A 228101-nucleotide genomic window follows, 5' to 3' on the forward strand; every position below is an offset into this window, starting at 1 on the left:
GGTTAAGTAGCACCCTCTCCACACTCAGACCCTGGCTGCCCACCCAGCCTGGTCCAGGATGGAGAAGAGCCATGTGGCAGCACAAGGGCCATTTCTGTCCCCTTCAGAGCCCCGGGCAGATATCGCTAATGGAGCAACCTTAGAATCCCTGGCAGCCACGACCAAGGGGTCCATGGCTTGTGCTCCTGTCGCTGAGTGCAGGGCAGACCCGGAGGCACAGGTCAGGGTATGGGTAAGGCCCCATTCCACGCTCACAGCAGGGGCTGCGTGCCTCGGCTGCAGCCCAGCCGGCTCACACCAGCTCTGTACAACGGGACTTGTGTCCATTTGGCCCACATTTTCAACCCTAGAAAGTGGCAGTCAGGGTTCAAACCTGGATTTCTCCAATTTGGAGAACCCTACCTCCCTGGCCACCACCCATGTCCCTGCCTCAGTTTCTCCACCTGCCCCCAGAGGAATGCTCCCAACCCCAGTGTCCCAATTCCTCTTCAGACGATGTGTCCACCCCAAGGGAGAAGGTGGCCATCTGCCCAACTTGCTGGGTGTGTTTAGCCAGGAGCCCCTAGTCTGGAGGGAGGAGAGGGGCTCAGTCACGAGCAGCCCAAGGAGTCGGGCTGGAGCAGGGGGAAGGCACCAGGTCTGAGGGACCTCAGAAGGGACACCAGGCTTCCTGGAGGGGGCCGCAGGGCAGAGGAGGGTTGAGCCTGCCTTGCAGGGGGAAAGGCTGCAGGTCCCCCGCAGGGCAGGGCACTGGGGAACCCTACAGGTGAGTGAGCTGAGCAGGGACCCGAGCTGGGTGTCAAGGACACCCTTCGGGCAGACTGGAAGCACCACACCCATCCAGCTGCCCCAGCACCCCCACCCTGCCCAAGGTCCACCAATGTTTCTTAAGCTAACCCCAACCACCACTCCCGTTTCTTCCTGCCTTCAGCTGTGTCCAAATCTAAGAATAGCTGCTCCCTGCCTGGCCCCCACCGGAAACCACAGCCACAGGGGGCACATCCTAAGCCTAGCCTCTGCTCCCAACACTTTCCCTCCCCTTCCCCGCGCCCCCCCCCCCCCCCCCCCCGCCCCGCCATCTCAGTGTCTCCAGGCCTCCTGTGTGCCCATTGACGAGGAGGGCGTAAATAGACCTGAAGATCTCCAGCCACCAGCCCAGGAGGTGGAGGAAGCCCAGAGCTTCCCTTGGCCATGTCATTTCCTCCCTCTGGGCCTCAGTTTCCCCATTTATAAAATGCGCATCTTTACCTCCTGCACTACAGAGCTGCAGTGAGATCCAGACCAGACTAAATTCCCAGTCCCATGTGCATCTCTGACCCCTGCCCTGGCCGCTTCCCAGAAGGAGCATTATCCTTCTTATCTCCAGGCACAGGAAGTGGGAATGGAACAGTCTCCCTCCACCTCGCACCCACCCCCACCCCCCGCCCTTCCCCCACCATCTGGAGCCCCAGCTCCACATCCTCTTCCCACCACATCTGCCCTCACTGCAGGTCCCCAAAGCCTCATGCTCTCTCTTGCCCCCAAAGTCTTGCATATGTGATTTCTGCCATGTCTCTTGCACCGAGAAACCCCTACTCATCCCACAAAGCCCCAGTTCTCATGCCTTCTCCACGCACCAGGACGCCTTCCAGGCTCACTATGCCCTATTCCTCCCTCTGGCCCCGCGTGCCTGCAAGGGGTTAGGGCTGTGTCCAGCTCTGTCTGTCTCTAGCCTGGAGGGTCTTTGAGAGCAGGTCTTGTTTCCAGTCCTACCTGGGGCTCATAATTGTCCCACCACATGGGCCAGACACACAGTTGCCCTTGAGGAGGGATTAAAGTGGAGCCAGAGCCCTGACTGGTTTGGCTTAGTGACTAGAGCACTGGCATGAGGACTGAAGAGTCCTGGGTTCAATTCTGATCCAGGGCACATGCCCAGGTTTCGGGCTCGGTCCCCATTGGGGGGTGTGCAGAAGGCAGCCAATTAATGGTTCTCTCTCATCATTGATGTTTCTATCTCTCCCTCTCCCTTCCTCTCTGAAACCAATAAGAAAAGATATAGTGGAGCAAGAAAAAAAAGGGGGAGGAGCAAGACTGCTGGAGATCAAGGCTTTACAGAGGGGGGGCCTTGGAGCCAGGGCCCTGCCAGATGCAGAGGAGTTGGGAGACTCCTTGCCAATCAAGAGAAATTAGGGTTAGCCCTGGCCAGTGTGGCTCAGTTGGTGGAGCACTGAAAGGCCCCAGTTCAACTCCTAGTCTGGGCACATAGCCAGGTTGCAGGTTTGATCCCCAGTCAGGGTGTATGCAGGAGGCAACAGATCGATGTTTTTCTCTCCCTCTCCCTCTTGCTCTAAAATCAATTTTTAAAAAAATTTTTTAAGAGAGAGGGAGAGCCCTGGCTCGTTTTGCTCAGTGGATAGAGCGTCGGCCTGCTGACTGAAGGGTCCCAGGTTTGATTCCAGTCAAGGCCACATGCCTGGGTTGCAGGCTCGGTCCCCAGTAGGGGGCGTGCAGGAGGCAGCCGGTGGATGATTCTCTCTCATCATTGATGTTTCTCTCTCCCTCTCCTTTCCTCTCTGAAATCAATAAAAATATATTTAAAAGAGAGAGACAGAGAGAGAGAGAGAGAGAGAGAGAGAGAGAGAGGTCAGGGTTAAGTCGCTCAGGGGCTCAGACAATGGGATGGAATGGGAGGGGCCATCTGGAGGGATGGGGGTGTAAGCCAAGGCCTGGAGACGGAAAGAAGGTGGGCGGGGAAGCCAGAGAAGGGGCTTCCAGGCAGAGCCTAGGGGGGTCCAAGGCTAGAGTCCATCTTCACTCAGAGCCTGCACTTGGGTGGCCCTCCCAGGCCCCCAGGACTGGGCAGGGTGAGCTCAAGGCCGAGCCATCTAGTCATGACCCATCTAGGTCCTAACTTCTTGAAGGCCCAAGGTTACCCCTCCATGGCCACGGCCCTGGATCCTCTCCACCCACCTGAGGCCCCAGGACTGTGGGCAGGAAGGGCCTTCAAGAAGCTTCTCTCAGCCTCCTGCAGCGCGGTCCAGCACCAGGCCTTTGCTCTCGTTGTGCCCAGCCGATCACTGTGGGCTGATGAGACCCTGGCCCAGAGCCCCAAGTGTGTTTGGGGGCTTTCAAGGAAGTCAGCCCTGCCTGGGAAGCCCATTCCAGAGCCCTGTTCCCGCCCAACCTCTGAATCATTCCTGCAGGGACAGACTCCAGGCCTTCCCCTCCCGGCCCTGGGGGAGGGAGGGAAGCAACCTCCCTACCCCTGAGGCAGGCTTTCCCACCCCAGGCCCCAGTGACTCTCGGCCTCTGTCAATCCACTGGCCCCACCCCGGAAATGCCTCCCCCTCGTCACCCACCGCCCTCTCAGCTCACCTGCTGCAGGAAGGCCTGTCTCAGAAGGCTGCCCACCCAGCTTCTGGCTGGAGAGTTCAGAGGTCGCCCCTCCCCTCTAAGCACCCTGCACCCCCAACCCCCAGCCCTGGAAGGGACCCCAGACCCACTACTGGGTGCCAGACCTGACCCCAGTGGGTTCCCCAGCTCACAGCCCTGGGGCCCTGGGTGGGGGTCTAGGCACCCTGTGGAGCACCCTGTCTGGCCCGAAAGCCGCCCCGCCCCGCCCCCTTCCGGCCCCGGGTGCTGCCCGGACGGTGAGCGATGCCCAAGGAGCTCCTGGAGGGGCCCGGCTTGGGCTGGCGGGGTGCTGGCCGCCGGCTACTACCCCCCGCCCTGGGCCGGCGCGCCTCGGCGTCCCTCCCCCAGGGGCTACGCAGTCTCCCGGGCGAGCTGGGGGGCTCCCGCTGACCCCCATCAGCCAGCCCGGGCTTGAGGGGTGTGGCCACTGCAGAGGGGCGGGGCCGGTGAGAGACCGACGGACCGAGAGACAGAGACGGTGAGAGGCGAGGATAGAGACCGGCGGCGTGCGGTCTGCAGAGCGGGGGGGGCCCCCCGCCCCGGCTATTCTCAGCCCCGAGGACGCCCCTCCCGCCCCGGGGGGGACCACGCGCAGCGGGGCGTCCTGTGCCGCCGGCGCCGTGGCAGCCCCCAAGTCCTCTGCGGGCCCGCCTCCGCCGTGCCTCGGTTTCCCCAGGAGCCCGGGGCCCGGGCTAGCGCCCGCACGTCCGCGGGCTCTGGCTCCCGACCGACAGCACAGTGACCCCCGCTGTCATCCATTCGTCATCGCCAGGTGAGGACGCGGCCGGGCAGGTTGGGGGCGGCCTGGGGTGGGCAGGTGTGGCCGGGGTGTTTCCTGCAGGGCCCTGCCCTGCTGTGGGTGACAGCAGCCGGGGGCTGGGCGTCCTGGGCACCGATGAGACCAGGTCCGGACCGGCAGCCCGTCCTGGTCGGTGTGTGGCCACGTGGTGGAGGCTGTGCTTGTGGGTGGTTTCTGGGTCTGTGTGGGCCTCAGCATCCTGCGCTGGGAGGGTGTGGCTGGGAGCCGGTGTTTGCGTGTGTGCACGCCATGATGGGTCCTTATGATCACAGTACCGTAACTCCTTTTTTTATTGGAGAGGGATAGAGAGCTAGAAACATCAATGATGAGAGAGAATCATTGATCAGCTGCCTCCTGCACGCCCCACACTGCGGATGGAGCCTGCAACCCAGGCACGTGCCCTGACAGGCAATCAAACCGAGACCTCCTGGTTCATAGGTCGATGCTCAACCACTGAGCCACGCGGGCCAGGCCACGGTAACGCTTGTGTCCATCATTAGCCGCTGGCCAGATGGCCTGGGTCCCTCCCCTCATCTCACGCGCCCTCTCTTGTGGCCCTCCAGGCAGCCCTGACGGTGGGTGAGCACGTTGCGGACACCTAGTTACCAGTAAGAAAGTGAGGCTGAGGGGCCGTGGGAGTCTGGGCTGAGGTTGGCTCCCACCTCGTCCAGCTGACTGTGGCGTCCCCACCCTCGCCCTCTGGGGTGGGGGCCTGGTTAGTGTCACAAACAGGAAAAGTTCCCGGAAACTGAGCCTGTGGTGAGGGGCGGTGGGGTGGGCCTGGGCACTGATGGAGCACGGCTTTTCTGGGGGTGTGTCTGCAGGGCTGTCTGTGGCTGCACAGGGGTGTGGAGGCGTCCCCTGTGGGCAGTGGGTGTACAGGCTGGGCTGGAGCTGACGGGTGCAGGGCCTGGCCTGGCCCCTGCACGTTCATGCCAAAGGGCGACATCCTTGATCTCCCGTCCTCAGCAGTGAGAGCACAGGAAGCGTGGGACACAGCCGAGGGCGGGGCCCGCGAGGTCACACGCAGTGTCGGCCCCTGCCTGGCTGCCCTGTGCACCTGGCCAGGAGGCAGGCTCTGACCCCACAGCGTGCCTCCTGACCAGGTGCAGGAAGGGCACCCAGGCGGGGGCACAGCTGAAGCAAAGCCTCCTTGGCAGGAGCAAAGCAGGCCTGTGAACGGCAGCCACACTGCCAGCGGCAAGTGGATGTCCTTGTTATTCCCGTTTCACAGAGGGGGAAACTGACGCTCGGCGACACTGAGCCCCCAGCGGGGCAGTGGCCCATCGGGGACTTCAATCTGAGCTTGTCTGAGGTCAGCATCATCCCTGCGGGAGGCCGGGTGGGCCCAGGCCGCGGGGACAGGCGGGCCGGACAAGCCTGGGCTTGGGGTGTTGAGTGGAAGAGGGGTTTTTTGAGAGAAGGATGGCTTGATGGAGGCGGGAGAAGGGGAGTGGGGTGGGCAAAACCAAAATATCACGTTCCATTGGGCAGAGGGGGAGCCTCCGGGAAGGAGCCAATTGTGGAGACACAGATTTCTGGAACCCAGGACCCAGCCAAACTCCTGTCTGAGTTCTGGAACCTCAGCCCTTGGAATTCTAGACTCTGGAGGCCTTCCAGGCTCCAGAACTGGGCGCTCATTCAAATTCCAGAACCCTGGCCCTTCAAAGCCTAAACCTGCCCGCTGTCGGGCCATGGAATCCTGGGTTTGTCCAGCAAATCTGGGATGGGACTCTGAAGTCCATGCCTCCCGTGAGACACACAGAGAGAGAGGAGTTCCCCCACGGACCGCACAGCGTTGCTCTGGACCTGGGGCCGGGATGGGAACGATCCCCGATAAGTTAGGGGCCCTGCCAGCTCTCCTGGCCAATGTGGGAGGGAAGGGAGGCGTTGCCAGGTGCCTCTCCTGGCCTGCTTGCCTGGGAAACCTGAGACCGGCAGCTATCACCTGAACCCCTCTGAGGGGGGACTGGAAACCACCGACTGTGGCCAAAGGGAGGCATGCCAGTTTCCAGTCTCCCCTAGGCCATGGGCTCTGGGTCACAGGTTTGTTCCCAGACCTGGGAGAGATGAGGAGATCTCAGGGTGTGCGTCCCGGGTGAGTGAGTGAGTGAGTGGTGCAGGAGCTCCCACAGGGAAGTGGGGACAAGGGGACAAGAGGGGCTGACGGTCATTCCAGGCAGAGGCCGGGGCAGGGGCCGCAGGCGCAGCCCAAGTCCCCAGGAATGTTTAGAAATGGCACATACCAGCTCTCGAGGGAGGAGGGAGTGCCGTCCCAGGAGGAATTCAAGTTCAAGTCAAATCTGAGATGGCAAAGTGCACACCCCTGGCCCGGGCTGGAGGACTGAGGTCCCCGGTCACCATGGGAAGCACACCCTCCACCCACCCCACCGCCCAGGCCTTAGTTTCCCCCCGTGAGGCCCCGCCACCACCAACGTGGTGGTGGCCTTGGCGCTCGGCCTGGGAGGGAAGCTCAGGGCAGCTGTCAGGAGCTGGATAATTTATGAGACGAGATAAGGAGCCGTGGAGCCTGAGGGGCTGGGCCAAGGCACCAGTTATGGAGATGGGGGTGAGGCTGGTGACCACCTGCTGGGCACCTACAATGTGCTAAGCCCTGTACCCAGGTGCACTCATTCCACCATGAGCCTCATTTTACAGGAAGGGAAACTGAGGCTCGGAGTGGGGACATGGGGAGCCCAAGGTCAGTGAGAGGGTATGTAGCAAAGGCAGGGTTTGAATCCGGTCTGATCAACTTTCTGGAAAATCTTACTTCTTCCTTAGAGAAAATTATAATAATTGTGAACCCCCACACCCACCTGGCACCAGCTTCCATCGAATGGGCAGAATTTTGAATCCCTAACACACACATAGGTAATGAGGCCGGAGTTCAAATTTCAGATCAGCTTGGGCTGGGCTGGGTGACCTTGAACAAGTTAGTTGACCTCTCTATGCCTGTTTGCCCCTTTGGCAAAAACAAAGGACTTTCATGAGCTTTAACTGCCTGGATCCTCCGTCCCTGTTCCTCCCACGATCCCGCCTCCCCACCGTGGCCCACTCTGATCTCTCGGCCAGGTGCCCCCTCACTGCCAACACAAGGATGACTTGTGGGATGTACCTAGGGCAGAAGGCTGGGGACCTGGATGTGGCTTTCTATCTTCCCTGATGTGTCCTTTTTGGGAACTGGGAGCTGTTTTCTGAATGTTCTCTCTTTTGTGTGTGTGTGTGTAGCAAAGGTGGAGATTTATTGAAGAACAAGTACAGACTCCCACGTGGGGAGGGGGAAAGAGTCCCCTGAATGTGCTCATTTTATTGCTACTTGACGTCCCCACATCTGGCTGGTTTACTCACACTGGGCATCAGCCAGGCCCAGATGTTCCTGTGGTTTCTCCCCCAGCCCCACACCAGCTAACAGGTTCCTCCGTTGCCTTTTATAGCCCATCCCTGGGGACCTGTCGCTCCAAATGATTTGGTTTTTTGTTCCCAGAATGAAACTGGATGTCTGGGTGTGTTTCTTACTATAAAAGCGATGCCAAGAAATGGGGGCGGGAAGGGGGGGGGGAATCCACATGATTTCGAAAAATTAAGAAATAAAAAATAATAATCCACACACTTTCAACCTGTGTGAGGAAGGATCTCCCTAAAAGACCAGTGGGGTGGGGCCTCCCCTCATGCATTCATGAGAAATGGTGACCCACGAGGCTGACCTCAGGGCTGGTACGAAAGCCAGTGAGCTCTGGCCGACAGCTAGCCTCCCTCTCCACACGGGATGCGTCCTGTCTCACTGTGGCTGAAATCTGTCCTGGATGCCGCAGTCCACCAAGGGCTTGAGTGGGAGACTAGCAGGGAAACAAGCTCAGAGAGAAGAAACCACCTGCTTGGGGTCACGCAATAGGTGCCAGGGCTGGAGTTCAGACCTGGGGCTTCTCGGCCCTTCTCTTCGACCCAACAGATTCTAATTGGTGTCCCCCAGAGGACAGGTCCTCACATTGAAGGTCACTGATGCTAGGGCAGGACAGAGCTAGTAGCAGTAAAACCTATGAGTGCGGAGTGAGATAAGTCAGGAAAGGCATCCTTAAGGAGGGGTTGAGTTGGGGCATTGAAGGTTGTATAGGAGTTCACCAGGGCCACTCTGACTAAAATGCAGAATGAATCACCAGCACATCATCTCTCTGCCCCCACCAGGTGTGCCAGGGCCAGCGCCAGCTGCACCTACAGCCTCAGCCCAATGGGGCGGTGACTCTCCGCACTCTGCTCCGCCACCATGTGGCCCAATGACAGTGCTCTGGGCCCCTGTTTCCGGCCAACAAACATCACGATCGAGGAGCGGCGCCTGATCGCCTCTCCCTGGTTCGCCGCCTCCTTCTGCCTCGTGGGCCTGGCCTCCAACCTGCTGGCCCTGAGTGTGCTGGCGGGCGCACGGCAGGGCAGCTCGCCCGTGAGATCCTCCTTCCTCACCCTCCTCTGTGGCCTGGTCCTCACTGACTTCATGGGGCTGCTGATCACCGGGGCCATCGTGGTATCCCAGCACGCCATCCTCTTCGACTGGCACGCCGTGGACCCCAGCTGTCGCCTCTGCCGCTTCATGGGTGTTGCCATGGTCTTCTTCGGCCTGTGCCCGCTGCTGCTGGGGGCCGCCATGGCCTCAGAGCGCTACCTGGGGATCACCCGGCCCTTCTCGCGCCCCGCGGCCGCCTCCCGGCGCCGCGCCTGGACCATCGTGGGGCTGGTGTGGGCCACGGCGCTGGCGCTGGGCCTGCTGCCCTTGCTGGGCCTGGGCCGCTACACCGTGCAGTACCCGGGCTCCTGGTGCTTCCTCACCCTGGGCCCCCAGCCCGGGGACGTGGCCTTCGGCCTGCTGTTCGCGCTCCTGGGCAGCTTCTCGGTGGGGCTGTCCTTCCTGCTCAACACCATCAGCGTGGCCACCCTGTGCCACGTCTACCACGGGCAGGAGGCCGCCCAGCAGCGCCCCCGGGACTGCGAGGTTGAGATGATGGCTCAGCTCACGGGCATCATGGTGGTGGCCAGCGTCTGCTGGATGCCGCTGCTGGTGAGTGGCCGGTGCAGGGTCTGCCTGGGTTTCCGCCATCCTTGGTGACTGGGCCTCGGTTCATCCCGAATGCGTGTCAGGTTCTCATCCGCCCGAGAAAATGTGGGCACGTGTCCCAGCGCTGAGGCGCCCGTCCTTGAGAAGCTCGTGAGCAGGACACAGATGACCCCAGATGGGGGCGGGGCTAGCTGTCGTGTCCCCGGCAGCGCCCCCAGCCTTGCCCAGCACACAGTAGTGCGCAGGGAACCATTTTAATAGGATTTTCATATAATAGAATTTTAACACAATGCATTTACTACAATGTGAGTTATATTTAACAATATATAATTTTAATTATAAAATATATACATTATAATTAATTACATTGTATTATAATGAATACTTAATCAGATCAATTATATAATATATGATTACATATTGTATATTATATAATGGTTAAGTACTTATAATATATAACTATATATTAATATATATTAATACTTAATAGTTATATCAATTATATATTATATAATATATCATTACATAATTATAATTATGTCTAAATTTTTAACTAATATATAACTATATAATTATAATCAACAACATATTATCAGATAATTATTGTATTATAATTGTAAATAACATGATATATTATGTAATATTAAATGTAAATTCAATATTTGATTAAATATATTAAAATAATCTAATATTTTGATATAAAAATTTTAATATAAAATTATTTGTCATAACATTTTATAAAACATAAATTATATTAAATCCTTTAAAATAAAATATGAAATAGGTTATTTTATATACAATTTTTTTCCAGAGAGGAAGGGAGAGGGAAAGAGATAGAAACACCAATGAGGAGAGAGAATCATTGATCGGCTGCCTCCTGCACGCCCCCTACTGTGGATTGAGTCTGCAACCCGGGCATGAGCCCTTAGCTGGAATTGAACCTGGGACCCTTCAGTCCACAGACCAACACCCTATCTGAGCCAAACCGGCTAAGGCTATATACAATTTTATGCTATAGTTTTATAATATATTATGAAATGCTTATAAACTATTTAATAGAATAACAATGCTGGTTGTAACAGTAATTCCAACTGTTCACACCTGCAAACCTTACTTTACGTTTAATCTGCCCGGAGAGGAGCAGGAGAAGTGCTGGTTCTGTGGCCACACCCGCCGAGGCTCAGAGAAGTCAGGCCGCTCTCCCACAGCCACGCAGCAAAGCAGCAACAGGATCAGCCCTAGCCCTTCGGGGACCAGAGGTGCTGGTGGAGGGGCAGGGCTGGAGGCGGCCTGGCTCCTGGGTAACTGCTCTGGCCTTTGGCAGGTCTTCATCGCCCAGACAGTGCTGCGGAGCCCACCAGACATGAACCCAGCCGGGCAGCTGTCCCGAGCCACGGAGAAACAGCTGCTCATTTACCTGCGTGTGGCCACCTGGAACCAGATCCTGGACCCCTGGGTGTACATCCTGTTCCGCCGGGCGGTGATCCGGCGCCTCCACCCTGGCCTCAGTGCCCGGTCCCGGTCGCTCTCCCTGCAGCCCCAGCTCACCCGGAGGCCCACCGTGGCTTAGGGCCAGGGAGACAGCAGCGGTGGCTCCGGAAGGACAGCGGCCATTCAACCTCGGTCCTCCCTGACCGTCACCGCTGCCGGCTCTGAAGTCCAGGAGCTGGGAGTGCAGGATGAGCAGAGTTTGAGTGGCAGGATTGTGAGCTGTCTTCCGCCAGCCCTGGGGGCTCCCCAACTCTTCCCTGACCCCCCTTTCCAAGGCCTTTTTCTTCTCTCAGGCCCCTCCCAACGTCAGGATGGGCGAGTGGGCGTGTAGGGAGGGTATCTGGAGACAATTAAACTTGTAAGCCTCCCCTTCCAGAAGTCCTTAGGAAATGGGGGGTTCCGACCACTGACTATGACCTATTCTCTGGGGTACACTTGATCCCCTTTGACACCGCAACCTGAGAAGGCGCTGTCTAGAAAAGATTCAATATAAACGGGCAGGACGCCCCCTCTCTTGCCAAAATAGACCTCAGCCCGGCTTTCTTTCCTTTGGGTCTGGAAGTCAGTCGTCACTTGTTGAAGTTTGGTGCATCGGATTGTTATCCATCCCCGTGGCAACCGGGAAGAGGACGGGATCGGGCAGAGAGGATGAGACCGGGTTTTGTTTGGCTCCTCTCCCGCCTCCTTATTGAGTCCAATTTTCTGGAATCCTCCGTAGAGCCCCTAGAGAGGGTTCTGGTATTAAACCCATTTTGCAAGGCGGAAAAGCGTGGGAGACACACACAAGGCCATGGAGTGACGCCCGCTTCCTCCATTCTAGATGGAGTCATTCCCTTATAAGCTTATCACTTAGCTGTTCATTCGCTTAACACTCAGACTCCCAGCGTCTTGAACAAACAGCACTTGGCCCACAATAGGAGCTGAAAGAAGACTGAGTGAGTGAACGAATGACTGAGGTTTTGAGGAATGTCGTGTGTGTGTGAATGCCCGAACCCACGCACAGTGAGTACTTGGCACGTAGTAAAGCACCTGGCACATAGTAGGTGCTTAAGAAGCACCCAGTGTTGTGATAGCCCCCAGACCCTCATGCCTGCCCCTGCCTCTGCTCTCCCCAAACCTCCCTCAAATACAACACACCTGGCTGCAGGGGTGGGATGTGCCTTTATTCCCCATGAGCCCTCAAGGTACATGAAGAGCAAACCACCCCTGCCCCCCCTTTCCCCCTTCCCTTCCCCAGACCCGGGATCTGCTTACACCTCCCAGAGCCAGGCCCAGTGAAACTAAGCCCGTTTCCATTCTCCCTCCCCTGACCTGTGGGGGAACGAGGTCACCTGCCATTTCTGGGGGACCAGAGCTGGGAAGGGAAGGAGAGGGGATGGGGCCCATCGCGGGCCAAAACGAGGTCACCCCTAAACTACAGCTCCTTGTGGCGGGGGAGGGGCTCTGACCCTTGCAGAGCAGTTCCTGGCTCCCTGAGCATGGGGGAGTGGGCAGGCTCCTGGGCTGGGGATTCAGGGAGCTGGGACCGCAGGAGGGCCACCCCGGAGGCAGAACTAGGGGTGACAGATGTGGTAGGTGGAGTGGACTTATGGGGTCCCACCTGGGGCTTAGGTAACAGGGCTGGTTTCTGGCGAGTCAAGGGGGCCTGTGGCTTTGGGGCCAGGTGGGGTGTCGGTAGGCTTTTGCCGGTATTGGCCTGGGTTCCACGTACCAGATCATCGGGCTGGGGTTGAGGCTGAGAGACTTTGCTGGGGGCCGGAGTTGGGGCTCTTGGTGGTGGGTCTGGGGGCTGAGGTCGGGCTGGAGGAGTGGGATCAGACTGGGTTCTAGGGTCAAGGCCAGGGGTCTGTGGGCGAAGCCCCTTCCTAGAGTTGAGCTGGGTTCTAGAACTATGGTGGATTCCAGAGTGGGGCTCAGTTCTTAAACTGGTCTGGATTTCAGAACTGGGCTGGTTCTCAGAGCTGACCTGAATCCTAGAGCTGGGCTGGGTTCTGGAATTGAGCTGGGCTCCAGAGCTGGGCTGAATTCTTGCACTGGTCAGGGCTCCAGAGCTGGGCTGGGTGTCTGAGCTGGGCTGAGTCTCAGATCTGAGCTGGGTTCCAAAACGGGTCTGGGTTCTGGAACTGGTTTGGGTTCCAGAGCTGGGCTGTATTCCTGAACTGGCCTGAGTTTCAGAACTGGGTTGAGTCTCAGAGCTGAACTGAATCCTAGAGCTGGACTGGGTTCTAGAACTGAGCTGGGCTCCAGAGCTAGGCTGAATTCTTGCACTGATCAGGGTTCTAGAGCTGGGCTGGGTGTCTGAGCTGGGCTGAGTCTCAGATCTGAGCTGGGTTCCAAAACTGGTCTGGGTTCTGGAACTGGTTTGGGTTCCAGAGCTGGGCTGTATTCCTGAACTGGCCTGAGTTTCAGAGCTGGGTAGGGTTCTGGAGCTGAGCTTAGACTCAGAACTAAGCCAGGTGCCAGAGCTGGACTTGCATTTGGAGTTAAGATGGGCTTCAGAGCTGGGCTGCATTCTTGAACTGGTCTGGGTTCCAGAGCTGGGCTGGTTCTCAGAGCTAAACTGAATCCTGGTACTAAGCTGGGTTCTGGAGCTGAGCTGGGTTTCAGCACTAAGCCGGGTCTCAGAGCTAGACTGGGTTCTAAAGCTGAGCTGAGCTCCAGAGCTGGGTTGAATTCTTGCACTGGTCTGGGCCCCAGAACTGGGTTTGGTCTCAGAACCAAGCTGGGCTCCAGAACTTGTCTGGGTTCTGAAGTTGGGCTTAGTTCCAGAAATAGGCTGGATTCTAGAACTAAGGTGGGTTCCAGAACTGGGCTGTATTCTTGAGCTGGTGGGGGTTTCAGAGTTGAGTTGAGTCTCAGAGCTGACCTGGACCCTAGAGATGAGCTGAGTTGCGGAGCTGATCTGCTTTGCAAAGTTTGGACCAATACCAGAGCTGCCTTGGGGGGTGGCCTGGGGGGTTTCCGAGATGAGCTGAGTCCCAGAAGTTGATTGAGCCATGCAGGCCTGGGTCCTGGAGCTGGGCCTGCTCTTGGAGCTAGACGGAGTTGTGGAGCTTAAGTCTGTTATTGCATTGGTCTGGGTCCCAGCACTAGAGTTTACCTGGATTCTGGAACTCAACTCGGTATCAGCAACTGACTGTGTTTTGGAGCTCGATGAGATTTCAGAGACAGGCTGTGCTCCGGAACTGAGTTGATTTCTAGAGCTGGGTTGGGTGCCTGATCTGGATTGAGCTCTGGAAATTGGCCAGTCCTTGAAGCTGGTCTGGGCCCCAGAGTTGGAAGGTGTTCTAGAGCTGGTCTTCGTACTGCAGTGAGAGTGGGGTCCAGCATCAAGCTGGGTTGTGGAGACAGGCCTTACCTCAGAGATGGATGAGGTTCCAGGGCTCGTTTGAATTCTAGAGATGGGCCTGGTCGTAGCACTAGGCTGGGATCTAGAGCTGGGCTCAGTTTCTGAGCTGGACTCATCGCTGGAGCTGGACTGGGCCCCAGAATGAGGGTGGATACTTGAGTGAAACTGAGTTTTAGAGCAGGGCTGGGATCTGGGCCGAGCTGCCACATGCACCTGGGTTCCTGAGCTGGTCTGGGTTCGTGAATAGGGTTGAGTTTGGGAGCTGTCTTTGAATCCTAAGCTGGAGAGGCTTCTGTAGTTGGGCTGATTCTTAAATCTCACCTGGGTTTCAGAACTAACTGGTGCTCCTGAACTACACTGGGTGTCCGGGTCTGGCAGTATCATGGAACTATCTTGAGTTCCAGAGTCAGGTCGAGTTTTATGGCAGGGCTTGGTCATAGAGCCGGGCTGGCTTCCGATACTGGCATTGGTCACAGAGCTGGGCTGGGTCTTAAAACTGGTCTGGGTTCCAGAACTTGATTTAATGCCAAAGCTCGGATTGGCCTCTGAGCTGTCCTGGGCTCTAGAGGTGGGCTGAGTTTTGGAACTGGGCTGGGTTCTGGAGCTAGGTTGGGTCTCAGAACTAGATTGTGTTCTAGAGATGAACTTAGCTTCAGAGCTGGCCTGTGACCTAGAACAGAGCTTGCTCTCAGAGCTGGGCTTGGTCTCAGAATTGAGCTTGGTTCTAGAGCTGGGTTTAGTTTCAGAGCTGGGCTTGGTCTCCGAACTGGTATGGATTCTAGAGTTGAACTTGGTCTCGGAGCTTGCCTGGGTTCTAGCGCTGGGTTGAGTCTCAGAACCAGGTGAAGTTCTAGAGATGAACTTGGCCTCAGAGCTGGCTTGGAGTCTAGAGCAGGGCTTGGTCTCATAACTAGGCTTGGTCTCAGAACTGGTATGGGCTCTAGAGGTGACCTTGGTCTCAGAGATGACCTGGGCTCTAGAGGGGGACTGGGTCTCAGATCTGGGCTGGGCTCTGGAGCAGGGCTGGGCTTCAGGAACCAGCCTGCAGGGCTGGGGCAGGGGACTGGGCTCCGGACTGGGGCTGCGCTCAGCCCCGGAGCAAATTAGCCACAGGCCTCCCTGGCCTCCCCGATGGCGGCCCACACCTCCACCACAAACTCGTCCGGGAAGGCGAACTCGCCCAAGACGGAGTCTAAACGGCGTGCAAACTCCTGAACGCTCACTGTCTTCTTGGATGTCTCCACCATGGTGGACGCTGCCAGGGTGGGAAGGAAAGTGGGTAAGAGTGCTCTGGGACCCCAACTTCCCCTTGGGGCCCTACCTCCTCCCAGTGGGCTGGCCTCCCCCCAGGGTCCACCGGCTTACCCTGGCCCCTTACCCAGCTCTGGGTCCCGAATGCCCATGTAACTCTCCAGTAGGTCATCCACCTTCCGAGAGGCCTCCTCCTCAAATTCACTGGGCTAGGGCGTAGGGGGACAAAGCAGATGGTCAGAACCACACATCCCTCCAGCCCAGCCCCCTCCCAGGCTCCACCCCTTGGGTACCAGCAGGCTGGGACTCATGTGCCAATGCTTCTGTACAACTGCCATTGCCCTGCCTCACCTGATGACCCATTTTGCAGGTGGGGAAACTGGCACTGTGTGAAGGAGGTCTTAGCCTAGGTCACGCTGACTCAGAGTTAGAGCTGTAGGTGTAAGAGTCCCTGAAGGCCCCTCTCCCCTTCACTCACCACTTCCTCTACTGTGGCAGCCCCCCCAGAACGAAGCCGCAGGGTCTCCCGCCCGCTGGTCACTTTTGCTTCCACGGGGCATTTGCTGCTCCGGCTCCTCTGGCTGATCATGTCTGGAGGGGACAGAGTGGTGGAGGGGCCCGTGTTCTGGACGGATCCACTCTTTGTAAACACTGGGAACCCACCAGCTGAGACTTGCTAGAACTTTCTTATCCTTCAAAGGCCCCCTTACATTCATAGCTTTAAAGCAGCACTTTAAAAGCTCCCACCAAGTGACAAAATAGATCTAAACACCTCCTCATCCTTTCTCCATCTTCCCAAACTCCCCCATCCCCCAAGACAGACTGTAACAGTATAGAGACGACCTGCCTGTTCCCTGTCCTGTCACCAGAGGCATCTAGAACCTTCCATCCTACCCCATCCCCCCATCCTCCACTGTCCCCGCATCCAGAGAACCCACTTCCCCAAGAGCGCCCCGCACCGCCTGTCCCCACGGCCACAGGTGGCCCTCACCGAAGGCTCTCTTGGGCTGCACCAGGCGCAGGGTGAAGGGCTGGGCCTTGGGCAGCTCACGGAGCATCTTGGCGACCTCGTAGTGGCGGCAGCCGACGATGGAGTGGTCGTTGATGGCCTCGATGCTGTCGCCCACACACACGGCTTCGATCCTGTTGATGATGCTGCCCTCCTTGATCCTCTGCAGGGACCCAGAGTCACTCCAGGGGCCACCCCCGCAGAACCCACTTAGACCAGAGAGGGGCAGTGGCTAAGTCGCCCCCCACACCGTGCGCACCTTGATGAAGGCGTAGCCCGCCCCGTTGTCCGTGATCGTCAGCCCCAGCGCATCCTCCGTCTTCGTGACCTCCACCTCCTTGGTCTCGCCGCGCACGTGCGCGAAGATGAAGTCCTCCAGGCCTATCTGGCCGCCCAGGAGCTTCTGCATGTCCACTTTGTGGCTGTTCAGGGTGCAGAATAAGATCTGCCCAAGGGGCGGGGGAGCTTAGAATTAATGACAGCGCTCACTCCCCACTGTCTGCGCAGAACCACGGGCGGGGATTGGGGGGGGGGGGGGGGATGGGCTCATGGGCCTGACAGGGAAACCGAGGCACAAAAAGCACCGACACTGGCCCAGTCACCTGGTGCCTAGGAGCCCAGCCCACAGGATCTTCAGGGGTCGGGGGTGAGGAGACAGGCCCCCAGAATGAGGAGCAGGATGAGTAGGAAGAAACCTCCTTCCCCACCCCAAGACCTCCAGTTCCAACCCCTTGGTGCCCTGATCCCCCTCCCCCACCATCTTTTCCCGGCCATTCTGCATCCGCTGGCGCCCCCTGGGGGCTGCAAGGCGCACCGCTCTGCAGCCCAGCCTGTAACCCAGGCTGCCTCCGACGTATCGCCTGGAAAGGTGCCGCCTGGAACCCCAGCCTCCAGCCGCGCCCAGGAGCCACAGAAGCGCTCCCCCGAGGGCAGGCATCCACCTTAGCTGGGTGGGTGGAGTGAGTTCCCGGACGATCTAGGGTCTCACTAACCCCTTAGACCTGCTCATCTTTGGTGCAGGCCGCGCAAACGGGGCGTCCCCAGTGTATGGGCACCCTTGGATCTGAGTGGTGCGTCTCGGAGATCCCGGGCCCCGAGTCCCGCGGTCCAAGCTCCACCCTTACCCCTGGGTCCGCCCGGCGGGCCTCGGGCGCTGGGGGTCCGCGGTCCTCACCTCGGTGGGCGCGATCCCGAAGGCCTCGGCGATCTTGGCGTAGAGCTCTCGGACGTTGGTGAAACCCTCGATCTTGCCTGTGGGGCTGCCATGAGCCAGCTGCGTGCGGAAGACGAGGCGCGGGCGGGCGCGGGGCGCAGCGGGGGGCTCGGAGGGCGCGGGCGAGGGCGCGGGCTGGCGCGGGGCCTCGGCCCCTCGGGCCTCGCGGGCCGCTGCGCTCTCCATGGCCGGAGGAGCTAGGCGACCCGGGCCACCGCCTCCGCCACCGCCGGATCCGCTGCTTCCTGCCGCCTCCCCTCCCCCGGCCCAGGGCGCGACAGCCGAGCTGCCCGGGTAAGGGGATCCAGGAACCCGAGCCGCCCAGGAAGGCGACACCGCGGGGTGCCGAGAGGGGGGCCCGGCCCCAGGTGTCCAGGCCCTGCCAGGGCCAGCTGCGCGCTCCCCAAGGAGGCTGGGCGGTCTGCGGGGGGCTGGATTGTAGAGCGGGAAAAACGGATCACAAAAAAGGAGCGGGACAGCTGAACGCGCCCGAGAGCGCACTCTGCAAGCGCGCTCATTTAATCCCTGCGACAGCCCCAAGAGGTGGAAGTAAGGTTACCCTGGTATAACCTGAGACACATCCCGTCCTTCTGCCCGCCACCCTCCAGAGCTCTCACCTCCTTTACGATAAAAGTGGGATTTCCCCAGCCCATATGGCCTTGCACGACCTGCCCCCATTCCATCCCTGTCCTCACTCTCTCCTTCTTGACTCCCTGACGTCCCGGGCACAGTCCTGCCCCAGGGCCTTTGCTTGTGCTATACCCTCTGCCCCACCCGGGACCTCTTCTCCCAGATCTCCAGCTGGTTCCTTCCCTCACTTCCTTTAGCTCTTTGCTCAAATGTCACCTCCTCTAACTACCTCGATCTCTCTTCCCAGCTTTCTTTTTTTCTCCCTAGCACTGAGCATCACTGACAAACCAGGTTATTTTTACTTATCCTTCTTGTGTCCTGTCTTCCCAAGGGGAACGTCAGCTCCAGGCGGGCAGGGGTTCTGGTCTCTTGTTCCCCTCCTGTATAAGGGGGCCCGGGGCCAGGCACACAGTGAGCGGGCACTCGGCAATATTTGATGAGGGAATAAATGGACCCTCAGGTTACAGATGAGGAAGGAGGCTCCGGCCCCGGGAGGCCTCTGTGAGAATCCCCTGGGAGTACCACACTAGGCATCGGGAAATCGGGCCCTGAGCAGCGGCGGAAGGCTGTACCCAGTGTGAACGAGGGGCCGCCCGCCCTGGAGGAATCTCCGAATGCAGACATGGATGGGGAAAGGCCTCGGGCGATGTAAGAAAATGTACGTAAATTTCTCCAGCCTACAAAACACGACACACACCACAACATGATGAGCCTTGAACACATGACGCTCACTGAGAGGAGCCAGACACCAAAGGCACACAGTGTGTGGTTCTATGTATGTGAAATGTCCAGAACAGGCAAATGCTCAGAGATAGTGAGTGGATTCGTGGAGAGAGGGACTGGGGGTGACTGCCTAGCGCAGTGGTCGGCAAACTCTTTAGTCAACAGAGCCCAATTTTTGAGAGCCAAATTTTTTAAACTTAAACTTCTTCTAACGCCACTTCTTCAAAATAGACTCGCCCAGGCCGTGGTATTTTGTGGAAGAGCCACACTCAAGGGGCCAAAGAGCCGCAGGTAGCTCGCGAGCCGCAGTTAGCCGACCACGGGCTTCGCGCAACAGGGCTTCTTTTTGGAGTGATGGAATGTTCTGGAATTAGATTGTGCCAATGGTTGCACAACTTTGTGAGTACACTGGAAACCACAGAATTGTACACATGAAAACCTTTAAAAAATGAAAAGAAACCCAAAACGATCAAAATGGCACTCTTTCAGGAAGACATATTCATGTGCTAAAAGGATGTAAAAGACCTGCCCAGGAATGATAAACTCCAAATTTGGGATGGAGATACCTGTGCCAGGAAGCTCACACCTGGGAGGGGAGTTGACAATATCCAGTTGTATCAGTCTCCAAGGGTTGTCATAACAAAGTACCACAAACTGGTGGCTTAAAACAGATTTATTATTTACAGTTCTGGAGGCCAGAGTCCAAAATCAAGTTATCAGCGCTCCCAGACCCTGGGCAGGATCCTTCCTTGCCTCTCCTAACTTCTGGAGAAGTTGGTGGTGGCCAGCAATCCTTGGCATTCCTCAACAGCTTGCAGTATTCGAATGTCTGCCTTTGTCATCACATAGCTGTCTCCTTTCTGTGTCTGTGTCTAAATTTTCATCTTCTTATAAGGACACCAGTCATATTGGATCAGGCCCACTCTACTCCACAATGACCTCATCTTTTAATTAATTATATCTGCAATGACCTTATTTCCAAATAAGGTCACATTCTGAGGTCCTGGGGCAAGGACTTCGACATATCTTTTGAGGGGATGTAATTAAATCTGTAGCATGGGTGTTGGTCAAATTAGTCTCCAAAAGTTTTAGAATGTTTTATTTATTTTTATTGATTTCAGAGAGGAAGGGAGAGGGATAGAAACATCAACGACGAGAATCATTGATTGGCTGCCTCCTGCACGCCCCCTACTGGGGATCTAGCCCGAAATCTGGGTTTGATGGCCTTGACCAGAATCAGGAACCCGGACCCTTCAGTCCACAGGCCCATGCTCTATCCACTGAGCCACACCAGCTAGGGCTAGAATGTTTTAAATATTCCATTAAACACTGAAGTCTCAGAGTTTCCTCAATAAGTTAAGCATGGAATTACTAGATGACCCAGCAATTCCATTCCTGGTGATGGACCCAAGAGAATTGAAAACAGGAACTCAAATAAAAACCTGTACATGAATGCGGAACGTTCACAGCAGCACAATTCACAATGGCCAAGCCCAAATGTCCATCAGTGAATAAACACAGTGTGTCCGTCCACACTCCGGAATATTACTCAGTCAGAAAAGGAGTGAAGCACTAACACTTGCTATAATGTGAATGGGCCTTGAAAAAAGATGCCGTGAGAGAAGCCAGACACAAAAGGTCAGAGTGTGTAACCCCATGTGGAATGTCCAGAACAGGCAAATGCAGAGACAGAAAGTAGATTCCTGGTTGCCAGGGGCTGGGGGAGGGCAGGCCTGGGAGCATCTTGGGTAGTCCTGGGCACATCTTCTCGCTCAACCCCCTACAAAAACACACTCACAAGCTTGAAATTCAAATTCCACTTTATTTTTTTTTAATTTAAAAGTCCAGATTAAGCAGTGGCAAAGGGGCCACCTTCATGACGGTCCGTTAGCTGAAGGAGGGCAGGGGATCAGTACCAGTTGCTCCATTCCGAGGTGCAGGAAGGCGAGGGCCACAGGCAGAGGCTCTCACCCAAGCAGGAGAGCACGTCCCGCCGTGTGCCTGCTTGCGTGGGGCACTGTGGTCAGCACCTTCGGGAGTCCCTCCCTGTGTGTCAGGTATGGGTTTTCCCTGCCCTGTGTCCTGGGGCAGGTCCCTGGAGCCACTGGAGCCGGTGTCACCCTCCCTACACCAGTGTTGAGAGTTGCTGTTGGTCCCCTTGTGTCCTGGCTCATGCTGCCCATGTGTGGTGTTCCCACATCCCTGTAGTATGACATGCTCTATGAGGCCATGGGGTTCTATGTGTGTTGTGCACGTTAGGTGACTTTTCTGGATTTGGGGTACTGGGGAGGTAGAAAGCTAGGGGATGGTGTAGAATAATGTTAGGGGGCTGAGCTCCCAAGGTGCAGGATTGGGCCTGGCCCCAAAAGGTGGACCCCCTTCTCTCCTCCATGGGGTGGGGACCACGAGCAGAGCTTGGTCTTCTCTGGATCCCCACGAGCTGACCAACACCTTCATAGGTGCTCACTGCAACAGGAGAGAGGAGGGGAGTCATGACTGGGGACTCCGTCATATCAGTCCCCACCCCCATCCTAGGAGACACCAGTGGCCACCTTCCTTAAGCAGCTCCAAACAGATGTCAGGGTAGGGGCCTGGAGTTGACCCCATCTAACCTGGGGAGCCAGAAAACACCCAGAATAAATTGCCAAGAAGCTTTGGAGAATTTCTAGCCCCCCTGAGTCCAACTGGCCAAGAGGGGCCGGCAGATCGAGCCCACCCAGCAGCATTAATACAGTACCGCTGCGCTCGTGGTTCCGCCATTAGCCTCCGGCCCCAAGCACCAAATAAGTCCCACCTGGTAAATCTCAAGTGGGCGGGACCCTCAGAACCAGATCCGGCTGCTGGGCCCCACCCTGCAGTGCCCACGGATTTCCAGAATCCCACCGAAGGTGAAGTGCGGCCCAAGGTAGGTCTAGCCTGAGGCAGTCCCCCATACAGGGCCACCCCACCAGGGCTGAGCCAGGGGCAGGCCCCGGCGCACACCTGGCGACCTGGGCCAGGATCTCCTTGATGCGGACCACGAGCTTCTCGTGCTGGGCGGGGTCCCGCTCGATGGCTCCGTGAAGCTGAGTCATGTAGAAGTCCAGCGTGCTGAGTGTGGGCGTCTCGCCGGTGCCTGGGGGTGGCAGGGGACTGGTCAGCCGAGCCCAGTGTTGGGGCTCCAGGGAACCCCAACCACAGATTGGGGTCTTTAAGGGAGGAGTCCTGGGGAGGGGGGCCCTTGGCGCGTGTCCGTGGGGGTCGAGTGAGGGGTCAGGGCGTCTGGACCTGAGAGTCAAGGTCAGTTGTGAGAAGGTGGGTCAGAAGATGTTGGTTGGCTAGGGACAGGTTGTGGTGGGAGGTATGAGGATCTACTCGGGGAGAGAAAATTAGTCCAAATCAGCCAAAGACAACAACTAAAGGCGGGACGGATGGGGTCAGTGAGAGAGGGGCTGGCTTGGGCATGGGTCAGTGAGGGCGGGGCAGCAGCGCTGACAGGAGCTGCGGGCGGGCGGGGGTGGTCGGGGCAGCAGTGAGACAGGGGTGGGGGTGGGGTGGGGAGTGGCGGGTGCGCGCAATGCTTGGCGTAGGGAGGTGGTCATACGGAGCGGGTCAGTGGGGTAAGGGCTGGCTGGGCAAGGAGGCGGAGACACCAGGGACATGACTAGTGGTGACCCGGTGGGGTCTGAGGAAGGGCAGGGTTAGCGGGGACAGGACTCCGGGGGGGGGGGGGGGGGGAGGGGGGCGGGGCTTCCGCACCGGGGACGGGTAGCGAGGCGAAGCTGGCGGTGAGCGCCTGGCGCACAGCCTGGAGCTGCTGCTGCAGTGCCAGCGTCCGCCGCTCCTCCAGCGCCAGCTCCTGCTCCAGGCGCTCGCGCGCGCTGCTCATGTTCTGGGTGTGCCTCTGCAGCACCGCATTCTGCTCCTCGAAGGCCACGTTCATCTTCCGCAGGCGCCGCAGCTCCGCCTCCCGAGCTGCAGCGGGAGCCAGGTCAGCGCTGGCACTTCCTCCCCTACCCTCTGCCAGGCCTGTGCCTGAGCTGTGCCCTACACCAGGCCTTAGGGCATTGCTCTGCCCCAGCCCCATCCTTTAGCTCCAGGGCCTACGGGGCAGGGGAGGAAGACGGCTTGGCTTTAGGGGTAAATACTCCCACTCCCTACCTCTTGCCTTGGAGCCCTCTTTTGGCCCACCCTCTCCCCTAACACCTGTTCCCCAAGAGCCCTAGTTGGTGCTCACCTTTGTTTTGGTCCAAGAACTCTTCAGTGAAAATGGGGACATCAAAGGTGGAGAAGCCATCGCAGTCCCCGCCCTGGGACAAGACAAGTGGCAATGCTTATTTTGAGGGGGCATCCAAATGCTCTCTGGGACATCCCCCAAGCCTGGGGGGTCTCCTTGAGCCACTGAGGTCCGAGTCTGTTGAACACTCCCAGGGGGTGGCTGCCCTACTTACACAGGATGGACAGGGCCATTCACTTTCCACGAGCCTTGGTCCGGGCTCACTCGGGCCTCACCCAGGGGCCTAAAGACTTCCAGACCTTTCTCACCTAGGTGCTCTTCTTGGAGGAGGGCACTTACCTTGTGTCCATTCAAGAGGGTATTCATGAGCCCGGAGCCCGAGTCCTCTGGGGGGGAAGGAGGAGGGCAGGGTCAGCCTCCCAAATCTCCTCTGACTCTGCTTTGCTTTGCATATGCTGCTCCCCCTGCCTGGAACGCCCGCCTTCCCCTACCTCCATGTGAACCCCATGGAGGTGAGGGGTCTCCAGGCTCACCCCTCAGAGCAGGCACTCAGCTGCCTGGGGCTGGGGCTCTTCTCACCTTTCTTGATCTTCTTTTCCTGGATCTTCTCGGTGCACATCTTGTACGCTTCTGACTGCTGGTAAGCACGCAGCTCCTTCATGTACTGCTGCTTCTCCCGCTCGGCCTCATCCAGGTACCGCTGGCAGGGCAGCATGAGAAGGCTTGACCCAGCCCCAAGGCAGAGGAGGCCTCCAAGGCCAGGCCCCCATTTCCATCACTCATCTCAGTGTGCTGGACATTCCCAGAGCTCCTTATTCCCCTCCAAACAAAACCTGGCCCCTTAGCCTGCTGCTCAGGGTACCTCCTAGCTTCCCACCTCATCACCAGCCTTTACACACCACTCTTTGGTGTCTGACTATAGGCTCCCACCTCCAGGCTGCCCTCCAGCACCCGTTTTACCTGTTGAAATCCCACTTATGAGGGCACAAGCCAGTGATGGGTTTTGTTACCTTTTCTTGATGTTTGTGCAGTTTTTAAGTTACTAGGATTTGAAAATCGGATTTCACATAAAAATCTAGCTCCCACCCTTACTTCTTTTAGACGTTGGGTGACCACACTGGTTAAGTTTTATGTCTAGTCTCCCATATTGCTACCCTCCCCCCACCCCCCAATAAACTGGGGAGGCCTCATGGGCGGTCAGTTCTCCAGGAGGAAGAACCCTCCACACCTTTCAGGATATGGCTGCGGGGGCCTGAATGGGTAGGGGGAGGTCAGTGGTCCCGGGCTGGCCCCATCTGCCGCCCCCTGCCGTCCACCTGCTTCTCTGTGGGCTGCAGTTTGCTCCACTCGGCACCCAGCATCTTAGTGATCTCAGGGAAGGGCAGGTCCGGGTGGCGCGTGCGGATCTGCTCTCGCCGCTCATTCAGGAAGCGCACGTAGCCAGTGACAGGTGCTTTGGGGCCATTTGGCAGGATCTTCTTTCGCTTCTTTCCCTTGGGCCAGCCTCGCTTCTTCACAGGCTGCAGAACCAGCAGTGCCGTTGGGAGGGGCCTGGGGAGGGGGGGTGGCCCAGAGGGGGACAGGGCGGAGCCTTGGAAGACGTGGGCGAGGCTGGAGGTGAGGCAGCCAGCCAGCAGGTAGAACCCAGAAGGCCTGGAGGTGTGGCCAGGTCAGGGGATAGGATTGTGAGGGGGGTTCGAGGAACCCTGGATAGAAGTGAGGGGTATCAGAGGTGCTGGGAACAGGCTGGTTTCTGTTGTGGGTGTGGCCTCTTTAATACAGACGTGGCTTGCACCGGAGGAAGGACCCACATGGCCCCTGGGAGGCAAGCAGTGGGCGGGGCCTGGACTTAGAGTGGCAGCGGACCCTGTGAGGCGTGGCACCTAATTTGGGGCGGGGTCTCAACGTCCAGAGGGACATCTGGGCAGTGGGCGGAGCCACAGCGAATTCAAATCTAATTTGAGGTGAGACTCGGAGACCCGGAGCCTCCCCCACCACAATTCGGGGCCTCTCACCTCCTCCTCGTGGGACCCCTTCTCACTGGCTCGCGGGCCCTCGCCGCGCTCTTGCTTGACAGCCACCACGAAGCCCCCATGCTGTGCAGGAGCCTTGCCGCCCGCCGGCCTGGAGTCACGGGAACGCCAGTCACCCCCACCCCCACCCCGACGGTGGGGCTGGCAGAGAGGGGGCCTGAGTCCTGGGAGCAGGGGTCTCTGGGGGCGGGGCAGGGTCCCGAGGTCGGATCAGGAGCCAGTAAGGACCCCCGGGGGAGGCTTAAGCCACAGGACTCCAGGGTCACACCCATTCATCACCCCCGACGGCAGACAGGGCAGCACGAAGGGACCCGATCCCTGTTAGGGGGGCAGTGGGGACCCCTGGGAGAGACTGGAGCCCGGACGTGGGGAGAAGCCCGTGGGGGCGCTAAGGGAGGGACTTCCCGGGTGGCGGGGAGTCAAGACCCTGGGGCCGGGGTCGAGGAGCTCCCACAAGGTGGGCGGGGCTGAGCTGCGCCCCCATGGGCTGTGGAAGGGGAGTCGCACTCACGCGACGGCCGCGCCGGGCTGCTTCGGGCCGTGGGACATGGCCGCACCTGGAACGCAGACGCGTGGCTGAGTAAGGGGCGCCCGAGCCACCGACACCACCGGGCCCGCGGCACTTGGGGGGGCCGGATCCCGGGGCTGGCAAGGCCTCCAGGGCGGGCGCCCCAGGGATCCTTTGTTGGGCGATCGGCCCCCGCGAGGCCCTGGTCCTCCCCACCTGGCCGGCAAGCAGCCCCGCCCCCGTCCCGAGACCCCCGCACCGCCGGCCCCTCGCAGGGCCCCGAGTTCCGCAGCTGTTTTCACCTCCAAAGAAACTTTCCCGGACCTCTCGGCTGCGGCGCCTCGCCAACCAACCGCCCGGAGCCCGCCCCCGCCGCCCGCCCCGCCCCCGGCAAGCTGATGGCGGCCTCCCCGCGCGGTTGGATTGGGTCGCGCCCTTTCCCTGGGGCGTGACCATGCAGATGAGGGTCGGCGCGCCGGTCCGCGATTGGCTGGGGCGGCCACTGAGCCGCGTGGGAGGCGGAGAGGGAGGCTGCGGGCGGTGCGTCAAGTTGGGCTGCGCTCGGCCGCTCCGGGGCTAATCAGGGCGCTCTGAGGCCTCGCCTGGCGGAGCCTCTTAAAGGGCCAGTAGGCACGGCGCCGACTCCTCCTCCGCGGAGGGAGAGATTCCCCGCTCCGGCCCGACCGGCTTCGGCCCCGCCCCAGTTGTCATGGGGACGGGGGCAGGTTGCTAAGGAAGGGGTTAAGGACCATCTGGGCAGCCCCTTGCCTCAGGGCGAGGTGCACCAAGTTCTTAGCATCCTGCAAACCCGGTGGGAGTTTCCCGTTTACTGACGGGATTTAGGGCCCCGGACACGCCTCTGTGCCTTGTCCTGCTCTGAGACCGGGCAGAAACTGCGCTCCCTCCGGTGCAATGAGGACATGGACGATGTCCAGGACCGGGAGGCCGGGATGCTGTGAGGCTAAGACCAAGAGGCTGGTCAGGCTGGGGCTGGGGTGAGGAACTGGGCTGGAAGCATTTGGGAAAAGGTGGTGCGACAGGAAGGCTGCTAGGACCTCGTGAAGCTGGAGGGGCAGAAGGTTCTGCCCTTGGATGTGTGTGTGTGTGTGGGGGGGAAAGGTGGCGGCAGGGCAGGGGGGGGGGGGGAGGCCAGGCATAGCCTGGTCTTCTCCTGGTCTGGGCGGAGGCTGCCTCTGCTCCCAGAATGCCAGTAGCAGTCTCTGGATGCTCACGATAAGCCCATTTGTCCCTAAACAATCTGTGAGACATCACCTCCTGCCCTCATCTCATGCCACTCTCCCCCTCCTCCATGTTCTTCAAATACATCCATTTTATTCATTCCCACCTCTGGGTCTTTGCACTCTCTGTTCCCTCCACCTGGCGTGGCCTACCCTGAGACTAACTGCCTGGCTCACGGCTTGCCCTCCTTCAGGCCTTTGCTCAAAGGTCACCTTCTGAGTGAGGCTTTCTCAGGCTTGTACCCCACTTCATACACCCCGTCTTATTTTTTTTCTCCATATGCCCTTTTCCTCCATATGAGCTGCTTGCTTGTTTATTTTTTTTTTTTTATTGATTTGAGAGAGAGGGGAAGAGAGAGAAACCTCGATTTGTTGTTCTACTTATTTATGATTCATTGGTTGCTTCTTGTATGTGCCCTGACCGGAAATGGAACCTGCAACCTTGGCATATCCGGACGATGCTGTAACCAACTGAGCCACCTGGCCTAGGTGGTGACCTGCTTGTTTGTTTGTTGCTGTATTCCTAGCACATACAACAGTGCCCACAGGAGCTGCTTAATACATTTTCATTGACTAAAGTGGATGAATCCCGTACTTTTCTAAGCACACAGGTGCAGCTAAACATGGAGTTACCATGCAACCCAGCAATTCCACTCCTAGGTATCCACCAAGACAACGGGAAACACTGTCCACACAAAAACCTATGCAAGAACGTTCACAGCAGCAGAACTGACAAGAGCCCAAAAGTAAAAAACAACCCAAATGCCCATCCATTGATTACTAGATAACCAAAATGTAGTCCAACAGAATGTCATGTGAAACAATAGAGTATCATTGGCCATAAAAAGGAATATATTGCTGACTTATGCTACAACAGTGGTGAATTTTGAAACATGGTGCTCAGGAAAAGATACTAGTCATGCCTGGGCTGGAGTTCTCAGTGGTTAGAGCGTTGGCTCGACTAACCCTAACTCTCCCTCTCTCCCTCTCTCCCTCTCTCCCTCTCTCCCTCCCTTCCTCCCTTCCTTCCACTCTCTCTAAAAATCAGTGGGAAAATATCCTTGGGTGAGGATTAACAACAACAACAACAACAAAAAGATGCCAGTCACAAAAGGCCACATAGTGTATGATTTCATTTATATTAAATATCCAGAACAGGCACATTCAGAGAGACAGAAAGCCGACTCATGGTTGCCTGGGGATAAAGTATGAATGGTGGTCCTTTCACAGGTTTTGGTACCAAAAAAGAAAAAGAATTAATGGGGAGGGGAAGGGGCGTGACTGCTGATGGATGAGGTTTCTTTCTGGGAGATCAAAATGTTCTAAAATTAGACTGTGGTGATGGCTGTGTAACTCTGTAGATATACTAAACACCGCAGAATCACACACTTTAAATGGGTGCATTATATGCTATGTGGTTTAAATCTGGCAAAAAGATGAGTGTGCCCTGGAGTCTTGACTGACCCAGAGTCCTGTTCCGTTGTTTCTCAGCTGTGTGTTCTTGCATGCCTCTCTCTGCTTCATCAAAGACAATATTGGTAGCACTGAGGGCAAAGACAACTATTCAAAATTTCTAATTACATTCTTCTTCTTCTTTTTTTTTTTTGAATTCTCATCTGAGGATATTTTCCATTGATTTTAGAGAGACTGGAAGAGAGAGGGAAAGACAGAGAGAAACATCGAAGGCTTGCCTCTCATACACGCTCCGAATGGGGATTGAACCCACAACCTAGTGCCCTGAGCAGGAAACGAACCAGCAACTTTTTTGGTGTACAGGATGACACTGCCACAGACTGAATCACCTAGCCAGGGCTATAGTATTCCTTTATTTGTTCTCACTAAAGTTTTCATTTCATTTTCAAATATGAACCAGGTGAAAATTCCCAGTGATGAGTGTACATATTTCATTTTGTTCACTTATCATAAGCCACTTTCTTTTTCCTTTGTACTCATGACCAGAGAGATACATGTGACATAAAAAAACAGGCCGAAACCGGTTTGGCTTAGTGGATAGAGTGTTGGCCTGCGGACTCAAGGGTCCCAGGTTCGATTCCGGTCAAGGGCATGTACCTTGGTTGCGGGCACATCCCCAGTAGGGGGTGTGCAAGAGGCAGCTGATCGATGTTTCTCTCTCATCGATGTTTCCAACTCTCTATCCCTCTCTCTTCCTCTCTGTAAAAAATCAATAAAATATATTTAAAAAAAAACACCAGCAAGCCAGCTCTGGCTGGTGTGCTCAGTGGTTAGAGCGTCCACCCACACACGGAAGGGTCGCAGGTTTGATTCCTGGTCCAGGACACGTTCCTGGGTTGCAAGTAGAGCCTCGGGTGCACTGGGGAGGCAACCAACTGATAAGTCGCTCTCACATTGATATTTCTCTCTCTCTCTCCCCCCTCCCTCCCTTCCTCTCTCTAAAAAGCAATGGAAAAATATCCTCGGGTGAGGATTAACAAAAATGTTGAAAGTATAAATCAGCATATTAAAAAAAAATTCTAGGTAAGACTTGTAAGCTGGAAAACAGGGAAAGATCCGCCCTCTGAGCCCCACCTCTTTTGCTTGATTGACAGTCTGATGTTGCCATAGAAACAATTTTTCCACTCCCAATGTACCACACAAGCAATTCAGGGCTCTTCCTGCACATCCAAAAGAAATGAATGGTTCTGAGAGCAGTTTTGAAAAACAGTCTGTAGCTCCTTGGCATCAAGGAAAGAGCTTTGCACCCCCGCCAGTTGGCTCAGTTGGTTGGAGTGTGAGTCACCCAGACATCAGAAAGGTTTCAGGTTGGATTCCCTGTCAGGGCACATACCTAGGTTTCCGGTTCAATCCCTGGTTGGAGTTCATCCGGAAGGCAACCCGTCTATCTTTCTCTCCTCTCTCTCTTCCTTCTCTCTCTCTCCCTTCCTCTCTCTCTAAAATCATGAACATGTCCTCAGGGGGATAATGCCTTGCATCTGTGAGAATGGCTGTCATCAAGAAAACAACAAGTGTTGGGGAGCAAAGGGAACCCTGGTGCACTGCTGGTGGGAATGCAGATTGGGGCAGCCACTATGGATAACAGTATGGAGGGTCTCAAAAAATTAAAAGTGGAACTGCCTTATGACCCAGTGATTCCAATTCTGGGCATATAGCCAAAGAAACCCAAAACACTAATTTGAAAGAATATATATGTTCATTGAGGTGTCTTTTTTTTTTTTTTTTTTTTACAATAGCCAAGCTATGCAGGCAACCCAAGTGCCCATCAATAGAGGAATGGATAGAAAAGGCAGTGGTAGCCCTAACCGGTTTGGCTCAGTGGATAGAGCGTCGGCCTGCGGACTCAAGGCTTCCGAAAGGCCTGGTGCCTGAGCAGACAGGCACCCAGCTCCCCCGCTTTTGATGGTCTGAGGCGGGACGTGAGCTCGCTGCCCCAGAGGCCCCTTCTGTTCCACAGCACAGCTGTGGCGCAGACACTGAGCTCCCGCCACCACTGGTGACGCGAACTCAGCGTCCTGCCGGCCCAATCGGCTACCCCGGCCACCCCAAGTCCCGCCCCCTGCGCCTCCCTCTGGCCCAATCGTGGGCGTAGCGGAGCGATGGTAATTTACATATTACCATTTTATTAGGTAGGATTGCCCAAATCCATTTTATTTGTACAAGATTAGTGTATTAAGGCCACCATACTCCCCATTATCAACTTGTTACATTTACAGTTCTTAGTAAAACTTTCTCTCTCTCTCTCTCTCTCTCTCTCTCTCTCTCTCTCACACACACACACACACACACACACACACACACACAGCACGTTAGCTTCCGAGGGCTGCTGGAACAAAGCACCACAAGTGGGTGGCTTAAACTACAGGAATGTATTGTCTTGCAGATCTGGGGCTGGAATTCCAAGATCAAGGACTTGGTCTGGATTGGTTCCTGCTGAAAGCAGTGGTTGCTGGCAATCTCTGGCGTTCCTTGGCTTGTAGAAACATCACCTCATCTCTGCCTCAGTCAGCACATGACGTTCTCCCCTGTGCGTGTGAGCCTGTGTCCAAATTCCCCCTTTGAGTAAGGACATCAGTCATACTGTTCCGGGGCCCAGCCTACTCCAGTGTCACAACTGATGCCATCTGCAACCACCTGTTTCCAAATAAGGTCATATTCTGAGGTCCTGGGGGTTGGCACTTCCTCATATTAATTTTAGGGGACACAATACAAAGCACAACACATGCATACGCACGTGTGTGTGTGTGTGTGTGTGTGTGTGTGTGTGTGTGTTCGTTCCTATAAAAACTGAATCAGATCTTGCTTTTGTGACCACACTGCCCTTGTGCTATAAACATCAGCCTGCAAATCTGCTGCTTCCGCACGGCAGCCTTTCTCCGATTGCCTGTATCTGTTAGGTGCCTCAGTCCCTCTGATGCTGTGTAACATTCTACCGAGGGACTGGACCACCACCTGCTAGCCAGTCCTGGCTGATCCACGGTAGGGTCCTTCCCAGTGTAACAGCCCCAGCTACGAACATCTCCAACCTGCTGTCTGAGGCTCAGAGACGGCTTTGCCAGGGTAGGCAGAAGTCATGAAATTGATGGGTTGTAGCCCTTCTTATTTAAAAATTTTTTAAAATATATTTTTATTGATTTCAGAGAGGAAGATGAGAGGGAGAGAGAGATAGAAACATCAATGATGAGAGAGAATCATTGATCGGCTGCCTCTTGCATGATCCACAATGGGGATCGGGCCGCAACCCGGGTATGTGCCCTGACTGGAAATTGAACCTTGCCTGCCTGGTTCATAGGTCGATGCTCAATCACTGAGACACGCAGGTCGGGCCTATTTAAATTTTTAATGCTCATTTGCCAACCTGGGGTGACTCAACTCTTCTCCATCCCCAGGAAGAGTCAGGGTGTGGGCGGTGCTTCCAGGACACCCCAGCCCTCCTAGGCTTGATCACAGAGTGAATTCAATACAGGGGATCATTTTAATGGGGTTGAAAGGCTGAGAATGCAAAAGGGAAGCAGGGGGGTAACACCTGCTGGAACAAAAGGGTGTAGGGACAGGGGTCTCAAGCATCTGAGGAGAGGGCACCCCTGTAGCTGCTGGACCCTCAGACGCTCAGGGAGGTAGCCCTGAACCCTAGCTGTGTGGCTTGAGCAACTTATCAAAACTTTCCGTGCCTCAGTTTGCCCTTCCGTGAAGTGGGACAGTAACTACCTTCATGAGGTCGTGGAAAGGATTGAATGAGTTTAATTCAAGCTTGGTGCTCAGAACGGGGCCTGGCTGGTTTGTGATACATGAAGTCCAACTCTTGTCCACCGAGAATGAAAACCCCTTTTGCAGAGAATTTTCTAGTGCAAGGGTTCCCACCAGGGGCAATTCAGTTCCTCAGGGGACACTGAGCCATGTGTAGGGATGTTTTTGGTTGTCACACGGGGAGGAAGGCTGCTCCTGGTCTTGTCGAGTGGGTGGGAGCAGGGATGTTACAATGCACAGGGCAGCCGCCTATCACAAGAAGTGATCTGGTGCCATGTGCCTGCCCCCAGCCATCCTCTGATCAAAACCCTCCCTTCCCTGTCCTAACCAGTTTGGCTCAGTGGATAGAGCGTCGGCCTGCGGACTCAAGAGTCCCAGGTTCGATCCCGGCCAGGGGCATGTACCTTGGTTGCGGGCACATCCCCAGTAGGGGGTGTGCAGGAGGCAGCTGATTGATGTTTCTCTCTCATCGATGTTTCTAACTCTCTCTCCCTTCCTCTCTGTAAAAAATCAATAACATATATTTAAAAAACAAACAAACAAACAAAAACCCCTCCCTTCCCTTTCTTCCCCACCCCTCCTCCACCTCCAGCTCTGGTCATCCTGGTCTGAGTCAGAGAGAGAAGATCAAAGGAAACACCCCCACTCCCTCTACCCTTGTCCCTTCCCCAGATCTGAGGCTGGACCGGGGCCATCAGGACATCAGATTTCTGGCCGGGGGGAGGGGGGACGCAGGTCTGGCGTCAGGGGGCAGCTGGGGACGCTCTGGGGATATTGAAGGCTGTTGGTATCTCTCTTGACCCCAAGCCTGTCTGTCAGTATGTCCAGTTCCAAGGGCTGAACATTCATCTGTGCTTCCTGCCTGCCTTCCCTCTAGGCAGAGCCTAGATCTTCCTGGCAAATCCGACCCCCTGTAGCTGAGTCCTGCCTGGGAATAAACAGTCCACCCCTCCCATAGGACTTTTAAAAAAATCCTCACCAAGGATGTTTACTGATTTTAGAGAAAGAGGAATGGGAGGGAGAGGGGGTTGGAGAGAGAGAAAGAGAGGAGAGAGAGAGAGAGAGAGAGAGAGAGAGAGAGAGAGAGAGAGAGAGGGAGCCATTGATTGGTTGCCTCCTATATGCCCCTTAGTCTTAGTCTGAGGGACTGGGACACAACTGGACCCTGCCAGTGCCCCATGGTCAGGGCTTCAGCTGGAGAAATCTAACAGGGTGATTGGCAGATACGGGGTCAGAACTTTACCGCCAGGTCACCAAGGACTTAAGGTAGAGTTTTGGGAGTAATCTGAAAGAAGAGTGAACACTGAGCCACCTTTTCCCGTCCAGGTGGACCCTCCCCTGCGGGGAATAAATAACTCAAAGATATTGGTGGTCACCTGTTGACCGGGGTTCAAACCTGCAGCCTTTTTGGTGTATGGGAGGACACTCCTACCAGCTGAGCCACCTGGCCAGGGCGTCCCATAGGACTTTTTATCTGACCCTTCCATTCTCTCCCAAAACCCTACCTTAAGTCTTTGGTGACCTGGAGGTCAAGTCCTGGCTCCTTATCTGCTATTCAATCACCCTTCTGGGTTTCTCCAGCTGAAGTCCTGACCATGGGGAACTGGGAGGGTCCAGCTCTGTCCAGGTCCCTCAGACTAGGGGGGTCCCTCAGACTAGGGGCTACAAATCTTTAGGGATCCAGCATTGCTCAGCATGAGGCTAGATCCACTGAACGAATGAGTCCATGAATAAATGGCCTTGCTCCCGCCTTCCCCACAGTCAGGACCAGAACCCAAAGATGTGTTGGGGCTTCCCCCTCTGGCTGGTGCTGGGTCTGTCCCAAGGGGCTGCAGGGATGATCCCCTGGGCTCCTGCCCCACAGAAAGCTGATGGAAGAGTGAACACGGAGCCACCTTTTCCAGTTCAGGTGGGCCCTCCCCTGCCGGGGGAATTAATAACTCAATGATAGTGGTGGTCACGTGTCGCTCAGCCCTCTGGCAAGGGACGCCAGTCTGAACCTCCATTTTCTCATCTAGAAAATGGACAGAAAGTGATGTAAAATCCCCTAGGGGTTTCAGGGGATGAAAGGAGATAGTCAAAGAATGGAGATAAAAAGCTTAGGCTAGTATTTTTAGAAGTGCCTTTCATTTTTTCTTGGTGAAATCTAAAGGGAGTCTGACTTTTGGGAAGGAAAGAATTGAGGTTCTTATCGATCCTTATCTCACCTCTTCTGCTAGGTTCTCTCTCTTGAGCCCTCACTACCCCATCCACACCCATTTTTCAGGCTTTTTTTTTTTTTTTTTCCCCCTCAAAAGAATGCATGTTTCCCTGGATGATCTATATCAGTGTGGGGGCTGGTCTGGGCCGCCCGAGCCTCAGGTTTATAAGTGGGTTCCTGTCTGTTTCCTAATTTCTGTCTGAATTTCTGATCCTCTGCCTGTATGTCCAGCATTCAATTATTTGACAGATATTTACTTTTAATTTGTATTTAAATTAACTGTATTGGGGTAACCTTGCTTAATAACATATAAATATTAAGTGTAAAACTTTATAATCTGACATCTGTGTGCTCCATTGTGTGCTCACCACCTGAAGTATAATCTTATTTCCTCACCGTGTATTTTACCCCCTTTACCTTCTTCATCCTCCCCCCAACATCCTCCCCTCTGGTAACTAGCCTTCCGTTGTCTCAGGTATTTCTTGAGCTCCTACTATGCGCCAGGCATTGCTGGAGGCAATGCAGTTACTAAGACTGTTCAGGTCCCCGCCTCCATGTGGATCAGAATGGGGGAGGGGCAGACAGTTACAGCTGGGACGGGGAGAGAGCAGATGTGGAGGGCTGTGATGGAAGCAGCCCAGGGTACTGTGGGAGCCCAGAGGAGTAATTGACTAGGGCCTAGCCCGTGCTGAGAAGGCTTTCTGGCGGAGAATATTAAGAGCTAACACGTCTATCGCTTTTTATTGTTAATCCTCGCCCAGGATATATATATATTTTAAAATATACTTCTTTATTGATTTCAGAGAGGAAGGAAGAGGGAGAGAGAGATAGAAGCATCAAGGATGAGAGAGAATCATTGATCAGCTGCCTCCTTCACTCCCCCTACTGGGGATGGAGCCCACAATCCGGGCATGTGCCCTTGGCCAGAATCGAACCTGGAACCCTTCAGTCTGCAAGCCGACGCTCTATCCACTGAGCCAAACTGACTTGGGCCCAGGATATTTTTTTCCCCATTGATTTTTAGAGAAAGTGGGAAGGAGGGAGGAAAAGAGGGAGAGAGGAGAAGGAAGAGAGAGAAACATCAATGTGAGAGAGACAAGCAATTGGTTGCCTAACCCACATGCCGGAACCGGGCCAGGGAAGGAACCTGCAACCCAGGTATGTGGCCTTGACTGGGACTCATGACCCCTCCGTGCGCGGGCTGATGCTCTAACCACTGAGCACACCAGGGCACTTATATCACTTTTAACATACATTATACCCATTCTAGAGCCGGGGAGACTGAGAACCCACGAAGTTAAGGGACTTGTCCTAGCTGGAACAGGTAGGAGGGCGGCTGGTCGGGATCCCATGATTCTGGCCATGTTGGTTTAAAACCACTGCGGGAGGAGGCCTGGAGGCCAGAGCTGGGGGTGGGGGTGGAACTTGAAACCGCTTGTGTGGTGACCAAGTCTGGGAAGACAGCTGAAGCAGAGTAGGGAGGGGTCCAGAGCACTGCCTCCCGAGTGCGTGGCCCTGACTCGCTGGCAGGTGAACACTGCGCCCGCCCGGTGAGCACCCTCTCCGGCTCTTTGGGCGTGTTTCTGGCCTGTGGAATAGGAGAGGCTTGCTCCGCCTCCCGCCCAGCTGGGATGAGTAAATCCACGTGGGGCGTTGGCACAACTGGCGCTCATTAAATGCCAGCTGGTGTTATTATGACGCTTATCCCCATTATTATCCTTAATAACTAATTAATTAGAACTAATGCGTCCTCTCCGCGCCCAATTGGGTGTCTCTGTCCGCAAAGTCACCGGACCCCGTGGAGAGACCAAGGAGCTGCGTCTAAGACCTTCCCCCCAACACACATCCCAGCTCACCCCATTCTCCCCAGCCCACATTCGGCCTGGTAAAGCTGCGGACAAGGCTTGGGTGGCGCGGGCCTGGCAACCGGAGTCTGGGTGGGGACGACCCTTGCGTCACCCCCAACTTCGTGGTGAGGGGTCAGAGAAGCCCAAACGACCGTGGAGCGCTAGGACCCCGCAGCTCCGTCGGAGCCGGGTGTGTAGGCCCAGCTAACCCCTAGACCACGCCCATCTACACGATGATTGGCTCTCCACACCCGGCACGCGGCCCCGATTGGCGGAGGGGGCCGCTGCTCCCTGGGTGCCCCTCCTCTCCCGGACCGTAGTCTCGGGTCCACAGGCTCCAGGGCCGCAGGAGCGCTCGGCGGGGCGGACGGGCGGACGTAGTCGGTGGTGGGGAGAGAGGGGCTCCCACAGTCGGGTTCGGGGGTCCGGTTTGCGGCGCATCCGACGGCCCAGGCCGTGTCCGGAGTGCTGCCATGGGCCCGGGGCCCCCGACGGCCGGAGCTGGGGCGCCCCCGCGGCCGCTGTCCCTGACGGCGCGGCTGAGCTACGCCGTGGGCCACTTCCTCAACGACCTGTGCGCGTCCATGTGGTTCACCTACCTGCTGGTCTACCTGCACTCGGTGCGCGCCTACAGCTCGCGCGGCGCGGGGGTATTGCTGCTGCTCGGCCAGGTGGCCGACGGGCTCTGCACGCCTCTTGTGGGCTACGAGGCCGACCGCGCCGCCGGCCGCTGCGCCCGCTGCGGGCCTCGCAAGTCCTGGCACCTGGTTGGTAAGTCGCGGCCAAGCTGCTCCCATTCACCTGCCTGCCCAGTGCCACCAGTGGCCAGACCTTCCCCTCGGTGTCTGCCCCAGTGCCTGAGCCAACCCCTCTGCTTAACTACCCTGCCCCCCTTCTGTCTCTCTGTCCCATGGCCTGAACCTGCCCCGTTGTCTGTCACATGACCTGAGCCTCTGTCTCTGCCCCACGCCCCGAGTCTTCTCCCTCTGTCTGCCTCATGGATGCTGCCTGACCTGTCAAGCCCCCTTCATCTGACTCAGTTGGTGCGACCTTCTAGTGTCGCTTCCCTTTGACCCCTGGGGGCTCCCTGAACCATCTTCCGGCTGGGTCTGACTGCCCAGTGCCTCCGCTGTCAATCTGTCTTGTCTGGCTTGACCTCTCCATGTCTCTATCCGGGTGACCACCAGGACCTGGTCTGAGTGAGGGCCAGACTAGAGCCCCCTCTGTCAGGCTGTCCATTTCTCCAGTGCTCTCTGTCCGTCCCCTCCCCAATTTGGGCAACGTGGCGCTTGGGCGTTTTTGGGGAGCTGCCCTGGCATCTGAGAGTTAAGTTGGGGGCAGGTGAGACAGAAGGGTCAGGGGTCTGTACCTGACTAATGGGATGGGGTCCGCTGGACAGGTAGTGGGGTCGCCCTCTGGCCTGGGGCCTTTGCCTGCCTAGAGGGCTGTTGGGGAGGGTAAGCAGCAGGCCCCAGGGGGGCTGGGGTGCCTGCCCTGTGTGGGCTGATGATAAGCCTGTGTCCATGCACCCTTCTCTGCCCGCCCAGGCCTTGAGCTTTGAGATTAGCCCTGGCCACTCTCCCTGCAGTTTCTCCCCTGGCACTAGTGCCCACCGCAGCCTGGCATTGGGGGCCCTCCAGGCATTTCAGGAGGCAGGACCGGGAATCCTGCCACTCGGGGAACTCTGGAATTCTGGGTGGCAGCTTTTTAGAAGGCCGGAGGGGAGTGAGACAGTGATTTACCCTGGGCCCTTTTGAGTGACATTTTTGCCAGGTGCAACAGATCTCCAAATGGCCGGAGGGTGGCTTGCTGTGGCCACATCCTGAGGGTGGATTTCAGGTTTGTCAGGTCTGAGGTTGCCCGGGCTGTTCTTGGGCCACTTTAGACTGCTGGACACTCCGTGAGGGTCCCACCTGACCCCAGGAAGAACTTGATTTCCCCCCGCAGAGGTGGGTGTTAGGGGTGCTGAGGGCACTTTTGTAAATAAAGAACTGAAGGGTTTGTGTTTATGCAAAACAGGCCTGGGGGATGAGTGCCCAGCCAGACACCAAGGTCTCCACCTGCACCCTTCCCCACCTTCAGGCGGAGGACCTGTGGGGAGAGGAAGCTGGGGAAGCCCCTCATAATGCCTGATAAGGTGACTAGAGCAGTCACCCCAGCAAGTGCCCACTTCTCTGTTTGCCCCCGAGTCTGTGGGGGGGGGGGGGGGGTGGTAAACTCACTCTTTCCCTAACAAGCCCTCCCAGCTGCCCTCTCTAGCCTAGAGAGGCCCATCTAAGCTAGACATGGATGCTCCTGTGAGGTCCAGGCTGGCAGGTGAATGGACCGGGCTTCATAAGAAAGAAGCAGAGCTCTGGTGGACAGGAAATTGCCTTTGGCATTTTGAAGGACGAATAAAAGTGTGCTTATGCGCGTGTGGGGGGCACATTCCAAGTAGTTGAAAGAGCTTGTGTAAAGGTGTGAAATATCATGGCTTTGAGGCTGCTGAGGTGGGCAGTAGCTCAGAGTAGTGGCCGCTTTCACACATTAACTCTCATTAACTCTCAATCAACCTCAGGAAGCAGGTATTTCCATTTTCTGGAAACTGAGGCCCCGAGAGCAAAGTCACATGCCCAAGGTCCCCCAGCCAGTCAGCCTCGCTCCAACAATGGTTAACTGGCCTGGGCAGCGGCAGGCTGGAGTCCACCCAGGGCTGCACATTCTTCCGACCACAGTCTTCAGTTGGTGCTTGGCCTGCATTTGTCCAGGATGCCCCTCCCAGTTCCAGAGAAAGAACCAGGCTGGTTTTGGTTTCATTTCCTGATCCCAGAGCTGTGGGGGCGAGCCCAGGGTCTGGGGATGAGGTCACCTCCGGAGCCTGGGGGAGTAGGGAAGTCCGGCTGCCAGACTCCTTCCAGGCTCAGGGATGGGAGGAAAGGGGCTTTGGTAGACCTGGGACCCATCCCAGCAGGGCCCACAGTCTGGTGGGGTAGGCAAGCAGGAAACAAGCAGACAGACAGACATAAGAATTTCTGTGTGTGCTGAGGGGCGAGAGGAAAAGAAAGCAGGGTCCAGAATAGACCCGATTGAATTGGCAAGGAGACTGTCAGTGACTGAGCTCATCAGGGAGGGCTTCTTTGAGGAGGTGGCATTTGAATTGAGTCCTGAGGGATGGAAAGAAGAGCATTCCAGGCAGAGGGCACAGCATGTGCAAAGGTCCGGAGGCAGGCCTGTGCCTGGCATGTTGGAAGAGCCCTGTGTGGCTAGAGTGAGCAAAGGGGCAGGGAGGGGACGAGGGCAGGTTGTGCAGGGCCTTGGGGAGGACTTGGGCTTGTTCTGAGATATTGGAATGTTTGCCAGGGACAGGTCCCCTTATGAGCTGAGGGGACTCTGAGGCTTATGGAGGGCAGGGTCCAGCCTCACCTGACCGCGTGACTCCTGGTGGCCCACAGGATTCTTGATAGGAACTGGGGAGGAAAAGGCTCGCTCCCGGGAAGGGGATGTTGTGGGTGTAAAGGGTGTGTCTGTAGTGGGTAGTTTTCCAGGGGACCCCACAGCATCCTTTCAACCTGCTGTGTGACCTCGGGCTCTCGGTGCTTCCGTGTCCCCACCTGTCATCAGGGGGAACCCCAGGGAGTCCTGGACTGCCGTGGGGAGGCCCTGTTCTTCCTCCCTCTTATTACCTGGCCATACATCCTGGTCCTGCCCGCTCGTCTGCTACGGCGTGTAACCTCAGGACCATGCCAGCCTATTCTGTGTCTCCATTGGACCGGTGGGTGGAGGCCAGCCCCCCCCACTTCCCCCTGGTTTGGCTCTGTGACTTCTAGGGGACCTAGGTCTATCTGCGTCAGTTTACCCATTTGTCACAGGGGCCATAAGCCTGCGGAGCTCTGGGCTGCTGATCCCATACACCAGCCTGCGTGACTTTGGGAGGGTCTCTAGCCTTTTCTGTGTCTGTTTTGTTCCCACCCGGTCACACCCCAGGGAGCCCTGGGCCACTGTGGGAAGGTCGGGCGTATGACCTCCCCCTACTCTGCCCATCCACAGGCACCATCTGCGTTCTGCTCTCCTTCCCTTTCATCTTCAGCCCCTGCCTGGGCTGTGGGGCATCCACACCCGAGTGGGCCGCCCTCCTCTACTACGGGCCCTTCATTGTCATCTTCCAGTTTGGCTGGGCCGCTACACAGATTGCCCACCTCAGCCTCATCCCCGAGCTCGTCACCAATGACCACGAGAAGGTGGAGCTCACAGCTCTCAGGTACTGCCCGGCAAGGCAGGGTGGGGAGGGCACGTGCACAGCAGGTGAGGACAGGGTCACACCTCGGGGACTCTCAGCTCCAGCTTATGCATCTGTAACATAGTAGATCAATCACCACAAAGCGGCTTCAAACAGCATGTGTTTATCATGCCATGGTTTCTATGGGTTAAGGGGCTGTCTCTGTTGGGTTTTCTGCTTCAGTGTCAGTCCTGAGGCTAGAGCTGTTCTCATCTGAGACTTGGGGTCCCTCTAACCTGCTCATGTAATTGGTGGCAGAATGAATTTTCTTTTTAAAAATATTTTATTGATTTCAGAGAGGAAGGGAGAGGGAGAGAAACAAACATCAATGATGAGAATCATTGATCGGCTGTCTCCTGCACGCCCCCTACTGGGGAATCGAGGCCAAAACCTGGGCATATGCCCTTGACCAGAATCGAACCTGGAACCCTTCAGTCTGCAAGCCGACGCTCTATCCACTGAGCCAAACCAGCTAGGGCTGAAATTTTTTTTTTAATTTTCTTTTTTAAAAATTGATTTTTAGAGAGAGAGGAAGGGAGAGGGAGAGAGAGAAAAACGATGTGAGAGAGAACACCGATAGGCTGCCTCATGCATGCCACCTACCGGGATCAAGCCCGCAACCCAGGCATGTGCCCTAACTAGGAATCGAACTGGCAACCTTCCAGTGCACGGGATGATGCCCAACCAACTGAGCCATGCTGGCCAGGGCCAGAATTCATTTTCTTACAGATGTAGAGCTCATGGTGGCTTGCTGATTCTTTGACACCAGCAAGAGAGTCAGATCTCAGGGATGGCTTAAGCCCTTTTTCTAAGAATCACCTGAGACGGTCAGGCCCACCCAGGATAATCTCCTTTAATTACATCTGAAAAATCCCTTCACCTGTAGCACAGAAGTTGCCTAAATATGGGTGTGATATCCCATCCCCAAGGGGAGGGATCAGGCATGGCAGGACCAGGGCATGCGAGTCTCCAGAGCCATCTTACAATCCTGCCTACCCACAGTTGGTGCCCATCTTACCCAGCACTTGCTTGAGGTGCTAAAGGAGGTTATTCTGGTGATGCTCATAGGAGCATTTATGAAGTGCTTGCTGTATGCCAGGCACAGTTCTGAGCCCTTCACATGGTTAGCTTCTTTAATCTTCACAACACACCCAGGTTGTCATGTGCCCAAGGCCAGACCAAAGTGCCTGTGGGACATGTGCATTAAGAAAAAGGACGTGGCAGTTCCAGCCCGAAGGGAGAGTGCATGTGAGGGTCGCCGGTGCTGCTGGAGCTCACAGAGCCCAGCTGACAGTTGGCGCCCGGTAAGTGCATGTTACTCTTGCTATTTTGTAGCATCTTTGTTGAGGGTCCTGCCTGTCTCCAGCTCAGCCTGTTTGGTGCCAGTTTGGTCTGCTCCCCACCCCTTTGAGTTCCCCATTATGGCTGAGAGCTGCAAGCACTAACGACGGGTTGCTCAATGCCCAGGCCCTTGAGGGCCCCAGATGTTAGGGGTCAGGCTAGGCCAGGCCAAGCATTGGTGCACTTTCTACCTGCAAGTGCTTTATTGCCAGCGTTGTGTCATCTTCACTGGGACCTCTGGGTATTGTTCTTACATTTACTTATTTATATTTTTATTAATTTCAGAGAGGAAGGGAGAGAGAGATAGAAATGTCAATGATGAGAATCATTGATCGGCTGCCTCCTGCAAGCCCCCTACTGGGGATCGAGCCCGCAACCCAGGCATGAGCCCCATGAAACCGTGACCTCGTGGTACATAGGTCAATGCTCAACCACCGAGCCACACCGGCCTGGCTGTTCTCTTTTAGAAAGGGTAACTGAGTCCTGGTGAGATGCAGAGGTTGCTCCTCCCCTGACCTTCCTGGCCCCTGAAGGGATATCACGCCGGGGCTGCAGGCAGGAGCAGACCCAGATGATTGTAGACCTTGCCCTGCTGAAGCCCAGGATCTTGGTACCAAGAATTCCAGAATCCTGGCTTCTGAGCTGCTTGGGTTCTCAGACTTGACTGGACCCTACTTTGGCTGAGTCTCTGCATCCCAGCGCCCTGTCATGGTGGTTGAGGGTCAGAGTTGTAAACCATCAGACAACATGCAGGCTGGGTAAGCTGGGGCCAGCAGGGGCTTCCCTGGGGCCACCCAAGGTTTGGTGGCTGAAATGATCTGTCACCCAGAGGTTCCCCAGACACCACAAGCAGCTCTCACTGGGTGGCTGCTGGAGAGGAAGTGGCCCTGTGGTTTCCTGGGCTGCCATGCTGAGGCCTCGCCTGTCCCCACCAGGTACGCCTTCACTGTGGTGGCCAATATCACCGTCTATGGTGCCGCCTGGCTCCTGCTCCACCTGCAGGCCTCTTCACACATGGGGCCCACCCCGGATGTCAGTGACCAGCTGGGGGTCCAAGATGTGCCAGTATTTCGGGTGAGCTGGGGTCGGGGAGGGGGCCAAGGATGCTGCTGGCAGGATGGGACCTCCCCCCAGGCCCTGAACTTGGGCCTGCGCCGTGAGAGCCACTGCTGATGCCTCCTTTTCTGTGGATCCTCAGAACCTCTCCCTTTTGGTGGTGGGCGTTGGCGCCATCTTCTCACTGCTGTTCCACCTGGGCACCAGGGAGGGGCGCAAGCAGCTGGTGGAGGAGCCAGATGAACACAGCCCCCTGTTGGCCCCCACCACGGCCCGCCCCTTGCTGCTCTGGAAACACTGGCTGCGGCAGCCGGCCTTTTACCAGGTATGTGATGGGGCAGAGCTGGCTGGAGTGGATGCCTGTCTCCCACCTGGCCCTTACCCTGGGGCTGCAGACAGGATGGCCAGCAGATGAGCAACAGATTTTCCATCTCACAGCAGGGCAGACATTGCAAATCAGTTACCACTTTCTTCTCCCCCGGACCAGCTATGGTCCCTAATGGTGGGTCAGGTGTCAGCTGCAGCGAGGCCCTCGGTGTCCCCTGCTGGTGGAAGTGGGTGGGCCCTGTCTGACCCCTGAACCAGTCCCTCCGTTTGCCCATAGGTGGGCTTCCTGTACATGAGCACGAGGCTCATCGTGAACCTGTCCCAGACGTACATGGCCATGTACCTCACCTACTCCCTCAACCTGCCCAAGGTGAGCTGGGGAGGGTGGGCCAGGGCTGTGGGGTGGCTCCTGAGCCCAAGGAGGCCCACCTGACATGCCCATGTCCATTCTGCCCCAACAGAAGTTCATCGCCACCATCCCACTGGTGATGTATCTCAGCGGTTTCTTCTCCTCCTTCCTCATGAACCCGGTCAACAAGTGGATCGGGAGGAATGTGAGTGTGTGGGTTGGTGGGGGGCAGTGGGGGCATGCCATAGACAAGGACCCTCAGAACTCAGATGCACAGAACCCAGGTAATTGCATACCTCAGCCTCTACACCTTGTAGCTGCCCTGTGTCGCAGATCCATGTTCTAGAATCCTGGCTTCTGAGTGTCTTGGGGCTGCAGAGCTCTAGAAATTTCTGTGCTGATCATGTGCTAGCCAGGGTGGCTATTCACTTTTCTTAGGGTGGCTATTTAGTACTTGAAATGTGGCAGGCATGATAGAAGAACTGAATGTTTTGCCGAAACCGGTTTGGCTCGGTGGATAAAGCGTCGGCCTGCGGACTGAAAGGTCCCAGGTTCGATTCTGGTCAAGGGCATGTACCTTGGTTGTGGGCACATCCCCAGTAGGGGGTGTGCAGGAGGCAGCTGATCAATGTTTCTCTCTCATCGATGTTTCTAACCCTCTATCCCTCTCCCTTTCTGTAAAAAATCAATAAAATATATTTAAAAAAAACAACACTGAATGTTTTATTTTATTAAAAAATTTTTTAAATGTATTTTTATTGATTTCAGAGAAGAAGGGAGAGAGAAACATCAATGATGAGTCATTGACTGGCTGCCTCCTGCACCTACTGCACAGGGGATTGAGCCCATAACCCGGGCATGTGCCCTGATCAGGAATCATACCGTGACCTCGTGGTTCATAGGTCAATGCTCAACCATTGAGCCATGCTAGCTGGGCCATTTTATTTCATTTTAATTGATTTGCACTTAAGATGTAAATAGCCACTTGTCCCTAGACTGTCAGGTCCTGGGTGAGGTCAGAGCTGGGGTCTCCTTAGAGATGGTCCAACTTGACCCCCTCACTTTCTGGGGTTAGGGACTAGGTGGTGGTGGATTGAAGACCAGAGAGGGCAAGCGCCAGGCTAGGAGCCTCACAGTGAGGCGGGCCTGATGCTGGTCTCTCCTGCAGATGACTTACTTCGTGGGCCTTCTGGTGATCCTGGCCTTTGCGGCCTGGGTGGCATTGGCAGACGGGCTGGGTGTAGCTGTCTATGCAGCAGCTGTGCTGTTGGGCATGGGCTGTGCCACCATCCTTGTCACCTCACTGGCCATGACAGCTGACCTCATCGGCCCCCACACGGTAGGGCTGGTGGGCGGGGCTGGGTGGGGTTGGGGCCCAGGGCCCAGGCCAAGAGTGCTAACCTCCCTGCCTGTGTCCTCCCAGCACAGCGGAGCCTTTGTGTACGGCGCCATGAGCTTCTCGGATAAGGTAGCCAACGGGCTGGCAGTCATGGTCATCCAGAGCCTGTACCCCTGCTCGTGAGTGTGACTCATTTGTAGTTCATGTAGCAAAGGCGTGCTAGTGTGTGCCAGGTAATCTCCAGGTCTAGAGTATTGGGGGAATGTGAGTGGGCGGTGCTACAGGGGAGCCAGGCTCTGTGTCCCTCAGACCCTCAGAGCCTGGGATTTCAGTCCTAGACGATTCTAGACCACCGAGTTCTAGCCTGGTCTTTTGTCGTCATGGAGTTGGGGGTAACACAAACCATGTTAATCACAGGAATAAATGTGTGATCTAGACCAGGGGCCAGGGGGGTGAAGGACACCACATATGGAGGCCTGATGGGTGCAGGAGGTCAGGGAGGACTTCCTTGAGGAGGTGACATTGGTCCTGAGACCTGGTGGATCTCAGGGAGTTCTAGGCAAATGGGAAGGAATAGCCAGTGCAAAGGCCCTGGAGCAGGAGCAGGCCTGGTGTGTTGGAAGAACACAATGGAGGCCCGTGTAGCTGGAGCAGAGTGAGTGAAGGGGAGAGAGAGTGGGGAGAGGTTTGTGGAGGACTTGGGCTTTTACCCCAAGGGAGTTGGGGAGCCCTGACTCAGGGGCTTACAGGCGCCCTCTTGTGGCTGCCTCCAGAAGGCCAGTCTGTGTGGAAGGTGAGGGCTGGAGCCTTGGCAGAAACATCTACACTGGTCCAGGTGGGTGATGATGGGCTGGACCAGGTGGAGGTAGAGGAAGGGGGAGTAGTGGAAAGAACTGGGATAGACTTTGAAGGCACAGCTGGTAGTATTGGCTGAAGTGTCATGTGGGAGGAAGAAAGGTGGTCAAGGGTGACCCCCAGGTTCTGGCCTGCGTGCTGGGAAAGACAGGGCGGCCTGAAACTGAGGTGGGCGGAGTAAGAGGCCCAGGCTCCCCACAAATGTCTGCTCACCTGCTCTGTCCTCCCCTTCCCCAGCTCGGAGCTCTGCTGCAGGGCCTGCGTAGGCTTCTACCACTGGGTGATGGTGGCTGTGACAGGCGGCGTAGGTGTGGCCGCTGCCCTCTCTCTGTGCAGTCTCCTCATTTGGCCCATCCGCCTGCGGAGTTGTGAGTTGTAGACACTCCCCTCCATTCCCAACCTGGTCATGGGTGGGAGGACTGGGGCAGGCCCCATGCTCACTAAACCCCCTTCTCTTGCAGGAGTCCCTGGAGCTCAACCCTGACATTCCCATATGGCCTCCTGCCCTATGCAAATGAGCTGCAACTGTGCACATCCCATGCCCTGCTCCTCAGGTCCCCACCTTCCTCTTGCCTGGCTGCAGGGAGGGTGGGTGAGGACAAGAGGGGCTGGACCCCATCGGCTCATCTCCACTGGGGCGAGACACATAGCTAGGCCTTCTGGTATCGGGAGCCCATGGGTCCTCATAGATTTGGGGGTGCCTAAGCCTAACTTTAATGGATGACTTGGGGTGCCCTTGCTATGTTGTATGGAGCTGCCCTGAACTCCGCTCCCCCTCACCCTGGCCCAGCTAGGGTCTGCAGGGTGCTGCTGGCAGTGAATAAAGAGCTGCTCACAGGAAGGACTGGCCTCAGCTGTCTGCCTGGGCCTGGGGCGGGAGGGCAGTAGGGGTCCCTCCTCTGGTCACTGAGGTCTTGGCTAGTAACTCCCTTTACCTGGCCGACCAGTGCCCCAGTCCCCAGATGTAGACAGACACCCGAAGAGAGGCACAGTGTCCCCACAGAGGGACGGTCTTTATCAGACAGTGGGCATGTAGATGGGTGAGGACCGCTGGCCCGTGGATGGGCAATAGGGTTCCAGGTCCCACTGCCGGTAGTTCTGGGTTGTGTAGAGCGGACGCTGCATTGCTGACAGGTAGGGCACGTAGTCCGACACCCGCCCCAGCGGCTTCACCCCGTATTGGTGCCTATTGACCACTGTGGGACAGGACCCAAGTCACCTCCTGGCTCCAGTTTCCTGGACCCAGGCAGTTTTACCCCCATCCCTTGGCCCCTGTGATGCCAGCCTCACCATATTCCTTGCCCCAGATGGGTCTGTCTTTCCACAGCATGGCCCCCCACCGCGTGCTGGGGGCCCTGTACTGAGCGGGCATGATGGGGTCATACCAGGCAGACTCCCGGAGGCACTGGGTTTGGTCTGCAGGGAGAGTGGGAGAGAAGGTCATCTTTGGCCCTTGACCTCCCCTTGGGGCTGGCGAGGGTCTAAGTGGGTGGCCAGGCACGCACCTGAGGGCATGCTGTGCTTCCGGTGGCTATGGCATCCATGCCAGTGGGCATAAGCCTCCCGGTAGGGGCTGTCCAGGGCCCTTGGGAGCGTGTACCAGGCTTCACGGGGGTCCGAATTGGTTAGGCCGGTGTACCATGTCTGGCCGGCAGAGTCACGTCCCATGGGTGTGTACTTCCAGCGCACTGCCTGCTTGATGGCTGGTGTCCAGCGGGGCCCCTCCAGGGACAGGTAATCATCACTAAGGGTCGAGGTAGGGGACAGAGGCTAAGCCTGTGGCTGTGCCCTGCCCCTCCCTGGGCCACAGCTTGCCCATCTCTAGAATGGGTCTTTAGCCCTCACTGCCACATGCTGTGACACGGAGGAGGGTGCAAAGGCCCAGCCCACACTGCAGAGGGCCTTCCTCCAGCCCCACTGGGCCATGTGTCCTCAGCACTGGACACTCCTGCCCAGGCTGGCGGGGAGAGGCCCCTCCTCTCTGCCACATCCTCCCCAGAACCCTCACTTAACCTTTCATCTTTTCTGGCCTCTCCCCCAAGGGACACCAGGGAGCGAGGATTTAAAAGCTCTGGCCACCCCTGTGGTCCCAAGCCCTTGTCCAGCCTCCTAGATGCACAGGCTCCTTCCTCAGGCAGCCCCTTGGTCCTCAGCTGAGTGAGTGGCTGAGAGCGAGCATGTGGGGTGCCCACCCAGTCATCAGGGCCCACTGGGAGAGAGGACAGGCTTCCACTTAAAGAACAAACTATGTAGCTATTCATCTGTGCCTGTTCCAGAGGGCATCTCTGGTGCCAGAGCCTGTCTAGGTTGAGAACACAAGCAAACTGAGAAAGTAGGTGGGGGAAGGATGAGGGAGACCACTCCAGGTGAAGGGAGTAACGTGCATCGGCTCTGGGGCAGCAGAGGATGGTTTAAGGAACAAAGGGCTGCAGTGCAGAGGTTTGTGGAAATGTGCTAATGAGGGGAAAACCAAACCTTAATGAGGTACCATTAAAACTAAAAAAAAAGCAGAGCCCTGACCAGGCAGCTCTGTTGGTTAAAGCACTGTCCCCACACGCCAAGATTTCCGGTTTGATCCCTGATCAGGGTACATACAAGAATCAACTAAGAATGTATAAATAAGTGGAACAATAAATTGACGTCCCTCCCCCCCATCTCTAAAATCAGTTTTTAAAAAAGGCAGAAAAAACAATGCTGTTCACGTGAAGCTGCAGGGACACTTGCTTAAGCATAAACCTCACATGGCAGTTCCTTCTGGAATGCATCCTAATAGCACCACTGCCCGAGGGACAAAGGTGTGCGTGTGCTCTAACCCAGTGAGCTCGCTCCTGGAAAGTCACCGGTGAACGAGATTGGCTGCCCCAGGACGCCTCAGCAGGACCGCTGACAAAACGCTGTTATCGCTGCCATGCACAGAGAACCTGGCTAGTTCTCCCTCCAGATTTAATAGGAGCATCAAAACTAGAAACGCACGGTCTCGTAAAAGGTGGGACGAGCCTGGTAGGTTCGGGAACATCAGTCTCAGAAACCTGGCAGACTGGACCTGCCACCAAAAGGGACATTTCAAGGTCACCTGGGGTACCCCACCCTTTTGAAACAAAGATTTCTAAACTACAAAATGCACATGGTTTGTAAAATGCAATTAAAATGCTCTAATGTAATATACAATGAACAGTGAGTATCCCTTTACCCCAGCCACCAGCCTGGACCTAATTTCTTCTTCCAGAAACGGGCAGTACACGCATGTGTCCCTGCTAGTACAGAATGTGGGAACTTGCACTGTTTCACATCTTTTTTTCCCCCCTTGTATATGGAGCGGCACAAAGAACACTCATAATTTTGTTTTTACGGCTGCAAAATAATCATAACTTATTCAAAAAGCCACTTACTAACGGGTACTCTACTGGGTTGAGCGTTCCTCCCAATTTACGTCCACCTGGAACCTCACAACATGAACTTATTTGGAAACGGGAACTTAGCAGATAGAACTTAAGATGAGGTCATAGTGGGGTAGGTGGGTCCTGGTGTCCTTATAAGGACGGGAATCTGGACACACACACAGGAGGTCGATAATGAAGGCAGGTGTCTACAAGCTGAGGGACAAAGAATTGCTAGTAAACCACCAGAAGCTAGGAGAAAACGGAACAGATCTTCTACCCTAGTCTCGGAAGGAACTAGCCCTGCTGACATCTTGATCTTGGATTTCTGGTCTCCAGAACTTGGGAGAGAATAAATTCCTGGTAATTAAGCTACCCAGTGTGTTACAGCAATCCCAGGAAACGCCCAGATACCTACTTTCTCAGTTTGCTGTGTGTGTGTGTGTGTGTTGTGCCCACAGTGAGGAATCTTGTGTGACTTGCGCCTCCTCCTCTCCCCACCAGTCTCCAAGCCTGCCTTGCTCTGACCATTAGCGGGGTGGGGGGAGGGGAGAGTACCCAGGTGCAGGTGGATGGGAGGTGCAGAGAGCAGACAAGTGAGGGTGCAGCACCAACATGCCTTTTTTTAAAGAATTAGACACTCGGGAAAAGCCAAAACAAATCCCATCACCCAATCCAGAAAGGCCGTGCCCGGGGGTCGGGTGGGCACTCACCTGTAGAGAGGTGGCGGGAAGTCCACTTCGAGGGTCCCCTGGGGGACATAGGACTGGGTAGCCTCCCGCCTCAGGGTCTGCATGTCTGCCTCTGGGTTCCTGGGTGCTCCTGCCTAGAAGGCCTGTGAGGCCATTGTTGAGCAACAAAGACCATTCTGGGTGTCCTGGCAATGCTGCTGGTAGCCTGGCTCCCATCCAGGTCACGCCCTCCTGCCCCCGCCGAGGGGCTGACAGAAGGTGGGGCCACACCTGGTGGCTTGGGCCTCAGTGCTCCCCCCTCCCCTCCCCACATCTCCACATGGGGGTCTCTGAGCCAGAGAGCTTCGGATGCTTAGGCCGGAACTGCCAGTCCCCAAGCCCTCCCTTCTCACCCACCCCATCCAGTCCTCATGTTTCATATTACATCAGAGCAAAAACCTGCAAACAAATGTTCATAGCAACATGATTCACAACCAGGAAGTGGAAACAACTAAATGCCCATTAAACAAAAGGGGTCCATCCATCCACACACGGAAATCTTCCTCAGCCATGAAGAGAAGTGCTACCACAATGGGGATGGGCCTTAAAACATGATGCTCAGGGAGAGAAGCCAGACACAAAAGCCACAGAGCGTGTGATCCATTTATGTGAAATGTCCAGAACAGGCACATCCAGAGACAGAAGGTGGGTTCATGGTTGCCAGGGGCTGAGGGTGACTACAAGTGGAGGTGTGGTTTTTTGGGAGGGCGATGGAAATGTTCTGGAATTAGAGGTGCTGTTTGCACAACATTGTGAATACACCAAATGCCACGGAATGTTCAGTTTAAGAAGTAAACATTAAGTTATGCATATTTTACCACAATTAAAAAGTATTAAAATCCACAATCTACCCTCTTTTCACCACCTCCACCTGGTCCGGGCCAATCACAGCCTCCTCTGTGGCCTCTCTGTGCCCCTGCACCAGTGGTCAAGTCTCCACACACCGGTTTTCCTTCTCAACTCAGTACAAGGGCTCCCACATCTCTCAGGGTGGAGACCCAGGTCCTGCCCACAGCCCACCCATGAGGCCCTGCAAGACCTGCCCAGGCCCCTCCCTCCTTGCCCTCACTTCCTCCCCTCGTCCCCTCCACTTGCTCACTCTGCTGTACCACAAGGGCCTCCTCACTGTTCTCCAACACTCCAGGAACTTCCTTTACACAGGCTGTAACGTCCTCTGCCAGATGTCTCCTGCTCTTCTTCGAACCCTTGCTCAAACGTCAGCTTTGTAGCAAGTCCTGGATCCGAAGCTGTCCTTTCCTAAAGCCTCCTTCTCTCATCACACAGCACACACCTCCCTCTCACCCAACAGAAGCCCCATGGGGGCGGGTCTTGGGGTCCGGTCCTTTTTGTTGTCCCCAGTGCCTCTCCCCCGGAGGGAAAGGCCTGCAGTGCTCCAGTCACAGGCAGCGGCAAGGTCCCGTCTCCGCCCTGGGCTCTGCCTCACCCTTTACCCGAAAAGCTACATTCAATAATCAAAGGATGCCTGACAGACCATGCCCCACTGCTGACCTCAGCCATGTCAGGTGGAGGTGGCAGCAGCGCCTGCTCTGCCTGAGAGCTCCTGTGCAGCCTGCAGCCCCCATAGGCCCTCCCTTCCCTGCCCCCATCTCACTGCCTGTGGAGACCACCACCCCACCCCAGCTGCAAGGATGGTGTGAATGCATGTTACCCTTATCCCTATGAGATCATGAGATCAGGGACACAGGCATCCCTCAAAGACAGCTCACCCAGGGCAGGTTGCTCACCACCTGTTAGTGACCTTCAGGCTGGTCTGGGGCCTGGGTATGTGCACACTGCAGCTGTCAGCCACCCAGCCAGATGGCAGCCAGCCCCAGCCGTGCATGAGCCCACACCTGGTATAATGGCAATGATACTGCATTAGATGAGACACAAGGCTCACTCTGCAGCCCCCCAGACCCGAAGGCTGGGGAACACACATTCCTCTCTGTTGTCTCAACTCCCAGGCGTGGGTCCTACACACAGAGCCAGCTCCTGGGCTCTTCGGCAGCTATAAAGGGTGAGGATGTGGTAGGGTAGAATTGTTTTCTTATTTAAAAAAAGACTCAAGCAAAAATAACATGATGACCAATCGAAACACACACATCTATGTACACTGTCCTTGCTTGAGGGTATGGCACACAGATGCTGGGATGGGGCAGGGTCCCACCCTTCCCCAAATCCAAGCAGGTCCAGCTGGTCACCCCTCCGAAATGAAGGCTTTAAAAGCTGTGATTCCTGTCACCCCCAGGCGTGGTGGGGTGGGCCATGCCCTTCTCTAATGAGCCTTAAACATTTCTGGGACCCATCTACAAAACACAGAACAATCCAAAGAAAAGTCACAAATACATATATACACATGCACACACATGGCTGACTGCGGGGGAACACTAAAGGAGGGGGACCTAGAAGCAGAGCCAGAGTGACCTCCACCCCACCCCAGGCCTGCTCTGCCTTCTAGCCACACCTGGGTTCACCTCTCTCCCTCCAATTTCTCCAGGTCTGGAAGAGAGGTGGTACCCAGCGTGGCCAGAGGACAACAGGGTGGGAGCAGGAACAGAGGACACCTGGAAAGCTTCTGGGGGACCGGTGGTTGCCCCCTCCCCTCGCTTTCCTCTCTGGCTTCCCCGTGGTCATAGGCATGGTGGACAGGACACATGGGGAAGGAACCTGGGAGGAGGGTGAGGCACCACCCTCAGGCCACCTAGATCTGTACACCCATCAAGCCCAGGAACCGTCGTCCCGCTGGTGACAGAGCTCAGCTGTGTCGCCATCAGTGACAAGGACAGTGCAGGGTCAGGGCAAGCTCGTGCTGACAATTGGACCCAACTTCAGTTTTCCTGGAACAAGTCCATCTCGAGATGACCTCCTCTGGTGCACAGCCTGCCTGGGCCTGCTCCCGATGCCTGGCCCCTAGCAGTCACTGGGATAGCTGCCAGCGGAGGGACAGCAGAGGTGGCCGCAAAGAGACCTATCAGGAGTGTCCTGTGGATCCACGGGCTGACCTGAACCGTCCTGCTGCTGGGCCCTCCCCTGGCTGACTGGCTTGGCATCCAGCTGTTCCTCCCGTCGCAGACGTGGGCAGTGGCAGTACTGGTGAACCCAGGCTTCTGGGAAGAGCATGCACCTCAACAAAGTGATGATGGACACAAAGGGAAGAAGGTGGGGTCCAGGGAGGCGTCCGTCCCCATCCGAGTGTAGACGGTCAAAGCTGGGGCCTTGGGGCCACCTGGTGTGAAGGGAGCCGGAACCCCGCATGCCTGCTGGTGCCCGACCACATCCCCACCCCAAACACCGCTGACAGGGTTCGCAATCAGGCTTTAATGAGAATCTTCAGGGTCTCTCTGGGCCCGGCTCCCCGCCCACCCCGGCTGCTTCCTCTGGGAACATGTGCAGGAGGGAGGGTCATGCACGTGATGACAGGTGGTGGTCCTCTGCCCTGATGGCTGGGCCGTGGTTTACCGGATCCTGGTGAAGAGGTTGAGGACAGACACAGATTCCTGCAGGGCACACAGGAGAGAAAGCTGAGCCCGCAGCTGGAGGGGAACAGAGGCTTCGGGCCAGAGGAGGAGCACTGAGTAGGCACCATTGTTTCCTGGCACCCTGGCTGGGGGTGCAGAGCAATGCAGGAGCAGTTAGAGGGGATGCAGGCAGTCCCAGGGGCAAGTTACAGCAGAGTCTGAACAGGGCTGCTCAGGTAGCAGTGGGGGACGGCCCCCAGGATAGGCTGAGGGGATGCGCATGGGGGAACACCTGGCGCTGATACCGACCCACTTTACCTTTGTCGAACGAGTTTTGCTAAAGACATTCCAGAACCTCAGGGTTTCGTCTCCAGCACCAGTGACGATGGCCTCTCCATCAGGGGACATGGCCTGCAGGAGAGACCCTCACTGTTCTTGTGCCTTGCAGTTGGTCCCATGAATGGAGTCAATGACGGAGGACAGGTGCAGGGGGGCCGGGGCCCCACCAAAGCCAAAAACACAGGACGCCCCAGCCCCTACTCTACTCTGTGCACTTGAGCAAAGGACCTGACAGTTTAAGCACAGCACATTTCTTCTGGAAAGAAAGAAAACACTTGAGGAGGGATGGAGAGGGGCTCCTGTCCCCAGGCCCTGCAATAGGTTATCTGATGAACTGTCCTCAGAGGTTTTCCGAGTAGTTGGATGGGGGTTAATTGTGCTTCATCATGAAGATAAACTAATGTGTGGAGATTCTCAGGAGGGCACAGCTGCCCTTCCTCACAGAGCTGGGGAGTTCAAGAAAGTAGATTCAAAGTGATGACACAATTAATGTTTGAAAGCAGAACATGGGAGCAGGCCTGGACGACCCCACCCCCACCCCACAGGCCCAGCTGAATCTGCACCCCGCCTTCCCAGGGGCCCAGTGCTGGGTCTGGGACCCACCAGTGCCGACTCACCAGGTACAGAACTCGGTAGGAGTGCCCGGTCAACTTGGCCACCTGGGTCAGGGACGGGTACTTCCAGACCAGGATCTGGTTCTGTGAGTATCCATGTGTGCTAACCTGCGGGATGTAGAAGGCACCGTCACAACCTGGGCTCCCCTCCCACCACCCCAGGGCTCAGACGCAAGGTGTCCACTCCCCCTGATACACCCACTGAAGAGCAAGGACACCTGGGACCTGCCCAGCCCCCCCTTGCCCCCAAACTCTGGTTGATGATGGTGACAGGGAGCTACACTGTACCCAGAGCTCAGCCAGCCTCTGCTGGTGGTCACAGGCATAGACACCCAGATTAGGGGCAGGTACTTCCAGACTGATCTGGGTGACAGGGTCCTGGCTTCACCCTAGGACCCCAGGGAAGGCATTGCCGGGGCCCAGGGCTCCTGCTCCAGAACCTTCTTGTGCACACCACAAAGGCCCTGCCATGGCACTCACCAGCTCATTGGCGTGCTTGGACCAGGCCAGGTTGCACACCTGGGAGCCTGTGTCGATGCACTGCAGTGGCTGCCCTGTGAGCGTGTTCCAGAAGCGGATGCAGCGGTCCGCCGTGCCGCCGCCGGATGCCAGAAGCCCATGCTGATGTGGGGACCAGGCTATGGCTTTCACGGCTGCCAGGTGCTCTGTGTACTGCTGCACAGGACTCAAACTCGAGTGGTTCCAGACCAGCAGCTGGGGGGGCAGGGGTGGGGGGCGGCAGCAGCTGTTAGGCCCTCCAGCGGCTGTGGCCCCTGGGCAAGCCCTCAAGGGGAGGATGAATGGCTTCACTCCAACCCATCATGGTCCTCCCTCAGGGCATACCCTTGTCACCCCTGCTCTGTGGATGAGCAGGGGCGGGGTGTGGATGTCCCTTTGCAGGTGGCCCTGCAGCCGCCGCTCTGACTGCAGGGGCGGGGTGCGGATGTCCCTTTGCTGGCTGAGTGGATAAGATAATCCCCGGATAATGAGGGGCCCAGGGCATCTACCTTGTTGTCATTGCCTCCTGAGGCAAGGAGCTGGTGGTCCGTGGACCACTTGAGCCCGCACACCTCCTGCCGGTGGCCCTGCAGCCGCCGCTCCGACTGCAGGGGCGGGGTGCGGATGTCCCTTTGCAGGATCATGCGATCCCGGCTCCCAGATGAGAGCTGGTCGGCATTCCAGGCCAGCGCTCCTGGAGACCAGAAGGCAGGGTGAGGCCGAGGCCTGGCCTCTCGGAAACAGGGTGCGCTGGGAATCACTCCCACCCACTGGGATTACAACCCCACCAGGACCTTGGGCTCCTCACCAACTCGTGCCGTGTGGCCTTCTAGCATGGAGAGCTTCTTTCCCGCAGCTGCATCCCAGATCTGCACAAAGCCCTTGTGTGTGCCGACGGCCACCAGGTTCCCCTAGGACAGTGGTCGGCAAACTCATTAGTCAACAGAGTGGCAAACCGCGGCTCGTGAGCTGCATGTGGCTCATGAGCCGCGGTTTGCCGACCACTGCCCTAGGACCAAGGACCCGGGCGAGAGCAGGCATCAGGCCCTGGTGTGAGGACCCAGCCGCCCTGGGTTCTCCCCTAACCGCTCCTTGCATGTCCCTTCTGATCAAGGTGACACCCATCTTGTCCTGGAACTTACTGGGGAGATGGTCACACAACACATGGGTTTGTCAAAATCAGCAAACACACACTTAAGACCCATGCACTTCAATGTGTGAACTTGCCTGCCTGAGCCTGGCCTGCCCCCTGGCTGGGGTAAAGGATGGGGCTCTGAAGGACTGCGGTCAACTCTATGTCTGTGGGGGGAGTCCTGCCAGCAACCCTGTCACTGTAACAGTCTCTACCAGGCTGGGGACAGGCAGGATGCAGACATCACTCTGGTTCTCCCAGGCCCCCAAACACTGCCAAGGACCCTTGCCAGCAAGGCCCTGTCAGACCTCCCCTGCCCAGCCCAGGAATGAACCCTGTATACTAACCCGCTCAGACCAGCCCACGGAAGTCACCGAGTCCCCTTCCACAGAGAGGTCACAGAGCCGGGTCACCTGGGGGAAGGAGGGAGCGGTCGGTGTGAGCTGACGTGCTGCCCGCTGATCCTTCAAGGCCCCAACTGTCCATTCGTTCATTCATCCATCTGTTTATTCATTCAGTCACACCTCAGGCCTATGGGCACTGGTGTTAATTCTGGGACCTGAGATAATGATGCTGGGGTGCCCAGGAGACTGCAGGCTGCAAGGGGACACATGCAGCACAGGGATGAGTGACTGGAAAGTCTGGGGAGGGATGCTGGGGAGGTGACGAGGGCATCACACACCGGGGGGTGCTTCCCTCTCTAGGGGGCATCACACCTTCTTTTGGTGATTAATGCATCACCACCTGCATTAATCTCTGAAAACATCCCACCCTGGCAGGCATGTCTGAGCCCATGGTGGGCCTAGCAGCACCTCAGAGTTAGTGCTGAGGGTGGGGTGCGGCAGCCCCCAGGCTCAGCCAGGCCCCAACACCCATTTCCGCTCCTCTGCAGACACAGGCAGAGGTGGAACTCAGGCAGAGAGTAAGGACTACTGGTCATTACAGGAGACAGCCCGCAGCAGAAGGGCCTCCACTCATACCTGCTGACTATTCCTGAGTTCAGTCTGTACTTGGAGGGTGGGCCTAGGTGTGAGAGGTTGGCCAGGCTCTGGAGCACCCAGCCACACTTATTCTTCATATGGGCCAGCCCGACTCAATGACTAGAGGAAGCCACCCCACACCCCTGAGGCACACACACATGCAAGCACTTGGCCACACACTTCTAGGCACTGGAGCACCCACCTGGCTGGTGCAGGCGCTCCACAGGTACACGCAGGTGCCCAGCCCCACACTGAGCACATTGAGAGATGACCAGTCCACCAGGTTCAGGTAGAAGTCGTCCTGCAACTCAGGTGCATCCAGAACCTTGAAGGGGATCTTGGAGATCTTGCGGGTGGGTTTCCGTGGTGATCGCAATAACTTCTGACTGTAGGGAGAGCCCGAGACGGTGATTTTCTGTCAATCAGCCACGTGGTTATCATTACGCTTTGGCTAATGTTACTACCCCTGGTTCACATTAGTTCTTGGCATATCCCCTCCCGCTCATCTTGCCCTTCTGCCTGAAAGATCCCAAAACTGTGGGTGACCCCCATGGACACAAGGCCCTTTGCCCTTGGGTGTTTGGCCACCCCAAGCCTCAACAGCCACACTGTCCCCTCTGCTTGGCACCTCCTCCAGAGAGCCCTCCCTGACTCCCCTATCCCCCAGTCTGGACCCAAAACCTTCAGGCTGACAGTGTGCCAGAGAGGGGTCCTAAGACTAACTGCAGCTCTCATGTACTGCCCGGCTGTTCACCCTGCCCTGTCCCCACCCTTAAAGACCCTGAACTCACCTTTTGTTACTGACTGGCGACAAGGAGTAGGGAGACACATCATTTCCGTCATCAGGGCTCGAGCGCTTGGTACTGAGGGAATACTGGAGGGAGCATGGACACATACCTACTGAGTGGACACTGTGGCCCCACAGCTCAGGAACCTCAGACTCAAAGCTTGGGTGGTTGGGTGGCAGAGTGGGGGTGGTACTCACCCTAACCAGAAGATCTCTAACTAGGGGTGTCCTGGGTTCCGGAAACTCAGAAAAGCAAACCAGGACCCCTCTAGGTGTGACTGCCAGCATGCTCCTGCCCCCTCACAGCCACCAGCCCCTCAGCCATCCTGAGGGACTAGAAGTCAGGCTCTTTCCAACACTGCCAGGGGCCCCCGTGACCCGGGCGGGCTTGGACATGCTCTGTGGGGTGGCTCTGCTGAGGCCACTGTCCCTTCACCCTGCACCTGAGCACCTGCCCCCGTTACCTTTGTCTCAGCAGATGCCAAGGAGGGCCACAGGGCAAGCCTCGGAGTTAAAGGGGCCTGGCCCTGCCTTCTCCCACCCCCTCTGGGGTTCAAGGCCCCCAGCAGGGCTGGTGTGTGGAGGAGGAGGAACCTAGGGAGGCTGAGACTGGTCTCCTGGAGGAGCCTCCACACGGCACAGGCGGCCAGGGATGAGGGCTGGGCCTGGATCAGTCATGGAGGATAGGGGCCTCTGTCCCCAGCAGGAAGCATCGGTCAGTGCGGGCCTGGCTGGCAGGCTCACCGTGAACAGGCCCTTCTTCTCGGGCGTGGAAGGCTGCAGCCTGCGGTCCTCCGTCTGTGGGTCCTGCACCTTCTCAATGCCGGCCCCGAGCAGCTCATTCTTCAGGAGGGCTGAGTAGGCCAGGCCATCTGCAGGCACCAAACACAGTGAGAGGCTGGGATGGGACCAGGCGAGGGGGTGAAAGAAAGAGGGTGTCTGTGGCCCTGACTCCTGACCTTTGCCATTGTCCGAGGTGGCATCCTTGGCTTTCCGGTTCTGGCTGGGAGATTTCTCATTTTCCTGCGGGAGAGGGAAGGATGGGGGTAGAGGGAAGGAGGGGTGAGCCAGAATGGCGTGGCCCCGCCCCAGGCTTCTCCCCTGACCCTCCCTGTCCTCTGTCCTCACATTGATCCTGTGGAAATTGACACTCCAGTTGGCGCCCGCTCTTGAGGGGATGAAGCGGTCCCCATGCTTGCTGGGGGAGGACACGGGGGAGTTGGTAGGTGTCAAGGTCCGCCGCATCTCTGAGACCTAAAAGGATGGCAGGGTGGAGTTGGGTGCCTCAGAGCCACAGCCTGACCCACCACCCTACCTGCTGCCTTTGGTCTCTAGCCACGGACCCAGGGGTTCAATCTTGGAAACCCAAGGGGCAGAGGTAAAACATTTGGGTAAATAACTCATATGCTGGACCTGCTGGCAGCTTTGTGAGGCAGAAGAGGCCAGGGAGCAATAGAGCCCAAGACATCAGCACACTACAGGTGGCTTTATATTTCTAAGCTGACAGTTTATTCCCTGAGCACTGAGAACCTGCTGCCCCGCCACCTCTATTTCCTGCACATGGGGATGATCTTCTCCCAGAGAACAATAACCCAACCACCCGAACCGAGACGTGAAGGTGGGTGCACAGCTTCCAGCCAACCCTCTGACCCCAACTCAATTATCTGGCGAATGTCCTTAATCTATAAGCAATCTGCTGTGGGTTGAACTGTGTCCTCCAAAAGCATACGTTGAAGTCCTAGGCTCTAAAATGAATGCCTCGTATCCTTATTAGAGTCAGAGATACCCACACAGAAAAGGGAACATGAAAATGAGGCAGAGACTCAAGTGATGGATCTAAAAGCCAAGGACTGCCGGCAAAACCAGAAGGATCTTCCCCAGACCCCTCAGCCCAGTCACCCCTGCCCCATGGGCTCCTGGGTCCCAGTACCCTGACCTCCTCCCACGCCCGCCTGGCCAACCCAGGCCAACTCTCCTGCACAGGCTGTGGGGCCAGGGCTGAACCCCAGCTTTGTGTTGCTGGGCCCGTCACTGCCCTGTTGGGAAAATGGGAAGGTGGCTCACATTCCCTCATCCCCCAGTCCAGGGGTCCTCAAACTACGGCCCGCGGGCCACATGCGGCCCGCCGAGGACATTTATCCGGCCCGCCGGGTGTTTTTGCCGCCGCTGCCTGTCGGGCTTAGCAGCCGACTCGTCCCGGGCCCGCAGTGCGCATGTGTGGAATGTGCGCCGCACTCTCCGACTCCCCTCCTTCTCTCTGAGGGACAGTGAACTGGCCCCGTTTAAAAAGTTTGAGGACCCCTGCCCCAGTCAGTCCTGACTATGGCCCAAGAGAAGCGCTGGTGCCCTCTGCAGGCCAGGAGGCACAGGCCCTGTAAAGAATAAGGGGCCTCCAGCAGGAGGAGGGCAGGTGCACTGCAGCTCTGGTGGCTGTGGTGCTGTCACGAGGGAGGCGTTCTGGGGAGGATGTGTTTTTCACTGCACAGCACCTCCCTCTTTTGCTGAGGGCTGAAGCCCTGTGGCCAACCATACCCCTCACCCCATCTCCCCACCAGCTCCACCGGGCCAGGCCCGCACTGGCAGGGTGACCACCGGCTACTCACACACGGCATCGTATTCTCGTTCTGGATGACAATCTGCCGAAGGAGGCGCCGCTCATAGTCCTGGTCCATGGTGAGGCAGGGCAGGTACGGCTGCCGGCCAAGTCAGGCCACCAAGTCCAGCCAGCAAAGTGAGCCTGGGGCAGGAAGGGCAGGACAGCTCAGCACCAGGGGGCAGCAGCCCTCACCACCACCCGGTTCCCACAGAACATTCTCAGGAATGGCCAAGCTTCCCTACCATGTGGCAGGTCCTCCCGCCCAGGGGCCCAGAGCTTGGGCGTGGCCTACCCCAGAGGCCTTGGGAGTCACAGGGAGACACAATCTGGACAAACAGGACTCCTCTCTGCTTCCTCTGTGGGGCCTTCTGACAGGACCCTCACTTCTGTCCTGTTTAGGGCAAGGCTGCCCCTATCCCTGACCCCCAAGGGCTTACCCCAAGTCCCCCGCTCCTCCAACCCAGGCCTCCATCTCATTGCCTTCTTTCTTCAGACCCTCTAAGGCAAGAGCCATCCGAGGAACCATTTCCCTGGCTCCTTGGCTCCTGGCCCCAAGAAGGAGGCATGGGGCTGGGCATGGGTTGGGGCTGTACCAGGGAGGGTCAATACACAAAACAGGTGTGGGTCAATACACTCCACAGGAGTCTGCCAGAGCTGACTGGGCCCCAGGCCCTATGCAGGCACTTGAACCCCAGGGCCAGGCAGACCAGGTTGTGACCCAAGGAAATTGGCCTCCAGCTTCTACCCAGCTCCCACTGAACTCCACCCAATCTGGGGAGGCCTCTGTGAGGAAGTGGAGTGAGAGAGCACCAGCAAAAGGAGGCTGGAGGACAATATTCTAGAGGGACGGGCAGACCTGAGGAGAAAGGGCTTTCTGCATCCCAGGATGGGGCAGAAGTGAGTGGCAGCCTCAGAAAGAAGGGCTGTTCTTTATGGCAGGGATGGCCAACTGGGACCCAGGGACAAACCAGACCCACAGCCATAGTCTGGCTGCTTTCAGAAGAGAACGTTTGCCAGTCCTGCCTCCCCTCAAGGCACTGCAGAGCATGGAGGGTAATGCAGGTTTCCAGGACAGAGCCTGGCACAGAAGGGGTTCAGCAGACTGCAGCTTCTTGCTGTGGGCCTGCCCTGTGCCCCAGAACCCTGGCAGTCACTGTCGCTCTACTCCTCTGGCTGGAGCCCAAAGGCCCACGCTATGAGATATTTAGGCAGGTCTGCCTAAATTCTATTCTCAAATCCCCAATGACCTCTCTGATGAATTCCTGGCCCAACCCGGAGACCATGCATACTGTGTGGCTGAAGCACCAGCTCTAGCCCGTCAGGTACTTGTCCCTCACATGTCGTTACTGCACACACGGGAATGCCTTGATGTGGCCCAGTCCCGAAGCCAGTTGCTTGGTCAAAACGCAGGACATAGCCATTGGTTCCCACAGTGTGTTCCCGCCACCTTCCACATTAGCGAGCTTGCATGTTTTATCTCATGCTCCCCCCCACAGCATCGTGAACTAGGTGCCCACACCCTCATGCAGATGAAGATGTGAAGACTGAGTGAGGGGCAGCAACACCACCAGTGCGCCCATGGCCCTCCCTCCACAGCCTGGGGCTCCTGTGAGCCTGTGCTAGCTTGGAGCCCCAAGCCCCTGTCCAAACCTCAGTAGACCAGCTTTGATGAGAAAAGTAGGACCACAGCACCTCAGCACCCCTCAATCTTGGCTAAACCTCTGGGAGCAGCCATCCCTTCTTGGCTACATTCTTCCTGCTCCCTCCACCTACCCTGCTGTAACAGAGGTCCCAGACACATTTTGGTCCACTGTAGCCACAGGACAGAGTCGCCTGAAGGCGTTGATGATGGCTTCAGGCCTTCCTTACCTCTCTGGGGACTGGGGCCACATCCTCAACCTCCTCCGACTTCCTGCCAGCCTAGCCTGGCCCTGCCTGGCTCAAAGTCCACCACTGGCTTGCCCCAGAATGTACCTGCGCCTCCCTTCCCCCTTCAGATTCTCCCAAAAGCCCAGGTCTTGCCCAGCAACCCCCCTCCACACACATGTGCCCTCACCACACTTGACCACTCCTGTGGCAGCACAGCCGTACTTGGGACACAGAGATGCCTGTGTCTGTCTGAGAGTCTGTCCCAGATGGAGACTCCTGTTCAAAAGGACAGTTTCCCAAGGGCAGACCCAAATCATCTCGACCACGGCACCAGGCTGCATGCAAACAGAACTGAGCTCTAGGTCCACCCTGACCGAGCATCCTGTAGCCATGGCTCCATTCTAGTAAGTTCCAACAGCCAGTGGGCACTTTCCCAGATGTGGACCAGTTGGCTGTACCCACCACTTTGCAGACAAAAAAACAACAAAGCTCAGAGAGGCTGGCTAACTTCCCCCACTGGCCCTGCCTGGGCCACATTGGCCACCCGCCAGTGAGCTCTCAGGAGATAAGGTGGTTGGAGGCTGTCTTGGTCCCTGTGCTTAGAGTTGCCCCTCTCCATGGCTTCCAAACATACTGTTGCTGAAAGTGAACTATTCCAGACAAAGTCAATAGCTCACTCTCCCCAGGCAGGCAGGCTCAGGACCAGTGGGATATGGGGGAATGAGAGGCCTCCCCAGGAAAAAACCCTAGGGGCCTCATATCAGGGACTGGTCACCCTATGGGTGACAGTCCTGTAAACCTCTAGGTCAGATGAATTCACTTCCCATGGAGACCACCTCCATTCACAGACCAATGGCACCACGTTGAGGCCAGCAGGGCTAGTCTGTTTCAGGATAGCAGGCCCCCCGACAATAGCTTAGATGCACTCTGCACCTCAAAAATTAAGCAGAGCCCCAAATGCTGCAGTCATCTCAAGAGACACAGAGTGAAAGACAGGTTTCCCAGGACGAGTTAAGAGGCGAAGTGCCATATAGCTGGTGGTGTGCTGAATGAGTCCAGAACGAATGTCCAGAGTGGCACACTCACCTGTCATCAGATCAGTTGCCCCTGTCTGCCCGCTACACTGATGTGGCCACTTACAGAAGCCCGTACAGTGGGCAGCGTCTCACCATTAGACATGGAGCCTGAGGGCCAGAGAGGTTCCAGACTGCCCACATGTGTAGGGCACTAGTCCCTAGACCCGTGGACATATCACCTCATGTGGCAAAAGGAACTTTGCAGATAAAATTAAGTCAAGGCCCCTGAGATAGGGGATGATCCTAGATTCCCCAGAGGGCACAGTGTCAACACGTGGTCCTTGTAAGAGAGAGGCATCAGGGTCAGAGTGAATGATGAAAGAGCTGTGCTGCTGGCTGTGAAGATGGGGGAAGGGGCCGAGAGCCCAGGATATGGAAAAGGCCAGAAATTATTTTCTGCTGGAGCCTCACGAAGGACCAGCCCTGCCCACACCTGAGTTTAGTCCCGTGTTGGACTTCTGACCTCCAGAACTATAGAGATAATTTTGTGGGTTTTGGGGTCAGTTTTGGTTTTTAATTTTCATTTTTGCTAATCCTCCCTCAAGGATATTTTTCCATTGCTTTTTAGAGAGAGTGGAAGGGAAGGGGAGAGACACAAAGAAACATCGATGTGAGACAGACACATCCAGTGGCTGCCTCCTGCACTAGTCCCAACCAGGGCCGGGGATTGAGCCTGCAACTAAGGTACATGACCTTGACAGGAATCAAACCTGGGACCCTGCCCTGACCGGTTTGGCTCAGTGGATAGAGCGTCGGCCTGCAGACTCAAGGGTCCCAGGTTCGATTCCGGCAAGGGCATGTACCTCGGTTGCGGGCACATCCCCAGTAGGGGGTGTGCAGGAGGCAGCTGATCAATGTTTCTCTCTCATTGATGTTTCTAGCTCTCTATCCCTCTCCCTTCCTCTCTGTAAAAAATCAATAAATTAAAAAAAAAACAAAAACCTGGGACCCTTCAGTCCACGGGCCGACACTATTCACTAAGACAAACCGACTAGGGCCATTTCTGTTGTTTTAAGCAACCAAGTTTGTGGTGACTTGTTATAGCAGCTGCAGGACACCCACTAGGACAGGGCAGAGAAGGCAGGGCCCATGCTGCAGCCTTCCTTCATGGGTCCTTCTGGGGGGTGGCTGCTGAGAGGGTTCCTAAGATGCTTGTGCTCAACACAGGCCTTTTCTCTGCCCAGTCCCATGTGGCCCACTGTGGATAGCCAACCAATCCTCTGTCTCCATCATCCCCTCTCTCCATAACCCCATTCCCCACCCCCCTGACTCCCAAGACCCCTTCGTCTGCCGGAGAGGCAGTGGGTCTTCATTCTGCCAAAAGGCACTTTTGCTGACTGTCTGCCCAGAGGCCTGAGGCAGGTACCAGGGTTAAGCAGGCAAGAAGACGGACATGTCACCCTCCTGAGCTCCTTTTGTGTCAGGAGCAGCAAGCCAGAAACATGGAACTAGGTGAAGAACAATTCTGGGTGGTGGTACCTGCTACCAGGAAGCACATTTTAGAAGTGGCTCCAACATTCAGCTGTCAAAGTAAGGGCAAGTTGGAGGGAGTAGAGGGGGCACTGGATCCCAGCACCCAGCCTGGAATGTCTCTCCAAGACCAGGCACCCACAGAGGGACCCATGGGATGCCGGCACAGTGGAGGGGCTCCAGAACTAACTCGTCCCAGGCTCTGACCTGGTTAATGCAGGTAACATCCCCAATGGGGTGAGCCTTCCTGGTGGCCAGCAGGGATGTCACTCTTATTTCTAAATGGACCTGCTACCTTCGGAAGCACCCCACCCAGACACACCTCATCAGGTTTTCTTGATGAGGAGGTGGAGGTAGACAGACAAGATGGGCACATGTGGGGAAGCATGGGACTTGGTTGGAAAGTCTGTAAGGAGGATTCTCTGAAAGGTCAGAGGTCTCTGGGGGACCTTGCTGAAGGTGCAGACCCTGCCTTGACTTTTCCAAACAAGTCTGAGCCCCCGGGTGTTTACTTAGACATGTCCTTGCTTAAAAGACATTACAGATGCATGTGTCTTCTCAAGGATGCTTACCCTGCTGATAGCATCTAATAGTTAATTTTAGTACAAGCTGTTGTTACAAGAAAAGCCTAAGGAGGCAGGCAATCGAGGCTGTTTTTGGCTCCTTATGCCAACCAGTCCCTTAGCCTCTCTTCCACAGAAACATGTGTCAGAGTAATCATTCATCCGTCACTCAGGGTCTGTTGGTCAATCGCGGCAGGCACAGACCAAGATCTCAGGAGAGTGATAACTAGAAGGTCAAATCAGCCACAAATTCACACCCAAGCCGCGTGACCTGGGAAACACAAACACACAACCAGGCCTGCCCACCAGCCCAGAGACCCTGCTCCAGCCTGACCTTGGAACTAAGGCCTGGAGCTCAGCCAGTGTGTAGACTGGCTCATTCCAGAGAGCTGAGACCTCAGGGGACACGGAACTTCAGCTTGGGGACTCTCCTCTAAGATCGCTGCTTGCTGCACCACAGAAGAACAAAAGACTCCCAAGCTGTAAGAGAAAAGTCTGGTCAATTCATCACCAGAGAAATGAAAAGTGTCTGCAAGGCAAACACACCACAAACAATGTTTAAAAAAAAGACAACAGGGCCCTGGTCGGTGTGGCTCAGTGGGTTGCGTGTCATCCCATGCACCAAAAGGTTTGCTGGTTCAATTCCTGTTCAGGGCACATGCTGAGGTTGCAGGCTCAATTCCCAGTACAGACTGCAGGAGGCAGCCAATCATTGGGAATGTTTCGCTCTCACATTGATGTTTTTCCCCCCTCACTCTCCCGTTTGTTCCTCTCTCTCTAAAAATCAATTAAAAAAAGACAATTAGAAAAAACATCTACCACTCTGAAGATAGACCAAAGTGGCATAGGACATGAATAACTGTTCCTGGAAAAAGTACTTGCCCTCACAATTGGAGCAGGCGGTTCCCACTTCCTCGCCCTGAGTGATTCTGAGATTAGGTGACACGCCCTTGCCACGGATGCATAGGGATTGCTGGCCCGCACTGCTGGCAGCAGCTGAAACTAGTACGACTTCTAAGAAAGGCAGCTTGGAAGGCAGTTTGGCAACTGCTTGCAAAATCTAAAAAAGTGCATCCTTTTTGATGCAGTGTTTCTACTTCGAAGAATTTGCCCTTAGCAACTCTGGGCTTGTGTGTGCAAAACCTTGTGTACAAAGCTGTTCTGTACAGCTTATGAGAGCAGAGACCATGAGAAATGACCCAAGCGCTACCTTAAGGGCAGGGCTTCTTCCCCACCAGGAGACACTGAAGTAAAAAGGGCAGGCCTGAAGGTCTTGGGGACCCGCTGCCTGTGAGAACAGCATTGTGGGGATAAGCAGTTTCTGGAAGGCTGGAGAACAAACTTGTAGCAGAGGTTGCTCTTGGGGAGAGGAACTAGAGGATGGGGGTCAGGAGAAAGAGGAAGCCTTGCTTCCCCTGGCTCATAATTTGGTACTTCTTGAATTCAGTGAAAGGGACATGTTAGCTATTCAAAGAAATAAGCCAGCTGGGGAGAGATGGAACTACGTAAGTCCAGGACCCAACTGGAAGTCTCAGTGGTGGGAGCAGCACTGGCTGTGCACCAGAACATTGTGCTGCCTTTGCTGTATGAATGTTAGAGAAAGGAATGATTTCTCTGTTAACAAGTAGTCACTTAGCACAGACGATCCGTAAGGCCTAGTGATTGGGGAAGGGGCGGCAGTGCGAGAACTCTGGCCTGGAGAGGTACCTGCCCTGCTGCCTTGAAGGGTGCTGTCTGTAGGCTGGTGTCCCTGGTCTGGTGAGGTGGCCAAAGCCCTGGCTGCTTGGCTTCCTACTATTACTGTTCCCTCTGCAGGGTACGGTCATTAGGGGTCTCACTCACCCACCAAGCCAGCCCTAAAGAGGAGGGCCTCCTTTTCCCTGGGTCCCCAGAATGAAGAGTCAGGAGGCCTACCTTCTGCCGCTGCCTCAGACAAGCCTCAACCTGCTCCTATGGAAAAGGGGCACAACCCTACTCACCTAAAAGGGCAGAAATGAGGTCCCCACATGGCTAGGGATACATGTCAGGGATTCCTGACAACCCGGGGGCTGCCTTCCCAGCAATCCGAATGTGCATGCTTTCCAGTCAACAGGTAGCAATGGAGCAGGGCCCTTGTTTTCAACCCAGCTGCCCAGTGGCCTGCTGCACCCTCCTGAGGGGGCTGTCCCTGCCACTCCTAGCTACCCAATCTCACAGCTCCTGTAGGATACACATGGTTCCCACTCACCAGAACTTAGGGAAAACAGGTTGTTCTAAGTATAAACCAGCAGTTCACACTGGAGTGACTGCCCCCAGGGGACACTGTGTTCTCATGACAGGGAGTGCTCCTGGCATTGAATGGGCGGGGGCCAGGGGTGCTCCTCAACCCCCACAGTGCCCAGGACGGCCCCCACAGAGAATGACCCAGCCCATGCCGTAAGTGCCCAGACACCTGGTATAGGGCCAGGCCACAGAGTGCTACCTGCTGAGTAAGACAATGGTGCCTGTGTGGGCTAAGCCTGGAGTTAGCAGGGCTAAAGGGGACTGAAGACAATCCTATGCCAACACCTGTGAGTCCTTCTTCCAGCTGAAGCCAGTGGTAGGCGGAGTCCCATGTGAGGAACAATAAGGCAGACGAGCTTTAACTCCACCAAGTCACCCCCTGGCCTCCCCACCTCACAAATGAGAAAATAAGTTGGAAGAGCCTGCCTGGGCACGACCAATCATACAGCATACCGCACGTCATGATCATCTTGGAGGCTTTCTCAAGAAGGGACACGGCTGTGTTGTAGGTACACAGGGCCTCCTGTCTGGCCTGGAACTCATCCTGTGAGTTCACAGCAGGCCCAAGGCCCCCAGGATCAGAGCACTCTGCTTCCTGAAGCCAAGTTTCAAGGCCTTCAAGATCTTGCTTATCTTGAAAAATTGGTCCTCACTGTTTTTATATTTTGTAAGGCTCTTTAAAGAGCCAAAAGAAATGAGACACTCCTATGACACATCTTGCATGACTCAGTATTTTTAAAATATATTTTTATTTATTTCAGAGAAGGAGGGAGAGGGAGAGAGAAAAAGAAACATTAATGATGAGAATCGTCGACTGGCTGCCTCCTGCTCGTTCCCCACTAGGAATTGAACCCGCAACCTGGGCATGTGCCCTGATTGGGAATTGAACCATGATCCCCTGGTTCATGGGTCGACACTCAACCACTGAGCCACACCAGCTGGGCCATGGACTCAGTGTTTTGAGGCTAACTATGGTCTGGGTGTGCTACCTACGAAATGGGTTACACCATCGGCCCTGCTGACCCTGGGATCCAGTCATTCTCCGTGGGGGGTCATCTGGGCACTATGGTGGGTTGAATAGCATCCCTGGCCCCACCCCTCAATGCCAGAAACACCTGTGACAACCACAAATGCCCCAGCCATCACCAGTGTCCACTGGGGGCAGAATCACCCCCAGGTGAGGGTGGGGCGATCGTCCCTTGGAGAAGTTGCACCAGCCAATAGTGAGAGGGGTCAGGTGACACCTGCCATGCACGAGGGATATGGAGGTGAGTGAGGAAAGCCTCTAGCAGGAGCCTGTGATCACCTGCCTAGACATGTCCTATGCAGACACCAGGGTCCCAGATGGACGGACACTGCTCCTGGCCCCGTGAGGAGGTCATCAGAACACGGTGGCAAACTCCACCTGCACCCCTCCATGAGCCAACACAGCTCGAAGCACTAGACATGCTTTATTTAATTTTGTCCCCAGGGATGATCCATCTCTCCATTTCACAAACTAAGGAACTTGGGGCCCTGGCAGTTGGTGGGTGGTGGAGCTGGGACTGGAACTCCACCCACTATAACCACTCAGGTCACAATGTTCCCATGGGGGAGGGTCCCCAGGCTCAGTATGAAGCGAGCCAGCAGTCTAAAGCTGAAAGGACTGCCCTGGATGGTTCTTTACATCACATGTGAATCTCTACCAAGCACTTCCTGCAGGAATCATCCAATTAGGGGTCATGATGACAAATGAATGAGGGCTCCCTGGAAACCGTCATCTTGGGGCATAGACTTTCACAGGCCCTGAATCTCCAGAGAAAAGTGCACACAAGGGAAGGAACCAGGAGGTTGGGAGGTGACTCACAACACCCCCAGATTACCTTGGGTCTTGAACCAGCCCCTTCCTCTTAGAAAGGTGGGGGATCTTGCTAGGAGCCCAGGGGCTGTTGTCTTATTCCCAGCAATTCTCTAAGGGGTTGTTGGAGAAGTCCCATATGAGAAAGATCCAATCAGAAACAAGGAGTTGTCCAATTTTCTGCTCACATTGGATCTGGGGGCTAGGAGAGGAATCTCTGACCTTGTTCTATTGCCGTGGGTCAGGCAAGCTGTGTCCAGCCTAAGGCTCCCTCCCTTCCACTGCAGCAAATCAAAATACTATACAGAGCCGGACTGGAGCGAGCGAGCTGAGTGGTTGTGTAGTTGCATCTCGGAGGCCGGTAGTGCTTGCAGCATGGCTGACCAACTGACTGAAGAAGCTTTTTCACTACATATTTGACAAGGATGGTGATGGAACTATACCAACAAAGGAATTGGGAACTGTAATGAGGCCTCTTGGGCAGAATTCCACAGAAGCAGAGTTACAGGACGTGATAAATGAAGTGGATGCTGATGGTAATGGCACAATCGACTTCCCAGAATTTCTGACAATGATGGCAAGAAAAATGAAAGACACAGACAGTGAAGAAGAAATTCGAGAAGCATTCTGTGTGTTTGCTAAGGATGGCAATGGCTATATTAGTGCAGCAGAGCTTCGCCATGTGATGACAAACCTTGGAGAGAAGTTAACGGATGAAGAGGTTGATGAAATGATCAGGGAAGCAGATATTGATGGTGATGGTCAAGTAAACTATGAAGTTTGTACAAATTACAGCAAAGTGGAGATATTGTACAGAATGTGTTAAATTTCTTATACAAAATTGTTTATTTGCCTTTCCTTTGTTTGTAACTTATTTGTAAAAGGTTCCCCCTACTGTCAAAAAAAAAATACGCATGTATAGTAATTAGGACTTCATTCCTCCATGTTTTCTTCCCTTATCTTACTGTTATTGTCGTCCTGAAACCTTATTTTAGAAAATTAAGTAACATGTTGCATGTGGCTTACTCTGGATATATCTAAGCCCTTCTGCACATCTAAACTTAGATGGAGTTAGTCAAATGAGGGAACATCTGGTTATGCATTTTTTTAAGTAGTTTTCTTTAGGAACTATCAGTATGTTGTTGTTGAAGGGTGGAGTTGTACCTCTGCGTGGACTTTGGACAGTCAACGATATGTACTTAAAAGTTGCACTATTGCATAACGGGTGTATCATCCAGGTACTCGTACACTATTTTTTTGTACTGCTGGTCCTGTACCAGAAACATTTTTATTGTTACTTGCTTTTTAAACTTTGTTTAGCCACTTAAAGAAAATCTGCTTATGGCACAATTTGCCTCAAATCCATTCCAAGTTGTAGATTTGTATTCCAATTTAAAAACTTTTTATTCCCCCCCTGCCCCCCCCCAAAAAACAACAATACTATATAGCTGTCAGCCGGCTATGCCGTGTGCAGTGGAGCAGGGAGGCTTTGCAGAGGGAAGACCTGGCTCTGAGTCCTGGTTCCAAGCCTTACTGGCTGTCTCTTCATCTAGAAAGTGGGGATAAGGGACTAACACTGCCTATGTTGCTTTGAAACTGGGCTCAACTTCTGTGAAGCAGCTCGCAGAGTGCCTGACCCAAAGGAGATGCTAGGAAGTGGTGGCTATTCCCATGGGCCTAGTGACAGGCCCACTATAGGTCCCATCCATGCCTGCTTCCTGCTCCTCCATCACGCAGTACACGCCTGGGCTGTGTGGCACGGGAGGTGCCTTGGTGGCCACAGCTGCTGCCTCAATGACCTCTTGGTCACAGCTGCAGGCTGGGTGGCCAAGTGTGGCCCCATGTCCTCCCACACTGTCAACGAAGGTGAAAAGGACCACAGTTCTTAAGAGTCTGTCCTCAGTTAAGGACATGGAGGAACAGGGCTGCCTGGCAGGAGGGCTGGCTGTGGTCTTACAGATGTGGACTCTGGACTAGAACCCAGCATCTGGCCTCAGGACAGAAGCAGCAGAAACTGGGATCTTTGAGGGGAGTGGTCCCTCAAGTTAATGGTCCCTTACTGCTAACAAAAGCAAAAGCATGCAGCAGGAAGACAACACACCTTTCCTGGACGGCTGATGTGAATCACCACAAGGCAAGTTATTCTGGGCACCTGTGGCGGGGGCCCCTGAGGAGCATATTCCAGCATGCATGTACTCATTCATGTATTTACTCCCACCTATCATGTGCAGGCGGTCCTAGAAGCTGATCAAGGAGCCAGAAAGTAAAGGCCTGAAGTCACTGTCCCCTAGGGCTCACAGAGCAGAGACAATTCTGTCAACACCTCCCCTCTGGACCCATGGTGACACCGCTGGAAGCAGGGGCCATGCCCATCCCAGGTGAGAATTGCTGCTCTAAGCTCCGGAAATGATGCCCAAAGGGAGATGAGCCCCTACATTTCTGTCCCCCACCTCTTGCTCCCCAGAGCACCTACTCCCCCATCTAGCCTGGTGAAAGGTTCAGACCAAAAGGTCATTTGGGTCTGCTGCAGCCCAAAGGATGCAAACCCCACACAAAGAACATAACTTGAGTGCCACACCCAAATGATTTATGATCATTTATGTGATTCTAACTGTGATTGATAGTTATGTGATGTGATTCTAACTGTGATTGAGAATCTGAGGGCTGATTCTCAAGGCTGGATGGGGCCTTAGAGGGGATCAGATTAAGCCCCATCACTTTCCCGTAGCCCTTCCACAACTCTGCATCTGCTTGCACACCTACAGGGACAGGGAGCGCACCCCCTAACAAGTAGCCTGAACATCAGCAAGTGCTTCCTCAGTCTGTCTTACTGCTGTTCCCATCCATGGGTCCAAGGTGGGGGTGGCAGAAGGAAAAACCTATTATGTTTAGGGCAGGGTATTTCCTCTTACCCCCCGCCCCCTCCCCACACACCCCTAGCACTGCTGACACCAGGGACAGGTCATTCTCTGGGGAGCCATCCTGGGCACAGTGGGGAGTGGAGCAGCATCGTTGGCCCCCATCCACTCAGTGCCAGAAGCATCCCCTGTTGTGGTAACCACAGAGGTCTCCAGATATCGCTCCTAGTGGAGACCCCTGGTTTAGGGGAATCCTTAGGGAAATAGTTGCTTCCAAAGACCAGTGAGCTCCATAGACCAACACTAACCCTTTTCAGCTGCTCAGCCCTTCAGAAAGTGCAGAGGGACAAACACCCTCCATACAGCCATCTACTCCTTCCCCTGCTCCCACCATCCTTCTCCCCTCTACCCAGCTGGCCTCTCCTTATTGTGCAAATGAAGCCTAGTCCTTTCTGCAGTGGCTATCATGCCCCACAGGGACCAGACCTCCCTGAGAATCACAAAGCAATAGTTCCCGAATTCGATCTGATCTGGGAAGAGATGTACAAAAAGGCATGGGATCAAGAATGGCCTGCAGCTTTATAGAACCCTGCAGCAAACAGACTGGGGAGGCTGGATGCATGAAAGGCACTGGTAGCAGAAAAAGGGAAAGGTGGCAAGGCCAAAAGGGTAGTCTCCTGGGACTGTGTGGTAGCAGGGAGCTGGGAAAGGGATCAGAAGCTGAGAGTGGAACGATCAGATATGGGCTTACAGGCCGGCAGAGTGTAGTGTGGAGGCCAGGGACAGCAGTGGCGAACCAGGGTGAGAAAGTAGGCATCCTGAAAAGATGTGGGGTATGGAGAGGAGAGGCCTTGTGTTGAAGCTGGGGTTGTAAGGGGGTGGGGGGGGAGGGGCAGGTTTGAGGAAAGAGTGACCTATTCTGGACACACTCAAGCCAAGGTGCATAGGAGAGATGGACAGACACACTCAGGAGAGATAACTAACTGGTCGCTGGCTACATGGGCCTGGAGTTCAGGAGTTAGCTTTGGGCACCAGCAGCAAACAAGGACAGGAAGCTAAGGGTGAACAGCAGGCAGGTCATCAAGGAGCATGTGTAGAGGAGCAAAGAGGCATCTGAGTACAGATTAACCAGGGCCACCACACAAGAACCTGTTCCTGACTGTTCATAGCAACTCTATAATAGGCAAAAGGTGGAAACAGCTCAAGTGTCTACCAAATGGTGATGGACAAACAAAATGTGGCACATCCATACTGGAATATTATTTAGCTACGAAAAGGGATGAGCACTGACATATTACAACCGGAAACATGATGTTCACTAACAGAAGCCAGACACTAAAGGCCACATAGTGTGTGATTCCATTTATGTGAAATGTCCAGAACAGGCAACTCCAGAGACAGAAAGTAGATTTGTGGCTGTCAGAGGCTGGGGGGTGACTGCTGATGGGGAAGGGGCTTCTTTTTGGGCTGATGAAAATGTTCTGGAACTAGATAGTGGTGATGGATACACACATTTGTGAACATACTGAAAACCACGAATTGTATACCGGTACTTTAAATGGGTGGGTTGTATGGCTTAGAATTATATCTGAATAAAGCTGTTACCAACAAAAATTAATGAGTAAGATAATAAAAAGGAGAGCCAGTGAAGGAGACAGAGGGACAGATAGAATGCACAGGAAGCCACTTACTTGGGGAGGGGCACCATTTATTATGTATACTGGTTGAATGGTTAAGTAAAGCAATGCTCAGGGTGCTCTGTCAGTCCATTTACACGTGAGGAAATTGAGGCAGGGAAAAGTAGGCACCTGCCAAAAACACAAGGATGTATGGCAGTCAGGGGCACAAATGTCCTGGCAAGAGTGCACATAAGGGGGAGCTTTGGTCCTCTACTTGATCTCAGTGCTCAACAGACGTCTGTGCATTGGAGGGAGGAGCTTCAGGACTTGCTGACTCCTATCTGCATGCACAAGCAGGCCCCCGCGGTGGCCAAACTCTCAGGGAGGTTGAGTGGGCAGAGTGGTGACCACTGGGGCCTGTGATGGGACAGGAACCACCACAAGGAGCTCCCGGGGCAGAAAGGAGGCCACCAAACACCCCTTTCTGTTGGCTCCCTGTATCAACCCCAGCATGGGCCTGGCCCTCAGCATCCACTCAAGCAGCATGTTCCAGCTCCAGCCTCACCAGGGCACAATGTAGGCTCTGGAAATAAAGTCCCTGCCCTCCCAGGGCTCACGGTCTGAACTTTAGTCCAGGATCTCCCCGCTCAGCGCTGCTGACACTGAGGTGAGGTCATTCACTGTGAGGGCTGTCTTGGGTACTATGGGGTTTGGAACAGCATCCCTGGCCCCCACCCACTCACTGCCAGGAGCATCTCCAGTGTGACAACCACAGATATCCCCAGGTGAGAACCTCTGCTCTCGAAGAGAAAAACTACAGGAACTGCAGTTTGGCTGGTTCCTAAAAGACCAACTCCCTTGATCTCTACACAAACCAGGAGTCCCTGAGTGAGCTTTAGGTCCTCATCCCTCTCAGTGACACTGAGCAAAAGGTCCCCACAATGAACCCCACTCTAGACCTCCCCAAACTCAGGAGTCCCAAGTGTACAAAACCTGCCTGGCCAGAGGTCCCAATAAACAGAGAAGCCAGTGTGAAATCAATGCAAAGCCACTTCTGAAGCCTCATTAGGTTTTCCTGTTTGCTTCCAGGTACTCCTCCCCCAGCCCCAATCAGCCACCACCACCAGCACAGACACCTGAGACACTGCCCCCACCTCAGCGAACCACCTGTCCTTTTTGACCCAAGAGCTGTCCAAGGACCAGAGCCCTGATTTTTGAAGGGAGTGGGCCCAAAACCTTCCTGGAGCAATCCAACCTCACTTGCTACACAAAGAAGATAGTGAGCAGCACACCTGTTTCCACTCTCGGTTCAGAAGGAAACGCCAGTACACTACTGCCAAAACAGAGGAGCCCCCAACATCAAAGGCTATGATGGTCCTCGAGAAATTCTGTTCAATAAGCAGCCTAGGGGTCAACGTACCACCCTGGGGACAGTCCCCAGAGGACCTCACCAGCTCCCAGCTTGCAAATCCTGCTCCCTCCTCCAGGGGAGACTACCCAGCCTCCTTTTCAAAGTCCCCCCCACCTGTCTCCACTCCAGGGCGGGGGGTATATATGCTGTGGGCGGATGGTTTTTCTTTAGATGAATAGTCTTCATTTAAAGTGTGGTTTTAAAAAAAGGTGAAGGGATTAAGAACTACAAATTGCCAGTTATAAAAATAGTCACAGGGATGTAACATACAGCATAGGGAATGTAGTTAATCATATTGTAATAACTGAGTGGTGCCAGATGGGTATCAGATTTGGCTAGTTCCTACAGCACAGGTTAGGGCATGGGCCTGCTGTTGTGGGGATGAAGTGGGGGCCCTGGTTTTGGGGAGCAAAGCTACGCTTGCTATTTACAAAAAGATTGTGGAGGATAGGTATGGGAGGAGAGGTCATGGGTTGCAGGTGGCTCAGAATGGGGAAGTCAAACAAGGCCGTTTTTTTTTGCGGGGGAGGCTCTGATTTGGGGGGAGATCATAAGGTATAAAAATGTCTAATCGCTATGTTATACACCCGAAACTAGTATACTATTGTATGTCAACTACAATTGAAAAAAACAGCACTATGTTAAGATGGAGGGGGTGGTAGAGTCTCACCAGTGAGAGGAATGAGGTCATCATTTGGTGGACTGGGGTAAGGGGATCTAGTTCCCAGCCTGAGAGGCACCCTGAACAAGGAGATGATTTTTTTTATTTTTGCGGGGGTGGAGGGAAGAGAACAGGGAAAAACAGGTTTAGGCTGGACATCTGCACAGTGGTGGGTCTCAGGCTTAGGGTCTGGGACAGGTCTGGGTGATGTAGGACCAATGCAGGGGTGGGGGGCATCGTTTTTAGGAGAAAACAGCTCTGGCTGGGGAGGACATTCCACAATTGGAGGGAGGTGGGGTGTCTGGGGTGATGTGGCTTGTGCTTGCAGGAAGAGACAGACCACAGACCCATCCTGGATCTCAGAGCAGCTGGGCACAGGCAGGCCACCTTAGATTTTGGTGGGGTCAGCCAAAATGGGAGAGCATGATCCTGGGATGGGTCAAGCTGGGAGGACCGGCGATTAAAGCAGTGGGGCTGGAAGAGAGGGGGGCATTTATGCATTCAAACTGCCTTGCCAAAGTGCTTCTGTGTGTCAGGAGCGGAGAGGGGTGCGGTGAATACAATGGGGCACCCAGATAGACAGGGTCTCCACACCTCAGCCTACTTGATTCGGAGTCCACAAGCTCAATTTGAATTTTATGGGGATGGGCGCTGGTTCGAGCCTGGGTGAGTCACATATAGCTATGGAAGGGCTGTTTAAATTTGGACAGGGCCTGAGCTAGGATGGCCCGAACTTGGGAGACCCGGGTTTGACAAGCCAGAGATGAATAGCACATATTATTAGGGCATGGGCCCGCTGTTCTGGGGGTGAGATGGGCGGGGGGGTCCCCTTGTTTTTGGTTTTGGGGGCAGAGCTCGGTCCCATGTTTATAAAAGGGTTGCGGGAGGGGGGGGGTGAGGTCGACGGCTGCAGGTAACCCGGATTGGAGAGGTCACTCAGGGCTGGGTTTGGGGGTGAGGTTCGAATTTGGGAGTTAAGACGGTAGTGGGATGCTGAGGTCACTGGGCCTAGCTCGGCTTGGGGGCGGTGTTCTGGGGTCCGGCGGCCTCCTGAAGCGCCCTAGCTTGGGTGTCGCATCACGACACGTCGGTTCGATTCTAGGGGACTCTGGGTTGGTCCGCGCAGCCGCCAGGCCCGGCTCGGGGGTCGCGGCTCGGGCCCGGGGGGCGGGTCCCCAGATTCCGGCCACCTTACCTGGCTCGCTCCCGTCACCGGCTGGCTCCGCGGCCCCGCCTCTTCCGGCGCCGCGCCGCGCCGCGCCGCACCGCCTCCGTTGCCCGCAGCCCCGCCGGGTCGGCTGCGGCCGCCACTGACGGGATTCCCGGCTCCGCGCTCCTTAATATGGCGGCGATCGCGGCTCCGCGGCCTCCCGCGCCCTCCTCAGCCGCGCGCGCTCCCGCGGCCGGCCACGCCCCCGCGCCGGCGCGGTGCGTGCTGCCGCCACGCCCCACCACGCCCCCGGGGCACGCCCTCCGCACGGGGCTGCGCCTGCGCGCATTGGGCATCTCGGGAGGACGTGACGTAGCCTGCAATTCGAATCAATACAGGAAGCGCGGCGCCACGCGTTGCCAAGGGCAACCGTGGCCGGAAGAGGACCTGGGGGCTGGCGGAGGTGGCTCCCTGGAATATAGAGAAAAGACTGCTTAGTTTAGGACGTGGTTCTTAGTAGGGGATGGTCGCAGAAACGGACGCCCCAGGGCAGACCCACCCTAGGGTGGACAGAAGCCAGACCCACATAGCAATGAGGCAGTCACACCAGGTGATGGGACTCAATGACAGGTGTATGTGCGGGACATGCAAACCCCACTACCTGCGGACATTTATTCATTCATTCAACACTTATTGCTCCTACCTAGTGCTTCTCCAGGCTCTCCAAGAAGGGAACAGAACAGAAAGAAAAAATAAATCTGCTCAAAAAAAAAAATCTCTGCTCCAAAAATAGAAAATGGGCAAAGGATCCCAACAGACAATTCTCTAAAGAAAATGAATGGCCCATAAGCACATGCTCACGATCGTTAGTCATTAGGAAAATGCAAATCAACTGCAGTGCGATACCAATTAATGCATACTAGGATGGCAATGTTAAAAAACAAAAGAATCCCCTACCCCAGAATATAACAAGGGTGGCCAAAATGTGGAGCAACTGGAACCCTCACGCATTGCTGGTGGGAATGGAAAATGCTGCAACCACTGTGGAAAACAGCTTGGTGTGGTTCATCAAAAAGTTAAACAGCTCTAGCTGGTCTGGCTCAGTGGATAGAGCGCCTGCCTGTAGACTGAAGGGTCCTGGGTTCGATTCTGGCCAAGGGCACATGCCTGGGTATGGGCTCAATCCCCAGTAGGGGGCGTGCAGGAGGCTGCCAGTCAATGATTCTTTCTCATCATTGATGTTTCTCTCTCTCTCTCTCTCTCTCTCTCTCTCTCTCTCTCTCTCTCCCTTCCTCTCTGAAATCAATAAAAATATATTTTAAAAAAATATATTTTTTAAAGTTAAACAGAGTGAACATATGACCCAGCAATTCCACTTCTAGGTATATAACCAAGAGAATTAAAGATAACTATTTACAGAAATATTTGTACACAAATGTTCATAGCAACATTATACATAACTAGAGGCCTGGTGCATGAAATTCGTGCACGGGTAGGGTCCCTAGGCCTGGCTGGCGATCAGGACTGATTGGGGCCTTCCTTCATTCTGCGCCACTCCCTGGTGGTCAGCGCACGTCATAGCGAGCGAGCGAACTCCCGGTCTCCCAGTCGAACTCCTGAGGGACACTTTGCATATTAGCCTTTTATATATATAGATAGCCAAAAACTGCAAACAACCCACCAACAAAAAATGGAATGAATAAACAGACTGTAGTATATCCATATCATGGCATACTGTTTGACACTAAAAAGGAGTGAAGCACTGACATATGCTACAACATGGATGAGCATGTTGAAAACACGGTGCTCAGTGAGAGAAGCCACACAAAAAGGCCACATAGTGTGTGATGTCATTTATGTGAAATGTCAAAAACAGGCAAATCATGTTCTGGGATAGGAAGTGGATTTGTGGTTGTCAGGGGGAGTGGGATAGGGAGTGACTTTTAGGGACTTCCTTATTGGGGTGATGAAAGTGTTCTAAAATTGATGTAGTAATGGTTGCACAACTCTGAATATTCTAAACCCCACTAAATTATACGCTTTAAATGAGTGAATTTTACAGTATGTGAAATTACATCTCAGTTGTAAAAAAAATTCCTGTATGCCTGGAGCTGAATTGTGGAGAATAACAAAAAAAGGAAAGTGGAAAGTAAAGGTCTTAACCTTTTGCACTCGGATGTTGAGTGTGACTCGACACAGTTAGCATTAGAATAAAGGAATCGAGAAAAAAGCAAGCGAGTGCAAAGGGTTAAATACAGTGATCAAGGAATGTCTCACTGCAATGATGACACTTGGAAAGATTGGAAAGGGAAGAGCATACCATGGTACACAATTTCTGTTCATTCAGTATGAAATTATCCGATCTAATAAAAGAGCAATATGCAAATTAACCATCACTCTGCTACACCCACCAGCCACACCCCACCAGCCAATCAGGAGCGAGTATGCAAATTAACCCAACCAAGATGGCTGCAGCCACGGAGCGAGCAGGAGGCTTGGGTTTCCCCGGCAATGGAGGAAGCCAAGCTTTCCGCACACCCTGGCTGGCCCAGGCCTCCACTCAAGGCTACAAAATTTCAATTATAGAAGATAAATAAATCCCAACAAAAATGGCTGTGGCCACAGAGCAAGCAGGAAGCTTGGCTCCGCTCAAGGCTACAAAGTTTTAATTATAAAAGATAAATAAATCCCAGATACCAGGGCCTTTGCTTGGGTTGCCCGGGGGGCATGGCCAGCCTGCAAACCACCACAGGCCCCTAGCCCAGGCCACCCCACGCCCCAAGGGAACCCCCACCCTGATCCAGGACACCCTTCAGGGCAAAACAGCTGGCCCCCACCCATGCAGCAGGTCTCTATCCTATCTAATAAAAGAGTAATATGCAAATTGACCATCACTCCAACACACAAGATGGCTGCCCCCATGTGGACACAAGATGGCCACCACAAGATGGCCAGCAGGGGAAGGCAGTTGGGAGGGACCAGGCATGCAAGGGAGGGCAGTTGTGGGCGGTCAGGCCAGCAGGGGAGGACAGTTGGGAGGGACCAGGCCTGCAAGGGAGGGCAGTTGGGGGCGATCAAGCCTGCAAGGGAGGGCAGTTAGGGGTGACCAGGCCGGCAGAGGAGGGAAGTTGGGGCGACCAGGCCTGCAAGGAAGGGCAGTTGTGGGCGATCAGGCCAGCAGGGGAGGGCAGTTGGGAGGGGACCAGGCCTGCAGGGGAGGGCAGTTAGGGGCAAACAGGCTGGCAGGGGAGCAGTTAGGCATCAATCAGGCTGGCAGGGGAGTGGTTAGGAGGTGATCAGGCTGGCAGGCAGAAGCGGTTAGGGACAATCAGGAAGGCAGGCAGGTGAGCAGTTGGGAGCCAGCAGTCCTGGATTGTGAGAGGATGTACGACTGCCCGTTTAGGCAGTCGGACATCCCTCGAGGGGTCCCAGATTGGAGAGGGTGCAGGCTGGGTTGAGGGACACGCCCCCCCCTGTGCACAAATTTCGTGCACCGGGCCTCTAGTATAACATAAACACTTGTTTATTTTATTTCAGTGAACTCTGCCACCACTGTAGGGTTTGGATCAGTGCCATCCAGGGTCACTGGGGAGCTACAAAAGCAAAGGGCTGTGCCTGGACAGTCCCCACAAGTGCTGGACTATCCTGGGCCAGTGGCTTGGCCTTTCAAAATGCCTCCCCTATAGCACGGAAGGAAATGGATCTCTTAGGAGCCATACCCCAAGGAGAAGGGTGGGAAGGAAGGGAGAAGGGATGCAGAGGAAAAGAAGCAGATGAGGCAGTGAGAGTCTTGGGACATAAATAAATGGCCTTTCTAAAAAATAAATAAATAAAATAAAAACTAAAAAAAAGGCCTTTCTGATTGAGAAAAATACAATAGAGCAGGCCATCCCATAGAAGCATAACATGAGGCACATAATTAATTTAAAATTTTCTAGTAGCCACATTTAAAAAGTACAAAGAAACCAGTGTCATTGATTTTTTAAAAATATATATTTTTTATTGATTTCAGAGAGGAAGGGCGAGGGAGAGAGAGAGATAGAAACATCAATAATGAGCGAGAATCATTGATTGGCAGCCTCCTGCATGCCCCACACTGGGGATCCAGCCCACACCCCGGGCATGTGCTCTGACTGGGAATTGAACCGTGACCTCCTGGTTCCTAGGTCGACGCTCAACCAATGAGCCACACCAGCTGGGCCTGTGTCACTGATTTTAATAATATATTTTATCAACTCCATATGCCAAAAGGTCTTCACTAGTACATTTAAACATGAAATCAAAATCAACAATTATCAATGAGATAATTTGTTACTTTCTCATATTAGGTCTTAAAATCCAGTGTGTATTGTGTATTTACAGCTTATCTCTATTTGGGTGCTAATTTTCACTGAAAATACTTGATCTCTGTTTATGTTTTAGAAAATTTTACAGTGGAACAAGTAGATTCACAGGTGAATCTGCTTACAAGTTTTCCAATAACTGAATCGAATATCAGATGTTTCCATTGCCATTTAAATTACTTACAATTTTAGGCCCTGGCTGGGTAGCTCAGTCGGTTAGAGCATCGTCCCAAAATGCCAAGGTTGTGGGTTCGATCTCCAGTCAGGGCACATACAAGAAGCAATCAGTGAATGTATAAATAAGTGGAACAACAAATCAGTCTTTCTCTCCCTCCCTCCCTCCCCCTTCTCTCTCTCTGAAAATCAACAAATAAAATTAAAAACAAAAATTTTTAAAGTTAAAGATCCAGTCTCATAGTGGCCACATTTTAAATGCTCTGTAGCCACAGCTAGTCAGTAGCTACCACATTGGACGGTACAGATATAGAATGTGTATATCGTAGAGAATTCTTTTGGACAAAGAAGGTCCAGGGCAGTGCTGAGCATAGAGAAGGAGATCAAATAAATGTTAAATGGAGAAACTTCTTGACTATCTGCCCCTCCAGACTAGGTCTGATTTATCTCTTTCCTCAAGCCCAGCACCAGATTCAATAAACATGTCTCTAATATTTACTGCTCCTCACCCCAAACCCAGATGATCAACATTCCAACTAAAACATGACATGTAGAACTAAACAAAATGATTCAGAGGAACTGCACCTTTAAAAAAATTCTGATGATGATGAAAAAGTGTCCAAATCCTCAGTACTTCTCCTTTTCGTTTCAGACAAACTAGGTGCACACCAAAGGAGCAAAAGAAAGTGAGCAAATTTTACCTGAATCAGAATTCCCACTCTGACATTGGACTTGGTTGTTTTATTTTCAATAAAGACAGCATTTGACAGGGCTGGATCCTGTCTTTATTTAAAAATATGGATTTTTTTTGTATTAAATTTTAAATTAATGAGGGAGGGATGTGTTATAAAAGAACAACACGGGAGATCATCGTGCATTGGTTTCCTGTTGCTGCTGTAACAACTCTCAATATAAATGTTAATTTAAAAAAATATTTTTAAATTGATTTTAGAGAGGAAGGAAGAGGGAGAGAGAGATAGAAACATCAGTGATGAGAGAGAATCGTTGATCAGCTGCCTCTTCCCTCCCCCACTGGGGATGGAGCCCACAACCTGGGCGTGGGCCCTGACCTGGAATGGAACTGTGACCTCCGGGTTCATAAGCAGACGCTCCACCACTGAGGCACGCCGGCCAGCCGGGCTCCATTGAGTTTTAGAGTGGAACGGAAGGAGGGGAGGAGGAAGGGTAGAGGTGGAGGAGGAGGCGGTGGAGGTGCGGGTGGAAGAGGAAGAGATGAAGGGAAGGGGTGAGAGAGAGAGAGAGAGAGAAAGAGAGATCCATATGAGAGAGACACATCAATTGGTTGCCTTCTGCATGTGCCCCGACCGGGGCCAGGGATTGAAACTGTAAGCCAGGTATGTGCCCTTGACTGGGAACTGAAGTGTATAGGTTCATGCTCTAACCACTAAGCATACCAACCAGGAAGATGTCAATTTAAAAAAGGTAAAAATTGCATTAAAATAGTATTTATCTCATTTATTGAGTTTCTTGGACAACTTCAATTTTATGCTCATCTCCCACCCACACTATGTCCTCTCTCTGGTCTTGCTTATAGAGAATATTATTTGATTCCTATTCATTCCACCCCTTCTTTAGCAGAGGTTAACGTTTTGACAAACTAGAAGTCCAGAGCGGTGACAGAGCCCAGTAAACATTCAATAAATTGTTCCTGGCTCTGCACTGGGTGCAGAGAGAACAGGGGACCAGAGCCCAGAGGAAGTCTCTCCCTCTGCCCAGGCTGGGGCAGGAGGCCCGGCTGAATGCCCACGCTGAGATCAGAACTATAGGTGTGGTGGGTTCAACTGTGTCCCCCAAAATGACAGGTCCGCCTCCTGATCCCTGATCCCTGGAAATGAGACCTTATTTGGAAACTGGGTCTTTGCAGATGGAACCAAGTTAAGGTGAGATCATCATGGAGTAAGGTGAGCCCCCAATCCAGTGACTGGTGTCCTTATAGGAAGAGGGAAATGTGGACACTCACAGGGAGACAGTCACGGGAGACTAGCAGGGGTCCTCAAACTTTTTAAACAGGGGGCCAGTTCACTGTCCCTCAGACCGTTGGAGAGCCGGACTATAGTTTAAAAAAAACTATCAACAAATTCCTATGCACACTGCACATATCTTATTTTGAAGTAAAAAAACAAAACGGCAAAAACACCCGCATGTGGCCCGCGGGCCGTAGTTTGAGGACGCCTGGACTAGAGTGATGCATTTAGAAGCCAAGGACAGCCAGCCATCACCAAAAGCTGGGAGAGACAGGAAGGACCCTCCTCTGGAGCCTTCAGAGGGAGCACGGCCCGGCCGGCACCTCGAGTTTGGATTCCTGGCCTCCACGGCCTTTCTCAAGGGTAGAGGGGCCTGGAACAGAAGGTGCGGGAAGGTGCAGGTTTCTCTCCTGCTATCAGGTTCTCACAGGTCCGCAGGCTCAAGGTTCCAAGTTCCCTGACACAGACCTTGCTTTGGGTGTGGCTTCCATATCTGCTTCCTGCATCCCTGGCCCTATCTCCTTCCCCCAGAGCAGCACTCCTGACCCTGTAGCTTCCCAGTGTCAACATAGGTGTGAACATTAGCCTGAGCCACAAAACATGATGCGATGGTGCACTTGCCAGCCAGCCAAAGTCGGCTGCAAAGTCAGTTATCTGCGGTCACCCTCAGAAGGCACAGGAAGACAACAAAATCATCATCATCAGAATGTCAGCTTCCTGAGGCCAGAGACAGTGTTTCATTCTATGTCCTCCATGCCTGGGACAGTGCCTGCCACACAGTAGGTGCTCAATAAATATTTGTGACATGAATGACCGAATGTCTTAAACCTGTAGTTGGCACATCAAAGTGAGTTTGTTGCTAAGAATGGCATATTTAATCCATTATTCATTTTTAAAAACTGATTGATTTTAGAGAGACAGGGAGAAACATCAGTTCATTGTTTTACTTATTTATGCATTCATAAATAAGTAAAACAATGTGCCCTGACCGGGGATCGAACCCACAACCTTGGCGTATCTGAAGGATGCTCTAATTGAGCAACCAAGCTACCTGGCCAGGGCTAATCAAAAAAATTTTTTTTTGTTAATCCTCACCTGAGGATATTTTTTCTATTGTTTTTTTGAGAGTGGAAGGGGGGGGGGGAGAGAGAGAGAGAGAGAGAGAGAGAGAGAGAGAGAGAGGTTGATGTGAGACACATTAATTGGTTGCCTCCTGCATGTACCCCAACTGGGGCTGGGGATCAAACTTGCAACCCGGGTATGTGCCCTTGACCAGGAATCGAATTGGAGACCCTTCTGTGCACTGGCCAATGCTCTAACCATCTAGCAACACTGGCCGGGGCCAATCCATTTTTTTTGGGTCTGAACAGGTTTTATTATACACACGGGGTGGGGCTCAGTCCTCCTTGGCTGCTGCTTTCTTCATGGCTGCAAGGACCTCACTCAGCTCCTCTTGCTCTTGGCAGGACATGTGTCCCCACCCTTTTCTTCTTTTTTTAAAAAAAATATATTTTTATTGATTTCAGAGAGGAAGGGACAGGGAGAGAGAGATAGAAACATCAATAAGAGAGAATTATCAATTGGTGGCCTCCTGTATGCCCCTTACTAAGGGTAGAGCCTGCAACCTGGGCATGTGCCCTGACTGGGAATCGAACCATGACCTCCTGGTTCATAGGTTGACCCTAACCACTGAGCCATGCCTGCTGGGTTCCACCCATTTCTTTATTTAAAAAATATTTTTACTAGTGGCCCGGTGCACAAAATTCATGCAGGGGGTGTGTGTGTCCCTCAGCCCAGCCTGCACCCTCTCCAATCTGGGACCCCTCAAAGGATGTCCTATTGCCAGTTTACAGGGATTGGGCCTAAACCAGCAGTCGGACATCCCTCTCACAATCCGGGACTGCTGGCTCCTAACCGCTCACCTGCCTGCCTGCATGCCTGCCAAACTGCTTGTCCCCAACTGTCCCCACACCGCCGACCTGCTTGCCCCCTAATGCCTCCCCTACCAGCCTGATCACCCCTAACTGCCTCCCATTCCGGCCTGCTCACCCCCAACTGCCCCTCCTGCTGGCCTGCTCATCCCACCTCCCCTCCCCACTGGCCTGCTCGCCCCCAACTGCCCCCCTGCTGGCCTGCTCACTCCAAACTGCCCCCCCCCCGCTGTCCTGATCACCTCCAACTGACCCCCACTGACGTCCTGCTCGCCCCCAACTGGCCCCCCTGCTGGTCTGCTTACCCCCAACGGCCCCGCCCTCCACCAGCCTGATCACTCACAACTGCCATCCCATCCTGGCCTGATCACCCACAACTGCCCTCCTCTCTTGGCCTCTAACTGCCTCTACCTCGGCCCTGCCACCATGGCTTTGTCCAGAACATCTGGAAGGTTTCCCAGTCTAATTAGCATATTACCCTTATATTAGTATAGATAGAGGCCTGGTGCACGGGTGGGGGCTGGCTGGTTTGCCCTGAAGGACGTCCCGGATCAGAGTGGGGGTTTCCTTGGGGCATGGGGCAGCCTGGGCGAGGGGCCTGTGGTGGTTTGCAGGCCGGCCACGCCCCCATGGGGTGAGGGTCCCCGCTGGGGGGGCATGGCCAGCCTGGGTGAGGTGCTGAGGGCTGTTTTCAAACTGGCCATACCCCCTTCAGGGTGGGGGTCCCCACTGGAGTGCCTGGCCAGCCTGGGTGAGGGGCTGAGGGCTGTTTGCAGGCTGGCCAAGCCGCCCAGTGGGGACCCTCCCCATGGGGGTGTGGCCAGCCTAGGTGAGGGACTGAGGGCTGTTTTCAGGCTGGCCACACCCCCTTCAGGGTGGGGGTCCCTGCTGGGGTGCCTGGCCAGCCTGAGTGACGGGCTCATTGCTCCCAGCCCCTCCTTTTTTTCTTTTTTTCAGCACTTCCTTGAGCAGAGGCCAGGGCCTGCTGGAAGCAGGTATCTGGGATTTATTTATCTTCTATAATTGAAACTTTGTAGCCTTGAGCAGAGGCCAGGGCCGGCCAGGGCGGGTGGGAAGCTTGGCTTCCTCCATCGCTGGGGGCAACCCAAGCCTCCTGCTTGCTCCTGCTCCGTGGCTGCCGCCATATTTGTTGGGTTAATTTGCATACTTGCTCCTGATTGGCTGGTGGGCATGGCTGGTGGGTGTAGCAGAGGTATGGTCAATTTGCATGTTTCTCTTTTATTAATGTAGATTGATTTCAGAGAGGAAGAAAGAGGGAGGGATAGAAACATCAATGATGACAGAGAATCACTGATCGGCTGCCTCCTGCATGTCCCCTACTGGGGATTGAGCAGGCAACCTGGGCATGTGCCTTGACTGAGAATCAAACCATGACCTCCTGGTTCATAGGTCGACGCTCAACCACTGAACAACACCAGCAAGGATATTTTTTTAAGGTTTTTATATTTATTTATATATTTTATTGATTTTTTACAGAGAGGAAGAGAGAGGGATAGAGAGTTAGAAACATCGATGAGAGAGAAACATCGATCAGCTGCCTCTTGCATACCACCCCACTGGGGATGTGCCCGCAACCAAGGTACATGCCCTTGACCGGAATCGAACCTGGGACCTTTCAGTCCACAGGCCGACGCTCTCTCCACTGAGCAAAACCGGTTTCAGCTAAGGTTTTTAAATTGATTTTTAAAGAGAGAGGAAAGGGGAGAAAGAGAGAGAAATATCGATGTGAGAGAGAAACGTCGATCAGCTGCCTCAAGCATGTCCCCTACCAGGGATGGAGCCTGCCACCCAGGCATGTGCCCTGACCAGAATGGAACTAGCAACCTTTCAGTGCATGGGATGATTCTCAACTAACTGAGCCACACCAGCCAGACCTATTTAATCAGTCCCCCTGTTGATGAATGATTCATTTATTCCTTCCTCAAATACTTATTCAGCACCTGCTATGTGCCAGGTGTGTAACAGTTGCTGTGGTCCACTTAGTGATGTGCTGGAGCCCATGTGTATTGACTCAGAAAACTCAATGTCAGGAATTAATGAGTGGACCATAGCGGGACTATTTCCACCACAGGAACTGGGAAACACTACAAATCAGGGATCTGTTTTTATTTTCCGGTAAGACTGCATCATTTCAGACAAAAATCCCTGCTTTCATGGTAATTATATTCTAGTGGGGAAGACAGATAGTAACCAAAATAATTAGAAAGTCATACAGCCCTAGCCTGTTTGGCTCAGTGGATAGAGCATGGGCCTGCAGACTGAAAGATCCTGCGTTCAATTCCAGTCAAGAGCACATGCCTGGGTTGTGGGCTCGATCCCCAGTGGGGGGCGTGCAGAAGGCAGCCAATCAATGATTCTTTCTCCTCATTGATGTTTCTCTCTCCCTCTCCCTCTCCCTTCCTCTCTGAAATCAATAAAAATATATATTTTTTTAAAAAAAGAGAAAAGCAAGTCATACAGTAAAATATAGATGCCATGGGGGACGATAAAGCAGGGAACTGGACAAAGGAATGCTGGGAATGAGGTTATGATCTGAATTAAAGTGCTCAGGGAAGGCTTCATTCAGCAAAGGAGCAAACATTTCAGTGAGCGAGTGAACAGAAGTATTTGGAGGGAAAAGTTCCAGGTGGAGTGAAGAGCATGTGCAAAGGAAGAACAGCAGGAGGTTCATGTGGCTGGAGCAGAGGGAGCAAGGGAGAAAGAAGGGGGAGGTGAGAGCAGGGAGTGGACAGGGGCAGGTAGTGCAGGGTCTTGTGGGCCTCTGGGAGGACTTGGGCTTGTACCCCAAAGGAGGTAGGAGCCCTGGAGGGCTGTGGACAGAGCAGAGAACTGACTTGGGTGCTCACAGGCACCCTGTTGTGGCTGCTGTGGAGGGTACAGACTGTAGGAGAAGAGGGGTGGGGGGAGCCCAGGATCTAGGGTGGAGGGTACTTGCACTGGTTCAGGTAAGTGATGATGGAGGACTGGACCCTATGGAGAAAGAGGCCAGGCTGTTAGTATTTTTGCCCCCCGCCCCCCCATTTCTTTGCTATTTCAAATAATGTTGCAACAAGTGCTTCATTTTCATTTTTTAAATTTAAAAAAATTTGAATTTTTAACATTTTAATATAGTTCAGATCTGCATGTCTGGTTCATTTCCGCTCCTTCACTACCAAACCTGGGGGCAGGGACTGCTTCAGTTTCTCTGCCTTCTCTTTGTGTGGACCAAGATATAAAGGCATCTGCTGCATCAGACTTGAAACTTCACAATATCCTTCTTTTTCTTGATCTTGACAGATCTGTCATCTGTTCGCCTGGCTGTGAGCAGGAAGTCCTTGATTTCCTCAGTTTTGCCAGGCATGGCTAGGAGGCATACAGACAGCCTGTGGCTGGCACCTCGGGTAACCTCTGTGTACCGTCCAAGAGGCACTCAGAGCAAGAAATGAAGAGCCCTCTTTAATTTTTAAGAGACACTGCTGTAGTGCTCGCTTCGTTAGCACATATGCTAAAAATAAAAAGAACACTGCTCTCATAAATTCGACAAAATGGATTTGTAGACTCAAAGGTTTTGCATTTAAAAGTTAAAACATTTCAAATGTTTAAGCTTGAAATGTTCAAACACTGAAAAAAGAAGTAGCCCTCCCCCCCACCAATTTTTCTAAAGGTTTATTATGAAAACTTTCAAATGCATAGAAAAGTTGAAAGACTTTTACAGTGAATTGTCATTTGCCCACAGTCCATTTTCTCCAATTGCCATTTTCTATATTTGCTTTATTATATACCTATCCATAAATATATCAATTTTTTATGCATCTAAAAAAATCACTTATTAGGATGGCTATCAAAAATTGGAAAATAACAAGTGTTGGTGAGGATGTGGACAAATTGGAACCTTTGTGCACTGCTGGTAGCTGCTGTGAAAGAGTTTGGTGGTTTCTCAAAAAGTTAAACATCGAGTTACCATATGACCCAATAGTTCCACTCCTAGGTATTTGCATACCCATGTCCACCGAAGCATGATTCATAATAGCCAAAAGGTGGGAATGACCTGTGTCTATCAATAGATGAACAGATAAAGAAAAGTGGTCTATCCCGTATAGTGGAATATTAGTCACCCTTGAAAAAGAAAGGGAATTCTGGCTAATGTTACCATGTGGATTAACCTTGTGGACATTATGCTCAGTGAAATAAGCCAGACACCAAAGGACAAATATTGTATGATGCCACTTTATGAGGTCCCTAGAGGTGTTAAATTCACAGAGGCAGAAAAAATAGAGGTTAATAGGTAATAGGGCCCGAGGCCACTGTGAATAATGCTGCTATGAACATGGGTATACAATTATTAGGGTCCCTGCTTTTGTTTCTCTTGGGTGTATACCTATGGTAGTTCTATGTTAACTTTTTGAGGAACCACCATACTGGTTTGACACAGTCACTTAAAAACTCTCTTCTTCTTGTGTGAACAGCATCCTAGTGACAGCCTGTGGTGGCTTGGACCGTCATGGGGTGATAAAGATGAGCGAAGTGACTAGGTTCAAACTCTATTTCAGAGGTAGAGTCAACAGGACTGTGGATGGATGGGATGAGGAGGCTAATGGTGCTGTCCCCTCAGTTACTCAAGTTGACATCCTTGTACTTATCCTTGACAGGATAAGACTCTTTCTCCTAAATTTCATGTCCAATCCATCTGCAAATCCTGTTTGCTCCACCTTCAAAATTAATCCAGAATCCCATTGTCTGTTTGTTTTTTTTTCCACACACCAGCCTGAATGATCCGGACACGGAGAACCCGCCCCTCTTAGGGCGGAGCAGACGGGAAACCAAAGCTTGTCTGCGCCACCCTGAGACTCCGCCCCATCCAAGCTGAGCACAGAAGCTCTCCCAGCGGAGACACTGCTGATCCTCACAGCCAACTGGCTTGGAGATCAACTCCCGCCAGTGATACCAACAATCCCAACCACTCTGAACTCCAGTTTCTGGGGACACGCAGGAGACCCAGATGCCTACGGGACTCTCGGCCATCGGTCGGAGAGTGAGAGAGACTTTTCTGTCGGTGTGGACGACACCAGATTTCAACCACTCTCATAAGGGACACATTCAAGAGGCAGACTCAGTGAGCACCAAAGCCCTACTGTGTCTCCAGCACAGCGATTCTTCCGTTATAGACACAGCAGGCCCTCACAACCAATTGGACCGGAGGTCAATTCCTCCCAGTGTACCAACAGCAATCAGGGCTTTTAACTACACCAAGACTTTCCACTGAGCCCACAAAGGGGAGTACCAAGAGCGACCACCTAGGGTGATTGGGGAAGCTGAGCTACCGGCCCCTATAGGTCACCGACCACACAAAGCCACTCCATCAACACAGGGAGGCAGTCAAAATGTGGAGACATCGAGAGATAGATGAAAGCAAACTAATGGATGACACAGTGTTCAGAACCATATTTATAAGGTTACTCAAGAATCTTCTAAAAACTGCTGAGAAACTTGAAGAGACCTTCAAGGACCTTAATGAGAATACCAAAAAAATGGAAAAGGACCAGTCAGAAATTATGCATACACTGTCTGAAATAAAGAATATACAGAGTAGACCACCGCACCCGAAGAGTCAAACCAAAGATCTGGAATATGAGGAAGAAAAAAACACCCAACCAGAGAGGCGGAAAGAAAGAAGAATCCAAAAGTGTGAGGATAGCATAAGGAGCCTCCGGGATGGCTTTAAGCATACCAATATCCGAATTTTTGGGGTGTCAGAAGAGAGAGAGCAAGATACTGAAAACCTATTTGAATAAATAATGACAGAAAACTTCCCCCTCCTGGTGAAAGAAATAGACTTACAGGTTCAGGAAGAGCACAGAACCCCAAACAAGAGGAATTCAAAGAGGACCACACCAAGACACATCATAATTAAAATGCCAAGGGCAAAAGACAAAGAGAGAATCTTACAAGCAGCAAGAGAAAAACAGTTAGTTACCTACAAGGGAGCACCCATACGACTGTCAGCTGATTTCTCAACAGAAACTATGCAGGCCAGACGGGAATGGCAAGACATATTCAAAGCGATGAATAGCAAGAACCTACAACCAAGACTACTCTACCCAGCAAAGTTATCATTCAGAAATGAAGGGCAGATAAAGAGCTTCACAGATAAGAAAAAGCTAAAGGAGTTCATCACCACCAAACCAGTATTATATGAAATGCTGAAAGGTATTCTTTAAAAAGAGGAAAAAGAAGAAAAAAGTAAAGATAAAAATTATGAACAACAAATACATATCTATCAACAAGTGATTCTAAAAATCAAGTGAATTAAAAATCTGAGGAACAGAATAAACTGGTGAACATAATAGAATCAGAGGCATAGAATGGGAGTGGATTAATAATTCTCAGGGGGAAAGTGGTGTCTGTGTGGGGGGTATGGGAAGAGACTGGACAAAAATCATACACCTATGGATAAGGACAACGGGGGGGGGGGAGGGAACCGGGTGATGGGGAGATATGGGGGGAAAAAAGGAGAAACAATTGTAATAATCTGAACAATAAAGATTTATTAAAAAAGAAAAAAGAAAAAAAAAATCCTCACCTGAGGATATGCTTGAGAGAGAGGAAGGGAAAGAGAGACATGGATCATCTTGCCTCCCGTATGCACCCCTTTTTTGGTGTAGGGAGGATGCTCCAACTAACCAACCACCTTGCCAGGGCCTGAATGATCCTCTTTATATATATACTTTTTTATTGATTTAAAAAAATATATATTTTATTGATTTTTTTTACAGAGAGGAAGGGAGAGGGATAGAGCGTTAGAAACACCAATGAGAGAGAAACATTGATCAGCTGCCTCCTGCACACCTCCTACTGGGGATGTGCCCGCAACCAAGGTACATGCCCTTGACCAGAATTGAACCTGGGACCCTTCAATCCGCAGGCCAATGCTCTATCCACTGAGCCAAACTGATTAGGGCTTTTTTATTGATTTTTTTACAGAGAGGAAGGGAGAGGGATAGAGCGTTAGAAACACCAATGAGAGAGAAACATTGATCAGCCGCCTCCTGCACACCTCCTACTGGGGATGTGCCCGCAACCAAGGTACAGGTCCTTGACTGGAATCGAACCTGGGACGCTCCATCCACTGAGCCAAACAGGTCAGGGCCTGAATGATCCTCTTAACACCTGAGTCAGGGTATGTGTATCCCAGATTAGGACAAGACCAGTGGCTTCTCAAGGGTAAAGCCTGCAGGTTGCCTTGTTCTCAGCTCCCATAGGTTATATGAAATCTATATATATATGAAAGCCTAAGCTTAAGCGACCCTTACCACCCATTCAGTCCATGGGTCGCTATGACAAGCACTGACCACCAGGGGACATTGCTCAAGGGAGGAGCTGCCCCCTGGTGGTCAGGGAGCCAACTTCCCGCGGCCAGCCCATCTCCCGGGTCCCTCCCCCAGCCGGCTGGCCGGATCCCAGGCCAGGCCGAGGGACCCCACCCGTGCCCGATTTCGTTCACCGGGCCTCTAGTGTTAATAAATCCTGGGATTCCCAGTCTTGGCCACGCCCTAGAGCTTTGACCACGCTCCCGGAGGCTGCGCATGCGCCGTCGCTAACCACCCCTCCCCCCGCCCTCGCCCCAGGTGAATCGGCACAAACCATTTCCAGCTGTGTCTGGTGCGGAGGCTCTCCCTACTCTCTTCCGGGGACAGGATGGGCGTCGCGCCCCGCCTTCCCTGAGGCATACTCTTAGGGGCTACCTGTTGTGGAAGTGTGAGCCATGGCGCCGGTGCCTACTCGCGCTCCCGGGCGTCCTCTCGCCGCGGAGCCTCGGACGGCATCCTCTCCCTTCCTGCGCGGCGTTGGTGCGGTCCGTCCACGTCACGTGGGCGGCAAGATGGCGGCCCCTAGATCACGCTGCCAGCGTTGCGGCCCGTGAAGCAGCGGCGGCGGCGGCGGAGAACCGGCGGCGAGGTCTGCGTTCTGGAGCGCGTTCGGGCGACCCGGCGGCGGGGAGCACGGTGCGGGGCCCGGACCTGGCGGGCGGACGCGGGGAGGAGGCCTCATTGGGCGGGGGGGTCCCGGCTCTGGGACTCATTGGCTGGCGGTTTGAGGCACCGCCTCCTGGAGTCCGGCGAGCCCTTCCTTCCGGGTTCTGGGGACCCTGTCTCCGAGGATCCCTCTGCTGGGGACCCAGCGCGTGTGAGGGGTCCCATGTCAGGCGACTCCTTTCTCGGGGTCCTGGGAGAACCAGTGGGCGAGGGACCCGCGTAGACAGATCTTGAGGCATCGGGTGCCTAGGAGTCTTCCCAGGAAGGGGATCCTGCGCGCAGCCCTGAGGGATCCCGTGTGGGGCGACCCCTCCGGGAGGGGGAAGCCTAGTAACGGGAGATCTTTTTGCTGAGAAATCTTGGTATAGAGAGGTCTCTAGGAGGGGAAGGGATTTCGAGGATCCAGGTCTCCTCTCCCTCCATCCCTTACCAATTCATCTTGTCTGGCTCTGAGGCCTTCACACGGGTGAGCGGATTCCACATTCTGCCTCGGTTGGGGGGCTGATTCCCGCACCCCCACGCCTCCCCCGTCCCACCGAAAAAGAAATGGGTCTCGGGTGTGAGCCGCGGGCCTCCGGGGGTCGGTGTCCCCGCCCTTGGTGGGCCTCCTGCGGAGGTAGCACCAGCTCAGGGGACTTTGCCTGGTGCCGGAGGAAAGGCTGCTGATGGATGGGGTGCGTGGAGGGAGAGGAGGAAGTGAGGGTGCCAGCGCTTGTGCTGGGGCGCGCCACGAGTAACCTCATTCACAGTGACTGAGGTCCCCTGCCCCTTTGGCCCGTTTTACAGGGGACGGCAGATGCGTACGTGCACACCTTGCTTCGTTGCGTCCCTGGCAGCCAGTGGATGTCCAGTCCATCTGGCAAATACTTACCAAGGCCTGTCAGGAGTCACTCCTGGCGGCTGTGGGTTCTGACTGTCCCCCATGCAGGAGTCACTCCCTTTGATGGTCACCTGGGCTCATGCAGCTGCACCGCCCTCATGGGGCCCTGGTGGAACCTGCTGCTGCTGCCGGGCCAAGGGCTGCCGGGGCCGAGGGCTGCTGGGCTGCTGGCCTGCCGCCGCTGCTTGTCACATTTCTCACGTGGCCTCCAGGTCCTCGTTGGTCTAGAGGAGGAGAGGGGAACCCTCCTTCCAGCCTCAGCCATGTCGTTACATCTTATTTCATCCATTCAACACAGTGTCTGGTTTAGAGCTCAGTCGCCTGGGTTTATAGCTTTTCCCATTGTTTCTAAGCAAGCCATTAACCTCTCTGTGCTTGCTTCCTCTGCTGTAAATGGTAACAAGCCTAGTCCCTGTCTCATGTGGTTATGGTAGGATTGAATGAGCTCATGACTGTAAAGGTCTTAAAAGAGTGTTTGGCGCATACACATGCTCTGTGGATGTCAGCTGCTGCTACTGTTAGGGTGATTCTTATGGAGGGCCTCCTGTGTGCTGGGGGTGCAGCGGGGACAAGAGACTCGATCCCTGCTTTCAGAGTCTCCTAGTCTAGTGAGGCCTCAGAAGGACCAGTAAACACGCAGTACAGTAGCTACTAGTGGTGAGTGCTGCAAGGAAAGGTAGAACCAGGGGAAAGAAACAGGAGCAGCATGGAAGATTGTGATCAGCGAAGGCTTCTCTGAGGAGGTGACATCTGAAGTGAGGAAGTGAGAGAGAGAGCAGGGCACTTCGGAACGCGTTCCCGAGGGAGAGAACAGCTGGGGCAGAGGCCCTGGGGCAGGACTTTGCCGGTGTGTGTGTTGGAGGAACGGGGAGGAGGCCTGTTTGGAATGGAATGAGTGAAGGGAAGTGAGGAAGGGAGGGTGGGAAGGGCACCCAATGGAGTTGGGAGTAATAAGGCACCAGGGGAGGATTTTGCAAGGAGCCACATGTTCGGTTTATATGCTAAAAGGATTCCTGTATCAGTCACCTGTGCTGTGTAACAAGTTACACAGAGTTTCTTATGACCTGCCCTCATAAGCCACACTGTCATTTCTTCCATATCCTGTCGTTTACACAGGTCGGTCCTATTCATTGTGGGAGGGGCACACTGAGCACAGATACCAGGAGGTGGGGGTCAGGGGGAGCTACCTTGGGGACCAGCTACCACAGTCTCTGGCTGCTGTGTGGAGAGCAGACGCGGAGGTAATTGCTGATTATAGGCCAAAAAGGGAAGGTAACCTGGGGAGGTCCACACAGTAAGTAGGTGGGGCCAGAGCCTAGACATCCAGGCTGGACAGCAGGTAGGGAGCCACTTGGCCAGGTTCTAAATTAAATGAACCAGTCATTGAGCAGAAGGACGCCTCTAGCCGAAACCGGTTTGGCTCAGTGGATAGAGCGTCGGCCTGCAGACTGAAGGGTCCCAGGTTCGATTCCGGTCAAGGGCATGTACCTTGGTTGCGGGCACAGCCCCATTGCGGGGTGTGCAGGAGGCAGCTGATCGATGTTTCTCTCTCATCGATGTTTCTAGCTCTCTATCCCTCTCTCTTCCTCTCTGTAGAAAATCAATAAAATATATTAAAAAAAAAAAAGAAGGACGCCTCTAACCTGGCCTTTTGGTTTTCCGTGGTAAGGTTCTTGTGCCCGAGAGGAGCCACGCGAGGAAAAAGGCGTGCACCATGGTGACGGAGCAGGAGGTGGAGGCCATTGGGCAGACACTGGGTGACCCCCAGCAGCCCCTGCAGGCCCGCTTCCGGGCACTCTTCACCCTGAGAGGGCTTGGCGGCCCAGACGCCATTGCCTGGATCAGCCGGGCCTTCAGTGATGATTCCGCCCTGCTCAAGCACGAGCTGGCCTACTGCTTGGGCCAGATGCAGGATCGCCGAGCCATTCCCGTGCTGGTGGATGTGCTGCGCGACACCCACCAGGAGCCCATGGTGCGCCACGAGGCAGGTGAGCGGTGAGGTGAGGGCATGGGCCCCTTCTGCTTCTCACTCACACGGTGCAAGCCAGGGCTCAGCACATCGCTGTCAAGGGCAGGTCGTGTGCTCAGTCCCACTGGCCGACAGGCTGTCCCACAGCTCAGTTCTGCCTTCGTAGCATAAAAGCCACCGTAAACCAGAGTCAACAGATGGGTGGGACCACACGGATGCTGAGATTTGAATTTCATATAATTTTCATGTGCCATGGAATATTATCCCTTTGATTAAAAAAGCTTTTTTTTTTTTTTTTTTTTTTAAGCCCCGGCTGGTATTCTCAGTGATTAGAGCACCATCCTGTGGGTCGTGGGTTCGGGCCAGGGCACATACCCAGGTTGCAGCTTTGATCCCCAGTTGGGGCATGTGCATGAGGCAACTGATCGATGTTTCTCACATCCATGTTTCTCTCCTCCCTCTCCTTTCCTCTCTCTTTAGAATCAATGAAAAACATATCCTTGGGTGAGGATTAAGAACAAAATTTTTTTAAACTATAAAAGCCATTCTTTGTGCATATAAAAACAGAGGGTGGGCTGTAGATTGCCAACCCCTTTTTCATCTGTTCATTTCATGCATTGGACAAACGTTTTTGAGTGCCTGTTGTGAGCTTCCCCTGAGGTGCCAAGGTCCTTTCTAATCAACATGAACGCTCTCTCCCTGGTTCTTAGGGGAGGCTTTGGGCGCCATCGGGGACCCAGAAGTTCTGGAGATCCTGAAGCAGTACTCCACCGACCCTGTTGTTGAGGTAACTCGGACGGGCCCTCCCTCTCCCTGCCCTCGCCTGGACCAGCCCCAGACCTGGGTCTGTTTGCAATGGTGACTAGGAATTCTGGAGAGAGGTGGCAGTCAGGATGGGTGCAGGCTGCTCCTAACTTGGGCAAAACTGAACACTTCGTTTCCATCAAAACCCACCCTGTCCTGGGCCTTGAGTCACTGTGGAGCTGTCCTCACCTCTGGCACTTCCGTGTCCATCTCTCTCATGGCTACGCATCACCTTTAGGATAAAATTACAAGTCCTCACTGTGGCCCACACGCCCATAGCCTGTTCTGACCACCTGTAGTCAGGTCACCTTTGTGGTTAGCTCCCCTCAGTTCTCCCCTGACAGGTCTGGCAGGTCCTGCCTCAGGGCCTTTGCATTGGCTGTTTCCACCTGACTCCATCTCTCACTTGGTTCTGATGTCACCACCACATTGAGCCGTTCCCTGGCCCTGTCTCCCTTATCACTCCCTAATTATCCCCCGAGAATAGGGAGGGGGCCCCAAGGCCCACCACCATTCCCCAGGGGCCGCCTCCACCTTTCTCTGCAGGTGGCCGAGACGTGCCAGCTGGCTGTCTGCCGGCTGCAGTGGCTGCAGCAGCACAGTGGGGAGCCAGCAGCAGCAGGGCCCTACCTCTCCGTGGACCCGGCCCCTCCGGCCAAGGAGCACGATGTGGGGCGGCTACGGGAAGCGCTCCTGGACGAAGCCCTGCCGCTGTTCGACCGATACCGAGCCATGTTCGCCCTTCGAGATGCCGGTGGCGAGGAGGCTGCCCTGGCACTGGCTGAGGGTGAGGAGGGGCCCCTGGGTGAGGCTTAGTGGCTGCATCTGTGACATGGAGCAACTTGTCCTGGGGATGTGCACCCTGGGCCTGGCCCTAGCACTTCCCCACGGTCTTTACACAAATTAACTCCTGCTCAGAGGTGGGTGGGCAATCTTAGAGGCAAGGAGACTTGCCTGAGGTCACACACCCAGTCGGCAGAGTAGACCCTCAGCAACCTGGCTCCAGCATCCTTAATGTCTTCCTGTTATTGCTTGTCTCTGCCCCTGGGTGCCCAGCCCCATGTCCCCGCTTGTCCTCAGATTCTTTGACGGCACTACTCAGCCAGTGATTCCTCTGTTCCCTCTGCTCCCGCCCACAGGCCTTCACTGTGGCAGCGCCCTCTTTCGCCATGAGATCGGCTACGTTCTAGGCCAGCTGCAGCATGAGGCGGCTGTGCCCCAGCTGGCCGCGGCCCTGGCCCAGAGGACCGAGAACCCCATGGTGCGACATGAGTGCGCTGAGGCCCTGGGAGCCATTGCCCGCCCCACCTGCCTGGCTGCCCTGCGGGCCCACGTGGCCGACCCCGAGCGCGTGGTGCGGGAGAGCTGCGAGGTGGCCCTGGACATGTACGAGTATGAGACGGGGCCGGCCTTCCAGTATGCGGATGGGCTGGAGCAGGTGCGCTCGCCTTCCTCCTAGAGCTGCTGCCGCCTGGTCCGGGGCCCCTACCCTGAGGACTGAGCATATCAGCGGAATGTGTGTGAATCGGATCTTGCTTCCCTGACTCCCTGAACCTGCTCACTTGGCCGGATCTCAGCAGCTTTTGCCTCTTGATTACTCCCAGGACCAGGCTGAGGTCTCTGCTGTCCCTACTGAGGGGCCTAGCACAGGGCTGCCGTGTACTGGGTGGGAGGTCAGCATGGGAAGGAGGATCTGGGGGTGGAGGGTGCAGGGGTGGGGCTGTGCTCTGGGGAGGTTGCATGCCCCAGCTTCTCCAGGAATGAGGGGGTGCAGAGAAAGGGATGTGGGGAAATCTGTGCCCAGTGGGCCTGGGCAGGGTCTGGGCCTCTTAACTCCCCACCCGGAGCCCTGGGTGGGCTGGGCTAGGGACTTGGGCCAAGTGACAGGCAGGCCCCAGGCCACCGCTTAAGTGGAATATTAAATTATTTTTGCCAAGCAATCACTCTGTGTGTGTTGGGAGGCTGTGGGGCTTACGTTGGCTACTCTCAAGGAACATCTAAGTGGGGGTGGGGGGTGGGGGCATTTGGAGAGCTCAGCTCTGCGATCTGCCTGTGCTAGACGTGACCAGTGCAGGCCTGTGTCCCTGCTTCACCACCCGTTCCCTGGCAGGATACCTGTCCAGTCAGCCCCCTCCAAGAGGGTCAGGAAACAGCCCTCCAGCCTGCCCCTCCCAGGCCCTCATGGGGGAATGGGGAAGGGGTTTTGTGGTATGGCTAAGAGCTTGGGCTATGGACTGCCATTCCAGGTCCCCCCCACCCCCTTCTTCCAGGTGCAGCCTTCAGCAGCCCATTTACCACTCTACAATGAGCCTAACAACCTAGTTTCATATTTACTGCTTTCTATGGGTTAACAACAAACAACCCTGATGCAGGTGAGGGGATTCCATGAGGGCACAACTATGACCCATTTTTACAACAACCTCTTTACTGCTCACAACTCTTCTGACACCAAATGTGTGAATTTTCCACAGCAAGCAATTTTCCATTTCTCTGCAGACACCAGCTGGGTGTCCTGCAATTCAGTCCTGACACTAATGACCCGGAATGAGCACAGACACCACCACTTTGAATGGTCCTCCTGTACTTTTGACCCACCAGGGTCCTCACCACCCCCTGCTCACATTTGAGGATTTGCTAGGTGAGCTCCCAGAACTCAGGAAAGGGCTTTACTCACCCATTTATTGTGAAGGACAGATGAGGAGACGCAGGGCTAGGTCCAGAAGGGCCCCAAGCACAGGAGCTTCTGTCTCCTGGAACCGGCACACCATCTCCTGGCACGTCGGAGCTCCCAGAGCCCCTTCATTGTGGGTTTTTATGGAGAGCCATCACTTTGGCACTTGATGCAGGCAGGGTTGGGGGGTGGAGCTGAGTCCTCTCACCCACGGTTGGTTTTCCCCTCCCAGGCCATCATTAGCCTAGCTCAGGTATAGTGGGAGGGGTGAGTTAAAAAGCACAAAGCGCCCTAGCTGGTTTGGCTCAGTGGATAGAGCGTCAGCCTGCAGACTGAAGGGTCCCGGGTTCAATTCCGGTCAAGGCACATGCCCGGGTTGCGGGCTCGATCCCCAATGGGGGGGGGTGCAGGAGGCAGCCAATCAGTGATTCTCATCACTGATGTTTCTCTCTCTCCCTCTCCCTTCCTCTCGCTGAAAACAATAAAAATATATTTTTAAAAAAGCATGAAGGGCCGTAGCCCATTTGGTTCAGAGGTCAAAGCATTAGCCTGTGGACTGAAGAGTCCCGGTGTCTATTCCGGTCAAGGGCACGTACCTCGGTTGCAGGCTTGATCCCTGGCCCCGGTATCGATGTGTCTCTCTTACATGTTTCTCTCTTCCTCTCCCTATCTCCGAAATCGTTAAAAGAATGCAGCATTCATTAAAAACAAAACAGAACACGTAGGGCCCTCTCACCCTCATCACTCAGGAAATGACAGGGTTTTAGGAACTTGATGCCAGGAACCTGGACAAAGATAAATATACGTTTTTTATCTCAGTGTCACAGGCACCCCCTCTTCCTGGGACCCTGCATTTGCCCAGCTTCCCTCCCCCCCTCTCCCTCATTGCCTAGGGCTGGTTCCCGGGGGGGGGGGGGGGAGGGCGGGCCTCACCCCTCTGGGTGGCCTGGTCCACTGTCTGTAGGGGATCTAACCTCATCTGTGCTGAGTCCTGTCTCTAGCCTGGGCTCCTCTGAGCGCCACACTCGAGGCCCAGCTGCCCCTCCACAGCTCCACTTGACGAAGCACCTCAAACCCAGGATGTCCTTACATTTCCTCTTACTACCTCCGAAGTTGCTTCTCCCACCGGAAATGGAAACTCCATCATTCTAGGTGGTCAGCCTAAAAACATTCAGGTGTGACCAATTAAAAACCTATCCCAGATCTGCACACTTCTCTTCTACCTCTACCCAGGTCCAGCCTCATCATCGCCAACTTGTACCAGCTGTTACCCTGGCCCTGGTCGGCCACAGTCGCCAGAGGGCGCCATTGAGCTCCTGAGTCAGGTTTCTTCTCTGCCCACAGTCCTCCAAGGTGCCCACCTCCCTGGAGATGTAGCGGGAGAGCCCAAATCCCCTCCAACGCCCACTAAGCCCTGCACAACCTGCCCGGTCCCCTCCTCGCTCTCTCCTCCTTGCTCACTCCGTTCCAGCCACACGGCCTCCTTACTGTCCCTCCAACACGCCAGGCACAGTCCAGCGGCTTTTGCTCAGGCGGCTCTCTCTGCCTAGAACACTTTCCCCCTGGTACTCCCATGGCTGGTTCCCTTACTCCTCTGAGTCTCTGCTCCAATGTCATCTCAGTATGGCCTGGACAGCCCTATTTTATTTTATTTTATTTTGTAAACATACTTTATTGATTTTTTTACAGAGAGAAAGGGAGAGAGATAGAGAGCTAGAAACATCGATGAAAGAGAAACTTCAATCAGCTGCCTCCTGCACACTCCCTACTGGGGATGTGCCCGCAACCAAGGTACATGCCTTTGACTGGAATCAAACCTGGGACCCTTGAGTCCGCAGGCCGATGCTCTGTCCACTGAGCCAAACCGGTTAGGGCTGGCAGCCCTATTTTAAACTTTAACTCCCCTCCTAGCAGTACCAGCCCCTCCCCCTCCACTACCACTCTTCATTTTCTCACCCAATACGTCATTTACTCTAAGGTTATGTTTTCTCAGTCTATTTTCCCACTTGGAATGTCAGCTCCATGAGGGCAGGGATTTTCCCAGGAGAGGGACAGCCTGTGCAAAGGCCCTGAGGTAGAGGTGTGCAGGGTAGCAGCGGGTGTGTTTGGAGCTGAGTGAGGGAGGGGGCAGTGGGCAGAAGTGATCTGCGATGTGATTCATCCAGGCAGATGGTGGCCAGAGGGAAGCCCCAATCTTCTTACCCAAAGCCCCTTAATACTTCCGCTGCACAGGTCACCTCTGGGCCTCTTCGGCTCCAGGTGGCAGCCATGCCGGGGCTGGTGGATGAGGTGAGGGCCGAGAGCAGGAGCCAGGCCCCACCACTGTTTGAGGAATACCGCCCGCCCCCGCTGGATGCTATCCGCCTGCCCAGGTATGTGCTGTACCTGCTGCTGGCTGCGCTCCTGGTGGTGGCGGTGGCCTATGCCATCGTTGGGCATCTCATCAAGGACCTCGCCCACGACCTGGCCGGTGAGTCCCAACCCACCATGAGCCTGGCTTAGGCTAGTGCTGGGCCCCTGGGGGGCGGGGTGTCTGAGGGCCTCCCCCAGTCAGGGAGGGTAGGAGGGTGGATGGGGACTTGGGGAGGCAGAGGGCCTCTATGGGTTGGGGGGCGGGGGGAGGGCAGGCAGGGCCTGGGATGCTCCTCACTAGCTCCTGCCGCAGACTGGGCCTTTGGCCCAAAGCCAGACCAGGAGGACGCCCCCCGGGAGCTGCGCCCAAGCCTGGAGGGTGAGGATCTGGAGGAGCTAGACCTGCGGCTGGCCCTGGCCTGGCGGGGTGATGAGGACAATGGCGGGGGTGGTGAGGGGGCGCCGGCAGTAGCCCCCGCCCGGGCCCCCCACTGCCCCTCCATCGCCTTCAAGGAACCACCCGCCCGAAGCTCCTGGAGGCTGGACTGAGCTGGCACTGCCCTCGGGCTCAGGCCCAGGGGCCGCCCCCTCGGCGCCGTACAGACTGGACCTGTGCTCCCGAGCCCTTTCTCCACGGCTCGGCCCTGTCTTGGCAGAGAACGGTCCCTTTCTTGGCGGGCAGGACACTGACCATCTCCACACTCCTGCGCCCCCAGACTCCCAGAGTGTAACCCCACCCAGCTTCCAACAAGCTGTGGGCAATCTGTAAACCAAGAACGCCAAGAAGATTTTAAAAATAATATTAGTAGCCAGCCCTTGCCTAGTGCTTAGTACATGCCTGCTATTGTGCTAAATGAGCCATTTCCTTGTATTATCTCATTTAATCCTCTGAGTGAGACTTAGTGCCCATATAACAGATGGGGAAATGGAGGCACACAGCCCAGAAATGACTTGTTTGGGGTTCTGCCCCCACTCACTCTTCTGAGCCCCCCCTCCCCTCACTCCCGGCTCTGCTGCTCTGTGGCTGGATCTGTCTCTGGGGGTCCTAACTCCCCAATTAGCCTGTGACCTGGGGACAGCACCTGAGACTTCCTTCCCTTCCCAGCTTTGCACAGGACAGACACACAGTAGGAGCTTCATAAGCCGCTGGCTGACTAAGGGGGCCTGTTCTAGGGCTGGGTTGCCTGAGCAATGTCACGTGAGTGGCCCATCCGCACGGTGGTTGGAGTCAGACCTCAGGAAAGCATACAGTGAGCACTCCGTAGTGCATGTGCAGATGCTGGCATTCTCCAGCCCCCAGCCCTGTGGAGGTTTCCCAAGCCTGAAGGGGGCCGGCCCCACCCCTGGCCTTCCTCCACGTGCCTGGGCTGTGGCTGTCCGGTGGCAGCTTGGGGGGGCCCCCTGCACTCCCGCAGGCCCTGTATCTAATCAGCCCGGGGACCAAAGTTGAGAGCCTGGAGCCTGAGTCATCAGCTGCCCAGGGTGCCCTGTTCTCTGGCCACAGCGAGTGGCTGGCTTTGGTGGCGACTAGCGGCTCATCACTCATCCCTTCCCGTGCCGGTGGGTCCCCAGGGGCCAGGGAAGCAGGATGAGGCAGAGTAAGCTGGTGGGGAGGGAGACCCAAGCTCTGGCTGTTTCTGCACAACCTCCGTGCTCCTGGCCTCCCTGAGCTTCTCTAAAATGGGGGCGGCAGATTGTGTGAGGTGTTCAGAGAAGGAAACATGACACATAAAAGTGCTGAGCCTGCCCTAACCTGTTTGGCTCAGTGGATAGAGCGTCGGCCTGCGGACTGAAGGGTCCCAGGTTCGATTCCGGTCAAGGGCATGTACCTTGGTTGCGGGCACATCCCCAGTAGGGGGTGTGCAGGAGGCAGCTGATCGATGTTTCTCTCTCATCGATGTTTCTAACTCTCTATCCCTCTCTCTTCCTCTCTGTAAAAAAAAAAAAAGTGCTGAGCCTGGGCCACCTCAGCCCGCCCCCCCCCCCCCCCCCCGTGGCGTGGAGCCTGGGGGACCTCAGTGCTGGCGGTCCTGGGCGGGCGCAGGGCGCAGGTGCCAGCCTCCCTGGGTTAATTGTTACACCAGGTCCAGAGTCTGCCCTCCTGGAGGGAGGGGGATGCCAGCCAGGTAGGGTGAAGGAGGGCCTGCCCTGCCCGGACCCACCTGCGCCTTATCAGGGCTGGGCAGGGCCTCGCCCAGCCAAAGCGGACCGAGCTCCTCCGGACTGCGCACTCGCTGCGGCTCCTCGGCGCCATGGAGACCCTGAAGACCCTTCTGGTGATCAGCGCCCTGCTCCTCCTGCCCGCTGAAGCCCAGCAGGGTAGGGGGCCCACCACTGGGGCGGTGGGTGGGGAGGGGTCGTGGGGATGAGCCTCCCTCCCCAGGCTGGGTCCCTAGCACCTTTCCCTTCTCTGACACCCAGCCCCCATCTGCCTAGGCCCGTGGTCGGCAAACCGCGGCTCGCGAGCCACATGCGGCTCTTTGGCCCCTGGAGTGTGGCTCTTCCACAAAAGACCACGGCCCGGGCGAGTCTATTTTGAAGAAGTGGCGTTAGAAGAAGTTTAAGTTGAAAAAGTTTGGCTCTCCAAAGAAATTTCAATCGTTGTGCTGTTGATATTGGGCTCTGTTGACTCATGCGTTTGCCGACCACTGGGCTAAGCAACCCGGACTCCCTTCTCCCCGTCACCTTTGGTGGGGCCCTACACACCCCGTCTCTGAGTCCCACCTCCCCCACCTTCCAACAGCCACGGAGCATCGCCTGAAGCCGTGGCTGACGGGCCTGGCCGCCGTCGTGGGCTTCCTGTTCATAGTCTTCGTCCTCTTGCTCGTCAACCGCGTCTGGTGTTCCAAACGGAGGTGGGAGCATCTGTCTCCCCACGTCCCCCACGCCCCCACGCCCCCGGAGCTGCCTGTCCCTCTGCCCTTCACCGCCCCTCCCCAAAGTGCTGGGCACCCCTCCCCCTTCTTACCCTCTCTGGTCCCTTCCCCCACCTCTCCATTTCCCCGTTATTCCTTAGACTCCCATCCCACAGACCAGAATAGCCATGCAACCCACCCCTCCTTGCTTCCTGGAGTTCATGAACCCCAACCCTGGGAAGACTGGGGTGAGGCTATCCTCACTTCCTATCCTTTACCCACCCTCACCCCCCTGTCTCCATCTCCTAAAGAGCTGAGGACGACGAATCCATGTTCAGAATGGAGACCAACCTGTACCCGAACATGGACCTGAGGTACTGCCTGTGTGTGTGTGTGTGGATGTGTGCGTGGGGAGTCAGGGAGTCTGTGTGAGCCCCCTTCTGGGGGAAGTGGGTGTGTACAAATGACCTTTTTGTCCTTGAACACCTCAAGCACATTCCTGCCACAGGGCCTTTGCACTTACTGTGCGCTCTAATTGGAACCTCTTTTCCATATCATCTGGCTGGCTCCTCCTCCAGTCCCTGCTCAGATGTTTTCTCCTCACAGCAGCCCATCCTGATCACCAGCTTTCCTGACACTGTCCCACAGCCACCGGGCCAGGCCTAGGGGGCAAAGGCTTGGGGCAGGAGTGCAGGACCCTGAGAGAGGACCAGCCTGGCTGAAAGAGTCTCAGCTGAGCCCAAGATGTGCCATCCACCCATCCACCCACCCATCCACCCATCCACCCATCCATCCACCCATCCATCCACCCATCCTCTCATCTACCCATCCTCCCATTCACCCATCCACCCATCCACCCACCCATCCACCCATCCACCCATCCACCCACCCATCCACCCATCCACCCACCCATCCACCCATCCACCCATCCATCCTCCCATCCATCCTCCCATCCACCCATCCACCCATCCATCCTCCCATCCTCCCATCGCCCACCTGTTCCGCCATGGGACAATTGAGCTTTAGTTTCTGCCTTTGTCAAGTGGAAATAACAAAGTTGCCTCATTAGGCTTTATTTTGAGGATTCAATGAAGACACTTCCTGTAAAACACTCACCACAAGGCCTGGCACAGGTAAATTTCCATTAAATAGGAGTGACTCTGTTTCTTATTGTGGTCTGGGGCCTTTGTGTCTCTATAGTAAAGAAGGCAAGAGGGAGAAGGAGAAAAAGGCCACGAAGGAAGGAGAGAGCAACTTGGGGCTGGAACTGGAGGAGAAAGAGGAGCCCAGATACCAGGAGAAAGCCAAGATCACAGCCATGTGAAGATTTCCTGCCCACCTCCTCCAGGCAGGCCCCCAGAGATGCCTCTGTAACAAATGGCCTGGACCTGAAGCTACTGAAGTAACTACAGGAATCCAGACCCTGAACGAAGTGGCTTGGGACCTGCCTTCCCCCTTACCCCCCAAGAGGGCTCTTTGCCCCTTCCATGTCTCTATGCGCCTCCTTTCCGACTTGTCCTGTGTGGTGATTCTTATTGACGTGTGATGAAGAAATCCCCTACCTCCCACAACCTCATGGCTCCCCTGCTTCCCCCCACTGTCGGGTTTCTTTTCCCTCTGCCTGATAGTTCTTGATTAGAACCTCCTCCCTCAGGAACAATATGGGCCAGGACTGACTCTTGGGAACCTGCATTAAATAATTGATCAGAGCCCAGCCAGTGTGGCTCAGTGGTTGAACGTTGACCTATGAACCAAGAGGTCAGGGTTCAATTCCCAGTCAGGGCACATGCCCAGGTTGGGGGCCTGATACCCAGTGGGGGATGTATAGGAGGCAGCCCATCAATGCTTCTCTCTCATCATTGATGTTTCTCTTTCTCTCTTCCTCTCCCTTCCTCTCTGAAGTAAATAAAAATATATTTTAAAAAAGAGAATTGATCAGAGCTGCCCAGCCAGTGTGGGTCGGTGGATTGAGCATTGCCGATGTACCAAGAGGTCACTAGTTTGATTCCCAGTCAGGGCACATGCCCAGGTTGCAGACTCCATCCCCAATAGGGAGTATGAGGCAGCTCATTGGTGTTTCTCTCTCATATCACATTGATGTTTCTCTCTCTCTCTTCCTTTCCCTTCTCCTCTCTCTAAAAAATAAATAAAACATATTTAAAAAAAGAAAAGAATTGATTTGCCTTGGCCCGTTTGGCTCAGTGGATAGAGCATCGGCCTGGTTTTGATCCTGGTCAAGGGCACATACCTCAGTTGCAGGCTCAATCCCAGTCCCTGGTCTGGGTGCATGGGAGAGGAACCAATTGTGTCTCTTTCACATCGATGTTTCCTCTCTCTCCCTTCCACTCTCTCTAAAAATCAATGGAAAAATATCCTCAGGTGAGGACTAACAACAACAACAACAACAAATCACCAGAGCCTTTCAGAATTGCTTCTGCTGTATCCTGGGGCTGTTTCCCGTGGGAGAGGCAGCTTTTGGTTTGGGGGCCATGGCCAGGCAGGGGTGGACGATCAGGCTGCACCAATGCCCCGGGCAGGGTAAGTGCTTCCCCTGCAATCCTGATTTTGCTGCCCTGAGCCTGGGACTTTGAGCCCCTAGGGCTGTCTCCTGGGAAATCCTTGCTTCCTCCTCCCCCAGGTTTTGGGCCACCATTACCCGTTTCTGAGAAGTGTGTCTTGGAGGATGGCCTGCGTTTTCTTGGGATAGAAAAGCATTTTCTCCTCCCAGTGTCCAGCCTTCCCTTCCTCCTCACTTTCTCTGGGCCCTGGACCTTGCCCTGGACGTTAGCTATTTCTCAGTTAAATGTTCTTAATGAGGATCTTGACACGGTACGGCATTTGGAGCTCCGTTCTGGGCCCATAGCTGGGGGTGGTAGGATTCCACCCGAAAGATGCCTCAGGATCCCTACCAGGTGGGCAGGAAAACCATAAAGAAATGAACGAAACAAACACCCTAACAGATGCTTCCACGGAACACCTGGCATCTTTATTCTCGCTCAGTCCCCATCAGTACCTAATTAGCCCCATTCTCCAGGTGAAAAGACTGAGGCTTAGAAAGAGGGGCAGGTCTCCCTGGCTGTTGTTGACAGAGCCATGATGGAAGTACAGGCTGCCCAAAATATGGGAGTTGGCAGGCTGTGGCTAAGGCCAAATTTGGAGGTTTGGGTGCTCGGATGGTGGTGGTGGGGTTTGGGGTGGGGGACATGCTCTCCTTGCTGTGGTTCCCACCTGGGAGAACTGTGTTCCTCTGGAATGCTGTTGGCCCTGGGGGAGGTGACCTGACCTCTCTGAGTCTCAAGTCGGCTCTTTTTTTGTTATTAATACTCACCAGAGGGTATTTTTCCATTGGTTTTTAGAGCGAGTGGAAGGGAGGAGGGAGACAGAGAGAGAGAGAGATAGATAGATAGAGAGAGACATGGATGTGAGAGAGATACATTGATTGGTTGCCTCCCACACGAGCCCTGACCAGCCTGCAACCGAGGTACATGCCCTTGACCAGACTGAACCCAGGAATTGAACCCAGGACCTTTCAGTCCACGGGCCAATGCTCAATCCACTCAGCCAAACCGGCTAGGCTCAAGGTGGCTCTTTTGCAAAGTGAAAACAAGAGTTCTGACCATCAGTCTGACCATCAGGCCTGAAGGAAGCACCGGGGCTTAAGGGCCATTGCAAGGCCTGGCACACAGTAGGTTCTCAGGAGATAGGTTCCCCACCTTTCCTGAGCCTCCCCCTCCCATGGCTTTGACTGTGGGGAATGAGGGGGTCAGGGTGAACTTCAGGGAGACAGGGTGCTGGGATGCTTGGGCCCCTCCCCAGGGAACCTGGAACCCAAGGAAGGGGGCCCCACCTCCCACTTCCTGTGCCACTGGCCATACCCTGCCCTGGGGTGCCCTGGGCAGTCTACTTCCTCCTCTGGCCAGGGCTGCACCCCAGAATCCGCTGGACAGGACCGAGAACAGACAGACCAGGATGGACAGCTTCCGGACGACCCTCCCCCCGCTTCAGGCAGCTCTGGTCCCGAAGCAGATTCAGGCCTTGGGGGGCAGGGAGGGGGAAGAAGAAGGGGAGAACCCCAACCTGGCTGCCAGGCTGCTGACCTGCGCTGCTCCCATCCGCAGTGGCCCCTAGAGGAAGCCGTGGTTGATGGGGCCGCGGCTGCACTGGCCTGTTCTTCCTCATCTTCGTCCTCACTGGGGTCTACGCCATTCATTTGGTGCAGCCAATCTCTTTACAGGCAGGCCCCATCCTCTCCAAGCCCCGCCCTCCACAGCCCTCTCCTCTCCGCCCCCTTAAAGCCCCTCTCGTCTTTGCCTGCTCGCAGGAGGCAGGAGAGGGTCCCAGGGGTAATTAATTCTTTGATTCAGAATCCATGGGGGCCTCACATAACCTCGCTGACTTCCCTCCTGACTACCTACCTGCCAAACAAGGTGGCTTCGCCACAGAGAGCCCATCCCTACATGGACTTCAGATGGGATCTGTGACGTCTATCACCTCCCCTCTCACCCCATTCATTTATGCATCCACCTATTATCATCCACTTACCCATCCATCCATCCATCCATCCACTTCTCCAACCTTCTCTCCTTCCAGCCATCCATTATCCCTCCCTCCCTCCCTCCCTCCCTCCCTCCCTTCATTCCTTCCACTCTTCATCACCCATTCCTGTCTGTCCATCTTTCTGTATCCATCCATCCACCCATCCATCCATCCATCCATCCATCCATCCATCGTTCATCCATTTACCATTCACCCATCCATGTACCTTTCCACTGTCCACACGCCCATCCGTTCATCCATCCGCTCATTCACTCGTTCACGTGTGCACACATACATTGGTCCATCCCCCATGTCTCTGCCCATCCACTCCGTTTTGAGATCCAGGAAGCCAGAGGGACCAGATATGGGCTCATGGAGCTCAAGCCTGGGTTCCAGCACTTCCTTCCGTTTCAAATGGGGCAAATGTCCTCACCTGCCTGCACCTCGGCATCCCCCCTGGACCATGGCAACAACAGGGGTGCAGGACGCAGTTCCTGAGAACTGTGAGGCCTGGGACAGTGAGTGCTTATTAAATTGGGTTATCTGGGCCCTTCGTGTCCCCACAGCAATAAAAAGAAGGAAGAGGAGAGTGAGAAAGGAGGAGGAGGGTGGAGTGGGCGACTGGGGGTGGGAGCTGAAGGAGGAAGAAGAGCCTCCAAACTGCAAGAATGGCGAACTCCTCTTCAGGAAGGCTCCCCACTCGCCTCCACCAGGCAGCGCCCGGGGTTGCTCCAATGCCTGCTCTCCATGCTGTAAGCCAGGCGTCCTCAAACTACGGCCCGCGGGCCACATGCGGGTGTTTTTGCCGTTTTGTTTTTTTACTTCAAAATAAGATATGTGCAGTGTGCATAGGAATTTGTTCAAAAAATTTTTTTTAAACTATAGTCCAGCCCTCCAACGGTCTGAGGGACAGTGAACTGGCCCCCGGTTTAAAAAGTTTGAGGACCCCTGCCAGTGTAAGCAAAGACCTGGTTCTGGCGCCAGCAAAATGACTCCTTCAGGGGGAAGTGTCCCTGAATGAAGAGGGCCCGGACCCACCCCAATTCCCTCCTGGAGGGCTCTGCACGTTCCCTGGGCATTACATACCCCCTTCCCAAGGTGGGTCTCCACCTGGTGATTTTTCTCAAGCTCGGAGGGTACCCCCGGACGAAGAGCTCCCCACATCCCCGAGTCGCCCGCCATCTCCTGTCTCGATCCAGTCTGCATTGCAGGAGTCTTTTTCACCCACTGCTTGGCTTCTGATTTCTGCTGCCCTTTGAACTTCCCGAGAGAAGCCGGCTCTTCCTCCTGTCCTTCTGCCTCCAAGACCTTTTGCGGTCCCGCTCCCCCGAGTTCATAGGAATCATTTGGCTCCCAGCCCCTCTCCTGGCCCCTGTTTGCATCTCTGCTGCACAGGAGCGGCCCAAGCCCCCTTTGCACTGGCAAAGGGAAGGTGGGGAGAAGCTGCCAACGGTTCTGCCTGTCTTTGATGGCCCGGGGCAGAGCCAGCCCGCCTCCTCCTGTAATCTTGCTTTTGCTATTCCTGAACATGAACTTTGAGCAGGCTCAGCACGGGGGCTGTTTCCTGGGAGATGAAGGCCCCTCCCACCACTCGCGTTTCAGGGCGCTGTCCTGGAAGCTGTGACACTCAGGAGCTGAGGTTTGGGGGTGCACATCATCACCACCTCCCCCTTCCTGTGCTGCACGCATGGTGTTGTGGGGCCCCAGGCAACTAACGTAACCTCTCTGTGCCTAAGTGCCCTGCCCTGTTGAAGGGGAGGAAAAGAACTAGAACCATCATACATTTCCATGAGGATTAAATGAAATACTGTCTACAAAACTCCTGAGCACAGAACCCAGGACCCCAAAGGTGCTACTAAATGCCAGTTTTCCGTTACGCTGCAATGGTAGCAATGGGGCAGGGGAGTGAGACTTCCCTCTCAGACTAGAGGAATTCTGAAGGTCAGAGGTGTGTTTTCTTACTTTGTTTTTTTAAATCCTACCTGAGGATATGCTTTACAGATGAGAGAGAGGGAGAGGGAGAGGGAGAGGGAGAGGGAGAGGGAGAGGGAGAGAGAGAGAGAGAGAGAGAGAGAGAGAGAGAGGGAGGAAGAGAGAGAGGAAGAGGAAAGGAGGGAGGGAGGGAGGTGAGAAACATGGCTCTTGCATGTGCCCTGACCCATCCACCCAGGTATGTGCCCTGACTTGGAATCGAACCAGCGACCTTTCAGCCACTCTGACCCACACCGGCCAGGGCCAGAGGGTGTGCTGACTGCAGCTCTGGGAATGTAAGAATTTTCTGCCTCCTGAATCCTCTGTGCACAGTCTGGGGGGTCCCAGGGGGTGGGGTGCTGGGGAGGGAGGGGTAAGAGAGAGGGGCTGTCTGGACTCCTCCCTTTCTGCAGGTGACAGAACTTCCCCACTAGGGGCCATCTGGACATTTGGGGCGGGGGGATTTTTTTAGGTTATCACAAGTCTGCCTCCCTTTTATGGTATTTAGTGGGGACCCAGGGATGGTAAAAAGCCTGCAGTGCTGTGATAGCCCCCCAAAGCCAATAACTGCTCCATCCTAGGGGCCAATGGTTGAAAACCACTGAGACTTCCCTTGAGATTAAAGGCCAGAATGAGGTCCCCAGCCAACCCCCCGAGGCCTGCAACCCAACTGAGCCCTCTCCAGCTGAGCTCCCATGCCAGATGAGTCCCCCCAAAAGAAGCTCCTGCAAATGCACCATTTCCACTGCGGGGAGGAGCTAGACTGTGGGGTGGAGCTGGACTGTGGGGATGGGGGTGGTTTCTGGGTCCAGGTCCTCAGTCCGCCCACAAGGGGGTGCCAGAACCTCACTGCTGAGGGCAGGAGAAACCCAGCATCCGAGGGCTGGAGCGGGGTGGGGCCATCAGGCACACAGGTGGGAAGGGCCTGGACTCACCCAAACCCGCCATCAGAGCAGGTCTCTCCCCCTCAGCATTGCTGAAATTTGGGGTTGGACTGTCCTCTGTGGGGGCTCTCCTGGGCACTGTGTGGTGTTGAGCAAAGCCTGGCCTCCCACCCTCTCAATGTCAGTAGCTTTCCCGTTATAACCACAGATGTCCCCAGACATGGTGGAATGTCCCCTGGGGACATCTGATCTAAAGGCCTCAGGACACCTGCCGCTCACCCAAAGTGTTGGGGTCCCCGTTTCCGGGGGCCACCTGCCCTGCCCCTCCAGCCTCTTCCCTTCACCCCGGCACGGAACACAGAACAGTTCGCCATGAACACAGAAAGGACCAAAGACAGCCAGAAAGAGTCGAAGCGTAGCTTTTTTAATTTTTATACATTTTTTCTTTTTTTTTTGCCTTTTATTGAATCTTTTATGGAACCCCCCCCATTTTTCTTTTTCTTTTTTTTTCTTTTTTTGCATAGGGAAACAAACAAACAAAATAATAACAGCCAGAATCACTTTCTGTAAATGGTACTTAGGCGCATCTGCAAAACCGAAATGAATGCGTAATATACAAGGTTATGATCGGAGTATGATGAGGGAGCAGGGTGGGTGAGCCAGGGGAGGGAGAAGGCTGGGCTCAGGTCTGCCCAGATGTCCCCTTGTCCCCCATCCAGTCCCCACACTGGGGAGGAGGAGGAGCAGATCCAGCCAGAACCTCTCCCCCATGAGCACGGGGTGTGTGTAAGTGTTATCCGGTATGTGCGGCAAGCAGAAAGCAAGAAACAGAGTAAACTATCCTGGTAATATCAGTAAAATACAAAATGAGAAAAAAAAAAAACCTCAAAAAAATCTCGAAAGAAAAAGAAAGTGAACAGCAACACCACCAAAAATTTTAAGGATGGATGGATGGATGACTGGATGGAAGGAAGGGGGTAGGGGAGGGGAAGGAGGGAGGAAGGAAATTAAGAGGAAAACGGGTCTCTCTCCCCCTCCTCCCTGTCCCCCCCACGCTGTGTGCTCTGTCCCTTGCTTGGACACTCTGCTTGTCCTTCCCCTATGTGGGGTCCTGGGGGGTGGGAGGCCAGGAAACTGGGGGCAAGGGTCAGGACCCCTGGACTTGAAGGGGCTTTGGTTTTGGGGGGCCTGGCTGGGAAGATCAACAGATAGAAGTGTTAATGCACCTTGGGAGTGGGCTTGGGGGTTCCCACCTGAAGGGGGGCTGGGGAAGCTCCCATCCCTTTCCGGAGGGTCCCCTTCTAGCCAGGAGGTGTGAATGGAGGGCTGTAGCTGGGGTGTGTGTGACTTCCCTCCCCTCCCGGAGCCCTTTACTCCTGTTAGATCCTGACTCCTGTTTTCTGAGGACCACGCCCCTCCCCTCCCGGGAGCCGGGAGAACTCCAAAGCCACACCAGCAGACGTGTGAGGCACTGCTTGGGAAAACTCTGTTTTGGTATCACTGGCAACAAGTCCTGCTGGGATCGCTTTGGGTCTGTCTCCCTGTCTTGCTGGGGGCAGGGGTGGGGTGGGCCTCCAGGGCCACTCAGACCCCACACACTCTGAAATGCTTAGGAACGGGTGGAGGGGGAGGCCATGTCAGCTTGGGGGTGGGACCCTTAGAAAGTGTCAGCAGGAATGGGGGAAGATGGGAGGATGTGGAAGAAGCTGGATTTGAGGGTGAATCTCTGAACCCCTCCCCCAACACTCTCTAGAAAGAAAAAACCAGGGTCTGAGAGAGAGAATCCAGGCCAAAATAAAAAGTAGCCACCGTCTAATCTGTATTATAAGAAGAAAATGCATATGCTAGTGTATATGCCTACACTGAAGGTCCAAGTACCGTCGGAGAAGCGGGAGTGAGGGTGCTGTGTGCGGCCGCTCCCACGGGGCTGGAAGGCTGCTTCCGGCCCAGGGTCCCGCTAACTGGCTATTGGCCACTCAGGTCTGCCTGCCCCGGGGACAGACAGAAGGTTCTGGAGCAGAGAGTGGGTCCGTGGGGCTGAGGCTGGATGCCTGCTGCTCGGGGAGCTGCAGCAGCCCCTGGAGTCTCCTTTGGGGTCCCTTTCAGGCCGGATTGTCTAGCTCAGGGTGGGGCTTGGAGCTCGGCCAGGACCAGAGTTGCAGACTTGGGCACGGAGGACTCCACGCCCGTTTCCGGTCTGCTAGGGCCAGGTCTTCCCACATCTCCCTCACCTGGGTCTAGTCGGTGTCTGGCGCCCCCAACCATGAGGGGCGGGGCAATTTCACACATTTGGGAGGCTTCCCTCTTCTTTTCCACCACATGAGCGGGACCCCAGGGTCAGGGCGGGGGGCTTCGCATGGGTGGGGATGAGTGGTGGGTGGCATGGGCTTGGGAGGGGATGGGGTTTGAGAAGATGTCAGTTTCATACATGTAAAAAAATACACACAAAAAAACAACCCAACAAAGGCCGCCATCCCCGCCTTGGGGCATAGACCCAAGCTGCAGAGGTGGGTCAGGGGTCTGGTTCCTAATATTTCTGCCTTATGCTGCCTGCAATGAGGGGCCTGGGCATTCTGCCCAACGCGGACCCTGTATCTTTTCCCAGAAATGGGAACAAACGGCCCGGATAACACTGGCCGGGCAGGAGTGGCCTCCAGTGCCCGGCAATGGTGCCGACAGGGCAGGATCACACGCCCGGGGCCGGAAGGGTGGCGCGGTGGGTGCAGTCCACGGAGGGACAACATGGCTCCAGCAAAGCCCTTGCAAAGGGGGTGGGGGTGGGAATAAGAACAGAAATCAGACACATGAAAACGGACACACACAGCCGTGGGCTCTCCCTGCTCCCTGGGGCGTGCTGAGGTGTCTTTTGGGAAGAAAAGATGGGATGAGCGCATGGTGGCTGATGAAAGCTGGGACCTTTCTGCAAAGCCCCACCCTGCTCTGGAGACCGTTCTAAAGTCCCAGGGGCAGCAGGCACATCGTCCAACTGGGGTGTCCCCAGAGGAGATGCCTGTGGGGGCCCAGGTGGGCCCGAGGTTGGAGAATCCAGCCCTTGGGTCCTCCCCGCTGGGACACCCCGCTCACTGCTACCATCTCACCTTCGACTGAGTTAAGGTAGAGGAAACTGGAACTTAAAAAAACGGAGGAAATGAGAAAATAAAAAACAAGGAAAAGACAACAGCATGGCCAGCCATCCGGACAGAGGACGACGATGGGGTGTCCCCCTGGCTGCCCTTGACCCCGTGGCCTCTCTAACTGGGCCTCCGATGGCTGGGCTAGACCTACAGGTACAGACAGACAGATATTGCATATATCAAGTTTGGTTTTTGTTTTTTTGTTTCATACCAGATACCCTCCTTAGTCACAGCTGGAAGACGTAGTACTGGGTGTTGGGGGGCAAGGAGAGGGCAGGAAGGAACTGACACCCAAGGCTGGTGTCCAGGAATGGGGGACAAGTGGGTCCTTTGGCAAGAAGGAGGGGGGTACACAGGGGAAGAGAGGGAGCCTCTTTGGGGGTAGGAGAGCAATTTGACCCTGAGCCAGAGGAACGCCAGCCTGCATGAGAGAGAGGTGGGATGGGGAGTCTGGCTGTCGGCAGGGTGGCCGCCCCATGGGGGTACAGCCTGGGTCATGCATGCATGCGTGGCGCCTGGGGGACTAGCCGGTGGCCCAAGAGCCAGGGCACACTCCTGAGGTCTGTCTGCTGCTGTGGGCGGGGGCTTCAGAAATGACCCCTTGGAGCACAGGGGTGGGGCTGGGGTTGGCGGAGCACCAGGGAGCACCCCCAATGCAGCAGGAGCCATGGAGACAGCCCAGGGCAGGTGGGGCGTGGGCAGTGGGCGGATCATGGGGCAGTTGCTCTGTGGATTGCTTTTTAGCATGTAATTTTTTTTAAAGTTCTTATTTTTGTTTTTTTTTTACAAATAGAAATACATCCCTTTTCCATTTTTACTTTTTATTTCATGTCATTGTTTTGTCTTTTTCTTTTTAACTACACGAGCAGGGCATGCAGCTACCTTTGCGCTGATATTGTTTAAAGGTAATACTTATTTTCGGAAGGCAAGGCACATCATGTGGTAGAAAATTTCGTGCAAATTAGGAAACATGGACTTTTTTAAAGGTATTTTTTTTGTATCTTTTTTTAAAGAGGAGGGGGAGTCGTGGGGTGGGGCTGGGAGAGAGAGCCAGGTAGAATCTGCCATGCAGTGTCAGCCGTAGTGAGCTGACAGCAGGAGCCAGGCCACAGGAGTCCTCGACTAAGCACCATGCAAGTTAGGTCGCTGGGGGCTGCCAGGTGCCCCCTCCCCTACCACGCCTACCTGTACCCTAAGGTTCCCGGCTAAGCTTCCGGATACCCTAGCTGCATGACCCACCCCTCCTGCCCTCCCAACCAACGGCCCATGCTTCGGTCCCCGGCGGCCACCTGGAGGGGCCCTGGGGATCCATGGACGGGCCAAGGGTCCTTGAACCCCTCTGGACAATGGGAGGGGGGAGTCGGGGAAGGGACTTGGATCTTTCTCTTTATGATCAAGTGGGTTCGCCAAGCCCCTCGGGCTGGTTTGGGAGAAAAGTCCGGTTTCTGGAAGTGGGGGGAGGCTGGCCAGGCCCCGGGGGGAGCAAGAGAAGGAGCCGAGGGCCAGGCTGGGAGCAGATGAGGCGGAGCCCTGCTCAGGGCAACAGCTTTGGCCTCGGCCCGGGGTCGTGGTGGGGTGTATTCCTCAGCGCCAGGCATGGAGGTTGGAGGCCGCCAGGGGGCTCAGGTGGATGGGCTGGGAGGGGTCTCTGTTTGGGCCTGGTTACCCTAGAACACCTAACACTCCCTCCTAGCCCCCCCACCCAAGATGGCCACCCTGGGGTGGGGGTGGGAATGGGGCTGGGGCGCCGGGGTGGGGGGCACCCGGTGTCCCCAGCTTAGTGTTTTTGGAGCGGCTCAACGGAAAATGCTTAGCAGATGGAGGTCCCCTATGCAGCCGCAGGGGCCCAGAGGTGCTGGCACCCCCTCCACCAGAACCCCCACCCCGTCCAGGACTGCAGTCCTTCTGGGGGCCCTGCTGCAATGCACCTCCCCGGCTGTGCCCGCTTTGGGGGGAGATCAAAGTGCAAACCGTAGTCCCCCTTTGGGCTGAGGCACCAGGGAGGGGGTGTCGCTCCAGGATGTAAGGCACTGGCAGAGGAGGCGTTGAGGGGGGGGCACACCAGTTTCCCCAGACCCTGCCCCCACGCCCCAGCACAGCAGGATGCTTGGGGGACACCCAGCTCTGCCCCTCGGGCCCCCTGGGGGGCCCCCATCTCTCTGAGGGGAGCACAGCAATGAGGGGTTGGGGACTGAAGGTGGCCGGGTTGTGGGGGAGGGGACGGGGATACCCACGGCCGCTCTCACGTCTCAGCCGGACAGAGGGGTGGGCGGTGGGAATCAGGCACTTAATCCACTCGCTCTCACCTCCCACCTCCTCTGGGTAAGTGGGAGGGTCCTCCCCGCCCGGGCTCAGCGGATGGAGACGCCAGGTGACCCCCTTTCTTGAGGAGCTCCGGGTCTTTCCATTCCGCCCCGCAGCCCCTTCCTTGGAAAGTGCATTTCTTACAGTGTGTGCAACGTGGATCCCTCCCCTGGGGTGTGGGGCCGCAGGTGGGTGCGGTGGGCCGGGTGGGGCTGGGGGCGATTGCATAGACTTCTCTTCCCAAACAGACAGGCGTGGGCTGGAAGTCCCGAGCCAGCCCAGCACGTGCACGCTCCGGGGCGGCAGCGATCCCGTGACGGGCCCAGGACACTCCTGAGAACACATCTGCCACGTGTCCTTGTCCCCTGGCGACGCCCAGGGTCTCCCACAACCTTCTTCTGCCCTGTCACCGCCCTGCCCACCCCAGCCTCCGTGGCGCCTGCCTTCCGGCTTGGAAACATCGACACCAGGGTGGGAAGCCTGGCCAGCATCCTGGTGGCGGAGACGAAGGGGACGCGGGGGAGAGGTGGCCTTGCTGGGCGTCCTGCCCCGAGGGGCCTGGGCACGGGCACCAGGCTGCGCTCACCTGGTCCTGGTGGAGGTGGAGGCGGGCACCTGCCCTTCCAGAGCAGCAGTGAGAGATGAGTAACTTAGAGACCCCAGGCACTGTCCTATCCTCGTGCCCTCTCCGAGGGGTGGCAGGTCCAGCCGGGGGTGGCAGGTCCAGCTGTGGCGTCCCAAGAGTCTGAAGCGTTGCCGTCTTTACCTTTTGTCTTCTTGCTTGGGTGGGTTTATTTTTATGATTTTTTTCCCATTTGTCTTTTTTTTGGCTTTTTCTTTTTTTCCTCCTGTGTATATGTGTCTATGTGTTTTGTCTTTTCGGCTGGGCTGGGAGTCGGCAGGGTGTTCTTGCTTGCTCTAACTTTCCACCGAAGACGTGGGCTGGGGGCCGGCTGGGCAGCCCACCCCGGATGAAGGAGCAGGGCGTGGGAAGAAATCTTTCTTATCCCAGATACCAGGACTAGCCGGCCCCAGGGGGACAGCGGGAGAGAGGGAGAGAGAAAGAAAGCGAGGTCAGGCTCTGCCACTGCCCACACCCGCCCCCGTCCCACCCACCGCCCTGTGACCCGCCTCCCCCCCCGCCCAGATCTGTCAGCACTTGCTGGGTGACCCTGGGCAAGTGACTTCCCCCCGAGCAGGGCGGCTGGATAAGACACAGTGCTCCCATGGAATCTGAACCCCCTGTAAATCTTTCAGTACAAGCACATACCGTGCAGCTTTTGGAATAAACTTATGTACCAACAAGAAAAAATCTTTCAGCCCTTCATTGTCTGCAATTCCAATCTACCTGAGCATCCTGCGGTTTTGCGTTGTAACTGGGCAACAGGACCTGCGAGCCTCATTGCCCTGAGTATAGAGGGGGGTGTGGTCTCACTCTGCCTCCAAGTCCATTCTCTGCAGTGCCACTCTATCCAGGTATTGTGACCAGGGTTGCTTCTTTTTTTAAACAAACATTCTCCCATTTAATGAGCCCCCTAAACCCCTGTGAAGGAGGAACCACCCCATTTCCCAGTGGAGAAAACTGGGGATCACAGAAGTCAAATAATTTGCCCAAGGCCACCAGCGTGGGACGCAGAAGGCGGAATTGACACCCTGGCCCGAGATGCTCCAGTCCTTGATTTTCCCTCTGCCCAGGACTGACCCCTTAGCCTGGGCCTCAGGGACTTAAGACTCCCACTTTGTAAAGTGGGAGATAGAGGCTCCCGGAAGGGAGGCCAGGCCTGCGCTGGACAGCTCAGTGTGTTTCCACAGGGAAGCTGCTGTACGGATGCTTGCCCTGGAAATGCAACCGGCCCCTGTGCGGTGGGTCTGGGGTCCACTACCCCTTCCCTGAGGTCAGGGCAGTGCTGTCCCCCTCCCCTGCTATAAACCAATTGTATCCCCTCCAACCAGGCCTTCAACCAGCATGCCCTGCGGCGGCCGGGCCATCCCATCAAACTAGCGCTGTGGCTCCCAACCCCCACCTCCAACCAAGTTCAAGTTCATCTTGGCCATTACCTCATGTCTGGTTTCCCTTGGCAACCAGACAGACTCTGGGCGTGGCCCTCTCCAGTGGTGGCCGGCCTCCCTTTGGCCGGGCCTCCTCCTTCCTCCCCTCCCAGGCCAGCTGCCCTGCTTTGGCCCCAGTAATAGGGCGGCACCCTCAGCTCCACATCCTCTCCCTCAGCTGAGAGGAGGACCGAGGCAGTGCAGTGCCAGGGTGAGGTCTGGGCGCTGGCATTCCCCTGGGCTGGTTGAGCCACCAAGTATGGCTTAGGGCATGTGGCGGCTTAACCCCCTCTGGTCCTCAGTATACTCCTCTACTGAAGGGGTGTGATGGGCTCCTGAGCAGAAAGGTGGGCGGGGGGGCACTATCACACAGAAAAGGGGGTGAGGTGTCAGAGTCCTGGAACCCCCTCTGAGGCCAAAGTGACAGCTGACTCAGGACTGGGGGGAATTGATGGCGAACGACAGGGAGGGGAGGAGGGCATGAAGCATTGACCAGGCAGAGATCAATGGACATTGTCCGGGAGGGGGCACTGATGGGGGAGGGGATGGAATTGATCAGGGGGAGGGGCACTGATGGAGGGAGGTGATATTGATTAAGGGAGGGGACACTGATGGGGAAGGAAATACTGATGGGGGAAGGGCACTGATGGGGGGAGGGGATATTGATCAGGCAGATGGGCCCTGATGGGGTGGAAGGTAGGAGATGGAAGGGGGCGCATGGGGCGGAGAGAAGCCACTGCAGGCTGGGGCCGGGGCACAGAGAAAGGCAAACCTGCCAGGAATAAGGAAGGCGGAGGCAGAAGTGCTGACAGGGCCAGAAACCGGAGGCCTCTAAGCGCAGGGGCTCTGAGGGGGGGAGCGGGTTCTCACCCACAGCTTCCTCCTCCCCACTTCCCTCCCTTCTGAGGAGGAAGGGGGCTGACCCCACTGGGATTGGGGTGCCCTTTGTCCAGTGACTCAGGGTCTGGCCTGTGTCGTGCCGACGGGACCCCCTGGCAGACCTGCCTTCCCTGTTCACCCAGACTGGGGCCCTTGCCTCCCCCATAACCCAGGCTCCCTAGGGAGTCCCTCATCAATCTGTCACCTCGCTTCCATGCCTCACCGCCCCCAACACCAGTCCCAGAAAATTCTTTCCAACTCCCAGACCCGGCTATGCCCTCCCTCACGCTACACCCTTCCACTGCCCCCCACGGCCCCAGCCAGAGCCCGTGTGCGAGGTTTTCCACATTCCAGCCATGTCTCCATCACCTCTAGCCTTTGTCAGTGCCAAGCCCTGGCCTAGGCACCCTCATCCTTCCCTGCCTGGCCAGGACCCACTCCTCCCTGCCCAGGCGGCGCCCTGGAGACCCCTCGCAGAGCGTCACCAGCCCTGTCCCGCCCTCTCTGGTACCCATCATCCCCCCGACAGGAGGGGCCAGGAAAGCGCGGAGAAGCCAAGGCGCCCGTCCGCCTGCTTCAGTCCCCTCCCCTTTCGGCTGTTCTCTGGGGTGGCCCCCCCCCTGCAGAGTTGATAAGGGAAGAGGTGAGGTGGAGGGTGGCTGGGGAAGGGTTAGGCGGGCAGGGCCCCTTCCCTGTTGTTTTTATTCACTTTGGTTTCTGAAGCAATCAGGACATTCCCAGCCTCCCGTGGGGAGGGCTGTGGGTGAGGGCGGGAGAGGAAACACGTGGCTCAGAGCACTGGAGGGGGGAGGCATCCAGCTGCTGGGACTTAGAGAGGGTGGCCAGGTCATGGGGGCCTAAAACACAAAGCAGGGAGTCCTGGGGTCCCCCCAGCTTGCTGGGTGACCCTGACCAAGTGAGCCCTGTCTGGATCCCGGCCGGGACTCTGCAAAGCAGAGTGACTCCCATGTGGGCATGTGAGGGATGTGGGGTGGTCTTGGCCCTTCGGTGCCCTTTCTGGATGAAACGGGTCCCCTAACGTTCTGGGACCTTCAAAGACTCCCCAGGAGGGACCCAAGGTTAGAAGACAGAGGTTCAAAGTAGGTAAAGCAAGGCCGTGAGGGAGGGGGAGGCCAGGTCACCCCCACACACTCTGTACCCCTGGAGCTGTACCCAGGCCAGCCTTGGAGGGACCCAGGACACCAGACTGTGGCGGGTGACTCCTTGGGTCTGGTCAGCGTGGCAGATTCTGAGCTCAGCGGAGAACGGGCGATGTAGCTATCTCCCCGCCTCGTCCCCACCCGTCCATGGACCTGTTGCCAGGAACCTTCCCACAGGGGCTGGAGGGCCTGAACACGGCCCCTGGGACCTGCACTCCACGCTCTGTGGTGCTGGTGGTTCGGAGCCGCTGAGGAGCCCTGGGTGGATTTCTCTGCATCTGGGCCTCAGAGGGCCTGCAGGAGCTGGTGCTGTCCTCGGGCTATTTTACATTCCGCAACCCCCTCCCCAACACGCACCGGAAACGGCCCAGCCACCACCCTCAGACCTCGTCTGCCAACACACTCCCGCCTGCACACAGCACAGACTCGAACCCTGACCGAGGGCTGGAGTCAGGACACATGGGTGGGGGGCTGAGGCCACCTCCCACTCCACCGGAAGCTGGGAACCAGTCCCTGTTCTGGATCTGCCGGGGCTCTGTACTCCACTGCTGTGCAACCTCAGGCAACTTGCTCCTCCTCTCTGAGCCTCCTGGCCTCGTGCTCAGCCCGCCTTCCTCCCGACCCTGGTACACGCTCAGCTGCAGTAATACCAACTCTGCCTCTGCTGCCACCCTCCCCGCCTCGCAGGCTGTAACCTGAGGTGGGTGCATGCATGCTTTACTGGGAGGCCCCATCACCCGTCACAGGCTGCCTCAGTTTCCCCACCTGCCCCTGGCTTCCAGGAGTCCTCTGCCACCTCCCCCATGGTCCCTCTGACTGATGACATGGAAGGGATGAAGACCAGGGGGTTGAAAACTTGGGGTGACGTGATCCTGGGCAAATCCCCTCACCTCTGTGGGCCCCTGTCTCCCCAACTATACAAATGGGCCCAGGATGGCAATAGCCCAGGAGGGTCTCCTGCAGGAAGCTGCAGGCAGGGTCTGGGGCCAGAGCCATACTTGAGGCCCTGAAAGGGTCTGGGAACCTGGTCCCCCTGCCACACTTAACGGCCACCGTGCCATGGTACGGCGAGGGGGTGGCATGGGACCCAGCAGGCTGGCCTCTCCTGCACACCCAGGCTGGCCCCTCTGCCCTGGCCCACCCTCCCGCCACCAGCCGGCCTCTTGGCCCCTACCTGTGCCTGATAAATGCCCGCTGGATCCCTTGGTCCTAATCCCACAAAGGAACGGTTTGCAGGGGACGTGCCGGGCGTAGAGTAGGCTGCAGGGAGGAGAGAGACCGAGAGCCCGTTAGCAAAGGGGCTGCACGGGAGCACCCAGAGAGGGTGGCCGCTGCCCGGGGTCACAGAGCACCAGTGCCCTCCCTTGGCCAATCCGGGCACCCAGAAAAGCCCACAGCCGCAGGCCCCTGGGGTCACTCGGGAGGGGCGTCTGCTCGGAGTGAAGGCGCAGGATGAAAGATTCATAGTTCAGAAACCGCCTGTGAATTATTCAGGGTGTTCCACCGCCTGGTCCATCCTGCGATGGCAGCCTGCATCCCGCACAGGGCGCCATCAATTATTGAGGCTATTTTATTTATTAATTTTCCTCCTGGAGAGGCATGGGGAAGGCTGGGTATGTCCATCCACATATATATATATATTTGTATTTTAATTTCACCCATCCTATTTTGTGGGCAAGTGAATAATTCATGGCTGGGTGCTACTGTGGGTCGGGGCTCAGACAGGCTGGGACTGGGGGGTGAGGGTTTCTGTGTGGCCCTGGCCGGGGTGACATAAGTGGGAGGCAGCGAGGGTCCAGGGCTACGTGGGGAAGCAGACTAAACCTGTAGTTAGGAACCGGGTGACGGGAAGAAGCGGGAATCCATGTTTACTCTGCATCTATTAAGTGTCTATTGTATGCCAGGCACTGGGCATAATCCCACTTAACCCACAGTGGCCTCAATGAAGCCAACAGGATTATGTCCCCATTTCAGAGGAGACAGTGGGCAGTCGGCGATCACCGTCACCGCATACTGACTCCACTCTGCGCTCGCCGCTGCACTAAATGTTCTCCCTGATCTATTTCACTGACTCGCTCCCCACCGCCCCACAAGTACTGTGACTGTCCCATTTTGCAGCTGAGAAAACTGAGGCTCAGAGAGGGGAGGACATTTGCCCAAGGTCACACAGGGAGTGAGTTGCAGAGGCAGGATTCAAACCCAGCGCCCTGCACTGCATCTGGTGTTCAGACAAGGCCCGCCTGTACCTGAAGCTGCCTGCGTCTTGGCGGGCAGTGATGCTGCGGGCAGGAGTGCTCATGCAAGGAAGGAGCCGCTGGCCCTATGGCTCGGGCGGGGTGAGGCATCTCATTTGGGGAGTGAGGGAGACATCAAAAAGGGGGTGAGGGGCAGAATGAGACCTCAGGGAAAGCCTGGGGGTCTGAGACTCTCTGCCCAACTGGGGCTGCTCAGCCTGAGAGGACGCGGGACAGATGCTCTGGGTGCTGGGCGCTGAGAGGACGGGGGGGTCGGAGGCCCAAGCGAGGCCCCTGGCGAAGTGTGGACAGCCCCCTCGCCTGCTCTGGAGCCCAGGGAGAGTCTGGGCGCAGAGCCCCTGCTGGTGGGTGGACCCCAGGACAGGGAATCTGGGAGTGGCTTTCCAGCCTGGAGCAGCCCCAGATGCGGGGAGTGCACGGGGGCCAGCGAGCCGAAATCTGGAGCCATATCCGGAGAGTGCAGCGTTCTAGAAGGTAAGGAGACCAACCCAGGGCCTTCTGGGGTCAGGCGGGCAGGTAGGGACCATCCCATCTATAGGTAAGGCTCAGCCCAAGTCACTAGCAAGAATAGGGCCTGTTGGGGTCATTTCCCCCAAAATTTGGAACTCTGGAATTTTTATGTGAAATGTCAGGATTTTAACACAACAAGAGATTCTCATTTTCCACAGAGGGCAGCTGGGGGCCAGGTCTGGCCTTCAGGCCGCCAGCTGGAGATCTTCATCTACTGTCAGCGCTGCTTGCATGGAGGGCTTAGGGGTCTACAGTAGGCAAATGGGGACCCCGGGCCACTTAGCCAATTGGAGCAGACAGCAGACTTGCCCCTGATGTCCCCTAAGGCTGCCCTGGCCCCATGGGGGCCTGACCCTGTAGCCCCTAAATGGGGGCTCAGGGAACTCGCCAGTACCCACCAAGCTGGGCCTGAGCCCCCAACCCCAGCAGTCGGGGAGGGGGGTGGGGGGGCCCCTTGGGGACGCCCGCCCTGCCACAGGCACCGCTTCCCGAGTGCTTACAGGGCGAGGCTGGTGACGTGCTTCCTCCCTCGGAGGCGGGTTTGGTGGCGGGGGGGGGCGCCAGCCTCGGCAGCCCGGGGGGCGGGGGTGCCAGCATCTGAGCGGAAAGGCAGTGACTGGACATTTTGAGCTGACCACTTCCACTTAACTGGGGGGAACAGAGAGACAAGTGGTTACGGTGGCGGCACCCCCGCCGCCTCGGCTGCTGTTCGCGGTCCTGCTGGGGGACGAGGGTGGCACGGCTGGACAGGTTGGTGGGCACCACGGGCCCTGCAGGCCTCCAGCATCCTGGGACTGCACTCCCTCTGTCTCCTCCGTCAGCCACGTATCCACTCGCTTTCCTTCCACAAGGTGCCGCCTTGTCCTAAACGACACGGGGGGCCCTCACGGGGCTCTGCTTTCCTCATTCACTACCGGGACCTGGCCACCCGTCACCTTGCCAGTGGCTCTAAAATCCAGAAAGCTCTGAACACCAAGAGCGTTGGTGGACGTTAGGCCTGAGCTGCAGCCATAGGACCATGTTTGATTTCCAAGCACTTCGTAAGATACATGCTGTCAATTCCAACATCTGAAAAGCCGAACTCTGAACCGGCCCAGCGCTAAGTGCTCCGGGAGAGAACTGTGGACCTCTGCCATTCGGAAAACCATTTGAAAGAGAAGTTGCACGTTAGAAGGCCACCTGAGACATCGCCTGGAGCCCGCGCGGGAGGGGAGGTCTGTACCCCCAAACTCACCGGTCCAGGTTGCTGGCTGGCAGGGTCACAGGCCAGTGAGACGAGATCTTTGAGCGGGTCCTGGGGGTTGAGGTGAGGTGGGTAGCGTATGGCTGTGTGAGGGAAGTAGGTGGAGGCCGCCTGGGGCAGGATGGAGGTGGTGGGGAAGTGCAGGGCCGAGGACGGGTGCGGGCTCCGGGCGATCCCTGCAGGGACAGAAAGGGGCGGTTATTGCCGGGCTCTGCCCAGTCTGTCCTCTCTCTGTGACTGCACTGTGGGTTACACCTGTATCTCGGTGCCTTTGGTAACCATGACAGCAGCAGGGCCCAGCAGTGCCGGCGATGGCCAGGCCTTGTTGTCATTCACGCACCCAAACTTGCTGACTTTCCCGGAAAACCCTCAAGGTTCTGGCACCATCCCTGTGCTCAGAGGTTATGTCCCCTGCCCCAGGCCACACAGCAAGCAGATGGCAGACCCAGGGTTGGAGCCCAAGCCAGCTGGCCCCACAGCTGGCCCCTAACCCTGGGCTCAGCTAGCTCTTTCTATAAAGGGCCAGGTAGTCAATATTTTCTGAAATACTATCTAATAAAAGAGTAATATGTAAATTGACCGTCAGTCCAACACACAAGATGGCTGCCCCCATGTGGACACAAGATGGCCGCCACAAGATGGCCAGCAGGAGAAGGCAGTTGGGAGAGACCACGCCTGCAAGGGAGGGCAGTTAGTGGGCGATCAGGCCAGAAGGGGAAGGCAGTTGGGAGGGACCAGGCCTTCAAGAGAGGGCAGTTGGGGGTGATCAAGCCTGCAGGGGAGGGCAGTTAGGGATGACCAGGCCGGCAGAGGAGGGAAGTTGGGGCGACCGGGCCTGCAGGGAAGAGCACTTGGGGGGGGACCCAGGCCTGCAGGGGAGAGCAGTTGGGAGGGGACCAGGCCTGCAGGGGAGGGCAGTTGGGGGTGACCAGGCTTGCAGGGGAGAGTAGTTGGGAGGGGACCAGGCCTGCAGAGGAGGGCAGTTAGGGGCAATCAGGCTGGCAGGGGAGCAGTTAGGCATCAATCAGGCTGGCAGGGGAGTGGTTAGGGGGTGATCAGGCTGGCAGGCAGAAGCGGTTAGGGGCATTTAGGAAGGCAGGCAGGCGAGCAGTTGGGAGCCAGCAGTCCTGGATTGTGAGAGGGATGTCCGACTGCCCGTTTAGGCCCAAAAGGGGCAGTCGGACATTCCTCGAGGGGTCCCAGATGGAGAGGGTGCAGGCTGGGCTGAGGGACACCCGCCCCCCCGCCCCCCGTGCACGAATTTCGTGCACCGGGCCTCTAGTTGAGATATAATTTGCATACTATACGGGGGTGGGCAAAAGTACGTTTGCATTCAACCACTTCAGGAGGCAGTGGGGCTAACCCAGGTGGGGTCACTGAAATTCAGGTTTACCGATTTTCAGAGACTTTAAGAATGTGTGAAGAACGAAGGCCAGCGGTTTGAGCCCTGACAAGGCTGTCCCGAAGTGCACTGTGCCATTCTTCTGAGTTAACCAAGCTGTTGTAATAGCCATAACCCGCATGTCTTTTCCCATGTGAACAACTGGAAACCTACTTTTGCCCACCCCTGTACAATTCACCTTTTAAAGTGTATATAATTCAACCGTTTTCACACATTCCCAGAGCTATGCAGCCAACACAACAATCTCTTTTAGAAAACGTCCATCATCCCTGAGAGAAGCCCCCGAGCCCCTGGCAAACACTTTCTGTGCCTGGACCTGCCGTCCTGGACTTTCACATAAATGGAAGCACACCGTGTGGCCTTTCGGGTCTGGCTGCTCTCACTGGGCATCGTTTTCAAGGCCCATCCACATCGCAGCGTCAGTGCTTCACTCCTTTTCAGCTGAACATTTCACTGCGGTGTTTGCTGTTTTCTTTTCTAAACAATTTAGCCACTTTTACTACATTCACCCTAGTTCCAGAGCACCACCCCAAAAAGAAGCCCTGTGTCCATTCACTGTCACCCCCCTTCCCTTTCCTCTCCTGCTCCTGGCCAATTAGTAAATATTTTTGGCTTTATGGGCTATATGGTCTCCATTGCAGCTACTCAACGCTGCCATCCTAGCCCCAAAGCCGCCACAGAATGGGTATGGTGGTGGGGGTGTGTGTGTGTCAATAAAACTTTGTTTATAAGAACAGGCTCTGAGGGCCATGGTTTGCCAGCTGCTGGCCTAAATCACTGTGTTGTGCTGATGTTTGCCTGCCTCCCTATATGTATTTCTGCCCTTGTATGGAACCAAATCATTATCATCACAAGGGGGTCACAGGGGATATTAGAGAGCTTATCACACTTTAACTCATTCAGTCCTAATGACAGCCCTGGGAGGGGGAGCCCTAACGGACAGGTGACATTAGGGAGGGCCTGGCGCAGCGTGCCTGGCTCAGCTCACACCTGTGGTAGCCGGAGCCGGTCTCCCTCTGCTATTTGTGTGAAATTCCTGTCTGAGTGGCCAGGAGGCCCCGTATCACCTGCGTGGCCTGTGTGTGTCTGGCCACATGCCAGGTATATCTACCTCCTTCTGTGACTGCCCCACACCATCGTCTGTCTATGGGTTATTCAAATGGGGCATAAGGGAAGCAGGCTAAGGGGCAAACCACAGGCTGTGCTCTTTCCCATGCAAAAGGGGAAACCGAGGCCCAAAGAGACAGTCAGGCCTGGGCGCTCTCTACCACGGCACCTCCAGGTGTCCTTGCCCAGAGGGAGCTACAGCAATAGGACTCGTGCTCAGACGGCCGGTGGGACTTCCCTGGCCTGGAGGGGACTGACAAGGGTGCCCAGCTGCACCTCCCGCCGGGGGCCCAGAGTGCTCACCGCTGTGCACGGCTATGACAGGCCGGTGGTGCTGGGTGAAGCTGGAGAGGCGCGGTGAGTCCTGGGGAGACGGGCTGTTGAAAGGTGACTTGTCCATCTCTGTTTTCTTCACCGGGGATGAGATGCCTGTGTGGGGAGGGGCCAGAGGGTCACAGGGCTGCAGGCAGGGTGGCTCCACTCCCAGGACCCCAGCCTCCCTACTGAAGGCCCTGCCCCTCTTTCTCCCAGCAGCCTGTGGGCCAGGGGCCGGGGGTTTATTTTATAGATGGAGCAAACTGAGGCTCACGGTAGAGAAGGGAGCCGCCCGGGGTTTACGGCCTCGGTGCCACCACAGGCCCCTGACATGCCCACCTGGCCCCTCACCTTTTCTCATTCCAGAGACAGGCCTCCCAGGGCTGCCAGAGCCCCGGAGGACAGCAGGGTGAGCAGACCGGAGGGCCGGCCCTGGCGAGCCGAGAGGACACGGACAAGCACCTAAGCCGCTTGTGCTCCCTCATCCTTACAGGGGAAGGAAGAAAACCTTCTTGGCAAGGTCACCTCGAGGATTAAATGAGATGCAATGTGCGAAGGGCCTGGCGCACACCCACCTGCTGGCATTACTTGCTAACTGTCACCCTCTGAAGATGGGGCCGCACTACCTCCCCTGCCCTGCCCTCGGGAACCCTGACAGCTCAGCCCCTTGAACCTTCTCATGAGCAAATGAATGCGTGAATGGTGTCAAATGGGCACATGTAGAATCCACGGAGACCCCGGCACAGAGCAAACACGGGCTTAGGGAGCAGCCGCCGTCGTCATGATACAGAGGATGGACCGCACCAGGGCCAGGCACACGTTAGCCTGGAAGAAGTGTGAGTGCCCCTCGACTTCCTCCCTGCACCCCACCTCCGCCATCTTCCAAATGTGAGAGCTAAGGATGGTGGCATGCCCCCCAAAGATACAGACCCGGCCCCATCCCTGGAATTGGGATCTCAAAGAAGTGGGGCCTGGAGATGGACATGTTTAGAAATTATTTTAAAATTTCTTTTAGGGTGAAATGTACCCATTGAGACCCTGATGAGGTGTGACTTTCTTGCCACCCAGCACAAGGTCCCCTACTCCAGACACATCTCCCAGCACTGCGGCCATCAGGGCTGTGCTGGCCGCTGTGGGGTGCTCAGCAGCACCCCTGGCCCCCACCCACTCGAGGCCAGGAGCCCTCCCCCACCTGTGTGACAACCACATATGTCCCTAGCCATGGCCCAGTGTCCCCTGTGGGCAGGGTCACCCCAGTTAGAAGCCCCGCCCTCCTCCCGAGGCATGCTGTCACTGGTGCTGGGGTCTCCTGCCCATGGTGGTGGGTGGGCATCTGCACATGTTCCCCAGCCCTGTCCCGCCCAGCACACTGTCGCACCCTTTCCCGTGTGGCATTTCCACATGGGCAGCTTCCTGTCCTCTCCAACAGCATAGCTTGGGGTGAACAGATCGGCGAGCCAAACCCTGCTGCCCTCACACCTCACTGTTTGAGTGAGCGAGTCCTGGCATGTGGGTCAGCAGGGCTTTGGGAGTCAGGGCCCGGGCTTTCTCAGGGAACAGGAGGAGCCGGTGGGATGGAGGCTGTGGGCAGGAGAGGAGGCTGGCCCTGTAGGCTGTGTGTGTGCGCGTGTGTGTGCGCGCGCGCGTGTGTGCAGGAGGGCTGGCAGGCTTTCTGCTGGTGCAGGGCTGTGGCAGAACCAGGTTAGGACTGTCAGATGCTCACTTAGGAGGATTTCCTAGAACAGCCTGTCCTGGATGGAAATAGCCTGGTGTGGACCCGCCCCCTGAGCTTCCTGAGATGGGGCCTTTGGGAGCCAGGGTAGGGCATGGGGGAGGGGGAGCCCAGCGGGTGCTGCAAGAATAACCCTTCGTGCTCCTGGGCAGGCTCCAGAGGTTCCCCCCGCCCCCCCCCCCCCCGCCCCACTTGAGCCACTGTTATCAGCTACCACACGCTCTGTGTCCTCCATCTAAGCTCCGCCTCTCCATTTAACCTGTAATATACCACCCCCATCTGAGCAGCCATCTTTCTCTCAGCACACACCTACAGGTCCCTATCCGAGCATGTGTACCCCCATTAAGGATAGACACATGCCTGTCTGTCCTGCCGAAGCACATACTCCTCAGTGAGTAAGCAGGCCTGTGTCCCTCCCATCTGAGCATCCCTCTGTAGAACAAGGCCATCCCCCGCTGGAATGCCAGCTCCACTGTGGGTTATTCGAGGTGACGTAAGGGAAGCACAGGCTGTGGGGGGGTCCGCTCTAGCTGACTGCCGGGTCTCCATCGCCCCAGAACACAGAGTGGCCAACAAGAGTGTGTGGTGAATGGAGTGCTTAGTTCTGCTGAGACCAGCCATCACTCAGTGAGCATTTACAACACAGGGAGGCCTCTCTCCCTCGGACGGCCCGGTGTCCTCTGGGGGCAGAGTGACCCTGAGTGAGGACTCTGCGAGCTCTGAGGCAGAACCCTCTGAGCCTGCTCTCACATCACCCACACAACTACCCCATGCAGGGCTTATAGGAGTCACCCCCATTTCACACGTGATGACTGAGGCCTGATGGCAGAACTCACTGGCCCAAGGCCACAGAGTTAACAAGTGGTGGAGGCTGGCTCATGGGCCTGAAAGATGTGGCTGCAGGGGTCTTGTCTGGTGGGGCTGGCATGATCTCCCCAGACCTCGAACCTCCCAAGCAACAGAGTATGGCTGCTGGGGTTGAGGGGTTAGCTGAGCACTGCCCCTGCAGCCACAACAGAAGGGAGAAAGTACTCCAATCAGCTTAATCCCCTTAATGAGCAGCTAATTGGGGGCTGTCTAGACAGGAAGCTGGAGGAAGCCAGGAGGAGGAGAAAATGGATGATGATGATGATGGGGGTGGGGTGGGGAAGACATATGAATCCATCTCCCATATTAGGCTGTGAGCACCTGCAGGGCAGGTACAGGCATACAGCAGGGGTTTTTACTGAGGCTCCCACAGGAGGGAGTGAGTTTGCCATCACTGGAGGCAACCAATGAACGCTAGAGGGAGACAGACACCCTGTGACATTCCCTTCCAGCTCCGTAATTCCCCACCACACACCGGAAGCCGGTATAAGTTTTTACCTCGTTCCCCTATTGGTGGCACTTCATTCTCAGGGCAGGAAAGTCAGACTAAGCCACAGTGACTAGCTCGAACATATCCTTCCTTTTAAAACTTTTTCTTTTTTAAGCTTCCTGAATGGAAAGCTGGGTTCTTTATTTGCAACCTTGCTCTTTTCCTAATCAATAGACTTAAGGCTGTAATTGTGCCTCTCAGGGCTGCCGCGGCTCTATCACAGAGGCTGTCTTTCAGCTCTAAACAGTATACACTTTATATGCAAACCGCCTCTTTAATCACAGAGTTAATGACAAGTGCTTCTGCGTTCCCAATCAGTAAATAACAGGGCAGACAGCGCCCAATATCTGCTCTGCCCTTCTTCCTTAGTAACAGAACCCCTAAATTTGAGATAAACACATAATTGCCCAAAATCAGACTACAGTTCCCAATGTCCCTTGTAGCAGAGTATGGCCACATGACTAACTCAGGAGCAGAGAGATACGCAGGAGATAAGCGCATCTTCTGAGAATTATTCTTAAAGGGAGAGGACATGCCCAGTCTTGACCCTTCTTCTCTCCTGCTGCTTGGAATGCGGAAATGACGGCTGCAGGTATAGCAGTTGTCTTGGACCATGAGGTGGGAATGAAAATCTTACTCAATGGATTGTAAGGCAGGAGCCTTAAGTCCCTTACATCACACTTGCTCGGGCTGCCGATGGCTGGACATTTACTTGCAAGAGAAAGAAAGGCACTTTTCTTGCAAGTAAATGTCCTTTTGAGTTTTTTGTTTTTCATAATCAAACCTAAAGCTTATTGAATACAACGTCTTTTATAGAGACACTCTGACCCATAAATTAAACCCTAATAACACAGAGACAGGTCCTCCCAGAGTTAGGGACCTGCACTGTGGAAGGGGGAGGAGACTTGGGACCTCAAAAGTCAACCAGATGTGTTAAGAGACTGATTCCAAGAGGTGGGGATTTTAAGACATGAGCAACAACAAACTCTCCTGCTGCCTGGACACCTGTCATGTGCTAGAGTTTCTCTACGCACGTTCTTCCACTTCCTCCTTCCAGCTTTCTGAAAGGGGAGTTATTCATCACTCCTGTTTTGAGGATGAGAAAACCGAGGATCAGGTAAGTTAAGTTACCTGCCCAAGGTAACACAGCCCACAAAGCAAGGGCAGAGCTGGGATTTGAACCTACATTTATTGTAATGTTGCTTTTCGAGAATCCTACAGGTATGGACCGATCTTTATAAGAAAGCAGGCTCTGTAGGGATAGGGAGGAGGGAAAGAGGGGAAGGGGAGGAGAAAACACATCCTAAGGTTTATTGGGTGCTTATTAAGTGCCAGGTCTGTCGTAGGGATATCAGATGTATTAATTCACTTGGTCCCCACAACAACCTGTAGAGTGGGTACTGCATGTATTAACATCCCAATTTTACAGATGACGAAACTGAGGTTCAGAGAGGTGGGGTCACAAGCTCTAAGAACTGGTAGATTCAAGAGTCCATTTAATAACCCTTAACCCATGGGGTGAATTCTTGATAAGGGATAAGAGACTGGATAGAGCGATGCTTCTAAAATGGGGGGGGGGGGGCGGGGGGGGCACAGACCCTGCTGAGAACCTGAGAAATAACAGGGATGCCTGCCCCGGAGTAAAGCAAGCCTGTGGGCCACTTTGCACACCATTTCCCGAGAGTCACAGATGGTGGCCCACGGGAGAGAACCTGAAGGTGAAAGGGATTCTTTAGATGAAAATCTTGGTGGAGATAGGGCCCCCCAAAAAAGGGAACTCTTAGGAGAAAGCACTTGGGGAGACGTTATGTAAACAAAGAATCCCCAGGAGCCAGCGCTCAACAGAAAAGAGACTATGGAACTGCTGACACCATAAAATAGGAACCGCATGAGAAAGAGTCTGGAGAGGTCCCTGTGAAGACAGAAGAGCAACAGAACGAAATCCCCCAGAAAAAGAGCGCTATGAGAAAAGCGAACTGGAATCACACGGGGGAAGATCCCCATGGAGATGAGAATCTCTTAAATATAGGATTTCACCGAGGACCCCAGTGAGCAGGGATCCTACATCTCAGGACCCTCTAGATGAGGTCTATGGCAGACGCCTAGAAGAAACACCCCGTTGATCAGAATCGTTAAGAGTCAATTCTAACGACCAGAAACCCCACAAAGATTGGTCCCTGAAGGGCAGAGAGCAGGAAAGTCGGGCGTGCGAGAGACTCCCTTTACCCCCGCCTGCCTGAGCGGAACCAAAAAGCTCCGGGAACTTGAGCCCGGACTTTACTTCCAGCTGCGCGCAGCCGCGTGACTACAATTCCCGGGAGGCCTCAGGGATCCAGGCCCGCTTCCCGCTCCCTGGCAAGCCAGTAGTGCCTGCCGGAATACGTAGTCCCCGCCGCGTAACCCCGACCGGAAGGCCGTCTCCACACCGCCGCCAGCCCCACCTCCTTCCATGTCCTCCGTCCAGTTTCGGCTGCTACTCGTGGGAGAGCTGGGCGAGGTGTAGTAATCGCCGCCGGGGCTGGTGTCTACGTCTTCCTCCATCGAGCCCGATTTGTGCCGCTTGCTCCTAAGGGGCAAGGGAAGAAGAGCGCAGGCCGGTTACCACGGTGACGCGGACGGAGGCGACGGGCTCTGTAACTTCCGGTCCTTAGGGGGCGGGGCGAGGAGGGTGCTCTCGCGAGACCTCAAAGAGGCCCCAAACTTTCAGCCAGTTCTGTTAACACCTGTTTCAACCTGCCTATTGCTTAGAGGAGACGCTTGGGGCCATAGGGAGGGAGGGACCCGACTGAGGTCACACTGCAGGAAGCTAGCAGAGGGCGGACTAAAGCCCTGAGGCCTGGCTGTTGACTTGGCCTACTGTAGTCCTCTGAACAACCGGTAGGATTATGATCCCATTTTACAGAGGAGGACACAGAGGCAAAATAGATGTGCCCAGTCATGGTCACACAGCACATGTCAGCAGGAAGCGGTGTCTTCATTCCCATGGAGTCTCAAGGACTGGGCCTGTAGGACTCAAGCCCAGAGTGGGATGTCAGGGGAAAGAGGCACTTGGGGTTGGGTTTTGAAGGATGAGTAGGCATTTCCCAAGTAGACCAGGAAAGCAGGCATTCCAAGGAGAGGAATGAATCAGCTGGGGCCAGGTAATGGTGGGCAAGGGGTCATGAAATGTCCAGAGATGGGGACCCAGGCACATACCCACTGGAGGAAGTGCTGGGTAGCGTTCTTCTCATGCCGGTGCTGGCTGGATTCAGGTCGTATGCCAGGTGCCCCTGAAGCTCACCCAGTGAGAAGTTAGGTCCTGTTCCTGTCACCACAGGTGCTGCAGAGAGTGACAGAGAGGGGAATGAGGGAGGGAGCCATGTCCAGGACTGCAATTTGCCCTGGAGGGGTGGGGAGAGCCCCTTCCCAAACTGGCCTGGTTTTTAAATTGGCCAGAACTGGCTTTATTCAATAGTTTAAAAAAAACACCCCCAAGGCCATCAAGAGAAGCCAAGGTTGTGCTGTGAGGCAGAGGCATAGCCAGGGCTGGAGACCAAGCTTTCCAGCACTCCCAGAGGCTGATCTGGATGGGAAGATGGTGGTCAGGGTTAAGCAAAACTCCCTGGGGTGGAATTCAAATGGGGGTGTCTGAGAGAGTGGGGTGTGCCCCCAGTAAGTTCATAGGGAACACAAGGGGGCAGGAAGCAAATTGGGGGCGGGGGGCTCCAGGAAAGAGAGATGCTGGGAAGAAGGTTCTTCAGTCCCCCTCCCCCCAGCATATGGATTCTATTTCCTGGGGAGGAGCATGCCACCCTGATCTTGGGCTCTGGGAAGGGCCTGGATACTGCCCTTCCTAGGAACCTTGGCTTGTGAATAGGTAGCTGGAGAGCACAAGGGGAAGAAGAGGGGGGGGGGGTTCCTTCCTCTTCCCTGAGTCCCTACCCTCTCCCTGAGATGCTTTCCCTCTCGGAGCCTCCATCCCGAAGTCCCTTCTACTCTCCATCGCCCCTCCCCTATCCGGGTCCCAGCCCCGGTGGGTGGGGATACTCACTCCGGGACACTTGGATGAGCTCGGTGACACTGAACACACCAGAGGTGACAAAGCTCTCCTGGAAGTCGGTTGTGTCTGGAAAAGGGAGAGAATGGGTGTCAGTGTGTCTGTTTCCCTCCTCAACACCCCAGCACTGCCCCGACTCAGGGGGCTGGACCCAGCCTGGGTAGTCACCCCCTCTACTCCTGCAGCCCTGCAGTGGTGGGGCTATCCAACTAAGCCACTCCCGCCAGGTGGGAGAGTCCCTCTGCCCTTGCACAGCTGGAGGGGACATTCTTTTCTTAATCTCTGCATCCAGTTCCCCCTTCTCCGGGTGGGCCCCACAACCAGCCTCATCTTCATTCGGGGCTCCTCGAGCTGCAGCAGGTTGCAAGCAGAGGCCGGACCCAGGTTCAAATCTTGGCTCAGTCACCCACTCGGTGGTGATCTTGGGCAAATCCCTTCCCCTCTCTGTTCCCAAATCTTGAAAATGGGGCCCGTATACCCTGTTGTCCAGGTGGCTGAGAGCTATGAACCAAACTACCCAGGAGGGGCAGGCTTGCTTGCTTTGTCTCAATCACCACCCCAGGCAATGCTGTCCTTCAGTCTCTTTCTCCCTCCAGACTGGGGGCTTCACAAAGGCAGGGGTTTCCCTGCCCAGGCCCTGCCTGGTCCCTGGCCAGGGCCTGGCAAAAAGGCTCGGACCTCAGGATGAATAGAGGGTCCACAGACAGAAGTTAAAATCCTGCGTCCCCAGAACCACTGCCACCGAATGTCAGAGGAAGAGAACGCTGCTCTCTGGGCTGGGCTGGTTTGCACACATGTTCACAGCAGCATGACGCTTGACCGCCCAACTGGGAGCAGCTCGGTGCCCACTGATGGGTGAATGGACAACCGTGGCCCATCCAGACAGCAGAATATTACTCAGCTATAAAAAGGATGAAGCACTGACACTCGCTACCATGCGGATGAACCTGAAAACAAGATGCTCAGCGAGAGAAGCCAGGCACAAAAGGCCACATACGGTGTGACTGGATTTGTTTAAAACGTCCAGAACGGGCAAATCCACAGAGACGGAGTTAGTTTGTGGTTGCCAGGGAGTGGGGTGGGGGGTGGGGAGTAACTGTTAAGGGGGAATGCATTTCTTTTGAGGTGATGGAATGTTCTGGAACTAGATAGTGGTGATGGTCACACAAAATTGTGAATGTACTTAATGCCAATGAATTTTACATTTTAATCGGGTTAAAATGATAAAATTTATCTTGGGTGTAGTTTATCACAATAGAAAAAACGTTACTGTCACTAAGTCCAGCGTGAGGTGTGTCAGGCAGGCGTAGGGCGGGCGGGGGTGAGGAAGCTCCGGGGAAGGGGCCTCTCTGACCACGGAGAGGCTTTCCTCCCCTCCCCCCTCCCTCCCTCGCTCACTCTACTCACTGGCTCTGTTCCAGCCACACGGGGCTCCTCCTTGTTCTTCCAACATGCAAGGCACGATCCTGACTCGGGCCTTTGCATGTGCTGTGAGCTCTGCCTGGACCGCTACCCGCTCTCTCGCTTTCTCCAGACCTCCCAGGCCTCCGCCCAAATGCACCCCTTTCAAAGAGCCCCTCCGCTCAAGCAGCCTCGGCCACTCTGGATTGGCCACCTGGAGAGGCTTTCACCAGGACCTTGGGGTACCTCGGAATACAGGAGTTCAGATGTGGGAAGCGCCAAGAACAAGAGCACGTGGCACAGGGTAACTGCCCGGTACGTGCCGGCTACTCCGGTTAGGATGATCATAACATGTTTCACCACCTCCCCGGGGGCCACAAAGTTCCTGGTGGCAAGAATGGCCCGTGCAAAGGCCCTGGGGTTGGAACACACTTGGCAAGGTGGCGGCCAACAGGGCTGGAGTGAAAGGAGCTTTTGAATCCTTTCCATTCTTCAGGGCTCTGCTCCCAGCCTTGCTTCTGGGAGAGTGGTCAGAAAGGGCGTGGGGTGGGCAGGCAGGAAGCTCTAGGCTGTGTGTGTGTGTGTGTGTGTGTGTGTGTGTGTGTGTGTGTGTGTGTTTTCTGCCCCCCACAGGGCAGCACCAGCTGCAGGGAGCTCACCATGGTGCTGTTCTCCAGCGATCCCACACCCTGGACAGTCCAGGAACCGCAGCCTTCCTGGTTACACGCTCTGTGCCCATAATTTATTGAGCACCTGTTACCATGCTGGGAAGCACAGGGTCACCCCATCCCAGGAAGGACAGGGCGGTGGACCCCCAGTGTCCAGGGCAAGCGGCCATGGCTGTTTCCTGCCCACCCGACTGGCCAGCTGGTGTCAGCAGGCCCCCTGCCCTCCCCGCATCGGGGTTTCCTGTTTGTCCAGCACTCGCCCAGCTCCAGCTCCAGGGGACTCCCCGGCGGGTGGAAAGGAAGTGATTTCCTCCGCCAGACGCTGGAGCTCCTCAGGGGACCAGGCCAGAGTGTGCAGCTGCCCAGCCTGCCTTGCACGTCTGAGTCAGAAGGAGGCTCCGGGGATCCCAGGAGGCCAAGGAGGACTCTGGTCACAGATGGCCAGTGAGGAGCGGCCTGGGGCCTGGGAGCCAGCCGGCCTCCGTGGGCATGGCTGGGCCGGTGCATCCAACAGGATGCCCTCACATACTGGCCCGCCCTTCCTTCCTTCCCCCTTCCTTCCTTCCCCCTTCCTTCCTTCCTTCCTTCCTTCCTTCCTTCCTTCCTTCCTTCCTTCCTTCCTTCCTTCCTCCTTCCCTCCCTCCCTCCCTCCCTCCCTCCCTCCCTCCCTCCCTCCCTCCCTTCCCATCTCTCCAGTTTCTCTCTTTCTCTCTGCTTCATACCTTTCTTCCTCCCTACAAATATTTGAGTAGCTTCCTATGTACCAGGTATTATTCTCGGCACTGAGGACACAATAGTAATCAAGACAGACAAAAACCTCTGCCCGAGTGATGTTCCCTTAGGGGAGGGAGCAAACACATATGCAATCACTAACTTCCCCTGAGGGAAATAAAACAGAGGGTGGTGGCCAATCCAGAGTGGCCGAGGCTGCTTGAGCGGAGGGGCTCTTTGAAAGGGGCGCATTTGGGCGGAGGCCTGGGAGGTCTGGAGAAAGCGAGAGAGCGGGTAGCGGTCCAGGCAGAGCTCACAGCACATGCAAAGGCCCGAGTCAGGATCATGCCTTGCATGTTGGAAGAACAAGGAGGAGCCCCGTGTGGCTGGAACAGAGCCAGTGAGTAGAGTGAGCGAGGGGGAGAGGGGGGAGGGGAGGGCCAGGAGGGGACAGGGGTAGGGTGGGGGAAGGACTTGGGCTCACCCGCCACCCAAAGTGGGAGCCCTGGAGGGCTTTGGGCAGAGGAGGGTGGGACCTAACTCAGGTGCTCACAGGCGCCCTCTGGCCACTTTGGGGAGGACAGACTGTGGGATTCAGGATTGGGGGGGAGGGGGGAGGGCAGGGCAGAAGCAGCTTCCAAATCCCTTCCATTCTTCAGGGCTCTGCTCCCAGCCTGATTCAGGCAAATTCTCCCACTTTCCACCTCCCAACATAGACCTAACTTTCCTATTTATTGTTAAACTAGAGGCCCGGTGCATGAAATTCGTGCACGGGGGGGGGGAGGGTTGTCCCTCACCCAGCCTGCACCCTCTCCAATCTGGGACCCCTCGAGGGATGTCCGACTGCCCATTTAGGCTTGATCCCGGTAGGATCGGGCCTAAACGGGCAGTTGGACATCCCTCTCACAATCCAGGACTGCTGGCTCCCAACTGCTCGCCTGCCTGCCTTCCTGATTGCCCCTAACCACTTCTGCCTGCCAGCCTGATCACCCCCTAACCACTCCCCTGCCAGCCTGATTGATGCCTAACTGCTCCCCTGCCAGCGTGTTTGCCCCTAACTGCCCTCCCCTTTAGGCCTGGTCACCCCTAATTGCCCTCCCCTGCAGGCCTGGTCCCCCCCAACTGCTCTCCCCTGCAGGCCTGGGTCCCACCCAACTGCCCTTCCCTGCAGGCCTGGTCACCCCCAACTTCCCTCCTCTGCTGGCCTGGTCACCCCTAACTGCCCTCCCCTGCTGGCCTGATCACCCACAACTGCCTTCTCCTGCTGGCCTGATCCCTCCCAACTGCCCTCCCCTGCTGGCCATCTTGTGGTGGCCATCTTGTGTCCACTTGGGGGCAGCCATCTTTGACCACATGGGGGCAGCCATCTTGTGTGTTGGAGTGATGGTCAACTTGCATATTACTCTTTTATTAGATAGGATAGAGGTCTGGTGCATGGGTGGGGGCCAGCTGGTTTGCCCTGAAGGGTGTCCCGGATCAGGGTGGGGGTTCCCTTGGGGCGTGGAGTGACCTGGGTAGGGGCCTGTGGTGGTTTGCAGGTTGGCCACGCCCCCCGGCGACCCAAGCGGAGGCCCTGGTATCTGGGATTTATTTATCTTCTATAATTGAAACTTTGTAGCCTTGAGCTGAGGCCTGGGCCGGCCAGGGTGTGCAGGAAGCTTGGCTTCCTCCATTGCCAGGGAAACCCAACCCTCCTGATCGCTCCGTGGCCACAGCCATCTTGGTTGGGTTAATTTGCATACTCGCTCCTGATTGGCTGGTAGGCGTGGCTTGTGGGTGTAGTGGAGGTAGGTCAATTTGCATATTGCTCTTTTATTAGATAGGACTAGAAGCCCGGTGCAAGAAATTCGTGCACAGCAGGGGGTTGTCCCTCAGCCCAGCCTGTACCCTCTTCAATCTGGGACTCCTGGAGGGATGTCTGACTGCCCGTTTAGGCCCGATCCTGGTGGGATCGGGCCTAAACGGGCAGTCAGACATCCCTCTCACAATCCAGGACTGCTGGCTCCCAACTGCTTGCCTGCCTGCCTTCCTGATTGCCCCTAACCGCTTCTGCCTGTCAGCCTGATCACCCCCTAACCACTCCGCTGCCAGCCTGGTTGATGCTTAACTGCTCCCCTGCCAGCCTGTTTGCCCCCAACTTCCCTCCTCTGCCAGCCTGGTCACCCCTAACTGCCCTCTCCTGCAGGGTTGATCACCTCGAACTGCCCTCCCTTGCAAGCCTGGCCCTCTCAACTGCCCTCCCTTGCAGGCCTGGTCCCTCACAACTGCCTTCCCTTGCAGGCCGGGTGCCTCCCAACTGCCCTCTCCTGCTGGCCATCTTGTAGTGGCCATCTTGTGTCCACATGGGGGCAGGATCTTTGACCACATGGGGACAGCTATATTGTGTGTTGCAGTGATGATCAATCTGTATATTACTCTTTTATTAGATAGGATAGAGGCCTGGTGCACGGGTGGGGGCCAGCTGGTTTGCCCTGAAGGGTGTCACAGATAAGGGTGGGGGTTCCCTTGGGGTGTGGGGCGGCCTGAGCGAGGGGCCTGTGGTGGTTTGCAGGCTGGCCACGCCTCCTGGCAACCCAAGCAGAGGCCCTGGTATCTGGAATTTATTTTCCTTCTACAATTGAAACTTTGTAGCCTGCGGTGGCAGCCATTTCTGGGGCGGCAGCCATTTCTGTGGCAGTTAATTCACCTTCTACAATTGAAACTTTGTAGCCTTAAGCGGGTGAGCCCGGCCAGGGTGTGCGGAAAGCTTTGCTTCCCCTGTTGCCACCGGCAACCCTGGCCTGCTCCCTCAAGCTCCATTCTGCCGCCATTTGTTTGAATTTGTTTACCTTCTATAATTGAAACTTTGTAGCTTGAGTGGAGGCTTAGGCCTGCAACGGCTATGGAAAGCTTGGCTTGCTCTGTTACCTGGGAAACATTGCTCTCTGTGGCTGTAGCCATCTTGGATTGGGGTTAATTTGCATACTTGCCCTGATTGGCTGGTGGGCTTGGCTTGGCTGGTGGGCATGGCTTATGTAGCGGAGTGATGGTTAATTTGCATATTACCATTTTATTAGAGAGGATACCCCGTGAGAATGCAGGGCGCCCCAGGGCCTCTCGTGGGCTGAGTGAGTGCCTTGGAGCCCAGGTGGCCCCGGGCAGCCCCTTGACCCCTCTGAGCCTCAGTTTCCTTACTTGCAAAATGGAACAACCCAGCAGCTCCCCCACTGCATAGCTGTGAGGAATGAACCGTTCACGTGCATCAGGCACACACAGAGCCACCAGAGCACACGAGGGGGGTGCTCAGAAAATGATTCCCAAATAAAATATGAGGATGGGCCGTGCCCACCACCCCTCGCCTTCCCCAGACTCACCCAGCGTGATGGGCTTGCTGTCCTCCTGGTCAGAGCCCATCCCGGCCCGCGGACTGCCGCTCTGCTCCGCGTCTGCCAAGACAGGAAGGAGTTGGTGATACCGAATGGCCCCTGAACTTCTGAGGCCCCGGGGTCTTTGCTTGCCCCCCCCCCCCTTGGCTGCTGCCCCAGAGGGTCATGGACGTCTGGCCGGGCACCTGCAGACATCAGCACAGGTGCCCCAGGCTCTCGATGCAGCCACGTGCTAGAATGTGGCCTCACACACAGGGCGAGAAGCCATGTGCAGGGGCCGACTCAGTCGGGGGTTAGAGCTCTTCCCCTGAGCCTCAGTCTCCTCATTTGTGAAACAGGGTAGCTCATTGAATCCGGCCGCAGCCCTAGAAGCTGACGGATGGGGAAACTGAGGCCAGAGAGATGAGTTCTTGAGCCCTTGGGCCCACTCCTCTCGGCCTCTGCCCTTAAAGTCCTAAGCGCTCAGCCCTTGGTCTTGGGGTGCTACTCAGGGTCTCCAGAGAGGGGGCCGAGGGGCATCCCTCTGCAGCTGCAATGCCCCCACCCACTGCCTGGCTTGCGGGCTACCTCCCACCCCAGCACTCGCCCATCCATCTTATCTAAAAATAATCAGGCTCCTTGGCAGCCGGTGTAGCAGGCAGACGCTGAGCTCAGCGTTATCGGCTCCAGTGGCCTGGATGGAGGGTGATCACGCCAGCTCCCTCTGCAGCCCCACAGCCACCCAGGACCAGGCTGCGGGGGGCCCAGGGCCCAGCCCAGCTGGACAGAACCCAAGACCCACCCGTTTGTCTCCCAGAAAGGTGCTGGGAATCCCAACCAAACGGCAGAGAGGGAGACTCAGCCCCCGCACCCGCTGCCCCTGCCATGCCCAGAGCTGAGAGCAATCGCTGTGTGACCGGAGCAAGTCACTGCTCCTTTGAGCTGCAGTTTTCTCCTTTCAAACGGGTGTGAGCATCGCCTGGGCCTGACGGGGTTGCCAGGAGGTGACAAGGGGATAACACATATTAAGCGCTGGCGCATACATGGTAATGTCCTCATTTTTATTATCATTATTTTAAAATCCCCAAGATGACTGCAAATATTGTTGCTCCCATTTTATACGTTCCCTCAAATCCTTAAGATAGCCACCAAGCTGGCATTGTTATTGTGCCCATTCTACAGGCAAGGAAAACAGGGTTAAAACGATGAAAAGGTGCCCACCCCACACCATGTGTGCTCTGTGACGAGGGTCACAGTTGCACCTTAAACAATGTGGGGGTTAGGAGCGTTGTTAAAAATCCTTGTAAAATTGGACTCCCCCCCGAAACGGAATTAATAGCTTACTGGTGACTAGAAACCTTACTGATAACATAAACAGTCTAACACGTCTTTTGTCTGTTATATGGGTGATATACTGTGTTGTGACGATAAAGTAAGCTAGAGAAAAGAAAAGGGTCTTCAAACAGCATAAGGGACAGAAAATACATGTACAGTATTTACTGAAAAACATCCCATGTGGAAGTGGATCCATGCTCTTCAAACCCATGTTGTTCAAGGGTCAACTGTGTTTCTTCAGTCGTCTGGGCAGGTGGCCAGCCGCCCAACACTGCGCGTGCGTGAGCCATCTGGCCTCGGGGACCAGACGCCCGCGTTCCCATCCGTCTGGAAGCCTCGGAGGAGGTGTGGTCGTGGCGAGGTCACTTCCCCTCCTGGGGCCTCTGTTCCCTCGGTGTTGTCATGGAGATAATAATAACGATGATACTTCCTAAAACAGTCACGAGCTCCCTCCCGCTGTTTGCCTGGCGCTGTGCTAGCGGCTTTGCACACATTGTGTGTGGTACACCTACTGGCTGCCAAGACGGAGGGCGCCGTAAACAGCACAGGAGTGGGCCGGCCCAAGGCCCTGTGCCTCAGTTTCCCATCCTGGAGTGGATGGATGGGGGCAGCTCCTTCCTGACTTGGCTTTGCGGCCCCGGCCGTGGCCGACTGGGCTGGGCATGGCTGGGCAGCAGCCGAGGGGAGTGTGCCCGGCTCGGCCCTGAGCCCTGTGGCCACTTCCAGGTTGGGCAGCCAGCAGCCCCTCGGAGCTGGCCAGTCCCGCTTGGATGGCCCCACGGCTGGGCACGGTGGCCACTCCATTGGGAAGTGCCCAGCCCGGGCACTCATCCGTCGGGCTCTGGGCCTCGGGCACGGGACCCTCTTCCAGAACTGGCGCCCACGTGGGCTCAGCAGGCAGCAGTGGCTGGCCGACACTCCGGCACGGGCACGTTTCCTGAGCACCGCCTCTGTGCTCGCGGCTCTGGAACCAGGCAGACAAGGCGGTGGGCCGCAGACGCAATGCTTCACCTCTCTCTGTGCCTTACTATCTCCATCTGTGAAACGGGCACAACCACAGCACCTCCCTTGAAGGCTGTTCATCGGGGAAAAGGTGATAATGCTACAATGAAGTGCCTGAAACCAAGGCTGTGTGTAGTAAGTGCTTCATCAAACGGAGGAGGAGCCTCATTACAATTATTACCCGCTTTGTGGTTTGTGCCTGGGTGGCTTTGTATCCGTTAGAAGCGACGGCACTAGGCTATGGCTGGCTCTCGTTGGAGCCTTGTCTCATTGTTCACTCACTCTGTGACCTCAGGCCAGCCGCACCACCGCTTTGAGCCTCAGTTTCCTCATCTGTAAAATGGGCAAGATGAGAAACCCCACCTCCCAGGGTTCGTTGAGTCACCCAGTTAGCTAATATGAAGTGTAAAACAGTTGCCATCAAATTGCCAGTCAATACATGGTAAGTCTGGGGACAGATTATAAACAATACTGTGTTTTTAATTTTTGTTTCTAACTGGTCACTGCTAGCATTTAGAAGTGCGATTGTTTTTTTGTGTTAATCCTGTATTTTGCAGCCTTGCTGAACCTACTTCTTAGTTCTAAAAGCTTTATTTAAAAAAATATATATTTTATTGATTTTAGAGAGGAAGGGAGAGGGAGAGAGAAATAGAAACATCAATGAGGAGAGAGAATCATTGATCGGCTGCCTCCTGCACGCCCCCTACTGGGGATTGAGCCCGCAACCCAGGCAAGTGCCCTTGGCTGGAATTGAACCTGGGACCCTTCAGTCCTCAGGCCGACGCTCTATCCACTGAGCCAAACCAGCTAGGGCTAAAAGCTTTATTTTTTTAATTCCTTGGGATTTTCTATGTAGACCGTGATGTCCTTTGCACATAAAATAGGAACAATCTTATTTCTTCCTTTCCAATGTGCACGCCTCTGACTTCCTTTTCTGGCCTTCTTGCCCCGGCCAGGCTCTCCCGCGCAGCGGCAACGAGCAGCCGGCGGCGGTGCCCTCGCCTTGCTCCCGAGCTCGCGCAAGCCCTCGCCACGAAGTCTGACGTTAGCTGTGCGTTTCTGCAGATCCCTTTATTGGGTTGAAGGAGATCTCTTCCTTTTCCGTGGTCCTGGGAAATATTTCTTTAACTTAAATAAGTATAATTCCTTAATAATACGATGATGTATGTATATGCTCTCTCATGAAAATATTCTTACGTTTAACTTTCCGATTGTGGTGAAGAACAAAACATAAAATTTAACCATTTCTCAGTGCACAGCTCAGTGGTATTGCCTACACTCACCGTGCTGTATAACCACCCCCGCCATCCGAATCCAGAACTTTCTCATTTTCCCATTAAACACGGCTCCCCGCCCCCAGCCCCGGCACTCACCACGGACTCTCTGTGTTTGTGACTTTGACTCCTCTGGAGACAGACCACGTGTGAGCGGAATCACACCGTGTCCGTCCTTCGGTGCCTGGCTTACTTCCCTGAGCACAGTGCTCTCCGTCCCGTTCATGGGGCAGCCTGTGCCAGAACCTCCTTCCCTTTCATGATGCCATCTCATGTCTAATCATGTCTGAAACCTCAAAACGTTTCTCCCCCACCTGCTGACCGCTTGCCTGTCTTCGGGGTCAGCTTCCAGAGCTGTCTAGTAGGAGAGCCACTAGCCACCTGCGACTTTGCATCGAAATGAAACGAATTGAAATTAAAATCTCTGAACACCAGTGGTCACCTTTCCGTCCTCAACAGCCACAGGCACGTGCTGGTGGCGACCAGACTGGACCGTGCTGAACGCTGCCAGCGTCACTGCATGTCCCGCGGGCGGCGCTGCTCGGGGTGTTCCATGGAAAACCGGGGGGAGGCGAGGCACAGCGCGTTCCTCCCCCGCCCACGTGCTCAGACACCCGGCCCTGAAACGCATCTTCCTTCCGTCTGCACAGATGCACCCACAGCAGATAACGCCTCGAGGCTGGCTGATGTCCAATGCCCCAGCCTCCAAGCGGGCAGCTCTCAGTTGCCAAGCTCTCGCTGTGCTAAGAGCTTCCTGGCACCGTCCAATGAAATCCACCCAGCTGATGAAGTTGGTAAACTGAGGCCCAGCTCAGCGAGTCCATTTCCCAAAGGTGATATCAGAAGTTTGTCTGCCGAGCATAGAGGCTCTTAACTGGGGTGATTCTGGCCCCCCAGGGGTGATGGCTGGAAAAAAACCTGTGCTAGTCACAATGGGGTGCTCCTGGCATTGAGTGAGTGGGGGTCAGGGATGCCGCTCAACACCCCACAGTGTCCAGGGCAGCCCTCCCACAGAGTGACCGGCCATAGCTCAGCGGAACCAAGCAGGGGACCCTCGTCTAAATCTGTGCATTCTCAGCGGGGCGAACATTGGTTCTTGGGGGTGGTATAAGAGGGTTAGAGAATTTCGCTCTTTTTATGTTTAAAATATAAATATATGTAAAGATACAGATACACTGCATACCTAGGTATAATAATATCTATTTAATAGATATTAAAATTTCATGGGGTGAAGTGATTAGGGAAAAAATGTCTAAAAGGCTCTGTAGGGGAGGTGATCATGGGGAAAAAAGGGTCAAGTCCATTTGTCAAGGGGTGTAAAAGGAGGAGGAGAACAAGGGACAGAAACCGTATGCGACCTGCCAGGCCCCAACATGTCCCCTCTGGCCCTTCGCTGTCTATGAGCCTCTGTGTCCTCATCCGTAAATCGGAGCTAACCTGCACTGCCGTTTACTTCTCTCCTCTGACCGCTCCGTGTCCCCCGGGTACCAAATGCCTGGAGGACACAGCAGTGACCAACACGGACACAAATCCCTGCCCCGGTGGCACCGACGTCCTAACGGGGGGAGCAACAGGCCAGGAACAAGTCCTCACATACACCAGGAGGAGGACGCAGGCTCTGCCAAGTGCAAGGGCGGTCACACCCCCCTGGGAGCGCGCAGCGGCCGGGGCGCGGGCTGAGCCGGGCTCCTGGGGAAGGTGACGAGGTCGCTCCTTTTCAGGCGGCACGTCCAACAGCCACACTTAGCCCTCATCCCTGCGGAGGCGAGGCTCCCAGTTCCGCTTCCACGGACTCATTTAAAACTCCCCCAGGAGAGACGCGATGATCGCGCCCATATTCCAGACGGGGAAACGGATCCACCTGCCTCCCCGCAGCGGCCCTGGCCGGAGGCTGACAGCCCCGCGGACCCTCCCAGCCGAGAACACGGACACACGCACCTGCTCTCATTTGCTCCTCTCTGGAAAACAGAACAACGGACCTCCTATCGAACTTGAACACTGCTTGTTCGTGACTTTCTCCTGACCTTGTCGACCCCACCCCGCGTCCGTGTTCTGCAGTCGGCCCGTTCAGTTCGGCTCAGAGTGTGTTCCGAATAGCATGAGGGAAACACGGACGGACACGCCGTAAAGACCAAGGCAGGACGGCGGGAGCCGGTGAACCAAAGTGTATGCTGTTAGCGGCGGAGCTGGGGATGCCTACGGGGGTCCCCAGAGATGTGAACACACTCCCTGAGCACGGGGTTCCGCGGTCGAAGGCAGCTCTGTGGAGCCCTCAGGGCCAGGGTGGGACTTCCAGAGCCCGCAAAACGCACTGGGGTCTTGAGGAGGAGGCGGCGGGTCACAAACTTATCGGAACTTGGGGGCATCTTCTGGAAGCTCCCGCTGCGCCCCAAATCCTGGGTCTGAGTCCCAGCTCTGGCACAGCCTGGCATGGGAACTTGGATTACTCGTGTCTCTCTCCCCTCTGAGCCTCGGTTTTCCCCATCTGTAAAGTGGGCATTCTCAACCGTCCCCCGACTTTCTGGGTTTGAGGGTTGTAGAGCTCGAGGAGGAGAGGGGCCAATCACAGGCCAGGGGGTAAAAACTGTTCGGGGGCGAGTATTTGCCAAACTCACAAGTTAAGTGCGTTTTGTCCCTCCTCTGCTCACAGCCTCCCAGGCTCCCACCTCCCTCAGAGGAAGAGTCCAAGTCCTCCCTGCGGCCCACAAGGCCCTGCAGCATCTGCCTCAGCCCCTCCCTGCCTCGCCTCCTCCCTCTCTCCCCTGGTTCACTCGGCTCCGGGCGCACAGGCCTCCTCGCTGCTCCTCCACACTCCGCACAGGGTCCTGCCTGAGGACCTTCGCACGGGCTGTTCCCTCTGCGTGGAACACTGTTCCCTCAGGATCTACCTTAGCTCACACTCTCCCCTCATTCTGGAACCTTCCTCACAGATGTCCTTAGACAGACGCACAAGGCTCTCCAGCACCGGGCGTGGAGCGCAGCTAAGCACACGCGTGTGTGAGGGAGAGTCTGGCCCGCAGCAGCAGCTGTATTTCCAGTGCCATCCGCGTCTGGCTGGGGCGCAGGCGCGTGGGGGTGTTCCCGTGCAGCTGGAATGTCACCGCCCCCTGCAGCCTTCTGCTCAAACACACGCATGCGCACGGCGACAATAGCAATGCAACCTGGATCCCGCTGACGGGAGTGTACGCACTGTTCTTCCCTGTCCGTGGCCACGAGCCCAAATCTGGTCCATCCCAGCCCATGACGAAGGCGCTGCCGGGGCCTCTGCTGCTGCCCTCCTGCCCTGGAGCACCCACCCCCTGCGCACCTGACAACCGCTTTCATCCGGGCTAAAACCGCGGCCGTTCGTAACTGGGCGATCACGGTGCCACCGGCATTAATGCCACAGATGTTCACTGACCAGCTCCTACTTGCCAGGCATTGGGCAGATGGCAGAGGGCCAAGGGAGGAGAGACAGGCAGGAAAAAACCAACAGAAGAAGGCGGAGACAATTCCGTGTGTTTCTACGCTCCACAGAGGCAATGAAACTGGGTGAGGGGACAGAGGGTGGCTCTGGGGGTGACTTTCAAAACAAGTCAGGCAGAACCTCTCCGAGGAGGTGACATCAGTGCTGAGGACTTAGGAATGGACAGAAGCCAGCCATGCGCAGAGCTGGGGCAGATGGTGTAGCAAGTGCAAAGGTCCTGGGGCAGGAATAAACATGGGGTGTTTGGAGAACATGGTGAGCAAAAGGGATCAAAGAGGAGAGAAGCTGGACCACTCAGGGCCATGTGGCTGCAGTGGGAAGCTTGGGTGTTATTCTCAAGCACCATGAGTAGTGATATGACTTGATTTATGTTATATTTTTAAGTGCCTGGCTGAGAGGATGTGGAGAAGGTGGAACCCTCGTGTACAATTGATGGGAATGTAAAATGGTGCAACCACTGTGGAGAACAGCTCGGAGGTTGCTTAAAAACTTAAACACTGAGCCCTAGCCGGGTAGCTTAGTTGGTCAGAACCTCATCCCAACATGTCAAGGTTGTGGGTTCGATCCCCAGTCAGGGCATATAAAAGAATTAACCAATAATGCATGAATAAGTGGAACAACAAATCGATGTCTCTCTCTCTTAAAACCAAAACATAAATTAAAAAAAAACTTCAAGTTAAACATAGAATTTCCTTTGACCCAAGTATTCCATTCCTATGTACAAACCCCAAAGAGTTGAAAGCAGGGACTCAAACAGGTATTTGCACACCGATATTCATAGCAGCATTTTTCACAACAGCCGGAAGCTGGAAGCAACCCAAGTGTCCATCGACAGATGAGTGGACAAACACAATGGGGTCCATCCAGACAATGGAATATTAGTCAGCCTTAAAAAGGAAGGACATTCTGACACCTGCTACAAGGTGGATGAACCGGGAGGACATTGGGCTCAGTGACATAAGCCAGACACAGAAGGACAGATACTGTGTGATTCCACTCACAGGAGGTCCCTAGAGGAGTCAGAGCCATAGATCCATAGGGAAGTAGATGGTGGAGGCAGGGGCTGGGAGAGGGGGGTGGGGAGGTAGTGTTTAATGGGGACAGAATTTCATTTTGGGAAAATGAGGAAGTTCTGAGGATGTACGGTGGGGACAGTTGCACGACAAGGTGAATGTACTCAAAGTCACTGAACTATACGTTTAAAAGTGGTTAAGCTGGTGAATTTTATTATATATATTTTACCAAAACACACACACACACACACACACACACACACACACACACAGAGTCTCTGGCTGTTGAGTGAATTCTGGATTCTTGGGTGCTGGGAGGGCACGGAGGAGGTGTGGGCAGGCGTCCCAGCCGGCACAACAGCCTGGCCCCGGGTGATGGCCTGGGGATGGACGGAGGGGTCATGTTTATTTAATCTTTGGGATGTAGAAAGCACAGGACTTGCTGAAACGCTAATCACACGTATCTAAAACCTGGCAGGATCCAGGAGAGCCTAGCGTTCCCACTAGGGCCCAGCGGCTTGTCTGCTGGACCAGCACCGGCTGCCATGGTGAGCTCACCTGGTTTATTTTCCAACCTTCGAGGCCTTCCAAGAGTAGCTGGCTTTGCTGGGCTGCCACGTCTGCCTCCCAGCGCCAGCCAGCTAGAGAGAGAACCAAAGCCAGGCCCTGGAATTCCCAGATCCCCGTGTCACCAGCCATTTTTAAACATTAGCCGACGAAGGCCTCTGTACACGTGACCTGGCCTTCATCCTCCCGCCACGCTCCTCCCGGGCACCTTCCCTGCCCCTCTCCCTCTCAGGCAAACTCCAGCCACCGTTCCCAGCCCATTTTGACATCTTTTCTGGAACACCCTCCCTTGCTCCCTTTCCAAACCTTTGTCCTAGTCCCCATCACACTGGACTGAGTTTGGGTCTATAATTGTATGAAAGTCCAAACCCTTTCCCGGGGCCCACAGGGTCCTGTATGACCTGCCCCTGTACCTTTCCTGCCCTCACCTCCTCCCTCTCCCCCACTTGCTCCCTCTGCAGCCTCCTCACTGTTCCTCCGACACACCAGGCACGGCCCTGCCCCAGGGCCTTTGCACATGCTGTTTCCTCTACCTGGAATGCCTTTCCTGCAAATGCTTGCCTGGCTCACTCCCTCACTTGTTCAGGTGTCTGCTCAAATATGGTTTATGTGTCCACAGGGCCAGACTCTGGATCTGAGCTTGACGTGGGAGACGTTCAGTCATTGACCTCCTCGTGGCCCTCCCAAGAAATTTGAGAGCAGATTCCTATATACCCAGCTATGCTACAAGTGCTTTGTGTCCCTGAGCCTCCACCCCCATCCCATCCTAGTGTCTGTGCAAACCCAAGCCTAAGGGGAAACTGTGGTTCTTCCATTCAACACGTGCCTGGAGTGCCTGTGTGCAGCAGGCCCGGTCCTAGGCTCCGGGGGCACAGCAATGCACAGAACTCACACCAAGTCCTGCCCCACGAGGCTCACAGGCCGGGGTTTCCTCCCAACCCCCGAGGAGGGCCAGGGGTGGAGCCACAGCATGAAGGCCCTGGGCTGGCCAGAACCCGGACTTCCCTGGTGATGTGGCAGGAAGACCGGCACCAAAATGCCCCGAGCTTCAAGGAATTTCCTGGAGACACCTCATCCTGCCCGGGCCGCAGCCAGGCCCCAGGCCAGCCTGTGTGCAACCTCGGCAAGGCCTTCCCGGGCCTCCTGGCGGGGCACAGGGCCTCGCCCCCGCCCTTCTCCGGGGGCTGCGGACAAACCAGAGGGGAAGAGCCAGATGCCAGGCGCTCCGGGCACCGACCTGCCCCGGCCCGGCCCGGCCGAGGGCGCCGCTGACCGGACATCCGCCTCCCGGGCTCCCCCGTCCTTCCTGACCCGCCGGCTCCCGAGTCTGGACCACACTTTCCATCTCCCTCTCCCGCCTCCGGCCCTGGGCCCGAGCCAACCTGCCTGGGAGTCACTTTCAAAGGAAAGTTTCTTTTTCTTCCCACCAGCCGGGCGGGCGGGCTCGCCGCCTGCTCGTGGCCTGGCCGCGTCCCCACGGGCTGGCGGACACCTCGGGCCCGGGGTCAGGCCGTGGCCGTGCACACCCCCGCGGCCCAGGGCCGGGGCTGCCCCCCGGGGCCTGGGGCTGGACTGGGGGTGCCCGGGGCTGCACTCGGGGTGCCGGGGGCCTTGCCAGGGTGGGTCGGGGTACCCGGCCAGCAGCCGGGCAGGCCCCGCGGACGCAGGGCCCACGCGGGAGGCTGCAGGCACCAGCTCGCCCGCCCCAGACGCTCTTGGCAGCCGCTGCCTCTGACATCACCCTGCGGCGGCCATTTTCCCTCTCCCTGCGGCTCCAGATGCTCTGGGCCCGGCGGCCATTTTGTGCGGCGGAGGCGCGGGCACGGCCAGGGGGGCCCGGGAGGGGCGAGGGGGCCCACGGCCCGCCCCCCCCCCCCCCGCCTGGTCACACACGCGTGTGCCCGCCCGGCCGTGCCAGCTGCGGCCCGGAGCCCATCGCTGCCGCTCGGCGCAAACCAGACCCTCGGGGTGGCACCAAGGATGCGAAAAACAAGGTTAAAAATACCCACGCGGGCCCCCTCGCCCCCCCTCCCGTGTCCAATGTGTCAACACCCCGGGGGGGGGGCGCCTTAAAATAACTCGCTGTTTACATTGGGAGCGCATTCTTGGCGCAGCGAGGCCTCCCCGCCGCCCGGCTCCGCGCCAGGAGAGGGCGGCCCGGGGCCTCGGGGCCGCGTGTGCCACGGGCTCCACTCACATGTGCGGCCACGGGGGGGGGGGGAGGGGGGGGCCGGAAGCCGCTGTGGCCACGGTGGACCCGGCGGCGGAAGCAGAACAGCCAGCCTCTGCCAAGCTGGGCGGGCGAGGGCGAGGGGCGCCTCCAGCTCCCCCTCCGTCTGACGGTTCTGGGGTCAGGCCTCTGACCTGCAGCCCCAGGAGGCCGGCCGCCGGCCACGGGGACGGGGCAGCGCTGTGTGGCTTTGGGCAAGCCCTGGCCCTCTCGGCCTGGCATCGCAGTGGGGTCCGTGGAAGGGATCCCAGCCCCGTGTCGCCGAGGAGGCAGGGGGAACAGATACCCTGGCCCCTCGCCATGCCTGTGCCACTTTCTTCAGAAAGCAGATGTTGAGTTGCACGCACATGAGGTCGCTGGACGCTTCGTTTTACAGAGGGGGGGGGGGGGAGGCAGGGTCCGGGAGGCAGGGGCTGCCCCAGGCCCCAGTGGGGGGGAGCCCAGCTGCTGTGGTCCCAGTGCCCACGTGGTTAACCTGCTGCCTCCAACGCGGGAGGCTGGACACTAGAGGGCCCGCACCTCCCCACCCCGGCTGTGCTCCCGGAGCGGGGCAGGGTGGGTGCTCAGTAATAAATGCTTGCACATCGCTGGCACTCTGGATGCTTGAAGTCGAGTGTGATGATCTCAGCAGAACCTGGCATACAGTAGGCACCCAACACATGCTCACGGAAAGAATCATTTGGATCATTCTGATATGGCCTGGCATACAATATGTGCAAAATAAATGCGTGTTGGACAAAGGAATCTGAGGAACGATGGAAAAATTGGGGGGTATTCAGAGGGAAAGACCAGGTTTAGGGAGATGTGGATTCCAAGCAATAGTGACATGAGGGCTTTCTGACAATAGGCCCAGGTGTGAAATGTGACCCAAGCAGCGCCCATCTCCGTCCCCTTGGCCCTTTGAGGATCAGCAGAGATCCCCTTTTGAGAAGCCGAGCCAACTGCTCCAGGTCCTGGATATCAAAGGGAAGGAGTTGTGGCAGGAGGAGCCCGAGGAAGGGACTGGAACCTGGCCTGGGGGAGCAGGAAGACTTCCTGAAGGAGGGCACATTCGAGTTGGGGCAATGATGTATAAGTAGGAGTTTGCCAGGCACAGAATGGGCTTGTGGGGAGAGAGACTAGCGTATGAAAATAATGGTAACCATCCCTTTCATTTATGGAGTGCTTATATGCCAGAACTACACACCATCCCGAGACCTACATACAGACCGACAGCGGGGCAGATGAAGCCCTGGGGAAGGGAAGCAATTGGTCTGAGTGCATACAGAGAGACAGCTGCCTCGCTAAATGTGTCTGGGTCTGACAGACTGAGAGGGTGCACAAAGGTCTGAGGTGGCACCAGCTCCAGCCCTTCTACTGGGCAGGTGAGGCCAGGCCTGCTTCCCCAGAGCCAGAAGGGGCCGCAGTTCCTGTGCCGAAGGGCTTGGATACAGAAGAAGCCCAATTAACCTAGAAGCCCCCAGGAATCTTTCTCCTCTTCTGCCAAAGCCAAAGGAAAATTGGGGGGTGGCCTCCCTCAAATGTCTCCCCAGTACCCCAGGAGGATGGTCTGCAGGCTGGCCAGATAAACCCTTGCAGCTTCTTCCCGGGTGCCCAGAGATTCCTACCGACCTAGCCATGTGCCCATTTCACGGATTTGGAAACTGAGGCAAAAGGAACAGCTTGGAAACAGGCCATCTGTTCTTGTTTCTTGGGTGTAAGAACCATGTGGCAAGACTGCTCACGGCCTTTCTTTGTCCCTCATTGGCTGTTGACTCCAGGCCAGTCTCCGGCTGTCTCTGGGTGTTAGTTTCCCCAGCTGTCCCATGGGACTGAGACTGCAAAACGTCAGCCTAGACACCTGTCTGAGCAGGAATTTGGCTTGGTACCATTGGGGCTCTGTGGGTGTGACCCCCATTTTACAGGAACAAAACAGGAGTTCAGAGAGGGGAAGTCAGTCACCCAATGAGTATTGTGGGTTCCGATGCCAGGGAGCTACCCCCCAGCCAGCCTCCTGCCTTATTGCTGCTAATCACTGAATTGGCACCTACTGTTTGCTAGATGCTCACTGTACCTGCTGAACAACCACAGACTATCACTCCTACTTCACAGAGGGGGGAACGGGCACAGGGTGGGGCAGCAGCTGGCCCAAGTTCACCTGGCAAGACTGGGAATAAAAATGGGGAAAACAGTGCCTGTGCAGGAGAAACTCCCAGCTTAGGGCTGGGCAGCTGGCAGCTGCCCATCCGGCCTGCCCAGAGTCCCGCAGGCGGCCTGGGCACCACATCCCAACTTGCCCGCTCACAGCGCTCTGACTCCAGGAGTGTCCCTGGGTGTGTCTGGGGTGCCATGCCCTGGCTTTGCTCCTTCCTTCCTTGCATATTCCCAGGCAGGTGCTGCTGCAGACCGGAGGCGGGGGCCAGAGGCAGGAGGGCAGGGCCAGCCTCCGAAGGAGTTGTGTGGTTCGAGTGACTAACTCGCATGTTCCCACTAGGGCCAGGCTGACAATCGCAATGAATTCTCATCCTTTGAAATCTGCCTCTGCCTGGCAGGCCCCCATCCTCACTGGCCTGAATCAGGGCAGGGGCCTCAGCCTGTCTCTGAACTGCCTTCCTCTCCCCCTAGAGTCCACCCTTTCTGCTGTGGCTAGAGGGCGCCTGTGAGCCCCTGAGTTAGGTCCAGTCCCTCACATGCCCAGAGCCTTCCAGGCGACCACGTCCCTCCAGGTAAGAACCCAAGTCCTCCGTGGCCCCTTCACTTCTCTACCCTCGCACAACTCCCCCTCTCCCCCTTGCTCACTCTGCTCCAGCCACAAGGGCTTCCTCGCTGTTCCTCCAATATGTCAAGCTGGATTCTGCCCCAGGGCCTTTGCATGGGCTGTGCCCTCTGCCCGGAATGTCCTTCCCCTAGTTCTTTACACAACTGCCTCCTCTTCACCCCTCAACTCTCAGCTCAAATGTCACATCCGCAGACAGACCTCCCCCAAATAGGCCATCACTCTATTCCCTTGCCTTCCTTTATATTTCTCCATAGCCCTTATGAACTGGTGTTAGTTTCTTATTCTTTGTTTATTTCTTGCTCTTTGTCCATTTCCCACAACAGACTGTGAGCCCCGTGAGGGCTGGGTTTTTGTCTGTGGAGTTCACGGTGGTGTCCCCAGGACCTAGAAAAGTGCTTGGCACAGTAAGTGCTTAATAAATATTTATTGACAACAAGGTAGTTCTATTGGCTGAGCACTGAGCATGTGTGCGCAATGCTGTCCTTTGCGCGGTTTCACTCGTGTCTCCTTCAGCAGCCCCATGAGGAAGGAATATTTACAGATGGGGAAACTGAGGCCCAGAGAGGGATGCCACTTGCCTGAGGTCACATGTTGGCAGGGGCAAGACTCCCACTATGCCCTACTGCCTTTCCTCACTGGCATCGCCCATCGCCCAGATGGGGAAACTGATACACAGGGTGAGGAGGGATTAACTGAGCATCAGAAGAGTGGACCAAGCCAGGACTTTGTGCCCTCCCTACTCGACCGACGCACTGCCAGTGGGAAAAAATAGTGTGACAATAAACAACATCAATGACAATAATAATAATGACAATGATGGCATCGATGAGCACAGAATTGGCCAGGGTTTATGCAGGGCCCTAAAGGGGAGACTCAGGGGACTTGGGTCCCTTTAAGAGCCTCCCCTTCCCCAGCTGGGCCCTGGCCCGCCTCCCTTTATGTAAGCAGGCCAGCTGCCCTTGCATAACCTCATTACATAAGAAAGAAGGGAACAGGCTTGTCCATCCGGCAGCAACCTGTCCCAGCACCTGTCCTGGGCTGTCTGTGGGGCTGGCCTAATGCGCAGGGGCGTCGTGGCCACTAGGTGCAGCTCGGCCTGGGGGATGCCCTGACCCCCAGACACAGCACCCTCTGGGCGGGAGGAAGTGAAAGGCTTCTAGCGCGTGCAAGTGGACCGGGACTATTCCCATTGCTCTGAAGGTGAAACTGAGGTCCAGAGAGGGCAAGTAAGCAGCGTGGAGCTGCACAGCCCAGAGTGGAGGGTGGAGGTGGCAGAGTTGGGGTGAAATCTGGGCTTTCGGGCCTCAGCCCGAGCCTTAATCTCTCTAAAACAGGGCTGCAAATAGGACCTTTCTCAGCAAGGCCTGGTGTGCAACAGGCACTCAGTAGTGGAACCTTCAACTTGGTGCTGGCCCTGCTCGAACACCTTTTTAGTTCTGTCAGCTGGCTTCATCCTTGCTGGTTGAACTCATTCTACACTTGAGGAAACTGAGGCCTGGAGGAAGGCGAAGTGACTGCCCTGTCCACAGGGCAGGCGAATGCTGCTCACAAGATGCCCAGGCAGCAGGTGCTGTATCATTGCACAGTGGGTACGGGGAGAATGCCGACTGTGTACCAAGTCCTGGCCCAGACACTATTCTATCTGTTCCAAAAAACCCTGAGGGTGGGCACAAGGAGCCCCAGACACAGATGAGGAAACCAAGGCACAGAGGGGAGAAGGGATGTCCGAGGTCAAGCCCAAGCCCTGCCATGCGCGCACTGTCTTCTCCCCTAGGCAGGCTTCCCTAGCCTGGGGTCCCTCCCTCTGACCGCAGGAGGCTGGGGGTATCCGGGTATGGGGCCCGCCCTCCCCACCATGCACAGGAATCCTTCCATCTTTGGGAGGTGTGGGGCTTGCAAGTGGAGGCGGTCCCTCTCCTCCCCCTTCTCTCTGGATGCTGGCCCTTTAAGGCAGCAGGCTGCCAGGGCTTGTCCTGGGGTGACCCTAAGGGGCGGGTGTGGTCAGGAACAAGGGGCCCATTCAGCTGCTGCTGCTGCCTCCGGGCAGCCCACAGGCTGGCCTGGGGTGGGAGGCAGGGAGGAGACTGACAAAGGCAGGGAGAGACTAGGGGTGGGCAGAGCAGAGACAGAGACTCAGAGAGAAACAAAGAGACAGAGAGACACAGAGACAGAGAGACAGAAAGGGGGCAGCTGCCTAGGCTGCACCTCTGCCTCTCTGGTTCCCCAGGTTAAGGGTCTGAAGCTCGCCCAACCCCTAGTTAGGCTCCAGCCCCCAAAGGTGTTCCTTGTCCAGCTGAAGTCTAGGCCCAAACGGGGACTCCGGGGACATCAGGGGAGGCACCCCAAACAGCCCCTTTCTGGGGGAATGTTGTGGGCCCTCAGAGACACCGGACCGGGGTTCCAATATTGAATGCCTTTTAGCTGTGAATCTTGGGCCAGTGCCTTTGCCTCTCTGGGCCCCCATTTCCCCACCTGTTAAATGCAGTTAATGATAACCCCACCTCGGTGGAATTAAGGTGAAGTAAAATGGTGCACATAATTCCTGACATTTACTGAGGGTTTAACTAGGTAAAGCCCTCGATATGCCTGCAGTTCCCCTGTAAGCACCCCCAAAACATACAGGCAGACAACCCCTGCCTCCTGCCAGATGTCACCATCTATTAGAGTTACTGCCTTCAACTGAGGACCTACTAAGCGCACATGGCCCCACAGCAACCTCTGGAAACACAGCCAGGGTCCCATGCCCCACATCCAATGAACAACAGACATTTACTAGGTATTAAATAAAGTCTCCACTCTTATTCCGGGTTCTCACAGCCACATAGCCCCACCATCTGCTCCCAAACACCTCGAACCACACGGGGGCTCCCATCCAGCTGGCTGCCCCAAGACTGCCTCAGCCAGTCTGGACAGAGCCTCAGAGAAACTAAAACCTACCTCCTTCCCCCTCTGAAGACATCTTTTCTGGAATATTCTGCTCAGTCACCAATGTCTGAGGACAGGCTTATTCGACTCTGACCTGAACTTTCTGGATCCCCGACTCTGAGAATTCTAGAACTTGCCCCCTGGAGGTTCTAGAAACCAGCTCAAGAAAATCCCAGAGCCCGACCTTGGGTGCACAAAAACTCAGCGTAAGGAATTCTGCAACCAGCCGTCAATGGTCCAGAACACACGTAAGGGTTTCCTGGATATTAGTAAAACCGATACTGGGTGAGATCACTGGGGACAGATTTGGGAGCTTTAGAATCTGTCCCCATCGTCTTGAGAACCCTGCTTGGGAGATGTGACAGCTGTTCCCAGATGCTGTAAAGATTCTCCTTGAAGAATGCTAGAACCCACCCCAGGATGGTCTAGAACCCAACGCACAAAATTCTAAAGCTCGACTGTGGGTAAGCAAAAATTCTGGACTTTGCTTACGGACACCCAGAAATCCAGCTTAGGAAATTCTGGACCCTGCTCCTGGATGGCCAAGAATACACTTGAGGAATTCTAGATCAAGGAGCCAGCTTGTGGGATTCTGGAACCATTTCTTGGGTGGCAAAATAACCTAGCTTCAAAGACTTCTAAGGCTTCCCCCTTAGCGCAGTGGTTCTCACTGGGGCGATGCCGCTCCCCGAGGGCACTGGGTGATGCCTGGAGATATTTTTGGTTGTTGGTGTTGGAGGATGCTCCTGACATCAAGCTAGGAATGCTGCTTAACACCCCACAGTGCCCAGGCCAGCTCCCCACAGGGTCAGCAGTGCTGATGAGGGAAAGCCCAGGTGAGACCTTCTAGAACCCACTCCTTGCATTCTCATAACTTGGGAGCTTTGAGATCTGCCTGGGAATACTCTAGAATTCAGATGTTCTAGAGCTGAGCTGCCCAACATGCCATACGTTGGACTGAGTGCCTGAAATGTGGCCAGCTGGAATGGAAATGTGAGTGTGAAACACATGTTGAATTTCACAGGCTCGGGACAAAAAAAGAACGTAAAACATCTCAGTAACTGCTTCATATTGATTATGTGTCAAAATGACACTATTTTGGATGTCCTGGGTTACATAGAATAAATGGTTAAAATTAATTTCCTTTGTAGGTAGACACTTGTAAGTATTAGATACCAGAAAAATGTTTCATTATGTGGTTCATAATTTATGTATTTCTACTGGGCTGTACTGTTCTGAAACTCATCCAGAATCACCTGGAGGGTGAAGACCCCAGCTCTGGAAATTCCAGAATTTGCCCCCTGGAGGATCTAGAAGCCATCTCAGCTCTGGCATCCTATAGTCTCCCAAACCCCAGTCCTGAAACCCCTTCCTGACTTGCAAGTCTTTTACTCTGAGATATGAGGGTCCCCTCTTTCCCTGCCCTGGCACCCCACAAGTTGGCCTGGAACAGAAGAGGGGTCAGAATGGACCAGAAGATGGGCCCTTCCTGGGTAACCTAAGCAGTGCCCCACCCCCCTCGGGGCCTCAGTTTCCCCATGTGGACAAGACATCCATGTGTCCCCACGTGCCCCCTCCCTTATCCTTCACCAACTCTGACCATCTGTGACTTCCCGCCCACACCCGGCTGAGGGAGAGGGGCTGGCCTGGCAGCTGGCTGGGGAGGGGCGGCTGGGAGATGTCCCTAGTTGCCCTCAGCCACCCCTAGCTCCCTGGGCACAGGGCCAGGGTACCAACTGCGGCGCTGTCATGCCAGGATGGCCGCCACAGGTGCAACGTGATGCCTTCCGCTTCTGCTGGCTCCTCCGGGGGCTGGGCCCGGCCTGTGTGGACAAGGCGCCCTCGTGGCTGCCTCGGCAGCCTTGCACTGGCGTGTGCAGGGTGCCCGCAGGGCGAGGACCTACGCACCAAGGGCTCCCTGCCTGGGCACTCACTGTGTGCTAGGAGGCTTCTTTCTCTTAGATGCTACCGGGATCCCCGTCGCTGAATCCTGCCTGTACCGACTTTACCAAGGAGACGCTCAGAGATGGGCACTAACGTGCCCAAGGCTGCCCAGGGGGCGAGAGGGCAGAGCTGGGCCTAGAACCACAGTAGGATGATGACAATGGTTGTGATCATAATAACTATTATTGTATTACCAACACTGATATTACATTTATGAGTTATTTATCATTACATTATACATATAGAAAGCACCACTATTTATTAATTATTTTTATTCACCACAAATAACTTTAAAATTTGTGGGGCAGTAGCGATAACATAAAACTTGCCACTTTCACAGTTTTTAAGTGCACAGTTCAGTGGCATGAAGTCCACTCACATGCCCCTAAGTTCCCAACGCTGTGCAGCTCCGATGTGGGCTTTGGGCCTCTGTTAGCAGCATCCTCACCTGCTAGTCCCTCTTGGCCACTCTAGCCATGAGCCCAGAGGCCTCCCACCACTGCTATAAATACACCGTCAGCTGGTGTCTGGGCCTTCACACTCATGCAGCCACCTTCCCTGTGCAGACAGGCGGCTGGCACACCTGGCTGCCTGGTCCTGGGAAAATCCAGGCTGCCAGGCGCCCCTCAGCCCTTTGCCACACAGAGGCTTGGAGAGGCGACATATGTGCGCCAGTGGGTTCCCTGTGGTCATATGTGCGCCAGTGGGTTCCCTGTGGGCAGAAGGGCTCAGGGTCTCAGAGCAGAGCTGAGGCCTTCCCACGGCCTCCTGTGGCTGGGCAGAGGGTCCAGGAAGGGCCTGAGCCTTTGTTCAGGGCCTCTTGTGTGCTTTTCTGGAATCACTTACTCCAATTCCTCAATTCAGTGGACACAGCTTGTATTCACCCCACTTTACAGATGGAAAAACTGAAGCTCAGAAAGGGGATACACCTCACACAGCCTTGGGCAAGCACAGACACAAATTGTATCCATTATAAAAGAAACAGGCACCCTCAGGCACCCCCTGGTCTACCCTTTGTCTCCCCAGCACAGCACCCAGTGCTGCGATGAAGATGATCAGGGACCAGAAGCCCGGCCCGTGAGCTCAGTGGTTGAGCGTCCACCTATAAACTAGGTAACGAGTCAATTCCTGGTCAGGGCACAAGCCCGGGTAGTGGGCTCCGTCCCATTAGGGGGCGTGCAGGAGGCAGCGATCAATGATTCTCTCTCATCATTGATGTTTCTATTTCTCCCTCCTTCTCCCTGCCTCTCTGAAATCAATAAAAAATCAATAACAGGGATCAGAAGACAAGGGAACCTCAATTAGGGGCTGGCTTGCTTTGCTCTGTGGCCCATAAACCCTTCCCTCCTGCCCTCAGCTCCCTTTCATCTAGACCAGAGAGACGGGGCTTTGTCTTAAGTCACACAGCAAGCCAGGGGCAGGGCTGTGGCTGACCGAGGTCCCCTCGCTCCAGCCCACACTGCTCTTTATGGAGACCTTGGCACCCAGGTTTGGGCACAGCAGGTACTTTTGTTGTAGTTGTTAATCGTGAGCTCACCCAAGGATATTTTCCCATTGATTCTTTAGAGAGTGGAAGGGAGGGAGAGAGACACACACAGAGAGAAAGAAACATCAATATGAAAGAGACACATCAATCAGTTGCTTTACGAATGTGCCCACACCAGGGCCCGGGGTCGAGCAGGCAATCAAGACCTGTAATCAAGGTACGTGCCCTTGACCGGAATCAAACCGGGGACCCTTCAGTCTGCAGGCCGACACTCTATCCACTGGGCCAAAATGGCCAGGGCAGCAGGTACTTAATCATATGGCTCCTTCATTCACTCTGTACTCAGGCCTGCCCTTTTTATCATCTGTACCACTGGGCGGGTGTGGGTCCCACCCGATAACCTCAAAAGTGGTTTTTAGTTTTTTTCTTTTAGGGGTTTTGAGGGCTCAAATTCCAAGGGTTCTAATTCTGCTCTGCCTCTTACAAGCTGTGTGACTTTGGGCAAGTGTCTGACCATCTCTGTATCTCTGTTTCCTTATGGGAAACGGGAGAAGGTCCCTCCCTCCCAGGGAGGTGGAGAGAGTTAAACCAGTTGAGATGTGGAATGGGCACACAGAGGGCACTCAATATGTGCTCACAGCTCCGATTAACTTTGTTGTTATTGCTGCCTCCTGGTTCCATCCAGGAGGAGTTGGGGATCCCCCCCGTTTTTCCTGTCCCCCTCCTGGGGACACCCTGGGCAGTCCCTCTGCACTGCGAGCTTCCCAAGCTGGCCCCTGCCCACAGCGCCATGCAGGGAGGTTGGCACAGCACAAGGCGGGAGCAGGAGGCTGGCCCATGGCAGCGTCAGCAAATGGGCACCAGCTGGGCTGTGGCTGGGGCGGGCTGGCAGCTGCCTGGAGCCGGCAGGCCTGGCAGCCCCTCCCCTGCCCACCCCTGGCACTGTGCCCCACCAGCCTCAGGTTTCTCAAGCCGCCAGAGGGGGCAGGGAGGCCTGGCTGGGCTTCAGCGTTGGGCAGGCGGCTTCCCTCTCTGGGCCCTGTTCCTCCAGGCGCCTTCCCAAATGCAAGGCAGGTTGAAGAGCGGCAGGCTCACCGGCTCCTGGCCTCCCCATCACCCTCATCACCGCCCTCTCCAACAGCGCCTGCACCCTCCGGGCCATTCCAGCCCCCGGGCCTTTGCACTGGCTGTGCCCCTGCCTGGTGCACTCTCACTCAATCCCTCCATGCCTCCCTCTCCTCCAGGCTTCATCTCAAAGGTGACCTCCGCTAAGAGTTCCTTCCTGTCCAGAGTGCACCCGGCGGCCCCTCTCCATACCCCTCCCCTGCTTTGTTTCCCTGACATCACATTCTTTTCCATTGAACTGTGAACTGTCAGCTTCTTCATCCCCTGCTCAGGGCACCTCCCACCCCAAGTACACTCATGTAGCAGGCCGTCCCCAATGTCCCAAGGGGAAGCTCTCATCACCCCCTCATTCCAGTCCCTGCAGCTGTCCCCTAGGCTGGCCCTGGGGCACACACTGTGACCAGTCCCTGGAACCAGGCTCCGATGGCCATGGTGGCGCCAGATGGACGCCTGGGGCAGCCAAATTTGGGTCCAAGAGGTGCCCTTAGGCTCTCACAGTCCGGTACTAAAGGAACCTTCTCATAGCTGGTCTCCACCCCTACACCCCCCAAAATAAACCCAGGGTGGAGGCCTTGGATTCCCCTTTGGGGTGTGGCCCCACAAGTCCACCTGACACCCTTTGGGAGAGGTGGAGAGGCTGGGGGCTGGGGGGCGGGGGGCAGGCGGGCCTTGTCCAAGGACAGGGAAGGGCTGAGAGGGCAGGCACGTGTGGTGCCTCCGAGTCTCTGTGTCTCTCCATGTCTTTGGGTCCATCTGTCTTTCGTGTTTCTGTCTGCATCTGTGTGTGTGTGTGTGTGTGTGTGTGTGTGTGTGTGTGTGTGTCTGTCTGTCTGTCTTGGTTCTGAGGCCCCACTCCTGATGTTGGAGGTGGTACCTCCATTCAGCTGTACAACAGGTGATCTCCTCATCATCCACCCTGAACCCCTCCAGAGGCCAATGAGGCCCGTCCGTACCCCCTCATCAATCCCACGCCTCCAGTCAGGCTGAGGAAAGCAGACACTGCTCTGGCCTATGCTGGGGGCCCTCCAGCCCTGGAACCCACAGGGTGGGAGCAGGGAGGTGGGAGCCAGTTCTCTCTGCCATTAGACTGACAACTGCCTGGCCGAGAACAGACTTAACTCTGGCCCAGGACAAGGACAAGGGTCCCAGGGAAAATGGCAGGGAGCTGGGGCTCAGCAGGGGGTCCTGGGGCAGCCTTGGCCCAGGGACCCTGGATGAGGCCTTGGCTGCTGGAAGCCTGGAACACAGACCCAGCCTGGGGGTGGCCAAGCCGTGATGACTGGCTGCCCATATTGCAAACCACAATTTCCCTTCATCCCTTTCTGCCATTGAGTGTGGCAGGCTGGAGGGGGGTGTGTCAGCTCAGAAGCTGCCTCCATCCAAATCCCACTTCTCCCCTTTCTTGGCTGCGTGACCTTGGGCAGCCCCTCCTTTGAGCTTTTGTTTCCTTTTCTGTGAAATAGGTACCGCAATGCTTTCTACTCATGGGGCTGCTGTAAAAGTGGAAGAGAATTGCTAAGCTGTCAACAAACAATGCCTAACAGAGAAAGCGGCGCTAGGAGTTGGCGTTTTGAAGCGTAAGTAGGAGTTCTCCATATGGGAAAGGCATTCCAGGCAGAGGGAACGGCAGGGGCAAAGGCCTGGAGGTGGGAAATGGTCATCGTAATGAGGACGTACAATCCCCATCCCAGGAGCCCTAGCTCTGTGCCTGGTACTTGTCTTCCACAACTACGAGCACCCAATGTTCCTACAGGCAGTTATTTCTGAGCTTCCCGTTTTATAGACAAGAAAACGGGGCCCAGAGAAGTTAAGTGACTTGTCCCGGATCACCCAGCAGCAGGCAGCTGAGTTAGGGCTGGAATCCAAGCCCAGTTCTCATACACCACCCCCACTCCAGCCAGCTGGGGCTGGGTCAGCTGGGTCCAGTGCGAGCAGGGATTCCCCTGGGATAATGGAGTCGGCTGGAAGCAGGGGAGGTTGGTAGCCTTGACCTTTCCTGGCCCTCATTCAAGGAGGTTGACCAGATTGGCCAACAAAGGCTAGAAGTGGGGCTTGAAGGTGTCTGGGGAGGCCTGGAGGCCTAGCTTGCCTGCTGAGCCGAGGGGGGAGGGGGTCTGTGGGGGAGGGGAGGCGCCTGGAGATTGTGCTGACGCTGGCAGAAAACTCTGCTTCAAAATTTTATCAGCTCAGCTCAGAGGAGGTGGGGGTGGGGCTGGGCGGCGAGGATGAATGTGGAGGGGGAGACCTGGACCTGCATGGTAATGAGCCAGGGCAGTCCCTGCCCCCTGCCCCCTGCCTGAGACAGTCACCTCCTCCACTTCTCTGCCTCCACACCCGCCAACACCGATTCACGGCTGCCCCAGTGGGCTTGTCACTAATTGGTGCGGGTAGGGCAAGGGGCAGATGGGGTCAAGGTCAAGGAATCAAGGTCAAAACCGGGAAATTCTGTCTGGCTCTCCCTCCTACACACCCTGGAGACCTGGAGCTCCACAGACTCATCTGGTCCTTCTACCAATGATAGGAGTCGGCATGGACGCTATCCCATTGAACAGAGGCGGGAAACTGAGGCACAGAACTGTGAGATACCCAAAGTCACACCGGGGCCGTTGGGCTCCAGCCTCATCACAGACACACAGACAGGAAGCAGCGGCCCTGGCTTTGGCCACCGGCACCTGTGACCTCCAGAGGCTGGACCAGTATCTGGCCTCCACATCTCTGCCCAGGCTGCTGACCACGGGATCCCTTCACGCCCGCCACTGCCCAGCCATCCTGCAGAGCTCAGCTCAGCCACTTCCTCTTCCCGGAAGCTGCCATGGACTGTCTTCACGCTCCAAATCCCGGCTGGGCTCAACCTCAGGCATTTGACCACAGAACCAGCAAACACCCAGCTGAAAGGGCCAGAGCTGGGGGCACTGGGGACCAGAGAGGGTGGTGACCTAGCCAAAGTCACACAGCACCCAAGCCTCCCACTCACAGCACAAATGTGTGCCCTGTTGGGCCTCCGCTGGAGGTCTGAGAGCCCATCAACCAGTGTTCGCAGCGTGCAACCCCAGCACTGTCCCGGCTTTCCCCGGAGGGACCAGACGGTTCATCCACCAACGGTCTCCCATCAGTCACTCTTCTGTCCTCAGTCCTGTTCCCAACAGGCCATGTTTTGCCCATCAGACCTGGGACAGAGTCTCATCTCCTGAGACGCCAAGGGCACGCCAGCCCCCCCAGACATCAAGGCCTCTACCTTCAGATTCTCAGGGTGCACCTGCTTTCCCGCTCACACTCTCCTCGAATCCTATCTCCCTCCCTTAGACCTTCACATCGTGCGAGCCTGTCCCCTCGAAGCCCACCGCAGGCCCACCTCTCCCCTTAGACTCCCATTGCGCCCACCTCACCCTTACGGCACACCGCAGCCTCTCCCTCTGACCTTGCCAAGGCCAGCCTCCCCGTCCCAACCGCGTGTAGCTCGCCTCCTCCCCTGGCCTTGCCTGAGCCCACCTTCTCCCATGCACACCGTGCACCCCATGTCCTCCGGCTCACCTCTCTCGCGCACGAAGTAGGCCAGGTAGAGGTCAAGCTCCTTGACGGCCACTCCGATGTGGTGCGGCTGCACGCAGAGCACCGGGTGGCCGCACTGCGCCGCCTTCACCAGGCGCTCGCCGTCGGTGCTCTCCAGGGGGATGCCCTTGAAGAGGATGACCATGACCAGGTCCAGCCGCCACACCTTGTCGGCCTGGCGCAGGCAGTCGATGCGGCGCATCTTGCCCTTCTGGTCGGGGTTGGAGAGCACGCAGCCCGGCGCCTTCTTGCCGGTGATGGCCAACACGAAGTCCTCGCGGCACTCGGGCCGGATGTCCTTGCGCAGCTTGGCCAGCAGCCGCGACGCCCACTTCTGCTTCACCTCGGCCTTCTCGCCCAGCAGCTCGTCCTTCACCGCTCGCTCCTCGTCCTTGGACATCCGCTTCTCGTGCTTCTTGAAGTACTTGCGCTTCCGCGCCTGCAGGTTGAACCAGGTGTAGGCGAAGGCGCGCACGTGAGGCAGCAGCGCCTCGATGAACGGGTGGAACTCATCCTGCAGGCGGGAAAGGCGGGAAGTCAGGAGGCGCTGGACACCCAGGACCCACGGCCCGGACCGGAACACTGAGGCTCGGGAACCCCCAAGCAAACGCAGTAGGCGGAGGAGGGAGAGGCAGGGACCACTGCAGACCCTCCACCTCCTGGGGAAAGCGGAAGGACCCGGCAGAAGTTCCTGGGGGACAGGTGAGAACTCATTGCCCATATGGGGAAACTGAGGCTGGGATGAGATGGGAAGCCCAGGCCAAGAAAGACATTCATGGCCCGGCCAGCATGGCTCAGTGGTTGAGCATCGACCTATGAACCCGGAGGCCACGGTTGGATTCCTGGTCAGGGCACATGCCTGGGTTGTGGGCTCCATCCCCAGTGTGGGGTGTACAGGAGGCGGCCAATCAATGATTCTCTCTCATTACTGATGTTTGTATTTCTCTCTCCCTCTCCGAGATCAATGAAAATATAATTAAAAAAAGAAAGGCATTCATGAAAAACTGTCTTGAACCCCAAAACAGGACAAGCTGAGGGTTCCAAGTGGAGACTGATGGGGACCCATTGTACAGATGGGAAAACTGAGGTCGGGAGAGTGAGGATGCCATGGATCCATTCTCTGCCTTCTAGAACTGGGGTTTGAAAGTACCATAAGAACAGACAGTGAATATTTTAGTTGCCAGTATTCCACTCTACACTGTAAGTGCAACATAGGTAAGATGTAAATGACGGGCAGAGCAGTATTCCAATAAAACTTTATTGACAAAAACAGGTGGCTGGCATCCGGCCCTAGGCTGTAGTGTGAGCTCTACTGTTGAGAGCAGGGCTGAGCACACAGTGGGTCCTCAATGATTGAGGGGAAAACCAGGCTTGGAGAATAGTGCTTGGGGCTCCTTTCTCAGACCCACTGCTCAGCAGAGGAAGCTGACACCAGATGGGGGTCCAGGGCTGCCTCTACTGGCCCTTGGCACTGATGGAGAAAATGAGGGCAAGGGGCTGTTTCTAAAGAAACATGTACAGACGGGACTGGCTGAGGCCCACAGGCCACGACTAGGACCCCTGGATGTCAGGGGCTGGTGGTGGGGGCTCAGGCCCATTGAAGGGGCCAGGAAGGCTGAGGCCGGAGACACAGGTCAGAATACACTAGACAGGGGAGCTCAGCCATGGAGGTTCAGAGCTAGAGAGAGGGGCCCCTGGGGGTCAGTTCCCCACAGACCCATTCCACAGATGGAAAAACTGAGTCTGGGAAGGCTGAGACCTGGCCAGAGCTATGACTTCAACACCTCCCTCCCATTGTGCCTAATTAGTGTTGCTGGGCCCACAACGAGGAAACAGAGACTCCAAGAGGGGACCCAGTCATGAGGGGCTGGGACCAGACCCCACACCCATCTGACTTGCTCCACAGAAGCAGCAACCCCAGTAGGGTCCCTCGGAGAGCCACATGGGAAGCCCCATCCCTTTCTAAGGGGATATGAGGACTGTGTCATTCTCTCCATTTTCTAGCAAGGGAAACAGGCTGCAGAACATCCGGGACCTGGTTTCTCAGTCTCAGGGAGTGAGACATTCAAGGAGAAGGAAGACAGAAGAGAAACATCAGTCCTATTCATGCCGGGACTGTGCTAGGCTTCTTGAATGGGGTGGTATCTCTTCCTGGCTTATGACCCCATTATCTGCCCAGCTCTCAAAAGGCTGCATTAGCTATTACTATTATTATTGACATTGTTACAATGTTTTGGTTGCTTACAATCTTCTAAGGGGCAGGAAAAGGCCCACAGCTTTACTATACATTGTGTGATGGGGAAACTGAGGCTCAGAGAGGGGTGGAGACCTGGCGGAGGTCCCGCTCTCAGAGCCTGTGTGAGAGTAAGAACCCAGGACTCCCACCCCCAAGAAGGCCATCAGGCCCCTTTCTCAAAACAGCCTGCTCTCTGCCAGGCTGGGGTCTCCGAGAGAGAAACAGCTGCTCTGGGACCCTGGTTTGCTTTCTAGGTGGGTGTGGCGGGGCTCAGTCCCACCTCCAGACCGGGATGCTCAGGGTACCCCCTGGCCGGCACCCCCGCCCTGCTCTGTGCTTCATCTCCCTTGGAGCCATCTCTGGCCACGGGGTGCTGGGGGAAGGGGAGGACCTCAGATTTCACCTATTACCGAGGCTCTGAAAATAGCCTCCTGCCCTGGCCAGGGTGGCTTGTGAGGGGCTCAGCTTGTGTGCCCAGTTCCCCACTCCAAAGTGCCCTGAAGCATGAGTCACTGGAACAACTGTGGCAGGGACTGGACTGGGGCCCTCTGTGCTGCCCCCGCCCGCTGACCTGCTGAGGCAGAGGGAGGACTGAGGGGCCCATCCCCTGCCCGTCCGTCCGTCCCAACCCGAGTTGCCCGTCTTGTGCCTGGATGCCCCTTGACGTGCCAGACCCAGAGATGGGGAGCCACTTGCCCAGGGTCACACAGCCAGTCCGCAGAGCAGGGACCAGAGCCCAGGCCACCTGGCTGGGGAACCGGGGACGGGGAATCAATAGAGGCACAGGTCACTGTCCTGTGGAGGGGAGGCCAGGGCAACGGTGTGGACGTTGGGCTGTGGCTGCCACCCAAGTTCTGGTGATGACTGTGGCCCTGATAAGAGGGAGCTGGGAGGAGGCGGCTGGGTGTCAGCCCGCAGGGGCAGGCTCCAGGCCCCAGACTCCTCCTCTCCTGACCGCCATTCTCTCTGGGCACCTCCCCACTTCCGAACCCCTCTCCCTCAATTCCTTTTCTACGTCTTGGCTCCCCTCCTCTGAGCCCCCACCCTTTTTCCAGCTTCTTCCCTCTCTGAGCCCTCCTCTCCCTCTCCCCCCTCTCTGATCGCTACACCCTCTCTGGGGAAAGGTGCCGGGGAGGAGAGCAGGGGTGGGAGCCCACGTCACCAGTGACCCTAGCTGGTCCTGGACGGAGGAAGACAAACAGTCCGTAACTGGGTCATGGACCTGCTGCCCCATCCTCCCTTGTCCTCCCAGGGAGGTCAGACTGGATGAGAGGCAGGCCTGTCACTCTCTTTGTCCCACAAGACCTGCAACAACCCAGGCTGCTTCCGCAGGCACCTCCCAAGGCCCCCGCTGGCCGCCAGGGCACAGGAGACGGCCAAGGCAGGCTAGATGCTGAGAATCCTCCCAAACTCCTACATATCCCGCAAAGCCCTATTTCCAGTATTCCTTCCTTCAGGCAGCTCTCCTCAGGGTTCCCTCAGACCTCGCTTGGGCCACACAAGCTGTGGAGTCTGAGTCCAGCTCTTGCTCCTCCTCCAACCCTAAGCCCTGGGGCTGAGGCACTCACGGCCAGGCAGGCCTGTGGGTGACATTAGCCTCCATTTTCACCTTCGGCCTTGGGCTTCAGGCTCACTTTGTACAATGGGCAGAAGGGATATTGCGGCCTGTTGGGGGTTGGGGAGCTTGTCTATTGCCCTGGTAACCAGAGCGTGGAGGGAGGTGGAGCAAGACTAGGCCTTTCCCAGAAACCCCACTTGGCCCACTGGCCCTCCCAATGAGGGCAGCAGCAGCTTGGAGGTAGACACCGGGTCCGAGCCCTTGCTGGGCCTATGGATTGGACAACTGTGCGCTGGGCTGTGCCCCTCCCTGCCCCCCCCACCCCCCCGCTGTATCCCTCCCACCCTGACAGTCCAGGGCAACAAAGCAGCACGTGGAACTCCAATTCCCACTCCAAAAGCATTTCTGGAAGGATTCTCTCTCCTTCGTTCACTCAGCAACTCAACAAACACCACTGAGATTCTATCTCACCCACATCCTATGTGCTTACCCCAAACTCCTATGTATCCCTGAAAGCCCCGGTCCCAATGCGCCCTTCTCCAGGAAAGGCCAGGTGAAATGGCAAACAGCAGAGCTCATATGTGAACGCAGGCCCATCTGGCGCCAGAGTTAGGGTTCCTAACCTAGGCTCACTCCTCCCCCCGAGCTCAGAGCATATGTATAGCGCTTATCTAAGGAGGGAGAGTCATTCAGCTGTTCAACAAACATTCACTGAGTGCCTACTGTGTGCGGGGTGCTGGGGGCCCAGCAGTCACCTGGGCTCGGCCCTCACGCAGATCCTGATCTGTGGCAGGGATGGACATTAAACAAGCCAGCAAGGAAGCGATAGAACGTCAGGTTGCACTAAGTGGTTTGAAGAAATGTAAGGGAGTGTGAGGGGGCCAGGGAATCCCTCGGGGGTTGTGTTTTCGCTGGGGGAGGTCCGGAGGGGTTTCTCACAGGACAGGACCCTTGAAGGAAGACCTGGAAGGTGACACCCCAGAGCAGGAGCTTCCAGGGGGAGAAGACAGCACCAGCTCAGGCAAAGGTGTGGAGGCAGGACCGTGCCTCACGCCCGACGGGAACAGTGAGGAGTCAGGGGGGCCATGGCCGAGCGAACAAGAGCGAGAGGAGAGGCGCTGAGGGCAGGGAGGGGACCCAGGCTGGTTGTGCGGGACCTGATGGGCCAGGCCAAGGAGAGGAATTCTGGCAAACAAACCAGAGTGAAAACCCCCTACCCACTGACAGTGAGTGTGAGCCCTGGGTGTCCGACTTCCCTCCCTGGTGTCCCAGGGAGAGGATGGGGGCTGAGCCAGAGGGCCATGGCGTTCCAGGGAGAGGCGAGGAGCCAGGCTGTGCCTCGTGGAGGCTGAGCGTTGATTGTGCCCACTGTCTGGAGGGAGAGACTGAGGCACAGAGCACTGAGGCCAGAGGCCCAAAGTCACACAGCCAGGAAGGAGCAGAGCTGGGGCCGCCACCAGCGTCCCTGTGACTGCGGACCTCCTGCCTCCTCCACCCCACGGCCGGGCCCCTGGAGCGCGTGGTCTGACCCCACTCTGCACTCCGTAAGCGCTCTCTGAATTCTGCGTGACTCCCGTCCCCCGCTCCATCCTGGGCCACCTCCTCCTTGGGGAGGCCCACTCCAGCCAAAGAGGCAGCCTGTCACCTTGTTTCCTGTCTCCCCCCGCTCCCCCCCCACCGCCCCTAGAATCCACAATCTCATCCTCTGCCTGTTGGCCCCATTCACACACCCCAATAACAAAGGCTGCTGGTACCCACTTGGCCTGGCCAGACTTGGGAAGACCCTGTCCAGGGCTGGGCTGAGAGGAAAGTTCAACAGAAAAACCCTCGTGGGTCAAAGCTCTAGTTTTCGTGGGGTCACTACTACCCAAGTTATTTGGTGCCTACTGTATACCAGGCACTGTGTGAAGGGTAAAGAATCGATCGAAGGAAGGCATGATTATGTTCCCTATAATCATGCCTTCTTTCAACTGGCAGAACCACCCACCCATTCACGCAACACTCATTTGTGAGTACTGACTGTGTGCCAGCCCTGTGCAGCACCTCAGAGGTGTCCTGCTTCCCTGAGTCCTCGGGCAGCCTGTGGAGTTGAAGGTTACCAGTCACTTCATTGCACCGGGAGGACGCAGGGGCACGGGAGGTCTAGGTTACCCGCCCCGTCACACAGCCGGAAAGAAAACTCCATTAGGAGCCTCCTGAGCAAGATTTGCATGACGATCTGGGACCACCCTACGTTTTTGCTACCACCCCCCTACCTTAGAGCACATCTGCAGTGGGGTGGGGCTCTGTCCTCACAGGCGTGGTGTCAGTGAGTGTGCATGGGAATGTGGGGGCGCCCTGCACTACTGACCACAGGTCAACATGCACCCAGGTACATGGATGGACACGGGCAGGAGCTGCATGGAGCAGGAGGCCCCAGGACTCAGCATTTCCCATCCATTTGTCAGGAGACAGGGAGGGAGGGAGGCTGGGGCAGGAAGAGAGAAGAGACGGAGGGAGAGGGAGACAGAGGGAGAGAGACAGAAGGAGGGAGGGAGGCAGGGAGGGAGAGGGAGAGGGAGAGGGAGAGGGAGAATGCTGACTAGGCCAGAATCCCAGCAGATTTACCAGGCGCTGGGCCCTGATGCTGAGGCACCTCCACCGCAGAGAAGGGAGGGGTGAGAGATACAGACACGGAGACGGAGACAGAGAATGGAGTGAGGCTGTGCCTTTTACAGGACCGAATCAGAGGCCATCAGGCCCTGAGTGGAGGGCACACAGGGAGTGCCCACCTGCCCAGGTGTGGCCAGCCAACCAGGTGTGCCCCACCCCCGAGCCTCACCAGCCATGCTGTGCCGCCCTGGGCAGGCCCTGACCCTCTCTGGTCTTGGCCCCTTTCCCAGCCCAGAGGTGCTGGGGAAGCCTGACCCTGGCAGAGCCCCTACCAGGCCTAGACCTCACTGCCTTCTGCCTCTCCCCACCCCCATGAGAGATGCTTCATGAACATCTATTAAATCAAACAAAGTCGGGTGCCCTCGCCCAGCCTCAGTCTCCCTGCTGGGGAAATGGCAGTAAAAAGAGTGCTGGTTTGGCTCCGTGGATAGAGCATTGGCCTGCGGACTGAAGGGTCCTGGGTTCGACTCCATCAGGGCACATGCCCAGGTTGCAGGCTCGATCCCCAGTAGGGGGCGTGCAGGCAGCAGCGGATCAATGATTCTCTCTCATCGTTGATGTTTTTACCTCTCTCTCCCTCTCCATTCCACTCTGAAATCAATAAAAAAATATATATTTTTAAAAAGAATGCCTCCCTGAGGAGGACCCGGGTGAAGGAATGAAGGAAAGAATGAATGAGTGGGGAGGGGGGGGGCTGGCAGCTGCACTGGCTGTGGCCCCGGGAATCCTGGGCACTGCAGCCAAGAGAGATTTGGCCCCAAACCCGGAATAACTAACGTGGCGGTGGCAGCAGGCAGGGGGGAGGCAGGGGGGAGGCCCAGAGTGGGGCAAGCGCAGGGAGGCCGGCCTTCCCGCTGGCAGGATTTATGGAAGTAACGGCTGCTCCACACAGTTCCTCTTAAGAGTAAAAGTGAAAAAGTGCTTGAGTCACCACCAATGAAACAAGGACAGGGCTCCCAGAATCCTTCAGGGCCACCATCCCCCCTAGGTGGGCAGGCAGGGGGCACAGGGCGGCTGGCACCAGAGCTGCCCCCCACCCCCCAGCCAGTCTCAGCTCCTAGGAGGACCCAGGTGGGATCAGCTAAAAGGGAGCTATTTTAGGCTGGACTCAGGTTGTAAAATGAGTCGTCAAGCGGGGGGGGGGGGGGGGGGGGGCATGGAGACAGACACAGGGAGAGGCAGATGGGGTAAGGAGAGAGACACAGGCTAAGAGGGGAAAGAGATGGTGAGAAACAGACCTGGAGAGAGACAACAGGCAGGAAGAGACAGAGAGACAGATGGAATGACAAGGAGAGAGAGAGGCAGAGAAAGACCGGGAGAGACAGAGATGGAGAGATAGGGACAGGCAGAGATAAAGACAGAGAGAAATGGGGTGGGGGCAGGCTAGGGAGACTGAGCCAGGCAGCCAGGGGTGGGGTCCTGTAGGAGCAGTCAGCGTCCAACCAGGTCCCCAACCTGGGCCTTCGAGGAGCTGCAGGGATTAAACTGAGGCTGCGGGGGGAGGGGTACCTGAGAGGAGGGGGCTCCTCTCCAGGGTGAGGGAGGGCACTTGGGAGAATAAACAGAGGGCGGAGCCCTGCGTTTGGGCCGCTCCCTCCCCACCCCAGCAGGAGCGCTCTGGGTTCTGCCCGCCTGTCTCAGTCTCCTTGTCTCCTGTCCCTTGCACCCAGCAACCTCTGATTTTTGTGATTTCATGTTTCCACATGAGCGCCGCCTGGCTGGTCCTTGCCCTGCTCCTGGGGAAAGCCAGGCCCAGTGAGTGCCCAAGTTCACGGGTGATGCCAGGGCCCTGGTTCTCCCGCCACCCCCTCTCTGCAACGTGGATGGAGGCCCGTCTCCCGAGGCGTCCTGATGGGGGAATTCCAGGGCGCAGTGACAACAGGCGGCCTTCCAACCTCCTCGCCTGGAATAGCTTCCTCGGCCTGCCCCCCCTGTGGCTCTAGGGAGCGCGCAGGAAGAGCAGAGGGGGCAGGGGCACCCAGAGCCACCCACCCCTAAGGCCCAAGGTCACGGAGCAGCTGGACTGGAACCCTAATTGTTATTGGGGAACTTCAGGATGACTGGGAGACTGAGGTGGGCCAGCGTTGACTACTTTGAGGGACCCTCCCCCAAAAGTTGCCCAGAGGGGGGAAGGGGGGGCTGGAGAGGGGCAGGGACTTGCCCAAGGTCACCCAGGAGATCCCGAGTAGGACAAGCCTGAGACCCCTTCAGCTCCAGCCGCACTGTCTGCCTGGAGGCAGGAACTCCTCAGCGGGTGCTGGAGGGGGCCAGTGACAAAGACCCTTCCAGAATGAGGGGGACCCCAGGATCATGAGTGGAGGGACCCCTGGCAGAGACTGACAGTCCCTGGGGCTCAAGCTGGGCATCCGCGTGTGCCCACACGGTGCTCCTAGGCTATCCAGGACTGCACCCCACGGCTTGCAGGCCATGCTGCCCCTCTCTCCAGAACCTGCCCTAGCCCCATGTCACCTCAGGGGAAACTGAGGCCAGACTCCCACTGGTCCACAGACGCCCAAAGACAAGGGATGGGGAGTAAAGCTGGAAGGCAGACCCAGGGGGGTGTTGTCCGTGAGGGAGCTGGGACGTCCCCGGGTGCGGCCTGGGGGAGGGCAGCTCCCCCACCCGTCACTGCACCAGGGCCCACTGGGCTGCCTGGGAGCGGGGCCAGGGGTGAGAGGCTGCGGGAGGGGGCAGGGGCAGGTGCCGGCCGCTGAGGGCGGGAGCAGCGCCGCAGTGCCCGCCAGACCCCGGAGCACCGGCCTCCCGGCTCCTCCCGGCTCCTCCCGGCGGCGGCGGCGGCAGCGGCTCAATAATCCCCAAATCGATGCGGCGAAAACGTCGGGACGGTGGTGGGAGCGCGGAGAGGGTGGGGGTGGGGGGAGCGGGAGATTTAGCCAGGACGTCGAGCACCCCTCCTCCCACCGCGGGTGCCTCCAAGTTCGTGCACCCCCTCCCCCTCCACGCACACGTGGGCCAATAATGGGGGAAAAGGCAGCCCGGGCTGGAGTGCCGGGGCGCAACCTTGGTGCGGAGAGGATCCGGGGAACACAGCCAGAGTGCTGGGGAGGCCGGGGCCAGCCCCTCCATGGCCCTCGGAGGCAGGCCCCGGCCCAGGCACGGGGTTCACACAGACCCCGGTCTTTGGGGGCGCCCCCCAGACCTTCCCGAGTGGGTGGGGGAGTTCGTCCTGCATAGCGGTGGGCGAACCTGCAGCCCGAGCCCCACGTCCGGGAGGGGGGAAGAATCCGGGGGTGGGGGGGGAGCGGCGGGGCTGGAGTCCGCGGTGAGTGCTCCGGGTGTAGGAAGGGGGGGGGGGGTCCTCAGCCCAGCCCATCCCCCACCGGTCCCTGATCCTAGGTCGGGGCATCCGGTCCGGGCGGCCGGAGGGACGCGTGCCTTTTTCGTCCCGCCTCCTCGGGCTTCCAAACTCCCAGGCCTGGATGCGGGGGACGCGGGGCCGGGGCCGGGGCGCGGGCGGCGCGGGCGGGGGGCGTACCTGGGTCAGGCAGAGCGGGGACGAATACATCCCGGGCGCGGCGGGAGGCGCAGGGCCGGCCGGAGCGGGCGCGCTGAACTTACTGAGTCATTTTTCCAGCCCCCCCACCCCCCCGCGGCCGCGGCCGGCGCGCGCTCCTCGCCGCCTCCTCCCTCGGTCTCCCTCCCTCCTCCCTCCCGCTCTCTCCCTCCCTCTCTCCTGCGTCTCTCTCTCCCTCTCTCTTCTTTTCCTGCCCCCCACCTTCTCTCTCCCTCTCCCCTCCTCCGTCTCTGGGTCTCTGTCTCTCCTCCCTCTGGCGATCTCTCCCCTCCCACCCGAACCTCCCACTTCTCAACATCCAACTTTCAAAGAAACGAGGGAAAAAAAGAGCGCGAACGAGGAAGGCGAGGCGCTCCCCTCCTGCCTCATGAACCCCATTATTGCTACGAATTTCTAGCCGCTGGGCTCCGAGCACCGGATGGGGACCCGCGGCCGAACGCAGTAAGACCGCAGAGGGCCTCCCGGGACCGCCCGCCCAAGGCCAGTGGGGAGGGGGCGCTGGGCTGTTGCTGGACATTTGGGGGCCGGAGGTAGATTTTTAAGACAGCCCCCCCCACCCCCAACCCGCCCGGAGCTGGCCGGGAAGTTGGAGAAAGGAGCCAAGGGGGTGGGGGGGGGGGGGAGGTGGAGAATGAAGCAGTGACGTGTGCAGAGGCCGCGCAGTGCGAGGCTTTCCCCTTAAAGATGTACGTCCCCGAGGTGCGTGGCCGGAGAAGGGGTCCCTGCACCCCCTCCCCCTGGTCCCCCGAGAGCCAGACAGGGGCTGCAGTGCCCGGGCAACGGGCTTGGCTACAACAGCGCCCTCATGGGCTAGAGGGCCCCCAGCTAACCAGGACTGCAGGCATCTGCTCTTTCCTCCTCAGCCAGCACCGAAGGGGGGCTGTGGAGGGGGTGGCTCTGGTTCCCCCTTCACGTCTCCTCAGCTCCCCAGGAGGAAGATGTCCAGACAGAACCTCAGATGAACCTTGGAGCCTCTTCCCGGGTGTCCACTGATTCCCACGGACCCTAGCTAGCCATGTGCCTACTTCACACATCTGGAAACTGAGGCACAGGGGTTTAGAGCAGGGCCATCTGGCGCAGTGGCCCACAGTCTTCAAGCTCCAATGTTCCCCCTCTAGAATAACTAAGCACAGACCTGCCCTCCCCCAGTCTGGGTCCTCAGAGAGTCTGATGACCTTGACCTCAACCCCTGGGCTCAACTCAACCTTCCAGGTTCACCCCCGAATCCTCCCAGCCTGGCTCAGAGGCTGCCTAAACTCTTCCCACCTGGAGGACGAGGGGGACACTGTCTGGCTTCCATCCGCTGGTGTCCTGCGCTGTGAAGTGGCCTAGCAGTGCTCACCTTAAGGGGTCAGTTGGCATAAGAATAATGTTATTTAGCAGAAACTCGACTTCCTATCAAAAGTGCAGTGAGAGACCCGCCTGCCTGGCTCAGTGGTTGAGCACCGACCTAGAAACCTTGAGGTCCCCATCAGGGCAAATGCCAGGGTTACGCTGGTTCGGTCCCACTGTGGGGAGTGCAGGAGGCAGCCGATCAATGATTCTCTCTCTTCGTTGATGTTTTTCTCTCCCCCCCCCCTCTCTAAAATCAATAAAAATATTTTTTGAAGTGCACCAAGACATTGTTAGAAAGCTTGGCTCTTTTGACTAGTCTCTCGGAACATCCTGAGGCCAATGGCATCCTGTTACCAACGTGGGGCACCTGCCCCACGCCCAGGCCAACAACCCTGATATTTCCCTGTATTACTGGGAAGGAAACTGAGGCCCACGGAATGCAGGCCACTTGTCCCTGGCCCCAGTGCCAGACTAAGGAGGGAGCAGGATTCATCCGCAGCACACATTCCCAGGTCACTGTGCTTCTCGCAGCATGGGGCTGACAGTTATTCAAACAGCGCTTAGCACATCATGAGCACTTCACAAATGTTTTTTTAAACCCCCCATTGTGCAGCGGTGGTGGGCATTTCAAACTCCAGGATGAATGGGGGAGGCAGGTGCCTAGGAACCCAAATACAAACATAAAATAAAGCAATATTTTATTTTAAAAATGCCAGGAACGCGTAGATGGCAACCCCCCCCCCCAATTCACAGACGTTTAAAAGTTAAAATGGATTTCCGAGCATTCTCCTCAGAGCACCGCCCCATCCCCGCCATGCCTGCAGCCCTCATGGAGCAGGTGAGCTTCCTTTCCAAGGTTAAGTTTGGAGAGCACAGACTGCCCTTCTGGGAACCTCAGTTTCCACATGTGTGAAATGGCAACATTGGGACACATCTTGGAAGACTGCAGATATCAGAGTCCGTGAGATAATGAGATAATGTGTGTGAGGACTGTGTTAATATTATTAGTTGTGGTGGATGGTAGAACCTTCTGTAAGTCCACTACCAGCAACCCATACACACACACACACACACACACAGGGGTTAGCAAAAGTAGGTTTACAGTTAGAATACAATAATTAATAAATAATACAAGAAGGAACTCTGTTTCACATACTCACAACTGTACACCTACTTTGCCTAACCCTTTATATATAATTTCCCACGCACAGTTCAGGTAAGGAGAGGCCCCTGCAGTGCACATAGTAGGTCCATAGCAGGCCAGTTGTGCTGAAAGGTTGTAGCCTGAATCTACGATTCCAGCCAGCAACTTAACCTCCCCTGTGCCTCAGCTCCCCACGCTGTGAAATTGGGTGATCAATGATCGTTCCTACCCCCTGGATTGTGGGAAAATCAATGACAGCGTGGCCAGAGGTTAGAACAATGCCTGCACACAGTAGTTTCTTTAAAAAGCAACTGGTGGAATCAGACCTGTTTGTGGAAGGGTCCAGAGGGGGGTGCATAATTTAGTTCCTGGCATTCTGGAGCACAAATTAGCTCCTTTGTTAAAAAATAAATAAAAATAGGACTTTCCTTAGAATTTGCTTTTGGCTTCTCGGTAACTGTCCCAGATACCGATGCACAGTAGTGTGGACCATTTGGAGCCAGCCACCCTGTGTCCATCTGTGGGGGGCCAGTGGGCCCGGGCTGGAATACTATGCAGCTCCATGGAAGAACATGGCGCTCCTACATGGGGACATCTCCAGGAGACAGACATCTGGGGAAAGTGAGGTCTGGACCAGATTCCTTCTCCCACTACATGCCAGGAACACCCCCAGCGTGACAGTCACAGATGCCCCCAGACACTGCCCATTGTCCCACGGGGGCAAAACTACCCCTGGTAGAGAACTTTTGTTGTAGACTCAGCCAGAAGAGTCAAGATCTCATTTAGGATTTTTTTTTTAAAAAGAATATACATGTATCCTTTATGGTATAAGATATAAATGTAAGCTTTATAAGAATATACATGTGTCCTTTACAAGAATGTGTATCTGTTCCACCTGCAATTACTAATACAAGGTTGGATGACAACAGGGCATCCCTGGATTGGGGTCTGACCAGGGTAGGGGTGATGAGGGAGGTTCCATTCTTACTTTTGTACTCTCCTTAGATGTTCATGAAAAGTGAGTGGCGCTCACAGAGTAGCCCAGGCAGGGGGAAGAGGAGCCCAGTGGGAACACCACAGCTGCCACACCCCACACCCCGAGAACAGAGGACACAGCACGGAGCCAGGCCTGTGAGTGCTTGGTCCTGACCATGCCACTCCTCCTTGGCCATGGAGTGCGAGTTTCCATCTTGCAGATAAGAAACTGAGGCTCTAGAAGGGAGCACTCAGGTCCTCAGTCATGAGAAGTCAAGGTGGGATGTGACACGAGGGCTGGTACTGTCACAGATACACACGCACAGAGACACATACAAACACACACAGCATACCACACATTCACAGATTCACACAGACATAGATTTTCACACACACAGACTCCTATACGGATAAACAGATCCAACATGATACACACAGACACACACAGTCACACACAGACACAACACACAGATTCACATGAAGACAGCGCCACATAGACACAGACACACGCACATTACATGCACACACATACAGACCCACACAAATGTACACACAAACACTCTCCCATAATCACACATACCCAAACACAATGACACATGCTAACAAGCACACACACCTACAACAGAATCCAGTATTCGTACACAGGTACATGGGGACGCACACACCTGCACACAATGACACACAGCACACCACATCCCTGTTCCTTCCTCCTGGCAGTCCCCACAGCTAGGTTCCTCCCTCTCCCACCAATGCAGGTGCCCGTGAGCGCTTGTGTATTTGTGTCTGTGACAGTGTGGACCTGTGTGGTTGTGTGCACAGAGTTATGTACAGGTGTGACTGTGACCAGGCGCTCTGAAGGATGCGTCCTGGGTGTATGCTTGTGGAGGTGCATAGTGAATGTGTCCCCTGGGCACCTGGAGACGGTGGGGAGGCGGGAGTGCAGCGTGGGGCAGCCAGGTGAGTGTGACTGCAGAGGAGTGTGCTGGGGGGGGGCTGTGTCTGCGAGCAGCCAGTGTAGGGAGGGGTGAGGATGGAGTGGAAGGGCCTGAGGGTGGGGGAGCTGGTGGGGGCATGGAACCCTGAGCGCTGTGTGTGTACCCCTGTGTCAACGCGGGACCCCTTTTCCTCCTCCTGCCCAAACAGCCTTCCCAACAGGAGATGCAGGTCTAGAGTAAAAAGCAGAGATTTGGCCTGACCTTCGGGCTTTCCTATTTAGAAAGTTATATAGAGGCCCTGGGCAGGGATCTCCCTGGAGGGTGGAAAACAACACTTTGGACCCCCCCCCCCCCCCCGCCGCCTGGTCCCCTGGTAAGTGCAGAGAGGCAGGAGGGGGTCAAGGGGGTCTACTTGGCCACACCCCTGAGCCCGAACTAGCCCTTGCGCTTCTGTAACCAACCCTCCTCAGGACCTCCTCCGCAGGAGAGGGGGGACCCCCATCACCCTGCTCCCCTCCCCAGTAGGCACAGCCCCTGGAGTGATTGTGTCCCTGAGCCACCTCAGCCTGAACCTCAAACCCGGACCATCTAGGTCCATGCCAGTTGGGGATCGCGAGGCAGGGGGAATTGGAGGGGGTGGGGTGAGGGTGAGGCAAGGTAGAGGAAGCACCCGCCCCACCCCCCAGCAGCCCTGGGGCAGTTAAAAAGGAACTGGAGAGGAGGGAGGAGTGGCAGACCCATCCCCAAGATAGACACTCAGCGCCCATCACCTGCACAGAGAGACACCCAACTGTCCCCTGGGATGCAGCCACACGACACCGTTTCCCACTCACCACTCACCGACAACCCCTAGCTGTCACACACACGGGGACACCCCATAAGGTCACCCAGGGACATCGCTGCCCCCGGGGGCACACGACGCAGCCACACAGCTTCACAGCACCGTTCCACGGGGACACATGGCAAGTCGCCCAGTTACCCAAAGACACGCACACTGTCCAGAGCCGCACAACGCTCTACCACACGCAACACAACACACCCAGCCACGTGGATGCGCAGACACATAAAGACGCATGGGGACCCAGGGACCCACCGACAAGGACGGGACCACCTAGCCGCACAGACCCGCGAACGCATCCCCGGATTCCGTGCTGATCCGCTTGGGAGCACTGAAGCCCCAAACGCACCCCTCGAGTGAGGATGCCACCGACACCCGCGGACCAGACACCGGAACCCTCAAGTGCAGGCACGGACGCTCGCCCGCCTGGGGCGCTCCGGCCCAGACCTGGTGACCCCTCCCGGCTGAGATCCGCCGTGCGCGGCGGCCGGGCCGGGGTCGGCCTGTGGGCGGGGCTCACGCTGCGTGAGGGCAGGCCCCCGGGCTACCCCTGCGTGGCGCTAAGAGCAGCCGCCCGCCCGGCTCCAAGTTCAAGGCGCCCGGCGGCGGCCGAGGCGCGCTCTCCGCCCCTCTCCGCAGCGGCCATTTTCCGCTAGCTGGCGCGTCGCGCTCGCCCGGGCTGGGGCACCCGGGGGCTGCCGCAACCCCGGCCCCGACCCCTCCCGGGCCCCGCTCCCCCGCGGGCTGCGCGCTACAGGGTCAGGCGCCCAAGCCGCGCCCTCCCGCCTCCCACCGTGCCGGATAGGGGGCGGGGGTCCGGCCGGGTTGGGGGGGGACCCTCTCCCGGGAGCCCCGCCCTCCCCGCCAATACAGCGGCTCCCGCGAGGGCCCCCCCCCCCCACTCGGGATCCCCCGCTGCGCCCTGCTTGCCAGCTCCGCCCCCAGACGCGAGGGGGGGGCGTCGGCGGGCGGGGGTCCTGGGTAGCGGGAGGGAGTGGGGGTCCCTGCATCGAGCCCTTCCTCGGGGCAGCCCCCCCAGACCTGACAACTTTCGCCTGGAGCCCACGCACCACCCCAAAAACTCCCCGGGCGAAAACGAAAGTGGGGGCGGCGACGTACCATGGCGCTGCTGCGAGGAGGCGAGGCCGGCGCCGGAGCGAGCGCGCTCGGTCCCCGGCGAGGGGGGGCCGGAGGCGGCGGGAGGAGGCGGCGAGGGAGGGCGCGCGGGGGAGGGAGCGAGCGCGCGAGGGAGGGGGCGCGCCGTGCCCGCCCCCCGGGTTCTCAGGACCCTCCCCTCGGCCCGCCTCCCCCGGCCCCGCGCGTCGCTGGCTCTTCAGGCTGCTGGGCGCCCCGGCCCCGGCTGCGGCAGCTCCATCCCCTGCCGGCCCGCGCCAGGGGAGGCCGGGCGAGCGGCTGCGGCGGCGGGTCGTGGAGCCCCCGGCGGGCTCGCGTCGGACGGAGCGAAACCAGCTTCTCCGCGGCGCGCGCGCTCACACACACACACACACACACACACACGCACACACACACACACACGCAGACGGCCAGGGGCACTTGCGGCCCGGGCCTCCTCGTCTCCGACTGTCGCCACGCACACCGCCGCGCGCAGACCAGCACACTGAGCGCTCGCAGCGCGTTACAGACAGCCTGCGGGTGGCACCCAGACACACGGGGACCCACGCGCACAGCCGATAGGGTGTCTAGGATGCACACCTCTTGCAGGATGCCACCAACACAGACTCACACTGACAGCTTGAGAGTGCCACCCAGGTAGACACACGGGGACCCACATGCTCACAGCCTTGGGGTGTCATCCGGACACAGAGATTGACAATCATAGCAAGACACTCCAGGCCTGGGACTGACCCACACGCTGATCCCCAGGACCCCTGTCCTAGGCCAGCGCGCCAGCCTCCCCGGCCCGTGAGAGTGCAGGTGTCCCGGATACACACAGTCACAAACACGCACAACGGGGAGACGGGACAGATGGGGACACAGAGACTCGGACACCGAGGGCGACAGACCTGGGGGCGGGGGTCCCCTGGGGGTCACGCGGGGCTTTGAGGCGGGACGGGGGGGGGGGCGGGGAGCGCTCCATAGGTGGAGGAGGATCGGCCCCCCCCTCCCCGTCAGGATTAATGATGAAGTCCCTGCAGTGGGGGAGGGGATGGGCCGTGGAGGGTCCGCGCCCCCGGCCCTGCTGCTCGGGCTGCCGTGGGCTGGGACGCGGTGCCGCAGCGCTCCACTCCCCCCACCCCTCCCAAGCGCTCTCCCGCAGTCCCCCCTCCTCTGGCAGCCGCAGAGTAGGCGCCGCCCCCTTCCCCCCTCCCGGCTCTGCGTCTGGCGCAGCTGGGGGACGATGGGAGGGGATTTTCTCGGGCCTGGTGGGGTGGAGAAGATCCCACATCTTACTTCCGTCTGGGTTTCCGCCTGCCTGCGACCCCAGTTCCCTCCAGGAATTCAGGGACCCCTTTGGGGAAACGGCTCCCAGCTCCCCCTTGGAGGACGCCAGGATTTAGGATGGGGACAGGCAGCATCCCAGGAGAAGAAAATCAGACCCTGGACTACCCTTCCGGAGCCATGGCTGACGCTAGAGGCTCTAGAAGTTGATTTTGTGGGTCTGTGTGCGAAGCTGGGCCCCCTGGGGGGCTGGGAAATCTCAGACCAATAGTGGCGGCGGCAGCCCTGCCTACACAGTAGGTGCTTAGTAAGTACAGGCTCCTTGTAAACAATTTCAACCACCGAGGGGCATTCACCAGGGGATGCGGAGGTTTTCTGTTTCCTCTGCACATTCTCCTGCCCATTTTTCAGAAGAGAAAAGTGAGGCCCAGAGAGGGAAACTTATCCCCCCACTCCCGTAAGCCAGTCTGTCAAAAGCCCAAGGAACCTAACCCTAACGCCTTCTTTAGGGCCCTCCGAAGAGGGAGGGGGAGATTTGGAGGCGGCCTCCCCTCTCCCACACCTGAAGTCAAAGGAGGCAATGTGGGCACTCCAGCTCTGGCCTTGGTGAGGAAAGGGTTAAGGGCATAGAGATCCTCTCTTCCTCAGTGCACCTCTAATCTGCTTCCTTAATCCCCAGCTGGATGGGATCCTCCGTCCCACCCCAGCCTCAGGGAATTAGGTACCCAGGAGGCGGGGAGGGGAGTAGAGGGGAAGGGAGGGGTACATTGATAGTCAGGCGGGGATTGGGGTCCAGAGGGCATTAAGCAGGGGCACGGAAGCAGCCCTCCACCCATCATTTCCCCCACGAGGCCGCCCCTGGGCCTGCAGCTAACCCTCACACCCCTACGCGGTGGCGCTGCTACCTCCATTCCCATTTCACCAAGGAGGAAATAAGCCCAGAGAGGCTTAGACACCTGCCCAAGGTCACCTGGTAAGTGGTCTCCTGATTTTAGCTTCTTTTGTGATCTGAATAGACCAAGGATCTCCCAAATAATCAAATCCTGGTTTCTCTTTGCCTAACACTTCTTCCCGCCCACATTTTACTAGAGCGGCAAGAAGAAGCCAGGAACCCCCCCCCCCCCCCCCGCTGCTAAATATCCAAGTTCATCACTTAGTTACAAGCTCTGCTTTCCTTATAACTGGGGGACGCAACTCAGCTAAATTTCTGCCCCTCTATAATAAGGACCGCCTTTCCTCCCAACGTGTTGGCCTACAGTCCTTCCATTTTAGAACATTCCCAAAAGACGGATTAGCAAACATAGAAAATGTCCAGCTTTACAGAAACCAAGGAAATGATAATAAAAATAAGAACACACCATGCTCTGGCACTCATTAAAATAGGTAAAGCTTTGCCCTAGCCAGTTTGGCTCAGTGGATAGAGCGTCGTCAGCCTGCAGACTGAAGGGTCTCGGGTTCGATTCCCAGTCAAGGGCACATGCTGGGGTTTCGGGCTGGATCCCCAGTAGAGGACATCTGATCAATGATTCTCTCTCATCATTGATGTTTCTATCTCTCCCTCCCCCTTCCTCTCTGAAATCAATAAAAATACATTAAAAAAATAGGTAAAGATTTAAAATTTAACAAAACCCAGTGCTGGTGAGAAGGTAGTGAAACAGACATTTTCATAACTTGCTTGTAAGTAAATGTGTGTATGGATTAGGAAAGCCATTTGGCAAGAAGTCTAAGACAAGTTCAGACCATAAGGTCCAAGTTCCAGGAGTCTGTCCTGAACTTGGGAAAATATATATACGTCCTGAAAGATCTTCATTGCCATATACTTGTGAAAATTGCTATAAATCAGTGTTTCCCAGCCTTCCTTTCATTACTAGTCCACCCAGAGCAGTTTTAGATATTTTTCCTAATCACTTCTCATGAAATTTAGTACCACCGTTAAACTGCATATTAATTCACATACTGTACATGTATCTGTGTTTTGTACATTAAAAGAGTAAGACTTTTTTTCACCCTGCAAGAACAAATTTTTGCCCCAGTTGAGAATGAATGCTATGAATAATGGTACAGCCTTCTGATGGAATATGATACAAACCCTTAAAAAGAATGAAGTTCCACCCGGTCAGCTTGACTCAGTGGTTGAGTGTTGACCTATGAACCAGGAGGTCACAGTTGGATTCCCAGTCAGGGCACATGCCCATCTTGCTGGCTCCATCCCTAGTATGGGGTGTGCAGGAGGTAGCTGATCAACGATTATCTCCCATCACTGATGTTTCTATCTCCCTTTCCCTTCCTCTCTCTGAAATCAATAAAACTATATTTAAAAATAAATAAATAAATAAATATATAAATAAAAAGAATGACGTTCCAAATAAGAAAAAGACAGCTACTCAAGAGGAAAGTGTGCAAAAAGCATGAACAGGCATAGTGTGAACAATGAGACACGGGTGGCCACGTGCATGGAGAGACGTCCAACCTCTTTAGGGATCAAGCAAATGCACGACAAGGCCACAATGAGGCCGCATCTCACCCCTTGATCATTGTCCCAAATTTAAGATGTCCACCAACACCAAATGCTGGAGAGGCTGTAAACTCACAGGCTCTTACACATTGCAGCCACTTTGGAAAACAGACTAATATTAAACACCGAACACTCACGTATCACAAAACATCGCCCGTGTCTCCCAGATACAGAGCCACAAGGAACCCTTGCTTGGGAAACATGCCCCCTAAGGCTCAGCACTATCCTGTGAAGAAGAGGAAAACCTAAAAACAGCCCTGGTGCCCAACGCTGAGAGGATGGAGAAATGCATTGTGGGAAATTCACCCAGGGGCCTATTAATCAGCAGCCACAGTGGTGTTCTCAGCTATAGGCAAATAGTATGGATGGATTTAGCAACATAACATTAAGTGGAACAAAAAGCTCCCAAATATTTCACATGGCATGATGCCCTCTTTATAAAGTTATAGTAACTAAAGCGAAGCAACATTTTTTGGGGAAATACATGTTTGAGATACAATTGTTCTCAAGACAGGAAAGGATAAATTCCAGTTTCAGGAGTATGGTTAACTTTGGGGTACAGATTATTGCTAAAGTTCTGTTTACGCTGGTGATGTTGAGTCTTGGGGTATTTATTCTATTAGTAAACCTTTATATTTACTAATAAAAGGAACAATGATGAAAGCAAGTCCTGAGTCAGACTGGGATTACACTCATCCTAGCATCTAAAGCCCAATAAATAGCTAAATCGTTAACTCAGAGTTAGAACGTGCTGGGAGTAGACTGTCAGCTCCCTGATCGAGTGTGGTGGGGAAGAGTCTGTTCTGTTCACAGCTGCATCCTGGACACTGAAAACAGTGCCTGGTACATAGTAGGTGCTCAATAAATATTTGTGGAATTAATAAAAGTCTCAGAGAGAACAAGGGCTTGTAAATCCCACTTTAAAAGAATCATATATATATTAAATATATGTATTATATATACATATGTAAAATGTATATTATGAAATATGATACATTTAATATGTACATACATAAGTATATGTTATTAAATAAGTATTATGTTATACACAATATATCCGTATATAAAATATGTATATGTTAGATATGCAATATATATTATATAAATACTAGAGGCCTGGTGCATGGATTTATGCACTGGTGGGGTTCCTCAGCCTGGCCTGTGCCCTCTCGCAATCCAGAACCCCTCGGGGGATGTTGCACTGTGGTTTCGGCCCAATCCCCACAGGGCCTGCGGGGATTGGGCCAAAACCGGCAGTCTAACGCTGCCTGCTGCTCCTGCCTGCTGTTCCCACTCATCCCAGCCCCGCTGTGCCTGCCACGGGCTCACTCCTAGTCAGTCCCAATCGGGAGAGGCTCGTGCCACCGCGGCGGCACTAACCAGCCGTGAGCCCTGCGTCTGGCGCCTGTCGGTCAGCTGAGCGGCGCCCCCACTGTGGGAGTGCACTGACCACCATGGGGCAGCTTCTGCATTGAATGTCATAGCAACCAATCCACTGGTTGTTCGGTTGTTCAGTCGTTCGGTCGCTTGGGCTTTTATATATATAGATAATTATTATATTTAATTATAATATTATATATAATACTAGAGGCCCGGTGCACGATATTCATGCATGGGTAGGGTCCCTAGGCCCGGCCAGCAACCAGGGCCCATCGGGGCTTTCCTTCCCTGGCTGCCAGCTGCCAGCAGGGGCCTTCCTTTGCTCCGCGCCACCCCCTGGTGGTCAGCGCACGTCATAGCGAGGGATTGAACTCCTGGTCTCCCAGTAGAACTCCTGAGGGGACACTTTGCATATTAGCCTTTTATATCCTATCTAATAAAAGAGTAATATGCAAATTGACCATCACTCCAACGCACAAGATGGCCACCCCCATGTGGTCAAAGATGGCTGCCCCCAAGTGGACACAAGATGGCCACCACAAGATGGCTGGCAGGGGAGGGCAGTTAGGGGTGACCAGGCTGGCAGAGGAGGGCAGTTGGGGGCAACCAGGCCTGCAGGGGAGGGCAGTTGGGGGCAACCAGACCAGCAGGAGAGGGCAGTTAGGGGCGACCAGGACAGCAGGGGAGGGCAGTTAGGCATCGATCAGGCTGGCAGGGGAGTGGTTAGGGGGTGATCAGGCTGGCAGGCAGAAGCAGTTGGGGCAATCAGGCAGGCAGGCAGGCAAGCAGTTGGGAGCCAGCAGTCCTGGATTGTGAGAGGGATGTCTGACTGCCTGTTTAGGCCCGATTCCACCAGGATCGGGCCTAAATGGGCAGTCAGACATCTCTCAAGGGGTCCCAGATTGGAGAGGGTGCAGGCTGGGCTGAGGGACACCCCCCCTCCCATGCACAAATTTCATGCACTGGGCCTCTAGAATATAGATAATTATATAATTACTAGAGGCCTGTTGCACAAAGATTTGTGCAATAGGCCTTCCTTCCCGTGGCTGCCGGCACCGGTTTTCCTCCGGCACCCGGGACCCAGGCCTTTGCTCTGGCTGCCGCCTTCCATCTTTGCTCCGGCCCGAGCCTTCAGTCTTCGCTCCAGCCAGAGTGCCGCTCCTGTAGCTCTCTCCGCCCCCTGCCCTCCCCCTCATAGCAGGAGTCCCACCCCACCCAGCTGCTCCGCGCCTGCATGCGTGCTGCCCAGAGGTCCGGAGTGGCTGGGGGGCAGGGCCACTGCCTTCTTTGTCGGGTTAATTTGCATACTTACTCCTGATGGGCTGGTGGACGTTGTGAAGTGATGGTCAATTTGCATATTTCTCTTTTATTAGTGTAGATTATATTTATATATTAAAATATAAATATACATATTTAAAGGAATCATACACCCACACATACATCAGGCTTCCTTAAATACAGCACTGACATGAACTGATCTTCAAGATGCTTTGTTGCCCAGCTGGCATGGCTCAGTGGTTGAGCATCAACCTATGAATCATGAGATCACGGTTCAATTCCCAGTCAGGGTACATGCCTGGGTTGGGGCTCGATCCCCAGTGTGGGGCATGCAGGAGGTAGCAAATTGATGATTCTCTCTTATCATTGATATTTCTCTCTTTCTCGCTCCCTGTCCCTTCCTCTATGAAATCAATTTTTTAAAAAAAGATGCTTTGTTTTGGAGGGGGGTAAAAAAGAAAACCCAAATTACTGAGTTATAAAGATATGCTTCCAACATTTATGTAAGAAGAACACAAACAAAGTCACATGATACAAAGTGGCAGATATCTAGCCCCATTTTGCAGATGGGGCGACTGAGGCCCAGAGTTACTTACTAACTACCCAAAGTTACTCACTGCTCTACCTTTGTAGCACCCAAGCAGACATAGATAGTAAGTAAAGGAATGGGCGGGGCTGCGTGCCCATCACGTTCTTTCGTGTCTGGTTTCTTCCACTCGGCATAATTATTTTGCAGTTCATCCACGTTGTTGCTTGTCCCAATAGTTCATGCCTTTTTATGGCTGCTGAGTGTACCTACACTAAGTGCATTTATGTAAAAGTCTTTGCATGGCCATAGCCCTTCATTCCTCTTGGGTAAAGACCTAGGAGTAGAAGGTTGGATCCCATGGTGGTAGGTGTGTGTTTAACTTTTTAAGAACCTGTCAGACTGTTTTCCAAGGTGGTTGCACCATTTGACACGCCTACCAGGAGAGACAGGGAGTTCCAGCTGCCCCACTTCCGGTGGCTGAGGCTGAACAAACAGGGGGACAGATGCCTCCTTGGGCGGAGTGAGGGAAAGAGTGCCAATCAGTGAGGGGGGGGGGAGTGAGGGAGTGGACCGAGTAGGGGATAAATCCAGCAGGGGCTGGGTTATGGAGGTTTGCTGGCCTTGCCCCCCAGCCCCAGGAGAAAGGAGTGGCTGCAGGTTTGGGCGGGGCCACCACACCGGGATTCTAACCAGGGGTTGTCACTTCCCAGTCTTGGCAGGGATGGCCAATTCTCCTGCTGACTGAGCCCAGGGCTTGCTCTTGCGAGCTCATTGTTGAGTTGCAAGTATCAAACTTCAGGTTGGCCAACGAGATCTCGGTGTACTAGTATGTCCAGTGGGGGGAGTCTGCCAGTGGTCGACTACTTGAATCTTTGTCATTTGATACAAGGATTCAGCTTTCAGGTCCTTACCTCAAGGAATGAGGAGGGTGGCCCAAGGCCCGGACGGAGCCGCCTAGCCTGAGTTCAAATCCCAGCAGTGTGACCCTGGGCAGATCACCTTAACTCTTTAAGCTTCAGTTTGCCCATCTGCAATATAGGGGAATCGCAGTAGTCATAGCGAGGATTAAGTAAGTTATTTGCAAAGTGCCTAGAATAGGACCCATCACCCAGCAAGTGACAGAGAAATGTTTGTTACATTAAACACACACACACACACACACACACACACACACACACACACCAAAAACCACCCAGGTGGAGAAGTGAGGCTCTTCCCCAAGCTCTGCCTCAGCCACTAGGAACGAACTAAGTGCCCAGCAGGTGGGACTGTGGAGATCCCACACCTGGGGAGTAAGGCAGGCTTCCAAGAATCACCAACGATGTGGGAGAAATGCAGACAAGGCGATGGTTACAGGGGAAATACAGCATGGACTTCTGTACAACCAAAAACAAACATTTAACAACAGCGAGCACACCAGGACACGCTCATTTTGTGTCCGGCACTATTCAAAGTCATTCTGGATGATAGATGGTGACAGGAGAAGATTTGACTTTAGGTGGTGGGCAAACGGTGCAATATACAGATCTTGTTTTATTATTACTGATTGATTTGAGAGGCAGGGGAGAGACATCAATTTGTTGATCCACTTATTTTTGCATTCATTGGTTTCTTCTTGTATGTGCCCTGACCGGGGATCGAACCCGCAACCTTGGCATAGCAGGACAACGCTCTAACCAATTGAGCTATTAGGCCAGGGCAATATACAGATCTGGTAACTTAGAAACCCACACCTGAAACCTACATGTTCATGTTGACCAATGTCACCCCCCAGAATTTAATAAGTTTAAAAAAACACAAAGTAGCTCAGGGCTTGAAGTTTTCCTGTAAAGAGCCACAGAGTTCATATTTTAGCTTTGCCAGCCAGATGGTCTCTGTCCCATCTGTTCAGCTCTGCCCTTGTAGCTCAAAAGCCAAAAGATACCAGAAATGGCATGTCAACAAATGGGCCCTGTGCCAATAAAACTTTATTCAATTTCACATAATTTTTGCATGTCACAAAATATTATTCTTTTGGATTTCTTCCAACCATTTCACAATGTAAAAACAATTCTTAGCTCACATGCTGAACAAAAAACTCCAGCCCCTATAACATAGTTTGCTGATCCCTAAGTTAACTCATTGCCACAGCTCCATGTGAAAGGTACTGTCACCATGTCCATTTACAGATAAGGAAGCTGAGGCACAGAGAGGTTAAGGGAGTTGCCTAAGGTCACACAGCCAGTACATGGTAAGCCTGGGATTTGAACCTGGGCAGCCTGGTTCACAAGGCCCATCTTTTGAACCCCTGATGGTCCCACCTTCTAGCTATCCTATCTAATAAAAGAGTAATATGCAAATTGACCATCACTCCAACACACAAGATGGCTGCCCCCATGTGGTCAAAGATGGCTGCCCCCATGTGGACACAACATGGCCACCACAAGATGGCCAGCAGGGGAGGGCAGTTGGGAGGGACCAGGCCTGCAAGGGAGGGCAGTTGGGGGTGATCAAGCCTGCAGGGGAGGGCAGTTAGGGGTGACCAGGCCGGCAGAGGAGGGAAGTTGGGGGCAACTGGGCCTACAGGGAAGGGCAGTTGGGGGAAACCCAGGCCTGCAGGGGAGAGCAGTTGGGGGGGACCAGGCCTGCAGGGGAGGGCAGTTAGGGGTGACCAGGCCTGCAGGGGAGGGCAGTTAGGGGTGACCAGGCCTGAAGGGGAGGGCAGTTAGGGGCAAACAGGCTGGCAAGGGAGTGGTTAGGGGGTGATCAGGCTGGCAGGCAGAAGCGGTTAGGGGAAATCAGGAAGGCAGGCAGGCGAGCAGTTGGGAGCCAGTAGTCCTGGATTGTGAGAGAGATGTCCAACTGCCCATTTAGGCCTGATCCTAAACGGGCAGTCGGACATCCCTCAAGGGGTCCCCACTAGGAGAGGGTGCAGGCTGGGCTGAGGGACACCCCCCCCCCGTGCACGAATTTCGTGCACTGGGCCTCTAGTTAGATATAAAAAAAAGGGCAGGAAAAAAGTGGGGGACGGTTGGGAGGCATGGACAAGAAGGAACGAGGTCAAAATTGCAACACTGGTATTGGCTGATTTTTTTTTCCTTTCCAGTGTTTCTGCAGGAGGTGTTATTATAAGGGTGGTGGAGTGAGGGGAGTCCGACTTTGCAACAGAAGTCACTGTCCCCACCTCTGCAGAACCTTTTCAGCCTTCAGATGTCCCCTCTGCAAAGCATCATCACTCCTTGAATTCTCTGGAGCCCTGGGAGGTTAGCAGCAGCAGGTGTCATTATGCCCACTTTATAGATGCGGAAATTGAGGCCCACAGTGGCCCTGGAGCCCTAATAAAAGCTTACACTGTGTAGGCAGCCATTTAGGGCTATTATCCCATGTGATGGACACAAGCCCTCGAGGCAGGCAAGGGAATGCTTATTAGCTTGTTTGATAGACAAGGCACAGCTCAGGCCCAGAGAGGGAAATGACTTGCCCAGGGTCACACAGTGAGTGTGACCAGGTCTGCTGGGGTCATGTCCCCAAGGGTCTGTCTCCAGGGGTGGGGGCCAGACCTCCATCATCCTATTCCTTACCTTGTATCCTTCCCCTCCCCAAGGCTTTTGGATGGGCCCTGGCACAGACTAGATCCCCAGGGCCTAAAAGAGAGTGAGGCAAGTGAGACACTTATTGTGTGTGTGTATGTGGGGGGGGGTGCAATAATTAAGGAAGGGGGTGTGCCAATAACTCAGTCATCAAGATAACTAATGTTTGGATTTTTTTGTTAATCCTCACCCAGGGATATTTTTTCCATTGATTTTTGATTTTTTTTTTTTGAGAGAGTAGAAGGGAGGGAGGGGGAGAGAGAGAGAGAGATTGATTGGTTGCCTCCTGAATGCACCCGACAGGGGCCAGGGATCGAACCTGCAACCCAGGTACATGCTTGACTGGGAATCGAACCTGCGACCCTTCAGCGTGCGGGGCAACGCTCTAACCATTGAGCAACACTGGCCAGGGCCAGATAACTTATCTTTTAATGCATCTTTAAAAGAATTCAAATGAACGCAGAAAATCCACAATGAACACAATATCATGTTTAAATAAAGACATGATAAGGATTACTGATTTTTCTTTTGGCCTTAGGCTCCATCCTGGCTCACATCGGCCCTGTGGGTCCAGGGGGATGGAAAACCAGATCCAAGGTGGCCTGGGAGGATACTGAGATTGATGGGAAGGGCATCCAGGCAGAGGGAACAGCCTATGAAAAGGTCTGCAGGCAGCGAAGCTGCTGAGAAACTGTGGGGAGAGGGGCTGCGGCCACCGCCAGGGGGCCTTGAAGGCTGTGCTTGGTGTCCTTCCAAGAGGCCACCCCTTTTCTGCAAAATGCAGGGACGCTAGTGGACGATGAACCTCTCCATCCTCCCTTCCCGCCATCCCACTCCCAGCTGCTCCGAGCGGAGTGAGAGGCCAGAAGAGCCCGCCTAGTCTTGGCTCAGTACCTTCTTCCTGCCAACGACTCTCTCTCCCTCTCTCCCTCTCTCTCTCCCTCTCTCTTCCTCTCACTCCCTCTCTCTCCTCCTCCCTCCCCTGCCTCTCCCTCTCTCTTCCTCTCTCTCCCTCTCTCTTCTCTCTCTCCTCTCTCCCCTCTCTCTCTCCCTCTCTCTCTCCCTCTCTCTTCCTCCTCCCTCCCCTGCCTCTCCCTCTCTCTTCCTCTCTCTTCCTCTCTCTCCCTCTCTCTCTCCTTCTGTTGGGGGTGGGGGAGAGACAACAAAAGCCCTCTCCCTCGGCCTCCTCCACAGCGGCGGCTGGAGGAATTTGACATGGCAGCAGGCCCAGGTCTCCGCCTCCCCACGTTGTCCTCTGCCAAGCCTTACGTGGCCAAACCTGAGAACCTTGCGAGAGTGGCACCCGCCCCCCACCCTGGGCACAGAGACATGAGGAGCCCCCTGCTCAGTTTCCCTTTTGGGAGGGCAGCAGATCTGCTCCAGGGACCTCTGGTCCTTTCCAGGGCTCAGCTCAGCACCCCACCGCACTCGGCCTGAGGCCATCTGTGTGTTCATCATGGAAAACCTCAGCGGTGGGGTTTCCTTGGCAGAGAGATTCTGGAGCTAATGGCAGGGCTGCTGGGTCTGAAATGGATGAGGAGAGGGCTGGCCTGGGCCTCATTGGCTCCTGCTGGTCCAAGGTGGGCTTCTGGGCTGGGAGGGTGCTGAGACCCCTACACACATCTGCTCACATCCACACGGTTGTCTCCTCACTCCCCCCGGGAACCAGGCTGACACCTTCAATGCTGGCCAGCACTGAGGCCCAGCCAACCACTCAGCAAGGCTGGCCAGGCCATGGAACCTTCCCCCCCACACAAGCATGGCCACCACCTCATTGACTCCCTTTCTAAGTCAGAAAGAGAATCGCGTGGCCATGTAAGTGGCTGTCAGTGACATGTAAGTGACTAGGCCGCTGAGGGCTGCTGGAGGTATGACAGAAAAATAAAGCGAGGGAGAGAGGGGGCGGAGGAGTGTGGGTCAGGGTAGGGGTGCAATGTTAAGGAGTGGAGACCTGAAGGAGGTGAATGAGGAGTCATGTGGGTCTTTGGAGGAAGAGTGTTCCAGAGGGAACCAGCATATGCAAAGGCCCTGGGGCAAGAACAGGCCTGCCGTGTTGGAGGAACAGTGAGGAGGCCCATGTGGCCGCAGCAGAGTCAGTGAGGAGGAGAGAGCGGGGAGGTGAGGGCAGGGAGGGGAGGCAATGGGTCGTGCAGTCCAGGGCCTTTTGGACCACAAGGAGGTCTGTGGGCTGGGGGTGGGGGTGGGGGTGGGGTGAAGGTGGGGGGGTAGGACCTGACTTCCGTGCTCACAGGTGCCCTCTAGCCACTGTGGAGAGGACAGACTATAGGGCAGGGATGTGAACCAGGGGACCAGGACTGGGGGGCTATATAGGTCCAGGAGAGCAATAGAGGGGCTGGATCAGATGAAGGCTGTGTAGCTGCTATGTGCCAGCCACCTTGCGGGACCCTTTCTTTACCTTCACATCAGTTCCCCAAACAGGTGTTATCAGTGCCCCAGTTGATGGAGGAGGAGATTATGGCTCAGAGAGAGGGAAGGGACCTTGTCCCAAACCCTACAGTCTTTAGGTGGCACACCACACATCCCCACTGTCTAACGCCTCCAGGGCTCCCCACTGCCTTTGATAAAACCCGCCTTCCTCCACGTGGCCCACAGGCCCTGACCAAACTGCCCGTCTCCACCCTGCTCGCACGCCTTCCCTTGCTCACTCTGCTCCAGCCACACGGCCTCCTTGCCATGCCTTCAGCGCACTAGGGCCAGCCCCGCCCCAGGGCCTTTGCATAGGCTGTGCCCTCTGCTTTCCCTCCGAAGTGGCTTCTCCTCAAATCAGCTTCACATCCTCAATGAATGTGAATGAATGACTTACTGAACTTTTAAATATACTACTGATCTGATGAGGTACTAACGGCTCGAGGACACATATCTGAACAGGGGGCGCCCTCAAACCAGCCCTTAGCGTCCCCATATTAGACAGTACCAGCAAAGGATCTTCTGTAAGGGACCAAGAATGCTGGACTTGGGGGACTAAGGCACCCATCCTCAACACTTTCATGGGGCCAATGAGTTCCACCTGGAGGTGGGGCCTGACCGGGTAGGGCCTTCTCGTTGGCCAGGACAAACCTAGCTGTGTCTTAACAGGTCACGCAGCCAAGTCTCTTACTGGGCCCTTCTTCGGCAGCGGCCACCCCCAGGCCTGGGGTTCCACCTTTTGTCCTGGTGCCCAGTTCTGAGTTGCTTTCTCTTTCCTGGCGGTGCCCACGGGGCTGAGGTGGTGGCACTGCCCAGGCATGCCACCCTCGAATGTTGCAACTGTGGCATGCCCTGGGCTCCGTCTGCCAGTTCCTGGAACCCTGGGACGGCTGGGGGTGGACTGCCCACCCCTCCCCACGTGGGCCCAGAGTTGTGCGCAGTGAGGGAGCCTAGGGCAGGGCCGGCTCCGCCCCAAGTGCTGTGTGCCCGAGCACGTCTGTGCCCCTCTCTGAGCCTCAGTTCCCTCCTCTGCTAAAGGAGAACTCCCACCTGCCGCAGTGGATGTTAACTCGGCCATCAAGCAGGGGTTCTGCCCCCCAGGGGACACTGGATGGCACCTGGGGACATCTCTGGTTTTCACACGGGGGGTGCTCCTGGCCTTGAGTTGGTGGGGCCAGGGATGCTGCTCACACAGAGTGTCCAGGACAGTCCCCACAGAGAGTGACCCAGGCCCCAACTTTAGCAGTGCCGGGGGAGAGGAACGGCATAGAGGTCTAGCCGCTTTGGAAACTGGAGAACTCTGCAAGGAAGGGGCTGCCTGCTTGTTATTATTTACTCAGCAGCATTCATCAGCCTGCTGTCAGGGGCCAGGCCCTTCCGGGGCGAGCGCCATTTATCCCCATGACAGCTGTGGGCGGTGGGGACAGTGAAAGCACAACAGGTTTACTGTGCACCTACTGTGTGCCAGGCACCACCCATGCCTCTTCTACATGTGAGGCCATTGCACAACCAGGACGGGACATGGCCATCTCTCCTCGCTCCATTTCACAGATGTGCAAACTGCGGCCTGTGCCCCTGGTCACACACTGAGCCCAAGGCCAGCTCAGGCTCCCTCCACCCCAACGCCCAGCCCTCCCGGGGCTCTCTGTCCTCTGCCCAGTGACCACTGCACCCACCTCTACAGGCTGCCCTGGTTTGACAGGAGTGCACAGTAGGTGATATTCCTGCGGTTCAGTCCCCAACGCTTGCCTGAGACCAAGAGTCCATGTGTCAGGACTGTTCACCCGCCCAGAGGCCGTTCCCAGTGCCCACAAGCAGGGTCTGCTCTCAGGCGGACCAGGCTCTGGTGGCTGTAAATGCCTCGGCATGTGCTGTAGATACAGACTCACTGGTATCACATGGGAATATCAATAGCCAACACCGAGGAGAGCTGCTGGGTGCCAGACCCTGTGCTAAATCTTTTACACACGCAATGCATGGATCCTCAAAGCTGACTGTGTGTGTGTGTGGGGGGGGGGGCACGATTGCCCCATTTTACAGATGGGGAAACTGAGGCCCAGAAAGGTATGTGTCTCTTCCAGGACTCCATGGTCTCGTGTATCATGCACGTTCCCGGGCATCTTGGTGGGACCCCCGCCCCACGCCTAGAGGCTGCTGCCTGTGTTTCTGCCAGCATCTCGCCCCAAGCGCCCCGGGAAAGGGGGGTGTACGGCTGTTGATATGCTCAGGGCTTCTCTGGGCTCCTCCCTAAAGAGCTGGGAGGAGAAGCAAAACAGCAAGACACCTGGCAGCACTTCCCAGGTTGGAGACCTGAGAGCAGATGTGCTCACTCCTTCTCCCCACGGTGGGAACATTCCACGCCCTTGAACGTGGACCTGAGCCAAGAGCAGGCGAGTAATGACCCCTTTGGAGGAGACGGGGCAATGCGGCTTGGGGAGCTGCAGCCTCTGGCACGGGGGCAGCAGGACCCCCGGCTCTTGGGGGAGCTGGTGCCCTTGAATCCTTTGAACTTCTCCAGGGGTCGTGGCCGGGGAGCTGGGCTGCGCTGAGCTGGAATCCTGGCTTTGTCCCTGGCTGTGTGGCTTTGGGCAAGGTCCGGAGGAGGGACCGAGCTCGGCATGTTCGAGGACAGGGAGGCCACGGAGCGAGGTGGCCAGAGCCAAACCCAGACGGCACGGGGATGACGGGGAGGCCTCGCCCAGCCCCCTGCCTGGCGGGCTGGCACGAGCGCCTGGGCGTGGACGCGCCCCACCTGGATCAGGAGCCTGCCCACACACGCCGTCCCAGGGCCGCCTCCCGAGCCCGCCCCCGTCTCTCTGGGGTCTCTCCCTTCAGATGGAGAAACTGAGGCCCAAGGGTGCCAGGACCTCACAGGGGGGAGGGGGGGCTGCTGAAAGATAGAGGTATGGGGACACCGCCCACACGTCCCCATTAATGCCCCCTCGGCGCTTCCCAGGTAGGGTGTCTCCCACTGTTGTCTGAGCCTCTGTTCCCCATCTGTCCCACATGACCCCCCTGCCTGGCCGGGGCCGCTGCAGGGGAGAGAGGATATCTCATTTTGTGCAGAAATGGGGAGTCAGGCCTTTGGAGGTTCAAACCCCAGCTCTGCCACGTCCTGACCATGTGGCCTTGGCCCCGCAGCCTCGCCTGTGCCTGCTTCCCCGTCTACAGAACGGGCGCAGTCCTTCGGTGCCGGTGCCGGTGGCTGGAATTATTTGCCAGCCGCGCCGCTGGCTGAAGGAGAGTCCCCACAGACCACCTCACACGCCCCATATCCACTCCCAGGCCAGGGCTGGGCCATTTCCATGTACACCCCGAGGGCAGCCCCCCGCCCCCCCTACTGCTCTGAAGCCCTGCTGAACTGGAGGTTCCTTTCCCTTCTTGGGTGGGGGGGACAACTCCTTCTCTCCATCTGAAAAGGGGGCTTCTTGCCCTTTGCCCTTTGCCCTTTGCTTTCTGATCTTTGGGCAAAGGGCAGGTAGCTAGCAGGCTGCCAGCCAAGTGGCAGAAGGGGACCTGGCGATGGCCACCAGCAGCCCATGGACCCATCCAGGAGGATGTGCCACTGCGGGGGGGCAGGGGGAGGGGGCAGGGGGAGGGGGCCGGGGGAGGGGGCAGAGGGAGGGGGGCCGGGGGAGGGGGCAGAGGGAGGGGGCCAGGGGAGGGGGCCGGGGGAGGGGGCCGAGGGAGGGGGGAGGGGGAGGGGGCAGGGGGAGGGGGCAGAGGGAGGGGGCCGGGGGAGGGGGCCGAGGGAGGGGGGAGGGGGAGGGGGGCAGGGGGAGGGGGCAGAGGGAGGGGGCAGGGGGAGGGGGCAGAGGGAGGGGGCAGGGGGAGGGGGCAGAGGGAGGGGGTAGGGGGAGGGGGCTGGAGGAGGGGGCAGAGGGAGGGGGTAGGGGTAGGGGGTAGGGGGAGGGGGGCTGGAGGAGGGGGCAGAGGGAGGGGGTAGGGGGAGGGGGCAGAGGGAGGGGGCAGGGGGAGGGGGCGGGTGTTCACTCCTTGGGGGCAGGAGCCTTGGGTGAGAGATTGCAACTCTCCACTCCTGTGAGCCCGGGGTGGGGGTGGGGAGGGGTGGCTGGTGCCCGAGGTGGATGGGTAACGGCAGGAAGTCGGTTACGGAGGGGGGAGTCGTTGGCACTGCGATTTCCGGCTGTGCTGCCGCTGCCGGGTTATGCAAAGGGGCAGCGTGGCAGGTTGGGGAGGGCGGGCACCCCGACACGGCTGCCCACCCAGTCCTGTTGGACCGAGGAGGGAAGTAAAAGTTCAGAGCAGGGTGGCCACTCGCTCGAGGCGGCCAGGTGGCGATTGGAATCCTGGCCCATGGGGACTGGACACGCTCACCCCATTTCTCCGTCTGCCCCAGCGGCCCCTCACTGGGCACCAGGGGGTGGAGAGGTGGGAGGTCCACGTGGTTTCTGGACCCCCTGCCCTGCCCCGATACACCATGTGAACCCAGCCTTCGTTTGTTCATTTGCGCAATGGGGTTACTTGTTTACTTCTTTTTTAGCTCTACTTTTCTCTTATTTAGTGCCAACGCCCATTCTAAATGCTTTCTGCAGATGAATGAGCTGAGTCTTCTCAGAGACCCTGGAGGAGGAGGGCACACCAGCATGATCCCGACTGCACAGACAGGGAAACTGAGGCCTGGCGCGGCGGAGTGACTGCGATGGCACAGCTGGCAGAGGAGGAGCTGGGACTTGACCCAGGCCTCCCTGTGGGGCCTCGCTGAGACTCAGATGAGGGAGAAGGCACGCCTTGTCCGCTCGAAGCTCGATGAAAGCCACCAGGGCCACAGTATCCGGGGGCAGTCCTGGGCCAATCTGTGCCCAGGTGCCCGTGTGTGTGTGTGTGTGTGTGTGTGTGGCGGGGGGGGGGGATGGGCACCAATACCTCTCAGGTTTCATCTTAACAGCAAACAACCCACGTTAACTGAGCATTTACTATATGCAGCCCTGGGGGTGGGGGCGGGCACCCCACTCCTGGTCGGCCCTGCCTTGTCCTGCCAGGTGCCCGCCTTAGCCACTTCCCTTGCGTTCTTTCCTTGCGTGGCCTTCTCAGCAACCTGGGAGTCGGGGCCACCAGGGCCCCCATTTTCTGGGGGAGGAAACGGAGGTGCAGAGTGGAGAGGTGATATTCCGGGGGTCAGAGCGGGGCCAGAGTCTGACTTGGGAGCCCTCAGTCTGGGCCTAAGCTCCCATCTCTAAGGCTCCGTCAGCCGTGCGCAGCCCCAGGCCCCTTCCCACGGCTGGACCCACAGATCTTCCTGGAGAGGGAAGGGTGGCCGGGGCCCAGGGGGTAGGGAGGGTTGAGCTGCAGACCCCCCTCCTCGAAGATGCCTGGCCCCAAGCGCCCCCCCCCGCCCCGCCCAGCGCCGTTAGCAGGGCGATTAAGGAATGACAGATGAGGGGAAGCCTGCAAGAATTAAACAAACACAGGGAGAGGTCGGTTTATATAATCTCCAGGACAGCATGTCCTCCTGAGCCAGGATTAGGCGCTGGCGTTTCCCAGGCAGCCCTGGGGGTGGGGGCGGGCACCCCACTCCTGGTCGGCCCTGCCTTGTCCTGCCAGGTGCCTGCCTTAGCCACTTCCCTCCTGCGGCGCAGCCTCCCCGGCCGGCCCGTTTGGGAAGATTGGAGTGAGGGTGGGTGGGAGCAGCCGGAGGGGTGCCAGTGCCGTCAGGGGAGGGGTGTGGGGTCCAGGAGCCATGACACCTGGCAGACCCACTCCGGGCTCTGCCTGCACCCCCGGCTCGTGACCTTCGACAAACCAGAGACCGTGCTTTCTCCTCTGGGAAATGGGCCAGCAGGACCAGGCCTTTGGAGCCCGGTACACAACCGGCGCTAAATAGCTGCGCACCTTGGAAGGCTTCCGACGCGGGGGTGTGGGCTCTCCACACTGCAGCTGGGGTGTCAACAACAGTCATCACAACAATCATAAACGCTCAGGACCGTTTCCGCTTTCTTATGGCCCGAGCCTCCCGGACACGTGCTGTTGCTCTGTTTGTTGTCTGTCTGTCTCCCTGGAAGGCCAGCCCCACAGGATGTGCCTCTTTGTTTGATTCCCCGCGGCACCGCCGGCGTCTAGGCCGGCTGGGGGCGCCCAGTGGTGCTTTGGGAGCGGGGGCCCAGCGCTCAGGGCCGTGCTCGGTGCTCAGAGCGTCGGCATCACATTGGAGCCTCACAAAACCGGGAGGGGGGCTTCATGGCTCCCATTTTCTGGAGGAGGAAACCGAGGCTCAGAAAGGGGGGGTCACCTTTTTTCAGGTAACTCTGAAAAAAAAGCGACAGAACTGAGATCCGAACCCAGCCCTCCTCGATGTCCAGGCTCCTGGCCACGTTGCTACCTTGTCCCTCCTGGACACGCGGTCCTCTGGGACCAACGGTGAGGAGACACGTGAGACAGCCGGGGGGGGGGGGGGGGCTCAGCCCTGAAACACCCCGTGGCCGCGCACCCTTGTCCCCAGCGGCCCGGCTGGAGACCCTGCCTGACACCCCCCACCCCCAGCCCTCACCCCCCAGCCCGAGGACGCACTGCAGCCGCTCAGCTGGCGGGGCCATTTTCCGGTGAGGATTACTCAGCTCTGGGATCTGGGAGAAAGGTCACGGCCTGCTCCGCCGGCGGCGCAGCTGGACTAGACCAGGGCGTGGCCGGAGTCACCCCTCTCTCCCAGCCCCGGCTCCCAGCCCCGGCTCCCAGCCCCGGCCTCGCCGCCCGATGCCCCTTCCGGTGGCCGGTGAGCCCAGAGGCAGAGAAGAGGCATAGAGGCTTCCTCACCCCAGATATGCCCAGCCCGCCCCACAGGGCCCCTGTGTGGCCCACCCCATCCCCACTCAGGCCATCCGAGCCACCTGTCCGCAGCCCGCAGAGCCCAGGCCCGCTGACAGGGACTGGATCCAGCCGGCAGCTCCTCCTGGGCCCTCTGCCCACCACGGGCACAGACCCCGGAGCGTGGGCGCACACTGGCCACGCAGGGCACGGCCTCCCAGGCCCTTCTACCCTCCCGCCTTCTGCTCTCCCTCCATTCTATGCCTTGGTCTCGGTCGGCACGACCAGGCACTTGACATGTGCCAACCTCGCCCAGGATGACTTGGGAACCCTCTTCCCTTCCCCCAGCCTGTCCCCCCCCCCCCCCGTCAGACGGAGACGGCCAGCATCCCGGCCTCCCAGACGGCCTCCAGCGGGCAGTGTGCTTACGGTGACCAAACGGACGCACTTCGAGCTGTGAGAGCCCCAGACGCACCCCGAGCCGCACCCTGAGCCCCTGCAGCGGGATGACAGGAGCTGGTGGTGCGGTCAAGGGTGCGGGGAGAACTGGCTCGTTCCAGACTGGGTCCCTGGCTGCATCCCCTGGGAGGCGGAGGCCGCCTGGATGGAAGACCCGCACTGAAAGATCAAAAGGGAACGTTCACAGAAGAAAGTGTAGAGAGCTTTATGACTCGGGGCGAGAAGGAACTTCTTAAACAAAACTTCTGAAGCACAAGCCCGAAGGCAGAAGATGTGTGAAATAGATGAATAGATGACAGTGAAATTAAAGATTTCTGCTCGCTGAGAGAACAGACGGAGGGTTGCCAGAGGGAGGGGGGTGGGGAGACTGGGTGAAAAAGGTGAAGGGATTAAGAACTACAAATTGGTAGTTACAAAGTACAGCAGAGGGAATACAGTCAATAATATTGTAATAACTGTGTATGGTGCCAGGAGGGTACTGGAAGTATCGCGAGGAACATTTTGTAAAGGATAGGGTTGTCTAACCACTATGCTGTACACCTGAAACTAACACAAAAAGAATGTTGAATAGCCCTAACCGGTTTGGTTCAGTGGATAGAGCGTCGGCCTGCAGACTCAAGGGTCCCAGGTTCGATTCCGGTCAGGGGCATGTACCTTGGTTGCGTGCACATCCCCAGTAGGTGGTGTGCAGGAGGCAGTTGATTGATGTTTCTAACTCTCTATCCCTCTCCCTTCCTCTCTGTAAAAAATCAACAAAGTATATTTTAAAAAAAAGAATGTTGAATAAAAACTGTAATTGATTTTTTTTGTTGTTGTTAATCCTCACCCGAGTTTTTCCATGGATTTTTAGAGAGAGTGGGAAGGAGGGGGAGAGAGAGAGAAACATCGATGTGAGAGAGACATATCGATTGGTTGCCAGGTACGTGCCCTTGGCTGGAATCAAACCCATGACCTTTCAATTCACAGGCCGACATTCTATCCACTGAGCCAAACAGACTAGGGCTAAAAACTGTAATTGGAAAATAAAATTTAAATTAAAAAGGATGTATATGAGACCCTAATATATAACTAGGCTTCCATACTTATCTCTACAAGATTAATACCTTGGTGATTGTGCCCCCTTAATTACTTCCATTATTTACTTATTCATATGGCCAAATCTAGTAATGGTCAGACAGAGTTATTCTTAAGATGTTTGAAATATGTTTTTTAATTAGGTTTAAACTGAGAGGGGGTTCTATTTCTCTTTACAAACCATTTCATTGACATGCCCAAGTTTATTATGTGTGTTTGTTTCTGTTTTGATTAATCCTCACCCGAGGATATTTTTTCCCCTTGATTTTCAGAGAGAGTGGAAGGGATTGGGGGAGGGGGAGAGAGAGAGAGAGAGAGAGAGAGAGAGAGAGAGAGAGAGAGAGAGGAAGAGAGAGAGAGGAAGATAGAGAAAGAGAGAGAGACATCTAGATGAGAGAAACCCGTCAATTGGTTGCCTCCCACACACACCCTGACCAGGGCTGGGGGTTGAACCCGCCACCCAGGTACCTCGCCTTGACCGGGAATCGAACCGGTGACCCTTTGGTGCGTGGGCCAATGCTCTAATCACTGAGCCATGCAGGTTAGGGCTGTTTCTTTTTTTAATGTATTTATTTATGTTGTTTTTCTTTTCCTGTTTAATTATCCCAACTTTCATGTCAAGCCAGTAACTAGAAGAGTGCTTATCTTGTCTTGTAAGTTGCACAATTAAAGTTCATTCTTACTGATTTTCGACAATAAAAAAATATTCTGTCCAGAGAAGGACGCGATGAAACAGTGAATCGAGAGATGACAGGAGAGAAGGAAGAGCCGGGCTGGGAGCTGGCGTGCACAGCACACTGTAGTCTGAGTTTCAAGAAGCCCCAGTGGGAGCGTCTGCCCTGGAGGGGTGCTGGGCGGTGACCCTGCTCCTCAGAACTAATGCAAGAAGATGGCACCGCGAGAGCAGAGTGGGCACCGTGTGTGAACGGCAACTCTCAGAGGACAGAGGCCTAAAGACCACCCGGCTCAAGAGCAATGCAGGCTCCCTGAGGGATGCAAATTAGCACAGGGAGGCAGGAATCCCTTCACACCCGTCAGGGAGGCAGAAATGAGGAAGACAGATGACGCCAGTGTTGCGGGGATGTGAGGACGTCGGAGCCCGTGTGTGTGTGTGTGTGTGTGTGTGTGTGTGTGTGTGTGTTTGTGTGTGTGTGTGTGTGTGTGTGTGTGATAGTTTGGAATGTGGCAGCCGGCCTGGGGAGCAGTCAGTCACTACTAGTTGCCACAGATAGGTACACACCCAGCAGAAAGGCCGCATCTGTCCAGCAGAAGGCAGGCCCAGGAATGCTCACAGGCACTTTGTTCACAAAAACCTCCAACTAGAAACCACATAAGTGCCCATCTATACTAGAACAGGTGAAAACACTAAGGCATAGTCATATGACGGAGCATTATACAGCAATGAGGAAGAACCGCCCACGTTTATAACAACGCATCATGGATCCAGTTGTGTCCCCTCCAAACCCCTGTGTTGAAGCCCTCACCACCAGGACCTCAGACTATGGCTGCATTTGGAGGTGGGGCCTACACAGAGGCGATCGAGCTAAAGATGAGGTAGCTAGAGTGGGCCCTCGTCCAATCTGACTGGTGCCCTTGTGGAAAGGGGGGGTTTGGACAGAGGTGCACACACAGGGAGAAGGCCACGGGAACATGTAGACAACCACGTACAAGCCCAGGAGAGAGGTCTGGGTCAGAGGCGCCCTCATGGCCTCAGAAGGAGCCAGCCTCGCCGACACCCTGACTTTGGACGTCCAGCCTCGAGAACTGTGTGACAGTCCGTCTCCGTTGGTGAGGCCACCCAGCTGGTGGTCTTGGTTACCGCAGCTCCAAGAGATGAAAACATTAGGTATAGCAAGCTCTGGCCCAAGGGTCAAATCCAGTCTGTGGTGGTTATATTTTATGTGTGCACTTGGCCAAGCCTGGGTGTCTAGCTGTTTGGTCCAACACTCATCTAGATGTCGCTGTGCAGGTGTTTTATGGTGCAATTCACATTTACAATCCGTTGACTTTAAGTGAAGGAAACGGCCGTCTGCCACGTGGGTGGGCCTTACCCAACCAGTCGAAGGACTTAAGAGCTAAACCCGAGTTTTCCTGGTGAAGCAGGAATTGTGCCTCAAGACTGTAACGTAGAAATACTGCCCGAGTCTCCAGCATGCCCCCTGCCCTACAGATGTCAGACTTAACTCCACAACAGAGACTCTCGCCTGAATTTTCAGTAGGCTGGCCTGTCCTGCAAACTTTGAGTTTGCCAGCCTCATCTTTATCTATTTATATCTATATTTCTATACCTATCTCTCTCTATCTACCCACCTATCCACACATGCATCATACATATATGTACACACACACACACACATCCCTATTGGTCTAATTTCTCTGGAGAACCCTGACCAATCTTCAGCCCATCGCCTGCTTTTATAAATAAAATTTTATTGGCACACAGCCACACCCATTCACCATGTACCACCTTTTTAGCCGTAGTAGGAACATGTGCAACCTACTATAAAATACACTTTTCCAGGACATATGGAAATAAAGAAGACACGCACCGAACACGGAAACGTTCATCGGAGGAGGGAAAGGAATGGAGAAAAAGGCTAGGAATACTCAGGTAAATCAAACAACAACAAAGTGGGCTGCGGAACAGGAGAAAGAAAACCTTCAGTAACAGGAGATCAAAGCATGAAGGCGGGTCTCCCGCTCATGTGCTTCCCTCTAGCGGCCGCCGTGAGCATCGCAGCCCTTATCGGTTTACGTTACAGGTGGTTTGCCCATCAGAACAGCTAACGCTCAAGTCTGTTAACGGCTACAGTGGCCTACTGCATGGATGCACCCCGTTTTTTGTTGTTTTTTTTTTAATTGTGATTGAATATATGTAGCTTAAAATTTACCATAGTAACCATTTTAAGTGTGCAATTCAGTGGCATGAAGTATATTCTCATTGTTGTGCAGCCATCACCACCATCCATTTGCAGATCTTTTTACCTTCCCAAACTGAAATGCTGTCCCCATTCAACACTAACTCCCCTTCGCCCTCCCCCAGGTTCTGGCACTCAGCATTCTGCTTTCTGTCTCTGAATCTGACTCCTCTAGGGACCTCATCTGAGGGGGCAGATCCTGCAGGACCTTAGAGGGCTGCAGGCAGAGGAGAGGCAGGACCTGACTTAGGTGCTCACAGGTGCCTCTGGGCAGCTTCAGCGAGGACAGACTGCAGGGACCCGTGTGGGAGCGGGGGACCAGGGCAGAAGGAATCGTACCAGTCCAGGCACACAATGATGCCCTCGGGTCAAATTTTTAATTTCTGGGGGCCTCAGTGTCCCCATCACAAAAATGAGATTGCAAGGGTTTTGTGACCAGACAGTCCTATGTCTGGCACATAGCAAATTGCTCAGTAAATAGCTGTTTGCCCCGAATAGCTCATTTAATCACCCCCCCATCAGCCCTATGAGGAAGGGGTTATTGTTATCCCTCTTTTACAGATAAGAAAAACAAGGCACAGAGAGGGAAAGTGACTTGCCCAAGGACACACAGCTGTTGAGTGGCAAAGTGGGGTTCTTGCTCTTGACCCCTGTGTATCTAGGAGGTTAAGATTGTAGGTGGGCTTGCATATGCCTCTGAGAGCAAATGATTGGAAGACTTGACCTAGTCTGGGAGGGCTTCCTTGAAGGTGATGACATTGGAGCTGAGACCTAAGAGGTGACCCAGGTAAGTTAGGGGGGAAATAGCACCCCTGGCAGGAGGAATTGCACGGGCAAAGGGCCTGAGGGAGGACCCGCAGGGATGCGGGGGCACAGGTGGGCCCATCCGCAGAGCCCAGGGCCACCTTTTCCCTGAGCCTCCCCACCAATCGTGACCACCACGTGGCTCTCCCCAGCAACACTGTTTCCAGACCCCCTCCCTCTCCCTTGCAGATTGGGTGGCTTGGTGCTGACCCCCTCCCCCAGCCACCTCCAGCTGGTAACAATCCCCAGAAAGGGGTCATTAAGTGGCCCAGCTGAAGCCGCCGATCACCAGCACACAGGGACTATTTTAATTTTCCACTGATTTGTCTGCGGTGGCCCCCCAGAGCTGAGCCATGTGTGTGCAGCGGAACATCAAGTTGCAATGTCGTTTATGGGGAGTGAGGGCAGAGGAGAGGACTTGGGTGGGGAGACCTCTCTGAGAGATAGTTACGGGGGCAACTGGCATGGTTTCTGGGGTGTCCAAGTCTTCCCTGTCTGGCCCTGAAGTGGGGGATTCCTGGGACTATGCTGGGCCCTTTGCCCTTCACACTCAGAACAAATACTGCTGTCTCAGCTCCATCCATCCAGCCATAGGTCCATCCACTCATCTATCCATCATCCATCTGCCTACCCATCTATCTATCCACCCATCTGTCCATTCACATCCATCCCTCCATCCCTCCATCCCTCCATCCATCCTTCCATCCCTCCATCCCTCCCTCCATCCTTCCATCCCTCCATCCCTCCATCCCTTCATCCATCCTTCCATCCCTTCATCCATCCTTCCATCCCTCCATCCATCCCTCCATCCTTCCATCCCTCCATCCCTCCATCCCTTCATCCATCCCTCCATCCCCCCATCCCTCCATCCCTCCTTCCATCCCTCCATCCATCCTTCCATCCCTCCATCCCTCCACCCCTCCCTCCTTCCATCCCTCCATCCCTCCATCCCTCCATCCCTCCATCCCTCCATCCCTCCATCCCTCCATCCCTCCTTCCATCCCTCCATCCATCCCTCCATCCATCCCTCCATCCCTCCATCCCTCCACCCCTCCCTCCTTCCATCCCCCCATCCCTCCATCCCTCCTTCCATCCCTCCATCCATCCTTCCATCCCTCCATCCCTCCACCCCTCCATCCCTCCATCCCTCCATCCCTCTACTATCCACCCATTCTTCCCTCCATTTCATTGACAAGCAGTTATTGATCACATAGGAGGTACCAGGCACTCTTTGGGGCCCATTGGTCTTCTCCACATCTATTCAGCACCCCCCCCCAGCACATCCCCAGGGGCCTTGAATTCAGAATCTTCCTCCTCAGACCCACTCCTCCCTGTGTCCCCATCTCAGAGACAATTCTACCATCTCTCCCCATTCACAATGCAGCGATCCAACCATTGGCCTCATTTCCTCCCCCCACCTCCCCACGGCCTGCCAGTCCCCGCATTCTGCCCACTCTCCCCCTGGGGCCTTCCCCTAACCCACTCGGCCTCAGCTCCTGTCTCCTTTCCTTCCATCTGGATCATGGCTTCTATCGCCTCCCGGCCCCCATTCCCATCCCCACACCTGCCCTTCGGTCTCCCTGTGCCTCCCCCTGCTCACCACCTGCCCCTGGCCCCTCTTTCCCTGGGAGAAAGGCCCTGCTCCCTTGAGTGCAGCCTGGCATTCAAGGACCATCATGGCGAGGTTGGCACGTCTCTCTACCTCCTCCCTACCGTAGCTGTCACCCCAGCACATTCCCACCTCCACACTTCTGAGCAGCTCCGTCTCCAGGGAGCCAGCTGCTCCCTGCTTGTGACCATCTCTCCCAGGACCAGGTGCCTCCACCCGCCATGGCTCCGTTCTTCAGCGCTCGGAGGCTCACACGGGTACCAGGAGCAAAGTTGGACAAAAGCTCCATGTCATGAACATCATGGAGGCTTAGTGTGAAACTAGGGTGTGACACACACTTCCGGGGTGACGCAGCTCCCAGAATATCATCCCTCCGGAGATCGCAAAGCCGGACGCTGCTCCCTCTGACCCAGCAGGGGAGCGCGGAACCGGCACGTTGCCTGCAACCTCGTCCCACCACTGCCCCTCCTGGGCCTCAGTTTTCCCACCCATGAGATGGGGCAATAATAGTTCCTTCTTCGGAAGCTCGCTGGGAGGGTGCAACGGAATGCCAGGCGGGAGGCTCAGCGGGCGGTGACTCCACCTGGTTATTGTCTGAGGTCGCAGCTCAGCACCGTGGGGCGTGCAGAGCCGTCTGCTGTGTGATCCTGGAAAAGGGGCCGTCGCTTTCTGAGCCCGGGTTCCCCCTTCTCTGATGGCGTCTAGAGTGAGCAGCAGCCCGGCTCCACCCTCCTCCTGGAGGGAAATCCCCGAGGGCCTGGGCACCCCATGTTCGTCTGCCCTGGAGAAAGAGGGCCCAGGAGAGGCTGGAGTGGGATATGAGGAAGGACTTCCAGGAGGTCGAAGTGCTGAGCGAGCCCTGGAGAGTGGGGGTCGGATGGGTGCCATCGGGATTCGGGTTTTTGTGTCGGGTTGAAGTGGGAGGCTGAGCCAGCTGGTGTTTTCTGCCTCCATCCATTCCTCCATCCCTCCATCCATCCATCCCTCCATCCACCCACCCACCCATCCATCCCTCCATCCATCCCTCCATCCACCCACCCACCCACCCACCCACCCATCCCTCCCTCCATCCATCCCTCCATCCATCCCTCCATCCATCCATCCACCCATCCATCCCTCCATCCATCCCTCCATCCACCCACCCTCCCACCCACCCACCCATCCATCCCTCCATCCATCCATCCATCCATCCCTCCATCCATCCCTCCATCCATCCCTCCATCCACCCACCCACCCATCCATCCCTCCATCCATCCCTCCATCCACCCACCCTCCCACCCACCCACCCATCCATCCCTCCATCCATCCCTCCATCCATCCCTCCATCCATCCATCCATCCACCCATCCATCCCTCCATCCATCCCTCCATCCACCCACCCTCCCACCCACCCACCCATCCATCCCTCCATCCATCCATCCCTCCATCCATCCATCCATCCCTCCCTCCATCCACCCACCCACCCACCCACCCATCCCTCCATCCATCCCTCCATCCATCCCTCCATCCCTCCATCCATCCCTCCATCCACCCATCCATCCATCCACCCACCCATCCATCCATCCCTCCATCCATCCCTCCATCCACTCACCCACCCACCCACCCATCCATCCATTCCTCCCTCCATCCCTCCCTCCCTCCCTCCATCCATCCCTTCATTCCTCCATCCTCCATCCATCCCTCCATCTACCTACCAACCCACCCATCCATCCATCCCTCCGTCCCTCCACCCATCCATCCATCCCTCCATCCATCCCTCCATCCCTCCATCCCTCCATCCCTCCATCCCTCCATCCCTCCATCCATCCCTCCCTCCCTCCATCCATCCATCCCTCCCTCCATCCATCCCTCCATCCCTCCATCCATCCCTCTATCCCTCCATCCATCCATCCATCCATCCCTCTATCCATCCATCCATCCATCCATCCATCCATCCATCCATCCATCCCTCCATCCCTCCCTCCATCCCTCCATCCCTCCCTCCATCCCCCCATCCCTCCATCCCTCCATCCCTCCATCCCTCCATCCCTCCCTCCATCCCCCCATCCCTCCATCCCTCCATCCCTCCATCCCTCCATCCCTCCCTCCATCCCCCCATCCCTCCATCCCTCCATCCCTCCATCCCTCCCTCCCTCCCTCCCTCCCTCCCTCCCTCCCTCCCTCCCTCCCTCCAGTCACTCGTTCACTGGAGAACCGCACTGGCGCCTGCACTGTGGGTTCGGGGAAAGCCCCAAGCTCTGCAGCCAGGTGGTCTGGGTTTAACCTCAGAGCTGCCTCTCCCCAGCTCGGTGGACAAGTCCATTTGCCACTCTGTGCCTCAGTTTCTCCGTCGTAAAGAGGGGCCATCACAGTGCAATAACGTCACGTCGGCCTGTGTACTGCCCGGGCCCGCCCCTGCACTGGGCCTGCTGTCTGTGTCTCCCCAACTCTCTTCTCGGGGCTCCCCACCCTTCCCCTCCTCACCGCCGACATTCCCGGCCCGGCGCTCCGGGGAAACATTCCGTGGTTTGCAGCAGACTGTCCGGCTCCTTGGAGCCTCAGATGTGGGCAGAGTGGGCGGCGGCCGGGCGGGAGCAGGCCGGGGGCTGGGGAGACTGTGCACCCCGACCCCCACTCCAGCACTGGGCACCGGGTGGGGGTGGCGGTGGGTGGCACTCACAGATGGGAAGAGGGACCTGCTTGGGCAGATGGGGGAGGCCCCTCCTGCTTACAGCCCTCCCAGGGCTCCCTAGTGCTCCTTGAATAAAACCCAAGTCCTCCCTGCAGCCCACAAAGCCCTGCTGGACCTGCTTCACCTCATCCTCTCTCCCCCTCGCTTACTCTGCTCCAGCCACATGGGCCTCCTTGCTGTTCCTCCAATTTGCCAGGCACATCCTACCCCAGGGCCTTTGCACGTGCTGTTCTCTTTGTCCCCAGACCTTCGGTTCATTGAGATCATGCAGGCTGCAATGTCACCTCCTTAGAGAGGCCTTCCCTGCCCACCCCACTTCCATCACCCTCTTCTAACGTCTGCAGCCTTTCTCCCAACTTGAAATTATCTCATGCATTTATTCATTTTCCCTTTTACTCTTCCCTGTGCTGGGCCGTGAGCCCAGGGAGGGCAGGGCTGTGTAGGCCTCATTCACCGCAGACACGTAACAAGCACTCACTGAATAGATGGAGCAACCATGGAAGTCCTCCTGGAATCTGACCACAATCTCTTCTGCTTTAGCTGCGTGAATATCACACAGTTTCTATTCTGGGCACAGCCCTTAATAGTTTGCAAGACGCCTCCACAGCCATCTGCTCATTGGATTTCCTTCAAAGACCCTGTTTAGGGGGCAAGTTCTATTATTCATGACCCCTCCTTTTACAGATCAGAAAGGTGGTGAGCTAACTTGCTCTTTGAACAAGTGAACAGAGATGGAATGAACTTAGCTGCATTATGATTTTTAAGGACCTGACATGTTTTTGCCTTCCTCCCTGAAAATAAAATTATTAAACATCATCTTTCAGGGCTTGATTGGTATGCAGATGAATATAATCCGGGCTGGATTCATTTCTATATATTCATTATGTCATATTCACTGCTTTCTTCTGATTGCAAAAGAAGTAAAAATTAAAATATTTACAAGGGCCCGACTGGTTCAGTGGTTGAGCGTCGACCTATGAACCAGAGGTCACAGTTTAATTCCCAGTCAGGGCACATGCCCGGGGTGTGGCCTCGATCCCCAGTGGGGGTATGCAAGAGGCAGCCGATCAATGATTCTCTCTCATCATTGATGTTTCTCTCTCTCTCTCCCTCTCCCTCTCCGAAATCAGTAAAAACATATCTTTATATATAAAAAAAAAAAACATTTACGAGGACCCTGAAAGTCTCGCAGACCCTCCTGTGGCTGTGGGAGGCGCGGAGTCTGTCTGGGATTTGGGGACGAGGCTGCAATCTCTGGCCCCTAGCCTCTCTCCCCCACTCAGCTCCACGTGTTAAATGCTGCCTGGACCCCTCAACCTCCTGGGAATCCTTGATGCTCTGACAATAAAGGGGCCTTTGGGGAATCGCCTGACTCACTCTGCTTAAAGCATGACGTTCCCGGGGATGATTACCTCGTTACCTTGCAGCCAGTTAGGAGGAAGTCCTCATGGAGGTTGAACGGACCCTGCAGAGGCTGAGCTCTGACCTCTGGGGTTGACAGACCCCTTCCGACCCTCATCAGCTCCCTATGCTCAAGGGCAGCCCTGCTGGGAAGGTTTGAGACAAGTTCAGCTCCTGTGCTTGGGCTCCTGGTGGGTGGGGCTGGGACGGAACCTCTGTGGGAGCCCCGAGGACCCAGCTGGGAGCTGAGCCCAGAGAACGGTCAGGGGGAACGGGGTTAACTGAACGGAATTCATCTCCCAGGCATCTTCTTTTCTGAGCGAAACCCTAAGTCCCTAGCTCTTTCCCTGCGGGCTGCCCAACCACGCTCTTTCCTCTTCCCGGTATCCCAGCGTGACACCTGCCCTTGCTGAGGCGTGTGTCCATAACCTCCCCTGTACTGGCTTTTACCTCTGTTGATAAGACCTCAAGTTTCCACAGAAACATTCTCCTTCTCTCACATTGCCAGCTCCACTTGACTCTCCCAGGACCGTGGAGGCGAGGGGTGGAGAATTGTTACCCTCGCCTCCGACCCCAGCTTGCTGTGTGACTTTGAGCAAGTCACTCTGTTACTTCCAACTGAAACACTAAGTCCCCACCATCCTTCACCTGAAACCCACCCACTTTTCTCCACCCCCAGGCGCCATCATCGCCGGCCTGGACGCTGCCTCAGCCTCCCCCTGGTCTCGGCTGCCAGGTCAGACCCAGACGATCCCTTCTCCCCACAGAAGCCCCAGGGAGCTTTAAAAAATGTAAAACAGGTCCTGTCCCTCCTCTGCCCACAGCCCTCCGGGGCACCCGTCTCCCTGGCCTAGAAGCCGCAGTCCACGCAGCCCACAGGCCCTGCATGCCCTGTCCCCCTCCCCTTCATGCCTTCACCTCCTCCCCCTCCTCCCTCCCTCCCTCTGCTTCGGCCTCACAGGCCTCGTTGTTGTTCCTCCAACATACCAGGCATGGCCCTGCCTCAGGGCCTTTGCACATACTGTTCCCTCTGACTAGACCTCTTCCCCCTTCTCTCCTAGTGAATTCTGTCACCTGCCAGGTCTCAGATCGAATGTCACCTCCTCAGGGAAGCCCTCCTTGACTGCCCAGTCTCAAAGCCCCCCAGCTTCTTATAACCCCTTACACAATCATAACTAACGCCTACTTTGTGCACTGATACTTTTATTTTCTGTTCCCCCCCCCCCCTGGAACATCAGCCCCAAGAGGACAGAGATCTTTGTCTGTCTGGGTCACTGCTGTGTTCCAGGCCTGAGAACAAGAGACACAGTGCGTGGACGATGGAGCCCTGAAGACACAATAGGCCAAAAGCAGAGTGAAAAAGGAAAACAACTCACGAGACTCCCCCGGGATGTGGGGAAAACCTCTGTCCTCGTGGACCCTGAGGCCTCAATACTCTGAGGCTGGGGGGACAACTCCACTGTCCCCAACAAGGGTTCGCCGGAGTCAGGTGAACCCAAGAAGCAGAAGCCGCTATGAGGGGGTCACAGAAGGCCCTGAGGTGCTGCCTCCCACCCCGCGGCTTCGGGGACTCACAGAGCACTGGCCACGAAGCCCAAGACATTCGGGCCCCACACCATTTCCCCGATAGGAAACCGAAGGCCAGAGAGGGTAAGCCACTGGCCCAAGGTCACACAGCACACCCAGGTTCAAACCTGGATATGTGATCTAGAATCATGTTGATAGATTTCAGAGTTCTACTGTGGGTGACAGGCCAGTTCCTGGGTGGGCAGATGGACGGACAGCAGGGCAGACAATAATGCGCTGGCCTAACGGCCTCATGCTGGCCTGAGAGACACTGGACTGCCAGGCCCAGGCCCCAGGCACTGCTTCTGGCTTCTCCCCTCCTTGGCTGGGTCCTGGGAGCTTCTGGAAGGGTGCTAAGTGTTAGGGGTGGATGCTGCAGGGTGCCCACTCCCTCCCTAGGGTCGGGAGCAAAGAAATGGCCAAGGTCCCGCAGCGGCTCAGACCCTGAGCTCCTGCCTCCTGGTGCTCCCTAGCACCCCTCCAGCCCCCCAGACCTTGCTGCACTCACAACCTCCCATCGCAGGCCCTGGGGCCACAGGAGTCGCCCTGACGCCATTGCAAGGTCTCCAGGTCCAGCTAGCTCACCGCCAGCCTCCCCAGAGAGCGGCCGCCTTGCGCCTTGCGCCCTCCCCGCCATGGAAACGGGCACACTCGGACACAAAATCGCATCTGGGGAGTCTCGGCCACGCTTTCAAGTGCGAGACTCAGGCATGGCTTTCTCTCCATTGTCTGGTCTCGGTTTCCCCACTTCTGCCCACCATTTCCAAATGCTCAGGGCAGGGTCACCGCTGCTGCCAATCACACCGGACACCCCAGCACCGGTGTCCACACACCCGAGAGCCCCCTTGCTGCCCGCTGTCCCCTCCGGCCCCCATGACGGCCGCCTGAGTCCCCCCCCCAGTGCCGGTGGGCACCTCCCCACTCACCATCCACCACATTTTGGCCGTCATGTCGTAGCAGAGCTGCCATTTGACCGAGGTCTCTCCAGGTTTGCTGGACACGGGGGCCCCGGGCACCTCCATGCTTGGACGGAGGGGAGGCCGGCCCCACGTCGCCTTATTCAGACAGAAGCAAGGGCTGGGCCGGCTGCCCGGGGTGCAGGGAGTCAGCTTCCATGGCCCTGGGCAAGGGGGCTTTCTTCGGAGAGTCGGAAGAGGGTTCAGAGCTGGAGATCATAGACGAGAGAGAGAGAGAGAGAGAGAGAGAGAGAGAGAGAGAGAGAGAGAGAGAGAGAGGAGAGAGAGGCGGAGGAATGGAGATACGTTAATCTGAGACACACCAGGCCACCAGTCTCATGCAAGTGGCCACCCACAGCCCGAGGAGGCTGTGGAAGGCCGTGTGTGTGTGTGTGTGTGTGTGTGTGTGTGTGTGTGTGTGTCGGCAGTCAGTGTGATCATACCAAAGCATGGATTTGTGAATGAGACTCTGATTAGGAAGACATCCACCCCTCCAGCCCCAGAAGGAGTGTGGCTTGCCCCATCTACCTTACCACCCCTCCCCCGCCCCCGGCCTATTTGCCTCCCCATCAACTCTACCAGGAAAGAAAGCCTGGGGCCGAGCCCCACCCAGGACCCTGTCCTAGATGCCAGACGGGGAGGGCACCCCTTAACATTCCCGAGGCCTTGCTAGGTCCAGGGGGGCCCTGAGGTCACGGGGCAGTGAAATGTGTTCCGAGAGATGCGGAAGGCGCTCTCAGTGCTCGCAGAGACTCAGGGGCAAGGAGCCTGGGTTGGAAAGAGATGGGCGCTGGGTTCTGGCTGTGTGACCCTGGACAAGTCGCTGTGCCTCTCTGGTCCCACTCTCCCGACCTGAGGAATGGCAGATCATCACCAAGAACAGGGGAGCGGTGAGGGGGTGGGAATGAGACAACACACAAAGCCCACAGGAGGGGATAGACGGCCATGATTTTCTTTTCTTTCTTCCCTTCTCCCCGTCTCAGAGCGGAGGCAAGCCAGGGGCTTCTCTTGTTTTCCCGTTCTAGTCCTCACTGTGCTGAGGGGTGTGCTGAGTGTGTCCAAGTGAGATGAGCGGGGCTGGTCACTGCTCTGGGTGGGTTGGGTGTCCCGGCCCCACACGGACAGCAGGAGGGACGGAAGATAGACAGCAGGAGACCTTCCCAGCAAGGGGCTGCCCATGAACTCGGAAAGGCCATGACAGGGTCTGGCTAGAAAGCGTTTGGCCTCTGCTTTTCCCTGTGCCTTGCAGGCTATGGGTTAGGAGTGGACAGAGGGCGTGGGACGGGCTGAGCAGCAGGTGCTGGACATAACTGTGGACCGAGGCTGAGCCCTATGGAGCTGGGGATGGAGACAGAGCGGCACGTGGCAATGTGGCCACCACAGGCTTGTCCCCTTTCCTCTGTCCCACAACAACCAGGAGGAACCGTCCTAAAACACTTCCCACTAGTTCTCTCCCTGCTTGACCCCCTGTCGCCAGGTGAAGGGCCGCACTGGGACTGCGGCTGGCTCCCCGCACCCTCTCTGCCTGGCACACCCTTCCTCGTCCAGCGCCTGGAGACTCCTGTGCATCCTTTAAAACCCAGCCCATATGCCCCGCCCACCCCCAGAGTGAGAAAGAGAGTTAGACAGAGATAAAGGGAAACAGATACAGAGACAGAGAGAGTGAGAGGGTTAGAGAGAGACACCCAGCCACACCCCATGCATTGGCCGGGTCACACACTCTTTTTTTTAAAATATATATTTTATTGATTTTTTACAGAGAGGAAGGGAGAGGGACAGAGAGTTAGAAACATTGATGAGAGAGAAACATCGACCAGCTGCCTCCTGCACACCTCCTACTGGGGATGACCGGAATCGAACCTGGGACCTTTCAGTCTGCAGACCGACACTCTATCCACTGAGCCAAACCGGTTTCAGCGAGGGTCACACACTCTTAACTCCCACCCAAGAGGCCTGGATTATCAGCCATATTTTCCTTGAGGAAAAGATGCCTGTGTGACACCTCCCTCCTGGCCCAGGCCCCAGCCCTGAGCACACGAGGGCTCCTGCAGGACAGGCCCAGGTCCGAGCCCTCACTGGGCCTCCCAGTCCCCAGGACAGGACTGGGCACACAACGGGCTCCAATGGTCACTGACACAGCGTGTGCATTAATCCCCGTTATTTGAATCATCGCTATTAATACAAACCATGGATTGATCGGCTACTATGCACCAGGTGCACAATCACATTGAACCCTCCCAAAAGCCATGTGAGGGCAATACTTCGATCGCTCCTCTTTTACAGATAGGGAAACTGAGGCTCAGAGACATTTAGTCTGGAGCCCAGGGGCACACAGTAAGTAGAGTTCACCCCTGTGATGCAGGGGTGCGAATCGTCACCCAGCTCCCTCTCTCACCTCCTACGGTCTCCGCTTAGAGGAAACCCTCCTATGGGAGCCCCCTCTGACCCCCTGTTTAAAATTGCTCCTCCTCCCCGGCACTTTCACCTCCTCCAGCTTTGGTTTTATTTATTACTATTATTTATCTCTTGCCCGTGTTCCCCAGTGGAGTGTCAGCTTTTGTCTGTCTTATCCACTGCGTTGGCCTCAGTACCCAGAACAGTCCCTGGCACAGCGTAGGCACTCAGTAATATATCTTGAATGAATGAACGAATGAATGAATGAATAACGGGTCCAGGGTTTTGCAAACACTGGCATTTCCTGCTGACTTTCACAAAAGGCATTCACATCTTGGCATGAAAGATGCAGGTCTGGCAAGGGGGGGGGAGGGGCAAGAAGCCAGGCAGTGCTCTCATGGCCTGAGCTGGGCCACGCCTCGGCCATCTCTCGCAGTTGAGGCTTGGGGAGCCCAGCCCAGCGGACGCGGTTCGCCCACATGGAGGCCCCCGCCCCGTAACTATAATTTGCCTCAGTACCTTGTGGTCTAGGAGACAATTACCCCACAGATGTGCGGTTGGAGTGAGGCATTCAGATGGCGGGTCAGAGCCTGGGTCTTGGCGGAAGGCAGATGTGGGAGGCAGCCTTCAAACGGGAAAGGAGGGAGGGAGAGGGAGGGAGGAGAGAGAGAGAGAGAGAGAGAGAGAGAGAGAGAGAGAGAGAGAGAGGCAGGAGAGTAGGAAACAGAGATGAAGGAGAGACAGAAACACAGAGAGAAACTACACACAGAAAAGAAGACAAGTAAAAACAGAGAGAAAGAGAGGGAGAATGGGAAAGAGAGGGAAGGAGGGAGAGAAAGAGAGAGACATACATTAGAAGAGATAAACAGAGACAGAGACAGACACACAGAGATAAAGACAGACACAAGGAGGGACAGAGAGACGTAAAGAGGATGAGAGGGAGACAGAGGCGAGAGAGACATACACAGAGTGAGACAGAGGCAAGGAGGGACAGAGAGACAAATTGAGACAGAGAAGACAGAGACACACGGAGAAACAGAACAAGAAAGACCAAGAGACCCAGCCATACTCCATCCAGTGGTGCAGGTTTGGGAGCTTCTGGGTCACGCCCCCTATACTCCCACCAGAGAGGCCTGGTTTATCAGCTACATTTCCACTCAAGGAAACTGAGACCCCTGAGGGACAGCCCTATGCTCAAACTCCCAACCGCAGCTGAGCTGGGCCAGGGCCTGGATTGTGTGAGGGCTCCCCAGCTCCCCCACCAGGTCTCGTCTCCCAATACCAAGGGCAGAGGACCCAGGTCCACTCTGGGTCTCAGTTTCTTCAGCTTTGAAATGATGAGGCTAGTTAGGGAAGTCTCTCTCAATCGTCTGTAACACTCAGACCACCATCCCCATTTTGTCTGTGTCCAGGTATTACTTTTATTTTGATTGAACCATATATATAAAGAGTCTTGGATGTATTTAAAGAGAAAAGTACAACTATAGGCTAATATGAGTCAAGGTGAGCTATAAAGATAAATGCAACAAGAACCTCCTTAATCTTATCCAACTCTACCCAGAGATCAAGCCTGAAGTCTGCTCTTTTTGTTAAAAAGATACTCAAGAATTATAGAGGTGTCACAGACGGGTGAGGAGAGCCCAAGGGCTGTGGGACAAGATTAAATAATCTAATATATGTGTAGTCAGAATCCCAGAAGGAGAAGAAAGAGAGCAGAATAGTTTAAGAGAGAATGGCCAACAATTTTCCAAAATTAAAAACATTAAGTAACAGATCCAAGAAGTTCAGAAAATACCAAACAGAACAAATATCACCCCAAACACATATCCAGATATATAATATTCAAAATGCAGAAAATTAAAGAGTAAAAGAAAATTTTTGAAAGCAGCCAGAAAATAAAAGATGTTACACAGAGGAACAAAGACAAGAATAATAGCAGACTTCTCATCAGAAATGGTGCAAGCAAGGAGACAATGGTGTGACATCTTCAAAGTGGAAAGGATTCTCAACCCAGAATTTTATACCCAATGAAAATGTCATTAGAAAATGGAGAAATGTGCCGAAACCGGTTTGGCTCAGTGGATAGAGCGTCAGTCTGTGGACTGAAAGGTCCCAGGTTCGATTTCAGTCAAGGGCATGTACATTGGTTGCGGGCATATCCCCGGTAGGGGGTGTGCAGGAGGCAGCTGGTCGATGTTTCTCTCTCATCGATGTTTCTAGCTCTCTATCCCTCTCCCTTCCTCTCTGTAAAAAATCAATAAAATATATTTAAAAAAAAAAAGAAAATGGAGAAATGAAGTTTTTTTCAGCAAACAAAAGCTAGGAAACTTTATGATTAGCAAGACACCAATTTTAAATAAAAGGTATAGATAAGTTACAAGTAAAAGGATGGGGGACATATACCAAGGTAACACTAATTTTAAAAATGCTGGAGTGGATACATTAAAATCAGACAAAGCAATTGTATGTCAACTGTAATTGAAAAATTAAAAAAAGTCAGACAAAGCAGACATTACAGCAAGACACATATAATGATAAAGGAATGTGTATGCATCTAACCACGTACAATCCAGCAACATACAATCAAAATACATAAAGCTGACACTGATAGAACTTAAAGTAGGAACTGGAAAATCTGCAATTATACTTGAAGACTCCAACACTATTCTTTCAGCAACTGATGGAAAAAGTAGACAGAAAATCTGCAAGGATATAGAAGACCTGAACCACACTACAGAGCAACTTGAAATGACATTTATAGAATACTCCATCCAACAGCAGTAGAGTATACATTTTTAATTTTTTATTGATTTTTACAGAGAGGAAGGGAGAGGGATAGAGAGTTAGAAACATCGATGAGAGAGAAACATCAATCAGCTGCCTCCTGCACACCCCCTACTGGGGATATGCCCACAACCAAGGTACATGCCTTTGACCGGAATCGAACCCAGGACCCTTCAGTCTGCAGACCGATGCTCTATCCACTGAGCCAAACCAGATAGGGCGAGTATACATTTTTTAAAAGTTACCATGGAACATTCACCAAGATAGACCCATACTCTTTAATCATATTCACCGAGATAGGCCAAAAAACAAACCTTAATAAATTTAAGAAAATTCAAATCACCCAAATTATGTTCTCTGACCATAACAAAATTAAATACAAAAGAATACATGAAAAACTCCAAATATTTGAAAATTAAACAACAAAGTTCTTAATAACCTATTTCAAAGCAAAAATCTTTGCAATCTGAGAAAATACTTTTAATTCAATGAAAATGAAAATGGCAACACATCAAACTTTGTGAGATGTAGCTAAAACAGTGCTTAGAAAAAAATTATAGCTTTTAGTATTATTTACATTATATTTCATATATAATTCATGTGATTATGTTATTGCATTTTATATTCTTTATATTGTATATAATATACATGTTTGTGTTATAATTTGTGTGAATGTACTTTAGTGCCACTGAGCTGTACACTTAAAAATGATTAAAATGGTAAATTTTATACTTCATGTATTTTACCACAATTGAAAAAAACACGAGGGTGGGGGGGAATAAACAGACCATGAGAGTGACATCATCATCTTTACCAAATTCTATTGGTCAGAGCAAGTCCTGCCCACACTCAAGGCGGGGGGTTAGCCTAAGGGCAGTGCCGGACAGGTGTCATGGTAGTTTGCAGTCCACAGCACTCACTCCTCTGCATCCCACAGACCTGCCCAGCCCAGGACCATCTCTCCGACCCTCAAGCCCCACATATTGTGCCATCGGGCTTCCAGCTGGATCTTATCTTCCTGCAATCGAACGACTTGATTCGCGCTCATGCCCTTCCTGTAACCTGGAGTGACCTCCTCTGACCCTCAACCTTCATCACCACGCTTCCAGCCTCCACCCAAATGCCACCTTCCCCTGGAACCTTCCCATGACCACCAGGGGATGCTCTCAAGTGGTTTGGATTTGCTCAGGCAAATCCCTCCCTCAAATTTCCCATCTGTGCAGTGGGCCCAATGATGACCTCTTTGCAGCTTTGATGGGATATTTAATGTGATGTCAGATGTCCTCAGACCAGGGCTCTGGGCATGAGATATGTATTCATTCATTCATCAGACTTTTACTGAGCACTTGCTGTATGCCAGGTCCCGTACTGAGCTCTGGGAAACATGAGACCAAGGCAGACCCCAATCCTGCCCTCAGGGAGCCCACAGGATGCTGGAGGAGATGGACATGGCGTATATGATTATATACATTTATGTTTAAATGACAAAGGTGACAGATTCTGGGGAGCCCTGGCCTCACCTAAACCACACCCTTGCTTGCCTGGAAGCCAGCACAAGCATCTTCTTTTTACCTCCTCTCCCCTGCAGCATTTCTCCACCGCCAGGGGAAGACTTAAAAATGCAGGTGTGCTCTGGCCAGTTTTGCCCAGTGGTTTGAGCATTGGCCCAAGGACTGAAGGGTCATGGGTTTGATTCTCAGTTAACCTTGGTTGCATGTTCGATCCCCAGCCCCAGTCAGGGCATGAGAGGGAGGTAACCAATTGATGTGTCTCTCTCCTGTCAATGTCTCTGTCTCTGTCTCTCTCCTCCTGCCCTCTCCCTTCCACATTTTCTAAAAATCAATATAACAAATACCCTCACTTCTCTGGTGAGGATTTTTAAAGATGCAGATGTGATTGTCTGACCTCTACCCCATATAAATCCCTCCCACGGCTCTCTATTGCCTTTGGGATAGAGATCCATGTCCTCACAGGGCCTCTGGGGCCTGTGATGCCTCATAGTTAGTCCTCTGCTAACTTCTCCCGCGTCCACTCTCCGACCAGGACACCCATGTGAGTGAGAAGGAGGTGGGAACAAGTTTGCAGGTGAGTATCTGGGGGAGGAGGGTTCCAGGCAAAGGGCACAGGGCAGTCCCATGCCTTGCATGTTAGGAGAACAGTAAGGAGGCCTGTGTGGCTGGAGCAGAGTGAGCAAGTGGGAGCAAGGGAGGAGATGAGGGCTGGGAGGAGACAGGGCAGGTTGTGCAGCGCCTTGTGGGCGGAGGGGAGGACTTGGGCTTTTACCCCCAGGGAGGTGGCAGCTCTGGAGGGCTGTGGGCAGGGGGCAGAAGAGGTTGCTCACACGCACTCTCCGGTGGCTGCTTCAGGGAGAATGGGCCAAAGGTGGTGCGAGGAGGGGACCTGGGGACCAGAATGGAGGACTGTACAGGTGTAGGTGGGAAGTGATGGTGCTGGACCAGGTGGAGGCCGAGGAGTGCCCAAGAAGTGGTCAGATCCAGGATAGAATTTTGAGGGCAAAGGCAACAGGACTTGCTAATAGACTGGCTATGGAGTGAGCAAGAAAAAAAGGTGCTGCTTGGCGCCAGCACCTGGAAGGATGCGACTGCCTCTGCTGAGATGATGATGTGGAGGAGCAGGATTGGGGACCAGAACAGTTTCCACCTGAGTAACATCTGCTTGGATGGGTTCGTAGATTTAGGGCCAGGCTCGTTGGAGGCTTCGATGGGGGGCAGGCAGGCAGAGAAAGGTTAGGCCCTTGTCCCCGTGGGCAGGCTGAGGGCTCGGGGGTTTCTCCTGGACCCTGTGGACCCCAGAACCGGCTATACAACCACCCACCCACCCACACAGCAACCCTCAGTCCAGACCCTGGAGCTGTCCGCGACCCCCAGTGCTGAAATTCCAGCTCTCTGCTGCAACCTGGCCGGCGCATCCCTGCGCTTCACCGGGATGGCAAAGCTATTCAGTGCCATTAGTCTGAACTTGTCTCTGTGCCTTGCACACCCCAACCTGCATTACGCAGACCTCCCCAAAGAGAAGCAGGTATGTGTCCCTATAAGTCGGTTCCCAACTTCCTTTTCTATAGGGAAGTTGGGAACCGACTTACAGTTTACTGCTCCTTTAAGGACCACTGAATGCAGTCACTCCCGATGGTCACAATCACCCAAGCTCTGAAGTCAAGTCCGACTTCAGATTGTAGATTGGCTGATGCTCTAATGAATATGTAGATCACCCTCACATCCAACTTGCTTTGATGGCTTGGAAAAAGGGGACAGAGGGGAGGGGGGCCTTGGCAGGACTCTGGGTGGGGGTGGGGGGAAGGATGGTCAGGGAATAGTGTGCATTTTGCTCCTGGCTGTGTCTCTCATACCTACCACAGCACCTGGCACATGGCATGCACTCAATAAATGCTTGTTGACAAGGCTGTTATCTGTGTGCATTAATTAATTTCCCTGGTCGTTGCAACAAACCTGGATGGTGCACACGATCTCGAGCCCCATTTTACATACGAGGAAACTGAGGCTTGGAGAGAGAATGAGATTGCTCAAGGGCATGCAGACCTCGAATCACTCAGCAAATAGAGAACCCAGAGGTGAGCACGTCAGCCTCTGTCCTCCTAGGCCTCATGTCCGATTTCCATCTCAGTTTGACCACCACCTGCCCCGCTTCCATCCTCTGTGTAGCCTCGAGGCCAACCAGGCTGAAGGCCCTCTCTTCTGTGACTGGGACCCGAATAATTCCTACCTCTGTACCTTGGCCAGTGCTGTTCCCAGTGCCTGAAAGACCACAGGTGCCTCCATCGCACAACTCCATCTACATCAATCTGGAAAGAGAAGGGAGAGGTGGGCCGGCTTTAAGGGACGAGCTAAGAAGTTTGCACAGGGTAGCTTTTGTGTCCCAGGAGAGAGCCCAGAGTCGCCCTCACAACCTCACCCAGCTGCGCAGCAGGTGGCACATGCCCAGTGCTCAGTAACGCTTGTGGCATTTCAAACGAAGGCTCCAACAGGAAACGAAGGTGTGGGCCTCTGCTGGCCCCTGCTGGCGGTTAGGGGTAAAGCCTCCGGAAAGGACATTTTTTTTTTTTTTTACTTTTCAAAGGGATTATTCTGACACTTCTGAGGTCTACTCTGGGCTTTAGAACTATTACCTCTCACAACAACCCTCAGAAGTGTGTGCCCTATTAGCCTCATTTCCCAGAAGGCGGGGGTTGGAGGGGAAGGAGGACTGAGCTGCAGAGAGATTGGCCACTGGTCTGATGAACATCATAACCGGGATTCAAATCCTGGGCAGCCGGCCTCCAGACTTAACCACTATGCTTTTAGGACACAGAGCAAGCAGCTGCTCTGTGCGGGACTCTAGGGAACAGAAAAATAAATAAGACACAGCAGGCATGGATGACATGCTATTTTAGTTGCGATAGCTTTATAATGTGCCCAGCATGGCATAGAGGTTAAGTGGGCAGGCTCCCTAGCTGTGAACTAGACCCTAACTCCTAGGACTGCTGTGGTGATTAAATGAGAGAAGACCCACTGGGAACTGTGTCTGACACATAGGAGGTGCTCAATAAACAGCCATTCATTTTGGCACATTCTAGTTTTGTTTCCCCTTACTCTCCCAATTACCCACATGAGTTTGAGAAGCAGTTTGTCCAGTTTTGTACGAACTACTGTGGGAATCTGACCTGGGCGGAAATGCAAGGCTCATCCAGGAGAACTGACCCTTTAAAGTCGTGGGTTGCCCTGGGTACCATCACTGTCCAGTTCACTACTCTTTCTTTTATGTCTTTCAAGAATATGTTACCATGTTCTCCAGGTTTTCCTGAGATTTATTTCAGGCACTTGGTAGTTTTTGTTGTTATAGTTTATGAGGTTTTGCTGATATGCAGGTTATCATCTATAATAATAAAAGTGTAATATGCTAATTAGACCGGACAGCCGAACGACCTTCCAGGTGTCCTTCTGGATGACCTTCCAGATGAAGCCACGGCTGCGAGGGCCGAGCCCCTTGCACGAATTTCGTGACCTGGAGATGATGCTACATAATGAATTACCTTAAAACGTAGTGAATTAAAACATTTATCTCATAGTGTCTGTGAGCAGGAATCCAGGGATACTTAGCTTGGTTCTCTTCTTCAGGGTCTCTCACAGGCTGCAATCAAGGTGTTAGCTGGGCTGCGGTCTCTTCTGAAAGCTGGACTGGGAAGGGCTCCACTTCCAAGCTCGTGTGGTCATTGGTAGGACTCAGTTCCTGACTGGCTGTTGGCCCTCGCTACACAGGGCTCTCCATAGGACAGTGGGGGCGGTTGTGTTCAATGTAGGCACTTTCCCCCAAATACCCCTCATACCTGCCTTTTCCATTCATCTTTTGAAAATGTATTTAAAATGAATCCTTAATTTCCTAAATAGTACCTGAATATATTTAGGTAGACCTTGTAAAGATTGCAGCTAGGGCTCAACGCTGCTTCATCCTGGCCCCCAGCTCCTCACTCTGCAAATCCACCACCTTCCTTCTGGTGAACAGACTTCCACTCCTTCCCTCTCTTTCTTACAAGCGAATACATGGCCTCCGAGAGAATGTATACTTACATGTTTTTTAGAAACCACACACACACATCCCTCATGGATTATTTCCTGCTGTGTGTATTTTTCTGCATCTCTCTTGTTTTCGTCTAACAGTGTGACCTGGAGATGATTCCATTCTTTGACAGCCACATGGTATTCCACCCTGAGAGTGCTCCCTGTGGGGGCCTCTGTCCCCACCTCCTGGTGTTTATGCCTGCTGTGACTGTAGGCTAACCTTAGTGACTTGCTTCTAACAAATAGAATAAGGCAGAGGTGAGGGGGTGTGACCTGGACATAAGTCACAAAAGGCAGGGTTCAAGAGGTCCACATGGAGAGGAACTGAGGTCTCTTGCCAACAGCCACATGAGGAAACCAGCTAGCAGGGGCTTCTCCAGCCCCAGTCAAGCCTTCAGATAAGGCAGCCCTAGCTGATGTCTTGTCTGTAACCTCATGAGAGACCCTAAGCCCTAACCACCCAGCTATGTCATTCCCAGATTCCTGACCTACAGATAATGAACTTGTATTGTTTTAATCTGCTAAAATTTTCATGCAGCAATAGCTACTGATACAACCTTGGGTGCCACTTAGCCTATCCCCCTGGATGAAAACCTACACCACAGCCATGGCTCAGCCATTCTAAGCACAAAGCAGTTCACTCTATGGAGACATTCGTATTGTAAGGACGCACATTCTAAACGTTTACCAACTTTGAGTCTTTGAGTTAAATTGAAAAGCTTAAACTATTACAAATAGTAACTTGAATTACAATCTAACATTTGAATTTCAGTCACTACACAGCACAGGGAAGCAGTGCAGCAGTTAAAAGACAAACCCGAGAGCCTGGATTCAACTGCTGCTGTGCACCTCAGGCAGGTCACTTAACCTCTCTGGGCTCCAGTTTACTAACTCATAAATTCGGGCTATTAATAGAACATACTCCCAGGATGGTGGTAGGCTAAGTGAGTTAAGTCACATAAAACACCTAGGCCAATGCTGCCTTGTAGAACTTTCCGCAGTGATGGACATGTGGTTATTGAGCCTTAAAATGTGGTTTAGTATGACTGAGGAAGAGAATCCTATATAATAAAAGGCTAATATGCAAATCGACCAAATGGCAGAATGACCAGTTGCTATGATACGCACTGACCACCAGGGGGCAGACGCTCAATACAGGAGCTGTCTCCTGGTGGTCAGTGC

General features: G+C 55.6%; 10 protein-coding genes and 2 pseudogenes across 24 annotated transcripts; 6 read left to right on the plus strand and 6 right to left on the minus strand.

Annotated features, from left to right (window-relative positions):
* Window positions 1-3602: 3602 nt before the first annotated feature.
* Window positions 3603-11704, plus strand: TBXA2R (thromboxane A2 receptor). 2 transcript variants are annotated; one of them, XM_079773302.1, is made up of 3 exons: window positions 3603-4165; window positions 8375-9239; window positions 10561-11703. In XM_079773302.1, exons 2-3 carry the CDS (start codon window positions 8454-8456, stop codon window positions 10804-10806), a joined length of 1032 nt encoding a protein of 343 aa, XP_079629428.1. In that variant the 5' UTR covers window positions 3603-4165; window positions 8375-8453; the 3' UTR covers window positions 10807-11703. The 2 variants fall into 2 exon arrangements, with proteins under 2 accessions (XP_079629428.1, XP_079629429.1); XM_079773303.1 differs by lacking the exon at window positions 3603-4165 and adding an exon at window positions 5265-5507 and having other exon boundaries at window positions 10561-11704.
* A 260-nt stretch (window positions 11705-11964) lies between these two features.
* GIPC3 (GIPC PDZ domain containing family member 3) lies at window positions 11965-17909 on the minus strand. 2 transcript variants are annotated; one of them, XM_079771485.1, is made up of 6 exons: window positions 17511-17909; window positions 16596-16781; window positions 16319-16499; window positions 15806-15918; window positions 15442-15536; window positions 11965-15331 (listed from the first exon to the last, which is right to left on the minus strand). In XM_079771485.1, exons 1-6 carry the CDS (start codon window positions 17733-17735, stop codon window positions 12142-12144), a joined length of 3990 nt encoding a protein of 1329 aa, XP_079627611.1. In that variant the 5' UTR covers window positions 17736-17909; the 3' UTR covers window positions 11965-12141. The 2 variants fall into 2 exon arrangements, with proteins under 2 accessions (XP_079627611.1, XP_079627612.1); XM_079771486.1 differs by having other exon boundaries at window positions 15035-15331; window positions 15455-15536; window positions 17511-17896.
* A 2795-nt stretch (window positions 17910-20704) lies between these two features.
* HMG20B (high mobility group 20B) lies at window positions 20705-26020 on the minus strand. Of its 2 annotated transcripts, none has more exons than XM_079771957.1 (10): window positions 25962-26020; window positions 25663-25708; window positions 25134-25242; window positions 24435-24638; window positions 23698-23818; window positions 23458-23504; window positions 23119-23191; window positions 22641-22856; window positions 21885-22017; window positions 20705-21368 (listed from the first exon to the last, which is right to left on the minus strand). In XM_079771957.1, the coding sequence occupies exons 2-10, from the start codon at window positions 25698-25700 to the stop codon at window positions 21356-21358; spliced, it is 954 nt and encodes a 317-aa protein (XP_079628083.1). In that variant the 5' UTR covers window positions 25701-25708; window positions 25962-26020; the 3' UTR covers window positions 20705-21355. The 2 variants fall into 2 exon arrangements, with proteins under 2 accessions (XP_079628083.1, XP_079628084.1); XM_079771958.1 differs by lacking the exon at window positions 25962-26020 and adding an exon at window positions 25919-25940.
* A 10475-nt stretch (window positions 26021-36495) lies between these two features.
* On the plus strand, window positions 36496-46476 carry MFSD12 (major facilitator superfamily domain containing 12; the record flags this gene model as incomplete). 2 transcript variants are annotated; one of them, XM_079771844.1, is made up of 10 exons in its annotated part: window positions 36497-36935; window positions 40191-40401; window positions 42696-42834; window positions 42959-43141; window positions 43421-43513; window positions 43605-43697; window positions 44661-44831; window positions 44916-45010; window positions 45924-46054; window positions 46148-46476. In XM_079771844.1, coding segments are annotated over exons 1-10 (1416 nt in total). In that variant the 5' UTR covers window positions 36497-36637. The 2 variants fall into 2 exon arrangements, with proteins under 2 accessions (XP_079627969.1, XP_079627970.1); XM_079771843.1 differs by lacking the exon at window positions 46148-46476 and having other exon boundaries at window positions 36496-36935; window positions 45924-46065.
* Window positions 46477-46668: 192 nt separating this feature from the next.
* On the minus strand, window positions 46669-50161 carry TEKTIP1 (tektin bundle interacting protein 1). Its single transcript, XM_079771849.1, is given in 5 exon segments — window positions 46669-46891; window positions 46894-46953; window positions 46956-47102; window positions 47192-47430; window positions 49777-50161. Coding segments are annotated over 5 exon segments (717 nt in total). The 5' UTR covers window positions 49860-50161; the 3' UTR covers window positions 46669-46703.
* A 1269-nt stretch (window positions 50162-51430) lies between these two features.
* On the minus strand, window positions 51431-93283 carry FZR1 (fizzy and cell division cycle 20 related 1). Of its 3 annotated transcripts, none has more exons than XM_079771840.1 (15): window positions 77020-77445; window positions 65511-65656; window positions 60206-60339; window positions 58731-58856; window positions 58562-58625; window positions 58347-58474; window positions 57607-57689; window positions 57018-57201; window positions 56183-56248; window positions 55512-55614; window positions 55213-55397; window positions 54686-54919; window positions 54209-54313; window positions 53562-53663; window positions 51431-53291 (listed from the first exon to the last, which is right to left on the minus strand). In XM_079771840.1, the coding sequence occupies exons 3-15, from the start codon at window positions 60272-60274 to the stop codon at window positions 53250-53252; spliced, it is 1491 nt and encodes a 496-aa protein (XP_079627966.1). In that variant the 5' UTR covers window positions 60275-60339; window positions 65511-65656; window positions 77020-77445; the 3' UTR covers window positions 51431-53249. The 3 variants fall into 3 exon arrangements, with proteins under 3 accessions (XP_079627966.1, XP_079627965.1, XP_079627967.1); XM_079771839.1 differs by lacking the exon at window positions 65511-65656 and adding an exon at window positions 93150-93283 and having other exon boundaries at window positions 51432-53291; XM_079771841.1 differs by lacking the exon at window positions 65511-65656 and having other exon boundaries at window positions 51435-53291; window positions 53571-53663.
* LOC307099842 (neo-calmodulin-like) lies at window positions 69651-77004 on the plus strand (annotated as a pseudogene). The gene has a single exon. The product of its transcript is annotated as a neo-calmodulin-like (transcript).
* Window positions 87915-89002, minus strand: LOC307100797 (large ribosomal subunit protein eL38-like; annotated as a pseudogene). Its single transcript has one exon. The product of its transcript is annotated as a large ribosomal subunit protein eL38-like (transcript).
* DOHH (deoxyhypusine hydroxylase) lies at window positions 93231-99020 on the plus strand. 4 transcript variants are annotated; one of them, XM_079771848.1, is made up of 5 exons: window positions 93231-93363; window positions 95990-96308; window positions 97000-97076; window positions 97640-97880; window positions 98233-99020. In XM_079771848.1, the coding sequence occupies exons 2-5, from the start codon at window positions 96035-96037 to the stop codon at window positions 98550-98552; spliced, it is 912 nt and encodes a 303-aa protein (XP_079627974.1). In that variant the 5' UTR covers window positions 93231-93363; window positions 95990-96034; the 3' UTR covers window positions 98553-99020. The 4 variants fall into 4 exon arrangements, with proteins under 4 accessions (XP_079627974.1, XP_079627971.1, XP_079627972.1 ...); XM_079771845.1 differs by having other exon boundaries at window positions 93282-93410; XM_079771846.1 differs by lacking the exon at window positions 93231-93363 and adding an exon at window positions 93464-95167.
* A 3012-nt stretch (window positions 99021-102032) lies between these two features.
* Window positions 102033-102665, plus strand: SMIM44 (small integral membrane protein 44; the record flags this gene model as incomplete). The annotated part of the gene is made up of 2 exons (XM_079773079.1): window positions 102033-102234; window positions 102430-102665. 2 exons carry the CDS (start codon window positions 102033-102035, stop codon window positions 102663-102665), a joined length of 438 nt encoding a protein of 145 aa, XP_079629205.1.
* Window positions 102143-106977, plus strand: SMIM24 (small integral membrane protein 24). Its single transcript, XM_079772967.1, has 5 exons — window positions 102143-102234; window positions 104293-104435; window positions 104860-104971; window positions 105283-105345; window positions 106172-106977. The coding sequence occupies exons 2-5, from the start codon at window positions 104369-104371 to the stop codon at window positions 106293-106295; spliced, it is 366 nt and encodes a 121-aa protein (XP_079629093.1). The 5' UTR covers window positions 102143-102234; window positions 104293-104368; the 3' UTR covers window positions 106296-106977.
* A 5793-nt stretch (window positions 106978-112770) lies between these two features.
* Window positions 112771-183121, minus strand: NFIC (nuclear factor I C). Of its 4 annotated transcripts, none has more exons than XM_079771831.1 (11): window positions 182971-183121; window positions 166626-167157; window positions 141979-142050; window positions 135840-135914; window positions 135005-135128; window positions 134251-134375; window positions 128709-128834; window positions 125888-126072; window positions 125154-125301; window positions 123063-123148; window positions 112771-118821 (listed from the first exon to the last, which is right to left on the minus strand). In XM_079771831.1, the coding sequence occupies exons 1-11, from the start codon at window positions 182971-182973 to the stop codon at window positions 118804-118806; spliced, it is 1494 nt and encodes a 497-aa protein (XP_079627957.1). In that variant the 5' UTR covers window positions 182974-183121; the 3' UTR covers window positions 112771-118803. The 4 variants fall into 4 exon arrangements, with proteins under 4 accessions (XP_079627957.1, XP_079627954.1, XP_079627955.1 ...); XM_079771828.1 differs by lacking the exon at window positions 182971-183121 and adding an exon at window positions 176586-176723; XM_079771829.1 differs by lacking the exons at window positions 125154-125301; window positions 182971-183121 and adding an exon at window positions 176586-176723.
* Window positions 183122-228101: the final 44980 nt, after the last annotated feature.

This window comes from Cnephaeus nilssonii, assembly GCF_951640355.1.
Source record: "Cnephaeus nilssonii genome assembly, chromosome: 5".
Taxonomy (NCBI): domain Eukaryota; kingdom Metazoa; phylum Chordata; class Mammalia; order Chiroptera; family Vespertilionidae; genus Cnephaeus; species Cnephaeus nilssonii.

Bases quoted from the DNA above. Each gene is read 5' to 3' on its own strand.
- TBXA2R (XM_079773302.1), top strand. From the start codon at position 8,454: ATGTGGCCCAATGACAGTGCTCTGGGCCCCTGTTTCCGGCCAACAAAC. The intron at 9,240-10,560 runs GTGAGTGGCCGG...GGCCTTTGGCAG, and splicing joins TCTGCTGGATGCCGCTGCTG to GTCTTCATCGCCCAGACAGT.
- GIPC3 (XM_079771485.1), bottom strand. From the start codon at position 17,735: ATGGAGAGCGCAGCGGCCCGCGAGGCCCGAGGGGCCGAGGCCCCGCGC. The intron at 16,782-17,510 runs GTGAGGACCGCG...CCCCTTGGGCAG, and splicing joins TCGGGATCGCGCCCACCGAG to ATCTTATTCTGCACCCTGAA. The intron at 15,919-16,318 runs GTGAGGGCCACC...TGTCCCCTCCAG, and splicing joins GCAGCCCAAGAGAGCCTTCG to ACATGATCAGCCAGAGGAGC.
- HMG20B (XM_079771957.1), bottom strand. From the start codon at position 25,700: ATGTCCCACGGCCCGAAGCAGCCCGGCGCGGCCGTCGC. The intron at 25,243-25,662 runs GTGAGTGCGACT...CCGTGACTCCAG, and splicing joins CAGCCCGGCGCGGCCGTCGC to GCCGGCGGGCGGCAAGGCTC. The intron at 22,018-22,640 runs GTGCGGAAGCCC...TGCCACCCCCAG, and splicing joins CGCCTCGCTACCCGTCCCCG to GCACCGGCGAGACGCCCACA.
- FZR1 (XM_079771840.1), bottom strand. From the start codon at position 60,274: ATGGACCAGGACTATGAGCGGCGCCTCCTTCGGCAGATTGTCATCCAG. The intron at 56,249-57,017 runs GTGGGTGCTCCA...TCCTTCCCCCAG, and splicing joins GGAGCGCCTGCACCAGCCAG to GTGACCCGGCTCTGTGACCT. The intron at 55,615-56,182 runs GTTAGTATACAG...CCACTGTCCTAG, and splicing joins CCGTGGGCTGGTCTGAGCGG to GGGAACCTGGTGGCCGTCGG.
- DOHH (XM_079771848.1), top strand. From the start codon at position 96,035: ATGGTGACGGAGCAGGAGGTGGAGGCCATTGGGCAGACACTGGGTGAC. The intron at 96,309-96,999 runs GTGAGCGGTGAG...CCTGGTTCTTAG, and splicing joins CATGGTGCGCCACGAGGCAG to GGGAGGCTTTGGGCGCCATC. The intron at 97,881-98,232 runs GTGAGGAGGGGC...TCCCGCCCACAG, and splicing joins TGCCCTGGCACTGGCTGAGG to GCCTTCACTGTGGCAGCGCC.
- SMIM24 (XM_079772967.1), top strand. From the start codon at position 104,369: ATGGAGACCCTGAAGACCCTTCTGGTGATCAGCGCCCTGCTCCTCCTG. The intron at 104,972-105,282 runs GTGGGAGCATCT...CATCTCCTAAAG, and splicing joins GTCTGGTGTTCCAAACGGAG to AGCTGAGGACGACGAATCCA. The intron at 105,346-106,171 runs GTACTGCCTGTG...GTGTCTCTATAG, and splicing joins TACCCGAACATGGACCTGAG to TAAAGAAGGCAAGAGGGAGA.
- NFIC (XM_079771828.1), bottom strand. From the start codon at position 176,615: ATGTATTCGTCCCCGCTCTGCCTGACCCAG. The intron at 167,158-176,585 runs GTACGCCCCCCG...TCCCGCCTGCAG, and splicing joins CCCCGCTCTGCCTGACCCAG to GATGAGTTCCACCCGTTCAT. The intron at 125,302-125,887 runs GTGAGTTTGGGG...TGTTCCCCCCAG, and splicing joins CCAGCCAGCAACCTGGACCG to TTAAGTGGAAGTGGTCAGCT.